Source organism: Puma concolor, chromosome A1 (assembly GCF_028749965.1).
Source record: "Puma concolor isolate L17-30 chromosome A1, mPumCon1.1.hap2, whole genome shotgun sequence".
Classification (NCBI taxonomy): Eukaryota; Metazoa; Chordata; class Mammalia; order Carnivora; family Felidae; genus Puma; species Puma concolor.
The window spans coordinates 164,506,723-164,795,080 of NC_141667.1; the positions used below are offsets into that span (position 1 = coordinate 164,506,723).

The 288,358-nt window shown below is 44.9% G+C and overlaps 3 protein-coding genes, 1 long non-coding RNA gene and 1 pseudogene across 5 annotated transcripts; 4 read left to right on the forward strand and 1 right to left on the reverse strand.

The window, feature by feature from the left end:
- Positions 1-22,150: 22,150 nt before the first annotated feature.
- LOC147584626 (uncharacterized) lies at positions 22,151-135,921 on the reverse strand. Its single transcript, XM_086708438.1, has 5 exons — positions 135,819-135,921; positions 101,641-101,735; positions 27,719-27,872; positions 24,988-25,085; positions 22,151-23,374 (listed from the first exon to the last, which is right to left on the reverse strand). Exons 2-5 carry the CDS (start codon positions 101,727-101,729, stop codon positions 23,194-23,196), a joined length of 522 nt encoding a protein of 173 aa, XP_086564564.1. The 5' UTR covers positions 101,730-101,735; positions 135,819-135,921; the 3' UTR covers positions 22,151-23,193.
- On the forward strand, positions 63,809-70,668 carry LOC147584627 (uncharacterized). Its single transcript, XR_015251784.1, has 5 exons — positions 63,809-64,756; positions 65,708-65,855; positions 68,310-68,498; positions 69,246-69,433; positions 70,572-70,668. It is a non-coding gene; the product is annotated as an uncharacterized LOC147584627 (long non-coding RNA).
- Positions 111,567-111,687, forward strand: LOC112861892 (small nucleolar RNA SNORA18; annotated as a pseudogene).
- Positions 135,922-135,981: 60 nt separating the features above from the next.
- ARGLU1 (arginine and glutamate rich 1) lies at positions 135,982-162,027 on the forward strand. The gene is made up of 4 exons (XM_025924201.2): positions 135,982-136,581; positions 144,591-144,816; positions 147,113-147,196; positions 161,208-162,027. Exons 1-4 carry the CDS (start codon positions 136,235-136,237, stop codon positions 161,370-161,372), a joined length of 822 nt encoding a protein of 273 aa, XP_025779986.1. The 5' UTR covers positions 135,982-136,234; the 3' UTR covers positions 161,373-162,027.
- A 6,873-nt stretch (positions 162,028-168,900) lies between these two features.
- EFNB2 (ephrin B2) lies at positions 168,901-212,273 on the forward strand. Of its 2 annotated transcripts, XM_086708440.1 has the most exons (5): positions 168,901-169,668; positions 191,601-191,884; positions 208,865-208,957; positions 209,706-209,819; positions 211,160-212,273. In XM_086708440.1, the coding sequence occupies exons 1-5, from the start codon at positions 169,547-169,549 to the stop codon at positions 211,546-211,548; spliced, it is 1,002 nt and encodes a 333-aa protein (XP_086564566.1). In that variant the 5' UTR covers positions 168,901-169,546; the 3' UTR covers positions 211,549-212,273. The 2 variants fall into 2 exon arrangements, with proteins under 2 accessions (XP_086564566.1, XP_086564570.1); XM_086708444.1 differs by lacking the exon at positions 208,865-208,957.
- Positions 212,274-288,358: the final 76,085 nt, after the last annotated feature.

Sequence of the window (288,358 nt, forward strand, 5' to 3'; positions counted from 1 at the left end):
GTTAAAAGAAATTAAAGGAGATCTAAATAAATGGAAAACCATTCCATGTTCATGAATCAGAAGATTTAATACTGTTAATACAGCAAATATCCCCAATTTGATTTAGAGATTTAACACAGTATCTATCAAAATTCCAGCTACTTTTATTTTTTCTGCATAAATTGACAAACCGATCCTAAAATTTGTATGGAAACGCAAGAGAACCATAATAGTGAATACCACCTTGAAAAGGCACAACAAAGTTGGAAGACTGCATACTTCTGGAATTCATAATTTACTACAAAGCTGCAGCAATGAAGACAGTGAGATGTGGCGTAAGAATAGACATGTAGCTCAATGGGAAATAACTGAGGCCCAGAAGTAAACCCTTATATTTGCAGTCAGTTGATTTTCAACAAGTGCTGCTAGACAACTTGATACCCCCATTCCAAATAACAAAGTTATATCTCTATCTATATCATATACAAAAATTAACTCAAAATATATCAAACAACCTAAATTTAAGAGATAAATTTAAAAAAAAAACAACTTCTTACAAGAAAACACAGGCTTAAATCCTCATGAACTTGAATGAGGCAACTGGACACCAAAACATAAGCAACAAAAAAATAGGGGCGCCTGGGTGGCTCAGTTGGTTGGGCAACAGACTTCAGCTCAGGTCATGATCTCACAGTTTGTGAGTTCAAGCCCCGCGTCGGGCTCTGTGCTGACAGCTCAGAGCCTGGAGCTTGCTTCGGATTCTGTGTCTCCCCTCTCTCTACTCCTCCCCTGCTCACGCTCTGTGTCTCTCTGTCTCTCAATAATAAATAGACGTTTAAAAAATTTTTTTAAAAATAAGTACCGAAAAAATAAAAGATAATTTGACCTTCTTCAAAATTAAATGTTTTTAGGTTTCAAGGAACTCCATCAAGAAAGTGGAAATAAAAATCACAGAGTAGTAGAAAATATTTGCAAATTATAAATTTGATAAGATTCTTGTATCCAGAATATATAAAGAACATTTACAACTCAACAATAAAAATACAAACAATCCAATTTTAAAATGGTAAAAGCATGTGAATAGACATTGTTCCAAAGAAGATCTGCAACTGGCCTATTAGTTGATGAAAATTTGTTCAACATCATTGGTCATCAGGGAAATGCAAATAAAAACCACAATGAGATATCACTTCACACCCATCCTGATGGCTATAATGGAAACGATGGACGATAAAGAGTGTTGGTAAGGATGTGGGGAACTCAGAACTCTCATACATTGCTGGTGGGAATGTAAAATGGTTCAGCAGCTATGGAAAACATTTTGGCATTTCCTCAAGAAGTTAAACATGACACTATATAACCCAACAATTTCACTCTTGGCTGTGTATTCAAGAGAACTGAAAATACATACTCACACAAGTAAGGTATACCTGAGTATTCATAGCAGCATTAGCTGTAATGGCCAAAAAGTGAAAACAAACTAAATCTCCAAAGAATGAATAAAAAAATGTGGTATATCCATACAATGGATGATTATTCATCCATTAAAAGGAATAAAGTATGAATATATGCTACAACATGGATGAAACTTTCTCGAAGTTTATATCATGATAAGTGAAAGAATATAGTCACAAATTATCATACACTGTAGGATTCCATCTATATGAAATGCCCAGAAGTGGCAAATCCACAGAGACAGAAATTAGATTAATGTTTGGCAAGGGCAGGCTGGAGGAGAGAAAGAGAAGTAATTGCTAATGGGCCCAGGTTTTCTTTGGGGGGTGATTAAAGTGTTCTGGAACTAGATAGTGATTATGATTATGGCTTCATACCCATGGGGGTCTATGATACTATCTAGTTCCATGATTTAAAAGCAATATTAGCAATATGTAGAACAGATAAAGGGAAGTGAGCCAAACACCTGGACCTTGTCACCTCAGCCACCCTCTGGACACCCACTGAGGAAAGTGATGGAGGCAATGCCATCTGATACAGTGTCTACCCCTTGTTTTAGAGACGGAGACACTGAAAGACAAAGGTTAAGCTGCTATCACCATATCACATAATTCGTTCTTGGCAAAATATGTCCAGGCATCGGGGTGAGATGACAAAGGCAGAGATGAGGTGCAGAGAACGTTCGGGAATGTTCAGGAAAAGAATAGCACAGTGTGGTGAGAGCCAAGACAATTGCATTTCTCTGATGAAGTCATTTAGACCCGGCATGAGTTTAAATTAGGCAGTGATGTAACCCCCGTTGTGCGGGAGCACGTCTTAAACACATCTGTCTCTTTCACAATGCCCTGCCCACAATAAATGTTTATTGATTCAATGAATGAATCAATGTTCTCCTTGGATGTGTTCAACGGCAGCCCCTGTGGTGGCATCTGCTACCTGCAGGATGGTCACAAGTGGCCCTCGGCGAGGAAATAAGATCCTTCTCTCTACCCCCACATGCACCAGCCCACAGGGAAACCCTAAGGGAGAGCTTCCAGAAAGCTTCTCTCCTTCTCCTCCAGGCTGGAGAAGGACAGTGGCAAGTTTCCCGTGCATGTGAAACAAAAAGAAAAAAAAAAATGGCCTGATAACAATATACAAAGTTCACACTTTGGTCCTCAACTTTCATCTTTTTGGTCAACCAGATCAAAACTGAACTGGTCCATTCTATAAATACAACAGACAGATGTTTCCAAGGGGTCCCCACCAGTCCAGCCTGGCCTTCACTCAGCACCCCAACAATTGGTACAGTCACTGGGGGTGAGTGTCTCTGAACTTAGTCATGGTGTTGGTTGGATGGGGACAAAAAGTATATGAACTTATCTGAGAAGCAGAGACTGGTGAAAGAGCCTTCTAACCCGGAAGTGAGAGAAACCCTTTGTCAAGACATTTCCTAGTGTTCAATGCCCAGGGAAGACGTACACAATAGGGAACACACCAACAGCCAGCGAGGAGGAAATCTATTTATTTGCACTGTATTGTTTCTCGCATTAGATCATGATTCCAAGGAAGTGCTGTTGTGACCGTTTGAATTCTAAGCATGACGAGATGCAGGTTATGCCTCAAGATGCTAATGTGAACATCAACAATGGCGATAGTTTGCTTTAAACACACAGTTGTGGCATTATCCAGTAAAAACGCGATCACACCCCCCGCCCCCCACTCCCAGACAATGGAAAGCAACCACCAGCTTAACTCTGGGGACATTTCACAGGATCACAAGGCTATTCCTTATTGAATAATCTCAAGGCAAAAGTCCGAGCAAATGTCTGCTTGTCATGGTAGAACTTCCTGGCTCGTTCTTTGTCCGACGTTAAAGTTATAAACACTTTTTATCTTTTCAGGTATACTTTTCTGTTATTAAAGTGGATGTGAAGAAAGAATTTCTTTTGGGACATCTGTGCCATATTGTCTTTCCTGAGGATGTAGCACATGGGAAGATGTTTAAAAAAAAAAAAAGACTTTTGCTAGAGGGGAAAATACTCCTGACATTAGCCATAATGCACTTTGTTCTCATTATCGTAAAATACAATCATTGCCCATAAACTTTCATGGAAGATATGGAGAGAACGTTCCGATCGCTAGGGAAAATCGCCCATCTTCATATCCCCAAGTGGCTGTCAGCCTTGGCACAAGGACACATGCCCAGAGGATGTTGTCGGGTGATCAAAGGCCAGCTGCTCTGGTCCAGCCTCCTTCAGGGGGACGGGTCAGAGGTGTCTCTTGGACGGAAATTGAGCTTCTTCAGTTCCACAAATGTGCCTCCGACCAACACCCCTCTGCTCCTACACGGCTGACCTTTGCTTCCTCAGTGGCTTCGCGCTGGGCACCACTTTTTACTCCGTTTTAGAGCAGCTGCAGAGAATTCCTGTTTAGATTCATTAGCCCACCTTACATGTCCTTGCTACCTCCCTGGCTGCCCCTTCTCTTTCTTTTTTTTTTTTAAATTTTTTTTTTCAACGTTTATTTATTTTTGGGACAGAGAGAGACATAGCATGAACGGGGGAGGGGCAGAGAGAGAGGGAGACACAGAATCGGAAACAGGCTCCAAGCTCTGAGCTATCAGCCCAGAGCCCGACGCGGGGCTCGAACTCACGGACCGGGAGATCGTGACCTGGCTGAAGTCGGACGCTTAACCGACTGCGCCACCCAGGCGCCCCCTGCCCCTTCTCTTTCAGAGGATGGAATTAAACAATAGAAATGCTTCCCTTGGAATCGAGAGCCACACTTGCCCTCGCTGCAGCACTCGGCAAAGGACTGGGATGAATGAAAGCCATGCTTCCCGTTTTCAAAGAAAATGCCTTCTCAAATCAGATTTTGGATGACTTTAATTTCCCCCTTGGAGCCTCCAGTGGAATCATCATTCCCTTTATGTGGACGAAAGTACATTGGCTCCATTAACCAAAGACTACAAAGCTGTTGAGTGGAGAGCAAAGGACAGCTTGGCAATCAGATGCTTACGTAAAGGATCTTGTTTTATGGTAGCTCCTTCTAACGTTCGTGACTCTGCGCCAATGAGTAAAATGGGCTCCGTATATAAAGCTTGTTATAAGGTTATAATGAAACATCCTGGTCCATTAGTCCTCAAAGCATTAGGCTTTTTGTCGCTGTCTTTTTTCAGCTTAGTGGGCTGTGCTCCTCAATGCGGTGCACGGCTAAAGGAAATCAAATTAAATTAAAAGAAACAAATAAAAATAGAGCTGATAAGCACAAGCCTCACAGATTACCCTGTGGTCTCCATATAACCTCATTATTGCCCTAGTTAACTTTTCTTCTTCATCTTTTTTTAATCCCTTGTGAAGGATGAGTAAACTTTGATGAATATCGCAAAAGCTTAAATAATTTAGATGCCAACTGGATACACCCCAAAAACATAAAGGAAAACAATCTTCTTCATTGTTTTCCATTTTGACGAATATGAATTTTATTAAAAAACACTTTATCATTTTTTATTTTTATTTTAAAAATTGTTGGGCATAGTTGATATATTATGTATTTTTTTAATCTTTAAAATGTTTATTTATCTTTAAGAGGGAGAGAGCGTGTGTAAGCAGGGGAGGGGCAGAGAGAGAGGGAGACAGAATCCGAAGCAGGCTCCAGGCTCCGAGCTGTCCGCACAGAGCCTGATGCGGGGCTCGAACCCAGGAACCGTGAGATCATGACCTGAGCTGAAGTTGGGTCAGACGCTCAACCAACTGAGCCACCCAGGTGCCCCTATAATGTATTTTTTTATTTTTTGCCTTTTTAAAATTGATGTGTAATTGACATATAACATTAGTTTCAGGTGTACAATACAATGATTCATTATTTGTATATATTGTGAAGTGATCACAAAAATAAAAACTTTAAATAAGCCAGATGTCACTGCGTAATTCTCTAAAATCTGGAAAATGCTTTCCCTCTGCATATAGAAGGTGAAAAGAAATTCCTATCCCCGTTTTTTACATGCTCTGGTCCCACTAGGTATGGGGACTTAGTTGCAAATCTAGAGGGAGGTCTCTAATTTTGCATATTCCAAAGCCTTGCTTATCCAAGATAAATTGGCCTAAATCACACTGTGTTGGTTGGTTCAAAGCATTGTTTTCACCACTATTGCTTGTGACTGTGTCTTTAAAATAGAAAGAAAGAAAGAAAGAAAGAAAGAAAGAAAGAAAGAAAGAAAGAAAGAAGAGAGGGAGGGAGGGAGGGAGGGAGGGAGGGAGGGAGGGAGGGAGGGAGGGAGGAAGGAAGGAAAAAAAAAAGAAAGAGAGAGAGAAAGGGAGGGAGGGAGGGAGGAAGGAAGGGGAAAGAGAAGACAGAAAGGAAGAAAGAAAGAAAATGGACAATTATACAGATGACCCAGGCCAACATAATGCCCTGTGCTTCTCAAGAGAGACCCAAGGAAAATTCCTGGGGTATTGAATAAATTGCCTTGGTCCTTCATTTTACAAGCACAGAAGTGGCTTTTCTGGACATCACACCTCTTAGGGAAAGCTAAGGGCTTAGGGCAGTGGATATAAACAACCTCACTCTGTTTTTCCCTTCCTTGATTTTTATATGAAGCATAGGACTCGGAACAGAAAGAACTTTAGCTTTGGGACCTAAACCTGCATCTTGACTCTGTAACTTAAACAGCTATGAGACTGAGCAGATTACTTAGCTAATACAGACCTCAGTTCTGGATGCCTAAAAATGAGGCAAATGTAACTTCAAATCCATGCTGTAAGGGTTACATGAGACAGCATATTTAATGAACAGTTTTGTAGAGCATGCGTTCAATAATCATCCCTTTGTTTTCATTTGGATTGGCTCCTCAGGGCAGGGTGGAGAAGTCACAGATCTATAAAGATCCTTACTCTTATGACCCCCCCCCCCCACCAACCAAAACCAAAACCAAAACTGAGACGCAGAAAAATCACATCAGTGTGTCCACCATATTTCGATATGGTTATAGTGAGTCCTCACAGTTCACGTAGACACATTTTCTGTCTATTGTGGTGCTTCAACTAACTGCATTCCTCCTCATCCGTGCTTCTCTCTGTGTCCTTGAGATACATGGGAGCACGGGTTGCGATGCTGGTCGATCCATCAGAGGCTCACTTAGGCATTATGAAAGCCAATTCCCAATCCGATACAGCCTCTCCCTTTTGTAAACGTAAATTATATTTCATAAGCCTGGGAACATGCGAGATTGCCAAAGCCTTGATGACTTCAGTGCGTTCTCAGCCCTTGATTACAATTTGATTTCCTTTGGCATCAAAAGACAAACTATTTTAGTGAACAATGTTCTTCCTTTAGCAAGAGTGAGATCCAGTCACTTGGCAAAGGACCTGTTCATTCGCCAGACGACATGTCCGACCTCCTAGCCATCGCTGAGACACCCAATCTTACACATCTAAGGGTAGCGTGAAGAGAGGACAATGACAGAAGGTCTGTGGCTCCCTGAACTGCGTGTGTTGGAGCACCGGCTGGCTAATGACCGGGTCACCATTGGCTTTGCAGGCGCATCCTTGCCCGTGAGGTCGCATTTGGGAGTGAAAGCTATGCCTTTCACTGGTCCCTCGGCTGGACATTTAAGTTAGCATGTTTTGAAATATTATGCTCTACTCGCTCTCCCCAAAATAAATAAACTTAAAATAAATAAATAAATACAATATCATGTTCTACTCAAAATGCTTTTTCTTCCCCTGATGTTTCTCGGAGTTTACTTGAGGTTTAAAGCTAACTGTGTGGTTTCGGAACCACCTAGCCTCCCACTCACTCCAGACCCCGACAAGCTGCCCTCACAACATCTTTCGGCTTCTCTCGACAACGTGAACGTCTTTCCTAGGGAGTTCCTCTGAGGCTTCAGCCTGTGCATGGAACCACGCTTGATTCCCCGGGGAGTATTGTTCGTAGTATTGCTAGCCTCATAGTAGTTGGCTTACCTCTCATCCTGCCAGGAAGGATTTTCCTTGTGTATGTGTGTAAGGAGGAGCCGGGAGCATTTCTGCTCTCGAACTGGGCACTGGCAGGCGTGCTGGGACTCAGACACTCTGGGTTCCCTTTGCTTTTCTCACGCTTGAGGACACTGATCACATAGCTTTGTCCCCAGTGCATTCCCCTTTGGACCAGTACTATTCCAAAGGAGAAAGTACCTAGTACTTTCGTATGGGATTGGGAACCAGCCTGCTCTGTTAAAAAGCCAGTATGTGAGCCCAATTACACACCTCTACCGAATCTTTAATGCTTCTCATCTAGAAAACGATCTGCAGGCTCTGGAACCTGATCCTTTGAAAATCTCCAACCAATCAGACCCCGATGCTGGCTACCTAGAGCTCTCTAACCCAACTTGTGCTATAGGACTCTCCCCATGCCTAAGGCCTCTTCAATTCTGTCCTGAAAACATATCTGTCCTCTGTCCTATTCTCACAGAAGGCTGTTCATTGCGGGTTGATGGACGTCAAGTCTAAGGTACTAGCAAATCCTCACGTATGAATGGTTCCCCTCTCACGTGCTGTATGTTTATTTGAGCAAAAGCACACTACAGACAACGAATGTAATCCCACAAATGTTGACTTAATTTGGTAGGAGTTTCAGGCACCAAGATAGAATCTCAGCGGAAAAAACATATTGTGAGGTAAATGGGACTTTGGGCATGTAATTAATTATATCACATAGGCATATGTCAAAGTAGGTTTAATTATTTGCTAACTAACCACAGCACAGAAATAAAATGATCTGAGTCAAGTGTGTGAAACACCAGAATTATCCATATTTGGGCACCCTGATGGAAAAAATCAGGCCATCACTTTTTTTCGAACTTAAAACTTCTGGGACACCAATGTCACCACTAACAATCCAATAAGAACTTGGCCTGAGTGGATTTTGTAATTCTTTTTTTTTTTTTAACAATGGAAGATTCAGTCAAGAGGTACCGTAAACTTGATGGGGAGAAGGGGGAGCGATTTATTAATACTTCAATGTCTTTGTCTTCAATATGACACAGTTGAGTAGGTCACTCAATAACATTTTTGATCGTCTCCTACACAGGGGTAATTCGACAACGATAGAAGACTTCATTCCTGACCTCAAGTTGTTTCTAATCAAGCAAAGAAATTAAGCATACATATGAAAAATGACCTATGTGGCATGCAAAATATGTTCTGATGAATAAAGAAGATAAAATTTCTGAGAAACGTAGGAATGACTTCATCATTTGGAAAATTTAAAAAAGATCTCTGTAAACCTCTACTCATTTCTAGCAATTCTGCATGTCCGTGGCAGAAAATTTGGAAAATACTGAGTGGTTTATGGAACAACATGTGAAACAGTAAAAATCCCACCCTCCAGTGACATGATTAATTCATTCTATTCAAATAGCAAATTTACTGAGTACTTACATATGTGTGTGATACGGCATTAAGTTTACAGAATTGAGATGATATTACATAGGACGCTATCATGCTTCTTTTCGCTTATCATTAAATTATAACTTTTCCCCCATACCATACAACTTTTTCAGAAACACATGTCTCATATTTTTGCCCAAATTGTCTGTTAGCATTACCTAAGCAGAAAATGGGAGAAAATCAAGAGCAAACCATATATCATGTTGGAAAGCACCAGGTATAGTTAAAACCATCCTTATTTAAGAAAGAAATATACTCAAACACACACACAAACAATATTAAAACAGAAAGGAGGATGAACACTAAAGGAGTCTACAAAAAAATACCAGGCAAACGGCATATTGGAACACCATCTAAGGACTCAGAAGAAAACAATATCTCTGAACATTATTAAACAGAACCCATAAGAAATGCTTTCAAGTTTTTCAAAATTCTTCATAACAATAATATTGTTTACAGCTGTTGCTTCTGAACGTTTTAGCAAAAAGCATCATTTTTCATATGAGGGATCCCACTATAGAAAATTCGATAAAGGGTAGGCTTGGAGCCAGCCAACTGTGGGTGGTCAAGAAAAAGCTCAGCCCCGGTTTCAGATCGGTAACTGTCATCCTGAGCTCCGATTGGCACTGTTCGTATCCAGGAGATTAGAAAGTCCTTGACCTTCCTACTCCTCCCCACCCGGCCCTTTCATGGGCAGTATGCATTTCTGGGGAACATCCAGAGCGAGAATTTCAACTATAACATTTGGAATTGGCCTTCTAAGAGTCCCTCCCAACTTAAAACAACATTCAAGAGGACGGGGGAGTAGAAGTCTCTCTGCTAACCAAGTACAAGGAGATTTGGATTTGCGGTCAGGCCCGCCCTCGGGCGTCCCCAAATGGGGTTTGGATGTGAAAGAGCTACTACAAGCCAAGGTTATATTATGTCCTGGCTTGACCTGTAACCCATACAGCTGATTTATTATTATCTCTGTTGGACTCATGAGAAACAGGTTTGGTGAGGCACATTGTGGAAATCATACGACTTGTTGGCACGGACAGCTTGCTAAGTCCCAGCGTGGTCTCCTTCTCCAGGCCGAGCTCTTCTCTCCGCACAAATGAAGGCAGACTCCAGCTAGGGGTCCTTTCAAAAGGCGCTTTAGGGCAGTTCTCTGGGTTTGACCTGTTTCATGTTCTTATTGTTTGGGCAGATTAAAAATAAAACATATATATAGAAATTAGATTTCAAAATAAATCAAAAAATTATGCAAGGGAAAATTCCCATAAAGAAATATAGCACATGAACTTTGCGTGGCGCCCTCTAGAGGGTGGGACAGAGTGATTTATTTATTATCGCCTTCGGTATTTGCGAAATGGCTATCAATGGATTAATAATGGAAAAAAAACGAGAGCTTATTTGTTAAAAAGGAAGTGTGGGTTAGTTAACTTTATTTCTCTGTCACGCACACACTGAGTACACGCGGGAAGAAATACACATACATACTGAGGATTTACAATTCACATATTCCTCTATATTTTTAAAATTTCTTAGATTTTCTATAATGACCACATAGTAGTTTTATAAGTGAAGAATATGACAACTATTGTTTTTCAATGAAAAAAAAAAACCTGCCCATTGTTTTCTCTCAAATCCTACCTAGGATAAATCAGAATTGAGCACGGTTGGACCAGACAATATTTCATGCCAGCATTTATAGGATTTCTCTAACCCAGAAGTGGGATGAAAGTGCTTTAAGTAACAGAGTCATCAGTTTTAAGAACTTTATACAGGCTACACACTGTTCCAGGGATATAAATGAACCCTATAAGAATGCAACTGTCATATTAGGTAAACTCAGTAATGCATTGCCATTCCATGGATGAGGAAACTGGGGCCTCGAGTTTAGGTATCCTTACCAAGTTAGTAGAGGCTGGTTGAACCCAGGCAGTCTGTCCATAGACCATGTGCTAACCATAAAGTGACCTTTCCTTAGAGACAGCACAGAGGAACACGGTGATGACACGTGTTTCCAGAAGACACGAAACAGACTTGCTCACAAGGCATCGCGCATTCCTCCCTGGCAACCGCGAGGCTCGAGGTTGTCAGGGCGTCCACCCTGGTGTCTACACAAATGATGAGGCCATTTGCAGAATCAGAGTTCTTTCACTAACTAGAAGGAGGCGCTTGGTGCCAGGAAATACTAAGAGTCCTAGCACATTGTGCACCAGATGCTTCCACAGTTCCACAGTTATACGACAGAAAAAGTATATACATGGTTGCGTGTGTGTGTAATTTGTTTTCGTTTAGTTACAGGACCAAAATTTGACTTAGGGAGGGAATCATTGGTTGCATCGCTGGTATCACTTCCTTTAGCATCTTGACAATGATTTAGAAAAGGAAAAAGGAACAATAGTCTCACAATGTTCTTTTCCACGGGCGGGGGAGGGGGGACGTGAAAACCAAAGACCTATTAAAGTTGAATGTGAGAACCTTCCATCTTCTGACACATCCTCCATGCTGGGAAGAACTCATAATCCTAACCAATTACTGATGAATAGAACTTGAAAGATTTGTGAGGACGCCAACCTTGGACACGAGCAAAGAAACAAATGCCCTCACGCGCGTCTCTCCAACAGGGAATCACCACTTCCGGACTTGCGTGGAGCAGGGATGGTGGCTTGGTCACTCAGTTACTCCTTCATTCATTCGTTCATTCATCATTCATTCATTCACGCATGCAGGCAGGCATTCGACAAATACATGTAACCATACTCTGAATGTCGGGTACTGCAGAGAATATATTTGTGAACTAGCTAAAATTTAAGTCTTCAAGGAGTTTCTCCTAGTGGGTGAGGCCAGTAAGAAACAAACAAATAAAAATGTGAACTAAGCTCAGGTAGGGATAATGCTATGCCATGAAATGAGGCAAGTTAACAAGGAGGAGAGGACAGATTTGAAGAGATGAGTTGTGTAAAGCTCATGGGAAGAGAAGCCCTAGATGTGGGAGCTGCAGTTCAGATGCTGGGAGGCAGGACTGGCTCCCGTGGTCACAAGCAGTGAGGAGGTGATCACTGGTACGTGATCCTAACCCCATGGGTGGGTCTCAAACCGGGACAGTGCTTTCAACTCTGGGCACACACGGCAATGCCTGGAGACACTTCTGATTGTCCTCTCCCAGGTGGTGGCGGGAGGTCAGTTTTCCTGGCGTCTGGTGGGTAGAGGAATGCTGCTCAACACCCTACAATACACAAGACAGCTCCCGTCAAAGAATTAGTCAACCCAAGACACCAGCAGTGCCCACGGCTCAGAAACCCTGTTCTCACTTCTCCTCTTTGGTCTTTTACGGACTTCTCCATCCTTCCTGCGATTAGGGGGGACTGCAATTAGCAGAGAATTTAGACAAGAAACCGAAACAAGCTTTTGTCCCAGATTGTATACCTCATGAGGAAGAAAGATGGGCGAACTGACCGCATAGTCACTGCACTAAATGAACAGGAAGGTGCAACGTGTAACATATGGTAAAAAGTTTAATATGGCATCGTTATTACCTTTATAAAATCTCTAGCTGCAATATTAGGGAATGCAAATAAAACGCAGCATAGATTCCTTTTTCACCTTGAACCCTCCCATACCTTAGTGCCATGACATAACCGTGTCTCATACAAGGCAGCACAATGCTTTCCAATTTGTATCCTAGAACGTGGGCAGCAAACGGTGCAGTCACCATGAGCAGGAAGAAGGGCAATCCAGGAAGAGTGAAAACTCACAAGGTGAAGGACAGGGAGACAAGATACAGCTTGCACGGGATGCAAATGAGACGGGAGTCAGGAGGTGAAGAGGCAAACAAGCAAAGAGCCTCTGCGCTATCCGGGCAAGACCGTGTTGTACCAACATCCAGACCTGCCGCACAGAGAACGGAAGGAGAGAGGAGTAGAGGAAACCCAGGTGAAAATATATACAGTTTCTCCAGTACCTGCCAAGGGAAATGTGTTCATGTCTGCTACCAAGATGTCTAGGGTTTGGTGGGGCCATGTTTGGGCGGGGGTGGGGGAATGAGAAAGTCGTTCGTATTTTGGCAAAACTTATTAAAGATCCACGCCAAAGAGTGTACATCTGCCCTTTCCTGGCCTCCCTCCACTTTCCCGGCGGTAAACCATCTCAGATGTCCCGACTCCGCGCTCGCTCACAATCAGCTGGTTGTGAATCTTTAATCTTCAGGATTAGAGAGAAACAAGAAAACACTGGGTGTCTTTTTCTCAGCCCCGGTCTTACAATTTCCTCATTCATTCAGGGATCCTGATGGCTAGTACTTTCTCTGCCTCGCACCCTCACCTCTCTCTTCTGTGTTTAAGAAGTGGAGAATCCAGCCGAGAAACCAGGAGAGAAGCACACAGGCCTCGAAAGTTAGGTTCAGTTAAGTTACATCTGTGCAAATTAAATAAAATACGGTATACAGGCCCATAAAGATGCTTTGATAACTATGTCTAGCATAAATGTATACAGCTCATGAGATTTTTTTAATTGGCCTGAAAATTTGGATATTTAAGGTAATTGTGGTAATGCTGATGACACACACCTGCCAGTTGTATTTCCCACCAAAATATGTATCTAATTAGCGAAGACAGTAAAAAGTAGGAGACACTCGGTGCCCAAGCAGCATGAGACCTTCCGATAAGGGGATAGGAGACTATAGAGCAGATATTATTCCCCTGGGAAGTAGTATTACGTATTTATGACTGCATCTGCCTAGCTTCACAGTTCATTAACAAGACAGTCCAAGGGGCGATTGCACCGTTATTGCTTATCGCACGTATTGTCTGCGCCGCTGCATAGACACATACATCCCTGCATAAATAGCATGCGGTTCGGCTGCGTTCAGAATCAGTCATCCTTCTTACAGGCTGATAAATGTCTCCGCACATCACTGGGTAAATGTACATTGTCTAGCGTTAGGGGGAGCGGAGAGCCCAGAGACACAGGAGCTACAGCAGTTCAGAACCAGAAAACAGGAGTGAAGGGTAGTGAGTCCCTCCCTTACCCGTGGACAGAGGAGACAGGCCAGTGACCTTGGAAAGGTCTAAGACACATCTGGTGCAAGGCTTAATGCTGGCCATGAATGGGTGGGAAAATAAAGTTGATAAAGATCAAGTCTAGACCTTAACAGAGAGATTCATCTTGCTTCTGTTTGGAATACACAAAGTGGGTGTGTGTGTGTGTGTGTGTGTGTGTGTGTGTGTGTGTGTGTGTGTGTGTTTTAAGAAGGGCTGCCTGGGACGTGAAGCTAGCGTGGACGCTGGGGGTGGGGTGGCGGGGGGAGGGGTAGCACAAGTTCATCATCCTCTTCTGCTTGGGGTTCCAGGGCTCCTCCGGGCGGGCGGCAGGGAATCCTGGACAAGGTTCCAGGAAAGGGATGGGTGGGCGTGGCCCCGCAGGGCTGCAGGCGGACAGGGCCTTGCTTTTCTTTTCCCATCAGGGTCTAAATTTGTCTCCATTGTTTCTTTTCTTTTCTTTTCTTTTTTTTTTTTTTTTTTCCTCTCTCCTACTAAAAATGGGACTTGGGCCCAGCGAGGGACAACAATATCTTGACAGAGCGCTCTGACGATCGGAGACAGGGTCATCTGCATTGTCCGGGCTCCATGTGCCGCAGAGATTACGCCCGGGAGGAACAAAAGAAATGCGCAACAGAAGCGGGTGCAGCGGGTAAACAAGCGGAACGTGACCCGCGGGGACGCGCGCCTTCCTGCCGCCTGGAGTCGTCGTGAGAAGTCATTGCTCGCCTCCCGCCCCTCCCCCCGCATCAGCCGGTGGCTACGCAATCCAGAATCCAGAGAGCTGGGTTCTCCTAAGGCTCAGGCCCTGGGAGTGGGTTCAGCACGGTCAGGAGCTGCGTGAGCGGAAATTTAATCAACGGTCTCCTCGCACTAAAGGGGACCCCGGTGGCCTCCAAGTTAATACAACTTACAGGAGTTCTATTATGACTGGGGGAAACCGACTCGACATAGACTACAGGACGGTGTACTCCAATATTTTTCATTTATATGGGATATTAGACTTCCTAAATCAATGGCACACAAGTCAGTGACCCAGATGATACATTTATTGTGCTGTAATAGAGCAAATCACTTCTGGGGCATCCAACAATATTTCCCTCTGCCAGGTTTCCGGCTCAGCACCGGCCTGAAAGTCGGCTGTCAGGCCACTGGGCACCTTTGCTAATATGAGCACTTCTGATTTTAAGAATCCTGTATCTAAAAACCCGATCGCCATAAAAGTTAAAAAAAAAAAAAAAAAGTGGGCACTGTTTCTTTATTTCAGAGGTTCAGAGCAGGAAAATCTAGTCACCTAGTAGCCTTTCGTGGGTATATTTTATAAGATAGAAAGAATGCAAATATCCAAAGCCTTGCTAAACTGGATCAAGTACCTTGGTACTTTTAAGACATTCGTTTCTTTTCGTTTAATGTTTGCTTATTTTTGAGAGAGACAGAGTGAGAGTGGGGGAGGGGCAGAGAGAGAGACACACACAATTCCAAGCAGGCTATGAGCCGTCAGCACAGAGCCCCACACGGGGCTTGAACTCAGGAACAGCGAGATCATGACCTGAGGTGAAGTCAGGCACTTCACTGACTGAGCCACACACGCGCCCCCCAAGACATGCGTTGCAATAGTCTCTATCGTTGTTGCATCTTGGGAAATAAAGACAGGACAACAGAACTGAAGTTGACACAGACCTACCAGCCGAGACTCCTGATGTCCTCCGGGTGGTGCTTGCCAGAGCCCCTCCAACCCCCCTTCTCTGGGTTTGCTGATGCTATCAGTCCTGAAAGCAAGTTATGCATGGCGAGCCGCTCCCAAAGAGCAGATAGAAACTTGATAAGGACAAAGATGTGTACCCACTGCCCTCAAGTGAAATTCGTAAAGATTTTACTGCGGTTTTTGCAACGTATTCAACTTTCATTTAACTTATTGTGCAGTATAATTTATGAACTCCCAACACTGAGGTTGGCGTCCAACATACGGGGGACCTGAAGAGAGGAATGAATGTGTGTGCAGAAGGTGGTGATAAGTGAGAGCACAAAAGCTACCAAGATGTGCTTTTTCATAATGTTATTACCGCTCATTTCAAACTCCCGTAATCAAATTTCCAATCTTCGCGTCATTAATCACCTTTTCCAGATACCAAGGAAGTAAAACGCTTTGCAATAATGGCCCTAGGTCATTTTGCATCCACTCATCTCATGTGCCTGTGATAATACTATTTCCCTTTGATTTTTGCAGAGGAATGTTGAACCTGTCATCATTAGGTATTTGGATCTGGAGGGGTGTGGCGATGAACATGAGGCCACGAGGCCCAAGGCAAGCAGGGGACGTGCTTCCAAAATACATCAAAGTACCCATTAAGGTCATTTTACATGGGTGTTGAAAGTCAAGAGATAATGTCAGAAAACAAATGTTACTGGGATCCTAAAATCAGAAATAAGTGTCTCAGGTGGAATTCGGATTTGGGGAAATTGTACATCAGGCCCTCGGGGTTTCTTCCTTTTTCCACCAACTTCATCCCGGGTCTCAGTGAGATCGAGATGTAAGAGGCAATGACAAATGGAAAAGTAAAACCGAAAAAACTTAGGGTTTAATATACATTATGATTCACCTGATCTCAGGGGAGGAAAAGACTTTCTAAGAAGAAAACCATGAGAGAAATGCTCAGAGAAAAACACTGTTTAGACTTATCTGATGCTTGCAGTGTATCAGACACTGTCATATGCGCTTCCTAAATACTAATCTCTCTATCAAATGTATGAGGTATACTCTAAATTAACCCCACTTTGCAGCCGAGAAAACTGAGACAATAAGGGAGGACGTGATTTACTCAAGATGCCGTCGCTTACGAAGGACAAAGACAGGATCTAACCCAGGTAGTCTGACTTCTGATTACATACTTTACACTCTCTGGAATCCGTGCCTGAACTTTATTTAAAGAATGCACACATCTGTGAAAAATATCTAAAAAGTAAACAGAAAAGTATAACAAGAGAGCCAGTTAATATCTGGAGAGTCTAGATCAGTGGACCTCAAGTCTGGCAACAGAATCATCTGGGAAGCTGAAAAAAATGCCAAAGCTAGTAACCCCAACCCAGGCCAACTGAACTGGAATCCCTGGGGAGGATTCTGGCATCGGTAGTACCTTTATGAAAGCCCCAGACGATTCTACTGTGCAGCCAACGCTGAGGGTGACTGAGAGATAAGGGAAATTTTAGAACATCATTTTAACTTAAAAAAAAAAAAATTTGAGCCTCAGTAAATGAATCACAGAAAAATTTCAAGTGGATGATGGAAAATGATTACTCTCACTGGCAAGCAGAGAGAGATGGTTTCGAACAATGGGATACCATTTAGTTCCTATCAAATTAACAAAAGGTTTTTTAAAAAATGTTTGACAATGATCATGGTGAGGATAATCTCCCTTTTTTAGCAAAAGAAGCATATTAGGTCTATAATTTGGCACATGCTTCCTAGGAGTATTCGACGAATGTGGATTAAAACACTAAAATTGATTCCGCTGCGCAGAATCTATCTTAAGGAAATAGAGATGGGCACATTCAGTTATTACAGCGTATCTGTGACGGTATTATTTATAGTGGCCAAAATGGACACTTGTTCACGGCGAACGTCAGGAGAGTGGATAATTACATTATTGGTACATTGGTACAGACGGTGGACGAAGGCACAGAGGCATTACAAAGTCCCCTTCCTGAGCAGGAGATACGCCTATGGTGTAACACTAGGTGGGGAAAAAAAGAGATACAACTAGGCACCTTATGTTTCCCATGTAGGATATACATAATAAATTCCTGGGAGGAAACCGGTGAAACATGCACAGTAGTTATTCCCTAGGTTAACTTTGTTTCTTACAATCCCTGTAAATTACAGTGGACATTGAGGAACCTGTTCCAGCAGACTGGGTGACCACTAGTGGGGGAGGGCAGCGAGGTCATTCAGACACTGATCGCATCATTCTGCTGAGAGAGCCTACGTAATTCTGAGCCCCATGGAATGCTGGCTGCAAATCTACGGACCCGACATACAAGGCAGACACACAGAGGTGGCATTCACCCGTGCCAGGACCCTTGGTGAAATATTCACCCTCTGTGCTTTCGGCTCACGGGTCACTTGCAGCTACCCATTTACTGGTATCATGTTAGTGCGGAAGGGTAAGCAGGCATACGCAGATATTTCCAAAAGTCTAGAGGCAGAATCTATGTTATTGGAGCCCATTGAACGACTTTTAACATATTTATGCAAGTTATACGTGGAGGCCAATTAGCATACGTGAATCAACACTGCATTCCCAATACATGCACATGAATTCCATGCGTATGTGAACGTGTACAGCTATAACTTCTGAGAGTCAATGATATGTCAAACCTTTGGAGGTATGTCACCCATTCAAAAGACCCCTATGTCTGAGGATCAGCTGACACTCATAACCTCTGCACGTTGAGTGTTTTCGTGCCCCCCCCATTCCAACTTCCAGAAAAGCCCAGCTGTACACAAGCAAGAGGAGAATTTTCTTCTGAATTTAAGAGATATAAGCAACTAGTGCATACATATATATATATTCAGTTTATAGTAGTATATATAAGATATATTAAGTATATCTTAAGTATGTATATATGTATATATATGCATATACACAGACACTCCTATTTTTTGCTGAAATTCATCATGTAGAGAACCTTCCTTCCTGAAGCTGCCGTTTCCTCCCTGAACTTGTCCCGTCAGTATTAACATCCCACCAGGATTAACTAGAGGCCACTACACAATTCCGTAGATGGGATCTAAAATGACTTTCACACTGAGAACAAAATCAGCCGGGCTTCAGCAGGAAGCTAGAGCAAAGGAGCAAGAGTTAGACCGAGACTCTCTGTTGTTTGTGTTTCTCCCACGTTAACAGGTGTCACGGGGAGAGGTGGCTGACAGCCCTGAGGATTAAGAGGCCTAGGGTGGCCTGCTACCATGCACCATCCTGCCCGCTAATGGTAGGATACCTGTGGCCTGACTGTCTTTTCAGAACTTGGGGCTCATTTGTGCAGCTGGCTGTGAAGACATGGGAAGCTCTGACTCTCCTGGCTTTGTCGTGGCTCTCCCCCGCTCCCCTGCCTTGTATTCTGTGCCCACAAAGCTGAAAGGACCAACAAAACAACGTGGAAATGTCTGGGTGGGCAGCAGATCTGTGGGTATGGTCGTACATCGTTGCCATCGATGTAAGAGAAACAAAGCCACTAGTCCCCACTGTTGGTTTTCCTAATTCAATAAGTGAGCACGAAGGAGGGCAAGCCCATCTCTCCCGAGAAGTATGGGCAACAGGTTGCAGAAGTGTTTTGATGTCGCAAAGAACAGGTTCCTGCCCAGCTGTGGAACACGCAGAATGACAACAGAGGAGAAATCGGACAAATCACAAGCTGAGAGGCTGGCTCTTTGGTTAAAGACGTCTGCCTGTGGCCTGTCAGTGGCTTTCAGAGTTAGAATGCATTGGGGTGAATATGTCTTGCGGGATAAAATCCCCACCTTGCATAGGAACCTCTGATGTGTGGACTTCTCTGCGCTCCAAAATTAGGTCTGCTTTTGGCAAGAGGCCAACAAAAGGTAACATCTGTCCCACCCTCGATGAGCTTTCATCAAAACTACAAGGATGAGGACGATGCTAATGACAATACTGCTGACGTAGCTATTTCTGCACCCCCCCCCCATCACCTTGTTTACTTGTTTCAGAGAGAAAGAAGTGTCTCCTTTCTCATCTTCAAGACTGACCCCCCCCCCCACCTGCACGCCACACATCATCCGAACAAACTGGGCTTGCTCCCCGTGGGCCTTTCTCTACTGTACATCTGACCTCTCCTTGTCCACGCCATCTGTGCTCCCTATGGAACCACAGCCCATGTTCAAGCCGCTTCCTTTAAAGTTACAAGTCTTCCCTTCAAGCCCACACACCCATCTCTGTCCCACCCTCTCTCTTCTCTCCTTCGTAGCCAAGCACCTAAGAGAATATTCAGCCCTGCTTGCCTCAGCTCTCTCGTTCCGTCCACAACCTCAAGCAATTATCTTCTGTCCCTACTGCCCCGCCGCAGTTCTTTCACAAGGCAGAGTTTGCTGGCTGTCACCTGGCTGGACTCGGGTGTCTGCACTCAGCACTCTACTTAGTATATTAGATGTCTTATGTCCGTAGTGTAGACCCTTCATCTCTAGACACAAGGCCACAACAGCTACCTAATTGGGTTACGTGGTTTCCAACTTCATACGTCTGTAATCCGACCTCCAGGCTTCTGCCCAAGGATCTTCCCCAACCCCAATCCAGCCATGAAAATCTTTCGGTGAGTCTTTACTGTCAAAAGACAACATAAAATGCTGTTGGTGCATATCTACTCAATGCTCTGGGTGCTGCACTGTGGCAGGCACTGTGTCGGTGCAGGGCACAATGGAATAAACAGACATGATCCTTGCCCCGTGGAGTTTATAATCAGAATGAGAGACAATTGAAGAGCAGGTAAAGTGACAAATGGTTTAGCTTCAGACTGTGATGAGGGTTACCAAGGAAACAAATCCTACTACAGAAATTAAAAGGAGGGGGGGAAATTTGGATAGGGAGGCGAGGAACCTTCTCTCTGAAAAGGAAGCATTAAAGCAAAGTGGAATGGGGGCGCCTGGGCGGCTCAGGCGGTTAAACGGCCGACTCTTGATTTTGGCTTGGGTCATGATCTCACGGTTTGTGAGTGTGAGCCCTGCATCAGGCTCTGCCCTCACAGCACAGAAATTGCTTTGGACCCTCTGTCCCCCTCTCTCTGCCCCTTCCTCACTCGTGCTCGCTCTTTCCCTCTCTCAGAAATAAATATACATGAAAATTTTTAAAAACAATAAATAAAGCAAAGCAGAATTAAGATCCAGGTGAGGACTCAGGGAACGCATGATCCAGGAGCATCGAAGTCCCTGATTCAGGACAGTGCTCGGCATGGCAAAAGAAGGGCAAGGAGGTCGATGTGGCTGGACAGCAAGATGAACGGTGGCAAGAGGGAAGGCTGCTAAAGTAGGCAGGGGAAGATCCTGTGTGGTCTTCTAGGCCACTTCTAGGTCTTCTAGGAATTTGGATTTTATAATACGTGCAACGGAAAGCTTTTGAAGCACAATCAACAAGGGAGACACAATCTAGTTTTGTTTTTGACACAAACTTCTGGCTGCGTGGTGACCAATGAAATGTGGAACTTAGCAAAAATTATTAGAATGGGTCAGGCCAGTGACAACAGCCCGGACTATGAAGGTGGCAGCGAAGACAGAAGGAAATAGATGCAGAGCAGGGTTGTGGGGCTTGCCGAAGGAGCAGAAAGGAAGGCAAGAGGGTGCCAGAGTTTCTCATCCTAGCCACCTGGTGGGTGGGATGCCATCACCGAGATGGGGATGACGGGGAGGAACAGATTTGGGGGAAAATTCGGAGTTCAGCCGCAGATATGTTAACTTTGAGATGTTTAGTTAGAGATGTACTGTAGATAATTAGAAATATGAGTCAGAGGAACTATCTGGCTGACTACATAAGTCATCTATACATGAATTATATTTATAGCCATGGGGATGGATGAAATCATCCAGCAAGAGGGCGGCAAGTGAGAAGAGTGTGCAGAACAAAGAAACCCCAAATATTTGAGGTGCAAGAGACGAAGGGATGCCCGAAGAAGAAACAGAAGAGAAAGTGCCAGTGAGAGAAGAAAACAAGAGAGGGTGGTGTGAGAGTGGCCAAATGGAGAAAATGGTTCAAGAAAGAGGAGTAATCAAGCACGTCAGTAAGATGAGAGTTGAAAATCAATCATCTAAATGGGAAGAGAGGAGATGACTAAAACACATCTGGAAATGTAGAGCTAAATGAATAGATAATCCTGCAAGGCAGAGCTACAACTAGTAAGCTACATAGGAAACATACAGACCCTCGCAATTAATCAAAGATGTAAATGTCAATGAAAAGCGCTTTCTCCAGTAGATTAGTAAATCAGTTTTTAAAGTTATAGTAACAAAACAAATACCATATGACTTCGCTCGTATGTGGAATTTAAGAAACAAAACAAACAAAGAAAAGAGAGACAGAAACAAAAAAATAAACAAAAAAACCCCCAGACTCTTAAATATAGAGAACAAACTGGGGGTCACCAGAGGGCAGGGTGGGGGAGCGGGGGAGAGGAGGGGTGCACTAGGTGATAAGCACTGAGAAATCTATAGGATCGTTGAATCATCATATTGTATACTCGAAACTAATGTAACACTGGATGTGTTAATTATACTTGAATAAAAAAAAGTTATAATAGCATGATGCCACCTGAAGTATAGCAAGGTTGGCATTCTATGTATTGCTTTTGACATTGTAAATTGATACAACCCTTTAAAAGAAAAATAATTTGGCAGTAGATATATTAAGAACTTTGTTGCAGGAATTGCATTAATGGGAATCTAGCCTAAAAAACTAATCTAAAATGCTTGCATGCCCCAGGTTGTTCATTCTAGTATTATGTATAATACTAAAAACAAAATGCAAGAAAACAAAAAAATTAAAAAAAAAAAAACAACCAGGAAAAAATATCCCCAAATAGTGAAATAGGTAAATTAGAGTGTATTTACTTAAAGAAATAATATGCAGACTAGAATACAAAGCATGTTATAGAAGGAACTAAATAATGCACGAAAGCATATTTAAACTCTGATTACAATGTAAATGTTTTATTCCATTCCTACTTAAATTGTACCTCAGTAAAATTACCTGGAAAGAAAGGCACTCAGAAAAACAGAGTAGTTTTATAAGGCAGGTGCAATTATAGTTGATTATTTCCATCTATTTTCTGTATAAGCTATAATATGGTTTGTATCCCTTTCATAATAAAGAAGATTTTATTAAAGATTTTTGGCAATATTATTCTCTTTTGGCCATATGGACAATTCTGTCATGACTATAATTTTGAATAAAAAGGGAGAATATTAATATTTATGATCTTTATATCACAGTTGTGGGATTTTTTTTAATGAATGCAAGACTACGTGTGCTGACATATTTATTTTGAGACCCAAGTTCCTTGGTTTATTCCATTTATAAATTTGTACCTTAGTGAGTTGTTGTAAATGTGTTCTGAATCTGCTTGGCTAGCAGTTGACAATCTCTTGAAAGATCTTTACTTTCAGGGTTTTTTTCCATTCCTACTTTGCCAAATCACCAGTCTCTGAGGCGGCTGCCTCCTCCATGAAACCCCCTCAGCTCTTTGAAAATCAAGACCCCAGATTCCTTGGGACAGAAGCAGAGACCCTACTAAGTAAATATTTTCAGAGCACAGGGGCCAAGAGTCTGTCAGCCCCAACCTGAAACCACATTCCCAGGGCAAGGATTGAGGTGACAGACAGATGGTTTTTCCAGTTTCAGTGAAGGATCTGGGCTGTGGAAGTAGGGAGGGGCCATTTTGTACCTTGTATTCAAAAGCATACACAGCAAATTCTGGTGAGCTTTTTCTGAGAGGCATTCCATCCAATCACTGTATAAAAAAATAAAAAAAGAAAAGAAAAAAGATGGGGACGTCTGGGTGGCTCAGTTGGTTAAGTGTCCGACTTCGGCCCAGGTCATGATCTCACGGTTCATGGGTTCGAGGCCCGTGTGGGGCTCCATGCTGACGGCTCGGAGCCTGGAGCTGCTTCGGATTCTCTGTCTCCCCCTCTCTCTGCCCCTCCCCCACTCGTGCTCTGTCTCACTCTGTCTCTCAAAAATAAACAAACATAATAAAAAAAAAATTTTTTTTTCAACGTTTATTTATTTTTGGGACAGAGAGAGACAGAGCATGAACGGGGAAGGGGCAGAGAGAGGGAGACACAGAATCGGAAACAGGCTCCAGGCTCCGAGCCATCAGCCCAGAGCCTGACGCGGGGCTCGAACTCACGGACCGCGAGATCGTGACCTGGCTGAAGTCGGACGCTTAACCGACTGTGCCACCCAGGCGCCCCAAAAAAATTTTTTTAAAGGAAGAAAAGTAAACAGGAAAGGATGAGGAAGGTAGAAGAAAAAAACAAAAATGCCTTTAAACAATGACTGCAAATTGTCTAAGTCAACCCCCAACTTTAATTTTGGAGAAAACAAATTTAATAATGTCAAATAAATTTACACTCACTTATCTCGACAGGAAACAGGAGGCAAGAAGGAGGGAAGAGAAGCCTGGAAGTGATGCTGTAGACACCATGTGTGAATTATGCAGGCACAGGAGAGAAACTGAGGCATAGGAGGAAAAGTAGGGCACGGCTCAGAGAATCTGCGGAGAGCAACAAGGAAATCTATGATCTTCAAATGTGATCTCCAAACAGAATAACAGGTTTCTGCCACATTCTAGTTAAGAGGCAACATATTATTGGGGCGCCTGGGTGGCGCAGTCGGTTAAGCGTCCGACCGACTTCAGCCAGGTCACGATCTCGCGGTCCGTGAGTTCGAGCCCCGCGTCGGGCTCTGGGCTGATGGCTCGGAGCCTGGAGCCTGTTTCCGATTCTGTGTCTCCCTCTCTCTCTGCCCCTCCCCCGTTCATGCTCTGTCTCTCTCTGTCCCAAAAATAAATAAACGTTGAAAAAAAAAAAAAAAGAGGCAACATATTATTGAAAACCTTTATGTGTAACGCTTTTCTAAGCACAAAACACTGTAATGCAACTTTTAAAACACGCTTTCTCAGTGAAGAGAGCGCCCCCCCGCAAAAACTGACCAAAGCTAAAAATGACATAAATCACATAGAACTATCCTTTGCAAATTCATCGTGTGAAGTAATTAAGGAAAGCATGGCTGAGTTTTAGGAGTTGAGACTTTGATCTGACAGGTGGAAGAAATATAGTGAAACGAGTCGGGATAAGGCCGTAACGTCAGGACTGAAATCGTTTGCTGTGCCAGTCACGAGCTTAATTAGTTTTTTTTTTTCCCACTGACAGTCCCAAATTAAAATAAACGGACCACATCGAGACAAATCTCGGATGCATGTAGTGCTTAAGAATATATTGTTCCTGAGACAGCAGTAGCTTGAGGGCCGTGAATAAGGTTGTTCCTTCGGTGTCTCGTGCAGAGGGCGGGGAGGAGTAAAATGGGCCATGGATGAAAGCAAACAGCTAATACTAGACCAACCTCCGTGGATGCTTGGGGCTGCTTGGGGGCGCTGGGAGCTTTGCTTGTGGTCCTCTCTGTATGCGTGCCAGTGGGAAGGCTTTGGAAGAAAAGACAGCCTGGGGGAAGTGGAATAGACAAATGCCCTGTGGTCACCCAGCGTACTGAGCCGATTCCTTTCTAAGTGCAGGTAAATTGTTTTATATTTAGTGACCACGATCGACTCTATTACAAATTAATGAGGGGTCGGAAGCTTGATTGGAGATTGTCTGCCCACACATTTGCCATCATCGTGAAAAAAAAATAGACCAGTCGTAACTTGAAGCAAGGAGATGGGTGAGGATGTGAGGCTGCAAAGCTCTGGATGCCCTACACACGGGCCGCCCCATGCCAAGGGGTCCTTCTGAGGACTTCCCTCCCGGCTCCTGGGCCCTTTGGTGAACTCACTGCTAGCGTTGTCACTTTCTCAGAATCCATCACCGAGAGAGTTCTCGTGTCACCCGACCTTCTTGTTTTTAAATCCCCAGTTTCCTCGTGTTTTCCCAAGACGCATTGTATCTCATTAGAATGGCTCGGAAAATAGTCGTGTCCCGTGGTGGTAAACAGGAAGCGAGTGCGCCCTCAGAACCAGGGGCCGCTGCCCTCGGAGCCTTCAGGCTTGTGACGCAGAGATAAGAGGCAAAGAGAAACAGTCCTGAGTGTGTGGCGGTCTGACCGACCCCCCTGAAGAGGCTCAGCAAACATTTCACACACGCTTCATTCCAGAGACGACGTCCCTTCCTGCCCACACGCCATTTTCATGAGAAAAGCATGTGAGGGTCTGTCTGCATGGTAGTGTGGTCTTGTGTCGGCTGTGAACACCAGCACCGCGAGAACATGGCGCCTCCCTTCCCCGGTCACCAGGGGACCCATTCTCTCAGTAGATGACCCCCCCTCCTCCTTCACAGAGAACATGGCTGGACAAGATGGCTCCCACTTCTAAGAGTCCCTTGGCCTCCAACCCTCTAGACTTTGGTCCTCTCTGTGGCTCCAAGACCTCGCCTCATTCAGCCACTTACTAACGGCCATTCCCTTCGCCAGAAGCCTGCTAGGCACCTTTGGTCATCTCTGCGAAAAGCTAATCATGAGAAGGCACCGCTTCGTCTGGACGACCCCTCTTGGTGCCACACCAAGGCTGAATCTCATCGCCAGGGTGACCCCTCCCCACACGGCCCTGCCCTCCCCCCAGTGTCATCAGCATGTTATTCTGTTCCTTCAAACCCCACTGTTCTTCTGGGCCCATGCCAGCTCGTTTTAAGAAACGCAAAGAAAGGGAGAAAATTAAGAAGACCTAGCCTCAAAACCATCGCCTTCCCTAGCGAATTCCTTTTTCTCATACACGAACTTTCTGGAAACGTGGTCTATATTTGTCTAGTCATCTTCCTCGCCTTCCACGTAGTCCTCAGTCTCCTAAAATCTGCCTTTGACCTGATCTCTTTGCTGAGATGATGGTCACAAAAATCTGGTTTGCCCTTTGCCACCATTGCTGTGCTCTGATGTGGCTGGCCACTCTCTCTTCTCAAGGTTTTCTTGCCCCGCCATCAACTGCTTTCTTCCTGCCTCTCTGTTTCTTCTGAGTGTGCTTCAGCCGGCTCTTTGAATATTAAAATCTCCCCAGTAAATGTCCTAACGTGTTTTCCCTTCTCACCCTAAGACTCACACTGGCTGGTCCCATTCATTCCAAGAATTTTCATAACTCTCTCTCTCTGCCAATGACTATCTCATGTGAATCTCCCAAACTTCAAACCTATAGAGCCAACTGCCCAGTGGACATCTCTCCTGGGAGAGCCTACCTGCACTTACCATCAACAAGGTCTGGAACTTGTTACAGCTCAGTGAGGGATGTAAGTATCGACTCAGCTGCCCTTGCTGGGAACCAGGGCAGTACCTTGATTCTTTGCTATTCCTTCCCATCTGCCTACAAACCAATCAACAAGTCGCATCTATTCTGTTTGCTAAGTGACTCTCACCTCCACCCAGTCGTGGGCTTATGCTCACTACCTTCTCTCCAGAATTCTACAAGTGTCCTAATTGCTCTTCCAACCTCCCTTCTTGCCCATTTCTATTCTGCTTTCCAGAATTATCTTTCTACGACACAAGTGTGGCTTTGCCCTCTGCTGCTTAAAATCCCTCAGCCGCTCCTTGTTATTCAAATACACCATGTAAAACTCTTTAAAGTGGCTTGTACGGCCCTGTGTAACCTAACATCTGTTTTCTCTGTCCTCGTCTGTCACTATTAACTCTGTACACAAACTTCCTCTGGTTTTTAGAGCACATCTTCCCTTATACCGTCCATCCCACATAACATTCCACCTGCCTAGGATGCCAGCTGTCTGACCCACGCCCGACCACTACGTAGATTGAACCCTGCTCCTCCTCCTCCACTCAGCCTCGCCATTACTTCCACCGGAAAACCCTCACCGACCCCCAGCATCCCACCACCTCCAGGCCTGGGATAGGTACTGTACAACTTAAGGAACATTATTGAGTCACATAAATTATGAATTCAAAGAAGATTCTAGCAGGGCTCCTGGGTGGCTAAGTCAGTTGGGCGTCCGTCCAACTCTTGATTTCAGTTCAGGTCATGATCTCGCAGTTCCTGGGTTTGACCCCCACATCGGGCCCTGCGCTGATAGTGTGGAGCGTGTTTGGGATCCCCTCTCTTCCTCTCTCTCTGCCCCTCCCTACCCTCCAAATAAATAAATAAACTTACAAAAGACAAAGGAGGTCCTAGCTTTAGTCGCGGGAGATGCAGAGCTCCGTTTTCCTCATGCTTTAGCAATGCTTCACTCCGGTGTGGAAGACGTTCTTGTGTGACTTGTCTTCGGGAGGCAGGAATAATGCCCAGCCAGCATCTTCGCTGCCTGCTGTCCCACGGGATGAGTAGCGACGAGAGAAGAGTAGAATACCAGTTACATCAGGGAACGAAGGAAAGACATCAGACTAATCCAAACAAGTATCATTTAAGCCTAGTTGACGACGCTGAAACGTATCAGGCATGAGGTCCTAGACCATTCTTGAAGCCATCCATCGTCACTCCCAGCCTAAAATGACCGTTCCTTTCTACCAGTCATTAGATGGGTTGGGGGTATTTACTATGGATGGGGTGACAAGTACTGAGAACACACTATCAAATAAGACATGGTGTGTCTGACCGCATCTGGACAGGCTGCAGGTAAGTGAGCAGGGACAAAACAAGGACCGGTTGTTACGGTGGAAGGAGAGGCTAGGACCCCACGGGAGGCGCAAAGTCCTGTTTTGGAGGTAGAGATGAGGTCAGAACAACACGTAGAGGGCCATTTACACCTGTTCCGGGACCCGGAGTTCATCCAAAGGGAAGCCGATGATGAGTTTTAGGACGAGAAGACAGGCCGGTCCATTGAGATCAAGAAGGAGGTAGGACTGAAATGGCTTTTGCTAAGGGCAGCGAGAATGGGGAGGGGAATGAGGGGGAAAGATTGGAAAGCTGCCCGGAAAAGTACAGAGGACTTGGGGGTGGTTTAGGAGTGCATAGGGAGGGAGAAGAAAGCATCCAGAATGATTCTCAAATGATCCTACTGAGTTATTGACTGAGCTCAGGAAGACAGTGTGGGGCAAGGTGCCTGTAAGTAATCCTTACAGTAGCACCAATTCTGGCCCTTGATTACTCTGCACCCACAAAGAAATAACACAGGAATCAGCTTCCGTTACGTTAGAAAAATGATAAATCCTGATGGGGACCGTGACATCTGTATCCCGCTTCTAGGAATCTACTAAGGAAGACAATTAGGAGAACAAAGAAGCTGCAGAGATTCCTTCCCGAGAATTCTACGAGGTGGACTAGAAAACCACAGGTGTTGTTGGATGGTGAAGGAGGGTTCTGTCCATCTGTCAGAACACCGTTTTTTTTTTTTTTTTTATTTCTTTTCCAGACTGTTCGACTTAACAACTTCACAATGACAGGATGGCAGAGACCCTTGATGCGGCCTTTGGATTGTTGAAGCATCTCATTTTCATTCTAATTCATTCCAGAATAGTTTTCTTCCTATCCAGAATCATCTTCTGAGGAACCGAAACCATGAATTTAGCAATTTTGCATTGCCGGGAAGCACATTAATGAAGAAAAGTAAAAACTATAAATAGTCTTGATGATGATAAGTAATCAGATCAAATACCACAATGAATGCATTCCACTTAAGTACTTTGAATTCTTTCTTCTTTTTTTAAAGTATCAGAACATTTGAAAATCAGGATATAACTTTCCTTCATGAAATACCCAGAAAACTGCCTGCATTTTAAGAAACCAAAAGACAGCAGTGAGGTCAAGAGGAAGCTAAAGAAAGATACTTGTCTGCAAACTAAAAATAAAGTTGACATGACCCTGAGAAGGAGTAAATTAAACGTATCATTTAAAGGTAACAAAGTTCTGGGGCGCCTGGGTGGCTCAGGCGGTTGAGCATGTGACTCTTGGTTTCGGCTCGGGTCATGATCTCACGGTTCGTGGGTTCAAGCCTCCCGTTGGGCTCTGCACCAAGAGTACAGAGCCTGCTTGGGATTCTCTCTCACCCTCTCTCTCTCTCTGCCTCTTCCCCACTTGTGCTGTCTCTCTCAAAATAAATAAATAAACGTTAAAAAAAAAAAAAAGGTAACTAAGTTCTGGGTCTTCCTAACCCAGTTGAGTTACTATTCCCTCTTCTCTGCAAAAGAAAAGCTACTGAAGAAAAAGTTCTTAATGGTGGCTGTGCTATTTTCAGTCAGGCTGCCAGTTAGGTATAAATGAAAAATGTATTTGTTCAAGTTCTGTAAATTGGGGGAAAATCGGGGGATGGGATTGGTAACCTGACGAGAGAGAGAATGAATGGGGATCAGAGAGAGGCCCTGAAACTCACCAACAGACTATTTGTCTTGTCGCTTTATTGTCTCCAGATGGAGCCATTAAAATAGCACAACACAGAAATAGTACATTAAGCTATAGCCCGAGTTCAATCTTCAATTATATGCCTTTTGATTAACACGGAAAACCGTATTCAGATTTGCTCCTCCACCCACAGTTTTTTTTTATCTGAGTTGAGGACGTCTGGACGGAAATCAGAAACGTTATTGGAGTGACCCCTTCCTCCGGAAATCTTCGCTGAGCGCACGATCCGTGAAGTTGCTCTCCCTTAGCCCACCTCTCCCGTCTGGTTTGGCCCCGTGCGAATGTATCATGGAAAAGCTTTCGAGTGGGAGGAAACTGATGTGATAGATAGATGTGTGACATAGTTACTCAAAAGGGCAGTTCATCTGAGCGTGTGTGCATGGATGTACGGAACAACGCCTTCTAAACACTGTCATGACTGGGACAGCGGATAATGTCATTTACAATGACATAATTTTTCAATCTTTTCTAGGATTGCAAAACAGTTCATTAAGAGAGATTGTCTCGTGCAGTTAGGCGAGTGAGTGGGAAGGTTAACCTAACAACCACAAACAGCCCATCCTATTTTTCTCTCTGCATCAACTAGATTCTTAACTGAATTGATCCACGGTCTCATATTTACCAGAAGGCAGCTGGAGTCAGCTCTGCGGTTATGATAGCCTCATACAGGCCATCTATTTGTGTCCTGTGTCAGCTCTGCGGAGACACTCCCAGAACGAGTCAATATCGCCATCTCACACACATTTCAAAACATTTTCCTTTCTAATTTATTTTATGTAATTCTTTTTTATTCTTTTCTGATTCGTTTTATGTAATTCTTTTTTTTTTAATTTTTTTTTAACGTTTATTTATTTTTGAGACAGAGAGAGACAGAGCATGAACGGGGGAGGGGCAGAGAGAGAGGGAGACACAGAATCGGAAGCAGGCTCCAGGCTCTGAGCCATCGGCCCAGAGCCCGACGCGGGGCTCGAACTCACGGACTGTGAGATCGTGACCTGAGCTGAAGTCGGATGCTTAACCGACTGAGCCACCCAGGCGCCCCTATGTAATTCTTTTTTATTCCAGAACCGTTCTCCTTTCTCTTTCCCCCTCTATTCTGACAAGGTAAACGAAGCACCTTGCAGCAACCTGGAAACTGGTTACATTTCGACACATGGTTAGAAATTTCACATTGGCGAGAAAAAGACTTTGGAAGTAAAACAAATGCATTTTAGGAAGTTAGTGAAGAGGAGATCATCAGTCTGAAGTATGAGCAAAACCATATTCTCCCGAAGAGCAGCTACGTACTCATGGGGCGGGGCGGTCTCAGAGCTAAGGACAGGGAGAGTCTTTTTTAGGGTTAAGATTTCAGACGGTGCGAATGAGGGTGCCCTCCTAGTCAGATGTAATAGGGGGCAGGAGTTGAGAGCAGGGAGTGCTCAAACTTGAGCACAAGAGTGGGCCGGAGGGCTTGTGAAAACACATGTCTGGGCAACAGTCCCCAGAGCTTCTGGCGTAGCTGGTCCGGAGTGAGGTTAATGGTGCACTTCTGAGCCTACAGGTCATGCTGAGAAGGCTGGTCTAGGTACAGGGGGACAGATCCCAGGACCTCCCAGCCTCCTCCACCCCGAGGGGGTCCTCAGTCAGTGTCCCCACATAAGCAGCATCTAGAAGGGGGACATTTGATTTGTCCTTCCTCCCTGCCTTCTCGGTGACTTCCAAAGGACTAGATCAGGGTTCCTTGACAAACCCAGGCCAACGATATACCATGTACTTTTGTCTTTTTTCTGAACTCCAGAACAGTTCACATGCAGTGTTATAATGGTTTCACTTGTACAATATAGTGATTCACCAGTTCTATACATTTCTCTGTGCTCATCACGGCAAGTGTCCTCCTTAATCCCCATCACCTACTTCCCCCATCCCCCCACCACCCTCCCCTCTGATGACCCATCAGTGTGTTCTCTATAGTTAAAAGTCTGTTTCCTGGTTTGTCTCTCTCTCCTTCCCCACCACCGCCCTCCCCACTCCCCTTTGCTCGTTTGCTTGGTTTCTTAAATTCCACGTATACGTGAGATCATATGGTATTTGTCTTTCTCTGGCTGGCTTATTTCACTTAGCATTATGCTCTCTAGCTCCATCCATGTTGTTGCAAATGGCAAGATTTCATTCCTTTTTGTGGCTGAGTAATATTCCATTATATATAAATTGGCCGCTTCCATAATTTGGGTCCTGTAAGTAATACTGCGATAAACACAGGGGGGCCCGTCTCTCTTCAAATTAGTGTCTTTGCATTTTGGGGGTAAATGCTGAGTAGTGCCGTTACTGGACCACAGGGTAGCTGTATTTTTAACTTTTTGAGGAAACTCCATCCTGTTCTCCACAGCGGCTGCACCGGGTTGCATTCCCACCAACAGTGCGCGAGAAGGTTCCTATCTCTTCACATCCTGTCCAACTTTTCACCTAATGTCTGCCTCCAGAAGTACCTTTCTTTCCAACCTCTCTTTGCAAAGTATTTTGATCTAGGGGCAAGAGCAAACAACTTCTACAGGGTCGTCCTATAATCTGGTACACCATCTGCTACTAGTTTCACGAGCTTGAGTAAGGTCAACCCTCCAAAGCACAGTTTCCTTAGGTATAAAAATGGTGGCGGCAATAAAATATAACCTATACCTCTCCAATGTCATGTGAAGATCAATGAGACGAAGACAAAGCCCCTTTGGAGCTGCGATGCGTGCCAGAAATTGCAAGGGCTGTTGTGATAGATTCCTGAAAATCTTTTAATAAAGGGAACAAGGTTCTTTCAGAGCAAAGAAAGAGAAGACTTAAAACGCACAGCTGGGGCGCCTGGGTGGCGCAGTCGGTTAAAGCGTCCGACTTCAGCCAGGTCACGATCTCGCGGTTCGTGAGTTCGAGCCCCGCGTCGGGCTCTGGGCTGATGGCTCAGAGCCTGGAGCCTGTTTCCGATTCTGTGTCTCCCTCTCTCTCTGCCCCTCTCCCGTTCATGCTCTGTCTCTCTCTGTCCCAAAAATAAATAAATGTTGAAAAAAAAAAAATTAAAAAAAAAAAACGCACAGCTACGTGGAAGGCGAATAAACAGAAACCACGATAAAACGATTCAGTATAAAACAAGAATCCTGTCCGGTCATCTGAGTGTTTCCAGCCTGGCTGCTGAAGAGAGCCAGAAACCTGAAAAGACAGGAGGAGAAAGTGCGCGAAGAGGAAAGAGGAGGTCGTGATGATGGGATGGGGAATGTCACAACCTCGTCTGAAGTCTTTGGCCCTGGGCGGAGCGAGGACACGGGAGTGTGGGCTTGCTCCTTTCCAAAGCCTCCACCAGCGATAGAGAGCTTTGTGCTTTTTGGTTCTGGCCAATGCATTTTAAAAGAATTTTCAGTTAGGGAAATGGTCTTTTAAAGCCATCATCCTCAGAGGGTGCAATATTTACATGAAACAAATATTGCCTTTCATTGAAGTGATAATATCTTTTCTGCTGTTCCACACCTCTTAGACCTGGAAGTCACAGGAAACCTTTTCTGTTCCTATCTCCTCTCATTCTATGAATTTTTGTGTCTCAGATGAGTCATGTATAATTTGGTTATTACAATATTTATCTCAGAGAGAGATTAGGAGCCTTAGCCAATGTTTTTCGAATAGTCAGTAAGTCCCCACTGTAAGATTCACAAGGAATGAAAATGACATTAATATATTATAAAGAATCAAAACCCAGTAGCAAAAGAGATGATTGAATTCCAAAGGTTTCCATCACTCTTTCTCAAAAACAAATTTTTTTAATAAATGAGCTCCTGCTGGACGTGTTCTTTCTTGAGTGATAATCTTTCCATTAGTGGGGTAATTTGCAAAGCAAAACCTTTGTATTTCCTTGTTTTTCTTCTTCTTAAATATATAAAAGTTCTGTGGACAGGCTATTGAAGGGGCCGTTTTCCATTTTCAGTACACGGGAGCCCCAGGCAGTGGAGGAAGGGGACGTTGTATACATCATGTGTGTGTGGTTTTGCTGAGAGAGAGAGAGAGAGAGAGAGAAAGAGAGGCACCCCCTGAGACTTCTATCACCAGTCTGGCTCTGGGATCAGTTTAACAACTTGCTTTGAATGCATATGAGTCCTGACTGCTAAATTTGCAAATGCCTCCCCATAAAGGTTATGCACCCACTGTAAATGCAGCATCTATTCAAAAAGATGGTCAGGTTGGTTGCTAGGAGATGGTGGGATTCTCTTGGAGACAAATCAGCCCCGACAAAAAAAAAAAAAATTTTTTTTTTTTTTACATAAAGACCTTTTAAATATAAATACCTTTGACAGGAGCTATTATTATTCACTGAGTTCCTTCACATCTGAATAAATGGCAGAAAAATGATATTATTCATATGCCATTATACACTAAAGTGTTAAAATAGAAGAATCTTATTCCCTCCTCTCTCTCTCTCTCTCTCTCTCTCTCTCTCTCTCTCTCTGTTATTGCTAAAGAGAAAGGAGAAAGCTTTTTTGTTGTTGTTGTTTCTTTCCTTTGGATTTCTCTCCTTTCCTTTTTGGATTTCCAAAACCTGGGATTCCCTCTCAAAACCTGACACCAAAGATGTGGATAATTGAAGTTTCCTTCCAAACCCAAATGCCGATTTTTAAAGGAGGATAGTAGTGGCGAGGAGGGGCCTCTCAGCAAGACTGAAAAGATACAAGCAACTTCCCCAAAAGGGGGTTCAGGGCACACACGTGGGGGTCTGTGTTCCTTGATAGCGGGCACCGTCCGATTTCATTTCAATGATGTTTGCAATTTTCTTCCCACTGGGTCAACTGTAGGCCTAGCTGCCCTATCTGTGGGTCCGTGTGCTCGACTTTTGCTAGCAGTGACCCTAACAAATAAAATGTGCAGCAAGTAAGAACTTGCTGTTTATAAACTGTGTTGTGGGTAAATGAAGTTGCAATCGTTCCTAATTTAGTGTGCCCTGCCCGTCCATTGAGGACCTGAGAATCTCCCAGCTGACACACACAAAGGCACAGGGGGACACAATGTGGGGCCAGGGCCCTGCCTCCCTTTGACTAGAGCCCCAGAGACTTGTCGCCCCAAAGCCCACAATAAGGGATCAGTGTTGAAACACATTTCATTACCATGAGAATGGCCACCCCCAACTCCATGTGTATTATTTTTGTTGTTATTTGGAATACTGTACAAAGTTTCTCAAGAATTTTTTTTTTTTTTTTTGTAGCGTGCCTTAGACTTGGACAGAGCCGTGGTTCCTTACACAAATATTGACATGAATCCCTTGGTTTATTTAGCATTTTCCTGTGAAAGGCGCAGTATGGTAATGTCCCTTGGTCCCCTTTCACACATTTGTTCTGACTCTTGGCATCAGGAAGTTCTTATTGTTCTAATCAATGCTCACTGGCCCAATGACATTTTTTCCCTTTTAGTGACAGACATGGTATGTTTCCTTTCCTGAAGTTCTCATGAGAGTTTCTTGTACTATGTTCGATAGACACCCAAAATAAAATTAAAAAAAAAAAAAAAAAAAGGCAACACATTTGCGGGTTCTTCTTTTCCTGGTTCTGTTTTGCTTGCCTTCTTTGTCAAAGCCTCCCCAGCCAATGCTGCTGCTAATTGTATAAAACGCCAGGATGCCAAATTAGAAAGCCCCTCAAAATTCCAGTAACTTGCTCTAAATTCATGGTACATGAATCCACTATGGCATCGTGGCAATAGTCCCTTTGTGAGTGTGCCAAGGAGGTTACCTTATGCTTTTTTTTTTTAGTATTATTTTTAATGTTCATTTTCGAGAGAGAAGGAGACAGAGCATGAGCGGGGGAGGGGCAGAGAGAGAGGGAGACACAGAACCCAAAGCAGGCTCTAGGTTCCGAGCTGTCAGCACAGAGCTGGACGGGGGGCTTGAACTCAGGAACCACGAGACCATGACTTGGGCAGAAGTGGGATGCTCAACTGACTGAGCCACCCGGGCTCCCCCATTTGGCTTTCCTTTTTTTTTTTTTTTTTTTTTAATGAAGGAGCTTACTCCAGTGTCTGGCCTTTCCAGTTGGTTCATGCACTCCCTCAATTATATAATTTACTGGTCAGATAGCATTCTCTCTGCTTGTGATGATTATTTCCATTTCAAGAGTTGGTTAGTGTGCATTCCTCGCTGTAACGGAACCTGTTCCTCGATTTCTACATTGAAATGCGGAATACAAATGTCAGCAACTGGAAACTGCCAGAATATGGAGCCTCCACCGACCGCAGTGGGGGATGGGAGATGTGCTCTCCAGGTTGGGAGGAGGAGACCTCCTTCGCAGCTCCTACCCATTCCGTATTTATCCAGGGGACCCCAAGTATTGCTGGGCCTGGTAAGTGGGGTAAAATGTAGCAAAGAGCCCTGCACTAAGCCCTCAGTGGGAAAGGAGCCTCCAGGAGACTAAGAAACTCAGGGCCCACGTCAACTTCACAAGGGGGAAGAAAGGGACCACCCTGCCCCTCACGGCTTCTTCTTAGCTCCTTTTTGTCAAAAACATCACATCTATTTTGGGAAACTGGTTTGATCGGAGGAAAACCACTGCGGGTGAAGGCTCCAACCCCTAGAGATTCTGGGCATGTTGACAGAAGACCTGTCAGGCACAAAGGGCCGTGAGCAATCCAGCTAGATCAGGACCACACTGGTTCTCATGGCCCAGGAGCCAGGCCCAGAGAAGGATCTGTACCCTGGCTCAGCGCCCAGCCAGGCTTCCAGGCCCAGAAAAGGGTGGCCCCGTGCTGCCCAGACAGGCTGGGGTGCATCGTAGAAAGGTCAGGGAGAGGAAGCTTTTAGGTAGCATTATCCAGCATTTGTGACAGCACTGACCGTAAGCATTCCTCAGTGTCTCTGCCCCCCACCCCGCCCACCATCCCCCTGTGGTCTACTCTCACCCCAGACCAAATCAAGTCCCCTCCTCCCTAAAGGGTGAGCCAGCAGAATTGTGGTCTGCTGTGAAGGTTTCCAATCGTCTCTCCTTGCTGTCACATTCTTTTGCAAGTTACACTCCAGGTATGATTTATTTCTGGTTCATTTCCGGTGACTCAGTTACACAGGATGCAAAATTACAATAATAATGCTTGTCTCCAGATAATGAATAAGGGGTTTGAATTTCTCAGAGCAGAGATGTTATACAAATGCGAAGTATCATTACGACGAAAATCCATGACTAAAGAAATTAAATTTCCTGGAATGTTTTATATCTAACAAGAATGCTTGTAATCCTCTGCGTTTACCGCTAAACGAGGTAGACTACAAGAAAGAAGATATTTAAAGGGAAGGCATGAGTTCACTGGGGAAAATTAACAAATGGGAAAATTGCGGCACTGTATTCTGTATTTTATGGGGAAAGAGAGTTTGGTAAACACGCAACAGGAAACCCTGTTTGATTTCTGCAAGGGAAATTTAACCAGTAACAGACTCATGTCGAATCTTCAAAGGAGAAGTTTCTCTACTTGTTTACCTTTTGATATGTGGCTGAAAGAGGACACCAAGGCCTCAGCTTTAAAGGAGCGACATCACGAACAGTTTACGCAGGTCTGCAAAAAACTCAACAGCCACCTGGGCGTAGAGAAAATGAAAAACCGTACCGTGGAAAAAAGCCGAAGAAAACATATACTAGGAAGGGGTGACCTATCCTGAAGCATTTCCCAAATTCAGTCCTTCTTACTGTTTCATAAACATGTAAGGCAAGCAAATGCAGGGGTGTGTCTTTTCCACGCCAAACGTGTTTTGAGAAAACGCGACCTCTCGGCCATCTTCCACACCTACGTCCATCTCCCTTTTTGTTGTGGGGTACCCACTTCCGGCCTTATGAAATCACAACAAAGGCAGAACTGGTACTTCTGGACATCTCACACACTCGTGACATCGCGCACACCGACTTAAAGGTGTTTCCTCTCCCGAGGTAATGGCTGGTATTGCTTTGGGCTATCAACCCAAGAAATGTCAACTGACCCAGCCCACCTCCATCAGAACTCAGGATTCCTCTTTGAGCCTCCACCATGAAACTGCTAGAACCATGGCATGCCAGCGCATTTCTGTGCTTCCTGACGGACAAGAAGGAAACTGCGAGGTTGGAGGCAGGGTTGGGAGCAGTGGACAGAGTTTGCTCAAAAAATATATACCCTCTATCAACTGCAGCTCTCTTACCCTCATAAACACCTCTCATCTTTCAGTCCTGAGAGAGTTCTCTCCGTGCTTTGTGAGTGCGCTCTTCCTCCAGGCCATCCTTGATGGAGGTGATGTTCCCTCATCCCAGTGCAGGGCTGTTTGCAGATCTGGGTACCAGACTCTGCAAAATAAGAGGTTGATGAAGAGGCTCCCCAATGTCTCCAACCTGGACTGGGGTGCACTGTGCCTACATCGGCTTGACCCCTGACCCCATACGTCGTGCAGAACCCTGAGGTCAAGCCCCTTCACCTTACACACATGTCCTCACCCGCATCCCCTTCTGACACACCGCTAAAGGACCTTTCCTCAGACAGATGTTTCCCACCTAGGATCTGCAGACACGTCACTTGACTTAGCACTTTGGAACTCCCTTCGTACTTGACATATAGGGACAGATCTGGAGCTTTCTAAGGGAGTCCCAGAAGATGGAACCCACCTCAATGCACTCACTCAATGGCAGCAAAGACTTCACTTATATAAATCATATAAAATGAGATTTGCTCAGGATTTACTTTGGGGAAAAACAAGTATAGTGGGGAAGCTGAAGAAAAGAGGCAAGGCAGTATATTTTAGTACATTCAAGTTGAAGTCATATTCAATTAGTAACATTTTTAATCATTTAATTGTTAATATTTCAAACCTGCAGGCAGGTGCCACAAAATGTAACACACACCTACTGACTTCCCATAGACATTAAACAAATACTATTATTTTGCATATTTGCTTCAAATATTTCTAGTTTGAAGAGATTAAGTTAAATATTTTAAATTAAACAATGTCCTTCGTCCTCTCTCTTACTCATCCTTCTCCACGAAGGTGGCTTCTAATCTAATAGTTGTGTGTGTTATTCCCATTCTTGTTTTTGTGACTTACCTGTGTAAGGATGAATATACAAAATATATCTGCCTTTGCTTCCGTGTCTTAAATTTTTTATAAAGGTTTTTGTGCTGTTCAGTAGCTTTGTAGCTTGCTTTTAATTTTTTTTTAAGTCTATGTATTTATTTTTGAGAGAGACAGAGACAGCATGAGCAGAGGAGGCGCAGAGAGAGGGGGAGAGAGAGAATCTCAAGCAAACTCCACACTGTCAGTGCAGGGCCCGATGCGGGGCTTGAACCCGTGAAACCACGAGATCACGACCTGAGCTGAAATCGAGTCTGACGCTTAACAACTGAGCCACGCAGGCACCCCTGTAGCTTGCTTTTAGACTCAATAATATTTTCCCACTTTATCCGTATAGTTATACGTGGATCTAGGTCTACACACATTGTGTACTATCTCATCCTATGATTAGACCTCCGTTTCTTTATTCATCACACCAAGAAAGGATGTGAAAGTTGTTTCTACTCTTTACTGCTCTGCGCAGGGCTGCAATGATGATCATTTCACACGCCGTCTTGCACATTTTAGAACAAGACACGTAGAAGTGAAGTTGCTGACGCCTTCAACTTTCCTCCAGTTTGTCAGTTTCCCGTCCAAGAGGTGATGGTAAATTCGCAATGCCCAGGGATGAGTGCACGTTCCTGTTTCCTCACATGCTGTGAATATCTTCTCCAGTCTGGTTTCCAATTAATATTAAGAAAAGCCAGTGGTTATGATAGGTAACTTATAAAAATATCTAGAAATAGCTTTTCTTTGGATAAAGAATTTCCTTCTTTTCAGGGCTGAGCATAAGGTTACCTACGATTATCTAAAATGTTACGGTGTATATACTCCTGAATGTTATCAAAAGACGTAACAGTCTTTAATGTTCATATCTTGGCATCCTTTTGTTTTTATGAATGTTGCTAAAATTGATTTCTACAATAGAAAGCAGATTCCATGTCTGCTAAGTCTGAGTGTGAAATGTAGAATGCCAGTAGAATAGTCTCCAGCAACTACTTATCTTAGAAATCATTTTATAAAACAAATCCTGTTCTTGGTGACATAATTTGTTCTCTGCCCAGAGTACCAGGGAGAGCTTCATGAGAAGTAAATGTAGATCTGTGTACATATGTGTATATTTGTATATGTCAAGGGAGTATCTTTATTTTAATCTTACACTCCACTTGATAAATTAAACTTTGAGGAAACTATGTTTTTATGGCACCAATGTAACATATGCATCATGGAAAAGTAATTTAGTTATGTCTTAATTCTTCACTCATTTCCACTAAAATAAATACAGAACAGATTCAGAAAACTGATGCTGAGGACAGACTTAGTGAATCTGTAAGCCTGTGGCTGGAAGCCTAAAATATTATTTTGAATTAGGCTATTAACTCATTTGAGATAATTCTATCCAGATTTTGGTCTGTATTTATTCAACTGATTTATTGTCTGTTTTTCTCCCTCCCAAATGGGGCTCATTATGTCTCTTTAAAGCAATGTTTTCCATGTTTTCTACCATTTTTTATTTTTCAGGGTACTTTATATCCTAATTATTGAGTTATGTATCATGTACTCCTAATTATGAAACTTAGATTTGCTGTGTTTCCACTTTAGTGGGTAAGTTTGGAGGTATGTACATACACACACATACATGGCCTCAAAATGGTCTCTTTAAAAGATAGCGGTTACACTTTTAGAAGCTTTGCTCCCCTTTAACTACTCGTACGAATTTAGGGAGACTTCTGACACGCAAAGGGACTCCCCCCGCGTGACTGGAAATACTACAGCCAAACGCAACCCGCTCGGCAATCTACCTGCTGACTTTGTGGATCTTCCCCAGAAGAACTAGGCGAACGAGGTGGCCTTCTCTTTACAAATAGCAACATGGGGACGGAGCCTGGCAGTGTGGGGTTGGGACCTTGTCTCTGTAACTTGCTGTGATCTTGTTAGAGTCACTCAGTGTTTGTTGATCCGTCTGTTAGAGTGAGAACACCCATCTTCTGAGGTTGCTGTGAGACTGACTGTCCTGGCTGAGAGCAAGACAGAGCAAGCACGCAGTAAACACGAGCTCCTTCTTGGCCCCAACGGCGTCTCCCTGACTTCTAAGAACATCCTCATTAGCAGGGTCCTCCCTTAGTTTTCCCACGAACTGGAAAGCATCCCAAAGTAAGAAAGCGTTATGTTGATCAGCTCTTACCAACGGCACCGAAAGTCAGGTACTCGTGAGCCCTCTGAGACGCAACTGAAGGAAAAGAAGATTCTCTGCCGTGAGTCAGGCCTTCGTCACATTCCCGGGGAAACTTTGATATCGTCACAGCCTCACAGGTACCAGCAATTCCGGAGGTCTACCTAAGTACCACGGGAAAGATCATCCTAATAAACTGTAACACAGCCCAGGGAATCAGACCTTCCCATCGGGAACAGCAGGTTACCTTTTTATAGAGGCCGACAGCTTACAAAGGGTTTTCATAGGCTTTATTGGCTTCCCGCTCTCTTGTGTGAAGGTCAGGCAGATGGTTTCTCCCTCTCTTTTCAATACAAAGGACACTGAGGCTCAGAGAGGTCAAGAACACAAAGCGATGGGTGGAGATGGGAGTTTAGAGTCTCCTGACCAGCTGGATCCTATTACGCTGGGTGGAACCTTATGAATTTGTCATTTTTGTAGTAGAATTGAAAAGTGCATATGGTTTTCTCTACACAGTGTCATCTTATTCAGAAACAGTGTAGCCACACAAGGTCACAAACTAGCCAAAGCACAACTAGGAAATCTAATTACGGGAGGGACTGAGAATCCCGCAGCGTGGCTGGCGTTAGGTGGAGACCCATCAGAAGCTCAAACATGGAGGCCCATCTCTCTCTCTCTCGCTCTCCTTATCTGGGCAATCCTTGTATTGGCTTCGTTGCTGGCAAGCCCTCCTCACGTGGGCTGAAGGCCCCAAGTTTCCCTGGTCCTCACAGTCTGAGATGTCAGCAAATAGAGGGCTCCTCTCTCTTGTTATGTCCCGTGATGTCCCGGTCTGAGTCTGCAGCCTAGCTCAGGTCACCATGTCTTTGATGGAAGTTTGGGGGATGTGTGATGAACTGCCCTATCAGTAACAAGAGGGAGGCGAGATGTTAAAGAGGAGCTCAGTTCCCAGAAGAAAGGGGGCAAAAGGGCCGCCCAAGCCAAAACAGCACATGTGCATTGCACGTAAAATACACATCGACGGAGTGTCTAATACTCGGTCCAATACGGCACTTCGACTCACCCGATACGAAGAATCAAAAGAGAGAAAAGCAGAGTCAAAAGAGAGAAAAGAGGGACAGTGACTAGAAAAGGCAGAGAAAACTTAACTGGTCAAAGACCAAGTTAAAAACAACACCAAAAAATGGCCAGTTGGATAACTACAGAATAGAATTCATTCACTTGTAAAGTGGAAATGTATTTCCTTGACATTGGTAACATTTTTATCTAAAAAATAGGAAAAACAGTCAAGTTTTATGGAGAGATTTTAAATACCAAAAGTCGGCTTTTGCTCACACAAAGTCATGCTTAGTATTTCATGTATCAAGTCCTGGGGTGTCGTTTGAAAAGTAAATAATGCTCACTTACTGGACAGCCCATCTCCATGGCCCCAAATTCCTGTCGAGCAGGAAGCAGAATTGATTTCAGGTCAGAAACAAGCAGGCTATTCGCATCTGCCCTACAGATTCTGCTGGAAGAGTAAATGGGAAAGAGCCCACCCTGCCTTCGCAACACATTTGGGGCTAAACGTAAGAAGCACCGTGTTAGCAAGGGAAGCAATCAGTTCAACCTGTGTGTTTAATATTTAATATGCTCGATTTCTTTCATTTTTTTGCAAGTAAAAACTAAAATTAGATATTCCAACAGTTTCCTCCCACACCCCAATCAGCTACTGGGCATCACACGGATGCATATGATGCCCATGTAGACGCTGACGTGGCTGCATGGCCCCAGGCAGGGCTGGCCCAAAGCTGTGGAACACATTATGCTCTTACTGTTTATTTTATTTTTTAATGTTCGTTTATTTTCGAGACAGAGAGAGAGAGACAGAACATGAGCAGGGGAGGGGCAGAGAGAGAAGGAGACACAGAATCCGAAGCAGGCTCTAGGCTCTGAGCTGTCAGCACAGAGCCTGACTCGGGCTCGAACTCACGAACTGCGAGATCGTGACCTAAGCCGACGTCGGACACTTACCGACTGAGCCACCCAGGCACCCCTGCTCTTACTGTTTAAAGCAGCCCACTGGTGACATAGAGAGACGCTTGGGAGAAAATTCACTTCAGGAATATTTCCTGACTTTTTTCAAACTCATAGAACTGAATTACTCAAACGACACACTGAGAAGTCATAGTATTCAAGAATGATGGTCCTATGCCTTAACGAAGACCTTAAAAAATAATTTCAGAAGTATTTTAGCAGAACATTTTAACTGAATTCACTACTTTCACCCCCAAACCTAAGTTGTTTCTTTGATCAATGAGTAATTACATAGAGCAAATTTTTCATTTAAATGCCATGACACCTGATCTTGCCACAAATACACCAGAAAAATGAAGTCTCGAGCGTGTCTTGTTTTTCATAAACCTTTCAAAGGCTTCATATAGCAGCCAATGCTCATTTTTTCTGCACCATATTATTACTCTAAAATGAAGATGAGCTCTTCATTTTAACTGTAGACTGATAAAAAATTTTGACATCTACACATTTCACAGGGAACAAGTTGAGAATTTCTGCCAGTAAGTAAAGAGAAAATTCCATTAGAAAACACAGATATCTCTACATTTTCAAACATAAATGGAGTGAAGTGTTCATTATTAGACTTGAAATTATCAAATCAATTCCTATTTCTGTTCAATAGCAAACGCATTTTAAGGAGACTGGAAGATCTAACTGCTCTGACTCTTTTTACACTGACTCCTAAAATCTTCAAAACATCTCCAATCACTTGCCTCACCTTTCTAAAGATGGGTATAACTCATTGTTTTGTAAACAGTAGAAAATTTTTTTTTAACTTCCGAATAATGCCCTTGAGAAATGGGATAGTCATCCATTAATACCACGGCTAGCATTTCAGGACACTGCAGAATAACTGTAAAGAGAATTCAAGGTGAGAAGAGAATCATGCATGACTCAGTTTGATTTCCAGTTGACTCAGCACCTCAATAGTATTCAGTATTGAGGTTTACTGATTATTTCGTTAGCATTAGGCAAGGGGAAAAAAAGACATTAGTTGGCCATGTTTTGTTTTTCCTACTAAAAGATACTGTTTTAAGATAGTAGAGTGAGGGGCACCTGGCTGGCCCAGTCTGTTAAGCGGCTGACTTCGACTCAGGCCACGATCTCGAGGCTCGTTGAGTTTGAGCCCCGCGTCGGCTCTCTGATGTCCGTGCAGAGTCTGCTTCGGGTCCTCTGTCCCCCTCTCTCTCTGCCCCTCCCCATCCTCAACAATGAAGAAACATTGAAAAAAATAAAATAAAATAGTGTAGCGAGCACCAAAGATTTTAAAATACATTTGCAAAAGCTATTTTCTTCTTTCAACTACTATGTTTAATTTCAAGAAGAATTTATAACTCGGCAACGGCAATAATAGTGTTTGCTGTGTAAAAAAGAGCAAATGGAGAGTACATCTGACAGATTAAGTTCTATTTCAGGGCTTAGTTACAAGTAAAGGAAGAGGGGAAGGAGAGAGCGGTGAAATTACAGAAGGATCATGTGTTCCAAGAGAAATCCATCATCCAACTCTTGCTACAGATCTCAGTTGATAGCATCAAAAGATAAAAGTCTCATTTGCCAATCACATCTCCTAAATAGGAAAACATTTTAAGTGCCAGGCAGAACCCGGGTTATAAATGTTCAGATGTGCTCCAGATTATGTCCTCAGGAAGTCTAAGTTACGTGTTCTTCTAAGAGAAATCTTAAAAGGCATAATTATTGAAATGATATTACCCTGAGCTTTTCCAGACTGTTCCTGTAGACACAAGATTTTCCTGTGGTTTAGGTTCTCACCCTCGACTGGCCACTCAGTGCCGGCCCTACAGTTTCCTGTTCCTGACATCCAAGTCACCTTAATTATACAATGGCTTTCATTTGCTTTTCATGTCAAATTCAAATTTGAATAGGCTTCTAGTATTTGCCTACCTCTAAACAAATAAGAGAGACCTGTGTGGTGAGAGGTCTGTTAATCATATTAGGTGAAGCACATGCAACTAGAAACAAAAAGAGGGAAGCGGAACATTATTTTGATCTTCAAGTATCCAAAGGATTGCCAAGTGAAAGTGACATGATACTGATCTTGTTAACTTCAGATGGCTTAACTAGGACCAAGCAGGTTTCAGCCCAGGAAGGAGCAGACTTCCACAGTCATGGTTGTCCAACACTAGAATGAGCTGTCTGGTAGAGAATTAAGTAAAGGCGGTTATTTCCCTGGTAGAAGAATAATACAGGGATATCGTAAGTGGGAAATTTATTAATCTGATCACAGCCGGGGAATCTTGCCACTCCAAGAGAATCTGACTTCCTCCAGACTTTTTTTCAGTCCCTCGCACCATATATCTGCCACCTAAGTCCACCCTCCAGTCTATCCTATCTGATAACCTGGCTTAGATTGGACTTTTTGCTCCTGTTCGTTAATCACCGAACTCTCTCTGTTTCAGCCCGCAGTAACCTCCACACTACATGATCATAACCAAACTATTTAACTGCTCAGGTCTTCAATTTCCTTTCTACCTCAAGGGGTGGGTTGCGAGGAATAATTATATCATTTATGTGAGGCATTTAGCACAACCCGTGGCACACAGTAATTACTAAATAATGCTTGCTATTATTAGCTATTATTATTGTGCCCCCACTCCCAGCTCACTGTCTCCAGGAGGCATGCACGCACTAATCAGACCCAGGTTTGGTTGACTCACTGGGGCAAATTTTCTCACTCTTCGGCATGCGGTTATTTCCAGCTGTTTCTGATTTGCTTAGAGACATTTGGAAAGAGCAGTAGAATTGCCAGGGACCCCCACATGAGAATCCTACCTGTAAAAAGCAAAAGTCTATGGATCTTGGTGTCACTCAGTCCAGAAGTCTTTAGAAGTACAAAATGCCCCCTTGAAGCAGAAGGAACATCAGGCTTTCAGTGGCTTATAATTGGACATGCGTATAACTGAAAGTCAAATCAGAAAGTAGCATAAACAGCGGGAGAGACTCCCCTTAAAAACAAAAGGAACCACAAACCCAAATTCAACAAAATAACCCGCCGGTACTCCTCCAAAGTGCCAGGGACAAGGAAACTGAGACATGGCAACAGGTTAAGAAGACCAATGAATGGGGACACTAAATGCAACACGGAGCCCTGGATTGACCCTGGAGCAGAAAACAGGCATTACTTGAAAAATTGGTGCAATTCTAACATGGCCTGTAATTTCGCTAATGGTATTGTATCCTCATTTGTTTCCTGAGTCCGGTCATTGTCCTGTGGTTGTGTAAAGTGTTAACACAGAGGATGCTAGAGAAGCCGGGTAAAGAGCATTAGGAAACTCTTTGGACTGTTTCTAGAAATTTGCTGTAAGTCCAAAATTATTTTAAAATAAAAAGTATAAAACATGTAAACTGTAAACATTTTTTAAGGAAGCACATTTTATTTTATTTTTTAAATGTTTGTTTATGTTGACAGCAGAGAGAGAGGGAGAGGGAATCCCGAGCAGGCTTCACACTGTCAGCACAGAGCCTGGTGCGGGGCTCGATCTCACGCACCATGATGTCATGACCTGAGCTGAAATCAAGAGTTAGACACTTAACTGACTGAGCCACCCAGGGGTCCCTAAAGGAGGGACATTTTAAAGGGAGATATTATAAGTACTAATACTCTTATCCCCCCATTAAGCACATCCCTGAAATAAAGAGGTATAAAACTTGTAAAATCAATTGCTATGGACAGAATTGTGTTCCTCCAAAACTCTCCTGTTGAAGTCCTAATCCCCAATGTGGCTGTACTTGAAGGTGGGGCCTTTAGAAGGTAATTAAGGCTAATGAGCTCATAAGGGTGGAGTCCTGGTCTGATAGGATCCTATCCTGCTGAGAAGACCACCAGAGAACTCTCTCTCTCTCTCTCTCTCTCTCTCTCTCTCTCTCTCTGTCTCTGCCATGTGCAGACACAGTGCGAAGGCTGCAAGCCAGGAAGCAGGATCTCACCAGACCCTACCCGCCCGGACCTTAACCCTGGACTCCCGGTCTCCAGAATTATGAGAACATACATTTCTGCTATTTAAGCTGTCTGATCTGTAGGGCGGCCTGAGCTGGCTAATACATCAATGTATTTTCTATTCCTGCCATTACAAACTGCCACAAACTTGAGGGCTTGACATAGTACAAATGTATAATCTTACACTCCCAGAGGTCAGAAGTGTTATTCGAGTCTCACGGGGCCAAAATCAATGGTCAGCAGGGCTGTATTTCTCTTGGGTGCTCTTTCCCAGTTTCTAAAGACACCCTGCTTCCTTGGTTCCTGCCCCCTTCCTCCATGTTCAAAGCCAGAAACAATGCATCTCTGTGACCTTGCTTCAAATTGTCTGTCACATCTCTCCCGGACCAGCACCAGAAAGGTCCTGCCCTTTTAAGGATTTGTGTGACTCGATGGGTCCACCCTGAGTGTCCAGGATAATCTCCCTATTTCGAGTTCCATACGTTTAATCACATCTGCAAAGTCCCCTTTGCCTTTTGGCAACACACCCCCAGGTTCCAGGGGTCAGAGAACAGGCCATCTTTGGGTACCATTACCTGCCTACCACAATCAATCTCTGTCATTATAAGAAAACTGAGAAGGATTCAAATTCACAACACAGTTCGGAAAATATAAAAACATTTGGACCAAATCAAGACGGTTACCAGGCCCCGGTACATAACTTCCCCGACTCACGAGCACAGAACAGCACAGCCAGGAATGCCACATATACACATTCTGGCCTGGCAAACGAGGAGGGAGAAAGGAAAAACAGGAAACACAAAACTCGTTCATTCATGTCCACGTGATGTTCTCTCAGGTGCCTTGTGGAGAAACTTTCTCTGCAGCCCTAGGTCAGAGATGACAACGAGGGGAGAAATACGCACTTACCAATCGGTTTACAAGTCAGTTTAAACCCACCTTTCTCGTCAAACTGATGGACTCGGGCCAAAATGAAAGGCAGACCAGATACATGGGACAACACAAATGTATAAAAATCCATCATTTCCCAGGAATAAGCCAATTAGAAAACATCATGGAAGAAAAATGGCATTCACCAAAGTTACTCAAATCATGAAATAACTAATAAAGTATAAAGAAAGGCACAGAGGGGCACCTGGGTGGCTCAGTCAGTTAAGCATCTGACCTCGGTTCAGGTCGTGATCTTGTGGTTTGTGAGTTTGAGCCCCGCATCTGGCTCTTGTTGTCAGTGTGGAGCCTGCTTTGGATCCTCAGTCCCCTCTCTTTCTCTGCCCCTCCTCCACTCACTCTCTTCCTCTCAAAAATAAATAAACATTGAAAAAAGGAAAATTACAGAAATTTTAAAGTTATACCAAGGGACAGGGAAGCCTCCCTCCTTACATGGGGGATATATCATGCTTGAATAGAAACGTGCTGGTTCAGGGCGCCCAGGTGGCTCAGTCGGTTGAGCATCTGACGTGAGCTCAGGTCATGACCTCACGGTTTGTGGGTTCGAGCCCCGTGTCGGGCTCTGGGCTGACAGCTCGGAGCCTGGAGCCTGTTTCAGATTCTGTCTCCCTGTCTCTCTCTCTGCCCCTCCCTCACTAGTACTCTGTCTCTCTCAAAAATGAATAGACATTAAAAAAAACAAAAACAAAGAAATGTTCTGGTTTCCAGCCTTGAGGAAGAAGGTCAGAACCACAACAAGCTATACAAAGGAAGAAATGCAGTTTCATACCTTGGGCTGGTCAGTGGCAAGTTTTCGATCGTATTAGTGTCTATTTATGCTAAATCAAGTACTTTGCCCAGAGCCTATTTGATTGTTTCCTTGAACACAACCAGGGATAAAGCAGCCTGCCCCATTACTTTTGTATGTGAAGCTTTCATGTGTGAATCTCAGCTCTCCCCACATGAACTGAAACCTCAAAAAATAAGAATAATTTTTACGTAGCCTCGTGATGCCCACTCCAATTCTTATCACTTTGATTTACTGATATTGAAATTCTAAAATTCTAAATTATTTGCTAAGGAACAGCTGGTAGTGGAGGGGAATTATTTTCCATTTTATAAGAACGTCTACCCTACTGTTCCATTTTTTAAGCAGCCTAAGTACTGTAGGATACATTAAAGGGTGAATAGGCTGAATTGATTTGTCTTGATTTTTTTCATTTTTTAAAATGCTCTTCATATGGACTTTATTATCATGAAATCTGCTTCGCATTATTAAAACCAGCAGGGTAAGACATTGACAATCATAGAGGGGGTTTGTAGTTTATTTTACATTACGGCTTAAAATGCCATCTTGGCCCTTTATCTCTAACATCCTTAAAAAGATGAGAGATTTTCTAGAATATTGAAATTCTAAGTATTGTTACTATATATTTTAGGTTTCTCTCAGATATTTTTCTCAGATAAATATGGCTAAAGTGATCATTTATAAGGGAGCCTGGGTGGATTAGTTGGTTAAGCATCAACTCTTGGTTTTGGCCCAGGTCACGATCTCACGGCTCATGAGTTCAAGCCCCGTATAGGGCTCTGAGCTGACAGTGGATAGTCTGCTTGGGGTTCCCTCCCTCTCTCTCTCTCTCTCTCTCTCTCAAAATAAATAAATAAACTTTACAAATAAATAAATGAAGTGATCACGTATAGGTTGGAATAGCGAATCTGTCACGTTTGGAGATTTGCGACTTCATGTGGAGGAATTTCGCATGCTTAGAGATTATAATGAAAATCATGAACTCCAGGTATTACAGAATTAAAGGTGTTCAAACATTATAGACAAAATATGCAAGAAGTAATTTTTATTACTTCTTGGTAACTGGGAACTCTCCCAAATCTGCTTCATCATCTACCTGTTCTGGAAAAACAAAATTATTATGAAGAGATTAAAGGCACTACAAAGGCTTTTACCTGGCATGACCTCCTTAGCCCTTTCCTTATGCCTCCAGCTGGGCAGCTATAATCCTGTGGTCAAGTGGTGGCATACTTGCCTCAAATATTTTTGTCATTTTCATGATTTACAAAACCTGCCCCACTCTTCATCCGGTGGGGAGCAAGACACCACGGGGTACGCATGACGGAGGCAGGGAAATCCCACAAGCATTTCTAACACTGAAACCGGAAGGAGAGGTGCAATCCTAGAGAACATGAGTAGCTGGGAGAGTCCAGGATAGCATGGGACAAGAAGGTGAGAGGCTTACGTAAAGAGATGTGCTCTTGAAAGCAGGAATCATCCTTGGGTGAGGATAGGTGAGCTGGTCACTGTGGGATCCATTTCCCTGAGTGAACGGGAAATATTGAAACCTTTGCGCCTCTCACTTGGTGTGTAAAATATAAGAGGAATAAAACCGACGTTTCTTGCAGTCTTTCACCCCCAAGGTAGTCGAGCTGACCCTGTGGCCTCTTCTTTCATTGTAGCTCCTGTCAGCGAAGCCTTGTTCTTTTCTGTCTACAAGTGTTTTAAAGCTGTTTGGGGAGATAATCATATCTCTATGGACTGTTTTAAACTTCAGGAAAATGGCAGTGAGGTCTGACCAGCGCTGGGAAGCCGGAGATCTGAGACAGAGGGAGATCAGAGTCTGTATAACCCGGCATTTCTGGAGAGCAATATGTAGACGGTGAGAATGGTCCTTGCGGACGGCTGGGGCGTTCTGTCTCACAAGACCCCTGTTTCTTGTCCCTCGCTCATGCCTGGCCTGAGTTGTCCGAGCAGATCCAGCTCTCCTGGGCGTGGGACAGTGGAAGAAACCACCTTCACTAGACCTTTCTTCTGCTGCCTTCTCTGGGGACTTTCCGTGTAAGTTAGAGTGTGGAAGGAGGATGGAAATCGAGTTTCAGAGTGAATTCAATGGAAGTGTCTGTTGTGAGCGTCTGTTCCAACAGTGTTTTCGGGGGGATCTGAATCAAGCAACGTGGGCTTAAGGCAGAAGGACTTGACCCTTCTCACAGAACACAGTACACTCGATGCCCAAGGAGGCGAGTGCATCGGCTTCAAGCAGCTGGGTTGACCCAGCCACGGTCAAGAAGGTAGAAATGGCCAAGGCGCCCATGCCATAATCCAATTCTGAAAGAAAATAAATCGCTACCATTTGAGGTAGAGGGTGAGAAAATGTGGTCTTAGAATCCGGAGTTCCACTCACAGATACCAGTGCGAAGAGTGTATAAGAAACCAAGAACTCTGCTGGAGGCCAACGCTTGCTTAGAGAGTAAGGAGAGCCAATGCCATTAAGTAGTTTCCAATCCTACGTAGATCAAAACAACCACAGCAACAAGTGTATTGGCTACAATACAGAATTCTGCATTGCTTTTTTTTTTTTTTAATGTTTTATTTTATTTTGAGAGAGAGAGAGATGGCGAGCACAGGAGTGGCAGAGAATGAGGGAGAGAGAGAATCCCAAGCAGGCTCCGCAGCTGTCAGCACAGAGCCTGACATGGGGCTCGAACTCACAAACCGTGAGATCATGACCTGAGCCGAAACCAAGAGTCAGACGCTTAACCGACTAGGCCACCCAGGCTCCCCCAGAATTCCGCATGTCTAAAGTATGATCGGAGCTACATGAGCTAAATAAGCAGAAAGAGCCAAGATCATAGAAGACAAAAAATATAAGCCTGAATAAATATATTATAGACACAGGGTACCTAAGTGTTATATCTCAATCCTGCATGCTCTGACCTGTTGCCTCTACTTTGGTTTTCAGTGAGTGGGGAGGAAGAGCAAAGTGCAACATGACTGAAGTGTGCAATTTCACCCAAGGGATTCAGTCTTCCTTGTGTTTTTCTCCCCTCATCCAGGCCCTTTCCAGTGGGCTCCTCCCCCCTGCCCCTGCTTTCCAGGCCCCACCAGAGAAGTAACTGGTTAGCACATGCATCATCAAATGATGTTTCCGTGTAAAATAAAGAGTCACACAAGGAACCTGAGAGGTCTTTCCCCCAGATATATAATCTAAATAATTCTCTTCCCCCCCCCCCACCCCGCCTTAATATAGATGGCGTTGTTTTTAGTCTGTTGTTTGTTTTTGGAATTACGGAACAAAAAAAACTTTCCCTTACCTGAGGCTCAAGTCCTCAAATCAACTACCCTGCAAAGATTTAGGAAGTTAATTATAGAAATAACATTTCTTTGTCTTGAACTATTGTGCAGCTATTGGTGTAAAACCAGATAGCAACTGCTTGCTTTACCCTGAGGCATTAAACTGCAATGGCTGGGAGGGAGGAAGGGGGGAGAAGGGAGGGAAGGGGAGAGGGTGGAAGGAGGGAGGGGAGGAAGGGGGGGAGGGTGGAAGGAGGGAGTGAGGAGGGGGGAGGGAGGATGGATGGAGGGAGGGAGGGAAGGAGAGAGGGAAGGAGGGAAGGAAGGAGGGAAGGGAAGGAGAGACGGTGGAAGGAGGGAGGGGAAAGGGAGGGAGGGAGGGAGAACAGATGGAGGGAGGGAAGGAGAGAGGAAGGAAGGAGGGAGGGAGAGAGGGAGGAAGGAGGGAGGGAGGGAAGAAGAGAAGGAGAGAGGGTGGAAGGAGGGAGGAAGGATGGATGGAGGGAGGGAGGGAGAGAGGGAGAAAGGATGGAGGGAGGGAGAGGGGAAGGGGGGAGGGCACCCAGGGAGGAACGGAGTAGGAGAGGCATTGAGGAAGGGGGAGAGGGGGAGCCAGCCAGGAGTGTGAAAGGAGAAGCCTATGTCTCCTCAGATCTTTGTCACCTTGTCGACACTGCCTCCTGAACTCGTTCCTTAAGAAAGTACTCAGTTTCCAGAAGAGCTCCTCGTTCCCTAAACCCAGACGGTGAGCCTGCAGGCGGTAGCCTGAGAATCAGCCCAGGCCTCCTCAAGATCCCACCTGCCCCATTGCGCTCTTCCGGTCCTCGCATCAAACTCCTGGACGCTTCAGCCAACGGTAAAACGCAATTATAAGGAGGAAACCTTGATCTCCCCCAAATATGATTCACGGCAAACACTTCTGCCCTTAATGCTTACAGCCCTGACAGCATACTTTTTAAAACCCTCTTAATGATACTCTTTTACTTATTATTCTCAGGATAGAAAAAATAAAATCCACCACGATCAAGCCTCCGCTCACCTTGCTTCTTTATTTTTCCTTTTGGTTCAACCAGAATCTCGTGGCTTTTTCTCACATCGGCCCATTACACCCGGGCACCATGGGCTACCCTGTCCAAGGTCGACCTACTGATAGCCTACTCTGGGGAAGAAAGAGCTTCTTCCACCCACAAAAATGAAATCTGTCCAGATTTAATCACTCGGTTAAGAATAATGCAGTGGACAACAATACTTTTTTTTTAATTCTCACTAGGGACCAAAGGACGTTTAATTAGGCATTTAAAAGCGACTGTTAACTTATACAGACCTCATCACAAATGGTTTTTCAACCAGCTCAGTGATCTGAAACACCAATTAGTTTCAATTCACACTTATTATCTGTCCCTCGATAAAGCATTTACTTCAGAATGTAAATTTCTTCATATTCAAGAAGGTGTTGATGTTTTACGAGGCTAAGAAGAATATATATTTTTCGTCCTTCTTAAAAGGCGTCCTGCAAGATATCTTCCTCTGCATTTTCTTTTTTAATATACACACATGTGGAACTGCTTCCTTGAAAACGCCCTTTGTGGAGACTGATGTTCTGGCTCTGAATCCTATTTATTCCCTTGAAGCCTTTGTGGAGGGCCTGTGATTTCTCTCCCAGGACCCTCAGCAGCTGCATTGGTCACGGACCTACGGGACTCCGAGGCCAGGCCCCCTTGACCACTACATAATGTATGGCCTGTCTGAATACCCTTGTCTCAAATGGATTGGACAGCTCACTGCTCACTCACAAGTCCAGCTTTTGGGGACACCTGGGTGGCTCAGTAGGCTGAGCGTTCGACTTCAGCTCAGGTTATGATCTCTCGGTTTGTGAGTTTGAGCCCCACGTCGGGCTCTGTGCTGACATCTCAGAGCCTGGAGCCTGCTTCGGATTCTGTGTCTTTCTCTCTGCCCCTCCCCTAATCATTCTCCCCCCCCCCCCCTCTTTCTCAAAAATAAATATTAGAAAAAGAAAGAAAGAAAAATTTTAACAACAACAAAAAATCCAACTTTCAGGCAACAGGATGCACGTAAGGAAGTTTATTAGTCAGGTTTTTCCAGAGATAGATAGATGATAGATAGATTTTTGGGGAACTGGCCCACATTAGTGTAGGACCTGGCCAGTCCAAAATCCGTACATGGGGTCATCAGGCCAGAATTGCAGGGGAGAGTTAATGTTGCAGCCTTGAATCCAGATTCTGTAGGGCAGCAGTCTGGACATTGAGGTAGTCATCTATGTTACAGTCTTGAGAAGAAGTCTTTTCTTCTTTCGGAAACCTCTGTCTTTGCTCTTTTATTTTATTTTATTTATTTATTTTATTTTGAGAGAGAGAGAGAGAGAGAGAGAGAGAAAGAGAGAGAGAGAATCGCAAGCAGGCTCTGAACTGTCAGCACAAAGCCCAACACAAGGCTCGAACTCATAAACCCATGAGATCATGACCTAAGCCAAAATCAGGAATTGGACACTTAACCGACTAAGCCGTGTCCCTCAGTCTTTGCTCTTAAGGTCTTCAGCTAGAACTAATGAGGCCCACCCACACCACAGTAGGTAATCTGCTTTCTCCAAAGTCTCATTTACAAATCTATCACATCTAAAAAATACCTTCATGGCAACATCGAGGCTGGTGTTTGACCAAACAACGGGTCACTGTAGCCTAGCCAAGGTGATACATAAAATTGACCATCATGGGAGGAGACCACACACTAGACTTGAATGACAGCTGTGTCACTTAAATGATTTCAAGACCTTCCTTGGGCTTCAGTTTCCTCATTTGTAACACCCTTCAATGGCAGTAAATAAACAAAGGAGAATAATTATGCCATACGCTTATCTCAAGGATGAGAAGCATTTGGTTTCTCTTACTGCTTTCTACTTACTGATTCTCTCTTACTGATTTGCTATCAATCGTGTACTACAGGGACATAAGTCAGTCTTCAAGCCATCCAAATTTAAATTCAGACAGTCATCAAACTGATCACATTTGTTGTATTCAAACACTGTCTGGAGGTAGGGTTCAGGTAGATTCCAGTTGATTGTGATTTGGGGGAGCCTCGGTCTTGAGGGTCTGTATGGGTATATGCTCAACACACAGAGTTAACTTAAACCCTTCAAAAATCTGACCAGATCGCCTTGTGCCAGGAAGATAATTTATTGATGTTCAATGGAAGTATGACTATATAGTGTGAAGAATACTATAGTAGAAGTTATGTGCCCTAATTGTGTGACACTGAATCAGTCACTTGACCTGTCTTCACCTCAATTTCCTGTCTAGAAGATAGGAGATTTGGACAAAATGACTTCAACATGCCTTCCCATTTCCAACTGGAATATATTAGGACTCATGTTTTCTTCCTGAATGGTTTATATTCATTAAGGAGTATTTGATGTTGGTTAATTGAAATGTGTTATGCTTTTAAATGGATTAGGCATAAAGGTAATCTGAAACTGCAAATCTAAAAGATTCTGTTTTCCTGGGCTTGAGGTCACGCAGCGTAATAACTGTTTATATTAATTGTGGCAATGAGTGAACTCAGCTAACGGTTCCATTTTTATATTGTCTCCTCAAACTTTTTACTCTCAAAAGATCTTAGGGCTAAATCTTCGTTTAGCCAAGTTGGTTTCAGCAATTTTTCTTTGACAGTATCTAAGCTGATATTTATTAGACCTGGCCTTTCTCTAATTTAATACTCCACAGTGGAATACTCTACTTCTAGGGGTTAATGGTCCATATTATTACACCTTTTTGATCAGTTTAGATTCTTCTCCCTATCTTTAACTGTTCGGTCTTTGCTTCTAAACTGCAAGGTGCATTAGAGGATAACATTGGAAACAGGACTCGTTTCAGAAACAGCATCCAATGGTAAAGCCGTATTTTATAAAAAGAGCAAATGATTGTTAAGTGAATGAAGAAGTCAGTGAACGAAGACTAACGAGGGACTCGTCCAATGACTGCTATTCTTCTCAGTCTTTGTCGTGTGTCCCCTAGTGTCTACCACGGGGCATACACAATATACCAAAAAGAGGCTTGAAAGATGAGAGAAAACATATCCACGAAAAGAAGGAAAATATATCTGAGTGTTGGCTATAAAGCCATATACCCAGCGCTGTCTTCACATTTCTCTCACCCCGTCGACCATTCATTCGACAAATACTGCTTGAGCACCCACTGTGTGTCCGGCACTCTGTTACCACTGAGAACATGAGCAAAATAGGAAGGATCCCGGCGCTCCCAGAACTTATACTGCCTCACCTCGCTACTAAAAACAGGCAAATAAAGATGATGCCTTTATTACAAACTAAGATCTCAGGAAGGTGTTGGTTTTGGTTTTGGTTTTGGTTTGTTTGTTTAAGCAGAGTTGTTTTTTTTGGTGTTGGGTGTTCGGTTATATTGGCGTGGACACCCACTTCAGTCATCAGATCACCTTTCTCTCCTTTGAAATAAAAAATGTGAACCACGGGACTCATGTAAGATACTTGGGCTCTCACCTACACATGGCCGAGACTGTCAGCGGGAAGGAGTCTTTCTGGGCTTTGTTATTAGTAATGACCTCAGAAGACTCACCGTGGACCCACGAGCAACTCAAGGAAACAGGTGTCCTTTTAGGCCCCCGGCAATGCCAGTTGGGGATCAACCCGGGTAGGTGGCAGCTTCAACCCGCATACAAGTTTGTATGGTACCCCTGCGAGTTTGTAGCCTTGGAGGGTTGGGACGCTGTATCCTTTGAATTTGGCATGTAGACATATTCACTCACAGACTGCTCCTTGGATACTGCTTTTGGGCCTCTGTCAAGTATATTGGCACCAAAAATAATTTCAAGAACAAAATAATTGATTCAAAGCCTTCATAAATACGGAGTCAAAAAGAGAGAAAATGCCAACTAGTCGATTGAAACAGGTATCGAGAACATGAATAAAAGATTTTGTAGGAAATGTGGTTGGAATTACTGGCTAGCATCAGGCTTGGGGTTTTCAATGGTTTAAAATTATTTACGCTGCTTAGCAATCATTGATGGAGCCCTTGCTACTTGCCAACACGGTACAAGACCCCGGGACGCAAAGATGGGACAGATACAGCCCCTACCTCACGGCAGGGCCTCAAACAACAGTCAAATTTGGTTTAGTGCACAGAAATTAACCACGTAAGCATTTGATTCAGCTGTATGCCAGAAAAACATCGGTTTGGCAATTATGACTACGTCCCTTTTCAACGTTTCTCCTTCTGAACATGTAACTACGTTTATGATGAACGGTCATTAAAATGCTCGGCACATGATATTCATACTCTATTACAAATGCTGTTTCCCTATGTGAAAATTGGCAAACTCATCATTGTTGTTAATCAGAACATTAAACTAACCACATCTTCCCAAGCAGTGTTAATAACAAAAAGATACTAAACTTGGAGGAGAGACTTATCGTAAAGGTTATATTCCATTAGAAGCTTTTCAGACGAGAGGATTTCCAAGCATATAGTTTGCAGGCTTTTCTGCTATCCTCTCCTCAGTCCGGAAATGAGGACTGTTGTCCAAATGATTATTTTATGCACAGGAATCCTGCACCATCACCCAGCCTAGCATATAAATGCAGATCATTTCCTTCTGTCACGCCTGAAACCCTCTTCTCCTGATTACATCAGTCAGATGAGATGCCTGCCGATCGTCATCTCAAAGATGGTTCCAGAAAAATGATTTTGAAGACTCTTGATAAACCTCCTCAAAATTCCACTTACAGTCCAGATAGAAGGTACCTCCATTTTGCAGGTTGGAAATTCACTGAAACTCTTCACCCCCACCCTAGTCCCTCTTTCCCATTTCTATTCACAATCTGGCTGAGCCGTAAGTAAGATTTAAAGCTACGCGGGTCTTACCTACCAGAGGGAAATCCTGTGTTAAGCTGAGCTTAAATTTCATTTGCTATCATTCAAATATATTTTTTCTTAGTCTATTTTCTTATTCAGTTTTCCTGCCAACTCTTCTCCCTCCACAAATAGCAATGGAAATAGCTTTCCTGATATTCAGGCACATTCCAAGTTACATAAAGATTAATACTAACGCATCTGCACAATTAATTCAAATGTCCCCAGCTCCTTTCTTGTCACTAGCAAGATAGAATAGAACAAGTGAAAAAACAGATTGCTAATCACTGAAAGGATAATAACTCAACAGGTAGCAAATTACGATACTGTAGACAGTATCATTTATGCATTTATTTAGTAGAACATTTGTTTAATTTGTTTCAAAAAAAAGGTTTCAGGTGGCTTCAGCAATTTCTAAAGTATGTTCAATTTTTTGAGAGGAATCTGTAACTGATAACCTATATAAGTGTTGGGTAGAAAAACTGGACAGATTACACCCAAAGCCCATACACGGAGCAAATGCACGTCTCACACGGTAGAAACGATACCCTGGCTGAACAGGAGTCAATGGACTCTGGAAACGGTTTCAGTTCCTTCAGACTTCCGTACTTACTTGCAATTGTGGAGTTTTTTTTTTTTTTTTTTTTTAATTTTTTTTTTTTTTTTAACGTTTATTTATTTTTGAGACAGAGAGAGACAGAGCATGAACGGGGGAGGGTCAGGGAAAGAGGGAAACACAGAATCTGAAACAGGCTCCAAGCTCTGAGCAGTCAGCACAGAGCCTGACGCGGGGCTTGAACTCACAGACCACGGGATCATGACCTGAGCCGAAGTCGGACGCTTAACCGACTGAGCCACCCAGGCGCCCCGCAATTGTGGAGTTTTCTTGACAGCTGAGATTTCTTAAGGCTCCAAAACAGTTAGCGTCACATAACAGGGAGCCAGTGCGTTGCTGACCAAGAAATGTAGCTGCCCAGGTGATGCTCACCTCCCCCTACACCAGAAGCTCTAAAATCACAGAAAAAGATTTCCTTCTCCCTTGGGGCCTATTTGGAAACAAGCATTCGATAACCTCAAAACTAGGTGCTCACTTTGGTCAAACTTCTTAGATTCGTTGTGACAGAGGCCAACGCTGTCCCTCTCATTTTATTCATCAAAAAAGAAACAAACTAAAAACCCTAAAAAACAAACAAACAAACAAACAAAAGTGAGATGCCTTGTTTACACCAAGTCAATTTATCTAGGATGAGTGAGAAAAAGAAATAGTAAACCACTGACTTCCACCTTCCATTGTCCTTACCAATCCATACATCCAGTACTCCATCAAATACATTCACGAGGAACAGACAAGGAGGCACAATTCTTGTGAAATGCTTAGGAAACTGACACATTTCTTTCCCGCGGCAATTTCGTCTCTCTTCCTTACACATTTTACAGGCAAACGGCACAAATATTTATTTCCTCCCCATTTCCAAATCTATATGCTAAAAATTATAAAAAGGCAACATTTGCCTTAGAAGCTCCAAGTGTCGTCTTTTGACACCTGTTTTTTTCTCTTTCTTGACATCCTGTCCCTCTTCAGGTTTTGAAAACTGTACCCCTCATTCAACCTCACGTCGGGATTGTATATATCACTTTCATGCAATATAAATTGATATCATTGTGCTATCTCCGCCAACTATGTTTACTTCAGGAAAAAGGCTTTATTAGCAGTTCAAGCAACTGTGTTTCCTTAGAAGCACAGCACGGTATTGTCCTAGACAGGCCTGCTGATTTCTAGAGCAGAATATGCTGAGAGTTCCTTCTACTGTTGATAAAAAATATCCACCATGTGGAGAGTGATGGTGAGCCCTGAAGAGTCTGGACAAGGACAAAAAGGAGAAAAGTGGAAATTATCAACCGTCTCCAAGCATATGGCCTGGTAGAGAGTAAGCAAAACAAATATGCAAATAGTTGGAGTCGGAAGCACAATAATCCAGGCATTGGTAGAAATACGAAATGATTCAAGAGAAGGAAATTTGTATTTATCATGCGCCTTCTAAATACTCAGCATTTTGAACGTTTTTTTTTTTTTTTTTTTTTTTTTTGTTTTTTTAATTTTTGGGACAGAGAGAAACAGAGCATGAACGGGGGAGGGGCAGAGAGAGAGGGAGACACAGCATCGGAAACAGGCTCCAGGCTCCGAGCCATCAGCCCAGAGCCTGACACGGGGCTCGAACTCACGGACCGCGAGATCGTGACCTGGCTGAAGTCGGACGCTTAACCGACTGCGCCACCCAGGCGCCCCAAAATACTCAGCATTTTGTACCCACTTTCACGGATAATCTCACAGTACCATTTCAACAAGAGTTATCACCCTCATTTGAGAAATGGGCAAACCAAGGCTAACTCAGTCCAATTTGTTCCCCCAGATCATGTAGCAAAATAAGTAGCAAAGCCAGAGACTCAGCCATGATTTTTCTGGTTTCAAAGACTATGTCCCTTCCGCTCTACAGCGCTACCTGGAAATGAAGGAGGGGCCGTATCTGGATAAGAGAAAGAACTTCCTATAGTGAGTGGCATTTGAGGTGGGCTTGGGGGAACAGAGAGGATTTCAATAGGAGGTGCTTGAGAATCAAGAGGAAATTCCAGGCAGAGATGCGGGCGTGAATAATAGCATAGAGATGATGAGGGAACAACCATTCTGTTTCAGGTTTAGGTAATGCAGAGCAGTATAGACAGACATGATCCTAGATCCACACTGCCTGGGTCCTAAAGCCCACCAGATCACTGTGCCATAAGGCCTGAAATTGGGGTTCAGTATTAAGTGCCGCCTTGACATTTGATACAATCCGGAGGGCTTCAAACGGCCTAACCACACACTCTCTTCCCCAAGTTGTTCTTGCAGATAAGGTTCCCCAGCCAAACATCACTTCTTATCACGGGAACAGACAGAACGCCTGCTTGTCCCAGGGCGGTGGGGTTCAGTTCCCTGCCAGCTCACGGAACAACTCAAACAAGCCAGCCGCGTCCCCCCACGGGAACCAGGGGGCACCCCGCCCTCTTGTTACTACAAACCCCGCCCGTCCCCTCTGTCCTAAAAACACCCGTGTAGTCCCGCAAGGCAAGCGGTGTCCTCTACCCGGGAGCCGTGAGAAGCACTGACAAATAAACTGCTGTGTGTCAATCTGTCCAGCATCGCGTGGGCCATCCCCATAACTTGAGAGTAGAAATCCCTCCTTCACTGACAGAGTAGAGAGGAGAAAAAGAAAGTAACCACCTTTAGCCGTGTGACTGAGGAGGCCACCCCACCTCACTGTGCTTCTGTTTCCTCACTGTAAACGCGCCGACGACAGTATTACCTGCTTCCTAAGGCTGTTTCCGCGTCTGGCCCAGAGTGAGCACCAGGGAAGTTTGGCAGTGTTTAATCAAGGACTTCTTATGTGTCAGTCTCTGCTTCAATGTGTCACATGTTTTAACGGATTTCATCCTCACCATAAACCTCCGCAGCAGATCCGGCTATTATCAGTCTGTTTTACCATCATTGAGGAAACTGAAGCCAGGAGTGGGGATCACCCAGCTGTGAAGCGGCCAAGCCATAGCAGAGATTCAGGCAGCGGGGTTCCAGAGCCCTCCCCTGTGTCAGGGGAGGGCTGACAGGTCCCCAGCTGCACCCCCCTGATATTGGAGACGAGGGCAACCTACATGCTCCTTGCCACGGCACTCAACAGCTTGGACTGTAATTCTCGGTTAATTTGCTGCCACCATCCATAGAAAGCAGGCTCCCTGAAGGGCGGGACAGTGTTTGTTGTCCCTTAGGGGATCTCCAAGTGTTCCTAAAACAGCGCTCAATGCACAGGAGGTGTCTGGTCAGAGGATAGTCACATCCCTGCTCTGCCTCCTCCAGCACTCCCTTTGGGAAACTAGCCCCAGGGGTGCCTGGCGGGCTCAGGTGGTTAAGCGGTTAAGTGTCCGACTTCAGCTCAGGTCATGATCTCATGGCTGGTGAGTTCGAGCCCTGCATGGGCTCTGTGCTGACAGCTCGGAACCTGGAGCCTGCTTCGGATTCTGTGCCTCCCTCTCTCTCTGCTCCTCCCCCACTCATGCTGTCTCTCTCTCCCTTTCAAAAACAAACATTAAAGAAAAAAAAAGACACTAGTCCTGGTTGTGAGGGTTCTGGTCTTCTTCTCCTTCTCATTTGGGGCCGGTCGGCCTGTCCCTGAGATGGAGAATTTCTCTAAAGCTCTGTCCTAGGTCCTCCTTAACTCCGTCCCTCTGTGCATCCTTCTTCAGCAGGCTCAGAGCCACACTTTAGAGACTCCCTTCGGTCTGCAGTTGACCTGAAAGTCTGTATCTTTGACTCCCCTATCTTCCTCAAACCTTACACCCAGGTGTCTGATGTTCATCCCCCATCAACTGCCTGATCCCACAAATTCAACATGTCTAAAATTAACTCCTCAGCCGCACCCCCCACCCCCCGCCATCACGGTCTCCTCCTGTGGTCCCTGTATTTGTAAATGTGGCATCTTTTTTCAAGCACGCAGGATTGAAATGCAGGGGGCCCGTGAGCAGCACGCTCCCAGAGGTGTGCTGCTCACAGAGTTTTCTCGCTGGAGCTCTCCTGTTCTGACCTCTGCCACAACACCATGTGGATCCTCATGGCCACCGGCTTCCTTTGGCTTATGGTTGGCGCTAACTGGTTTCCCTCCTCCAGGTTTTCTCTGCTGCTTTCCACCTCCACACTGCCTCCTGATTATTAATAAGCCAAAATCTTAGCTCTGAACATTTATGGAGGAGTTTGGGGGCCCGATGAGACTTTCGGTGGGTTTGAAAAAGGAGAAGAGATAAAGACAAAATGCAGAGGTGACTTTTCCGAAAAGGAAACGTGTCATCGTGAAAGAAATCGCAGAAAGCGAAGGAGCATTTCCATTTTGTTTTGTTCATGAAAACATAGAATTGAGGTCAACCTTCATTTACAGATGATGTCATCATAAACAGATAAAAGAAGCAGCAGCTAGAAAGAGGGAGCAAAGATGTAAAGTGAGGGCAGACCACGGGATGAGATCGCAGGCACAGGCGACCCGCTTGCCTCTGGAAAGAAAGGCCATGCCCTCTGCAAAATTTCGGGTTGAGAGGGAGGCAGGATCGCGGTGGAGGAACTCTGACGTGGACCGCACCCTGAATGGAGAACTCGAGGGAAGTGGAAACCGAACAAATTGCTAGAGACGCCGAGGAACCCGACAAGACCCGAACACCAACATCACCCCGCTGTGATACCACTTCCAAATTTTTCAGCTCAACCTGGTGGGCTCAGTGTTATGTTCCAGGCCAGTCCTAGCGACCCCATTCAATCACCCAACATCCCTGGAATGCTCAGCATCTACCAGGTTCACGCTACCCTCTGGAATCCTCAACCAGGGCTCCTGCCAGAATTTCCATGGGAAAAGACTCGGCGAAAAAGGAAAACCGTAGCAAGAATTGTTTTTGACGTAAACAAGCACTGTGCTGCTTCCCACATATTAGGGAAACAGTTGGATTACACATCAGGGTCTGGAGACTTCAAACAATGCCACCAGGAAGTTAATGGGACTGGGACAAGGAAATTGCTATGAGTCTCCACTCCATAAAATAAAGAAATAATGAAAGTGTAATTTATCACTGGAGAAACAATGGGGGCTGAGCTGATAAAATAGCCAAAGAAACTACGCAAACCACGTGATCATTGCCGGAATGGACAGGTCATTCTTGTGTTGAAGGTTAATGCTATTCTCCAGAACTAAAACCAGGGGAGGAAATGTCATTTTGCAGCGCGCTTCTGACTGTAACTCAACCACTAAGTGTGTATGTGTTAGGGTGTAAAGGATAGACATTGTCACCTTTGAAAAGACCACTTTGTGCTTTTCCACGTACATTTGTTGTGTATACATGTAGGTCGAGGGAGCTGACCAACAGAGCCTGCCCAGGAATTGGATTTTCGTTTTTGAAATTGTGTAAAAATAAACTGTTGCTGTTGTTTTTTTCTAACAGATAATTAACATTTCACGGAGTCTGGTTGCCTGCTGTGGAGGGCAGCTGACTCACTGAACCACAGTGGTATCTCCCCGCTCCTGGCCTCCCTTGGTGGGCAAGGCAGAAGGGTTGGCTTTCAATAAAACTGCAAAGGAGGTTGTTCCTCCAGAGTCCCGAGTCTCACTGTCCCCTCCTCTCCTCGTGAGGTGCCCTACACCCTCCCATCCTCTTCCACCCCCCAAAACCACCTCTGAGGCCATTCATTTATACCAAGGTAAGCGAGAGATGGCCATGAAGTACCAAACAAAAGCAACGTTCACATGCCAGAGCTTGTACACCCCAATGACGGTGAGCCCTGATGGCGAGCCCTTCCCGGGAGTCAGCTGAAAGGCTGTAGCCCCCAGCACATCTCCTGCCACTTGGAACTTGGAACCACCTTCAAAGAGCGTGTCTCATTTTTTCCAGTAGACTCCGTGGTAGCAGAACTTCCTCCTCAGAGGGTGATTTTCATTTCTGGAAATAGCTAAAAGTCATTCTGAACCCAGCCCGCTGAGAAACTTGGGTAAGAGCTTTGTTGGTCCAAGATGATTTCATAGAAATTCCTTGTGAGTGAAAGCACTTGAAGAACACGAGGCCAAGCAGGGACAAGGCCCCGACGGGCTCCGTGAGACTGGGATTCTCCACGCCACACCGGGCCTGGCAGCGGTGGGAAGTCGGATGACAATTCCAACGGTAGGAGGCTGGGGAAAGCAAGCGCTCCTGTCCCTTGCTAAATAGACGCCAGCTGACGTTCTAGTTCAGGGGCCAATGAGGCTGTGTCATGCTGGCCCTGCTGGCTTCGCCCTGCCTGGGCTGCCCTCCTGTGCTTCCCCCTCTACGGCACAGACATTTGGCCAGGTGCCTCCAGGTTAAAGACAGCTTTCCCTCAGACAAATTCCAGTTCTTCTCATCAACTTCAGACACTTGTTTAAAGCCCAAGGCCCTAGATCAAACGTAGACCCTCGGATCCCAACCCACACCTCCTGCTCTTTAACAGGTTGGGAGGGTGGGGTAGGCAAGTCAAAGTTGAACAAACATGCTTTCCATCTGGGTTTTCTCGAGTTACCGGGCCTCAGAATCAGCTGGAGAGGTGGCGGGAGGTTGGTTGATGATGGCGTGGCTGAGTTTCTGATTCAGGAACTAGGCCCCCCAAACTAATCGGAATCCCTCTCCTTCTAGCTCCATCGGGGCAGTTTGGTAAGCTTTCCAGATCGTGGGCGTACTTAAGGAAACACAGTGGTTGGCTCCCGAAAACTCAGTGACCGTCAATGCCAGCTTCAGTCACTTCCTGTTTTCTCAGCAAACTCTCACTTTGGGGTGCATTTCCTTACTTGGTTCAGCAGCCCACACACCTACAGATGTTGGAGGGCTTTTTTTTTTATTTTTTACGTTTATTTATTTATTCTGAGAGGAGGGCTGGGGGGGAGAGAGAGAGAGAGAGAGAGAGAGAGAGCATCCCAAGCAGGCTCCACACTGTCAGCACAGAGCCCCATGCAGGGCTCGAACTTACCATGGTGAGATCATGACCTGAGCCAAAATCAAGAGTCTGATGCTTAACCAACTGAGCCACCCAGGCATCTCTGAAGGGTTTCCTTTTCAAGTATCCGCAGGAGCGTTCCAAAATTTTCTCACACTTCTTCCCAGTTTCCAGGGCTGCGCACAGGATGACTCCCGGTGGGCAGCCCCAAACACCAGAGCGAAGTTCAGACCCCCGGATGCCCAACGTTTCAGAATTTCTCACTTAAACCTGACTGACTGCTTGACCTCGAGAGAAGAAATCTCCAGCCACAAGGTGCCAAAGACACAAATCAACTTTACCTTGACTTCTCAGTTCACCAGACGTGCTTTTCCTTGGTGGTGTGTTTATATTCTTTGTGCTAGACTTTGAGGCTCTGTTTGTAGGTTACATTATAAACAGCATACTTCATCAATGGCCACCACTGTTCTTAAAATAACTGGGAAAAATGTAAAAGCAATGGTTACGGATAGGTGTCAACTTGAGCTCTGAGTCCCGGATACTTGTAGTGATGCCGGAGTCCTGTGTTGAGAACGATTTTGAGGCAGACATCAGATTCAGCATCGGAGTGCAATGATTGATTAGTGATGTCTGTCGTGGAAAGGGGGATAGGAAGTGGCAACACACTCTTTGCCATCCTTGGTTTTCCAACATACATGTTGCTGAATTTTTTACGGGGATTTATTCCTGAAGCTAAGGGATGTACCCACAGGAAAGTAAACTGTGTCTTCTGGGAAATGTGACTATCCCAGGTTCCCTAAAATCTTACAAAAGACACCAGTGCCTCCAGCTCCACTCTCTGTAGAAACATGGCTACCAAGGTCCATTCTAGAAGTTATGACAATTCCTTTGGTGCCCACTCACCACACCCACTCCTATGGGGAAGCAAGTTACTCTTGCTGTTTTGTAAATCCCACTGCCTGGTTCCTGGTTAACACTTAAGGAGGTTTACAGAGTACTCCCCCTCCCCTAAAAAAATAAAGTAAATCTAGAGCAGTGATTGCCAACTGGAGGAGATTTTTCATCATTACAACTCAGGGGGAAGGAGCTGGCTTCTTCTTCTTGCTGGCTTCTAATGGGCAGAGGGCAGAGGGCAGAGATGCTACAAAAAATTCCTACAATGTACCAGACAGCTCCAGAGAGAAGAACTATTGGGCCCAGCTATGAGTAGTGCCGAGGTTGAGAAACACTGATCTAGAGAATCGAAATTCACGTCTCTGAGTGCCTGACACAACCAATAATAAACCCTTAACCCATGAATCACTAAATGGAGCATGTAATTCTTCCAATAAGAGGAAAAGGAACCCAATTCTTGTTTTTGACCTAGGGAGAGCTCTATCCATATGCAGTCTTCATCAAATTAAAGGAAACTATATTTATAAATTCCTACTGCCCTAGTGTTTCTGCAGAACCAGACATACGACTTACGCCTTTTTACATGAGCAGAACACCTGTGGCCACAGGGAATTTGTTCCGGAGACGTGGTGGGGAGGGTGATTTGCCATTCCTCTCACCACCAAGAAGGGTCAGACTAAACAAAGCCTTCCTTATGCCCCCCTGCTTACTTGCAGTAAATGATAATGATAGTTCTTTTCCATCTTTAAGATCAAAATATTTTAACAACTTGTGATTCCCACACCTATAAAAACGATGTGCTTAAAGTGCTACAATCTCAAAAAAAGTAAATATTAAAACCTCAGTTCATTTAAGACATCAGGGGAAAAAAAACATTTTTTTTTCCTTTCCTGATCAAATAACGAACAAAATCAGCTACAACGCTAGGTTTTGAAAACACTTTAAACTGTAGCATTTTATTGTAAAGAGTCTGTGGCTTTGCGAGGCAAGCTGAAAAGTTATGATAACCAACTGGATCCCAGAGGGAAGAGTTTAGTTGTATAAGCACTGGTTTGGGGAATGCATATTCTGTAGAATCAAAGATTCCAATAGTAGCTGGGTTTTCTCAACCCTAAATTCTTCTAAGATGCATAATTGGATATTGTGCAGTTAACTGAGAAGGACCTTTGGAGAAAACAAAAACCGAAGTTCTTTCAGATCTTCATGAGCATGAGAAGCTAAGCTTTCAACTCCAGCCAAATGCCATTACCATGAATTTCTTCCAATATATTGTTTAGTCAGAAAGCCCTCTCCTTGATATTACATGTGGTCCTGAAAGTTCAAAATTATAAACCCACATTCCAGGACTCGCAATCCCAGAGGCAGACTGCGATCAACACATGACATGTGATATCTACATGTTGTAAAAAGCTACTGATGATAAGGTTGGACTGTGGGGATTTGATTAAAGTCTCCACCGAGTGCTTTGTGAGAACAGTGGTGTGGATAAGCGTGGGTAGGTCCCTCCACGGGGATGTAAGAGCCACCTCGGGAAGAATGGTTATGACACAATTACAAGAAGGGTAGTGTTTCCTGCTCAAAGCCTCCAGTTTTGAAAGGCATTTTGGATGCTTTGGGGCTCCAGAATAACCCTTTCCTTGGAAACTTCACACCACAACCTCAAGGACTATATGACTCCCCATCGCTGACAACTGTCGTGGGGACTAGGTAGCAAGGGCTCCAGTGTTACCTAAGACAATCCACTCAAATGGATCCCATAGCTGCTCACAGCTCTCCCTCTCCTTCCCTGTCCTCAATCCTGACCTCATCCCCTTCCCTGCTGTTCCCCACGCCACCCATCTTACAAAACCCTCCATTGTCACATTTTGTTCACAGCACCGCCCTGCCTTCTTCAACATCTCCCCACCATAGAGACCTACATCAAGCCCTCTCTCTGGTTCCTGCTGATGCTGAGATAAGACAAGACGACCTTGGGCTTTAGCTGCTGCGCATGACCTCATGGAGGTGTTTTTCCAACTGGATTGCTTAAGCACCCGAGACTTAAGGGGCAGCTTGATGATGAAGGTAAATTTCAGTTTGGCTTTGAAAAGGTGGTCTGATCGACATGACAGAGGAAAAGAGAGGACTTTTTTTTAGTGGCGGGGGGGGGGCGGTTTTCTGCATGAAGGGGTAGGAACAGAATTCAGAGGCAAAAATGTCAGGGCATTTCTAGCAAATACTTTGTCCAGAAGCTCAGCAAGTAAGCTGGAAGCAATGCTTAAAGAAAAAAAAGTTTTGTTTTGTCCAACAGGCCGGAGGAGTTATTAATGTTTTGAGGTCAGAGTGGTTACACGATCAAAGTGTTTCGGGAAAATTAATTAGATGGTGTTATGGGTTGGGATGGAGCGTGGATGGAAAAGGAAAGTCAGTTAGGGGCTCTTTGTGATGAGGAGTGAGGTAGGGAGGCCTGAGCCTGGGTGGTAAGAGAGCAGGAAAAGCATTACAGGAAGAACCAGCAGCCATGCCCAGGCTGGGTCAGCTCCGCGGGGGCAGGTGGCAGGGGGCAGGGGACGGGGATCGCAGGTGACCCCGGGGGCGACAGGCCTGCACTCCAGCAGCCGCCTGGTCGGAGGGGCTGTGAGGCGTCTCTGTGCTGCTGGAGGCCCCCACTGTCTTCGAAAGGGACACACAGTGCCACCTCCTATTCGCGTGCCGTCTTGGGAGATGATGCCTCCCTGAGTCTCAACGCGTCCCAGCGCTGGCCCGAGGCTGCCCCCACCCGCCACTCTGCCAGTCCTGTTGAGTCTGACCACATTAAATGCCACCTTTTAGAACTGATCTTCCCTCTGCGTTTGAAGCACAAAACCTCATTTTCTGAAGCAATCCCGAAGACGCCATCCTGCCCCAACCCTTTGCGCTGAGCCCTTCCAGCCAGCTGAATGGGCCTGGTGAGAATAGCCTGCTTTTGTGGAGTCTGATCGGGATCCCAAAGCTTTCACTTCCTGTCCGGATGATTGTGGGTAAGTCACTTCAACTGACCGGGCCTTGGTTTTCCCATTAGAAAAAGTGAGGCTGACAGCAATTATGCAGCAACACTAAAAAAATTAAACACTATAAAAATGTGAAAACGCCTGGTGGACTGTAGAACGGTTATATATTCATGGAGAAAAGAATAACAACACAATGGGCATTTTGTCGTTATTATGACACATATGGAACTCTGACATAAATATTCCCAACTTGACTATGTCTAAAGAGTGGACAGAAATGTATATATTTACATATAGTCACATATGTGCATATTACATAAATACATTGACCTAAGGAGTCAATAAAAACTATAACCACAGGGTCACCTGGGTGGCTCAGTCGGTTAAACCTCTGACTTTGGCTCAGGTCATGATCTCACGGTTCATGAGTTCGAGTCCCGCGTTGGGCTCTGTGCCAACAGTTCAGAACCTGGAGTCTGCTTCGGATTCTGTGTCTCCCTCTCTCTCTGGCCCTCCCCTGCTCGCTCACTCTCTCTCTCTTTCTCTCTCTCTCTCTCTAAAATAGATAAACATTAAAAAAAAAAAAACCCGTGGGGACCCTGGGTGAAGTGTCCGACTTCATTCAGCTCAGGTCATGATCTCATGGTTCGTGAGTTTGAGCCCCGTGTCGGGCTCTGGGCTGATGGCTCAGAGCCTGGAGCCTGCTTCTGATTCTGTGTCTCCCTCTCTGTCTGCCCCTCCCCCCACTCATGCTCTGTCTCTCTCTCTCTCTTGAAAATAAATAAACATTAAAAAAAAATTAAAAGAAAAAGCTGTAACCAGAAATAAATCATCCTGCCTTTTAATCCGTTGCATAAAGACCCAAACACACACAGGCTCAGTTCATTCAAACATTACTCTGCACGATTAGGGTCCCAAACCCCTCCAGTCATGAACATGCCCATGAATTTAAAGGTTAAAAAAAAAAGAATTAATTGATTCTAATAGCAGTCAAAGAAAGAGAATTTTAAAATATCAGTGTATCACAACTCTTATAAATAATTAAGCTAGTATTTAGCCTTTGAGGAAGAAAAGGTATTGAAAAATTTGAATCTTACTATTTCAAAATAATAAAAGTTTGCTTTGTTTGTTTTTTAAATTACATCTCTTCTTTCCAACCCTGAACCAGCTTCTCCCAGCACCGGGGACAGTCTTATATATCATTTGCAGTACAAGCAGCCCATTTACAAGCGGGCCCATTTCTGAAAATAGACCTTAACATAAACATGAATCCTTCCCAGAAATCAGAACTTAAATAAGAAAAACAAGTCTGTTTGGTAGAATTTCTTCAGCTACTCAGCTTTTCCTTTTCCCTTTCTGCTGATTGGAGGGACTGCACGGACTACAATAACCTAGTGTTCATATACCTCTGCTGAGGAAAAATGAAGCAAACTCAAGATGGTGACTTTTTCATCGCTTCTTTACGTAGAAAGTGTAAGAGGAAGGCCGAGTCCCTGATGTGAGGATTGTTAGCGAACCGGTGGTAAACTTGGGATCTGTGCTTGCTCCGGACTCCGCTTTAAAAGGAGGCTTACTGGGTAGGCCTCCTCACTCCTGTCTCAACAGAAAGCTGTCTTCTCACTGGATGTCTGGGGTACTGATCACCTTGACGTCCCACTCGCTCGTGGTCGGTGCACCTGACTTCCGCTCGCTCGTGGTCGCTGCACACACAACGAAGTGGTGCCCTTCAGCATCTAGAGAATCTCTTAAAACGCAAGGAAATGTGCTTTTTTATTTCATTTTCCTCCCGAGGGGCTGCTGATCGTGATTGAGTTCTGAAGAGATGTGGGTCATGGAGGGAATTCATACCCATTTTTATTACTGTTTAGATTTTGAATTAGAGATTCAGTATGTCAGGAAAACAGCTTGATAGATTAGCACCTGACCTGAATTTTTATGGTGTCATTTGACTGTTTTAAACCTGGCGACTCCGTATACCTCTTCAAGGCCAGCAAGCTTCAGCCCCGATCTTCAGATATCTTTCCCCATGATTACCAGTAGTCCGCTTGGCTTTGCAGAGAAACGTAATAGGAATCTTTTTAAAGTTATGCATTGATTTTAATTAAATGTTAACCCATTATGTACAGTAGAATAATTAGAAAATACATCATCCAGCCCCTCAGAGATAACTACTTTTAATATATGGGCATAATTTATGCTAGTCTTATTTGTCTGTGTCTTCTTCATGCTTGAGGAACCAGTCTTTATACACGATTTTATACTCCACTTTTGTTTTGGGACCATTATCAATTGATAAGTGACATTGTAATGGCTATATAATGTTTCCTCATATGGATATGCTTTATGTTAATTACCCAAGATGGACATCTGGGTCATTTCCCACTTACATTAACACTGCCATACGTGTCGCTATTTGTAAATCTCTGCACTTCCAAACATTTCCCCAGGTTCCTAGAAGCATAATTTCAGGAACAAAGGATCTTAGATGTTAAGAGTATTTTCCCCCACATTTTAAAATCTGAATGACCTCTAAGGTTTCACACAATACGGTATTTCACGGTTATGACGGAGAATGCACAGACCTGCCAGTTTCAATGTGAAACACGGAGACCCCACTGTAAGACATTATAAATGTATATGTAGTGAGTCTTGAGTCCCTCTATGTATGTTTCTACACGCGACTCTTCAGTTTTCTTTGTCATTTTGCTCACATAATTGTTCAAAATTTTCTAAAAACACAAGTTAAGAAAAATGTGATTTTTCTGAAAACATTTTGGATGGTATAGAAGAAACTTGAAGTGGTCGTCTCTGAAGACATGGACAGAGGAGGGTGGAAAGTGGAGATTTTCCTTTTACCTTGCGTCCTTCTCTAGTATTTGAACTTTCCAACTAAGCGCATGCATTTTTGAAATATCAACAAGAGCTGGGGCGCCTGGGTGGCGCAGTCGGTTAAGCGTCCGACTTCAGCCAGGTCACGATCTCGAGGTCCGTGAGTTCGAGCCCCGCGTCGGGCTCTGGGCTGATGGCTCAGAGCCTGGAGCCTGTTTCCGATTTTGTGTCTCCCTCTCTCTCTGCACCTCACCCGTTCATGCTCTGTCTCTCTCTGTCCCAAAAATAAATAAAAAAAAAAAAAAAGAAAAAAAAGAAATATCAACAAGAGTGATCTCCATGTTGTTTTTACATGTTTCTTTTTGTTTTCTTTTCTTAAAAGATAATTTTTGAAGAAATAAAAAAATGGGTCTATCATCCAACTCAAAATGAAAATGATTAGTAGCAAAGGTCAATGAAAAGTTAAATTGTTGGCAAAATTGTTCATGGTAAAATATGAATAATAAAATAATTAAAATATATTTTTAAATAATGAATAATACAAATATGAATATAAAAATAAAAAATAGAATCATCTCAATTAAATGAGCTATGCAACATTTGGCATGAGTTGAACTAAAGGCCAAGGAATAAAATCCTAAATATAAAACTGATAAAATTTTCAATTTTTATTTTTAAAACACTTTTTAATGTTTACTTATGAGAAAGAGAGAGACCCAGCACGAGCGGGAGAGGGACAGAGAGAGGGAGACACAGAATCCGAAGCAGGCTCCAAGCCATCAGCACAGAGCCCGATGCGGGGCTCGAACTCATGGACCGCGAGATCATGACCTGAGCCGAAGTCGGATGCTTAGCTGACTGAGCCACCCAGGTGCCCCTAAGACTTCCAGGACTTTCAACCCCATTCATTCACTAACTCACAAGGCCCAATGTTTACTAGTGTCCACCTCGTCCTATGCAGATGTATGGTACTTCCAGGCAGCAGGCATCTGAACTCGGTCACAAATTTTGCCCCAATCTATTCCCCGAACATAACAGGGTCTCTATCGAGTGTATACTCCCTTCCTAGGGTAGCCATAACAAGGAACCACAATCGAGGGGGCTTAAACAAGAGACCTTTCTGGTCTCACAATTCTAGAGGCAGAACCCCAAAGGGTCAGCTGCCGGCTGAGGCTGAGGGAGCATCTGCTCCAGCCTCTCCCCAGCTTCCGGCGGCTTGTTTCCAATGTTTCCCTTGTAGTGCATCAGCCTAGTGTCTGCCTTCACCTCCATGGTGTCCTCTCTCTGTGTCCCAGTGTCCCTTTTTATAAGGACACCGGTCATATTGGATTAGGGTCGAACCTAATGGCCTATTTCCAAGTAAGTTCACATTCTGAGGTACTGAGGTCAGTACCTCTTTGTGGGGACACCAGTTAGCCCAAGACAAGTTAACCAAGGCTTGATCGAATCGGTCTTGGTTCTTAGGGCCAATGAAAGAATCCCCTCTAGCTATTTTTAAACAGAAACAAATTTATTTAAAAACGTCAGGTAACTCTCAAAACCTCTGAGTGAGCAAAGAGCCAGGCCTGGATGCTATGCAACGGAAACCAATCTAGTGGGAAAAGGGCTGGTACCAGGGCCACGGGACCCGGGCCGTCACAGTGCGCCAGCGCTCAGCAGGGCCCCTGCATTTGGGTGAATGCCTTGCTCTCACTGTCCTGCAACTGTGATGGTCTGATCTCTGAGCTTGCATTTTGTAAGGAAGGTCCAGATAGAATGTGCACGTGCGGGGGACACATGTCCTCGCTCCATTCTTAGTGGCCTCGTTTGCATTTAGCATCCCTGGCGCCTTACCGGCACAGAATTCGGGTAGACCCCCCCGTGCCTGGTGGCTCAGGGAGGCTCCAAACAAGGGCAAAGTAAGTGTTAAATCTGTGATGAGTGAGCCCAGCTCAGGCCGCACTTCCCCTCTGAAGTACAACTTGCTTCCCACAGACAGTGAAGGGCCAAGCAAGTAAGGAGGAGACCTGTCGTATCCTCCCTTCCCCTTTGCCTTGAAGGCCGACTACTCCACTGCCGACTGGCCACCCGGAAGGAAAGGGAAAGACGGGGCAACTCTTTCCGCACAGTCCTCCGTCACTCACGAGTCGCTGGAGCTCGAGTGTGCAGGTGCAAAGCGCGCTTATCAAGAAGCGAAATAGAAAGAGTTGAGTCGGGTTGTGCCAGAACTTCCCACTGTTCTGGGAAGTTCAAGATACACACGCATGTACGAGCAAGGAAACACACACTAGGATGGGCTTCGGTGATTCTACGTACTTGTTTTTTTTTTAATTTTTTTTTTTTTTCAACGTTTATTTATTTTTGGGACAGAGAGAGACAGAGCATGAACGAGGGAGGGGCAGAGAGAGAGGGAGACACAGAATCAGAAACAGGCTCCAGGCTCTGAGCCATCAGCCCAGAGCCCGATGAGGGGCTCGAACTCACGGACTGTGAGATCGTGACCTGGCTGAAGTCGGACGCTTAACCGACTGCGCCACCCAGGCGCCCCTCTGCGTACTTGTTAAACGCTGTTGTACTTCCCCTTAAAACTGGCATGGTACAAGATGACGATAATGGTAAAATTCAGGCCAATGAAGCTTAACCTTTCGTTTCTACTGACATGGATATAAAATAGCAAATAAGAAAACATCACGGCAAGTTGGGAGACAGAAGGCATAAAAAACGCAAAGGTTTTTACATGGTAATACCTTAGCACTGTTTCCCGATAGTTTAAACAAGGGTGCGGCAAATTAGGTAGACTGTCTGCTAGACTATTCCAAGCCACACAGACCGCCCCACGGAAACCCTCTGTCTCCACAGCTAGACACTTGGCAGCAGGGGCTCCAGATACTAAGTGTTAGAGCTCCAACACAGGTGTGCTGGTTTTCTTTCCTTTTTTTTTTCTTTTAAGTTTATTTATTTATTTTGAGAGAGAGAGAGAGAGAGTATGAGTGGGGGGAGAGGCAGAGAGAGGGAAACAGAGAATCCCAAGCAGGCTCCGCCCTGCCAGCACAGAGCCCAAGGTGGGGGGGTGAACCCACGAACCGTGAGATCGTGACCTGAGCCAAAGCCAAGGGTCAGATGCTCAACTAGGAGCCCCTGTGCTGGTTTTCTATGAGAGTGCTAACACACGACCACACACGGAGTATCTTAACCAACCCAATGTATTATCTGACATTCTGGAGCTCAGAGGTGTGACACGAGTCTCACTGGGTTAAAATCTACGTGTGCTGGCTCCTTGCCGGGGGCTCGGGTGGAAGCTGTCTTCTCGCCTTTGCCACCTGCGTTCCCGGCTCACAGTCACAGTCTCTTCCTCCACCTGCAAAGCAGTCATGGTGGGTTGCGTCCCACTCACGTTTCAAATCTTTCCCCCTCCTGTCTCGTCTGTCTAATCCTACCCGGGAAGTCTCTCCGATTTCAAGGACTCATGTGATGAGAAGGGGCCAATCCGGATAATGCAGGATAATCACCCCCCCCCCCCCCCCGGCATCCACAGATTTGACCTCCCTGGGGCACGTCAACCTCCAGGTCTCATGGAAGGGCAGCTGCTTGGTGGCACTTAAAGGACTCATGGAAGTCTCGCAGCAAGGGGGTTAAGGAAGCATGATCTTCAGTGTTCCTGGCTGGGGCATGCAGAAAGACAAAGCAGGTGCCAAGAGACAGAGTCCACCGGATCTGCAATCACGCATTAGTCAATGGAGGGACACGGCAGAGAGAAACAAGAATTATATGTGATGCTGGTGCCAAAGCCACATCACAAAATGCAGCAGGATCACAGGCTGAAAAGCCATCATCTGCCATCCCCACACTGTTGCCCTGAGCCCTCACGTTGATCTTAATAGGCCTGGACTTGTAGTCTCTGACCATACTCTCAATGAAGCAATTAACTCTGTTGACTTATTTCCTCTACTATTGACAGACACACACACACACACACACACACACACACACACACACACACACATATATATTAAATATATATATATATATATTTATAATATATATATATTTAACTTATTAAATACCCACAATAATCATGTCAGGGAGAGATTAAGATACTACAGAAAATAAAATTCACATATAGCTTTTGGTTTCTTTAAGTCAACATGGAATTTTAATATCTGGTTATTATTTATGGTGATATTAAATTTGGTTGTTGTTTTGAATGCAGTTTAAATTGCTATAGAGGCATAAAGCAACCACCACCACCACAAAACAAAAACAAAAACAAAAACAAAAACAAAAAACAATTCTAGTAACACCTAACAAGCAGGCAATGTGATTTAGGCTAAAAGCCTAAAACTTCATTAACTCTGCCGTAATATAGCAAAGGCCGTGCACCATGTGTTAAAGAAATCAAAAAGATGGAGGGGAAAATTTGCACCTACATCGATGGCAATTGCATTTTTTCTACTGTTGATTTCTGAGTAAGCAAAGCATTAGGATCGGGGAGCATATTCATTTTTAGTTTGCACGTTAATTTTTTGAAGAAGTAGACTATTTTCAGCTAGGCAAAAGCACGCGACAATTTAAACAGAAAATGATTCTGAATGCTTTCACATGAAATTCTAATTTTCACACAACCTACACGAGCCACACACACTAAAAACCTTACAGTAACAGATCTTTTATTGAGGAAGCTGGTGGCCAGGGAAGAGGGGGGCGGGCCGGTGTTGTGAATTTGGCTGGCTGTTGAGTAACCAGACGAGGCATCAGGATTCAGAAAGAAGAGATACCCCTTCGTGATATCCCTAGGCCACTGAGAATTCATGGAAGTGAGGTTTATTTCTATGTAAAGACACGTTGTGTCCTGGGCTCCAGTGAGGAGGTCACATAAATCCTTGCATTAGGCTGAGAGGAGAATAAAAGGTATTTTGCCCTCTGGTTGGGATGAAAGGAATCCCACCGTTGGGTCCTCAGTTCGTGCCCGCCTGGTGCACCTGCTGGAGAGGAAAGTCAGTGTGAGGCTGGAGGAGGACGGATGCAGTGCCCAGTCCCAGGTGGTTCCAGCCCCAAAAGGTTTTCCTTTGATCAGACGCTGAGCACTCAGCATATGTCAAAGCCCCTGATGGGTAACCGCACCATCAGGGCCAAAATTGTCATAGTAATAGGGCAGCTCCGTGGGGGCTCCCCAAGAAGGGGCTGGACATGACAGAGGAGGATGGTGTGCCTGGAGGTCAATCCTTTCCTCTTCGTGGAAAGTGCCCTCATGTCTCGACAGAGCACACACACGGGCGATGCCAACCGCCCACTGGGCTCGCCCTCCCGGCCAGAACAGATGCCTGCTCATTCCCAGTGCCACACAGGCCCGAGTCCCCCTTCATCTGGGCTACTTTCTGATCCCAAATGACTTCTGATACTTTCTGAGTCTGTCCAACTCGACTTTCTTCACTCCCCTTCTCTCAGAAACCGCCCTCCGCTGGGGGACGATGAATGACAAAGTGCTCTCCTTCCCAGGGAACTCGTGGACAGTCCAGGTAAAAGTCAAGTCTCCAAAAGGTCGTAAGAGGTGCACCCACAGCAGAAAATCAGGGTGCTGGCGCAGACTAGTGAGAGATCATTTTCATCAGGTGGCCTTTTCAGTGTCCCCTCCAGCTATCCAGTCTGGTGATAAGAATCATCATTTTCTCGTCTGTTCTGCTGCTTAGGGTGCATTTACGTATGCACAGTTTTGTTTGAGCAAATGTCAGTGCAGCACAGCTTTACCAAGCCACCAAGCAGGGGTGACAGGAGGCAGAGGACTCGCCCAGCCCCAGTCCTGACAGCACTGCAGAGACACCGGGTCTGTGGCTGTGACTGCTGGGCTGGATGAAAATACGCCTATTTTAGGTCCAGTGCAGAGCTTTTGCTGGGGAAGCAATTAGGGGCAAGTAGGGGGAGATGAGAGGAAACGTCACAGGAGGAAGGTGTGGGGCTGAGAGCATTAACACCAAGGGGGCTGCAAGAGCCGGGAGGTGCAGACGTCTGTCACGTGGTGTATTTCAGGACAGGCACCCACATCATAAACAGAAGGATGAAATTCAAGATGGTGTGATAAAGTGCTTTGGAGCCAACTTATGGAGACTCGAACACAATACAAAGAAATGTGATCTGACCGCGCAACCAATACCTCATCTAGACGGGAGATACACCATCACTCCCCTTCACAGATACGGAACCTGTGAGGCCAAACCACGTGGCTACTGAGCGGCAGGTGTGTTCCTTAGATCCAGGCCCCCCACCTCCACCAGCCGCCCCTCCCATGGGGAGTGGCCATGCAGGTGACCTTCTGTGCTGCTCACTCCCAGGGCTGGTAAACTCAACTCTACACGTGGCTGTTGGGGGGTGAATTGAATCCTCTAACACAGACTTGTTGGAGTCCCAGCCCCGTGGTACCTGTGAATGTGACCTTATTTGGAAATAGGGTCTTTGCAGATGCAGTTAAGAGGGACCTGAAGTTGAAGTCATACTCGAATAGGATGGGTGGTTAATCCCGTACGACTGGTGTCCTTATACGAAGAGACACAGAGACAACACAGAGGGGAGAGTGTCATCTGAAGACACACACAGAGCACCTGCCACGTGACGAAGGCAGAGGTGGGGATGATGTCCCCACCAGCAAAGGGCACCAAGGGCTGCCGGCCACCACCAGAAGCTGCGACAGGGCTGTGCGGACACAGAGAAAACACACGTCTGCTGTCCTAAGCCACCCGATTCCTGGTAGTTGGTTACAGAAGCCCTAGGAAATGAAGACCTCATCCGAAGCTGTTGTGGAGCCAACACAGCTCTCTGGGTGTCTGGATTACTTCAAGGACAGAGTTTACAGAGAGTCTGTAAGGATACACAGGCTTCCCTCCCTTCAGGCAGTCAAATCTGGAAGCCTCCTCGCCTTCTGAGGTCTCCCCTCACCCACCCAGTGGCCCTGGATTTGCTCTCCTCCCCAGCTGCTCCCACCCCAAGAGGGACAAAGGTAAGTGGAGCATTTTCCAAAAGGGTAAAATTGGGCCGATCCCAGGCTTTTACTTTGTAATATCCTTTGAAACCAGAAGGAGAAACGTTTGACTCGAACATCTGAAAACCCCACTGAAAGTCGCTGGCCGTCCACGGCCCCTCCTGCTTCCGCAGTGAAACAGACTCTGTGATCTAAACTGCCTGGTGTTTACACACAAGCTTTATTCCAGAAACACGTTGTGGTGTTGGTGAAACTGCACGGATGCCAAGACAGAAATTTTAGAGGGCAGAAAGTCAAAAGAAAAGGGCTGACTGTTCTAAAAAGTACAAAACCCGAGACCAAATAACAATGATCGTCGTAGAATTCAAAACAGCTTGGAAGGTGGCTCCTTTGCCAACAATGGAAAACTCAGTAACCAAATGAAGACACGCAGGACGAGGGGGAGGGAGTGTATACGGATTAAGTGAGCACAATGTCCAGCAGCATCCAAGTCGATGTAAATGCGGGGTCTTCCTGCACTCTAGGAGAAGCCCACAAGGTACCAGAAACTTCATTTCGCAGGTGAGGAAACAGAGACACGATCGTGCGAGTCACAGAGCTAACAAATGGAAGAACCGTATTTTCAAACTCCTAACTGAAAATTTAGTGTTTTGGGTTTTTCTTTCTAGTTTTTTCAGAATTCCCCAGCTGAGGCAAGAAGAGAGGAATTTTGGCATCTTGATTAAAGCACATCAGTGCGTGAGGGGAAAACTCAAAGGAATTACACTGAAGACTGTATACTCTAGTTTGAGGTTGTTCCTCCCCCTCCTCCCCCCTCACTCTTCCCCCTCTTCCCCATCCCCCTCCTCCCTCTCCTCTTCCCCCCTCCCCCTTGCCCTCCTCCCCGTCTTCCCCTTTCCCCTCCCCCTTCTCTCCTCCCCCATCCCCCCTCCTCTTCATCCTCCCTCACCTCCCCCTCCTCCCCTTCCCCCCCTCCTCCTTCTTCTTCAATATGAATGATGAGAAATGAGAGCTTCCCAGGGAAAACCAGAAAATCTAGTTCTGTTCCAATATCTTCCTTCTAAGGCACGTGTGAATAAACCAGGCAATAATGCAAGAGGCAAAGGGCTGTTACAAAAAGGGACACTTTTTTTTTTGTCTGCCTTTGAATCTTAAAACTTTTGGCACAAACCTTAAGAATAGTTCAAAGATATTTCCTACCAGCTGTAAGTTAGATATTAGACGTGAATGTCCTCATTGTGAATACAAACAGAAACGCAAGGACATAAAACTGTCGGTTTCAAAGAAGATTGTATTTCTTGTGCAGCTGGTACCTTACGACAGAAAAGCACGAGTCCCATTCTTTCCTTCGTTCTCATATGTGACCTTGTGTTGAGTTCCCTTTGGCCTCAAGCAAGATGATACTCGCTAGAAGGTTTTAAACAGTTTGCTTAACTCAGAGCGTGGGTAGACGGCAGGATGGGGGCCAGCAGGTCATAAATATCGGTGTCTGCATCCTAGCTCTGCCACTCGGGGGTAAAGCAAGTCCCTTTCTTTTTCTAAGTACCCTTATCCATGAAATGGAGACATCACACAGTTGGTAGAAAGACTAAGTTAGATACTTTGTGTAAAACCACCCGCTGTCCTCTGTCCTCGATTGAATGGTGGCCGTTCCCAAGTTCTGCGTCTACTTCTGACCCCTCTAACCTGTGACTGGACTGCGTCTGGGTGGCTCAGTCCAACTCTTGATTTTGGCTCAGGTCATGATCCCAGGGTGGTGGGATTGAGCCTCACGCAGGGCTTGTGCTGAGTGTGGAGCCTGCTTAAGATTCTTCCTCTCTGTCTCTCTCTCTCTCTGCCCCTCTTCCCGTCATACGCTCTCTTTTTTATCTCCCCCTCTCTCTCTCAAATTAAAAAAAAGGGGGGAGTACTTTATAGATGTAATTAAGTTAAAGATCTTGAGATGAGGTCATCCTGGATTACTCGGACAGGCCCTAAATCCAATGACAAATGTCCTTATTAGAGGCAGGAGAGGAGAAGACACCGACAGGAGGAGAGGTCATGGGAAGACGATTGCAGGGATCAGAGTCATGAGGCCACAAGCCAAGGAGCACCTGGGGCCACCAGAGGCTGGATGAGGCAAGGAACGGGTTGCTTCCTGGAACCTTCCTAGGGAATTGAGCTCTGCTGACACCTTGATTTTGGACTTTTAGCCACGAGCACAATAGGAGAATAAATTTCTCAGTTTGCAACTGGTTTATGGCAGCCCTAGGAAACTAACACCCCCTGATAAATTCTCAGTAACTGTGTACTCTGCCGCCCCCCTTCTGTCCCTTCCCCAGCCTGAGGGAGGCCCCAGTCTCACACACTTCTCTGGTGGACAACCTGCCATGTTCCCCACTTGTGTGAAGGTGGAGAAATCAACAGCGCCCCCCGTTGTCCCGGGGCATCTCCACAGTGAACACAAGCCCCATCGTGCCTTCATGTGGTCCTGTGGCAGAGGGGGGCTGGGGTGAGGGGCAGGCAGTCATGGCGCCTACTGCAGATCATTGGTAGAAATGGCCAACGTCTTCTTCGCACCAAGCGCGACCTCCACACTCGCTGTGCACACGCACATTTAATCTTTCTAACAGGCTTATGAGGTACATCCAGCCCCATCCTATAGAAGCGAAAACCAACGCACAGAGAAATTGAATAGCTTGCTCACAGTCACCAAGCTGGGAGATTTGTTGCCAGCCGTTCTGATTCTGGAATTCATGCTTTTAACCGCTGTATTAGTTGCCTGCAGCTGCTGTAACACCCTTCGTGGCTCCCGCAACAGAAATGTATTGTCTCATGGTTCTGGAGGCCGGAAGTCTGAAATGAAAGCGTCAGCAGGTGGTTCCTTTGGAGGGCCATCTTCTCCCTGTCTCTTCACATGGTCTCCCCTCTCTACATGTCTCTGTGTCGGAGTTTCCCTCTTAATAAGGACACTAGTCATCTTGAATTAGTCTGCCCCGATGACCCCATTTTTCCTTGATTACCTCTGCAAAGACCTTGTCTCCAGACAAGGTCACACTCTGATGTATTAGGTTAAGACTTCAGCTTGTGAACTCTACAATCCACAATCTGTTAAGCCACGACACCATACTGGTTCTCATAAATGTGAACTGGAGGGCTGAATGAGGCATGAGTGGTTGTCTTTCTGGCCAGAAGTCACCAGCTCTGAAGCACACCGCGTTACTGGCTCTGCTCTTATTGTCTGGCAGTCTAAGCTATGGCAAAACTGTCAGATGGGGGAAGACCATTCAGTGGGTGTGAGTACAGACCATTGGAATCAAATCCTGGCTCTGACACTTCTTAATTGTGGGACTTTGGGAAAAGTTTTCGACTGCCGAGTTGAGCCTCTGTTTCGTCTTGAGAAATAAACACAGTCCCCATCTCAGAGAGCAGTGCGAGGACAGGATGACAGAGCCCAGGTAGAGCTGAGTGCCTGTAAGGGCTCCATGACAGCTGGCCCTGTTCTTAGCTACTGCAGTCTCTCTCTTTACTCCGTGGCACACACTCTGCTCCTGTCCTTTGCTGACCTCTTCCTTGGCCATTCTAGAGCTCGCCACTGAATAGGGCCCTCAGCATTTCCTCATCATTCTGCCCCTCCCTTTTTACCATCAATGGGAATTAGCACTTTCCCAGGAACTGATCTTGGTGAAGCAGGTGACAGCAGGTCCAGGCATGACCAGAGCTGCTCAACCCAGGGCTGGCCATCAGGTTGTGAGTTGTCCAAACTATAGCATTCAGAAAGGCAGAGAAAACTCAGACTTGACTCAAGCCCGTGTCTGTATCCAAGGGGGTATAATTCAGCTGAACCTTTTCATTTGACACTCAAAAATCCTACGAGATTGACAAACCAGATACTGAGACTTTCCATTGAGAATGTGGTGACTTCTCCAGTGCCAGTCCAAACGCAAAGGTTTGCCAAAGTCAAAGATGGAACTGCCAGTGGAATAGGGTGACGGAGGACACCACTCAGCTCAGTTCAACTGGCTCAACAAACATTTACTGAGAATCAAGTAATCGTTAGACCCTGTGCTAAAACACAAGGGCACGCAAGTAGAATAGAGATGGGTTTCTCCCTGCTCTCCAGTAAGAGGGGAGCTCCTTCCCATAGGAGGGAAGTATGCATGTGGTTCTGTGGAAGTCCCTGGAGGGAGTGACCACTCAATCAAGGGGTTCAGGGGAAACCACATGGGAGAAATATAAGGAATGAAAGAATTTCTAGGCCGAAAGTGGAAGGTGGGAAATGGAGATAATAGTGTGGTCAACCTTTGGAGGCAGACGCAAGAGCCACAGAAGCTTGAAAAGCTATTTGTTTCTGCTAACTGGAGAGCGAATGTGGGCAAGGGGAGTGTGGCCGTAGAACCCTAGCTGTATATGGGTGGGGGCAGGGGCCAGATGATGAAGAGCTTGGAAAAAAATCACACTCAATGTGAGTATTATCTGGTAACAGGAGGTAGTTAATTGTTTCAAACAGAGAAGAGACAACATCAGCTTTGGATGCGAAGAACAACTCACCATGGAGGATGGACTAGGGCAGTGGTTCTCAAACTTCACAATTGGCAGAATTTACTCTGGAAGGTTTATTCAAACACAGGCTGCAGGGCCCGCCTCCGGAGTTTCTAATTTAGTAGGTGTGGAGCAGGGCCCAGCATCTGCATTTCTAACCAGTTGCCAGCTGCTGGCGGTCTTGCCATCTGGCTTTGAGAGCCACAGCAAGTGTCAGTCGTGACTCTGCAGGTTGGGAGTCCAGAGGAGAGGCTCCTAGATCAGGCCTTGAGCTAGGGCAGGATCAGTGGGTACAGAGGCACGGCTGGGTCTGAGCAACTTCAAGAGGTAGTCTGGGGACGAGTGGAAAATGAGGCGGGAAGGAAACCGAGGTACCTCCCGGGTCTCTGGCTTCTTCGGTTGGGTATATTGGGGCAAACACCAAAGCCGAGGAGGGGAGAAAGGTTCTGGGAGGCCAAACAGGTGGAACCAGATGGGCTTCTAATAGCTGGTGTTAGAGAGAGAGGCCTTTCACAGAGATGGACAAAGTCCTCTGATCTGGGGCTCAGGTTGGTTTTATGGCCATCTCAGGGACTCATTTCTCAGTGACTCGTCTCTCAGTGACTCATTTCTATTAGCCTCTACTTCATTAGCCAGGCGATCAAGTAGAAAATTTCAACCTGTGTTTTTGCTTTTGAATAACATGATACATTATCAATACTTGTCAGTGTGTGTTTTAAACTCCAACAGTCCATGAATAGTCCAGAAAAGTACAAAATAAAGGACTCTAAATCTTGCATTAATATGCTAACCCCCTTCTTAAAATATTACTTTCCAGTGAATCTGAAGCACGTACCGTGTGGTCTCTTTCGTTCCAGGCTTTATCTTAGGGGATGAACTAGGTTATCTACTTTAAGCACCACAGGAGAAAATGTATAGTTTATTGTTTTATTAATAATTTTACTCTCCACAAATGAAGTTTTATTAAATTACACAGTAAATAGAAGTTGTCACAACCATCGTTTTTCACTTTTCCCTACTAACAACGTTTTAAATTTCATTTCTCTCTACTATCATTAAAAATATACAAATGATTCTGAGGCGCCTGCGTGGCTCAGTTGGTCAAGCATCCGACTTTGGCTCAGGTCATGATCTCACGGTTCATGAGTTCGAGCCCCACGTTGGGCTCTGTGCTAACAGCTCGGAGCCTGGAGCCTGCTTCGGATTCTGTGTCTCCCTCTCTCTCTCTGCCCCTCCCCAACTCGTGCTCTGTGTCTCTCTGTCTCAAAAATAAATAAACATTAAAAAATTTTAAAAATATATATATGTATAAATGATTCTATTTACTAGAAAACAACTAACATATAAAATAAGCAAAAAGCATCTGATTATTATGCTAAGTTTGGCAACTCCAATGTGACATTTATTACTCAAATTACTACATTAAATCTATTACTGAAATTTTTGGTTGCATCAGGTTATTATTTGGTATATTTTTGAGAGAAAGGTTTGTATGTACTGCATTTTCTTTTCTTTTTTTAAAGGTTTATTTATTTTTGAGAGGGAAAGAGAGAGACAGAGACAGAGTGTGAGTGGGGGAGGGACAGAGAGGGAGACACGGAACCCGAAGCAGGCTCCAGGCTCCAAACTGTCAGCACAGAGCTCGACGCAGGGCTCGAACCCACGAACCTCAAGATCATGGCCTGAGCTGAAGTCGGACGCTCAGCCGACTGAGCCACCCAGGCGCCCCATGTGTACGGCGTTTTCTTGACAAGAAAGGCCGTTTCCATCTGATGTTTTAGCAGGTGTGGTTTTTCTGTCGTCACAGGAAGGGCTCTCTACAGTCGATCCCAACGGTGCCCCGAAGGTGTGTGGCTCAGTGGGCCTTCCAGAAAGACCCGCCTGGGTAGGCTTCGGGGTGTGGTCAGCAGCGTATGGCTGCACCAGCTGCAGGAACCCCCCAGCTTTGACCGCCACCCCATTCTGCCGGTGGCCACCAACCCGGGGGCGAGCCCAACAGGGGCCCCAGGGCCTGGCAGCCCCCGCCCAGTATGGGAGTCCTCTAGCAAGCAATCTTTGCTCCGGGCTCCGTACCTGCTGGCAGGTTTTCACTGCTTTCTTACCACGAGGTTGTAAACTCCATGAAAGCAGGACCATGGCTGTCTAGTCACCTGTTTTCAAGGCAGGGGTGCGGCTCTTGGCACATGGCAGGCGTTCGCACTGAATGTTTGCGTCCTCCCAAAACTGATATATTGAAGCCCTCGCCCCCAGCCTGGTAGTATTTGGAGGTGAGGCCTTTGAGAATTCATTAGGTTTAGATGAGGTCGTGAGGGTGGTGTCCCCAAGACGGGATTCGCGTCCCGTTCAGAAAGGAGATCTCCTTGTCTCTCTCTCCCTTCTTCCCCCTCCCTCCCTTTCCATCTTTCCCTCTCTCCTCTCTCACTTTCTCTCTCCCTTCCTCTCCATCTCCCCCCACCCCCTGCCCCGCATGCTTGCACATGTGAGGACCACGACCAGGGCAAGGGCTGTCACCAGAATCTGACCATACCTGCACTCTGAGCTCAGACCCCCGGTCTCCAGAACTCGGAGATGTACACATCCACTGTTAAAGCCCTCAGTCCACATTACATGTTGGAGCAGCCCCAGCTGACTAGGAGAGCTCCCACGGAGTCATCTGACGATTCTGTCACATCTCCATCAAGGTCTGAGCTTCTCCCGCCCAGTCCTGCTTGCTCCCCTCTTTCCCTACATACATAACAGGTCTGCACTGTAGTCCGGAGGCTTCCCCGTCCAGCCTTGCACACTGGTACCCTCTAGGAACCTAACCACATTTCTCCCATCTCCTCGTAAAACATGTCAGTGGCTCTCGGTGAGGATGATGATCAAAATCCTTAATGTGTGCCATGAAGCATGGCAGGGTCTGGCATGCCCTCCAGCCTCGTTGCCACCTATTGGCCCTACGTCTCCCTCCCTGCCCATCTCTGCCTGGGAGTTACATGCACCACAGGGTGTTTGCACGTGCGCTCCCTCTCCTGGAATCCCGTTTCCCAGCTCTCCTTTGCCAAGGTAAACTTGACTCTTCCTTCAGAGCTCCGCTGTAATTAACCTCCACTGGAAACCTACCCTGACTCCCTGATGGGGCAAGTTCTCCTATTATTCATTCTTAGAGAGCCATGAACCTCTTCTTTGGAACATCTCGTTGTTATCGTTCCATTTATCACCACAGTGGATTCTATTCATATCTGTCTCCCTCACTAAACCGGAAGTGAGCTCCACAAGGGCCAGGACCACAACTTCTTGGTGGTGTTGTTGCCATTCTGCTCACTGTTATCTCCGACATCAATTCCTGCCAAAAGTCAGACTTTCAAAAAGCGCTTGTTGAATGAATGAATGAATGAATGAATACACCTTGTATGATAAACAGGAAGGAAAAAGCTGAGTTCCCCCCATGCCATATTCCGTGATTAAAGGTGAGAAAATGTTGCTGGTTTCCTTTCTATGCTTTTGTTTTCTTAGTTTTTAAAAATATTTATTTTTGAGAGTGAAAAAGAGAGAGAGAGAGAGAGAGTGTGAGCAGGGTAGGGGCAAAGAGAGGGAGACACAGAATCCAAAGCAGGCTCCAGGCTCCGAGCTGTCAGCACAGAGCCCAATGCGGGGCTCGAACCCATGAACCATGAGATCATGACCTGAGCTTGGACACCCAACCAAGTGAGCCAACCAGGTGCCCCTTCAATGTTTATTTTTGAGAGAGTGAACAGGGGAGGGGCAGAGAAAGAGGGAGACATAGCATCTGAAGCAGGCTCCAGGCTCTGAGCTGTCATCATAGAGCCTGAAGCGGGGCTCAAACTCACAAACCGTGAGATCATGACCTGAGCCGAAGCCCGACGTTTAACCAACCAAGCCACCCAGGCGCCCCACTTTCTTTGCTTTTTGCAAGTCTCATTCCCCATTCCTCTTCCTGGAATCAGCGAATCCAACTAAAATATATGAGAGCTGAGCTCTGAGAGACAGCCCTAAACATCTAAGCCAGGACACGATGGCAAAGAGCATATGTTGGTGTGGATTGGAGCCATGTGGCATGGAGCCGTGGAGAGATTCTTCATGGTTTTTAATTGAATTGGGGGCTGCAGGCCCTTGCCGTAAGGCCCTTCCCCGACCCCCCAAAGTAAAAATGCTTTTTTAAACCTCTAGAAAACTTCCATGTTGAAACTAACTCTCAATTTTAACTCCGTCCTACTGCAAAGTTCAAAGGTTGGAAGTTCTTGCTTAATGCCTAACTCCATTCCCTCACAGGCTGGGCATTTCCTGCCAGTAGGGTGGCAAAACAGGCCAGCCATGGAGTCCAACCTCCACTCCCCAGCTCAGCCGTGTTGAAGCCCTAAGTCCTCAAGGAAGCATTAGCAATTCTGAACGAACAAACAACTTCGGCAGGAATGCGTTTCCACCTTCTGTCTCAGCCATGCCTCAGAGAAACCAAGATAGGGTGGCGCAGACAGCCCGTAACCCGCCCACATTGCCAGCCTACGAGAAGTGTGCGATGCAAAGAAAAGGATGAAGCTCCAACGATCGTCATGGTTCCATGCTCCTAAGGGCAAACTCCATGCCGGGAAAGACTTTCACCCGTGTTATTCATTGCCTGAAACCAAACTGCAGGACTCAGTAAATATTCCTTGAGTGGCGAGTGAGCGAACGGACCGAAAACTTAGTAAGTTCCAGATAGCTTTCTAAGTTCTTGACACGCAGCAGATCATTTTATCTTGCTATGCCCTTCAGATGAAGAAACTATAGACAGAGATCGGATCACGTGTCCCAGGCCACCAAGCTGGACAGTCACTTTTCGGGATGGGCTGAACCCCCGACTTGGCCAGACCACGAAGCCAGTGTCCCACCATGGCACTGCGTGCCCACGCTTTCAAGGGCAAACTATGGTTTCAAGCCTACATTTCTGGGCCAATGTTGCCACTCGACTCTGTATGTCTCCCTAGATTTCTAGGCTCAGGGTATATACGCCTGGCATGCCCCCACTATCACCCCAGTTAAAAGAGAGTTTGTCTACTCATGCATTTTCTACACTAAGCTGAGTCACCCATCCATGAAGAGTACCTATGAAGTACAGCAAGTTCTTGGCAGGACCAACGAGTTCTCGAGACTGGAGGAGAAGAGGTGGGGCTTTGTTCACGTATAACTCACCCATATAGTGGCTTAATTAGCCTGTGACCATGAAATGAGACCACGGTCTTTTCTAACACCCAAGAAATGATGGCCGAGCCTCCGGGTCTACATGTCCCGCCTTGGGTATGGCTTCTCCTTCCTGACCTCTCCCTGCAGACATGCTGCTGAGTTTTCTCTTCTGGATACTGCAGGTCCTAAAAATGAATGCCCCTGCTACCCTACACCATCCTGAAGAAAGGATTCAGCTCGCTGATCACCGTCCCCCCCCCCCCACCCCCGCACGATGGCAGCAACTGTGACCTGCGGCCGGAGCGTCTGGAAGGCTGACGGCCAGTAGAAAGACGTCACAGTATTGCGGGAAGGGGCGCGGTCCGATCCGAACCAGACCGCGGCCTCCCCGCCCAGCCTCCCCCACCCAGGGCACCCACCTGGGGAGGCCACAACTATCCCCCTCAGTGGGAATCGTGGTGGCCCCCACCCTCTGCCTCCAGACCGAACTTCCTCCTGGTCCCCGAGAGGTGGTCTCCCAGCCCCTGGCTCATCTCAAGGAGAGTAGCCACAGCTATTTCCTTCAGGGTGTATCCCACGTCCCACCCTCCAGTGTCTAACACAGAAAGCCTGACCCAAACAATGACAATAATTCACAGAGCAATACCCCAAGTCTGGCTTATTCAGTTTTAAGTAACACCATGTGTGGGAATGTGCGGGCCCAATTCCAGGAACGCTGCGCTGAGCCCCATCTCGCTGCCTTCCACGCCCCCCCCCCCCCGACCCCCATTCAAGAGAAGAAAATATCAGGCGTGCTTGTCCTTCATGCCATGGTCCGGTCTTCCAACCTGCCACACCCTCGAAAAACAAGCAACAATTTTTGGCCATGGCGCACTTGAACTCCCCACTCAGGGGTGAAAGAACATTGCACGTGATTCAGCAAGAGCAGCACCTTGGTTAAGACCACACAATGCCCAACGAAAGGCCGATGGCCCAGCGGGACACATCTAGCTGCACATTATGCTGCGGTCCTCAGGGCTGAGGCAGAAAGCGCCCATTTGCCCTTCTGGACCCACAGCCTGTCCCCACCCCCACCTTGCTCCCCGCCAGGAGAGGCTAGCCTGTGTGCGGTGCAGGGGGCTCCTCTGTCCTCTGAAGTCCTGTCAGGCTTGGCCGGGGAGGGGCCCTCCCCTCCCAGTGGGGTCTCCCGGAGCCCCTGTGTCTCTGCATCTCCACAGGTGGTCCTCGCTATGTGATCGCCCCCCCCCCCACCCCGCTGTGGCCCAGGGGTGGTGACAGCTGTGTCACTTGGGCTGGTTACTGCACTGCTCGTTGGGGCTTTCCAACAGCATGCCCACACCTCTGAAAACAGCTTCTTATTCACCCTCCCCAAATCCTCCTAATTGGAAACGCCAGCGGTTTCCTGGCGGGACGCTGACTGGCACGAGGGCTTCTCCCAGACGACAGAGCTGCGTGGCCGCAAGGGCCACCCCACGCCAGCCCAGGGCCGAGCAAAGCCTGGGTCTCCTGTGAATTCCCTCGAGGCAGTGCCCCGCGTCCAGATCTGTTCTCTTCTCTTGTCTCCACCCAACACTCTCTCCGCCACACCAGAGCCAGACTTTTGTTCCCAAACATAATCAAGAAAAGTGTCTGGAAGTGAACAATACAAGGCTTGGCACCTATAGGCCGAATACATTACTGTACTTGTTTTCGTATGATCTGGAAAAGAGGCAACATGAGAAGAAGAATTTTAGGAGAAGCTGGATGCCTCCACCCTGGCTTTTCCAGGCTAACATTCAGAACTTGCTTGGGAGTCTGTTTTACAGGGAACATTGGCTACAGGCGTATTTTTTCCCCATTATAACCGCTTCCTTTTTACATACTATTAAGCATTTAACCCTAGATTGAGGCTCTATGACATTCTTTAATTTTAATATTTCTCAAGCGACTTGAAAGCATTCCCTCAGAGCAATGTAAAAAGGGTCCACAGAAAACTGCAACTACAGTACTCTTAACCAAGAGATGGTAATTCTGTTTGTCTTATGAGGTTCCCTTTCGGGATTGGGGAGCTCCATGCTGTACTGGGGAAACAGTCAAGAGAAGCAGATGGAAACCAGGAGAAGTTTGGCGGCGGGTGGGGAAGGGAGGGGTCGGAGCTGCTTGCGTCCTCTTAGGAGGGCAGAGACGGTACCCACATCACTGGACGGATGTGAGGAGTGAGTTAAGATAAAAGAAACGTGCCTGAATCTGGCACAAAGACACACACAAGAGAGGCATGCTGTCGTTTATTAGCGTAACATCGAAGAGCGTGAATTTCAGTTACCAACTCTTTATTGTTCCTGTTCCACAAAATGCCTGTGATTCCCTAACAGACATTTGCTGGTGGTACTTGGTCTCTGAATGAACCAGTTAGAATTAAGCGCCCTAGGGGCCCTTGGGTGGCACAGTCGGTTTAAGCATCCAACTCTTTATTATTATTGTTATTGTTATTGTTATTATCATTTTTTTTCAATATATGAAATTTATTGTCAAATTGGTTTCCATACAACACCCAGTGCTCACCCCAAAAGGTGCCCTCAATCTCAGCTCAGGTCATGATCCCACGGTTTGTGAGTTTGAGCCCCAAATGGGGGTCATGGCGCAGAGCCTGCTTGGGATTCTGTCTCTCCTTCTGTCTGCCCCTGCCCTGCTTGTTCTCTTTCTTCCCCCCCCTCCACCCGCCCACCCTCTCTCTCTGTCTCGAAATAAATAAATTAATGTTTTAAAACTTAAAAAGAAGAAGAAGAAGAAAGCGCCTTTTGTGAACATCAGTAGGGCATCAGTGGCCAGTGGCAGGGCGCCTGGGCAGGGTTTCCAGTCCATTCTGCAGCAAGCACCATGTCTAACCAAGGATGGAAATGTCCTGGGCAAAACCAGAATGACCGAGAAGAGACCCTAAACTGCAAATGGGAAAGACAGATGAGGAACGGAGGCCAGTAACCCAAAGAAAAGGAAATCACCAGGCGCCTTCAATGGTAATAATAACGAGAATCTGTTATTCAGTAGCTACTCTACGTCAGGAGCTGTACCAGGTGCTTGTACACATGTTCTCAAACCTTCACCACCACCCTGTAAGTCAGGTTTTAGAATCGCAGTTGTGCACCAGTGGGGACTGAGGGTCAGAGAGAACAGGACCCTGCCTGCCCACGAATCCTTCTCACTCTGCCCCTTGCCTCCCTTCTGAGAGCTGAACTGCTGTCAAAGAAAGGAAAACAGGCCTGTTTCTCTCTGGGTCTGAGGCATGGGACCGGGAACAATGGGTGGAAACGACAGGAAGACAGATTTCGGATCGATAGCAGGAAGAACTCTGTTACACTGGGGTTGTTTCACTAGCGGAAGGCGTTGCCTGCTTTTGGAGACTAATTTCCCATCGCTGGAGAGATGTGAGCATTGTTGGGAAGGGGGAATTCGGAGAGGAGAATCGAGTAGCCAAAGTACATCTGCATCAAGTGAGTTTGAGATTTCTTTCCACCCTCCTAAAATCTGTTCAGTCTGTGAAACAACCATTTCCCAAATTCGGAGCAGAGAAGGATGGCTTTGCTTTCCCCTTCACGGTCTCCTTTAATGGCCGATCAAAAAAGCTGTGTCGTATTCAAGTGCCCTGGAGAAGAGCTTCCCACAGCTACCTCCAGCCCGTCCCACGAGCTGACGGTGTGGAGGTCGGGAGACTGAAACGAGCACTGAGCACTGAAACCAAACCTGGCATCTTCTCCTGTGTTGGGGACCCCAGCTGGGAATCGAGCCCTCCCCCCTCAAGAGTAGGACCCCGTTCCAGATGCCTTACTCCTTATGGCCATGCATCGGGCAGGGGGCGGGGGGGGGGGAGGGGGAATGGTAGTCATTCGATATCTCGCAAAGCCTTAGCAGAATAATATGAAACACAAAATATAAAATAATACAACTTTCTTGCAAACAAAGCTTTAAAAGGAAGGCCAGCAAATATGTTTTAGACATCTCACAAAGTTCACATTGTATTGCAAAATTATTTTTAATGAAGCAGTTATTATGCTACAAGAATGCTATAAAACATCTGAAACCCGAAATTTCCTATTTTTATCACCTCCTGTAAATTTTTTCAAAAAAGCCAAAATGATTTGTTTCAAAATGTGTACAGGAATAATTGGATTGAGAGTTTTCATGCCAACTTTCCATTTGGAATGAAATCTAGAGACTGTTACTTCATAAACCACTGAAAGTATGAGCACAAAATGAAAAGGGTAAAATATTATGGAATCTCAGTGTAACCAAACGTAACACACCCTGGAAGGACCCACTGATTTACCGTCTCCCAGTGTGTGGCTCAACACAGAGAACTCTTTTATATAACAAAGTGTTCACCAAAAAAATTGGTTTTACCTGAATGCCCTAATTACTTCTGGAAGGGGAAATGCCACATACGTGAATTTCTGTATGTGGACACAGAACGCACAATGCCAGTCGTATACCATGTTAAGCACAATGTTATTCTGGATCGTTCACAAAGATCATATACCGGCTCCCTTAGTTTCCTCTTTGCGACGCAAATCTTAGTTATTCTTTGTTTCAAACTTTGACAAAAATCTAATCCTGGGGTGCTAAGCAGAGGCGCTGGAGCACAGCTACGAAGTCTGAGGAGTTTATTTCAGACGGTGATTCGTTCTAACAGTCCTGCTAAACGACCGGAAACTAACCATCCGCCCAAAGGGGCAAGTATACGGGAAGATGTTACTTATCCCGTGATTTCGGATTTCGTTTCCAATTCACGCCTTCCTTAAAGCCATTCTTGAAAACTGGTCCCTGAAGGAACAGAAAAACCCTCCTCGGCGGCAAATCAGGGTTCTGTTTTCGGTGAACGATCCACTGAGAACATTGATCTCTGTCAGCGTATCCAACTCATGCTCCTCATGAACAGCTTCCAGAATTAAGGAGAGCAATTCTGTCTACCAGTTGGCTCCATGAACAAAAAGCGTCTACAGCTCAAAGACATAAAACTGACCTGCCCCCCCTGGTCCGGACTTACAGTCTTTCCAAAGATATCATTGATCTCCTCATCCATTCCGAATGGACGAAATCTTAGTAGAACCGGTAATCAGAATCGAAAGGGCTAGAGTCTCATTTCATAGGTTTACTTAAGTTGTTTGTAGAGAACAGAGGAGCTGGAATCATTTTTTCCAGAGAACCAACATCCCTGGGCACCAACCCAATGTTTACTTTTACTATGTGACAATGGAGCACATTTTCAGAAATACGGTAGGGGATGTTGCATCATCGAAGCAACATGGGTCTTATTTGGGCCTTGCAGATGTCAGTGGTTAAATCTCCCCAGCTTTCGCTGGTTGATCTGGAATTAGATCTCCTACCCTTGGTAACCATGTAACCACTCGGCTTTATGCTAACAGATAAAATCACAGTTGGGGGCAAAAAAAAAAAAAAAAAAAAAGCATAAAAAAAATCACTATAACTAGAGTGAGTTTGAGCTCTTTTTTTTTTTATTTTTTTTTTTTTTTTTTAAATTTTTTTTTTTCAAAGTTTATTTATTTTTGGGACAGAGAGAGACAGAGCATGAACGGGCGAGGGGCAGAGAGAGAGGGAGACACAGAATCGGAAACAGGCTCCAGGCTCTGAGCCATCAGCCCAGAGCCCGACGCGGGGCTCGAACTCACGGACCGTGAGATCGTGACCTGGTTGAAGTCGGACGCTTAACCGACTGCGCCACCCAGGCGCCCCTGAGCTCTTTTTAATTGTTGTTTTAATTCCATGGATTGCCTGCATGTGCAAAGGAAGTTTGGGTTTCAGCATTAGAATGTTTTTTTTCTCCATCTTTCATCGGCCACACCAGAATAATACGCTGCATACTGAAATATGGTCAAGGCCACAAACTATGAGTTCTCCCAGCTTCTGCTGCTGTCAAATTTTTAAACTGATCATTTTTGAAACACTTAACCCACCGTGAAAAGACTAGCTTAAATAAATCTTATTGTGGGGGCACCTGGGTAGCTCAGTCTCTTAAGCGTCCAACTTCGGCTCAGGTCATGATCTCACAGTTTGTGGATTTGAGCCCTGCGTCGGGCTCTGTGCTGACATCTCAGAGCCTGGAGCCTGCTTGGGATTCTGTGTCTCCCTCTCTCTGCTCCTCCCTCATTCATGCTCTGCCCGTCTCTATCTCTCAAAAATAAATAAAAGTTAAAAAAATAAAAAGAAATCTTATCGTCTTTGTTTTCCATAAAGCAATTAATGAAATTGGTGCCCATCGGTAAGGGGGACCATGCAAACCCATAGAAATTGAGGCCAGCCAGATTCCAACTCATTGGTATAGAATCCGGCTTAGACTCCTGAAGGATAAGATTGAATTGTGTGCTAAATTAAGCGTCAGTCCGGAACCATCTTCTTTCAGACCTAATAGCACTCATAGCCAGCGTCGCCTAAAAGATCTTGGTAAGATCCACTGCAACCTACTTGAGGCATCTGGCTTCATGTCCCGCAGTCACAAAAGCTCATGCTTGGGTGTGGCCACACGCCCCTGCAATGGAAGACCCACTGCGTGCTGGGGCGCAAGAGTGCTGGCCAGATTGAGGGCTGGAATCTGCCCTCTTGCCCACCGGCTAAGTGACTCTAACGAGCAAGTCCCTTAACTTCTCTGTGTCTCAGTTTATCTGAGCCACGAGTAGTATAAGAGCGCCCACCTCACCATGCTGTTTGGAGGGCTGAGGAGTTCACAGGGAGCTAAAATAAGAAACGAAGGTCTTTCTTTCAGCTCCTGAGCCACACCAATGGCATTTGGGGGAGAGAAATTTTCTTAAGGACTCATGAAATACCAACTTTCCGAAGCTGTGCCCAGGGGGAGCTGGAGGTAAAGCTATTCACACTCTTGTTCTGCCTCCTAGAAGGTGCCCCCACGCTCAGCCCTGACTTGTCATTCTGTCTTTTAGGGTCCCGTGGTGTGAGCACTGACCCAGCTCCTTATGGTACCGTTTTCCCATCACTTTCCAGGGGCTCGGAGTCCGTCTGTCTGTCAGAGGTTTAACCATGCAAAGGAGAAGAAGCTGATAGTTAATTGACTTTAAGGACATCTGCCCGTCAATATGAACATTTGATTTTAGTCCCAGGTGATTCTATCATTTCGTGCTGAGTGACACGGGGTAAAATTTTCAGGCATAGCAGGGTCTTCCTAGCCTTTTTTAGATCGTGTGGCTCGCCCTGTCTTTCTTAAGACTTTTATCAGCCTCAGATATACAGACATAAGGTCTAGTGTTACCCAGTTTTTTCAGTAAAGCATGGTTAAGTCCACTCAAAGGGCAATCAATATGACCAAGGTCAATCCTACAGGATCTATTTCGTTTAACAATGCAATTCAGATATAAATATTCACATTAAACCTTTTTACTTTTCATCGATCATACTTTTATACATTTTTAATTTACTTATTTTTTTTTTTAATTTTACTTAAATCCAAGTTAGTTAACATACAGTGTAATATTGGTTTCAGGAGTAGAATTTAGTGATTGATCACTTACAGATGAACACCCAGTGCTCATCCCAACAAGTGCCCTCCCTGATGCCCATCCCCCACCCACCTCCCCTCCAGCAACCCTCAGTCTGTTCTCGGGGCACTTGGGTGGCTCAGTAGGTGAAACATCCGGCTTCGGCTTCGGTTCAGGTCATGATCTCAGCGTTCATGAATTGGGGGGCGGCAGGGCTCTGTGCTGGCAGCTCAGAGCCTGGAACCTGCTCCAGATTCTGTGTCTCCCTCTGTCCCTCCCCGCTCACACTTTCTTTCTCTCCCTCAAAAATAAATGAAAACATTTTTTAAAATTTTTTAAAAAGAGTCTCTATACTTTATGTATAATAAGAGAAAAATACCTAAGGCTTTATGGTACATGTTACGAAGTCTGATTTATAGAGTTGTAAGTTTTCGCGTGTGTATTGAAATCCCATAAGGAAGGACAGACATCTCACTATTCGCAATGGGGCTGTCTGTTGTGGTTAAAATGACAGATGAACCGGGGCGCCTGGGTGGCGCAGTCGGTTAAGCGTCCGACTTCAGCCAGGTCGCGATCTCGCGATCCGTGAGTTCGAGCCCCGCGTCGGGCTCTGGGCTGATGGCTCAGAGCCTGGAGCCTGTTTCCGATTCTGTGTCTCCCTCTCTCTCTGCCCCTCCCCTGTTCATGCTCTGTCTCTCTGTGTCCCAAAAATAAATAAAACGTTGAAAAAAAAAATTAAAAAAAATAAAATAAAATAAATAAAATAAAATAAAATAAAATAAAATAAAATAAAATAAAATAAAATAATGACAGATGAACCTCCGCTGGGTGATGCATGCTTGTTTCTGCTTTGGGGTCTCTGCCCTCTGCACCCGCAGCGCAGGTAAGCCGGCTGCAGCGAGTGATTTCCCGGACCCGCCGCTAGGGGGAGGCGGAGCCGATCAGTGAGGAGAGACTGCGGGAGGGAGAAGGCAGGGAGGGAGAAGGGGCCTTGCAGGAAAGGTGAGGGAGAAATAACGCAGGAACAAAAGGGGAAAGAGGAGGCTGGAGGAAAAGACGCGCTCTGGCTGGACATCGGGGGTATTTAGGGAATCAGTCACCAATGTCTGCAGACTAGTGACTAGGGGCCCTGATAAACTAGCAAAGGTAGGCACCTGCCCAGGCAGGATTGCCAGAAGCTTCCCTTTCTGAGGGAAGGGGAAATTCTGCTCCCTTCTGAGTAGGCGCTCACCAGCCTTGAGTGCAGGGAAATGAAGGCACGGTTCCTGGTGAGAACTGGGGTCATCCAGGCATCATGAGCCATGACATGGGGCCCACTGATAACATGCTTGGTTGCATTCTGGTTCCATTTAGTTTTCAGGCTCCTAGCATAACCCCAGTGATGCAGATTAGAGAGGGGTGCTGGGCTAGGAGGGGCCAATGCTAAATACAGGGCGACAAAACCACTCCCTGGTGACAACAGGGATCAGTAGAAACGAGCATGGCATCTCCCTGTTTTAAAAAGAATCTCTCCTCCCAAAAGCCACGTCCCATTCAGCATTTCCCAAAAAGAATGGCCAAAGTCACCACTGAAATGGATTGTTAATTGTCTGGGTTCAGTCGCTGATAAGAATAAACCTGCTGAGGCAGCTGGCTTTTGTTGCTTCGGCTCATAAGCAATATTGTTCTGGCACCGGGGATCCCGGGAGGGTGAGGGAAGGAAGAGAAGAGGGGGAAGGGGGGACACAGGACACACAGCCTCACCCTCCAGGAAAAGCCTCCCACAGGAATGCTGGAACCCAGGGAACCAGAAGAACCCCCACTGGATCCTCACTAGGGGCTGGGGACTCGTCCCCACAGCATTCTTTCGTGCCAAGCCAGAGTCTGAACCACACGCAGAGGACAATGGGAAGCCGGTGGTGGTATTCAGTGGGGCGGTGGATATTACTACACAGCAGCCATGTCAGCACTCCATTATACTCTGCTAATCCTTGCCACAGCAATGATCACTCACTAATATTTATTTTTACCTATTCGCTTCCCCATTTCTTCATGGTTACTGCCTGTCTCTCCCCCACTAAAATGTCAAGTTCCGTGGGAGCGGGGACTTTATCTGTTTTGGTCACCACGCTACGTCTAGAAAATAATCGAGGCAGGGGCACTGCAAGTGCTCAGTAAGTGTTCCCGCGAGAATGAAGATCTGTACTTGAGAAAAGCATCCTCGGCAGCAGTGACGATGATGGACCGTGTTCCGGAGGTGGAAGGAGAGAGAAAAATGGGATACTGAGACAAAAAGTAGGAAACCCACAGGAAGGTGGCCCATGTGCACTCCCAGACGGGCTGTCATAACAGAGCAGGGAGACGGGAGGACAGAAGCCCGAGTCTGTAGCATGCGGGGCTGGGCAGGCAGTTAAGGCACAGTATGGATGTAGGGCTTGGGACCAAGAGGAGTTCAGGAAGAGAGGCTGGTGGCCCCGGTGTAGACTCTAAAATCGAACTGGAGAGCTGGATCATCCACCTGCCGGCTGGAAATGAAGACCCAGCCGTGGTGGGCAGTGAAGCCCGGACACCGGCTGGCTCTCTGGAGGAGCACAATGGTCACTGGTGTTGACTGGTGATGAACTGGGGTGGATGCGAGGAGGGCAGCATGCACTGGCAGGTGTAACACTCAGGCTTTGGAAAGACTCAGGAGAACAATGTAACCAGTGGCTTTTGCTGAGTCACTGACCTGCCAGAGAACACCCCTGTGAGGCCCGGGAGGCTGTGAATCACCACAGGAAGCAAGGCGTGAAAGTTAGAGAGCCTTGAGGGTAGAATCTGAAGAGATCCTTGTCTCCTATAGCCGGAGCAGGACCTGATTATGAGGACAGCAATGCTCCAAATAATCTGAATGCTCAGTCCTGGTGGATCTGCTAATCAGTGCCATGGGCCTTGCTGGGATGAGTGGGACCCTACGATTTGAATGGAGACATCAGAGTTAATGCTGATGGCTACACCTGGAAACCCCATGCAGAGCCGTGCGGGAGGCGGGGTGGGGGTGGCGTTGGGGGGGGGGGTGTGGGATCCAGATGGCCCCGTCCTCCCTGTCCTCCCTGTTGAGGCTGCACTCATCCCTTGTTGGAACATGAGGCAGAGAGGTCTCCACACTGCAAGACAACACAGGATCTACCCCCACTCCCCCCTCCCACGGGACCGATACCTGGAGTTGGGGGCAGACAACACAGGGTAGGACACACTGGGGGAGGAGAGGGACTAAGCCCCAAGGGTCTGCAGGGTCCAGCCCACGTGGACCAGCCAAGCTGGAACTGTTTACGGGGCTGGATCTTGAGGATGATGCATCAAAAGGGGCGAGAGAAGAGGTTGGATGGGGAGAGTTGGTTTATACAGGAGCTGTGGACTGCAACATGTGGCTGGCCACCCTGGCAAGGACCCCAGGAAATGGCTGCGTCATGCTGATGGGATGACTCCTGGAGCTTTGGAGAAAATTATGGTCCACACTAAGTAAGGCTGAAATGCCAGAACTGTTGGCACTGGGGGTGGAAGAAGTGATGAAATATATCTCAATCCCTGAGCCAGTCTTCTGACCCAGAACCCGCTAATTAATGGGAGGTCAGGTCCCCAGGAGTCCCCATGGCAAGTAAATACACTAATGATTCCCATCATCCTTTGCCAAGGAGCTCTACAGAAAGCATGTACCGGAAAAGTGGGATATTCAAGAACAGAAGCGCCTGGGCACTTTACATGCTTTTATTTATTTATTTTTAAAGTTTATTTACTTATTTTGAGAGAGAGAGAGAATCCCAAGCAGGCTCTGCACCGCCAGTGCAGAACCCGTTGTGGAGCTCGAACTCACGAACCTCGAGATCATGACCTGAGCCAAAACCAAAAACCAGATGCCTAACTGAGCCACCCAGCTGCCCCACGCCTGGGCACTTTAATCTCATCATGCCCTAAATCCGTCAGGCAAGAAGACAGGATGTGCGATCATCCTGGCACAGGGATTGAGCCTTGCCCCTGATCATAAAGAGGCAGTGCCCTGCTTTGACACAGGGGGGCGCTACAAAGAATAAATTTGGTGCCCGTGTAATCCACTGGGTGGCTCTCAGTGCTCTCATGACCAATACTAAAAGTATTAAAGGTAAGTATACCTTTAGTATACTAAACCACAGCCTAAGAAGGGGGCCGTGAGCAAAGGCGTGACCCTCTCGGAAATGCAGGTCACTTCACCAGGCAAGCTACCTGTCCGGGCAGAGGTGCGGGTTGACGGAGAGCCCCGCCGGAACCGGTAACAGAGGAGGAGACAATGACTGGCACTCGCAATTTCGAGATCTGCTGCAGAGTCTGTGTTTGATCCCGCTGCGGACTGAAAGTCTGTGTCCCCCAAATTCACATGTTGAAACCTACCCTTCAGTGTGATGGTGTTAGGACGTGAGGCCTTTGAGGGGTGATTGGGTTGCGAGGGTGGCACCTTGCTGAATAGGATTAGTGCCTTCTAAGAGAGACCTCACCGAGCTCCCTCGCCCCTCCCACCACGGGGGCACAGCGAGAAGACGGCCACGTCCCTGAACCAGACATCCTCTGGAGCCTTGGTCTCGGACTCCCAGCCTCCAGAACTGTGAGAAATAGAATTCTGCTGTGCATTAGGCCCCCAGTCTATGGGATTGGGCTGTAGCAGTCTGAATGGACAAAGACACGTCCTACCAACCTCCCTCTTACGACTTCTAAGAAAAGGGGCCAAGCAAAGTCTTGAGGAGGCTGTGCCCAGAACTAGTCCCTGAAGGTAATGCATACACTAGCACGAGGAGTGGACTGTCATGGGCGCTGTGAGCCATATAGTCACCCTACGTCCGCTGAAGACGGCGTCGCCCAAGTGCATGTTTCCCCGGACCCCCGCCCCCAGAACAGCCCTGACTCCATGACGTCCAGGAGTGCAGAGAAATAATCAAGACCCATGTCCCTGCCCCAAGGTGAGACAACTCCAGCAAGCCATCCAAGGACAGAGCTCCCCATAAGATCAGAGACTAAGAAGGGGTGGCTAGAAAGAAAAGAGAAATAAACAAGTAGTATCCCAGAAACAAGAGAAGTTGCTACAAGGAGTGTGTGCAAGTCTCTGGGATTTTACTTAACATAACCTAGTGAGAGGGGCAGAAAGGGAGAGTGGAGACAGGTAAACAGGAATTACAGGATTTATATTTCCTCTGCATTATAGATACTTGAAATATGCTACGACAAAAAGTTAAAAAACAGAAAGGGAGTGAATAGGAGTAAATATCAGTACCATTTAGATGGCAAATACAGAAAAGCAGGAAACCAAGACTTACCTTTCCCTCCTCGCTCTGTGGCACTGTGCTAGGCACCAGGAATACAGCGGCGAGCAAAACAAGTGAAAATTCTTGTCCTTTATGGACATTAGATTCTAGAGGGGGGCAACAGACAACCAACAAGATAATTAGGGCTGGGAAAGTGTTTTTGTGCACCTGTGTGTTCACCCTGCCTTTCCTTCCCTCCCATAAGGGTACAGGATGTAGCCTTGGGGACACATAACTGGCTCAGGGATAAAGGCAGCACAATAAAAATAGTCTATGAAAGTACTGGGACCACAGACTGCATATACAACTTCTTCCTGGACCGCGCTGTGAGGCAGCCTCCAACCCAACCGTAAAGTAGAAATACAGTGTCCTCCTTCTCCAGGCTAGCAGGAGTTATTGCATGGAAAGAACCATCTATAGGTAGCCCAGAGTCACCGTGCATTCCCCTGGGTTGATTTTTACTGGGCTCCAAAAGGTGCAAAATGACTCTGGCAGCCCCACAGCCTACAACCTCTCATTCAAGTGGCCCGGGAAGACCAGAGTCTCCTTCTGAAGATGGTAAGCTAAAACTCCCTTAGGCGTCATAGGCTCCAAGTGACTCAGGTACCCTAAAGCAACCATTGTCATCAGAGAATACAATGCACTGATTGACTTCCGTAAGTCTTCTCCTTTCCTGAGCTCAGGGGGGAGTCTTGCTCAAGGACTCATCACATGTAACGAATGGCAGGGCTTGACGATGAATTTCAGAGACAGTAACAGAGCAGTGATTTCCAGAGTGGAATATTTGTGGGAGTATTTTCTGATTTCTACAACTATTAAAGGGGAGCTACTGGCATTTAGTAGGCAGGAGGCAGGGATGCCGGATACCCAGTTTGCAAATGGAAGATAGGTCTGAGTCCTGCACAATTTCCAAACATCTCTTCTAGAATTCAGCCCGGAGTCATGCTCTACGAGATGGGCTGCAAAAAGGAGATTTGTTTTTCTGTGATACTGTTACCACCCCTGACCCATATATAAAGAAATTATTTTGTCCCTATACTTACAAATAATAAAGCTGAGCTTACTTGTAAGATTACCACACTTCCTCATTTTTTCACTTCAAGAGTGTCAGTCTCTAACGTGCCTTGACATGTTATCAATGTATCCATTTCAATTAAGGGTATTTCCCTCATAGTCTTATTTTATACCCTTTTGGGAAAAAAGACCACAGACTACGATACCCCTCTAAGACTTCTCCCCCACCCACCCGTCATCAGAAAAAGGAGGGGTTTCACACAAACAGGAAAGATGGGACATCCTGACCCTAGCAGATAGGAGAAAATGCAGCTGTAGTCAAAAGTTAGTACACGCTTAAGGGGGGGGGGGGGGGAAGGCATTTTATAGAGTATTAGAAATACGCATTTTTGAAAGGTTACAGTGTCTGTTCAGGAAAACATTTAGGTTCTACAAACAAATCACAACAGTGCTTATCTAGGGAAGCAAAACACAAGGATCTCATTGTTATTTTTTAACTTAGAATATGTGGTATGAAGTTCGCTTGACTATGAAAGGGCTGATTTTTTTTTTTAATGTTTATTTTTGACAGAGAGAGAGACAGAACATGAGCGGGGGAGGGGCAGAGAGAGAGGGAGACACAGAATGGGAAGCAGGCACCAGGCTCCGAGCTGTCAGCACAGAGCCTGACGTGGGGCTCGAACCTCAAGATCATGACCTGAGCCGAAGTCTGATGCTCAACCGACTGAACCACCCAGGCGCCCCAGGGCTGATTTTTTTTTTTTTTTTTTTAAATCAACATTGGAGTAGCTCTTGTTTGCCTAAAACTAGTTTCCAATCTGACTTTGGTTTTTAATCAGTGTCCCCTCGGATCTCTGCTCTTTCCCATTCCTGAACTTTCTGTTCAGAATGACTTCTGATCTTACATCTCTGAAATCCAAAGGCTTCCCTGAGAGCAGACGCAAGCGTCTTACTAGGTCACTGTAAGACTGTTAGTATCCGTGCTGAGTAAGGCATGACCTCAAAATTTGGTGGCTTGGAACACTAATATTTATTATCTCACTGCATGCCCGCGTCGGGTCCACGCCTGTGTGGCCGCATCACGTGATGGAAAGATTAGCACAAGAAGTGGCTGGCATCAAGGGCCATTAAGTCTCCTCCCAACCACGGAAGACTTGTAAGAAGACATCTGTGCTAAACCCCTTCCGTATTCTCAAGGAGCTTATCTTTCAGAACAAGAGAAGATTTGTCTTTTTGGTTTCTGCCCCACTTCTGAAGAAGCAGAAACCAGCATCTATTCAAGGCTATAGATCTTAGGAAGTAGAAGACGAACCAAAATAAGGGCACTGTGAGGCAAATGGGTACAGCCCATCAGAGGGTTGAGTTAAATAATTCCTTCATTCAAAATATGTATTGAATGCCTTCCATGTGCCAGATCTGTGTTAATTACAGGGAACAGTGCTGGAGGCTACTTAAAATTTTAATAGTAAGATATCCTCATCTGAGTAAAACTAGGTCAGGGAGACGGAAGGACTTAGGCAGAACTTAACTAAAAATTTCAGACACGAGATAGACCAGCATCTTGGCCAAGGTTAATTACTATAGTAGGAGCATTTAATATTTGACACAGATGTGGAAAGCCTTCCCTGGACATCCAGGGATGAGGCACAGAGGAACTGTCTTACACTGGGCTGCTGGAAGCAGAACCTGAGGGAGGATCCGGGTTCAAGAGGTGTACGTAGTGAGCCTGAGACAAGGGGAGTACAGGAAGCGGGACAGAGCAAGAGGAAGGTCAAGCGCCAATGTGGTTTCCTAGAGATGGGCTCTAGTATGGTCCCACCCGGAGGCTTGGAAGTGGAGCTTGCACACAGAGTTCATCTTACTTTGAGGCAGGGACAGCCATTTATACCCCCGGGCCACTCATTCAGTCACTGGCCACGGTCCACACGGATTTAGCAACATGACTACCACTTTTGACCTTAATGACGGCAGGTCCAGTGGTGGTTGGAGTAGGGAGCAGAGGCCTAGTAAGTGTATTCAAGGGAGAACAGGAAGGGAAAAACCATAGGCAGTGGCCATGGACAACTCTCTTGAGAAGTACAACTGCAAACAGAAGAGAAGTGGAGTTGTGACTGGGTAGGCATGTGGGCTCCGAGGGTCTGTTTTAAATGAGAAAAATCACATCGTATTTCTATACTGATGGGAATGTTCTGATAGGGTGGGAAAATGACGATGCGGAGAGAAAGGGATTTGAGGGGGCAAAGGGAATAGAAGCCAGGGCACAGCTGGAGGGCGTGGTCCTGGTGTGGACAGTTCATCTGCAGAAACAGGGGAAAGATGGACCATGAGGGAGTGAGCAGGTGTGGTGAGGGCGGCATGTGCATTTCCCCTCCTGGCTGCTTTTAGCACGGTCATGAGTGGATGGTGAGGTTGACAGGAGTCTGGGCAAGAGACAAAAGGTCCGAGGAGAGAACAGAGGGGAGACAGCCGCCCAGAGAGTGAGGTACACAGGGAAAATTCGGTCTCATAAATAACTTCCCTAAGGCAAATAGATTTTTATTGATTTGAGATTCCCTAGGGATACGGTCTGAAAATAATGACTTCTCATATTCTTTCTGTGTCATAGCATGAGCTTGATTTCTGTTTCGTCCTCATCCTCTGGCCAGAACTTCCAAAACGCAGACCTGTGTTGAGTTTTGTCTCCTAGATATCTCTGGTTCTACTTTGTTCTCTTCATCTCGACTCCCGGCACCTTAGGACAAGCTGGCGTTCCTTGCCTGGACACTACAGTAGCCTCTTTTTTTTTTTTTTTTTTTAAATGGTGGCAGATGTTTTCTTTTTTTTTTTTAAACATTATTTTTTTAAACATTATTTTTTTGGGGGGCGCCTGGGTGGCGCAGTCGGTTAAGCGTCTGACTTCAGCCAGGTCACGATCTCGCGGTCCGTGAGTTCGAGCCCCGCATCGGGCTCTGGGCTGATGGCTCAGAGCCTGGAGCCTGTTTCTGATTCTGTGTCTCCCTCTCTCTCTGCCCCTCCCCCGTTCATGCTCTGTCTCTCTCTGTCCCAAAAATAAAAAAAAATAAAAAAAAAAAACGTTGAAAACATTATTTTTTTTAACTTTTTTTTTTTTATTTATTTTTGAGACAGGGAGAGACAGCATGAACAGGGGAGGGTCAGAGAGAGGGAGACACAGAATCTGAAACAGGCTCCAGGCTCTGAGCTGTCAGCAAAGAGCCCGACGCGGGGCTCGAACTCACGGACCGCGAGATCATGACCTGAGCCGAAGACGGCTGCTTAACCGATTGAGCCACCCAGGCGCCCCTACAGTAGCCTCTTAATTAGTCTCCTGACCTCTCATCTGGGCTCCTTCCACTCTATTCTCTCTTCCAAAAGCCAAAAGAGTTTCTCCATACACAGATCTGATCCTCTCACCATCGCTGTAAACCCTCCAGTGGTTCCCACTGCTTTTTGGCTACAGACCCTGAACAACCTGTCCCCGCCCATGTCTCTGCTTCATCTCGCACCTGCCCCTTCACTCTGTGAGCATGGGCCACGCAAGCCTCCTCTCGGCTTTGCTGGAGTAACCACATACTCTTCGCTCCGAAATACTCTTATACCTTGCCACTTTGCTCCATCTATGCCTGTTACCATTTCCTGTAAAATATGAAAGAGAAGTAACAAGAAGAAAGAGAAATATATATACATATATACTAATATATATTAATATACATACTAACATATATTAAATATATATATGAATATATACACACACACACACACACACACACACACAGAGGAATATTTAATACATAAAAACCCCATAAATAAAAAGACATCTATACCTGTAGAAAAACTAAAGGACATCAATGACAGAGAGAAAAACAGGTTAAAAAGAGAGGAACTGGAAGAAAACAGATTGTCTTTAATAAAAGATGCAAAACCCTAAAGCTAGGGTTTCAGATGGTTTCTCAACAGGAACCATGGAGGCCAGAGGACAACAGAATGGTACCGTCACAAAACGACCGTCGCCGTAAAATTGTAGACCAGCGAAAATACCTTTTGAGAACAAGGGCAAAGTAGAAATATTTTCAAGGACCGAGAAGTTGCCACTGACGGTCCACTCCTACAGAAATGCGTAAAGGCAGAAAAAAGCGATACAGATGGAACATTTGAGAGGAAAAGAAGAGCAAAATGGTAGTAAATAAGCGAATAGAAGAACTGGTACCGTAAGACGACAGTCACGGTGCAGTGGGGAAGAGATGCAGTCTTCTGAGTCCTTGCACTTTCTAGCTGTACAATCAAGTTACCGATTAATTGTAGACCTTGACCATTTCAGCACGTAACGGAACTTGTAAAAGCCCAATCTTTGCATTGCAACTGGACCATTCGCCTCCTTTGTATTTGAGAAATCTCAGCTTAGTTGTAAAAGGCACAATTTTGAAACACTAAGAGAAATATGGAGGGTATTTATGACCCTGAGGTAAGCAACGATTTTTTTTTTCTTAAGACACGAGGGGCGTCTGGGTGGCTCAGTCGGTTGAGTGTCTGACTTCGGCTCAGGTCATGATCTCACGGTTCGTGGGTTGGAGCCCCACGTAGGGCTCTGTGCTGACAGCTCAGACCCTGGAGCCCGCTTCGGATTCTGCGTCTCCCTCTCTCTATGCCCCTCCCTCGCTCATGCTCTGTCTCTCTCTCTCCCTCTCAAATATAAACAAATGTAAAAAAAAAAAAACATTTTTAAACAAGACACAAAAAGCATTTATCATAAAATATAAGATTGATAAATTGGACTATATTTAAATCAATGACAACTTGCTCATAAAAAGATGCCACAAAGAATGTAAAAATATAAGACATAAAGTGGCTCAGGGTATATACAATATATATAATATTATGGATACTATTGGATAAAAAGAACTCGCATTGGGGCGCCTGGGTGGCGCAGTCGGTTAAGCGTCCGACTTCAGCCAGGTCACGATCTCGCGGTCCGTGAGTTCGAGCCCCGCATCGGGCTCTGGGCTGATGGCTCAGAGCCTGGAGCCTGTTTCACATTCTGTGTCTCCCTCTCTCTCTGCCCCTCCCCCGTTCATGCTTGTCTCTCTCTGTCCCAAAAATAAATAAACGTTGAAAAAAAAAAAATTTAAAAAAAAAAAAAAAAAAAAGAACTCGCATTATTCAATAAGAAAAGACAAACAACCTAGAAGATGCAAACAAGGAATTTTACAAAAGAACAAACTTAGATGGTCAATAAACATTTGAAAAGATGATTAACCTTGGGGCACCTGCGGTTAAGTATCTGACTCTGGATTTGGGTTGAAGTCATGATCTCAGGGGTGTGAGATCAAGTGCCCACACCTCGGGCTCGGGCTTGTTGCTGCGTGTGGAGCCTGCTTGGGGTTCCCTCCCTTTCTGTCTCTGCCCCTCCTCTGAGCACACTCATTCTCTCTCTCTCTCTCTCTCTCTCTCTCTCTCTCTTTCTCTCTCTCAATAAATAAACATTTTTTAGAAAGACAATTAACCTTATTAGCAATATGGGAAATACACATTAGAACCATAGTGAATGAGCATTTCATATCGAACAGCTGGAAAATTAAGAAGCCTGCTGATGCTAAGGTTGCCAAGAGTACGGAGCAGTGGAAATACTCACAGAATGCTTTGGGCAATGTACTTTGTATAACGACCTTCAAGAAAAATTGGCCATATCCAGTTAGCCTGAGAATGTACAAACTTACTACCCACCACTTAAATCCCTAGATAATCTCTTGTAGTAAGTTGCCTACAACACTATTCACAGAAGCATGTTTCGTGTTAACAAAAGATAGAAAGACTGGAAACAACATCAATGTCCTTCAAGTGTACAAAAGATACATAGTCTGGATATATCCATGTAATGTCATACTCTACTTTGAACATAATTCAGATACCCACATCAATACAATAGAAATTCAATAAGGTTGAGCAAAAACAAAACCAAACCAAAAGAAAAGGCCCCAAAACAAAAAACAAACCAGTTTAGGATGCATACAATGATATGTCCCATATAACAGACAAACTAGAAAATATATAATGTAGTTTAGGGAGACATACAAAGCTGGGAAAACCATAAAGAAAGAGATGATTAGCCCAAGGCTTAAAAAAGTGGTTATTTCCATGGGGGCAAGGATGTGCGACTCAGGAATTTCTAAGGGGGTTTCTAAGGTGCAGGTGATGTTGTAGTCTAGACATCAATCTCTAAACACATATTTATATAACTAGCACATACATTTATATATAAACAAATACAGTTGTGTTTTATGTACTCTTACATGCCTGTTATATTTTACATTATAGCTCACATTTTATTTCTTTATTTTTTTACATTATACCTCACATTTTAAAAAGCGATGGAGAAGACTACAGTAACACATGTGGACATGTTTCAGGAAGCTTTGCCTGGAAACAGCAGAGAAATGGTATTGTAGCTACAAGAGTATTTTTTTATATAACGTTTTAAAATTTTTATTTAAATCCAAGTTAGTTAACATATAGCATAATAATGATTTCAGGAGTAGAACCCAGGGATTCACCACTTCCATATAACCCCCAGTGCTCATCCCAACAAGTGCCCTCCTTAATGCCCATCACCCATCTGATCCACCCACCCATCTGCCGTCCAGCAGCCCTCAGTTTGTTCTCTGTATTTAAGAGTATCTTATGGTTTGCCTCCTTCTCTGTTTCTACCATATTTTTCCTTCCCTTCCCCTATGGTCATCCGTTTTGTTTCTTCAGTTCCACAAATGAGTGAAATCATATGATATTCCTCTTTCTCTGGCTGACTTATTTCACTTAGCATAATACCCTCCACTTCATCCACGTTGTTGCAAATGGCAAGATTTCATTCTTTTTCATCATCGAGTAGTATCCACATCTTCTTTATCCATTCGTCAGTCAATGGACATTTGGGCTCTTTCCATAATTTGGCTATTGTTGATAGGGCTGCTATAAACATTGGGGTGCCCGTGCCCCTTAGAATCAGCATTTTTATATCTTTTGGATGAACACCCAGCAGTGCAAATCCTGGGTCGTAGGGTAGCTCTATTTTTAATTTTTTTGATGACAAATCTCTTCCACCTGCTTACTAGCCTAAAAGGTCCTTTTAAAGGTGGGAAACAAAACAGCCTGTTTGGGTGCCCTTGGGAATGAGGCCATGAAGTAGAAGAAATAGATGATGCAAAGCAGGGGGAGAGACTAACTTCAGAAGCAGCCCCCTGCAGCAGGCAGGAGCAGGCAGATAGTGCAGATGGAAAGGAAGCAGCTTGCCCTTGAGGAAGAGCAGTGATGTCTCACTCCTACAACAGGCTATAGGGCCAGACGGGTGTGGGACTTGGGAGAAGGAGAGATGAGGGTTTGCCCATCTAGTTGCTTGGAAGTCAAGGTTGACAGCGAAAAGAGAGGGACGTGGAGAGGAAGAGATCTAAGAATTTCGAGGGGCACCTGGGTGGCGCAGTTGGTTGAGCTCTTGATTTCGGCACAGGTCAGGATCTCGCAGTCTGCAGGATGGAGCCCCACATCAGGCTCTGCACTGGCAGTGCTTGGGGTTCTCCCTCTCCTTCTCTCTCTGCCCCTTCTCTGCTTGTGCTCTGTCTCTCTCTCTCTCTCTCAAAATAAACACACACGCACAAAATTTTTAATGAATTTCAAGAAGAGTTGAAAAAGTGGGAACCATTTCAGAGAGTGTAGTGGAACCATGAGTACAGAGTCGCCCAGGTGGGGCTTGTGGTCATGAATTTTCACTGAAACCCTCCCATCCAGTATATAATTTTCCCAGATGACACATAATGTCAGACAGGTGAAGGGGCAGAATTGCTGGAGAGCTGGTCAACCAGGGTCAGAGGGCATATCAAACAGCCCCCGGAAATCTCCATTCGCGTGTCCTCTGAGCACCTCAAGCTCAGGCTGGCCCGGAAGGAGGCTCCTCATTTTTAATGTTTCCCAAAGTCTGCTCATGCATTTTTCTACTCTTGCTTCTTGAGATCCCATTTGCCAGAGCCCCAGGCTTCCCACTGCCCTGCAGGTCATTCTGTGACACTTTCTACACCTAGCATTCTGTCACTCACCAAGGTTTGAGGGTTTCATTTACTTAACATCTGATAGGAAGTTACTGAACATTTACAAAAAACCCAAAACAAAACAAAACAAAAAGTGTTCACTCTCACTAGTCACCAAATATATACAAATCAGTGGAAAAGGAAAAACACGGTTTTTGGCAACCAGTGTGAAAACATGAAAAAGATAATGTCCAATGTGGTCAGGAGTCAAATGAAACAAACACATTCATGTGCAGCTGGTGTGAAGACAAAAGCTTTGCGGGGTGACCTGGCAAGGGCGTGGGAAGTCTTTAAAAATGCTTTACCCCTCAACTTGGTAACTCCTAGAAATTGTCACCAAGAAAATGCACAGGGAAATATACAAATTATTTAACGACATTAGCATCACTACGTTTTGTTAAATAGGAAAAAAATTATAAATAGCATACATGTCTACACAGCTTAAATAAGGAATCTGTTATACAAATTATGGTCCATTTGTAATTTCTCTGCAGACATTAAGAATTATCATAGAGGGGCACCTGGGTGGCTCAGTCGATTCAGAGTCCAAATTTGGCTCAGGTCATGATCTCACGGTTTGTGAGTTCGAGCCCCGCATCCGGCTCTGTGCTGACAGCTTGGAGCCTGGAGCCTGCTTCGGATTCTGTGTCTCCCTCTCTCTCTGCCCCTCCCCTGCTCACAGCCCGTCTCTCTCTCTCTCAAAAATGAATAAAAATGTTTAAAAAATTAAAAAAAAAAAGAATTATCATATAGGTATGTATTTCCTGACGTAACAATATCCACATATATTTTAGAATAAAGGAAGGAAAGTTGCAAAACAATTTTGTTCCATTTTAGTTAAAAATATATTTATGTATTGTTGAGGTCTATCCCAATGGAGCTTTTCCTCGTAGAGGAAACACCTCGTAGAGTATTTGTATGGTTTCCTTTACTCACAGGACTGTGTGTTGGATCCAAGCGAAAGAACTGCAGGACACAGATCTGCTAAAAAACTATGTGAAACACCTAACAGTCACATTGTGTAAATCTCAGGTACTGACATACCCCAACAATCTGTACAGTTCTAGGGCATGATCGCTCAGGGGTGAGTATGATCTGAACTCATTCATGTTAAGAGGGTGTCTGAAGTTGAGCACCAGGCACATCCATCTACTCTGACCCTATACGTGGTCCTAAAGTAAGACAGTATAGTCCCGAAGGCTACAGGTGGGGAATTTCTGAAGTATGCCCGTATTCAAGTGGAGTTCAAAAGAATTGTGGACTGATAGTGACAACTGTGGGCTGAACAAAAATTCTTTTGTAAAGGGCTATTTCGAAGATTTTGATTCTGACTTGGGAGGAACTAAGGTGATTGGCAGCGGAAGGAATCAGATGTAAAATTCATTGACTTTAAATGTATTGACTTTTGGGGCGCCTGGGTGGCGCAGTCGGTTAAGCGTCCGACTTCAGCCAGGTCACGATCTCGCGGTCCGTGAGTTCGAGCCCCGCGTCAGGCTCTGGGCTGATGGCTCAGAGCCTGGAGCCTGTTTCCGGTTCTGTGTCTCCCTCTCTCTCTGCCCCTCCCCCGTTCATGCTCTGTCTCTCTCTATCCCAAAAATAAATAAACGTTGAAAAAAAAAAATTAAAAAAAAAAAATAAATGTATTGACTTTAAATCAAAAACACATATATTTATGTATTATCTAAAAAGATACTTCAGTTACTCTGCGCAACTTTTAGGTAAATCTAAAATTATGTTAAAATAAAACCACTGCAGGGGCACCTGGGTGGCTCAGTCGGTTGAGCGTCTGACTTCGGCTCAGGTCATGATCTCACAGTTTGTGGGTTCGAGCCCCACATCAGGCTCTGTGCTGACCGCTTGCTCAGAGCCTGGAGCCTGCTTCAGATTCTATGTGTCCTCTCTCTGCCCCTCCCCCGTTCACACTTTGTCTCACTGTCTCTCAAAAATAAAAAATAAATGTAAAATTAAATAAATAAATAAATAAATAAATAAATAAATAAATAAATAAAAATACAACCACTGCAGAAAAAGAACTGATCTGTTGAGGACTTTACTAAAAAAGCATACGAACTCCAGCAAGTGAAATCTTGATCAACACATGCATATGCAGGGCTACACTCTGAGTCCACGAAAGCAAACTGCAATCTATGATCTGGGTCAGCCTCTGCCTGCTAAAAACTATGGCCGCCCCCCTGTTCTACAGTCATGCTGTTATAGAATGAGGTAAAGTACATATGCCTCACCTTTTAACATGGAAGTGAGAGAAAATAAAACAAAACTTTTATGGTAGGACACAAGTGCTAGTTGAACAGAAAACAACTGAGAGTAAAACAACAATCCGAGACCACCCACTCTAAATGCCAGGGCAGTTCGGGCCACAGGGGCAGAGGACAAAGGACTGATAAGGTCAAGGTGGATGGGCATCGCAGAGACGGCAGGCGTGAGCCTGACTTCCACGGCAGGGAAGTTAGAGGAAGAAAGAGCGGAAACGTGGATCTTGTGTTTATTTGTTTATTTTTTTTAATATGAAATTTATTGTCAAATTGGTTTCCATACAACACCCAGTGCTCCTCCCAAAAGGTACCCTCCTCAAAATTTAGAAGAGACGAAAGAATGCTCTTGGAGAAGAGCTGTGAGGGGTTAAGGGGGGCAACGTTTAGATGCTACATCCCCCGCCCCCAACACGCACACAACACATACTACACACGCCATAAGCAACACACACACCATACATATCACACACTCACCCCACACAGTACACACACCACATACACACCACACACAACATGCACAACACACACACAACACACACTACACACAACACACACACCATACATACACACACTCACCCCACACAACATACACAACACATATACACTACACACAACATACACACCACACACTACACACAATCTACACAACACACACAACACATACAACATATATATACCACACACCACACACACAGTATATACGACACTCACCCCACGCACAATATACACATACCACATACACAACGCACAAGCCATCCACACCACACGCCCCACACGCAATACACACACCACACACACACCACACACAACATGCACAACACACTCACCACACACACCACGCACAACACACACACAACATACCCCCCCCACAATACACAACAAACACCAAACATAACACACACACAAGTACACGCAATAGACACAACACACACAACACACAACATGCACAACACATACACTCACATAAACCACACACCACACCACACATGCAACACACACACACACAACATCAATCATATGCATAAAGTAATTCCTTGATCCAAAGTAAGTTATCTTGTGGACAAAATTACATTGGTTTGTAATATAACCTAATTTATTCGTGTTTCTGTCATAAGCTATGTGTCTGCATCTGTCATGTTTCCACGTCCCCACCTCCTGCTGGGCTGTGTCTCCTGGAGAGTCTGCGGCAAGAGAAGAAACCAGAAGGGTGACTGTTCCTAGGGTCAACTATTCCTCCTCTCTCAGCCCGGACCGGTCTCGGCCACACCTGCTGCTTACACTGGCTGGCTGCTTCTTGACGTCCCCTGATAGAAATTCTAAGATTCCAGATTCTGCCCCTTCTCCTAATTCAACTAGTTACCATTTCGCTTCCATTTTCCCACTTGTAAAAATGCTCCCAATTGATCCTTCACCTGACACAGTCCCTCCTCCTATCCTTTTTGTTTCCGTGTTTATTGTTTATGTCTTTGCGTTAAAGTGACTTTTCTGCCGTTCTGTTGGACTTTGGGAAAGCGGGGATTGTTAATTACCCATGCCAACTCCTGCGCACACAAACACAAGTCTCTAAAATAAGTTCTAATTGTGGAAATGACAAAGGGGTCCAGGTAACAGTAATAAGAACCTTATTCCCTCTCATCTGAGATAAAGTTTTGTTTTTATTCCAATGTCTAAGTTTTTCACAATAGATGCACACAAAAACATGGACGGGCACATCTCCCCCCCCACCCCCACCCCAATGCCCTGCAGAGCTTCTGAGACCAACCAAAGCGAACCACATCTCAAATAAAATGATCTCAGATTCTTGGCAGTAGGAGTGCCCAGCATGATATATAGCCTGTTTAGGCAAAAATAATAATAACTTTCCACACAGATATAAATTGACTCTAAGCATGCATGACTTTGCATTTTAATCCCGCCACTACCGGGTGGAACCAACTTTTATTAAATAAACTTAAGCAATGGAAAGGAGAGTCAAGTTATTTAAAACTGAGCTGAGTCCCTACTCATCCGAACAAATAAGAAAACCATAGACTTAAATTTCTGATAGCATCCGGTTTTGCACCAGCCTTCATACATCATGCAGGTGTTATCTTTAAAGCAGTATTTCCTGCAGGTGAATCTTTAAAGCAATATTTTCTGCCATATGTCAGGCTCTCAAAGGGTGAGGCGAATGACTGTCAGCGTTCCAAAGCTGCTGGGGCCACCACTCTTACTGAGACACCTCATGCATTCCTTCCCCCCATCCCCCACTCCCTCTGCGAACGCACACCCCACTCAGCGACACAGAAAGTGGAGGTGAGCCCACAGCATTGGTTTGGGGGTGGGGAGGGCAGAAACTTCAATTTTTTTTTTTTAAAGATGATGGACTTGAACAAGGACTCTGGGCTCCTCCAACTCTAGCCCCAGAATGGAACTCTGCGAGGCAATACATTATCGTTGGGTGAATAAATAGACAAGTAAAGGGAAAAGAGCTCAGTCACAAGCCTGTGTATATACTCTGAAATAGTACGTAGCATTGAAAAAAATGGGTTAAATCTAGATGCGCTGACAGGCAAAGACTCTAAGACATATGGTTAAGTTAAAAAGTTAAACAAAATAATATATTTAATACATACGAGAAAAAGTCTAGAGGACTATGCATCAAGTATAATAGATGTTACCTCTGGGAGACAGAATGACCAAGGGGACCGTGTTTCATCAATACTTCCTGAATATTTCCAACAAGAGCTCATTCATGTATAACTTGTGTAGATAAAAAATAAAGCAAATGTTGGGGCGCCTGGATAGTTCAGTCGGTTAAGCGTCTGACTCTCCATTTCAGTTCAGTCATGATCCTGGGGTTCATTTGAGCCCCGTGTTAAGCTCTGTGCTGACAGTGTGGAGCCTGCTTGGGATTGTCTCTCCCTCTCTGCCCTTCTCTCTCTCTCTCTCTCCCACTCAAAATAAATAAACCTTAAAATAAATTAAAGCAAATGTTTCCAATTGCCAACTGATGTTTTTATGTTTTATGTACTTGTGGTAAGTTTTCATATTTTTATTCATCTTTTCAATTTCCTGCTTGCTTTTCATATTTTTTTACTTTACCTTTCTAATATTAATTTTTAGTAATTCCCATTTGTTCTTGATAACATATTTTTACTGTAACAAGTAACATGTCTAATTTTTACATTTTGATCTCATGTAATAAACACATCCTTATTAACAAAAGTTGAACTTACTATTTTCAATCTGCATACTTTTTAATTAACTGTTAGAGTTTTCCATGTAAGTATTTTACCTCTATATCAGTATTCATAATGACTTGATTCTATTCTTTTGCGTGGGTATATTAAAATCCTACAACCCCCTATTTTTAGATATGTATGTTATATTCCAATTTTAAAAATAACAATTTTAAGATGTATAAATTTGGGTTTGATTAGTTCACGTTTTTATTTATTTATTTATTTTTTTTTTTTTTAATTTTTTTTTTTCAACGTTTATTTATTTTTGGGACAGAGAGAGACAGAGCATGAATGAGGGAGGGGCAGAGAGAGAGGGAGACACAGAATCGGAAACAGGCTCCAGGCTCTGAGCCATCAGCCCAGAGCCTGATGCGGGGCTCGAACTCACGGACCGAGAGATCGTGACCTGGCTGAAGTCGGACGCTCAACCGACTGCGCCACCCAGGCGCCCCTAGTTCACGTTTTTAAAAGAGCTGTAGTAGTGCCAGTTACTATCCAGAAAAATTGCGCTAATTTAAATTTGTAGTATACAGGAATTCATTTCCCCCTGCCAATACAAGGAATCATTTTAGTATTTAAAAAAAAAATCTTTGCTATACAATAAGAGAGAAATAGAATCACGTTGTTTTAAGTATCATTCTTTAACTATAAGTAAAAAATGTTAATGTTCGTCTTTAATTCTGTAGTGCAGTACCTGTTCATGGGTATTCATTTTACCTACTGGGTATTCATCTTTCTTATTGATTTATAAGCTCTCTTTATATACTAAGGTTATTAGGTCTTTGCAACATATATTGAAATATTTTTTACCAGCCCATTATACACATTGTCTCTAAACTTTTTTTTGTCATAAGTGTGAAAAGAGACATGATTCATTTTCAGAAATACTAAATAAAAGCTGTGCTGTCCAGTTAACAGTAGGTTTACAACCTACTGGAAATATGTACAAAGCCCCTTCCCCCCCCCCACACACACACACACAATGGAGTCCCAAACCTTTAGACACTTCACTTCCTTGTTCTTCTTCCCCTCTCCATTTGGTGGGCTTATTTTCTCAGGCTTTGCAATGAGCATGTGCCATAGAATAAAGGGAGGGGGGAATGAAAGTCTCTGCATCACCTCGAGGAATGTACGCTCCTTCAGTCAGACTACTTTTTGCCTTCCATGGACATAGGCGACATCTGGGCCAGGCTGTAACCTCTGTAGCACTCAGCCAATGAGGAACCAGGGGAGGGACTTGCACACTAGGAGATAAATTATCTGCTGTTACTGCCCCCAGGGTGCCTGTTCGTCAGACACCTGCTCTTCCAAGAACATTAATGAAGGCACTCCACTGTGTTTGGAGTCTCCTTGTCCCTCCCGTGATTGGGTCAGTGGGCTTATTTCTCACACTAAGAAGCTTTAAGCTCGTGGAGTGCCTGGGTGGCTCGGTTGGTTAAGCTTCCGACTTCAGCTCAGGTCATGATCTCTTGGTTCGTGGGTTGGAGCCCCATGTTGGGCTCTGTGCCCATAGCTCAGAGCCTGGAGTCTGCTTCGGATTTGGTGTCTCCCTCTCTCTGCCCCTCCCCCCCCCCCAAAAAATAGGTGAACACTAAAATAAATTTAAAAAAAAAGATGAAGCTTTAAGTTCTTACTTATTAAAATTAACATGTTCCTGTATTGGTTTTTCCTTAGGGTCATGACTAAACAATCACCTAAAATACACATGTAATAAAATATAAATTCTTAAAGCATGGGCATAGTTTTGATTTTTACCTTTAAATATTTAAAATATAAATTAAAAAAGAGGGAAATGTATACCAGGATGCATAAAACATAAAAACATGAATTTTAAACATAAATTAAAAACTTTAATTCTCCTAGAATCATACATAATTTATATGCACACAGGTAAGACATGAGATTTATTTATTCCCCATATGGTTAGTTAATTATCCTGGTATTAATAAATAGCAGTGCTCTATCTACTGTTTTATACTGCTACTTTCATTATATACTAATTTTTTACATAAACAAGTTCACATCTGAGTGTTCATTCACTCATTCTTTCCCGTATTCATTCAACTAATCTTTATTGAGCAAATACTATATTCTAGGCTCTGTTTTAGGCACAAGTGATACATCACTGCATGAAATGGATGAGATCCCTGCCTTTCTGGCTTCTGTTCAAGTAATAGGCACAGGCCATGAACAAATTGTGATAAGTAGGAAGAAGAGGAACAATGCCAAATAATGCAGTAGAGCAACCGCGTGGAGAAGAAGACAGGACAGCTTTCTCAGCAAAAGTGGTCAGAGCAGGCCTGTGTGAAGAATGACAATTGAGCAGACACCTGAAAGATGCAAAAGGAACATGAATAATGCAAGGGGTGCCCACATGTAGTACAGAAAAGAACCTGTGAAAGTCTGGGGGTAGAACATAGCAAACGCAAAGGCACTGGGGCAGGAATAGGCTTGGTATTTGGGTGGGGGGAGCAAAAAGGCCAAAGCAGCTGGACAGAAATAAGTGAGCAGAAGTTCAGAGATTTAGATGGGGGTCTGTGCAGGCCACGGAATGAAGATTTGTAGCTAGGGAGGGTGGTCGGATTTCCACTGCTTGTGGAGCAGTGTGTGGAGGACTGAAACAGGCCAGTGAGGAGTCATCCAAGAGAGAGGGAGGCGGCCGTTCCCATGAGGATCGGAAGGGATCAGACTCAAGGCGTGTAGCCACGTTCAAGCTTACAGGACTTGGTGATTCACCGGTCGCAAGAGAAGAGAGATGGTAACTGAGGTGGTAAAAACTGGTGATGCGCAAAGTTCCAGGTAGGAACAGCCAGAGCCTTGTTTTAAATATGTTTGTTTTAAATAAGAAATTCTTTCTACCTGTCAAGTGGTGGCATTAAGTGGGCGTAGGACCTCCCTCAGGAGGAAAGTTCCAGCTGGAAATACAAGTTTGGGAGGGTCATTAGCATTCATGCAGTCTGCAGGGCCTCCAGGGGAGAAAGCTTAAATGAGAAGTTAGCTCAGAGGGTGGGGAAGGGAAGGGAAAGGCAGAGGACAGGCCAGTGCCCTGAGGCTCAGAAGGGAGAGTGTTTTAGGAAGGAGGGGAGGTCAGCTCTTTCAAAGCTGCTGCAGAAGGGTTCGAGTCAGTGGCAGCACGGAGGAGGTGTTGCTGTGGAGGAGTTCTCAGTTGAAGAGAATAGGGGTGAAGACACCAAAAATAGTGAAAACAGGCATCTGCAGAAGTGCCTGGAGAAGTACATCCCTAGAGTCAGGAGCTTTGTTTGTCTTTAATGGGGGCTAATTCATCATGTTTGTACACTGATGAACTAACCCGGGAGAAAGAAGAAATTAACCAAGTGGATGACAGGGGATGAGGCAGGAATGAGACAATGGGATCTGGGCCCATCTGGGGCTGAGCTCTGTGCAGGGCAAGGACACGTCTTCCTTTTCTATTCTACCCCATTCACCTGTGGCTCTCACGTTGGCCTAAACCCACTTAGTTCTAGAATTCGATGGAACATCTGAATGTCTGATAGAGCAGGGGACATCTTGCTAATGTTATTTTTAGTCCTTATTTTATTAAAAAAATTTTTTTTGTTGTTTATTTATTTTGAGTGAGAGAGAGAAAGCATGAGTTTCCCAGCACGTTGCCCAGGGGAGGGGCAGTGAGAGAGGAAGAGAATCCCAAGCAGACTCCACACAGTCAGCGCAGAGCCCAAACTCATGAGCCGTGAGATCATGACCTGAGCTGAACCAAGAGTCAGACACTTAACTGACTGAGCCACCCAGGTGCCCCTTTAGTCCTTATTTTAAAAACTAACACATACAGGGATGCCTGGGTGGCTCAGTCGGTTGAGCATCCAACTTCAGCTCATGCATGTCATGTTCTCACAGTTCGTGAGGTCGAACCCCGTGTGGGGCTCTGTGCTGACAGCTTGGAGCCTGGAGCCTGCTTACAATTCTCTGTCTCCCTCTCTCTCTGCCCTTCCCCTGATTGCACTCTGTTACTGTCACTCTCAAAAATAAAAACATTTTGAAAATTTTTAAAAAACACTTTAAAAACAAACACATGTATTTCCAGCTGACCTCAGTTTTATTTTTATTTGTATCAAGTTCATTTCATCTGAAGTGATCATACATTCATATGGTTCAAACTACAAACGTTACAAGAGGCATACCAATGACAAAAAGTCTCCCTTTTGCCAAAGGCCCACAATGTCACCATCTCTCGAATGTTATTTCAGAAATATGTTATATACATACACAAACACATTTACATTTCTTCTTTCTTTTTTCCCTTTTTTATACAATCAGTGACATAGAGTTCCGCCTGTTGGCTTTTTTTTTTTTTTCACTGAAAATATATCAGAGATTATTTAATACCAGTAACTAAGGAACATTCTCATTCTTAAACAAAGGGAAAAGCCTCTATGAAGAAAGACCCCATAAGAGAAACACAAGACTGTAAGTAATGGCAAGACTAAACAAAAACACAAATAAATGAATCATACAGAAATGAAGATCACTTGAAAGGCAAACAAGGGACCAGAGATAATAAAAACGTAGAGAAACAGAGAGAGGAAGGAGAAAAGTGAACAAAGAATGGAAATTAAAAGTTTAGAAGGATCAGAGAGAAGATAAGATATGAAAAACTACAACAGAAAACATCTGAGCGGCTAGACTCTCCCTATTCATAATGACAATAATAACAGCAACCGTAAAATGAGACATATATTTCAATACATAATAAAAAAATTTTTCCAACGTAAAAGAATGCACAATTCCAAATGAGAAAAGCATCCACTACGTCTGAGAAACTGATGAGAATCTTCAAGGAACATACACATCCTAGCGAGGTGACCCGGCCTTAAGGATGAAGTCAGATTCCTTGGGCGGCGGGTTGGTAAAACGATCAGTGTGGCTTTTGATTTCTTTCCAGCAATGGTCAACCCCAGAAAACAATGTGGAAGTAACTCTGAGATTAAAAATAGAGGAACAACAAAAACAGCCCAGGACACAAGGGTTTTATCTCCAACCAAGCTGTCTTTCAAAGACATAAGCGACAGGCATTTTTGAAGTACACAGACTCAGAGACCATGAGTCCCACCAGACGTTCTGAGGAACTCTCAGAGGATGAACTTCAGTCCACCCAAAGCATCGCCGCAAGGCTGGCTCTGTAGGCGGCCGCGGTGATAAAGGGTGAGGACAGGAATGTGCATGCCTTGCACACGGATGGGGAGGTCACAGGACCACAGGCCAGGAGGGATCAGAAGTGGAAGGAGAGGGAATCCCTGGACGATCACTGGGAGTCTGCATAAGCAGACCATACTGCTCAAATGTAAATACTGAAAAATACATAATGATTGCCACAATCAGATTATAGAAAAAAAAGAGGGAGGGGGAAGATTCTAATGTCATCTATGCCGCCTAGAAAATGAAGGAGTAGGGGCGCCTGGGTGGCGCAGTCAGTTAAGCATCCGACGTCAGCCAGGTCACGATCTCGCGGTCCGTGAGTTCCAGCCCCGCGTCAGGCTCTGGGCTGATGGCTCGGAGCCTGGAGCCTGTTTCCGATTCTGTGTCTCCCTCTCTCTCTGCCCCTCCCCCGTTCATGCTCTGTCTCTCTCTGTCCCAAAAATAAATAAAAAAACGTTGAAAAAAAATTAAAAAAAAAAATGAAGGAGTATAAGTATAGGTAACGTAATATTTATAAAAGTAGCCAATAAAATGGGACTATATACCTTAAATACAAAGACTATATACAAAAAGCAAAGAAAACAAATCACATAGTGAAAGACTTTTAAAAAATACACTAGACACTGGAGTACAACATAAAGCAAAGGGACAGAGATAATACCAAATGTATCTGTTAATCATTAAATGAAAATAGGATTAAATCACTTATTAAAAGAGAAAGATCCTCATATTTTATCACAAAGCAAAATCCAACTCTATGCTGTGCACAAAAGGCACACCCCATAAAAGTGGTTCAGTTCAGGTAAAGAGATAAGCAAAGTACAACGAAGCAAATCCAGAAAAAACAACAACAAAAAAAAAAACCACAAAAAAAACCCTGAGCTCTTGATATGTGACACAGAGGAGAATCCTGCCCCCAAACCATTAGAAATAACATGAAGGACATTAAATACCCAGCAGCAATATTCACAGGGAGAGATTTTAATTCACCTGTAAGCAGATAACAGATTCAGGAGACAACAATAGCCATCAATAAACAAAAGACACAGTAGTGTCAATAAACTGGGAGGAAGTATTTTCAGTCAGTCTGGGATGAAGGAAGGACCGAGCTTTCTGATATGAAAGAGTTCCTAGAAATTGAGGGAAGACACAAAAACTTGACTTACACACACACACACACACACACACACAGGATATAGACTGCTCACAGACTGCTCATCATATGTGAACAACCCTTACACATACGAAAGAATGCTCACCCTCACCCATGAGAACAAGAACTATTAAAATTATACCGAGATGTACATTTTCCCACCAAACAGCAAACAGATTCCCGACTTTTGCGATATGCCATGCGGGAAAGGGATGGTCTTGCAGAGCTGGTGGGATGATCCCAATGTCCCAGGCGGAGGAGGCCACTTTGGCAAATCCAAAGGGATTTCTGTGCTGTCCCTAAAGTATAATCAGGAGGCCCCCACAGTTCAGGGCTGTAGCAAGAACTACCTTGGCGTGAAAGAAAAACAGGAAGGCTATGTCGTTAGTGTTAGGAGATTTAGGAAATAAAAATACAGGTCACCCTGTTAAATCTGAATTTCAGATAAACAACGTATTTTTTTAGTATAGTAAAACCCTAGGTTGCAAGCCTAATTCATTCCAGAAGCATGCTTGTAATACAAAGCATTTGTATATCAAAGCAGATTTCCCTATAAGAAATAATGGAACACTCAGATGATTCATTCCACAACCCAAAAATATTCATGTAAAAATGATTACAATACTAGGGCTGGTGGCTTAGTCCATTAAGTGTCTGACTTCGGCTCAGGTCATGATCTCACAGTTCCTGAGTTCGAGGCCCACTTCAGGCTCTGTGCTGACAGCTTGGAGCCTGAAGCCTGCTACAGATTCTGTGTCTCCCTCTCTCCCTCTCCCACTTGCGCTCTCTCTCTCTCTGTGTCTCAAAAATAAATAAACATTAAAAAATTTTTAAAAAATGATTACAATACTGTAATATACAATAATAAAGAGAATACAAAATATAAAGAAAAATAAACAAATTAAGTGACACTTCCCTTTGAAAACCCTTATGGCTGGTGCGAGGGAGACAAGAGAGAGGAGGGTTATTGTGTAGAGAGGCTTTCACTATCACTAATGGAATCACTGCTGTCGATTGGCTCATGGAATCTTTTTCTGCATGGGGGCCATTGCATATGCTACCGTACGGTATTCACAAACCACTGTCATGTACTATATTTAATGTAAGTGGCAATAAGGCAGCAGAGGAAAGGGCAGCCTGACCTAGAACAGAGCAAAGCATTCCTAAGCTCATTCTTGCACGGAAAAGCAAAGGACTGTCCCTAGGTGCTCTGAAGTGACCAAAAATACACCAGTGCCAGGTGTGGACACCTTCGAACATCCTGAAAAATCACTGATTTCTGCCAAACGCTGTGGCCTGAGACCGAGCATGAGAGACGATCACCCACAATCCCGGAGAGAGAGAGAGAGAGAGAGAGAGAGAGAGAACCACGAGCTCAGTTGTGATCATGTGACTTTCGACGTCACGTACGACTCCTATTGCAAGACATCCCTCGTTTATCAAGTTAAAATGTATTAGAAATGTTTGCTCGTCTTGTGGAACGGAACCCTCGCAGAACAAGTTACTCGCGATCCCAGGTCTTACTGTATTTGTGACATCCTCCCAGTTTGTCCGGTTGGAGGTCTGTCTGTGCCAATATGCTTCATGTAGCACTTCGGTGAGTCAGGCCTCCCCCCGAGCCCTGACCGCTTTCTAGTTTGATAACCACACCAACTCTGCTTCACGGGCTCACAGCCTTAGACCTCTAGCAGAAAGACGCCTCCACGGTGAGGGGTGGGCCTGAGCAGACCCCTCAAAGGGAGTCTAAGGAGATTCCGTGGCTACGGTTGCTTCATGAAGAGCAAAGGAGGCCAAGAAGCAGCCTCCAGCACTCGCAGTACCCGGCAGCTTTGTCTGCTAGTAATCACAATAGGAAAGAAGTGGGTAGAAGGACTGAGATCAGATCAGACGTGTTGTCTGCCTCTTTCTCCCCTGGACGGCTCTAGGCGGCAGAACAACAGCCTCCTCCCAGAGGAACGTCTGAGGAATTCAAACCACGACCTCTAAGGTTTCGATGGTGAAGCTGCAGGAAGAATCAGAAAATCGCAGCTCTGCGAAGGGGTGGTGGCCTCTGGGGCCCTTCCTTGCGGAGTTGAGGATGGAGGAACGCGAGCGCCAGGCAGGCGTGGTGTCTTGGCGCCGCTCAGGCAGAAACCGTGCTGAACGTCCTCAGCTAAAATGCAGGGCCAATTTCATTGCACGTTGTGTGAAACGTGGGTCACTCGTAAAGGGTATTGCGACAATTTGTACGAGATACCTGCCCACTCCTCAGACCCTGGTCAAGAGGGGGAGAATCGTCTCCTCACCTTACATCTGGGCCGCCCTGGGTGACTTGTAACCAACAGCATGTGGCATTTGGTGTGCAGCACAGCTCATGAAGGCAGGAGAGAAAAGGCTGGCTGGCTTCGCCCTTCATTCTTGGGTCGCTCCCATTGGGGCACCGAGCTGGCATGAGGCCGCCATGTTGTGAGGAAGCCTGGGCCACACGAAGAGGCCACATGTAGGTGATACAGCGGACAGCTTCCAGGCAGCCACCAGCACCCACATTTTTTTTCCTACTACTAACAATTTTTAGAGGGCAGTGAAGAAGGAAAACTCACTCCCGGTCTCCTTGATCTTCGGTAGAGGCCAGATAAAGCCAAAATGCTGTATTTGTTTTGGGAAGATCATGAAATAAAACCTGGCTTTGAATTTTAACTTCCTGCAGCTCAGATTCTTTGGGGGAACAAATAGAAACAAACCCGAAGATTTGTCTTTTTTAACTGTCACAACGTCGTCAGATGATAAACACTTGATCCAGTTCTCAAGTAAATATCTAGGCAATTAACTACACGTGGACAAGACTTTTCCTGTGGAAAAGATTTTGTCGGGCTTGGAGAATACAGCTTTGCTTCGAAAAGTATTTGAGGAGAAAAGCAAACCAGGGGCTTCTCTGCTCTGACATACAATATAGCTGATTTACTTTCATGATGTAAACGCCATTATTTTTTTTCGGATTCTCTCAAGCAAAATGAACAGCAAAGTAGGACAAGGGCTGGAGAAGGTCTAAAGTGTTCTCAGCATGGGGTGCCTGGGTGGCTCAGTCAGGTGTGCATCCGACTTCAGCTCGGGTCTTGATCTCGCGGTCCGTGAGTTCAAGCTCCGCGTCAGGCTCTGTGCTGACAGCTCAGAGCCTGGAGCCTGTTTCCGATTCTGTGTCTCCCTCTCTCTCTGACCCTCCCCCGTTCATGCTCTGTCTCTCTCTGTCTCAAAAATAAATAAACTTTAAAAAAAAATTTTTTTTAAGTGTTCTCAGCAGCCACCAAACGTTCCCGACGACCATCCATTCAGAAACATGGAACACCGAGGTGTTGTATTGTTTCCACTAGTTTCTAGTAGAAATGACCTCAAGCTTGGAAGCTTAACCAATGGAGCCACCAAGGTGCCCTGAACAATATTTTCTTCAATTAAAAAAAAATTTTTTTGAGATATTCCACGTGCCCTAAGAGTTAACATTTTACTACCAGCCTATTGCTACTTAACCAGTTTCTTTTGGGGTAGTTTAAAAATGGCCTGCTCTTGTCCCTTCTCTCTTGTTTCCATCTAAAGTTGTGAAATTAAATGTAAACTCAGCTGTTTTACTGAAGGGCCTTTATAGTGTCGGGGGCAGGGGGCGGTTAGCATTTATTGGCAGATTATTATGCCCCAAGGACCGTGCTAAGTGCCCCTCACACGTCACTGTGCTTCTGAGTCATCTAGAGATTTGGTTTAAATGCAAACTCCAGCTCAAGTGGTCTGGGCTGGGGCCTGACTTTAGCATTTTTCACGAGGTGATGCCCAGGCTGCTTGTGTGGGGCCACACTTGTCCCAGCTAATGTCCACTTACAGATAAGTACTCTGAGACTGAGGGGTGACAGAGCTCTTGTACACCTTTGCAGCCAGTCAGTATTTGAATCCAAGTTCTTCAGACGACAAAAGAGGTAGCAAAGGGATGTCCCACGGTTAATTATCTTGCCATCCCCACAACCACAGCCCTCTGTTTAGATCTCTGTTTAGGACACTGCTGTGGGGTGAACTGTGTTTCCCAAAGACGTGCTCAAGTCCTGACCCCTGGTACCCACGAATGTGACCTTATTTGGAAATAGGGTCCTGGGGCACCTGCGTGGCTCAGTTGGTTAAGCGTCCGGGTGTTGGTCTTGGCTCGTGTCATGATGTCATCATAGTTCGTGAGTTCGAGCCCCACATGGGCACCTGGGTGGCTCCATTGGTTAAGTTTCCAACTCTTAATCTCAGCCCAGGTCATGATTTCATGGGTTCGTGAACCCTGTGTCACGCTCTGTGCTAACAGCGTGTAGCCTGCTTGAGATTCTCTCTCCCTCTCTCTCTGTCCCTCCCCCGCTCACACTCATTTTCTCTCTCTCTGAAAAATAAACATAAAAAGTATATTGTTCACATTAAATGGGAGAAAGAAATCCAGAGAGGGGAGAGAGTGCAGATACATTTCTAAGATTGTGTTATCTGAAAGAAACAGTGAATTTGGAGATTACTGGTATGCAATTCTTGTGAGAATTTAAAAAATTATTTAAATGTGTAAGCAAACAAACAAAAAAACCCCCAAAGCTTGGAAGTCACGTCTCTCTCTCTCAGAACAATGACTTTTCTTACATTTACCAGAGAAACGAGGTCACGGGATAAACCACTACCCCGAAAACTAGAGGGACAGGTGAAGACAGAGACCGCAAAACAGCTGACCTGAACCAAAAGCCGCTGAAGCCAGAACAGGCAGGGACATGCCCGTGCCTCAGAAACTGCTGGAAGCTGAGGATGGATTAACCTGAGAGTTAAGAGCTCCTGAAGGCCCAGCGTAAGTAAGAATCCCCCACATTTTCACAGAGTTCTACCTTCGGGACCCCCAGTAGGTTCTTACGGTGAAGATAGGAGAAAAATCCCTTCCTGTCTGGCTGGGGGTGGGGGGTGGGGAGAGCAGCCATTTTGAAATACGTCACAACAAACACCTACGCAGCAAGAGAAAAAACTTCCCTAGAGCCTTCCAGGGGAAAGGAATGTTAGCCAACTCCAGCCCCCTCTAGCCTTCCTGCCTTACCTCAGGGGAAAGAAAATAAGCTGAGAAACTCTTATGAAGGTCATGGCCCAGGGATAGGACTCTCTAAAACACTAAGGACCTAATTACAGGATTATACAATGATTCCCCTCCCACTCCCTTACCACCAAATCAATAGGCTCCTTGTATAATAAGGGGGTTACAGCTAAAAGAACTGCAAGACTTTACCCAGGAAGGAGCTCCTAGGGAAACCCAAAGAAAATGGAGAGACAAAAACCAGGACACTCACGTAAACTGAAGTCTCTGATACCTAAGCACAGTAAACACAGCCTGACTCTCAGCCACATAAGAATAACCTTCACACCAAAGGCCGATCTACTCGATTCCTATCACCCAATACAACACATCTAACTTTACTTATTTTTATTATTTTTTTAAATGTTTATTTATTTTTGAGAGAGAGAAAGAGCACAAGCTAGGAAGAAGCAGAGAGAGAGGGAGACACAGAATCCGAAGCAGGCTCCAGACTCTGAACTGTCAGCACAGGGCCTGATGCAGAGCTCGAACTCACAAACTGCAAGATCATGACCTGAGCCAAAGTTGGACACTTAACCAACTGAGGCACCCAGGTGCCCCATATCTACATTTTAACAAAATATTACAAGGCCTGCCAAAAGGCAATAAAAGCCCAAAATCTGAAGAGACAAGGCAAGTATCAGAACCAGAATCAGATATGGCAGAGATGTTGGAATTATCATATTGAGAATTTAAAATAATCACAATAAAGACGCTAAACATTCTGATAAAAAAAAAAGTAGATAACATTCAAGAACAGATGAGTAATGGAAGCAGAGAGATGAAACTTGAAAAACTCAAAGGTAACCTGAAAAATCAAAACAAGTGCAACAAATGAAAAATGCTTTTTAAAAAATATTTTCTTTTATTTTTTGAGAGAGAGACACAAAGCACAAGCAAGAGAGGGATAGAGGGAGACAGAGACAGGCTCCAGGCTCCGAGCTGTCAGCACAGAGCCCGACACGGGGCTTAAACCCACAAGCTGTGAGATCATGACCTGAGTGGAAGTCAGATGCTTAACCAACTGAGCCACCCAGGTACCCTAGAAATGTTTCTAATACGCTCAGAAGTAGACTAGGTACAGGTGAAGAAGAATCAGTGAGCTTGAAGATCTGTCAATAGAAACTTCCCAGTGAAATGAAAGAGAAAAAAGAATGAAAAAAAATTGAACAGAATATTTAATAACTGTGGGACAATTACAACAGAGGTAACATAAGTTAATGGGAATTCCAGAAGGAGAAGCATGAGAGGGAAAGCAGAAAAAATATTTGAAATAACAGACTTAGAATTTTCCAATATTACTGAAAGAAATTAAACCATGGATTCTAGAAGCTCAAAAAAATACCAAGTCTGAAAAATAACAAAAAATCTACACCTAGGCACATTGTACTCACACTGCAGAAAACCAAAGACTAAGACAAAGTTTTGAAAGAAGAGAGAGGAAAAAAAAGATACCTTACATATAGGACAAGTATTACATCAGATTTCTCATCAGTAACCATGTAAGCAAGAGAGTGGAAAGAAATACTCAGAATTTTGAAAGGAAAAAACAAAACGAAACAAAAACACCAACCCAGAATTTTGTACCCAGCAAAGTTATCCTTCCAAGTTACATAAAGGAAAAATAAAGACTTTCTCAGATAAAACCTGAGGGCAGTTGTCACTGGTAGACCCCACACTGAAAGAAATGGGAAAAGTTCTTCCAAAGAGAAGGATAAAAAAGATAAAGGGATCAGAAACTCAGATCTATGTAAAGAAAGAGTCAGAGAAGGAATAAATGAAGACTCTGAGGTTGTCCTCGGAAGCTCTTCCTGCCAACAGTGTTGAATTTGAACTGAACCCCATGCTCCTGGAAAACAGCAAAGAATAAGAGATATCCCACCCGTACTTTGACTTCTGGAAGATGACACTGCAAAGAACCCCTCCTCCACGTATGACATAGGTAAGACTCACAGGAACTCCTTTTGATTACCCAGGACAACTCCAGACACAGACCCTCCAAATTCCCATTCTTTCCCTCATAAATGAGCTGAATTATTTTGTCCCCACTGATCAACGGGAACAAAATGCTTGTTTATCAAACTTTGGTTGAGCTTCTCTCCTGCCCCCAGGTGCTTGAACATCGGCCCACCCTCAGCCTGAGCCCGTTGACAACCCCTCCTGAGAACTAGGCTGACCTCAAAGGAAAACATTCCCTGATGTACCATCCTATCATGCTCCCCCTTTCATTCACTCCCCCACACCTGGATCTTTCTCACCTTGTTTACCTCTCTTTATCAAAGACAACCCCTGTTTGCCTAATTCTGGAGACACTTGCAGATGTTATGGTCATGACAGTGTCCCCATTTCCATAGTCTCCATCCCCCTATTGCAACAGCTTCATCCCCCTCATGCGACACCCTACCCCTTGCGATAATCGTTTTGAATAAAGTCTCTCTTAAGTCCAGACTTGTTTCTAATTTGACATGAAATTTGGCTTCTGCTTTGCACTGGCTCCACATCAGAGCCTGCCAAGCGCACTCTCCCATCCCTAAGAGATCAGCTCTAGTCCCGTCCAGTCTGAGCAAGTTTCTGGAAGAGGCTCCCTTTGCTCTTCTGTGCTTACAACACCAAGAGCTTTGGCTGTCTTGCTCTTCACGCATTTGAACCAAAAGACACAGATCTCTGCATCTGTTGCTGTGCTCTATCTGTATGTACTCCAACAGTCTGAAGGGTTTTTTTTTTCTTTCTTTCTGAGTAAAAAATTCCTTACCTGTTTCTTAGGCAAACATTGGATTTTCTTTTTTTCACAGAAGCGCGCTTAAAATTTTACAATTAACCTTACCTAGCATAGGGTCTCCTGGCAATACCTTGAGGTGGAGAATGAGAGCAACATTTGCTAGGGAAAAAAAAGGTTGTATGTGTTGTAGAGAACTGAACATATTTAATTAAATCAAAAAATAGTTTTTGGAAGTGAGTGTTGCTGATTTTATTATCAGGGCTGTGATGAAATCGGCTTGCTCTACATTCAAATTATGGAACATCCTGTAATTTTGGATGTCTCAAGCAGTTTTAAAAGAGGCCATGTTTTAAGGTTGCCAGGAAAACCAGGCAATGCATATCCCATGTTTATTTAGTCATTCAGATTATGTTTTGTTAAATGCCTCCCATATGACAGGTAGTATGGCCACAACGAGAAAACAGCAGCAAACAAATCAGACATGGTTCCCTCCTGAGAAGCTCACTAAATCACTTTTTATATTACAAATCTGACAAGTTCTGTCAAGGAGAACTAACCCGCCAAGGGGTAAGGAGTTGAGTGGGGCAGGGAGGGATGAATATGGCTGGGGTGTCAGACAGCTCCAGGCAAAGAAAACCACTTTGTTGTTAAGTGAGCTATGGAGAGATTCGCACCTGGTGCCCAAGGGCTCCACCTATACGGTAAGCATAGGTATGAATCTATGAGCAACTAGTACAGTATTTGGCGTGAACTAAATACTCGATGTTTAGGGCGTGAATAAATGATCGTCATCGGCACATTACAGGATACACCTCAAATTTTAAAAGCTGTCAAAAGAAATTGAGGATTACTCATTTAAGAATTAGGGAACCTGGGTAGTTTAGTGGGTTAAGCGTCTGACTTTGGCTCAGGTCGTTATCTCACTGTTTGTGGGTTCGAGCCCTGCGTTGGGCTCTATGCTGACACCTCAGAGCCAGAAGCCTGCTTCGGATTCTATGTCTCCCTCCCTCTCTATCCCTTCCCTCCTTTCTCTCTCTCTCCCTCTTCTCTCTCTCTCTCTCAAAAATAAACATTAAAAAAAATAAAAATAAAAGAATTAGGAGGAGAGATATATTCAGGCATCTCGTTGGTATTTTTTGTTTAAACTAGGAGATTGTGCTTCAGAATGATCTGTTTATGAAGGATCTGTTATTTACATTTGTCTATTGTAATTATTCCAAGATGAACTGAGGAAACATTCTGGGAGAAGGGAATGGAGAAGGTGGGCATCTGGAAATTTAAACAGAATGTGAAAGCAAAACACATAAAACCAAAATCACACTCAAACTAAAAACCACTCAAATCTTCGTCATTCAACATGTATTTGGTGTACATTTATTGCGGTTAGCATGCTAACCCGTGGGTGTCACTGAACACAAAATGGAAAACGGCCCTAGAATTTGGATTCCAGTGCAGGAGAGAATCAATAAATAAATAAGTATATAAGAAAACAAAGTAAGTTCTGGGAGCTTGAAATACTGTGACTTTGATAATTATACTATAAAGTGAGGGGTGAAATATATGTGTCCCTCATTTCTTTGCTGCACCCTCAGAGAAAATCCCTAGTGATTTGGGGCAGGGAGGGCGGTCTTTGATGCACTTTTGTTTCTAGGGTTTTTTTTTTTTTTTTTTTGCTCCCCCAGGGGCAGCAAAAAGACATGGCTTGAGTGGGATATATATCATCTTCCTTTAAAAGTTCCAGAAGTTACCTTTAAGCCAACTCCAGAATACATGTCATCTAAACAAAATAGATAATGTGCTTTGCAAGCAACCAGCCTAAATTCCCAGATTACTCCTCCAATTCCAGACCCTTCTATGTAATTTGTAGCTATCATTCACACAGAGAAATATAAGCACGCAACTGTGTTTGGGGGAAAAAAAATGAGATGGCAACCTGCACATTCTCCTACAACTTTCCTTTTCACCCACCAGCCATAAGTATACCGAGAACACATTTGCAAGTCAGTCCACATAAATCTGTGTTGTGCTACGTTTGTGGATGTACCACAGACTTTTCAACCTTTAATGTTTGATTGTTGTCAATTGTCTGACATCCAAACAATGCCCCAGTGAGTATTCTTATATGTCATCATATCATATACACTGTGCTGTTGTGTCTGTAAGACAAATTCTCGGAAGTGAGATTGCCAGTTTACAGGATGTAAAAACTTAAAATGCTGATAGGCAAGGCCAAATCAACCCTTTGCCGTAACACTTTATTAGTAATTTTTAAAATAATTGTTAATCTAAAAGGAAAATACACACACACGATTATTATTTAAATATGCATTTCCTAGTTTATTAGTGAGGTTTAGATTCTTTCTTCCATTTTTTTTTTTTTCCAATCAGTTGTATTTCCTTTGTGAATTGCAGATGTATATTCTTTGCTCATTTTTCTATTGGGTTGTCTTTCTCTTATTGATGATTAGAAACCCCCTCTTTTTTTAGAAACTCTTTCTATAGTAGAGATATTAATGCCTTGCATGCTAAATATTGCAAATATTTTCTCCCAAAGGTTTGTCTTTTATTTACATAGACAAATATATTAACCTGCTCGTTTGTACCAGTGCTTCTCAAACTGTGGTTGGTGGAACACCTACAAGAGAATCACATGGAGTCCTAGTTAAAAATGGGGGTTCTGGGGCGCCTGGGTGGCGCAGTCGGTTAAGCGTCTGACTTCAGCCAGGTCACGATCTCGCGGTCCGTGAGTTCGAGCCCCGCGTCAGGCTCTGGGCTGATGGCTCGGAGCCTGGAGCCTGTTTCCGATTCTGTGTCTCCCTCTCTCTCTGCCCCACCCCCCCCCCCCCCCCCCCCGTTCATGCTCTGTCTCTCTCTGTCCCAAAAATAAATAAAAAACGTTGAAAAAAAATTAAAAAAAAAAATGGGGGTTCTGGGGCCCAAGCACTGTACGAGAATTTCTGGCATGACACAGGATTTTGCGTGTCTTATCAAATCTCCAAGTGGTATAACCACTGGCTCAGGGTCTCTTATTTTTATGTCTTACATGATTATAAAAAAAGCATATGCTTTTGAATATAGATTTCAATCCATCTTAAATTTACTTTTGTTCCTGTTATGATGCCACAAATTTTTTAATTAACTGTCTCTATTTTTTTTAATGTTCATTTATTTATTTTTTGAGAGAGAGAGCGCGCGCACAGAAGCAGAGTAGGGGTAGAAAGAGAGAGACACAGAATCCAAAGCGAGCTCCAGGCTCTGAGCTGTCAGCACAAAACCTGAGGCGGGCCTTGAACTCACAAACTGTGAGATCGTGACCTAAGCCAAAGTCAGATGTTTAACTGACTGAGCCACCCAGGTGCCCCAACTGTATCTTATTTTTAAGTGTCTCTACTTTCATCATAGGAACAGCATTTAATAAACCATTCTTTTTCCACTAAAACATCGTCTTTATCATTTACTGTAGAGTTTCTCACATTCCTGTAGTTTTTGAAAGAAACATCTTACATTTTTTTCTAAAATATTATGTATTTATAAAGAATTCACAACATGTAGAAAAACACTTAGGAGAAGTTTTTAAAAATCCAACCTGGGGGCGCCTGGGTGGCTCAGTCGGTTAAGCGTCCGACTTCAGCCAGGTCACGATCTCGCAGTCCGCGAGTTCGAGCCCCGCGTCAGGCTCTGGGCTGATGGCTCGGAGCCTGGAGCCTGCTTCCGATTCTGTGTCTCCCTCTCTCTCTGCCCCTCCCCCGTTCATGCTCTGTCTCTCTCTGTCTCAAAAATAAATAAAAACGTTAAAAAAAAATTAAGAAAAAAAATCCAACCTGTAGTACGTTGACTAGGGTCCCCCAAAATTCATGTCCACTCCAGACACGGGGTCTTACTTGGAAATAGGGTCTTTGTAGTTATAATTAAGATGAGGTCATACTGGATTAGGATGGGTCCAAACTCAATCATTGGTGCCCTTATAAGAAGACAGACACACAGTCAATACCATGTGAAGACAGCAACAATGATCGGAAGCCAAGGCATGCCACGTTTTGCCAGTAACCCCTGGAGTTGAGAAGCACAGAACAGATTCTCCTCCAGAGATCTCAAAAGAACCAAGCTTGCCAAATACCTTGATTTTGGACTTTTGGACCCCAGCACTGTAAGTGAATAAGTTTCTTTTGTTTCATGCCATGAGTTTGTGGTGCTCTACAAAACCAATGTATCAATGAATCAGAAATAACTATCTTTGGGGCACTTGGGTGGCTCACTCCGTTGGGTGTCCAACTTCACCTCAGGCCATGATCTCGCGGTTTGTGAGTTCGATCCCGGCGTCAGGCTCTGTGCTGACAGAGTCTGGAGCCTGCTTCGGATTCTGTGTCTCCTTCTCTCTCTACCCCTCCCCCACTTGTGCTCTGTCTATCAAAAATAAATAAATGTAAAAAAAAAAATTAAAAAAAAAGAAATAACTATCTTTAGCATTAGATGGGCATCATCTCAGGTGTGTGTGTGTGTGTGTGTGTACAGACTAGATTGACAGGAATATCTACATTATAACGGGTAATTCTATACAATCTAGATTATTAAGTGTTTTTACTTGAATGTATCTCAAGAAAAATAATAAATCTTCCCTTCTATTCTGATTATTTTCCTATTGCTGTGCCAATACCTTGGCGTTCCGTTTATTTTAATCTTTTATAGGGCAAATGCTTACTACTCTTTTTTTAAAGGGCTTCCTGATAACTCACAACTAGGTGATCTTCTGTATAAAATTTGAAATTATTTAGTTAGTTCTAACACATTCCCAAGAGTACTTGGGACTCTGACGGGAATTGCGCTAATTTTGTAATTTAACTTGGAAAGAATTGGCATGCTTTTGAGACTGACTTGTCATCCAAAGATATGGCATATGTTGTTCGTTTACTCAGGTCTTGTTTCTGCCTTTCAGCAAAGGTTGAGGGATTTCAGCAGGAGGATCTTGTAACTTGTTAATGTTTATTCTTAAGTACTTTTTGTTGTTGTTGCCACCGTGGGTCTTACCCGTGATGTGCAAGGGCTTCGCACCACACACACACACACACCTGCTCTGCCACCTGCTAGCTGTGCCGTCTGGGCAGCTAAGGTCTTTACCTGATGGACCTCAGCGTCCCCACCCCCAAAATGAGAACGGACCACCAGTTCACAAAACGCAAAGCACACGGAGCCCCCCCCCCCCCCCATATCAAGCACTGGCTTCCACGCATCAAAGCCCACGTCATCTCCCGTAAGCCTCACAACCACTTGGTGAAGTGTGGGTACATTCACTGTACAAACGAGGAAGCTAAAAGCTCAGAGAAGCAAGGCATCTGCTCAGAGTCACTCTGATACAATGTAGGGCTGCCTGACAAAACCAGCTCCTAGAAAATAATGCAATCAGTGGTTTCTGCTGAGGCACGACTTCATGCTCACCAAAACGCGACAGGTTCATTCTTATGGCATTGGCCTCTTACCGGAAAGCAGAAGGGCACTAAAGCGAGCTGGGGGACGACGGCTCCCGAGAGCGTCGGGCCGGCGCGGGGCAGACGGAAGGAGCCGAGTGAGCTCGGAAGCGCTCGCTACGCCTTCGGCAACAATCGTCAGGGGGCGGGGCTCGCGCAGCGGCGCGTTCCGCGCGGGGCATTGTGGGAAGGGCGGCCGGTGCAGCCGCGGCTGCCATCTTAGCAACTCCTGGCGTTGCGGCCTGGTCGTCGGAGGCGGCCTTCGTGGCGGCGTTCACCTCAGAGAGCGGTATAAAGTCAGCTGGCCGACGGCCTTCCTTCCTCTGGCCTCGATAGGACGCCCAGCCCGCGTCCAGAGGCGGAAGCGAGGGCAGTGGGACGCGTGCGGGGCCCCAGGCCAGCGGTTAGTCACAGCGTCGCCCGGAAGGATGGGCCGGTCTCGGAGCCGGAGCTCGTCCCGCTCCAAACACACCAAGAGCAGCAAACACAACAAGAAGCGGAGCCGGTCGCGGTCGCGGTCTCGGGACAAGGAGCGCGTGCGGAAGCGCTCCAAGTCCCGGGAGAGTAAACGGAACCGGCGGCGGGAGTCGCGGTCCCGCTCGCGCTCCACCAACACGGCCGTGTCCCGGCGCGAGCGGGACCGGGAGCGCGCCTCGTCCCCGCCCGACCGCATCGACATCTTCGGGCGCACGGTGAGCAAGCGCAGCAGCCTGGACGAGAAGCAGAAGCGAGAGGAGGAGGAGAAGAAAGCGGAGTTCGAGCGGCAGCGAAAAATGTGAGCGGCCACGGGGGGAGGGGCGGGGAGCCTGGCGGGTGGGGGCCGGCGGGGCTGGGTGGGCCGAGTGGGGGCGTGAGGGGGGCGGGGGGGGGCGTGGGTCGAGAGGTCGCAGGAACCTGCCCGAGAGGCTGCAGCCCGCGCGAGTGGAGAGCCTGGGACCGGACGGACCCACGAGTTGGCTGGGCTGGGAAATACCGGGGCTTGCGCAGGAAGGGCTTGGAGCAGAGAAAGCGATTTTGGCGCGAGAGCGGAGCTGAGTGCCGGAAGTAGGGGGTGGAGTTCAGAGTGGGGTAGAGGCGCTGCCTCGGCCAGTGAGGGCGTGGGATAAGGGAGCCCGTAGAAGGGATGGAGAGCGTTTGGGGCCCGCTGGTGGGGAGGGGGGGGGGGAGCCGGAAAGAATTAACCCTTGGGATGCAAATTGCAGCTGGCCAGAGCATTCTAGTACCGGGGCTTCGATTTGACAGGGCTTCTCGGGAAATGAGACCCTGTTGGTGGTCCCAACAGTGCAGCCAAACATGCATTTTATGTTAGTGAGTTCCTTTTGTTAAAGATGTCGCGGTTGCTTTCCTTTTTTTTTTTTTGAGTCTGTTCGGGTTTTGTTTGTTTGTTATTTTTTGAGCTGCAAAAATAAAGTGCACAAACCTTGAGCCTGCAGTACGATGAATTTTGATACTTGAATTCACCTGCATAACCACCATCCCTATCAAAAGTTGCTCCGTCCTTATACTTCTCATTTATATGGCTTTATATTCCTGTGTAGCAAAAGTAGGTGCATTCCTGCGTTTTGTTTTCCCTTGTGGTAGAGGACACTTGAATATTTGCTTTTATTTTTGCATTGCTCACGTATGGAACTTAATGTAGGGAAAATCAGGATCACAGTGAGGTCCCCAACTTGAAATACTGTTGGGGTAAAAGTATCTCTGAGAGTCACCTCTCAAGTATCTTTAGATCCAAGAGTAGGTACAAATAATTCCAAATTGATCATCTTTTGTTTTTAAAATGTAGGGTTTGGGTTTGGTTTTGGTTTAAGACCATAGTACCCTGATGCTCTAGGTATTCATTTCTCAAAGCCAGTTGGAAAGGTAGTGTTAGATGTGAACTGTCTGTGTTTAACCGGCCATCTTCCTCAGCCCATCGGTGTTTAGAAAGTGCACACGAGGTAGGAGAATTACCTGAATTTTGTGAGACAGATATATGTACTGATTGTTTAGGGGCTTTAAATTTTTCTGCAGTTGGCTTTGCGTTATGTAGATTTTTCCAGCAGAGTGTGTTTCTAAGGAGCAAAGTTTTTAAGATTTACGGGACTGGGGCACTGACTAATATTACAGAGGAAGCAGTACCTGGAGAGCTATTTGCTGTGTGTCTTTATTTTTCCTTTATGTAGAGCTGTCGGTGATACATACATTAACATCAGATACATACAAGTAATTGTTTTGCAACAAACCTTGATTATATAGAATCCGGGTTTTTCTGGTATATAACAAGATCCTTAACTGTAAAAATGAACTCTCAAATAAATGTCAACAGATGAACATTTTAAAAATTAAGTCATGTCTCAGATAATTTTCCCACGTGAAAACAGGTGTCCAAAGAGAAGTTATTTGCCATTCTCTAAAAACCTATGACTTGTAGGAAAAATAAAAGGGAACTTGGTATGCAGAGAATAATTAGAGGTGTTTAGCAAGCTGCACATGAATAGCAGGGACAGAAACCAGGGATTAAAAGAGAAAATAGGAGAGCTGTATAGTTGCAAGTTGGCAGAAACAGCAGATTACCATTAGCATTTATGAAGGGAAGAGGGGCAAAGCGAGCAGCCACCTGTACACTGAATTCTGTGTGCCATGCAGTAGGTACTCCTCAGTACGGTGTAATGTCTTAGATAGAACACAAAGGAAACCATGGAAAGACCTAGGTTTTAGAGCCTTGGAAATGGGCCTAAGTAGTTGTGTGTCTACAGGTCTCATTCAGCTAATACGGTTCGAGCAATTAATAAGTGCCAGGCACTGTGCTAGGTGCTGCTGAGATAAAGATAATTGATCCCTCTCCAAGAAGCTTAAAGACTGCTAAGTGGGTACGTAATAATAGTGTGGTAAATTCAGTGATAGTGATGTGACTTTAAGAAGGAAGCATCTCAGATGGGTAAACACCTTCGTCCTAAGGAATGGGTGGTAGATAGAAATGAGATTGTCCGGCAAGGCATAGGAAGGTACATGTGGACCAAAACAGAGTCCCTTCAGCCCTTGCCAGAGTAAAGGGAGCGAGGGGGGCTGAATGGCTTACAAGTGAGGTAAAACACGGGAAGTTCTATAAGTACTAACATCATGGAGTCTCTTTAGTCAGGGGAGGTAAACAGAGGCTGAGAATCTTATAAAGGAGTCATGTTAAGGAGCTTGGATTTCATCCTAGAAACAGGAAACGTTTTGAGGAGGTAAATGGGATGAGCTCTTTTTTTCTCTCCCTCCCCACCCCCCCAAAACAGCACTGAATGCTGTGTAGGATAGATAACTAGTTACAGTAAGACCACACAGGAGTAGTGAGGGGGCGGTTGTTGGAATGGGAAAGGACAGATTTAGGAAACCGTGCAAATAAAACTGGATTGGAGCATAAGGGAAATAAAGCATTAATATTGGTTCTCGTGTTTATATTGTAGCTATTGCACGTCGGGCACCAAATGTTTAAGGAACTATTTGTGTGGCAGACGGTGGTTAAAACGGCAGAAACCTGATAGATAGCGGACAGGGAACGGTCGAGCACTGTGGGCACTTTAACACTTGGGTATAGTGAGTTTATGCGAGTTTGATATGGGAGACTGAAGCCTTGAGGAGGAAACCTTGAGAGTAGATAGAACGACCCAGGTAGCGTGTGAAGGCAAAAAAGCAGTTGGCTTACTGGACTGAGAGGACCTTAGGGAATGTTTGTTGGAAGAAACCAGTGCTTGCTGGAAGCAGAGAAGACAACAGAGAGCATAGTGTCCCTGTACCTGGAAAAGGGTCTGTGGGAGGGGAGAGACTGCAAAATTTGAATACTCTGTTGGGCTTAACTAATTTTGTGGTAATAATGGAAACCAGATTGCTTTGCTGTTTACAATTGTGAAGCCTTGAATAAATCACGTACCTGTAAGCTTGATTTCTTATTTGTGAAATGAAGATACTGGTCTTCGTTATGAAGATTAGAAATCACACATTTATGAGGCGCCTGGGTGGCTCAGTCGTTAAGCGTCCGACTTCGGCTCAGGTCATGATCTCGCAGTTCACGGGTTTGAGCCCTGCATCCAGCTCTGTGCTGCCAGCTCCGGGCCCGAAGCCTGCTTCAGAGTCTGTGTCTCCCTGTCTCTCTGCCTCTCCCCCGCTCACACTCTCTCTTTCTCTCTCTCAAAAATGAAACATTAAAGAAAAAATGGCACATTTAAAGTATCTAGACATACTTGGCATATAATGGGCCTCCGTATATAATGTAATATAATTTACGAAATGCAGCCAGATTGTGCCTGGTGAGTTTATGAAGTGCTCTTACGAGTTATATTAATATAGTAAAAGGTAGACCTTAGCATTAAATTTTTTTTTCTCATTTCTGAATAGCTAGTTCACATGTTTCAAAATTGAATTCAGAAGTTCTACCTCTTCCCTGTGTCCCAACCATTTAGTGTGGTTCTCTCTCCTTATCATTTTCATATGTATTCTTTTGAAATGGCTTTGTGCATGTTGTATTCACTGTGCATGTTGAAAAAATAGGCAGTTGTAAAATAACTTGCAGCAAATCCGGAAAATGTTAATGCTATAATAATTTACTGTAGCCTGTTATAATCTAGGTTTCAATATGCTTAGTGTTCAATTGCATGACAGGTTGAGAGCCTTCTGAATTAAAGTATCTAAGCTGAACTGGGATCTATATGAGTGATCCTTAGAGTACTTGACGAGCTCATTGTGAGAGTAGAGAACAGCTTTTATGAGCAAATTCAGTATGTGGAACTGTATTTCGGGGACACTTAGGGCTTTAAGACAAAGGATAAGGGCATAAGATCTAGCTGATGTTGATAAGAAATTTATAAATTTTTTAAATGATTTGGGTAAATATTATTGTATGCCTTTGCCTTTGTAGGGTACTATAGGTCTTAGATCATGAGCTTTGGAGTCTACCTAGGTTAGGAGTCCTCTCTTAGCAAAATGCAGTGACCTGGAGCCCAGCTAGTAAAGTATTCCTATGCCTTGGGAATCATCAGAGGTGTAACTGATGACATGGTGTATAAAGCTGTTGGCACAGTATTTGGTGCCTATTCAGTACTGAATTAATGCTGTTTGCTGTGATGTTATGAAGCACTTCCTAGAAGGAAACTCCTAGGGTTGAGTTCATACACGTTAAAATATTTCTGTATAATATTTTAAATAATATTGCCATTTGCCATGTTCAGAGTCATACTCTGGTTTGACAGTGCTGTATTGCTGGGTCCTTACTGTTTTAATAGTTACCGTTTTAAAGTTGGTGGTGACTGGAGTTTTTAAAATACCTGAAAGCATGGAGGCATGGAAAAAATGGGGACCTAGTGTTATACATACTACCATCGAAATCTTGAAGATTGTGATTCAGCCCTTTCAACATTGGCACAAATTCTTGGCAAGGGAATACATTGAGCAGAGGAGCCCGAGGAAGAGATTAGAGCCACTAAAGAACATCAGGAAAGTGACAACTCCTATGGCAAAAGTTTTAAGGAGTAGAGCACCTGGGTGGCTCAGTCAGTTAAGCATCTGACTCTTGATTTCGGCCCAGGTCATGGTTCTTGGGTTCAGGCCCCACGATGGGCTTTGTTCTGGCAGCGCAGAGTTTGCTTGGGTTTTGGGATTTTCTCTCTCTCTCTCTCTCTCTCTCTCTCTCTCTCTCTCCCCCCCTCCCTCCCTCTCTCCCTCCCTCCCTCCCTCTCCCCCTCTCCTCCTCTCCCCCTCTCCCCCTCTCCCTCTCTCCCTCTCCCCCTCTCCCTCTCTCCCTCTCCCTCTCTGTCTCTGCCCCTCCCCTGCTCACACACCCATACTCTCTCTCCCTCCCTCTCTCTCTCTCTCTCTCTCTCTCTCTCTCTCTCTCTCTCTCAAATAAATAAAAACTTAAAGTTTTAAGGAGTGGATAGGCAGTGACATGAAATGTTTTTTATAAGATACTAATGAGCAAAAGTATTTGGTTTTTTTTCCCCAAGAAAGTTTCAGTGCCCCTGGTGAAAGTTAGCCTTCTACCTCTTTATCATTGATAATGATAATAAACTTGTAGTCAGTAAAGATGAACTGCTTAATTCACTTGTACATGTGCCCATTGTTTTTCTGAATTCAATGTGGGGAGAGGGGAATTGAAGCGTCATTGAGAGTAACTTTTTCAGTGCTAAATCTGAAAAATCACTTAAATTTTTTTTTTCTGATTGTTGCTACTAAGAATAGCAGCAACAACAAAAAATTATATTGTTGATAATACTTGTAGGGGAACAGTTCTGCTGTGGTGCCCTGACCTTGCCTGTCTCCACGTGGAACACAGCAGCAAGGCTTAATTACAGTCACAGTGGTGTGTCCTGTGCTTCCTCCAGGAACAAAGGGAGATAAGCAGCCTTGTGAGAAACTCCACGAGGCCTTTTCTCATCCTCTCAGTTTCATTTCAGCTTGGGACTTTCCACTTGCCCTCCCCTCTGGGCTATAAAACCACTGAGCTGCCCTTAGAATTGACTCCTTAGCAGCAAAACAGCCCACTGCCTATGCCTGTATTGCATGTCACCTGTCCCCTCTGGTTTGGTGTCCATGAGTGGGACCAGAAACAGCTGACACTGTGCTGATCTGGCTTTTGCTGTAAGTAATAAACTGAATTTATTTAGGCTTATTTTCTCCATACTAAATCAGAAATGTGACCCCATTAGCCATTGTGCTATTGCTATTACTTACAGACTGCTTGACAAAAAACCCTGAATATGTATCAGGTCTCTTCCATCTTTCCAAAATTCCTAAGTTATTTGGCGACTTTTCTAGCGATGAGCTAACCTAAAGCCTTATTCCATTCTTCTCTCTGCTTTTTACTTTGAACTGTTTTAACTGAAACTGTTTTACGTTGTCCTTAGAGTTGAATTGCACCATTTTTGACATCTTAAAAGAGAACTTCTTCTTAGGCTCCTTTACATTTACTAGCAAAAGTTTGTTTGTGGTGAGTGGTGTATACTTTTAAAACTTTGCATTGTGTAAACTTTCCAACTTCTACAAAAGTGGAAAGAATATTATGACGTTAATACACCCATCATCTAGGTTTGACAGTTATCAGGCTTATTTCAGCCTAATATTTTTCTCTTTGGATGAGGTAAAGAAACAAAATTTTTATATTTGAAATGTAGTTTAATTTCCACTAAAATCCCTGCCTGGTTTCCTTGAGGTATGTCTGGCAGTTCATTTTAGTGTTGGGATAGATAACTATTCTCTTTTATTGAGCTGCTATAGGTAAAGGCTTATTGAAACTACCTTAAACTGTATTTTATTCGAAGTTATTGAATAGGAAAAGGAGCATTGTTTAGAGTATATGTTAGGCTTTTGTATCTTTTTAAATAAAAATCAATAATTTAGTGTTGGGAGGAAATATTTAAGAAACAGGCAACAGAGTCTTCAGAATGGGATGCATATGTCTGGAACCTAGAATAAATAATTGTGCTTTTTCAAGTAGTTACTATCTCCTTGTCAGAAAAACATAAGAGGTTATAAATGCAGAAACTGAAATGAATCAGAATGTTAAAGATACATTGCTGTTAGTATGGTATCACTGTGAATAAGTAACAGGAGTTGAGAATAAAAGCACTTGAGTGGGAATTGAATTCCCCCCCTCACCCCCAAAATACAGTTTAGTTGAAGTGGATTGGGGTGTTTAAAGGTCACTTAGACACTATAAAGTCTTTACTAAACATGTAAATTGAATGACTGGCTCATACATATTTATGAGTCATCAAAAGATATAAAGGTTACAGGTTGTATTTAATTTCATGGGCTGTGAGAAAGTTGAAGCATTAATAATAATAAATTGGCCTCTTAGGATTTAGATATACTTCCAGAGCCTCTGAATTTATTATTAATTCAGTACAAATTATTGTCTCAATACAGTGAGCTACATATGTACAATGAAATTTTCCAGTAGCCCATATTGGATGTCATTGGTATAAAATGACCAATTTTATACTGGGATGTCATTCCCAGTAGACCATATTGGATGTCATTGGTATAAAATGTACATGGTGTCCACTACAGTGCCTTGATAAATGTCAGTATTTTCAGTGCAGAATTTGATTTTGAGTAAATAAGTTGGTTTATAATATCTAGATGGGATTAAAATAATTTAAACCGTATCATGCGTCATTAAACTTTTTATTAGAATTGGCAATATATTTTCATCTACCCTCCCACGTCTTGAAGAGCTTTTAATTAAAAATTAACCAAAGAAAGAAGGTACACTGAAAGGTATTAGGTTCAGAACCTGAATTAAGTTGGTCTGTATTTTCAGAAAAAGCTTCATTGCCTTCACAGTCTGAATCTCTTTGAGTCTGTATTTCTTCTGATTTTGCTAGTGGGGGGCAGGGGATGAACTTAGTCTGAATTGCTTGCTACATAGTATTTTCTCCTGACTTCTCTTGAAGCTCAACCCTTAGACTGAGTGCATTGGCAAATGAGTAAATCCATGCACTTTGTCCTTTCGTTATAAAGTTGGTAACAAAAAGTAGACTTCTTGTTTCAGATTTCTTAACAGTTCTTAAATTAAAACTAATGAATTAAGCTCTTTGTTGAGTCATTTTGGATTTAGAAAGTGAAAGCTAACAAAAACATGATTTCATATTTGTTCGAGTTTCTGTATCCCTGAACATCTTGGTATCTAGTATTTCCTTGAGTGTTGCACTCAGATGAATTATAAAATCATAGAATCAGGCTGAATGTTTTACAGACGTATAACTAGTTTTAATTCTTACGTTTACTTCTGTCATCTAAGTCACTTTTTTCTACTTTGTGTGCTAGTCGGCAGCAGGAAATAGAAGAAAAACTCATCGAGGAAGAAACAGCACGAAGAGTGGAAGAATTAGTGGCCAAAAGGGTAGAGGAAGAATTGGAGAAAAGGAAGGATGAAATTGAGCGAGAAGTTCTCCGAAGGGTGGAGGAAGCCAAGCGCATCATGGAAAAGCAGTTGCTCGAAGAACTCGAGCGACAGAGACAAGCTGAGCTTGCAGCACAAAAAGCCAGAGAGGTAACGCTCGGTCGTTTGGAAAGTAGAGACAGTCCATGGCAAAACTTTCAGTGTTGGGTGTGCCTCCTGCTCAGTTCAGAAAGAGATGGAATACAGACTAATTCCTTTCTCATCTAAACTTAACATTGCTGCGAAAGTTAATTTTTTAGCCTGTTCAGAAGTGCTGACTGACATCTAAAAGTTACTTTCATAAAACGTATTCAAGGATACTTTTTGATTTAACGGAACTGGCTTACATATTTGAGAAGTGTTTGAAACTTTTGCCATGGCTGCAGGACTTACATTCTTTTTTGGGAGGGTGGCGGGAGACAGGGAGTGGTAAAGGGAAAAGGTTAAAAATCCACCTGTGGTTACGTATTCTTCTTTTCTGTTTATCATTCTTACTGCCTAGACTGTGAGAGGCTTTTTGCCTTCAGTCAGATTACAAAGAGCAGGGCCTAACATTGAGTGACAGCACCTGCTTTTGATAAATAGGTTTTCTTGCTCTTCTTTTTTTCCTTCTTTTATCCCTCACCCCCTCCCCCAAATCCTGCTTCAACACAATGGACTAATTCTGGCATTCTGATCATAAGGCCCTCCCTCCATTTTCCTAATGTGTTTCAAAGAATCTTTTTAGGAAAAATGTCCAGAGTATTCATCCACTTTTTTTAGTATCTACTAACAACTCCTTTTTTTCTCTAGAGAGTTATGAAGGAACAGGTTGTCCTTGTCTGGAGTCAAGCTAAACACATGATTTGTTTTATCAGCAGCTGGAGCAGAAGTTGAAAATGTCTTTCTGTGAGACAGTAATTTGCTACTGAAGCTTTATGGCTTATTTGCACTGATTACTCCAGGTTCCTAAAACTTGTTGAAAGTCACTGAAACACTCAAGGCAAATTACTTTACAGTGCTGAGTGTCCCTTGACATAGTTTGTGTAATGAATACGAATTCCATTGGTGCGTGCCATAGAAAATCCTGTGGTTCTATTTTCTCGACCTTAAATATTTGACTCAAAATATATGTCTCATATCATTGTTAATCTTGGCATTAGTATGGGCAAGTTGGCATCATACTAAATCTCTCTTGTTTTCCAGTAAGCTTAGCTTTTCAAGTGCATTCTCCCTTGTGCTGTCTTTAGATACACGTGTCTATATTTGGTAGCTATCACAGACTGTGCAATTGAATGTATGAAATTTTACTTATATCAGTGCTTTTAATAATGGAGATAATTTTGGAGTAATGGTGCTGTCTTGTAGCGAGTTATTAATCATAGGAAGATTTTTTTCTCTTCATTTGCTTTTTGTTTCGTATTAACAATTTTTTTTTACACGGACACAACCCTCTGACAGTCTTTCCAAATATTAAAATCATTTGAATATGTATGCTGTGATCTGAACACTGCCCAAACCATCAAGCAATCTTCATATAGTTTGCATTATAAAATCTCATTAAATTCTCCAATAAAAAATAAATTACAGAATTTTATTTCCGGACCATGCACCCCCTGGATTCCTGAATTTCAGTTCAGACTGTAGATGACAAGATAAGCTGCCTTTAGAAATTGTCAACATCTGAATGTTAAGTCCATTTTCCCCATGGAAGAAGCCCTTAGTTCCATGAAGTATGGATTACCATTTGTATTTTTCACTAACAGTAAATGTATTTTTCTTATTAATTGTTTGCCTTAGGAATGATGAATTACATTTTTTGTTCCTTCTTACCATAAACATCTGCATTCCTCAGCTCAGCCTTCCTTGTATGTTGTTTCTTTATAAATGGTTGAGCTGCTGATGCAGGTATTGCCAAGCTAACAGTACAAATCATTTTAAAGAGGAAGCTGGCGCGTATGGCAGCCGAGGAGCACACTCTGCAGGACACTGGACAAGACAGTAAATATTCAACTTTTAATGCTGATTAAAGGAGTATAGGTAAAGAATACGTAGGTATACATAATTGGTGAGACAAATATTCACTTTATTTATATTTTATATATTATTTTTTTAATTTGGTAAATACTATCCAGTTTTGTAGTTGTCCTTGTTGATTTGTGTGATATTAAAGTATTAGTAATAATTGCCAGGAAACTATCATTAGGGAGGGTTTAGTCGGTTGCTGTTTGGACTGGGAGGGATGATTTAAATTTAGTGCTAGAAACAAATTTTAGTGGCTGCACAGTTTATCATTTGTCAGACAGAAGGTAGCTATAAAGCTGCCCTCTAAGTCAGCTCAAAAAAGTTCAGAGGAAGATTAGTAAATATTTATCAGTAAAAATAAACATTTTGTTTTTCTAACATCTTAACATGTCCTCCCCTTTAGGAGGAAGAACGTGCAAAACGTGAGGAGCTAGAGCGAATACTGGAAGAGAATAACCGAAAAATTGCAGAAGCACAAGCCAAACTGGTATGTATGAAAAGCATTTTTTATTTGCTTTGCTGCTTCAGATTTTGTGGGATGATTTTGTGCTTTATCATGGACACATTTTTTTAGTCTTCAGGGCTGTTTGCAGGGATTTGAGGCAAGAGCAGGAATGGTTCATGAGATTTTAGCTAGTGTCTTCCAGAGGAATCCATCTGGGGGCAATCCAGAGATTCTAGTAACTCTGGAGAACATTCTGAAATTTGCATTTAAAACAGGGCTCCTGGGAGAATTGTACTATCCCCAGTCCCAGAGTTTTTCTCTCTTCACCTCATTTACATTTTTTCTCCCTGGATAGTAAAAACAAAAGCTTGGAAGTATTTAAACTCAAACACAGCATTTCACTTCACATGAGTGACCTTGTTCCCACCCAGTTACTGGGTATAGTATGTAGGGAGTCTGTATTTGATAGTGTGCCAGACTCATAAGCTATTTTTCCTATTCCAAGTTTGTAATCCAGCAAGGAATACAGAGACTTAAGTAATTATGACACACGGATCTAAACAGGGGTGAGGAACAATTTGGAAATATTAGTGAAGAAGCCAGTGTAAGAACATTGAGGTCATCTTTTGAAAATAGAAAAATACTAATCTGTGATTGTTTCTGCTTTTCCTTCCAATTCTTTTTTTTTTTTTCTTTTAGTACAAAAATCCAGAGGTTTTTGTTTGTTATGTTTCTTTATTTTTAGCACAGACTGGCACTTAAAGTAGAATAAAGAAGTAGGATAAAGTTTTGGGTGGCCTAGGGATTTCCATTAAAAATGTATATTCTGAAGCAGTCTCAGTATGAGGAAGAAAACAGAATGAAATGACTGTGGATACAAAAAAATCCAGGAAACAAAAGGAAGAGACCGGCATTAAAGGAAAAACTTTCTTTGCCTCATGAAAGTGGCATATAGGAATTCTACTTTGAAGTAAGAATCTAAATCAGGTGGAAGGGAAGTTACTTAGGATGAACGGAGAATGAGTGCTAGTTCGTGCCCAGGAATGGAGACATGACCCAGGAGGGACTCTTGCTTCTAGACATCTTAGAAAAGTTTTGTTTACTTAGAAATGTGTTGAGAAGACATTTGCTGCGAAGTCATACTGTCACATGAAGGATAAAAGCAAGTTGTAAGCTCTCGTTAAGTGGTTTAGAAAAAACAAATTTTGTGACTGTTTATAAAGGCACAAAAAGATCTGAGTTGGTCTAAGTAATTAATTGACAGTGGATCCCAATGAGAGTAGAGGTGAAGGAGGATCGTAAGTAATGTGTCCCGTAATTGATAAGAATGTAAAAAGTTAAAACTATGGTCCAGTTGGTTCTAAGGCATAATCTTTTAAGAGGTGGTATGCCCCAGATAAAAGCCAGTACTGGAAATATCAGTAACTTAATGCAACTTAAGTAAGTAACTAAGCGACTTAATGAGGATGACACCAGGATTCTTCATGCACATCGCCATCCTGGTTATTGTAAAGGTCATAGTGAAAGGGAGGGACTTAATCCTGCCTTTCCCAATGAAAAGGCCTTAAAATCTGTTAAGGTAGAGCAAGCACTATGAAAGTGAAATGGATGAGGAGTCATTCTGAGGTCTGTCCCTACCTGCTCATTAATGAGTACGTGATCGTGCTTTTTTAGTGATGCTAAGAAGAAAATCTCAGTTCAGGTAGGAAGAAGGAAGATGGAAAGTATGAACCTTCATTTGAGTCTTGAACGTTGAGCTTTTTTGAAAGGTAAATATAGTGTGGTTTGTAGGGCCTGGATGTTTCCAGAAGGGTGGAACAGTATAGCTGGTATTGAAAATGTTGTATCGGCATCACGAAGTGGGGGGAATCCCTCTTAGACCATGGTAAGAGATTGGATAGCATGGTGACTTCGGTTTTGGGTGGCCTGGAATGCCGGATTATGACTCCTAGAACAGAGTTCCTCCGCTTATGCCCTGCCAGGATCCCTTCTGATCCCCAGGTAGCTAGCTGTCTGGTGCCTAGGGAAACTTGGCGCTTTATATTTCTTTTGGCAGTTTTCTTTGTTTACCCACACACAAACCATAAAAACATAACTTTCGGTGTGTCCTTACTGGGAAAAGATCAGCAAGCTTATTCTAGAGCAGTGCTTCTCAGGTGGTGGTAATTTTTTTGTTTTTGTCTTTTAATCCTAATTTGTCTCAGCCTATGTTTGCAAAATACAATTAAGATGAATTACTAGAAAAATGACATCAAGTGGCTATAAAAGCTTCTAAAACACTCCTGGTTTCTACATATCTTGTTATGGATCCATTATGGTTTGCAGACTATTGCTGATTCATGGATCATACCTAGACCAGCACTGTTCTGGAACATTGGGATTTGGCAGAATAGACCGTGCATTGCATGTTATCAGTACAACTTTCGTGAAAAGATATCTTGGAGAAAAAAAGAGTTTGCATTTGAGACTGTTTGGTAAGAATTTGCACATAACTCATTTGTTTCCTGTGCATGATAATGTTGGAAGCTCAAGAAATAATTGTCAGTGTTGGAGAAAATTTTTATTTGTTTCTGTTGGGCATCATCTATTGCAGGGAAACTAGCACATCCTTTGTGTAGGAAAAGACAGAATGTTACTGCATAAAGATGCCAGGAGCGTATGGAGACTTTCGTTCTTGTCCATTTCTCATCCTCTCAGTTTTCAGCAAGTTCTTTCATCTTTTCACACATTTATTGGGAGATACTACTGGAATATATTCTTTTTAAAAGAATAGATACTTAGGGAAATATGCCCATGTTGTAGATGGCACGGGACTTTTCCTGAGTGTGTCAGTAGTGCTGGTTTATCTTGTTGAAGCAACAGTTCTGTTTGTTTTTATGACCTAATAAATATGCTAGAAATGTGGACCGGTTCATGGTATAGCAAGAAGAATGGGATGCATTCTTAGCTTCTAGAAGGCAAGGGGAGAAGAGGGAGCAGCCAATCCATAATCCATATTGAGAATTTGTTAGGTGTAAAAAGCAATTGATAAGATGTTCTCTTAAAGTATTTAATGTACTTATTGTGGAGACAAGGACAATTCCAAGAAAAGTTAATAATATGAAAATACTAAGTAGTGCAACGGGTGATGTGTGATAATTGACATCATTGCCCAGGTCTCTAGGGAGACCTGGGAACCTTCCTGGAAGAGATCGTGTGAGCTGGGCCTCCGTGGATAGTTAGAAATTGCACTTACGATGGGGACAGGAGTGTGAGGAAATGAAGCAGGGAAAAGGCCTTTTGGGGTCTTAGAATAAAGGCAAGAGTGTGTAGGTGCTCTTGGGATAGTGGGATGGGCCGGAGCAGTGAACCAGCTTTTTGTGTAGTCAAGAAGGTGGTGAGGTAAGTGATGGTAGATGAGGTTCGAAAGCAGATTTTTTTTTTTTAATTTTTTTTTTTTCAACGTTTATTTATTTTTGGGACAGAGAGAGACAGAGCATGAACGGGGCAGGGGCAGAGAGAGAGGGAGACACAGAATCGGAAACAGGCTCCAGGCTCTGAGCCATCAGCCCAGAGCCTGACGCGGGGCTCCAACTCCCGGACCACGAGATCGTGACCTGGCTGAAGTCGGACGCTTAACCGACTGTGCCACCCAGGCGCCCCTCGAAAGCAGATTAAAGGAGGGTGGGGAGAGAAGGTTCCCCAAAGGGTAGTTCTTAAACATTGTAATCTTGAAAGAATAATACAAGGATTTCTTAGAAGTCAGTAAAGAAGACCAACTCCCTAATAGAAAAAGAAAAGAGACTTAAAAGAGAATTCACTCACACAAGTGGAATGGAAAAGTGCCTTCATAAATTCTTGACAATGTAGCAAAACAAAGGACTCCCCTCCCCCCCTTTCTTTTCCTCTAATGCTAAATACCAGTAGAAAAAGACTTTTTTTCCCTCATTAGCACCAACTGTTGGCAAGGATAAGGTATAAAGGGACCTTTTTATGTGGTGATTTGGGGAATTTAAATGGCTGTGACCATTTTAGAAAATAACAGTGAATCAGTAAATATCAGGAGCCTTTAATTCTGTGTCTAAGAATTTTATCTTGAGAAAAGTGAATCAGATACAAGTAAACTAATAAAGAAAAAAAACTTTTCCCTTTATTATTTAGAATAGTGAAAATTTCACAGGTTTTTAGATTACTTATATAGTTGGTTTTTCTTTAGTCAAAGTATTTGTTAATCCAGGGGAAGTAGCTAAATGCAGAACTTACGTGTACATTATGATCCTGCTAATTTGAAAAGTATATTTGCACGGTTTAGTAGATGGGAAAAAAATGCTAAGAATCGTTATCTGTAATTGGTACACTTAATGTAACTTTATACTTTTCTCTAGTTTCTATATTTTCTACAACTAACATACATCACTTTCATGATCACATAAAAATAATTAGTAGAGAAAGTAAATTTAAACCACACTTTGACTAACTTTTAAGTAGGTCCTTATGACAAGTTCAAAGATTGATCACAGTAATGACTGTAATAAGGAATGTATTAGCTTAGCCCCATGGGTTCTCTCATGTAGAATTCATGTTAGGTACTCTAGACCAGTAGTTTTTGCTCACATCCGTTCCAAATTGTTTGTCAAGATATTTGATTTTATCTGTCCAAAAGGAGGCAAAAGCATATTAACCAGTAGACATGCTTGATGAATAAAATCAAGGAAGAATTGACACGTGTCTTGGCTTGCCTGGACTTGGCTTTTTGGCAGATTGGTATCTAGTTCTGCCTGACTATTGGCAGTGCACCACTGTCTTCAGATATTTGAAAGGGTATTGTTAGTACAATGGAGATTTTTAATGTTTTTTAAAAATGTTAAAAATAGTACTAAAAAAATTTTTTTTTACTCCTCTTCACAAAAGTTTTTTGTGATGTGCCTGGGAAAAGCCCAGATATTATTCTGAAATGTGTATGAATCCTACTTATTTAGAAAGGGAAATATACTAAGAAAAGCGATAGATGTTGCTGTGGAATTCAGTGTCCCTGCAGGAGGCTAGAGCAGTAGGAAAAACATGACCCTCAGACTATCCGTGGGTGAATGAAAGTGGTAGTCAAATGTAATCTGGTTAATTTGTGAGTAAATACTGAAACTATAATAAGAGTCAGACGGACAGTTTCTAATAAAATTATAAACATGCTGATAAAAAGGAAAAATTGATTTTAACTGGGAAACATTGTTTGGAATTTTTAAAATATATGCAAATCATAAGTTTGAGATCTACAGTGTATTTCCTCTCTTTAATATTAAAAACAGTTTCTTTGTGGCGCTTGGGTGGCTCAGTTGGTTGAGTGTCTGACTCTTGATTTCGGCTCTGGTCATGATCCCAGGATGGTGGGATTGAGCCCTGCATCTGGCTGCATGCTGACCATGGAGCCTGCTTGGAATTCTCTCTGCCCCTCCCCTTTGCACGCGCACTTACTCGATCTCTTTCTCTCTCTCTCTCTCTCTCAAATTAACAAAGAAAAAAATAGTTTTTCCTTACCCACTTGCCAAATAAGGAGATTTACTATGTTCATCATGCTTAACGCTTTGTACCTCTCTCTTTTGAGAAATGAAAAAATTGTACCATGTTTGGAAGTTGATTATATGTGAAATGTGTTCCACATACTTAAAGCAAACCAGAGCTCGCTTTGCAATTAAGAGATATCTCTGGAAAATACCTCCCTGCGCTCCTCCCCCCTCCCCCCCCCCCCCACATACACAAAGCTATTTGTGTATTCTGTGTCCTGATCTCCTGTTACTTTAGTAACACTAGTTACCTGTGTGGTCCCAAAAAAAGAGTCTTTGTGGATATGATTAAGTTAAAAATCTTGGGGAGTTTATCCACTATGCCCTAAAAGCCATTCCACATAACCATTGTAAGAGGAAGGCAGAGGGGGCTTTTACCACAGTACACACAGGAGAAGCTGAAGACAGAGCAGAGAGAGCTTTGAAGATTCTGGCCTTGAAGATTGGCGTGATGTGGTCAGGAGACAGGGAATCCTGGCAGCCACCAGGAGCTGGAAGAAGCAAGGAATAGACTCTCAATCTAGAACCTCCTAATGGAGCGGGCCTTGCTGACACTTTGATTTTGGACCAGTGATCCTGATTTCGAACTTCTGGCCTCCAGAATAGTTTTATGTTGTCTGGACCTACCCAGTTGATTACTAAAAATATGGAAGTAGTTTTGGAGTTGGACAGTTAAAGTTTGGAAGAATTCTGAGGCACATGATAGAAAATGCCTGGACGGCCTTAAAAAAGACCGTTGGTAGAAATAGGGACTTTAAAGGTGCTTCTGGTAAGGCTCAGAAGCAGAGGAAGAGGATGTTACTTTAAACTAGAGGGAAGGAGGTCCTCGCTGTATAGTGGTAGGAAACCTGGTAGTGTCCTACAATTGTGTGGAAGGTGGAACTTCTCCGTGTTGAACTGGCATATTTAACTAAGGTATTTCTAAGTGAAGTGTTGAAGGTACAGTCTGGTTTCTTCCCCTGGCTGTTGATAGTAAAGTTCAAGAACAGATAGAGGAAAGAACAGATAAGTAAAATGGAATGAGCAGTTGATGTTTGGAGAAAATTTCAGCCCATCTAGATTACAAAAGATGCTATAAAGTCAGGAGGCTTCCTGTTAAAAAACTGCAAACAAAACCAAGGCTGTGGCTGGACAACCATTTGCTAGGGCTGAAGAGATTATGCCTGTGACTCATAAGTTCCTTCAGGCACTTTAGTAGCAGACACCAGGAGTAAATGAGATTATCCAGGAAAGATCTGTTGGGGAGCATCTTGTCCAATGGCCTGCCAGATTTGGGAGACCCGCAGGGTTTGTGAGGATGCTGTGTCAGCAGAAACACTGCCAACTTGGACCGAAAAGGACATGGGGAGGACACCGTGACGAAGGGCTCGCAGACTCCCAGCAGACTCCACTCGTATAGGAGAAGGTGACTTGAGGACAGCACAGAGAGAAATTTGAAGATTGGAGCAGTGCATAGACAAGCCAAGAAACCCTGGCAGCCTTGAAGAGGCTTGAAGAGGCCAGGAACAGATTCCCTCCGAGAGCCTACAGAAGGAAGGCCCTGTCCACAGAAGGTGGCCCTGTCCACACCTTTAGTTCCAGTGACACTGACTTTGGACTCCTTTGCTCCCAGAGTAAATTTCTGTTCTCTTAAGCTATCCAGTTTGTGGTAATTTGTTACAGTGGTTACAGGAAACTAATACAAATGGAAAAGGAATTGGGCATTTATAGTAAGTAGAGTGAGCTCATCTAAGTTGAGAGAGCACAGGACTGAGTGATATATGCAGTTAATAGTGATGTATTTACACGTTTTAAGAGAGACAGGGACGGCATGGCGCCAAAAATAAATGTCAATTAAATATTTTAATTTGTAACGAAGTGATGGGGAGTTAATGGAAGAATGTTTAGTCAGGGAGAGGCTTGTTTTCAACTGATAAGGTAAAAAGCTCATTTAAGAGTGTGTTAGTGTATTTTGGGCAACAGTATTTGGAAAATGTTCTGGATATTACTGAATTGGCCTTATATAGTGTGAGTGAAGGACAGAAAGTCAACCAGAAACCCACTGAAAGCCTGTCAGAAGATGGGCCTGGAATTGGTAAGGTGGCAGGAGAAACTGTAAAGAGAGTAAACCTGGTTGAGCGATAAAAGTGCCCAGAGGGAGGAAGAGGAGAAAGAAGAGGAGAAAATGTGGTGTGGGAACCAGAGAAGATCTCATGCTGACAGCCAGGTATCAGCAGGCACTTGAGAAAACCTCCACAAAAGGGAATGAGTGACCAAGGCAGACAGAAGCACTGACTTGAAAGAAAAGAGAACTTAGGGTATGGAAGATTAAAAGAACCACATCTGGATGAGTTCACGTTAGGACACAAATACTAAAATCCTGAAGGTACGAGATTGGTGTTTGGGCAGTATTCTTAGAGTGGTCTCTGCTGAGCCCTGGAGGACACTGATTTTTGTGTCGAGTATCCCGTACCAGTCTCGGCTATCAGTTCCCTCTTGAAGCAGTTGTGTCCACTTTTAAGTAATACGGGATCTTGGGAGATGTTCTGTAATGTTGACGTTCCAAAAATATATTTAAGATTATAAAGGTGTAGCAACTGAGGAATTGCAAAGGAAAGGGGCTAGAAGGAGTGATACGAATTCTCTTTATATGATAGCTAACAATATCCTATAGCATACACTGTAAACATTAGGTAACAGAATAACCAAATTGCCATGGGGGGGGGATTACTTTTTTTAAAAAATCCTGGTATGTTACTTTTTTTAACCTTGTACGTTAATAATTTCAGAAAACTTTACTGATCCGTAATTTGTCAGAATTAATTACTTCAAATTTCTTTTTAATATTTTTTTTATGCATTGTTTATCTAAAGTGGGATAAACATTACACTTGTTACAGGGGGGAAGATGAGTCAAAGAATTAAAGTTACAAATGGCAGAGTTTAACAGGATGTGTGTCTGGGAAGTTTAAAATGGAGAAATCCACATTTCTGAGTGGTGGCATGATTTCCTAATCGTAATATTTTTTCATCCTTGCCTGTCATTCCTGTAATCACTGCTGATAACAAGTAATTCTCTCTCTGTATTTTTGATTTCGTAAAATTTCGTATGTATTTTTAGTAGATTTCAGCATCCTTATTTGCTGAAAAACTGCTGCTAGGGATCACCCCAATGTACAGTTAGAGACCGTGTAGGTGGGGGATGCTTAGAAAGGTGCAGTTGTAATAAGGACACTGGGACCTCTGGGTAGAAGAGGGGGGAACAAAAGGTACTGGAAGGGGTAAATAGACTCTTCTAGAATGGTATACTTTGCTTTTATGTATTTTATCTCACCCGTCACTCTTCCCAGTGAGGTACAGGGTTGAAAGCCACCTTTGTGAGGGTCCTGGACTTAATGGCTAAGAAGGCCCACCCTCTTTTCATGGCTCTAGTATGGTGGATGTTGGCTTTCTCTTGGGCCTCCATGACATCCATGTGTAATCCTTGTAGGAGAGCTCGGTATTGTTTTTCTGTATGAATACACGTGTACATCCCCCCGCCCCCCCGGAATAGTTCTTTCTTTTGCATGCATTTGAAACAACAGAAGGGTGGAGGAGTAGTGGATATTCCAGGGGCATTGGGAAGGAAATGGCATATCAGATTGCAGAGGGGGCTAGGGTTTAGAATACCTAGCAAATAAGGTGTAGGGTCAAACCTCACAGATGGATGGGGTAGGAAACCAGTTTTTCATCATTTGAGAACCACTATATTAAAATTGATGGTTTTGGGTTTTGCTCGACTAGTTTTTTTGGTTTTGGTTTTTTTTTGGTTTTTTTGTTTGGTTTGGTTTGGTTTTGCTATGGTGTAATTGAATAATATTTATGCTTAGTTTAAAGCTATAGTGGAACAAAGTATAAACATTTGAATGTAAAGACAGGATATTCACCTGCTCACTTCATTTTTAAAAGTCATTTCATTATCAGGTACTTCCAGTAGGCACTATATGCTCAGCACTAAGGGAGAACCAGAGAGACTGCAGCCCCTCTTCTGCACACATGCACTTCCGTCTCCTGTATTTGTAAACCTGGATGACATTGAAACTTTCTTTACCCAGTCTAATTTCATTGGTGCCTGGGTGGTGGCACAGTCTTGGATTTTGGTTCAGGTCATGATCTCGTGACTCATGAGTTCGAGCCCTGGGTAGGGCTCTGTGCTCACGGCTCAGAGCCTGGAGCCTGCTTCGGATTCTGTGTCTCCCTCTCTCTCTGCCCCTCCCCGACTTGTGCTCTGTCTCTCTTTCTCTCAAGAATAAATTAACATTAAAAAATAAAGTCAATTTCAGTGCAGAATCAGTATTTCCTGTTAATGAAGGAAACTAGTTTAAAAATCTTGTTCATTTTAATTTAGGTATGTGATCACATCATTCAGATTTATTTTTTAGAAAAATAAATGGTTCTGTCTCTTTTTTTCCCCATCCACCTACTTTTCATTCCCATCTCCAAAATATATATTCAATTATGGTTTTTGTCTATTTTTCCAGAGTTTAACATGCATATTTTGGCAGATACACATGTATTTTTATTCTCCCCTTTTTGCAGAGAAATAGCATACTATACATAACTGTTTGGGACTTTGCTGTTCTTAACAGTATAACTTGGGGGGTTTTCCATTTCAGTATGTAGGGATTCCTATTTTTGTGTTTTTTTTGTTAACCACACAGTAATTTTTTTGAGAGTGCGCAAGTGCTCTCGTGAGTGGGGGAGGGACAGAGGGAGAGAGAATCTTAAGCAGGCTCCCACCCCAGCTCGGAGCCTCGGCTTGATCTCATGACTGTGAGATCATGACCTGAGACAAAATCAGGAATTTGACACTTAGCCGACTGAGCCACCCAGGTGCCCCTGCACAGTGTCTGTTACATAGATTTTGCATAATTTAATAGTCCCATATTTGGGAATTTTGGATTTCTCCAGTCTTGAGCAAGCTATGTTGCATTAAAAAACCTTGTTCAATTTAGCATGTTTGCAAGTGTTATTTATAGGATATTCCAGAAAATTAATTTTCTGGGTAAAAGTATTATGAAGATAAAATTTTGGTAAGTAGTGCCATAGTACTCTTCGTAAGCTAGTATTTCGTATTTCACTTTTGAATTTGTCAATATGATACAGTGAAAAATAGCGTGTAATTTTAATTAGATTTCTCTTAAGGGTGAGGCTGTGATGTTCAAACTCTTCGCTCTTTAAGGATCTAATCTGCTTCGTTGAGGGCTGAGTTAGAACCATAGGCAGCAGTGAATCTGGGTGTTTATATTGGTAAGGGTTTCCCAAGCACATGGACACAAAGTAAGATTCTTTACTATTCTTTGATTGAATTGTACTTGCCAGGCTCTTACCCCAAATGTGTGATGATTTGTTAAAATTGGGCAAAGTAATTGGCATATGAATTTATTACTGAGGATGAACAGAAGTAGGTAATTCTTTTCTGTTGTAATCATCAGTGAAAGTCTAAGCACAAAAGTGGAGATTTGAGATGGATGTACAGGTGGGACTTCAGTAGGAGGAGAGAATGGCAGGAGTATAGGAGAAGTGGAGGCAAGATAGAAAGCAAGCATAATTTTGACATACTAGCAGACACACAGTTGGAGCCAGATTATAGAACGTCTTAAATAGTGTGCTCATTGGGGAAGTTAGGCCATATTCCACACCTGGTGGAGATCACTTGGGAGCATGAGAGAACAGAAAGATGTTCCCAAAACTGGTAGTGTTCTGTAGGGTGGATGGTGGATGAAGGGCAAAGACTGGGAATGAGGAAACCATTTCAGGTCTCTAAGAAGATGTGGGGCCCTGTGCTGGTGTGGTGGCAGTTGAAATGGAGGACAGGCTCTAGATGAGAGAACGTAATGGAAAAGAATATAAGGGGAGGATTAACAAACTGGTTGGCTATTTGCTTGTGTCGGGGAAGACAGGATAAAGCTACAGAATATGGGTTGCAATAGAGAAGGTAGTAGAGAGGGCTGATTTATTTTAGGGTTAGTTTTGAGGATTCTAAATCTTGGACATGTTGACGAGCTCTCTCTCTGTCCTGTAGTGTGCTGTAGCTTAAGAAACGGAGCTTAGGGAAAAGGTCTGAAAGAGAGATCTATTTCACCTCTCCATTGGATTTTCCATCTTGCCTACTGACCCAATTCCCACTTTTTAATTTATTTTTTATTTTTTTAATGTTTGTTTATTTTAGAGAGAGAGTGCAAACGGGGGAGGGGCAGAGAGGGAGGGAGGCACAGAATCTGAAGCAGGCTCCAGGCTCCGAGCTGTGAGCACAGAGCCCGACACGGGGCTTGAACCCACAAACTGTGAGATCGTGACTTGAGCTGAAGTCAGACGCTTAACTGACTGAGCCAGCCAGGTGCCCCCAAATTCCCACCTTTTAATTCTGATCTTCCTCCCATTTGCCCTTCACTTGATTTCAGTGGATTTGTCCCACCATCTATCTTCTGCCTTTTAGTCTACACCCATACCATCTTAAAGTAAAACAAACCTCTTTGTGTTACTTATGTATTTAAATGTCAGGGTTTTTTTTTTTTTTTTTTTTAAACATTCTATGCTGCATACCAGAGTCCATCATCTTTCCGGTCTTCTGCTGAAAAGCCTGTAATTCAGTCACATTGAATGTTACTATTTCAGAATAAAAAAAACCTATCAGTGGAGACAAACAGAACTGATCAGGGTAGAGAGCCTTAAATATTTTGTTTAAAAAAAAAAAAAAATGTTCAGTTGGAGACGGAGAGAGCGTGCACATGCATGGGGCAGAGAGGGAGAGAATCCCAAGCAGGCCCCATGCTGTCAGTGCGGAGCCCTATCTCAGGAACCAGGAGATCTTGACCTGAGCCAAAATCAAGAGTCAAACACTTAACTGAGCCACAGATACCTGGAGCCTTAATGTATGTTTTGAACCACTGTATTTTGTATGAAAGAATATGTGGGAAGAGAAAAAAATTTTAAAAGACTTCAAGTGAACAGAAGAATGAATAAGGAAGTCATTGAGAATGGAGTTTCTGACCATCTAGAAAATAATTTTAGTAGAATAATGGAGACAGAAGTAGTGACTTTAAGACTTGACTTTGGAAATAGGAAAGCATTCACAGGATGCAGTGAGTGTTTTAGGATAAAGATCAAATAGGAAAGAAGGGACCACAGTGATCACTGAGATTTAAAAACTCAAAGGGTTAGAACAGGTTTTCTCAACCTTGGCCACTTTAACATTTGGGAGTGGATAATTGCTGTGGGGGGCTGACCTGTGCGTGGTAGGATGTTTACAGGCATGCCTGTCCTCTACCCACTAAATGCCAGGAGCCACTCTCCCATTCGTGACCACCGGAGTCACCAGCACACATGGCCTAATGTCCCTTGTGCTGGAGGGGTAGACTTGCACCTGGGGGATGGGGGGGAGTAAGGAAGTAGACCTGAAGGAGAGAGACCATGAGGAGGGAGAATTGGAATGGCTGGAATTTTTTGGTAAAGAGGGGAAACGTATAGACAACACAGGAAGGGAGTTGGTTACTTAAGACTGAAGGAGTTGAAGTCACCACAAAAGTTAATTATTCCAGTGTCCATTTGAAACCGAAAAGCGTGTTATAATCAGCGGGTGAAAAGGGTATTTAATTTTTTTCACTCCAGAGAAAGGGGTCTTTAGTATTTCTTGATTGCATATTGACGATATAATGTAGCCCCAGTAGAGGTTTGTTTTTTTTTTTCCCTGTAACTTTTTTTTTTTTTTTTTTTTGAGCTTATTTATTTCTTTTGAGAGAGAGAATTCCAATCAGGCTCCGCACTGTCAGCACAGAGCCTAACTCGACGCCTAAACTCAAACTGCAAGATGATGACCTGAGCTGAAACCAAGAGTGGGACGCTTAACCAACTGAGTCACCCAGGCACCCATCCTATAACTTGTTTTTTAAGTTTATTTATTATTTTTTTTGAGAGAGAGCAAGCATGCAAACGGGAGAGGTGGGAGTGGGGGAATCCCAAGCAGACTCTGAGCTTTCAGCCAAGAACTCAACTACCATGAGATTATGACCTGAGCTGAAATCAAGAGACAGATGCCTGACTAAGCCACCCAGGTGTCCCTCGTGTAACTTTTTTATATGTCTTTCTAATTACAAATCTAGTTCTGGTAATTGGTAGAGAACTTAACCATTTGAAGAAACCGGTGCCTTTGTTCATAATTGACAATCTTAATCTGATTCACTGAAGATGTGGATAAAAACAGGTACTAGGACAAAATCTATACTGGTTTCGAGATACGATTTTTAGAAATTTCCATTTTCAAAATGTGCAAGTGCTTTTCTACAATTTTTAAATATATTTTTCATAAAAAAGAAAAAATAGGCAGAATTAATAAGGAGTTCTTTTCTAATTCCACTATAATTTTTCCTTTATCACTTTTTGTGTGAGTTTTATTAAGCATACTGTAGTACGTATGTTCCTGTGTCACCTGATTTCCCAATATTACTAATGGAAGACCTGAAATTCTTGGAAGTTTTAATGTTTACTTTTAACTTTCAGGCTGAGGAACAGTTGAGAATTGTTGAAGAACAAAGAAAGATTCATGAGGAAAGGATGAAACTAGAACAAGAGCGACAACGTCAACAAAAAGAAGAACAAAAAATTATCCTGGGCAAAGGGAAGTCCAGGCCCAAACTGTCCTTCTCACTAAAAACACAGGATTAAATTGCAAACTCTGAACTTTTTACAAAGAAAAATGGAAAAACTTTGTATGGTAGCTTCATGTTGAAGTGGTTTTTGTTTTGTTTTGTTTTTGTTTTTTGTTTTTTTTTTTAATTTGGAAAATCTGGAAAAGTTAGCTTGTTCTAATAGGGGCTCTGCTCTGCATTCCTTTTCCCCCCTTAACTTCCATTAAGTCAAATCCTTATCAGATCATTGCTGTCTTCTAAAGAGGGATCTATTTTTCATCTGTTTGGATTCTGTAGTATGGTCTGAAGGAGAGCAGATCACTTGGTAAACTGGATGGTCTGATAAGGTTTTTACTGACCCATTGACTTCAGAGTTCTACTCTGTCTATTACGTCATAATGCTGGTTTTGCTGACTTTTTGTTTTTTTATATATTTATAAAAAAAGAAAAAGTTGGTAATTGCATTGGAAGCTCCCAGGGTGTTACTGGACCTGTGTGGTGTATTGTTAAACCAGTGTCCTTGATGCTCCTGATACAGGTAAGGAAACAGTTGGTCAGCTCTGGCACAAACTATATATACAGTTCAGTATTGTCTCTGTTCAGTTTGTTTTTATTTCATTGACAAAATCAAACCAGCATTCCCCATTGTGTAAATAAATGATTTTGCTGAATAAAGTAAAGTCTTAAATTCATATGTTGAAGCAATTTTTTTTAAAGTTCTGTTAAGTCTTAAAGAGGGTGGTTTACTTTTTGATGGTCAACAATTTAGGAATCCTAGAACCATGCTATATTTCCTCATACTTTTAAAATAGGATTTATATGTACATTAAATATCCTCACGTATTAGTATTTAATGGCTATTTTTACAAATACCTAACTTATGCTGCTACGGCAATTAAGACGTCAGTATTACCTTTAAGAAAGAGCACCCAGAAAAAGATTTAAATTCTCAATCCTGTGCCTCTGTTTTAGGATATAAAATACTACGATCACAAATTATACTTAATGAAGGCAAGAAAAATGCTTCTAAAAATGTATAGAACCTTAGATTATTTTCAAAGTGGGCCATCAGAAAGAACTTAGCTTTGTACCTTGACTAAAGGCTAAGGTAGTCAAATCCTCTTTGATGTAGGGTGCCTGCACGTTTATTTTTGGGACAAACACATTTAAACTTCTTACAAGTTTTTGTTTTTGCATGTGATACCTTACGGATGACTCTTAATACACTAGAATCTGCCTCAGTTATCTACGTATGTTTAAGTCTACTGGTATTAAAACATTTATTCAAGACAAGGATATGGATCTAAAAATGCTACCTGAGCTGCATAAACATGTCTTCAAAGTAGAGAACATGTTCTCCAATATTTTTGAGACCGTTTGATCAGTCTTTCAAAGTGAAAACAGAAGTTAATGAGATGCCTAAATGGTAGATTATTTTGTGTGTGCATGCTAAGAAAAATGCTGTTGCTTTAGTTTGAGCTCTTCAGTGAGTCTTTTGTGGTAAGGAACAATATTATCAGTTTAAATATCTTTAAAGATAGAATTTTAAGTAGGCATGAACTGTAGTGAGAACTGACTTATGATACCTATTACTCTAAAACATTCACTTTATTTACCTAAAGAATATAGGTTGCTTTATGAATCCTTTTTTAACCTTTAAATATAGGTTAGCTCTATTTCATGATTTTTTTTTAATGTAACTTTTTTTTTTTTTTTTTTTTGGTGCAGATCCATTGTTCTTAGGTTGTATATTCAAGTTTTGGGAAATGTTTATTTAAAAATTGTTTTGCTCTACAAGTGTTACAAACATTGTATCTAAGAGAGTAGCCTGGACTTACATTTTTAAATTAGCTTATGCGTGCCTTTTAATTTTTTGAAAATCTCTTACTGCCACATATGGTGTGAAATCACAGTAAGTTGCTTAGTGACACCCCGCCATATCTGCTGGCTGCGGGAGATTCGCATCAGATATTGAAATTGTTCCTGTGCCAGGCTACAGGAAAGAGGATGTGATTGTTAATAAAATACACCCAATCTTTTCTGTGCTGCAACAATGTGTACTAATTTGTTTTCTTCATTTGTTTCCACTGCCTTTGTGTACGTATTATAAAAGTTCAAATTTTCTCCCAATTAGCAGTTCAGATGTTCCCTAATTTATTAAACACGCCTTTATTCATAATTTGTTTTTCAGGTTATTATTAATGCATTATAGCAGTAACTAATGACTGTTTATTTTTATTACAGTATTTAAAATATGTAGTTATTGCAATTTTTATTGTGGAGTTTGCAGAATTATCAATTGTATAAACGAAACCTTTAAATTAGCTTGGTGTGAGGACTCTTTAATGCTTGCAAAGAGGGGAAAGGGGTTTTTAGTTAAAGATTGACTGTTCCAGCTTCCCTTACAAAGTCATAGCGAAGTCGGCTCAAGGTAACGACCCAGCCATGTAGTCGTGCCTCATAGATGCCCACAGCTATTTTGTATGGCCACCAGGATTTTAAACTTTTTCAGTAATGTTGCACCTCTTGTTTTCCAAAGTAACATAAGCATAGGCTCCTGGCTTGCTGAACTCTTATGTATCATTTCTGGTCCCTCATTGTATATTAAGCACCTCCACTTGCCCCTTAACTAAAATTTCTCCAAAGCTGTTATTATTAACTAGAGTTTCTCATTTCAGTTACCTTAATTTTCTGTTCCTTTACACCCAGAACCGTCCATCTGTTTTGGATTACTGGCCATGAGAATTTCTGAAGACAGGATATCTTAATTTTTGAGACTTGCCACTTGCTCCAGGAAGGAGTGTTATGAACACTCAAATACCAGAATGTTATTAATTAGTGAAAGGACTACTAAAGGGAGAAGGGCCTCAATCTAGGAATCTCGAGTGGGTGTTGAAGCCCAAAGAATAGGGCCTACATTTTCATTTGTTGAATTGCCATTTTCCTGCCTACTTGTCTTTATCATACTTGTTATTTCTGTTTTGTGTTTACTCTTGTGTTATTTTAGCATTCAGTTTTGCATGATCATAGAGCTGCTACTGGTGCAGTAATCCAGAAGATCTGCACTTCCTTGCTCCTGGCCTGCACAATACATTTTGAAGCAGATTGGTCACTGGTTTTCAGAGGACTAGATCCCATGGTCTTGATCTATATATTGTATATAACTGATAGGCCGTAAGAGTGTTCTTTTCCAGAGCCTGCAGTGGTTGGACCAGAGGATGTCGAACAGTTGTATTTTTCACATATATTTTCTTCAGATGTATTAATGTGAAACCAGTAAGTTAAGGAGTAAAATTTTCAGTGGTCAGCAGCTTTCACTGTCGCTCAGGAATTCCTAAGGGGTGCGGCTGTGGGTGTGTGTAAGAGGGTCTGTACAACAATTGATTACTAAACCTGGTCCTTGAGCGTTAGAATAAAATAGGTTTGTGGTTTTATATACATTTGGATAATGATTGTTTCCTTCCTCATTTTCCAGGCTTCTGTAACTGCACTATGGGTTGAAAGCAAGTAGCAAGGAATTAACAAAGGAATATATAATGCAGCCTCTTCTAAGTGCTGTTGAACATCTTACTGTAAAGTGGGTTAGGGAGGGAGCAAAAATGATCTTATGGAGCCACAGTAGATGTTAATCTCCTTATGATTGCTGTCAGTAATACCACTTCTGTGTTTAGAGCAGAATTTAACTTGTTGTAATATACAGTACATCTGTATCAGTCCATGAAGTGGGAATCCTCTTTGGAGAGGTTAAAGTATTAGTGTTTGTGAGTGGTAAAACCAAAACAGCACAGCTGCTACCTATCTGTCTCCACCAAACTCCTAAACCAACTTGGAAGGTTGACAGGAGTTTGGCTGGTTTTCTAAACCTGTTGGTTTGCAAATAAGGAAATGAGATTTCATGCCAAGTGCCCAAGTTAGTTGGAGCCATAATGGTGCTCTTTCCACATAAGCTGCTTTTGCATTAATAATATGAAACCAGTGATAGATTATAAACTAGAAATTGAAATGACTACTGTAGTCGAGAAAGAAGTATTTTAGTTCCATAAGGAATATATTGTTCTGGTCTATAAGGTCAGTTGTCACTAAACTTGGGAAAAATGTTCTTTGGGCCCAAGAGCCCAGTGTAATAATAACTTTTGCCTTCCAAACTCATAAGTAGATGCTAATTTAAGATGCTTCGATGCGTGTAAACAATTTTAGAAGCAGAAAGATGACACAGGAGTGTATGGCAAAGTTTACTAAGAAAAGACTTTTATTTTACTCTTGTTTTGAAAGGTCTTCCCTTTGAGTAATTTGAGCTGTATCATTTGCAGAAGAGTCCTAAAAATTTCAGTGACCTTTATGAAATAAACCGCATGCAATGCCAGGAAACAGTAGTAGAGGCTCACAGCTACACGGGAAGTTCATGGCTTGGACGACGTTTAATCAACATGTATATCAAATTTCAGTAATTTCTCTGTAACGTTACATTTAGATAAGGCTTTTGTTCTTTGTTTTTATAGAAGTTATGTTAAAGATGTCTTTTGAAGTACATCTGAGAATTGATGGATTACTATACAAGGAATATATAAGAAACATCCATAAAGTCTAAAGACCAAAGCATGTTTAGGAATTCAAGGGGGCAGGAACAGGACTTTACCAAGGTGCATTTACTTGGGCAAACTTGATTGCCAACTTAATCTTCTAAACTGAAATTTACACTTGCTACCTCGTTACATATTCAAATTTATATTTCTATTGACTTTTATAATTGACTATCTGAAATGCCCCAAGTTTTAACCTGACTTTTAGAAATTTCTTCTTTAACTTTGGAAGTAGTTGAAGTTACTTCCTCAGCTGAAATAAAACTTCCTTTTTTTTTTTTTGGTGGGGTTAAATATGTGCTGGTAAAATTATGGATTTTCAGGAATAACTGTGTTTCTTCCTACAATTTTAATCATAAAGTGAAATCCAAATACAAACATGTATCAAATTGATGTGATTAGGTTCTTTTTGGTTTGGCATCCATTAAAGTTTGAACTTTGTCTTGTAACATGCTGATGTAACAGTTTCTGCCTGGCATATATGTACAGATACAGACACAAATGGCTTGAGATGATGCTTTTAATTACAGTTGCCCCTTGGACAACTTGGGTTTGAAATCGTGGTTCCATTTACAGGGATTTTTTTCAATAAATACAGTGGTCTCAATGTGTTTTCCTTAGATTTTTCTTAACATTAGCTTGCTATAAGAATACAGAATATACATACAACAACAAAATATGTGGTGACTGATTTTATGTTCTTGGTAAGGGTTCTGTAACAAGACTATTGGTAGTTAAGTTTTTGGGAAGTCCAAAGTTACACAAGGATTTTTGATGGGGGGGCAGGGGCTCCCGACCCTCTCCTCCTTCACAGGTTAATGGAACTGAAATTAGGGTAAACAGCAGAGGAACATTTTCACCTTGAAATTGTTACTGTTGATGTTTTTCACCTAGTCTCTACAGATAATCCGTCTTTACTGAAAATAAATTGATAAATATTCACACCCTAGTTACACAGTGGTAATCTTTGTGTAGGATTTTATTTTTTTGATCAAATACACACTTTGTTTAAAAACAAGTTTTACATTACATTTTACCCAAGGTAAAATGCTTTGGACATGTGAATATCTGATTTACTAAAAATGGAAGCCACGGTTATTTTCAGACCATGCAAATTTCCTTTATTTCCTCTAGTTTACTTGGAGAGAGGATGTGGGAGCGAAGAGGTCACCATTTAAATTTCACAAAATAACTTGGCTAAATATGAAACGGATGGTACTGTTTCGGTTTTAGTTCTTTTAGAAAATCACTAGCTTTACATTAAATTTCAAACGAATTCCTTAAATGTTTTAGGACATTTGTTAAAACCACTCCTTTTTTAACCCTTGTGATAAAGTTATGAATAGTACTATCTGCCCCTTCCTGGTTTTTTAGTCTTCACGGGAATCAGTCCGTGACTTCAAATCGGTGTGCAGTATTTGAGCATTTAAAAAAAAAAAAATCCTCAAATTGGAGGCTTATTTTAAAACTAGCAATTAGAGAAAATAAAATAGTTTTCGTCTCAAAGATTTACCCGGAATAATATGAATGAATGTATTCGGTACCTCGCGTGCCATAGTGTTTTCGATCTTAACAAACTAGTCTTAACAAAACTTACATTTCCAGTGGAAACGTACATCAACTTTTGTTTAGTATTGCCAAAAAGGAATACTTACTAAGGCGTAAACATTCTCAAACGTGGTTATAAAGAAGAGTGAAGGAAATACTGGTAAATATCCAAACAAGATGTTTTACCATGTATATTTTTAAATGTAGTGTAGATAATTTAGCTAAAGAAACAGATCTTGCAGGAATACCGTCTGGTTCGTTGCGTCTGAAACATTAAAGAAATCCTGGAGTACACAAAATTTTTTAAAGCATGTTGGGGGCATACGGCGTATCTTCCTCTTATTCAAACAATTGTACGTGGGTACTATGCCTTCTTTCTGCCGAGTCCTCCCTGCTGTCCGTCATCTCAGGAGCTGCCGGCGCGGACTCGGTGCGCGGTTGAGTCCCGGCGGTCTGGTTCCGGGTGGGCGGGCCGTCGCGCTCTCGCCCGCAGGGAAGTCAGGCCGGTCGCTAGTGGGCGCTGTGGGTCCGTGGAAGCCGTCGGCGCGGTGGCGCGCGTCCAAGGCGTTCTTTGGGAAAGCACTTGCCGAGAACCAAAGTGAAGAATTCCTGCCACCTCTCCATTTGGGCGTTATTTGTCACCGTCACCCTAAATTCTCGGTCACCTTGGGGAGGCGTGAGTGTGTCCCAGAGACTAGTTAAGGAGAAGGTCCCGCGGCCGGGCCAGCGACACTTTCAGGGAACGCCCGCAGCGAGGTGCGGAGGGTGAGGGGCCAGGACCCATCGTCGGCCGCCCCGCTGGCGCCCCTTCCCCAGGAGTCGTTTGCATCCCTGGCCCCCGTTGACTTTGGTCGGGCCTGAGCTGACGTTAGGTACCGAAGTCAGGTGTGAAACACAACGCTCGGACGGCTGCTGGGGGCAGCGAAGGGATGCGCGTACAGGGTGTGAGCCGGTCCCGCAGAGGGCACACTCCGTGTAAAACACGGAGACCCGCGGGAAAAGCCTTCCATTCCGCAGGGAAAGTTTCGCCCTCGACGTTGTCTCTCTGTTGAAGTTAGAATGCTTGCCCGGCAAATGAAGGCGCGTGCTGGGCGCGGGGACAGGTGGCCCCGTGCTGTCCCCTCTCTCCTCTCTACCGTCCCGAACAGCGTCCCCACCCCGCCGCTTGAGGGGCGCCGGTGAAAGCGTCAGGGCCGGGTCTTTGGCGGGCCCGGCTGCGCTCCTCTTGCGCCACCGCCCGGAGCCGGAGGCGGGGCTCACCTGTCAGCCGGCGCCCCGCCTCGCGGCGCCCAATGTCGGGCGGGGGTGGATGACGGACGGGTCGGCCGCCCAACCGGCGCGCGGCTGCCGGGCCGCAGGCCAATGGGCTGCGCGGCGCGGGGCGGGGCCCCGCGTTTATAGTGCTCTGACAGCGCGCCGGCCGCGCTGACTCTCCTCGGCGGGGACGGCGGCGCCGGCGGGAGCTAGGAGCCGCGCGCACAGCGGTCCCGGCGCCCTCCCCGCACACAAAGGCCCGCGCGCGTCCGGCGCCCGCGGCGGGGACCGAGGCCCTCCTGCTTGCTCCGCGGGCCGGGAGCCGCGAAGACCGAGGAGGCTCCCGCGCGCCCGCAGGCGCCTCTCGCCGCTCTGCGCTCCGGGACATGGAACCGCGCCGACGCGGCGCCCGCGCGCTCGGGCCGCTGCCCACCCCCCTGGATCTATAGTGCGAGGCGGCCCGCTCGGAGCGCAGCGTCCGCCGCCAGCGCGAGTCGTCTCTCCGCCTTTGTGTCCCGGCCGCGCGCCCTCCCTGCCGCCCCGCGCCCGGCACCCTGGAGCCACACGGGAGCCTGCCGTCCGAGCTGCGTCCGGCGCGGCGCCCCGGAGCCCCGAGCCCGCCGCGCCGCCGCGCCCCGCGCGTGCGCTCCCGCCCCGCGCCCTGAGGGCCCCGAGCGGAGCGCCCCCCGACCTCGGCGACGCCTGGAGCTGCTCGGCGCGCCCCGGAGCTGCCTGCCGTCTCCCCCTTGTGTGCCCCGAGGATTGGGGCTCCGGCCTGCGCCCATTCCCTCCGTCGTCCGGAGTGCGCGGAGCTGGGAGCGGCTTGGCCATGGCCGCGAGGAGGGACTCCGTGTGGAAGTACTGCTGGGGAGTTTTGATGGTTTTATGCAGAACTGCCATTTCCAGGTCGATAGTTTTAGAGCCCATCTATTGGAATTCCTCGAACTCCAAGTAAGTGGCGTCCGCGATTCCCCCCCCTCGGTCCTTCGCGGCGTTGCGCCGTTCCGGGCGGGAGGAAGGGCTGAGCCGCGGAGCCTCGGAGCCTGTGTCTGGAACCCCGGTTCCCCGCACCCCAAGTTCCCTGGCCCCCACCCTCGCCACATTTTACTTGGTGGAACTCTTCGTTCGGCTTTCCAGCCGGAGCTCTGGTTCTAAGGGGCGCCCTCCCCGCCTTTCTTCCCCCATGAGCTCCCGGGGGGTGGGGGGGTGTGCTAAAAAGCCCTCGGCGGCTAGGCTGTCACGTCCGGGAAAGTATCCGATGGTGGTACCTGACCCTCACTTCTTATCGAGGACGGAGAACATGGCCACAAACCGGGCTGGCCGGCGCGCAGGCGCTGGCGGGCTGCGGGGAGAGGAGGGGATGCTGCGCTCTCCGGGAGCGCCGGAGCGCGGTCAGATCCCCGCAGGCGGGCGGCGGCGATGAGCCCGGGCCAGAGGAGCGCGCCCCCGGGGACGGAGCCTGCGGTCCCCCGCCGCCCTCTGCGCCCCGGAGCCCGCGCGCCTCGGCCCCCCGCCGCCTGCCCGAGGGTGCGCGGGGAGCTCGCCAGCTCCACCGGAGAACTCGGGCGGCGAGCCCTCTCCTCCCCGCCGGGGAGACGGGCCTTAGGCTTCTCCCGGAGAGCTCTCTGCACGTCGGCTTCTCCCTCCGTTGCTAAACCAGCGGCCCCGAACTCTGCGCGGTCCTGTTAGTTGACTTGAATTTAAGGGCGCTTTCTGCAAAAGCTTAAGGCCCTGCCCAGTCGACACGGCCCCTGAAGCCTTGGCGCTTGGGAAGCCTGTGTAGAAATGGGGTCCTTGGATCCGATTTGGTTTTATCAAGCAGTGTAGCTAGGAGAAAGCTAGGCCTCGTGAAGATTAACTTTCAGTGGGAGCTACCAGCATACGACACATTTAGAATTTAGAAAAGGCGATTTTTCCTTAAATATACCCGGCGGTGACTCCTAGTTAGTTACCTGTACATTCAGTTCTGCGTATTAGCTCCTCCTTGGGATACATTTCGAATCAGATCCAGAAATGTCTTACAGAATCATGGGATTTTAGCCTTGGGAAACTTGGGGAAAGTGTGGAAACATTGGCCGGTTCCTGGAGTAAGCCTTTGAGATCAGAAGGAAAACCAATGGCCTAATTGAAGACAGGCAAGTTGGCCATGGGTTTAGGAGTAAAGAGAAGAGGGATTGATTTACAAACCACATTTTAATTAAAGAATTGCATCCACTCTTTTAAAAGTGATAAATTTCAAATCTGCCAACATGTTTACCAAGAGTTCCCCATTACAAAGGCAAGAAACGTCACAACGATAAATCGGATTAAACACATTCTTGCATGATGCTAGATGGCACTTTGCAACACTGCTCCCCGTTAAAAGTTACTCCTTGCGGTCCCCTTCCATCCGCCTGGTCTTGTAGGGACTGCTGTTTTCCCTTAACATAAGATTTGTATTTGTTGAGAAAGTAGTCGCGGTGACATCTTCGCGCAGATCCGGAGTGGTGAGGCAGCGGGTGGTGCGGGGAGGCGCCGGGCTCAGCCCCGCGTGCAGCAGCCGGCGTCCGGGCCAGGCGGTCCGGGAGCCGGGGCTGGGCGAGCAGGGAAGAGGCCAGCCAGTGTTCGCTTTGCGCCTACAGAGGTCACTCTTCCACGCGCAATGCTGCCGGCGCCAGCCCTCACCTCTTCCCCCGGGCTGTCTGCTCCGCTCCACTTTGCACTTTCACTGACGGATTGTTTGGGGAGGCTGCTTCCCCTCCCCCGCTCCCCTCCACCAGGATTTAATATTTACATTTAAATCTCGTCGGAAGAAACTCCCATTAAGCCGTCCATTGCTCAGCTCAGTATCTATGTGTCTCCGTGTTTACTCCTTGGTGTGTATCCCGGAGGAAGATTAGAAATAACCTTCTTGGAAAAAAATATAGAACCATGATTTTTCCCCACCATGGACATCAATATCTTCTTTTCCTGCTGTATTTGGGGTGGGGGCAGGCGACTGGTATTTTACCCACCGTCCGGATGATGAGGATTACTGTTTTTCTGTGCTTTGGCCACAGATGTGGAGACCTGCTGGAGGCCTGCATTTTGGAGAAGCCTGCCTCCCGGCCCTGATGAGGTTTCTGTTGGCTATGACGGCTCTGGTCCTTAAGAGTAGAATTTCTTTTAAAATTGTCATGATAATGCCTTGCCTGGAGGGCTGGATAATTTGTCCCTGGAAAAGGTCTACTTAAGAAAGTATGCAACTGTGAATGCTAGCTTGAGAGGTCAGAAAGATTTCTTCCTGGAGGAATGATATGAAAGAGCCTTTTCTCAGTTGGAGAATGAATAAAAACGCCTCGTGCCAAGGGGTTGCTTTATTTGGGGAAGTTGCGTATTTATTTCCAGGGAAAAGTTTCAGTCAGTAGATGCGATGTGGCAGGAAGGTAATCAAATGCATGGAAGTTTCACATCAGTTTGTATGAACTGTGGAACAATTCATTTGTAATGAAGCAGCCATCAGTAATTAGATTTGTTTCATTCGGAGGTCAGCTTTTTTAGCAGGTGGTCGACATAGGGAGCGTGAGCAGCTGTTTGGATGCAGGGTCCAGAAAATCCTTTGTAAGTTCACTGTCTCCATAACTACTTGAATCACAGTGTCTGCTGCTCCCATCCCCGAGAGTTTATACAGCAATCAAAAGAAGTTATGTATGCTGAAACATTAGCGGCGGCCCTGCGAGGTGGGTCACCCACATCTCATGCACAGGCGCTGGTAGGCTTGCCTCAGTTTTTGCCCATCAGGTTGTTTCAGCCTCTCCACCACCCCCACCCCCCACCCCAACTCGGCAGAGAATAGCAAAGCCTAGCTTTCATTTCCAATTAACATTTCAGCAGAACAGCTTTAAGGAGCGTGATGTTTTTGCCAGAATCAAATAGTTGCCTCTTCTAAAAGGATGCCCACGTCAGAGGCAAGGCTGTATTGGTGTGGCATTCTGCAATGAATTGCACTGACTTTGTTGAAGATTTCAGCCGAGCATTAATTTCTTTTGGCTAGGGGGACTGTTCCCTGTGCACTATATACTGGTTAGTTAGCAAAGCATTTTTCTTTTCCCATGTCATTTTTCCCTGCAGAATGCTGAATTCCTGGTATTGATTGACTTGATACAAAAGAATGGCTGGATAATATCCAGATAACCTATGATACGTGGGCCCCACCACAGTCAGGCTCTGAATAAATACGGACCTGTCAGAGATTGATAAAATAAACTACAAAGGATAGTGCTGTTTAAACAGTCCATTCAATACCATATATAAGCCAGCCTGCCTTCCATTGTGTCTGAAATTCTTATTTTTGTAGATAAACAAATGCACATTCAACACGGATTGAATAGCCCCTTGAACTATGCTCCACAGTTTGCGTTTGGGTTAATCTTGTCGGTTTTAATATAGAGAGAAAAAAACACAAAACACCAGGGGTGAAATTGTTAGTGCTTTACCATCCACATTCCTCACGTTTTGTCAGGATGATAAACTATAGGTAATGGACTGTCGTTGTTCCACAGGACAACTGAGCCAGGGCGAGCACAAAGACGGAGCTAAAGCGATATCTCACCACATGCCTGGTCGCCTCCTTTTCAGGCGAGAAGAGAATTTATTTGGGAATCGTGTGTCTAGGGACTGCACTTTTTAACCTCGCCAATTACAGCTTCAAGCCTCAGAAACGGGAGCTGGAGGTTAAGATGATTTGTTAAGCACTCGGTTCTAAATCTTTCACAAAGCGTAGCTGTTGACACTTGTCCTATGGATGTAAAGAAATGCAAATGACTGCAAATTTCCCGAACGTTTCTGAGTCCTGGGCAGAAGGAGAAGGACAGGTGGATTAGCCACCATCCCCCGGACCAGCTGAAAACTATAGATGGGCATGGTTTCTCCATGTGGAGTTGGCTGAAGAGTCATCGGTGCATTTCGATTACTTATTGTAAAACCTCTTGTCTGTAAATTTCCTGAGAGAAATCCTTTGCTTGGTGGATCAGTGCAGTAATTATCCTCAGAGGGACACTGCAGCAGCGGGTGCAAGTCAATCCCTGCCACCTTGCCTTCCCCTGAAACGCTTTGGGTGGCTCGCAGGAGGCTGAGGGTGACATCTACCTTAGTGTGATGTTTCCCAGAGCGTCTGCCTAATGGGGACGATCTGAGATCCCAGAGTGACTGCAGCCATGCGTCATAGGAATGGGAGTGGCAGGGAAAGGAAATACAGACTGTGGACCCTCGGCAAAAAAGGATATTGTTATTGTTGTTGTTGTTGTTGTTGTTGTTGTAGGAAGGATATTTCCTTACCGTCTTATGAAAACTTTATTCTTAAACCGTTCCTTCACAAAGTAGACAAAAAGCAGGGCTCTTGTGAGAAAAATAGTGATGAAAATGGCACTTCTGTCTGTCTAATCTCTGCTTTCGTTGGCTGCTGACATAAAGGGCCTGTTTTTCAGGTCACTTATCATACATCTACATAGATTTGCTTATGAGCTCAGCCTTTGTGCAGTGAAGGAGAGCCTTAAATAGGAGTGTTCAACTGTTTAAAATATTTTGATTAAAATATGCAGAACCCATAGAGCTATAAGCTTCTAGGCAGGAATTAGCTCTTTCAGGGAAGAGCTCCCCCCTCCCCAACCTTTTTTTTTTTTTTTTTTTTTTTTTAGGGATGGGATTAGAATGGGGCTGGGAGAGGGATAGAAGAAAAGCGAAGAGAAGGATGGCGAAGGGGACAGTGTTCCGAACAGCTTGGGAAAACTCCTGTGGCTTCATTGTCTCTGTAAAGCCAGAGAATACAAAGACATAAGGAACTCAGTCCTTCTCCCATGATGGAAAATGTAAACCGTTGACACGGCCCCCTGTTTAACTTGTTTAATTCTTGTTTTAAATTCAGTGCTATGCTAGCCGTGTGAACTCTGAAGATTTCTTCAGTAATCCATTTTGTAGTTCCGAATCAAAAACAAAGTGAAAGGGTCTGACACAATTTGCTTTTATTTTTAGGCAAATCAACCCTGGTCATAGTTAATAAGGGGATTACAACCCAGACTAGGTCTTTACAGATGTAATGTAAATCAAGGGCAGAGTATAAAGAAACTGATCCCTTTTGATTGAAGTATGGTAAAAAGGCATAGAGAAACCAGCGGCAGTAATCTGATTGTATGGCAATAAAACCACCATTTTCTGTCTTTCAGATAAAAATAATGTGGTAAATCCATGCAGTTCATAAGATGTAAAGGCAGATAAAGGGTGAAGCCATGGCAACATATAGATTAGCTTGATGTTGGAAATGACACGTCCCTGAAAAGGGTGTCGAAGCGCAGGCCCTTGCTCCAGGCTGTTGGCTATTATGTGAGAACCACACAGACTTGGAAACTCGGATTAGAAAGTATGAAAGCCCTACTTGTGGCCCGGGATGGTTCAAGCAGCAAAGAAAAGCTGCTCAGTTCTTGCTCATTGATGGTGGATAATATGGCCAAGGTAGATTTCATTGGCCGCCCTTTTTCCTAGCGGTTGAGATACGGGGCTGATTAAAACTTCGGATCAGCGCCGCGGTGAAAGCCTGCAAGATTTTCCCTTTTAACTCCTGGCCTGACAGCGGCGGCCATTCTGTAGGATTAACTGCCCTTGGCGGTCCTTGCCTACATCTGTTTGGGCTTGAGGCAGGGCCATGCTGGGAAGGCTCAGAAACCAGAGGGGAAGGTAAGGCTGGCGCTACCCGCAAAGAAAGGGAGACCTTTGGATTGTAGCCATGTTTCAGACCCGGTGCCACATCCCCCTGCATGGGAGAAGCAAAGGTAAACTTTCCATATTGTCCCTCTCCCTCAGCCAGAGAGCTCTCCTCCAGGGTTGGTCCTTCCCACCCTGGAAAAGAATATGTAATACAATAAGTACCAGGGTGGGGGGCGTTTTCATTCAAATCAGCAGTAATCCAATAGGACCAAACCAATGGGCTCTATCTAGAGGATGTTTTACTCATGGATGTGAGTTTTCACCTTAGAGTTGAATGGGATGGTTGCCCTTCACCTAGGGATAGGATTGTAAAGTGTTAGCGCTGCTCCGCTTGAAAGTTAAAAACAAACACAAAAAGAATCGCTGTGCTGTAGGGTCTTACTGCCTTCTGTCTTGAACAATCTTGGGAGTAAACTGGACTTTTGTTTTTGCCTTCCACACTTTCCATTTTAGTCCTTAAACAAAACACAAAACCATGATTGGGTTACAAGCGGAGTGACATCCGCCAGTCGGGTTGGGCCAGAGAGGAAATATTTGCTTTATTGCCTCCTGTTTGGCATTTTAGAAGAGTCTCAGCATTTCTTTAGGAGAGTCTGAACCCTTAAGACGTTGACAATCCCAAAAGCTACAAACACCCCCCAGTGCCTTTCTTGATGGAGTGGATGAAGAGGGTTCCATGCTGTTCCCTTTAACAGCAACATGGGGCCCTTCTAGACTAACTCCTCCTGTGAGCGTCTGAGATCTGCATCAAATCTTAAATACTCTATTCCAGACCCATTGGGTCGATTTGGTTCCTAATGCTCAGCCGACCCGACCCTCTGCTTGGCGCTGGGATTTGTCGCCTGTTTGTTCTGGTCATTACTATGTAGCTTTCATAGGTCACAAACAATTTAAAAATTATTGCACCTGCACTCGCCCAGGTCCAGTGCCTGCGGACTTTACCTTCCTTTCCAGTCTAATTCAGTAATCCATATCAAAAGATCCTTTGCACTTGTCTAGATTCGCCAAAGAGAAGGGACACCCCCTAATTTACAAGCTGGTCACATCCAAGCACCTTGCATTCTACGTTTGACAATGATTGCTAATGGCCCATTCAGCTAAAGTATTTGCTTGTTAACAGGGAACAGAGCATGATAAATGTCCAGCAAGCTTGCGGCCTCCTTCAGCTTTTCATATGCAGACTGGTGCATATTTATGGCAGGCAAATGACAAAAGGAGAAGCTGAATTGCCCTGGCCTCAGGCTTTCTGCTAGGAACTGGGGGTTAAAGTGATTACATGGAACCGGGGAGCCCTGCCTCTGTCCGCTGACCGACATGTGGTGCGTTCAGGCCGCTCCTTCTACCTGCATGAGCGTATTTCAGCAATCCTAGAGATAAGGATGGTTGGATCTGGTGTGCTGGTGAAAAAAAGGAGGTGATCAGTTATGACACGTTTTCCACGCACGCTGAGTGCCAGGTGAACCTCTTCCTGCTGCTCCTGCAGAGAATTGGCAGGGCCTCTTTATTTTCCTTTTTCCTGTATAAACTCAAACGTGTAATTCTAGTTCAAAGCATTTTGTGGCTGGTGAGTGCATGCCTGCTGAATTAAAAAAAGGAAAAAAAAAAAAAAAACTGGTAGGAGAACACTCCATTAAGGAAAAACAAGCCCTTAGTAATTCTCTACCCAGAATATGAAGGGGGAAATGGCTGCAGTGAAGTATTAATAGTTTACTATGTTCTTTCTCCAAAAGCACGGATAGGTAAAGGTTCCAAGAGCTCAGTGGCGGGCAGACGTTCAGGACGCTCGGAATGAACCACGGGTGACGTGCTTTGCTTTGAAAGCTCTGGTTTCTCCAGTGCTATTGAGGCTTCGTGCTTTCTGTGTGAAACCATGGAATGGTCCAGTTTATTTTCCCAGTGTAAGCTCATTTACGTCCAGTTTTAATTCCAGTCCTTGTAGAGGTCTTCCAGTACTTGCTGAGAGTGTACGGATTCCTCCCATGTCACCCCAGAATGATGAGTGCCACTCTTCATTGTTGACACCAGTAGAGGCAAAGTGTTTGTATTGGAGGAAAGTGATGGTGGACGGGCCTTTGGCTTGGGTGGTACTTACAGGGTGTGTGCTTGTAATGCAACACCCGTGTGTGTGTGTGTGTGTGTGTGTGTGTGTGTGTGTGTGTGTGTGTGTGTGTCAGGTGCAACACCCTGCTGTCTGCCCACTCTATTACTCCCCAGCCACACTCCCTTCAGGACGCCTCACCTCTGGCGTATCAGAGTTTCCAGCTTCTCTGCAGTCTGTATGGTTCCCACGGGTGACCTGAGGCACAGCGTGGTTCCACCACCTGATGAAATGCCTCTGAATCATGGTGCTTTGCTCTTTCCACTAGTTGAGCTGGCTCACAGTGGCCTGAAACATTTGCCTTGAGTCACAACTGTCTTACGAATGAGTGGGCCCAGGCCGGTCGTGTTCAGGGCCAGCTCAGAATGTAACTTCCCTGCCAAAGAAGTTAGAAAATGCCAGTTTTTATCTAACTACCAGAACTAAATTGGGGGTACATCTTAGATAAAAACAAGCTCTTGTTAGCCCCGAATTCCCCTTGTCTATAGGAAGGATCTTCCTTCCTATAGATGGATCTTCATTATAATGGACTAATAGAGCTTACAGATTCCCCTAGATGAGTGCCCTCTTTATGACAGATCAGACATAATTTCTTTAAATCTTCTCTCCATAATCCCACAGCACTTTAGTTAAATAACTAGGGTATAGAAAACCTTATACACTGTGCTGTCATGATTCATACTGCAAGCCTTAATCCCCGTTAGGGCCCTCTCTATCCCTAAGAGGTGGGGGCAAGAGCTGTTTCATTTTGGCAGTCCCCACACCTACTACTAGCTAGCGGTGACATCCAATAAGAATTAGTCAGATGGCCAGACACAACCCAGATGTGTGTTTATGGCTGCTCGTGTTGTGCTGAAATGGCACCTATTACTAGAGATCTACCCTCCAGAGCAGTGGCCCTAGTGGCACACAGTCACCTGGAGGGCTTGTTAAAACAGGGTTTTGCTGGACCCCACCCTGGGAGTTCTACCTTCCCAAGGTCTGGGCAGGGCTTGAAATTTACATTTCTTACCAGCTCTCAGCTGATGCTGATGCCACTCTGAGACCACACCTTGAGAACCACTGCCCTCAATCACCTTTTTTTTTCTTTTTTCTTTTTTTTTTTTTTTTTTTTTTTTGGAAACAGCTCAACATTAGCTCATAATTTTCTAAGGTTGTTTTGGAATCTTCGAAGAAATCTGTGGTCCTGGCCTTGCTGGAGGCCATAGGGATCATCTCAGTCATCCCCAGTGGATAAAGCATTGATGTAGTCAACAGGCATTTGTTAACTCTGAGGCCCCGTTACTGATGAGAGAAAGGACTGTCTCTACCCTCAAGAGACTTAAATTCTGAGGCAAGGAGAGGGAAGCCGTCGTGGAGGTGTCGTCCCAGGAGGTCTCTGAAATACGCAGGAAGCAAGTCAGAGCAGTAACACCACAGCTCAGAGTGTGTGTGTCCGTCAAGGGTACATCCGTGAGCACCCACAGCACTTCATACATGTGAGCGTAGCTCAAAGACAGACCCTACAAATGAGGCAAATGGGGGGATGCCAACAGTGATTTCAGCTACCTTTCCTAATAGGACAATTAGTAGTGCCTCCTGGTTCAAGACGCATGTGATGGTAACGGAAAGGTCGGGCGATTTGATTTAGCAAAGACAACCAGGCAAGTGCTGTTTTCACCGAGTTAAGAGCTAAGAGTACATGCTTCGGAATCTGGCTGTTTGGGGCCGGTCCCAGTGCAGCTGTTTTTTTACTGTGTAACTAGGGGAGTAACCTCCGTGTCCCGTCTCTAAAATGGAGGCGGTAATCTAATAGTGCTGAATAAAAGAGTAATAAAATTGTGGTCAGGATTAAAAGAGTTTAGCTCTGTGCTTGGCACAATGAAGCCATAAATGTCAACTATTGTTAATAAAAACTAATTGAATATCTGTGCGCCTGGCTATGGTTTACTTTGCCTACCGTATACAAATGCAGAATACGTAAAAATGACATGTGAATAAAGATTACAAAATGCCATGTTCACCTTTCAAGGTTTGTTGTGTTGTATTGGGTTCACCTGCCAGACTTCTACTCATTCTTTAAGACTTTTTTGTTATATGAAGCACGTTATTTCCTCTCTACCGTAAAGTAGGCGCTCTCTCCTCTCTTCCCCGACCCGACCCCTGATGCTTTGTTGTAACATTTATAACACTGAAGAAATCAGTTTCTCCACCATGGACTGAGCAGAGCCTGGGCTGAATCCGCTTTGTGGATCCTAGTACAGGATGGAGTAAGAGATCGTGTTGTTGAACACATACATGAATGCAACCTGTAGGGATGGGCAGAAGAGTAGCATTTTTTGCATTAATGTTACATGTTACTTCTTTAGAAACCTACTCACCTGGTGGACACAGTTGGTGTTAACCACAGTGGTACAGAGCTCCTTCCATGTGCCAGATGCTACTCCAACAGCTGACAAATACTGACTCATTAAACCTTCACAGTAACTGTCTGAGGGAGGTGCTTTGATGACTCCTGTGATATCGGTGGGGAAACCAAGGCACATTAATTAACTCGCCCAAAGTCATATGGCTAATAAGTGGTACCGTCTGCGTTTGAACCTGGTTCCTCTGGTTCCTCTGCTTCCGGGACCCTTTCTCTTAATTCTCTGCCTCTCTCTCTCTCTCTCTCTCTCATGTGATGGCACGGAGTAATTAGAAATCGTGTAACTAAATTAAGCCTACGTTTACCAAAAACAGTGCATGCATGGTGGGTTTAAAAAAAAAAAAAGTTTGAGGTATAATCCTTTCCATGTCGATCTTGATTTATAACCTTTCCCATGATGGCTATTACAATTCTAAATGGATCCTTTGAATCTTTGATAACAAAGTCCTACCCAATGGAAACTAGACCGTTATGAAAGTATGTAATATTAATGTACTTATCGAGTACTGTTTCTTTGACTATTAACATTTCCTTTTAAAAATTTTAAATATTTGATCATTTCTTTGCTGGGAGAAGAGGTCGGCTTCCCGAGGAGGGCTGCATTTGGTAAGGTGCCGCGGGTGTGTGTCAGGCTAAGGAGATAGGATGACATCTTTTTTAGAGTCTAGTCACAATTAAATGCCATTTTATTTTGGATTTTGGGACCCGGGCCAGCTTCCAGCTTGTCAGAGCTGAGAAGACTCAAATCAAGTCCAGGCCTATTTCTACAGCAAACTGGGATTCTGGCTTCTTGCCTGTGGATCCATTCAGTATATCCCATCTGGCTTTTGATGTTCTGCGAGTTCGGAGCAGTTTGTTTTAGGAAGCCAGGCAGCCTGGGCCTCTCCTGCCTCCAGAAGGAGGTTCCTCAATTTCCCCAGGACCTGACCTCGGCGTCTGCTCACCTGCGGACCCCGCAGCCGGCTACAGGTCTCAGCCAGGCCAGAGTTCAGGGCCCAGGGCGTCCTCCTCGTTTGTCCGTGTCCCGTGTCCTTCGGTTTAACTCAGTCACGCGGCCTGCTTGAATAGCTTAAGAGTATCGAATTCCTGTGCACTTTTGTGTTTTGGTGAAGCCGCATCCGAGCTGCTTGTGGCGACAGAGCAGGAAATGTATTGCGCACAGTTAGAGCAGGGCGCCGTGGACATTTTCATAAAATACCGTTCGGGGGGATCTGCGTGCAAGTCTCCAGCCGGTCAGGTTTGACTCCTGTGTGATGTCAGCAGGACCCACCTGCCCGCCGTGGGACCTGCTTTCCTCCTTCCCTCCCCCCTCCCCCACTCTGGGCTGTGTCCTGCCCAGTGCCCCCAGCACACCTGTCCCTGACCCTCCTCCGGAGCCCGGGAAGAAGGAAGGGCACAGGAGGCAGGCATTTAGGTGGTTGGTTGTAAAGCGATGGCACACAGCCTTGTAAGCTGTGTTGGCAGGCTTCTATCAGGAGAGAAGCGAGTTTTGTCTCTTCTTAAACCTTACTTATCCAAGTGTTCATTCTGAGCAGCCCACTCTGTACAAGGCCGTGGGGTGGAGGGCTGGGCATCCCTCAGTAAACACAACAGGCTCACTCTCGGGGTCACACCCCAGCCTGAAGAGCAGGAATTGGACCCTCTTGGTGTGCCTCTTTCTTTTAGTGCCGTTTCCCCACCAAACGGGAGAGGTTTTTCATTCACCCATGAGACATGGGTGAATTGCTTTTCTAAATAGGCAAGATTCTTTGGAATTTAAAAAAAAAAAAACTGTGATGATGGGGAAGAAAGAGATGGAAGGAAGAGACGCCCACACTCTAGACTGTGATGTTGCTGTGCGTGGAGATCTTAATCCCATTCCTTCCAGTTTTTAAAATGCCAAACCACTCCCTTCTGTGATTTACATGTGCCTTTCATGTCTGCGATGTTCCCACTCAAGTAGATGAGCAAGGGGATGCACACACTTCTCTCTAAAACAACAGAGAACCATCTGGAAATGCCCCTTGAATTTCCTTCTGTATGGATGTGAAAGCCACTTTTCTTTCTGGTGCCTCACCTATAAATAGCAGGAGTCCCACCTTCCTTTATAGACTCTTGCTAATAGCACGTTTGGAACAAGACCTTACAGGTGCAAACAGATCCCAGTTGGGAAAGACGCTCGCAGCGTCTCTTGCCTCTGAGGGTTCTGAAATACCTGTTTCGCCAATGGGACCAGTGGATGAGCCAGCAGGACAGAGTTGGCCTGGGTGACTCACTTCCCTCTTGCTTTCCCACTGCGCCTCCCAGCCACCCCAGTTTTGCCTTCTCGAGCTACAGACTTCATGGGGTGGCTTTTCTGAAAGTTTTGAGAGAAGGGGGGAGCTTAGATCTGTTCCATAAATAAAAACCTCTATTGTTTTGTTGCTGTTGTTGCAAGTGGCCGATCTTTGTTTTTAATTCCATTGCAGAGATCAGCTCCTCTCTGTGAACCTGGGAAAGGAAAACAGTGACACGCTCAACGTCTGACTTACAGAGACAAAGCTATCTTTTTCTCTTTTTTTATTGAGTTTTTTATTTTAATTCCAGTATCGTTAACGTGGTGTTACGTTAGTGTCAGGTGTATAACAGAGTGATTCAACAGTTGTCTGTAGTACTCGCTGCTCATCATAAGTGTGCGAAGATATCTTTTTCAACCCCAGCTTGCTGTAGACTGGCCTCTGACTTGGAAGTTTTTATTACAGTGGGACAGATAAAACTTAAATAAATAACTTGCGCTATTTTCCTGAATGGAAACCTAAACCATGAGAATATTTGAACATTCTAAAATAAAATTCACCTTAGCCACCAATGTTTGAGCACTATGTCACAAATAAAAAACAAGATTAACATCAAAAGGAGTCCGTTTTCATTCAATTGTGCAGCATTGCAGCCTGTGAAACTTAATATTATTTTGACTCGTACAGTAATTGTAGGACGACAGGGAAGTGGATTAAGTTGAAATAAAAAAGCACTCAGCAGCACCAGTTGAGGTCATTGGCCAGAGTGAGGCCTCTGGCTTTGCATATTAGGATTTTAGAAAGAAAACTTCTCCTTTAGACTCTAGTTGAATGCTTTTTCTCCAGCGTGTACAGAGACAAAGAGGCACACTCCTCACCTTGAAAAGTTGGTAAACTGGTTTGCTCATCCACCGGCTCACAGCGCATTGCGATTTCTCTGCTTCTCACCTTTCTTTTTCTGGAAAAGGTTTTGCTTGTCATTGGTGTGAAGCTTGAAAGGCACCCCTCCCCTCCCCTCACCCCCCACCCCCAACTCAGCTCTTAGATTTATAACACTTTAATGGTCCCAGATTGTACAGCCTGCTTTTATTCCCCTTTTCTTTTCCTTGAATAAATCAGGTTCATGTTGCAGATGATATTTGTGTGAGAAAAGTGTGAAAGAAGGGGCACCTGTGAAAACAAGCCATTGTCCCAGCACCCATACACTTTCGAATTAAAGCAGAAAATGTCAATTAAGACCTCCAATGACTGCCTTATTTCTTGGAGGTTTAGAGCCACTGACACGATCGTGGTGCACTCGCCCTTTAACCTGCTACTCCAAGCCGTGGTATCTGGTGACCTAATTCTGGATAAAGCTGACACCCCACAGCTACACCCCACTCTCTCTGGTTTCGGAGAAAGTTTGTGCAGAATCTTGTTCTGATGTGAAAGTGCTAAAGGGGGCAGTAAAGGGCTATCCACAAAAAGGAAACTTTTTCCAAGTATCTCTCCGGGTCCATGTTGCCTCTGTCTGCCATGGGCCCTGCTTTTATTTATTCCCTTTGTAAGAAACACTTGTGTGCGGGGCACTCAGAGAGCTGGTCTTATTAAACCGTGGCAGCAATCTAGCATTAAACAAAGTGATACAAGAGGAGTATATTCTGCTCGCTGATGAAATCCACATACGAACTGAAGTCCTGCTTCTGCAGGATTTCTATTCTCTGGTGCACAGAGTGTTTCTGAACGGGATCTTCTTGGGCTGCTGTGTCCATGCTCTAATAGCCCATGTGGACGTGGGAGGCCCCCAGGGCACAGTGACGTTCCGGGTCACGCGTGGGTCTGGGCTAACCCAGAGCCGTTTGTCAGGGGTGACCAGAAAGCCCCACCAGGGGCCAGCCAAGCTACAGAGGGCTCCTTCTCATTCAGATTTCAAAAGGGACTAATTTACAAACAGACCCTCTCCTTTTCTCTGCAGTCTTTGACGTTTAATTAAAAATAGGAGCATCTTCTGGGAAAAGGGCACCTTTTCCAAAATGTAGTAAATGCAAAGCGTACTTAATCAAGAACTCCGGCGTGCAAATAAACCCATTCCGCGATCGGATGTGATTTTTGGTGCCAGCTCCTGGGCCAAACCTGCTTCTGAAGCTGGAACTCAGATTCCCTCAAATGTTAGCCAACTGACAGAGTTCTGCAGTGCAATGATTCAGCATAAAGCATACCCATCCCGTATTTTTCATTCATGTGAATACACTGGTTGCGCACTAATTACTAAGCTTTTGTGGACTCAGGAACTGACTTCTTAAATAGACCACACTTCCCCCCATAATAACTTTATTTAGTTACTTTCTAAGGAAGTGCACCAAAAAGGTTAAAACGTCTGCAGGCTTTAAATATTTTAAGTGCTTATTTTTAAAACCAGCATTTGGAAAGACTGATCAGGAACAGGCTACAGTTTGTTCTCTGTATGCTGAATGTGATGTCCCAGGTCTGATCACAAAAGCACTTAATGTTTACTGCAGAAAATTGTGAAAAATGCAGAAAGCTGAAAATCACCCTAAATCTACCACCCGGTAGCTCAAAGCAGTCTCAGGTAAAGGCCCTCAGTTGGATCATCGGTGTATGTTTTCTGTGTCGTCAGCAGAGTAAGCAGAATGGTGTAAGGCACGTTGTGTAAGCGTGCATGTTTGCAGCTGAAATTGGCCGCGACCATATACTCTGATGTAACTTTGAAACGAAAGGAAAGATCAGTCCTCCGTGAAAAAAAGTAACCTCTGTTCATTTATGAATCTTATTTCGCTCAGTCGCGTGCTCCTGAGGTAGCAAGCACATCATGGGTGGGTCCCCAGTCTCCCCAGTTTGCCCATTGGCAGGATTTGACAGGGTTCCTGTTCTCAGGTGGATGATACCTGCCCTACTTATGCAGAAAGATCAGATGTTTAAATAGATTCTTAGGTACATAGTAGCAAATACAAACGGCTCTGGACCGGGACTGAGACTTTTTTACATTAGAAGCACTGTCATCGTGTCTGGCTGGAGGGGGTTTGCCCGACCCAGTTATTTGGACACAGAAACTGGTCAGTCCTGTCTACATCTTATTCTGATCTCTGTTATTCTGTGTCAGCGTGGTACTTTTGCATTCGGCTCCCATGTACTGAGTTGCCCTTGTTTATACAGCAGTTTGGCATAGTCTTCAGTCGACCTTCCCAGGATTGCTTCCCCCAGGAGAACCAGGCCTTCTGATTTTCATGTAGATTCTCACAGACTGTAGCAGCATCAAGGGGCCATCCCACAATTTGGCCATTCTTCTAGGTTAATTTTGGGTGGGCAACTCCAAAGAAAAGTGTAGGAAGTCATTGAATGTTTGTCCTGAGGTGTGGGTGTCATGGTCAGGGACAAATACGGGACCAGATAGGGGAGGAAATGGGGCATTTGTCGTGGGGTTAGGGGTGCAGTTGTGGTTCCCCGACACAGCTATCCCTAAGTATCTCCACTCCTGGCTTCCCATGGGTCCTCGCATTCCATCTGGCCAGGGTTTGAAGTTGATGGGGCGCCCCCTGCCTCCATCCGATTATTTCCCAGGCACCTCTGAGTCCTGGTAACATAACAGGAGTCAACAGAGGAATCCAGACTTGAGGTCACGCGTGTGATGTTCTGGTCTGTCAGAGAAAATTGCATGTTGTGACCCTTGAACTCTGAAATAGCTGGTTTATACTTCAAATGTATTATGCTTGGGGTTTTTGTTGTTTTGGTTTTTTAAGCATGGATACCTAGTGTGGATTAATACATTTTTTTTCTTACATTTTATTTATTTTTGAGAGAGAGAGAGGGAGGCACAGAATTTGAAGCAGGCTCCAGGCTCTGAGCTGTTAGCACAGAGCCTGACATGGGGCTTGAACTCACAAACCGTGAGATCATGACCTGAACTGAAGTCAGACGCTTAACTGACTGAGCCGCCCAGGTGCCCCCAGTGTGGATTATTAATACATTAAGGAATATCATGTCACATGAGAGCTGTATTATAAATAGTTTCTACAATAATGAATATGAACTTGAAATGTCTAATTTAGATTATTAGAGATCTAATTTAGATTACTAAATATTAATGTCTAATTTCAGTTATTAGATTGATTCAAAGTATTCCCTATGGGAAATACTAGAGTCTGGTTTGCTGAATAACTTTAAAAAAAAAACAAACTTGGATTACATTTGATAGGTAATCAGAAGATAAAAAACATTCTGCTATCAGACCTTTTCATTTCATGCAGCTTAACTTTGGAAACCCTATGTAGGGTTTCTGTTTTATTCCGTTATTGTCTCTATATTTGATTCAAAGCCATCACATCTATTGTCTTGCTTGGAAATGACTCACTGGGGAAAACCATGGAAGCTGCCTGTTTATGCCCAGCCTTCCCCTCTTAGAGCCTTCTGGGGAACCCTCCACTGACATGCCCAGCCCGCGCCACTCCAGGAAGCAGCCCTGAGCCCCAGGTCTCCTGATGGACAGGAGATGTGACTTCTCCTTCCCAACAAGAAGAGTAGCTGGCTCAGAGAGGGAGCCGTCTCTGTCCTATCTAGGACACGAAGCCCTGTAGGTCTTTGTTTTCTGTTTGGGATTAGAAATCGGCAGACTTTATTAAGTGACACCTATACCTACTTTTGTTTGCGTATAGTTTAATAAAAACCGCCTCCCCTGCGTGGCATGGCTTGTACCTCTGGGGCTTTTCCTCTGTGCTCCTTTTGGTTAGAAGGTAAAGGTTATTTCATCACACAAAAAGAAATCTGTATCTGATCCCCACCGTGGAGAGCCGGGTTAGTGATTTGAAATTAGCCCATTGCCACCCCCATCATTCTGTGGGTTTTTTTGAACACTTCCTAAGTCAAAATAGGAGAAATGTATTACTAAATATTACGAAATATTCAGGGCATTGTTTATGCTGTGTAGTCTGACTTATTGTTAAGGTCTCTCAATCTTGAGGTAGTAAAATCCAAATATAAATGACCCAGCTTCAAAAGCAAAACTCTACGGTTACCGACTTGATGTTAACACATGGGACGCATTGTTTTCCACTCAAAAGTGGTATTAAGAAATTCACCCCATTTTGTTTTCATTTACATTTTGGATTCTCATGAATTGTCAGGAGACCATCCGTGGCATTCTAATCAAAACACAAATTTCATAGAGTTGGTCAGTTTCTTCCCCACCTGTTTGCTCACAGCCTCCTGGGCCAGGTAGGGTTACCAGATGGCCGCCTTTGTGAGCCGTGGTCTCAGCTGACCACATCTGGAACAGGCTTCAGGCACATGCCTGGCATGGAGTTAGGCCCCACGTGGCACTTGCAAGCCTGTGTGTCCCGTTGACGCTCTCTTCATTTTGCTTAGCCTCGTGGCTTATCTATGCAAACCTCAATTTAGAAAAACTTGCGGCTCGCAAAACCAGATTTATGCTGTAATGTGATGCAGCGAGAACTGAAAAGTGTGCAAAGGAAGGGGGCTTTTCCTGTCGTGTCGCGTGTTTGGCACAGCGAGTCTTCATCTGTTTGGCATGTCATGTACGTGTGCAGTGACTAAATGAAGATAATGTGATGTAAAGGGCTTTGATTGGTGCGTAGCCGAGAATAAGTTCTCCAAAGCAGCGGTGTTTTTGTTGTTAGTGACTCTGGAGGGGCTAAGTGCCCTGCATTTTAGATGGGAAGGGATTGTACAAGACTGCCATGCTGACAGATCCTTCCAGAAAGAATGGATCGCAAGCTCAGTCTGCACTGCTCCGTGCTCTCCAGAAAGACCACCAGGCCTGGAATGAGGTCTTGGAAATCCCATCCCTGCTCTCATCTCAGTCCATCCCTGTCCCAACACCCGGGGGTCCTGTCTACAGAATTCTTCCATGCCTGTGACCAACAAATAGACAATGGCACGTAATTGGACTTGAACTTCTTTGTGCATTTTCTTAGCTTCCACTGGTTCTTACGTATTTTGTTGATGAATACGTAATTTATTGAGCATTTGCCATATGTGGCCCTCGGGCATTCAGTATTCAGACACACGGGACCTGCCTGCCCTCAGGGAGCTAGCTAGACTGTGCCCTGCTGGTGAGGAGAGCCTTACACTTTTGTCACTCGGCGCATCTGGCACAAAATAGGTTGCTTTAGTTGTTACACTCACTTGACTCTCTTTTTGCTCTCGTGTTGCCTTAGAAACTGAGGGTTCCTGGGAAGCAAAGGAGCTTCTGAGGTTTGACGGTGCACAGTGGGTAATGTAGGCAAGAAATGTATGATTCAGGCTCTCAGTTTCTGCTGAGAAACCATAGTCTCATCAGTATGTATGCGTGTATTTATATACATTATATATTTTTTATGTTACATACACTATATTATATATAAATCATGTTCTATAAACCAGTTTATGTGCAAATATATATTATATGTGTGTGTGTGTGTGTGTGTGTGTATATATATATATATATATATATATATATAATAAGTATACCTTTAAAACACTGAGGTGCTGGGCCTTTCTTTAAAGGATTCTTTTTTTTTTTTCTTTAAGGGATTCTTTTTTTTTTTTTCGTTTAAGGGATTCTTGAAAGGGAAAAGGATCAAATCGTCGCTTACTTTTTGCCACAATGTGTTCTGAAAAGCAAACAGACACTTTGCAAAGTGTTTGCAATAGGGTGCTTCATCGGGATTTAGTTTTTATGAGCATATCACATAGGCTTATTGAAATTCGAGATTTCTGCCCTTCTCTTTCATTTTGCCAGGCCATCCCATGGCTTAACCCTCCCCGTACGTCACTCCCTCATCACTGACAGTTTCCAGTTTCTAGGTGATTTGTGCCTTCTGAGAATACAGTCTAAAACATGCTGGTCCTCACAGCCAGACCGGCCCGTGTGTCATAGGTTCGTGGCCTCGGCCCGTCAGCCACAGCCCAAGCTGGAACTCGCATTTGGGGAGTGTGAAGAGACCATCATAAGCAGTTACTTACATGGCGGGGAGGAAATCTGCAGTGATTCTTTAGTGAAGCCAGGAAAAAAAAAAAAAGCCCTCTCATGAAGGATACACAATCTAGGGAGCATTTTGAATGAAGAGAGAGCTTAGTGACATACGGGGTGTGATGCAGGCAAGTTCTGATAAGTGGCCATGATCCGAGGCTGGGGGGGAGGGGGCAGAGCCAACCATTTCCTTGAGGTAATTGACTGGATGCACAAGAAGGTGGGTCCATCTGGCCGCGAAGGATCCTGGTCTCTATAGCCCGGGCGAGTCCCTGGGGAGATGGTCCCAGGTCACAGCTGATGGTGAAGACCAGTGCTTTGAGAGGAGGCAGACCCAGGCCTGCAGGCTGCAGGCCTTAGCTGTGGTTTAGGAATACTTCTAAGACAGCTAACATGTGCTGCTCTCTCTCTCTGCCAGCTCCCCGAGGAGCAGACCTAGGACAGAAAAAGTTTGGAGTGCGGTGGGCACCCCCAGGCAGGAATTGGCCCCTGGTTCTTGGACGCAGAGAAGATTTCCTAAGAAGGTCAAGGAATAAAAGAGGAGGAAAAGGATGTGTCAGGAAGGCGAGCACATTTCGTTCGTACCGACTGCCAGGCATCCTGCCCCCACTGCGTGACCACAAGAATACACGAGAATCGCTGTGAGAGGCAGGAGTAAATTCTGGTTCAGCCCTTCAGTCCGCCCCCCAGAACCCAGAGTTGTGTTTTACCCACAAGAAAGACAGAATTGCCGAGAAGAGAGCACACTGGCACTTAGGAGGCGGGGGCAATAGCCTGGGACTTGAATTTTCAAAGCATCTCCCCAGAAAACTGTACAAATGGCCAAAAAAGTCACAGAGAGGCTCTTGACTAGTGGTGACCCTCATTTGTCAGAAGTTGTAGAAATTCTTCAAGGTGCACACATGGTTGTTTGAAGTTTGTCATTGTTCTAAAAAATACTCATTTTGAGAAAGATTTTGTTAGATTCTCTTTCTTTCTCTCTTTCTATGAATGCCATGTCCTTGCTAAAGGAGTCTGGGGGAAAGAAAGGGAGGAGGAACCACACACACTCTCTTAGGGATTGTAAATAACACATTCCCGAGGAAGTGATAAACCGTGTGCAGCGTGCGTTTTTCCTGCCATAAAGAGTATTGGTTTTTAATATAAATCTATACCACAATTTCTTATGTTCTTTGATGCTTCATAACAACCTCATGTGCTTTTCAGAAAAATTAATACCATTCATTAGCATAAATCATAACCTGTATCCTCACTGTGTATTTGAAATTGGGGTGCCTCATCATCCAGGTATGCATGCGCTCGCTCTCTCTCTCTCTCTCTCTCTCTCTCTTTCTGTGAATTATGACCCGTTCATTGTCATGGCTGGTGGGCTTCCCTGGTTAAATAAAGGGTTGGATTGGAAGGATTCAGACGTGATGCTTTGTTCTTGGGCTTGAGTATTTTAATGAGCCTACAGGCTTGGCTGCTTGGAGGGAGGAACGAGATGGGGTTTCTAAGTGTGTTGTTAGTGTTAGCACTTGTAGGTGGATGTTCGTTAGAAAGCTCTTGTGTCCGCTTCTCAGAGAAACTCCCCATTAAGAAAGATCTTTCAGCAGCATGGCAAGCAAGAGGGAGAAAAGAGGAGAGAAGCTGTAAGCTTTCAGCTGTAAGCACCAGGGGGATATTGTCTCAGTCATCTTAGTTCTGAAGATTTGCTTCTAAGAATTAATTGGAGCAAATACATCTCAAGGCAGAAAAAAAGGTCTGTGAAGCAGGGACCGTAGTGGCTGTCCTTGTAATTTGGGGACTCTTCATCTTGCAGCTGAATCAATACTCGAGGGAATTACTTCTGGTTATCTTTTATGGGTTTGTAAGACAGTTCTTTTGTTCGGTGTAATAAAAACCCCATTGTTTGATCAGTGGCTCACTAATTACGATAAGTAATTTGAAACATTCTTGATGAAACTTGTCTGTTAATTAACATCAACAGCAAATGGAAACTAACAGGACAACAGAGTGTGAGTGCACCCACTGTTCCCTGGAATCCCTGCCATCTTTCTGTGGCATGCCCAATAAACTAAAGCTGCCGATGGTTTAAAAAATAACAAACAGGTGTGAAGGTGTGACTCACCACCGAGGAAAAGTTATTGTGAAGTTATACAAAGGAGTCCTGAAATATTACAAGCGAGGAGGTGGTAAAAAGAAGTGTCAGGAGGTTGACTGATCCTACTCGGGAGTAAGGAGAGTGGTTTCTTTTTGACTGTTTTTCTTTAAAGCTTGGTTCCTAAATACATTCCCCCCGTGATGATCTGAACTAAGATACTTTGGATGAATACAAATGTGGATTTATAAAAGTATGCTTTGGAATTACTGGCCTTGCGTGGCTGTATTGTAATTATTGTGAATACTGTTCATGTTTATCAACTCAGTGGCTTTTTTTTTTTTTTTTCTTTTTAATGCTTTTAGATTTCTACCTGGACAAGGACTGGTACTATACCCACAGATAGGAGACAAATTGGATATTATTTGCCCCAAAGTGGACTCTAAAACTGTTGGCCAGTATGAATATTATAAAGTTTATATGGTTGATAAAGAGCAAGCAGATCGATGCACTATTAAGAAGGAAAATACCCCTCTTCTCAACTGTGCCAGACCAGACCAAGATGTAAAATTCACCATCAAGTTTCAAGAGTTCAGCCCTAACCTCTGGGGTCTAGAATTTCAGAAGAACAGAGATTATTACATTATATGTAAGTATAATTGTATTCATTTATTTTACAGAATATAGGATAAGCTAAATAGGTTTGTATCAATTTTTTTAAGTGTTATTATGACAAATAATTTGGTGAGAATCTTTGCTGAAAATTGTCCATTTTTAAAGAAACCTTAATTGAATGAGGGACCCTATACTCATAGTACTCGATAATATAAATACCCAAAGAGGAAAAAACCTCCTAGACTTTTTATAGTATCGAAATAAATGGATATATATGAATATTCTCAGCATCTCTACTGACAAAAACATTTTTAAGGACCATTGGTGAGATCTGATAGGTAAATCTTGTGCAATGACTTTTCTCTTCATCCACCCATCCATCCATCCATCCATCCATCCATCCATCCATCCATCCAACCATCCATTCATCTGTTCATTCATGCATTTAGTATTTACTCTGCACCAGAAACTGCATAGCACTAGGGATTCAACAATAAACAAGGTGGGATGATGGTACCCTTTCCGCATGGGACTCCCAGATTCAAAGGAAGGGTGTTTTAGGCAAACCACAATTAGAAGAATAAGACAAAAACTTGGGTTTCTTCAATGAATTAGTTTTGTTTTGGTTTGGTTTTTCTATCTACATAGTAAAATGACACATTGTTTCAGGAAACATACTGTGTATCCTTTGGGTGGCATCTGAACTAGCATTCCCTTCATGAAGCTGTGAAGGCAGAGGAGGCACACATCCAAACACATGCCCCCTAGGGGCAGATTGCATGTTGGCACAAAGGCAGGATTGTTCCCGGCCCAGGATTTTGTCATAGTGCAATCTGGGTGACTGAGGTTAGTTAGCTGGTTACATCACTCAAGCAATGAAATATGTTTTTCTTAATTTCTTTGGTTTAAAGCTCTGCTCAGAGCTGGGTCACACGTCTGCTCGCTTGTCACTACGGCTTCAGTCTGTCAGGGAATGCAGAACTGCTCTCCGCTGGGCACGCCCACCGTCTTCTCTCGATCCCATTGAAACTGGCTTTCTCAACCTGCCGGCCACTCACTCTTTAGTGTGCAAAGTCAGTAACTCCCTGACTTACTTGGTACTCAAGAGTACACTAGTTTTTACCACGTTAGTTATTAAAATGAAGATGGTCATAGCTGTCTAATTATCCTGTCCTTTGTGCAAACCTGAAACACTAGAGACTAAAAGCCTATCTTTAAGCCAATGTGACACCCAGAGAGTAGCTTAGGAAGAGTAAGTACCATGAAGAAAGGAAAGGGGGTAAATTATAGATTTCAAAGAATGATTATCATAAAATGAAAATAAAAGCATTCCGATGGAAGAAACAAGCAGGTGGGGTGGTAAATGATATAAAACAATAGAGAAATCTTTGAAAATATAAAAGTTATTAGGTAACATAAATGGAGCTATTGGAAGTCTAGCAGTTTACGTATTTATTTATTTATTTATTTTAAAGACTTTTTCACGGGGCACCTGGGTGGCTTCGTTAGGTGTCCAACTTCAGCTCAGGTCATGATCTCACAGTTCATGAGTTCAAGTCCTGCGTCGGGCTCTGTGCTGACAGCATGGAGCCTGCTTGAGATTCTCTCTCTCTCTCTCTCTCTCTCTCTCTGCCCCTCCCCACTTGCACTCTCTCTCTCTCTCAAACTAATACATAAATAAGCTTTCAAAAATTAAAAAAAAAAAATACTTTTAAAGACTGTTTACCAAGGACCCTAATGTTTTAGTGCAGGGAACCGAAACTTACCTCAGATGAATTCACACAGAAGGCTGGTGCCCAGAGGAGGTGGGAGAGGGCAGGTGCAGTGCCTGAGAGGGGGCACTGTCGAGTGCCCACTGCTCCTGAGTTGTCACTGGAACTGTGTGTGCAGCCCAAGTCCATGAGCTGGCTCTTCCATGGAGATAAGCCAACAGACCCAGATTTTGCCCCTTTATTTTCAATGATGACTTCATAAAGATGGCTCTGTACATTCTGCGTCCCCCCCTGAGCACAGGTGGGATTTCAGCACACATGGTGGGATTTAGCCTTCAGTCTGAGGTCCGAGACGGGAACACAAACACTGCGTGCTTGGTATTGGCATCAACACATGACAGGTGTGTATTTAGAAGCAGTCTAGGGGCTCCTGGGGGCTCAGGTCATGATCTCACAGTTTGTGAGTTCAAGCCCTGCGTTGGGCTCTGTGCTGACAGCTCAGAGCCTGGAGCTTGCTTCGGATTCTGTGTCTCCCTCTCTCTCTGCCCCTCCCCAGCTCATGTTTGCTTACGCTCTCTCTCTTTCTCTCTCTCTCTCTCTCTCTCTCTCTCTCTCTCTCAAAAACAAACATTAGAAGCACAGTTTAATTTAAAATTATACTATTAATCTATGCAACCATGGTATCTCTTACTGTTTTTCTTTTGATAAAAACTCATCATTAACTTCAGTAGCAGGTAGCTGAGCTACACTGGCCTCCAGGACTTGCCTCAGAGTTAAGTTTCGCTGTATAAAACCACGTGGTAGCCTGGGATAAAAGAATCTTTCTTAAAATAGAGTGAAGGGTTTCCAGTGGGAACCGGTGAGAGGCTGTTTGAGCGCTGGCACTGGGTGGTTGTGGGGGGTCCTGGGGAGAGGGCCCGGGGCTGAGAGGCCAACCTGGGGGACTGTCCCTCACTAGGCAGCTGAGGGACTCCTGTCGAGTCGCACACACAGAAAGGCACTGCAGAGACTTGGGAAAAGCCAGAAGCTCATTTCTTATCCCACCCCCACAGCAGAGGTCATGGATAGACAGCTTTCCCAGGAAAGAAGGTGAGAGACGAGAGGCACACATTTTAAAATAGTTTAAAAAGTTCGTGCTGACTTTCCATGGCTTCTTCAAGAATTTCAGGATTTTTAGAAGTCACTGATTTCCACCTCCAACGATCACTCACACACACCCAGGAGTCCCACTCGACTTAAAATAGCACCAGTCAAGATAGCGGGCTGGAAAGTACTCAGCTTTACAAATGTATTTTTGACACTTCAGGTCATCGGTTCACTTTGAGACAGTGAATAATGTTGGTGTGGAGGATGCTGTCATGTGGACAGTGTGTTCAGCTCCAAATCTTAGCGTCTCAGAACCTTCATAACTAAGAGTAGTAGTGTTAACACCATCACTGTTGTGTGTGGTTCCTTTTCAGGGGAAGGAAAAAGGAAAGGGATAGTTGGGAGTCGAGTTACCGCAGAGGGGACGGGTCCAGATTGCCCGTGGGGTCCTGAGGTGTTGGCTAATTCCCTAGGTAAACTGATTCCAGGAGCACTGCACCAGCAGCCCAGAGACCTGGGTTCCAGTCCTGCCGCCTGTGCTTAAGGAGAAAGTCCCTTTATTTCTTTGAATTTTGATTTGTTTTCTAGAATGTTCCTTTATTGTTGTTGTTATGGACCATGATGGAGGGCTGCAGTTCCAAACCATCTTAGGGCTGGAAACACACATCCAGGGTAGGGTCTCTTGTCCACGTGCCTTTCCTCCAACGGAAATGGACGGGATCTGCTATGAATTCTTTAAAGACACTTAATTTGATTTACAGTGTTACCAGATATAGAATGTAGTCACCACCCTTTGGAGTTTTAGAAGTAAATATTAATTCTTAATTGGATGTGTATTTTTAAACCTACCAAGTATCCACTAAATTCCCTTAGGAAGTGACAAAATGATACTCTTCCTCATTAGTTCTTCTCATAGATGATTATTTGCTTTGACATGTGGCAAAATGATATATGTGGGTTTTCTAAATGTTTAGAATTGACTTTTTCAAGTGACCTATTTCAGTAATTAGCCTTGGGCCTAATTTGCATCAAAAAATCTCCTAATCTTAAATGACTCAAAAGGGGGGTGTTATTGCCACTTGGTCTGAAAAAGCCCCCTATTCTTTATCACATTCATATTCTTTTTTTTTTTTTTAATGTTTTATTCAATTTGAGAGAGAGAGACCACAAATGGGGGAGGGGAGAAAGGGAGACACAGAATCCGAAGCAGGCTCCAGGCTCCAAACCGTCAGCACAGATCCTGACATAGGGCTCAAACTCAAAAACTGAGAGATCATGGCCTAAGCTGAAGTTGGACCCCTGTCACCGACCAAACCCCCCAGGCACCCCAGTTACATTCCGAGTCTCAATTGCCTTAAAAGCATAGTACGCGTTATTTTGTGTAACCTATAGTTACTTTTATTTTGCCTTTAACATTTTTTAAAGTTTGTGAAATAACCATCTGTTCTCAAGTGTGCATTTTTAAGGGAAGCTCTATCTTGTTGGTAAACAGTCCAATTAATGCAGAAGGAAAACCTCCCTAACTGTATTCTCAGTCTTCATCCATATTTGTGTTCTAGACTTTTCTTGTAGATACTCTCTGTGCTTGGCTTCCAATTTCTTTTTAGAGACGACAACCCAGAGCCGAATGAGTCAGCAGTTTTCTGGCCCTAGGCCACATCCGACTTCACGAAGGTTCCGCAGGTTGGTTATCCAGGCTCAGCACAGGACCTTGCAAAATACCTACAAAGAGGTTCTCACCCCACCTCCAAAATTATGTGAGTCAGACACGAATGACGAGTGAGTGCCGCTGTGTTAATACTTTTTAAGTGAACAGTGGCCACAGCAGAGCCGTGTGACAAAGACCACGTGTGCGAGCCCCCCCCACCCCCACCCCTGCCCCAGTTTAGCCTTATGTAACTTTCACGATGTTTTACTTCACATCCGTAGCCAAGATTTGGATTTGTGGAATAGTCTGGAAGTCGTCCTTTCCAACGATGGTTTGATCAAAGGTCGTTCTTTAATGTCCACCCTGCCCTACTCACAGCGGTCCTTCCCAAAGCTGCCTCTCCCTTTCTTTGGCTTGGGAAGGTCTTCCTTAGGGAGCAGTAGACAAGTCTGAAGGAGTCACCATTTCCTAGGCCATTGGTTTAGTTCTCTAAAGCAATTTTTTTTTTTTTTAAATCAGAGCATATAAAATTGGAAGGCTCCACAGTCAGCTTTGCTTGCTATTTTTTAGGCATAGACTTCACTTCTGAGCAAAATTGCAAAATAAATCAAAATGCTTACATACAAATATAACAGAATACTATCCTTACAGAAATCAAAGCAGGGGAACAGCAGATTCCATTTCCTGCATTTATTACATTTGTATTTATATTCATTATATTTGTCTTCCTTTTGGGTTTGTTTTCCCTTTGGGTTTTCGACATACTTCTTTGTTTCGGGGAATAGTAGGTCTGGCAGCTGACACTAAAATATACTGGGTGTACCGTAACCTTTCGCCAGCACAAAAGTTGTGGGAACTTTCGAATATCCTTGTACATGTAGATTTCTTTTCAGCTCTGTGAGAATGTGTGGTCTGTGTAAAATGATTATGGGTTTTCTTTCATGAATTATTTTATATGATAAACGTAGCAAAAGCTATGCTTCCATCAAGTTTAGTGACATGATCGTATCAGCCTGTCACTCAAGCCCCTGACTTTGGGGTGAGGATTTATCTTTATACCTTGTATATAATTGCCAAATTCCAGCATTTAAACATTCTAACCTACAACTGTCATCTTTGTTTTTTGTTTTTTGTTTTTTTTAAATTTTTTTTTAAATGTTTATTTATTATTGAGAGGCAGAGAGACACAGAGCGTGAGCAGGGGAAGGGCAGAGAGAGGGGGAGTCACAGAATCCGAAGTAGGCTCCACGCTCTGAGCCGTCAGCACAGAGCCCGACGCGGGGCTCGAACCCACGAACTGTGAGATCATGACCTGAGCCGAAGTTGGACGCCCAACCGACTGAGCCACCCAGGCGCCCCTACAACTGTCACCTTTGTAATAGACTGTCCATCAGATCCTTGGGTGTCTGGAGGATTATCTACACATGCCACGTAGAGCGACAGATCAGCTTGGTGGGTGTGCGTCTGGAGTCAGACAGATGTGGGTTCTTGAATGCCCTTCAGCGGGTAACTTAACCACCCTCTGCCCCAATCTCTTCATCTGTGCACTGGGGATGCTGACTGTATCTGCCTGCGCAGGGTCACAGGAATTGAAATGCATGATCTATATAAAGTGCTCATTTCCAAGGTTGGCTCCCAGTAAGTACAACCCATGGGGTCCCCTTGGAGCAGAGTGTGTGAGGCAGGAGCCCAAGGGCGAAGCCAGGCTTTCCCGCAAGCTAGCGGGCGGGGAAGATGTGCTAGCAAAGTATAAGTTATTTGCAAACCATCCATAAAATGAAACTCCAGAGAGTTTACAAGTTTCAGGAATGCTGCATAACTTAATTATAAGATCTCTTCTCTTCATCTTGGTGGAGTGTCATAAAAGTTCTTTTGTCTCTGGGCTTCCTTTCCGAAGAAACATGCATTTCTGTATCTTTCTGTTGGTGGAATTGCCTGAGCTTGTTAGCAGATCCTCTGTAAGACCCAGAAGAGACAGAGTGGGAGGACTGTTCTGTCCATGGAATCGTTTCTCTACTTGCATTTCCCCAACCTTGCCAGGGCTTTGTCTCAGTTCCCTGCCACACAAAGGAAACGCTGTGTTTTTATTGATAATTTCGGCAACATTCTAACATGGTATAAATATCCTCCTAGAGAGAAGGGTGTCAGGGCTGCCTTGTCACTGAGACAGGCTGGGAAAGGTATTTCATTAGCCTGATAATTAGAAGTGTTGTTTCTATTATTTTTTAACATAATGTGAAATCGTCGTCTGACTGTACTGAAGGCTCTTCCAGAATGTATCAGTAAGACTCCTTGTTGGATTTCAGACGAACAAAGCTCACGTTCTTTGCACTTGAGGAATAAAGTCTCAGCTTCTGCTTAACTGGACATTGTGCTGAGAAACTTTGGGCTCATGGGCCTGATGGAGTCATGGCCGTTGGGATAATTATCCCGATGGATCCCCCAGGGTGCAGAAGGACAGGGCTAGCATGGAATGGGACTCTGTTCACATCCAATGGTGTCACCTGGGCAGGCGTGACAGGTTATCTCATTTAAGCTAGACAGAGAGAGTCCTGTCTAGGACTTACCCCAAAAAACCACTAAGGAAAGAAAAAGACAACCGACTCTTAAAGCAATGGGAAGGCGTTGAAGGGGGTGGGGGTGGGGGGGTGGTAGACGCTGAAAAACCTCATGTGCAAAATAAGCAGAACAAGAGCAGATGAGAAGATTCCATGTGAAAAGTGGAATTCTTTAGGAATCGCTCAGAATAAAACTGCCTTTACAGTTTCATAAAATGCATGTTAATATCTAACACCTGTATTTATAGCTTTTTGAAAGTTCACTTAGCCTTATAAATAACTGAGTAATACTGGAGACCTAATACAAGCATGAGAGAGAACGAGTTTCTTAATAGCCTTTAAATATTCACCTTGAAGATCAAAATTTAAAGCAAACTAAAGCACTTTTAAAAATAGCCAAGAGGCATAGACAGGCATTAAAAAAAAAAATCACTTTGAGAAAACCTGTGCAGTTCCTATGAGTCGTACAATTGTTCCCCGAATTCTGAGATCCCTGGCCAGGTGTTTGGTCGCATAAAGGAAAGCGTTGTGGCTTCACGTACTGTGTCACTTTGCAGTCTCAGAAACAACGCGGCAGAGAAGTGTCTATCGCCATGAGAAAACCAGAGGTTGGAACGTATGAGTACTTCCTCAATGGTATGGGCAGTTCCCAAGGCCATGAAATGCCAGAGTCCAAACTCAGACCAGGGCTGGGGGGCCTTAGACCAGCGTCATTGGTCCGCGATGGTGCTCCTGGGTCTCTCGCCTAGTGAGAGGAAAGGTCTTACACGTACGCGTGCCATCACACGCACTGTAAAGAGACTATACCTGTGTGCACGCCACATACACAGGGACAGTAGAGAGAGGGCATGTGTGCACACGTGCCATAGCGGTACCAAGAAGCTCGCACGATCCAGATACTGAACGATCTCTGTGCTTGTTCAAACGTGTAGGGCCTGTGCCCTGTGGTCTGTCGTGTGACTAGAACTAACTTCCATCATAGGCCCCAGAGTCGAACAAAGACCATCCCATGAGCAATAGGAAAGGAAAAAGGGCCAGTGAGAAAAGGCGGCTGTAATAAGAGTGTGTCAATTCTTCCACGTGGCCTCTTTGTTTGTAGATCTTTTAATCAACTCCATTCCTTTTCTTTAAGAAGTTTATTTCTTTTGAGAGCACAAGTGCATGCGCGTTGCGTACGGTAGGGTCAGAGAGAGGGAGAGAGAGAGCCCCGAGCAGGTTCTGCGCTGTCAGCACAGAGCCCGACACGGGACTTGATCCCACAGACCGTGAGACCATGACCTGAGCCAAAATCAAGAGTGGGACGCTTAACCGACTGAGCCACCCAGGCGCCCCGTCAGTTCCGTTTATTAATCAAATCAGACTGTGCCGCTGTGCCCCTCAATGGAAAGATGCTAAACAGTAAAATTACAAAATTTTTTAATTTCTCAAATATACAAATAGAGGCAATGAGACTTTAAATTTCCTTAGTCAAGTACAAGTGCTGCAGTGTGGATGGATGGACGGATGGATGGACGGACAGACGGATGGAGGGTGGGTGGATGGGTGGGTGTGCAGCACCTCTGGAAGAAACATAATTGATTACATTACGGAGGGAGCCAGGCTGTGTGTTACTAACAACAGCTCTGCTTTGAAAACAGCTTTTTGCATCAGTGAAGTAGCCTAGTCTCATTGTTCCTGATGTTGAACCAAGAGACGAAGGTATTCTTTTATTGAAGCAAACATGTGGAAAATTGCTCTGGATTCCCAGAGTATACAATGTGTTCCCTGAATGGAATATGGTTCAGGTGTAGGGCAGATTCAGACAGGGCACTTTATTGGGGTTACCAGCGGTCTCTAGATGGTCAAAGCAAATAACGTCACATCCATCTAAACGCGTGTGCCATGGAGAGGGGCACATTCTCTCATCCGCAGGGCTATATTCTAAACTGTCAGCAAACATTAATTCAGTCACTAGTGAAGTCTTACCACCCAGAGATGAACTCTGCCTCAGATGGATGTTTTCCACTTCAGTGCTGCAGACTCCCAATTACTGGGCCATTAATATCATTGCATCCGATTAGTGACAGTAGAATGAGCAAGAAGTTGGGGGGAGGTGCGCCCTCCCCACCATGAACTCTGTACTCCGACCCTTTGCGATCTAGACATTTCCATATCTCCACACAGATACCTTAATGATTAAGACTATCAAAAACCCAGGAGTGGGCAGCGGATTGTGGGCTAGAAATAATTCACTCAAACACATGCGTCTCCACGGTTCAGAATGTTTGGATGAGATGATATCACAGTGTCTTGACCAGGAGTTCTCAGTTTTACAAATCTGAGAGCTTAAGTAAGGCTAATGTAGGCAACCGGGAATAATGTTTTATCTTTTGAACTCTTATATCATTCTTGCCATTTTTTTTTTTTTTTTTTTAACTTGAGTTTTGGTCAGTCTTATTGAAATGGGTATCTGGCCACTTTTTTTTTTAAAGTTTATTTTATGTATTTTGAAAGAGAGAGAGAGAGTGAGTAGGGGAGGGGCAAAGAGAGGAAGAAGAGAATCCCAAGCAGCTCCACACTTTCAGCATAGAGTCTGATGTGGGGCTCACACTATCAAACTGTGAGGTCATGACCTGAGCCGAAATCAAGAGTCAGACACTCAACCAACTGAGCCACCCAGGTGCCCCCTGGCCACCTATTTTTAAAACAATTCCTAGGGTGCTTGGGTGGCTCAGTCATTTGAGCATCCGACTCTTGATTTCGCGTAGGTCATGATCTCACAGTTTGTGAGTTCCAAGCCATGTGTCAGGCTCTGTGCTGACAGTGCAGAGCCTTCTTGGGATTCTCTCTCTCTCTCTCTCTCTCTCTCTCTCGGTGCCCTTCCCCCCTCAAATAAATCAATAAACTTTTAAAAAATAAATAAGACATAATTCCTTTTAGTGGGTTTTGGCCCATATTCAGGTTGACTCTCGTGTATAAATGTAATTTTACTGTTGACTGACACATCCTTAGAATGTTAACTTTGTCTGAATTGTTGTGACAATAAGATAAATCCCCTTAAGCATACCTAGATGAAAACTTGTTTTCTGAGATCTTATTGAAACTTTTTTTTTACCTAATGAAAGATTCCGTACATAAATCATCCTAGCTTTTAGCCATAAAATCCTAGACCTAGAAAGGGGTGTTTTCTCTCCACAGAATTCTCCATTAAAAATCAAGGCACTAAGGTGTTGGAGGCAGTATTTTTAAGGGGAAACAGAGTAAACAACCCCATAATCAGTCTCATGTGGTTAGTGGGCCTTTAGTAAAAATACGGACACTTAATTTATTGCTGGGACTATTTGATCTTTGTCAGAAAAACGTCAGTACACTGCTGGAACCCGGAGGGTATTCCTTTCACTAACATATACCCCTTATGTATGCACTCGCACACACATGCACGCACACACACGCACACTCACACATGGTCGCTGCTTCTCCTTTTCAGTCTGGTCATATGTAATCAGTGACTCTTCGGGACTGTGTTCTCAAAGGTAACTAACTGGCTCTTAGCATCTTTCATGATTGCCACTAACTTGATCTTTGTATACAGCTCTTGATGGTTAAAAGATTTTCTGAGTAAGCTGTGATAGGATTTCTTATGTTCTAGATATGATGACTCTATGCTGTTACGATTCTCTCAATAGGTTGACCTCCCTCAGTGTCCAAGTCTCACGCGGTGTATGAGATACGAGATATAATAAATACACTGGCACCTTCATACTCAGTTTACGTAGTAACCTCTTACCTCCCCTCTTCCCCCCAAATTAATATAAAGTGGCAATATCGGTCATTAAATCTTCTAGTGAACGCACAAAGTTTACTAAGCTGTTTCAAGGTTGTTAACACATTTTTAAAACCACCTCTTTTTCCTGAGCTGTCAATAGAATATCCTATCATTGTTCATGATGAACATTTGAAACTAAGAAAATAAAATTATACTGTTTTATTCACGAGCATCCATTTAAATTTGATACCTGGTATCTTCACTCCTATTTTAATGCTAGAATACAAGAGGGAGGGTCTAAGTTGTGACTCCCTTTTTAAATTCATTTTTCCAAATCGTTCTGTCTAGCAGAGAAACTAATTAATTGTGTTGGGTAGAAGTCACTGGGGCTAAGCCAGTTATTAATTCTTAATGCATGATTTACTGCCTTAAAATTTCAAAACACAACCACAGTGATGTGGTTTTAATTCAAGTGATTCTTCTTATCATACTGGAACAATGTTTCCTTGGGGGAGAAACACACACATCCTACCTCACTAGTAGCTTATACAGTGTTTGAACTGTGAACTGTTCCCCACACACTAAAAATCAGCTAATCAAATGCCCGTGAGAGCTGTCACATCAAGTAGAGATTAAAAAAAAAAAAAAAAAAAAAAAAAGCAATCTTTTTTGTGGATGTATATTTCACTTTGAAAATACCTTCCTTGGGGCGCCTGGGTGGCGCAGTCGGTTGAGCGTCCGACTTCAGCCAGGTCACGATCTCGCGGTCCGTGAGTTCAAGCCCCGCGTCGGGCTCTGGGCTGATGGCTCGGAGCCTGGAGCCTGTTTCCGATTCTGTGTCTCCCTCTCTCTCTGCCCCTCCCCCGTTCATGCTCTGTCTCTCTCTGTCCCCAAAATAAATAAATGTTGAAAAAAAATTAAAAAAAAAAAAAAAAAAGAAAATACCTTCCTTTGTATTTTTTTTTCTTCAAATTAAGGCCATTTTAAGAAGCATTTATTTATATAGCAAAGATAAGGCAAATTTGGTATTATGGGATGAAATGCCATTTGCCTTGAAATCATGCTGAATTTTCTTGAACATTCTGGCAAGGAGAAATAACGAAGCCCTTGGAAACTGATGATGACACATTCCTCATTTCTTACACTATAAATCCAAAAAGAAAAACACGTGAAAAGAAGCTAGAAAAAGGGACGTTTTCTCCTTCCTTTTGGCACATTATACAGTTGTTTCTGTTTCAGAAGTTTTTATTAATTACAGAAAAAGGCATTTATTTTTGGCACTCACTGAACTCTATCATGTCCATGTTTAGAATCTTTCTCCTCAGTATCTGAAAGGACCCTTGTGATATCCAAGGCATCGAACTACCTTGATATCTAGAAATTAAATCGCTGTTTTGATACTAGACATTTTGACTTTGAATTGCTGTCAGGGTGTTAAGGACAATGCTCTAAGTTTCCCGGGTTTATATGTTCACAGTCATCGATTACATTTTTATCGGGTTCCTTAGTTTTCAACCTACACATCTCACTCCAGCTTTTTTAGCCTTTAGACGTTCCAAGAATTGCGAGCCCTGGTAGAAGACAGTAAGCTTGTTTGTGTATCATGTTTATTTGAAGGTCATGGCTTTCTCTGTTTCCTACTTGATTCTGCTGCTTTGGGTTCCTCAGATTGTCAGGTGATAGGCTTCTGGTTCTTCTGAGTCTGTGTTGAGCTTAAGGAGAAAGAGCCACGTGCAGGAAGACCGGCCCTAAGAAATCAGAATTAACCAGGGCCAGCGTATCATGACATGCATGGAAGAGAGTCGTGCAAAGAGGATGATATTGATAGAGAATTGTCACAAAGTGCTATTTGTTTCATCATCAAGTAAGAGCAAATATGTGCAGCTTTATATACATTATAGTTTCTATTCTTATTAGGAAACTGATCTCTGTGGCTTTCCTGATCCTCTGTGCTTATTATCTGTCTCTCCTTTGGTAGACTGCTTTGATAAAGTGGATAAAAAGGTTTGCTTTTGAGTGTCCGTCCATTCTCTGCCCCATCCCAGGAAGCTACATTTGAGAATAGTTTGAAATCACCTGCATAGTATGAGTGTGTTTTTTCATCCTTTCCAGAATAGCCAAGAATTCCTTCCTAGTGATGTTATATTATCCTGCAGACTTTTTTTGTGCTGCCCTCCTTCCTGACCTCCTTGTGAATGAGACCCATATAACGGTACCAACCCAGCAGTGACTCCTCCATCTGATTAGCACAAGGTTACTGAAGTGATAGAGTGAAAACCGCCCAAAGCCAGTGCCACAGAGTGGAGCCTCCCGGGGCGTGGGGCAGTGGCCATCAGATGAAGACATGTTAAAATGCACTCTTACTTCCTCTCTGTGGGCACAGTCTAGAAAACACGGCCAGAAAGATTCTTGCCCCTTTAGTCTGTTTTATTCACCGGTTCTCTTTTTTCTCCCTGGATAACCAGTGTACCATTCCCAGGGAGTAGGAGCTGCAGATATAGGTCCGTGTACAAATTCATCGGAAGACACAGATGTGGGGCAGTGCAGTTTTCAGATGTGAAGAACTTTTAGGCAGTGAGAACTCGGGGTACTTTTTTGCTGAGTAATGATCTCCACCCACTGGAAATCAGGCCCCAGGGGAACAATCTGGTAATTTCAGTATACTTACTACATGCAATTAGATCCCTGAAGCAGAAGCCTTTAAAAGCAGGCTATAAAATGCCCATGTATCTTTATTAAGCCCATTTTCTAACTGGATGGAGAAACTTTGCTTAGTAATTTTTAATTTTATAAAGTCTATATTTTCTCTAGACCAAGAACAAAAAAATGGGCACTAAAAGCTTAGGTATAACAGGGTTATTTTTTCTGTCTCCAAATGATTAAATGCAATTTCATCTATTTAGGAATACTATAATTGTGGCAGCATTAGATAATGTTGGTAGATACAAAGAAAAGCGAAGGATAATGAGGTAGCAAAATTTTTACCCTCTCTCTAAGTCAAAAATTCCTAATACATTCAGATCAACAATAAAAAATATTGCCAAATTGTCTCCTGAAATGGAATTAGATTTTCTCCCCAAGCATTAGCACTTTCTTGTCTTTCAGAGTGAGCCACTACTATGCCTTCAGAGGATTAATCTTGTGGCTTTATTTCAGAGCTGACTGCCATAAGGAGGTGCTATCAGGACAGGACACTTGTCAGTGTCCTTGCTCAAGGCAAGGGACAGGAGGACCCCTAGAATGAGAACGATGCTTCCTACACTTCCTGCTGAGGAGGTCATAGGGAAGAGTGAGGGTAATTTTCATTACAGAATCAAATATAAAGTAAGTTCAAGTCACTCTAAATTATTCTATGCTTGCTAGAAAGCTAACCTTCTGAAGCTCCAGTTGGTTGCTGACATCTTCCAACCAGGCTTTCTGGGACCGCTCGGGTCATGGCTACCATACGGCAGGGCAAAACTCCTTCACAGCAAACATCCAGCTGTATTTTATAGTTCATTCCCTTTTTAAACAACCAGGTATCTGGGATGCTGTGTTAACGTTAGTAATGAATTTTCCAATATCTTCCAGTCACCTTTGCAACTTGCAAGTTGACTTAAAGGGGAACAAAGCAAGCGTCTGGAATGCACATCACAGTGTTCTCCCTCTTGGCCCATCCTCCCCCTTCACCCCCCCCCCCCCCCCCCCCCGCCTCGCCAAACCAGCATCGGCCTCTGATCTCCAAGAACCAGACAAAGGCACAAGCTCCCATTTCTCTCTGTGCAGCTCAGGGCTTGAAGGCTCTTCCTCCCTCAAGGAATTAAAAAAAAGTTTCAACTGTTAAAAATGGAGAGCAGATTCATTCTCCGGCTACACAGTTTTCCTCCTACCATCTTATAGTCTGTGGATGCTAAATTACAGATTGCAGTTTAATTTGAATTCTTGGAGCTCTCTACATTTGGGGGTCACTTGGACAGCATTCAGGGCACACCCACAAGCACTCTGCACGGAAGCATTGGTATCCAGAAAGGGCGGTGACCTACAAATTAAAATCAAAAGAAAAAATCACCCAAATGAGGTGCAGCCCTCCTGCTTCCAAATGGACTTGGTAGAAGCAGTCAGAAGCTTTTATCTTTGAGGACGCAGGTTTGAATTCTGTTCCACGGTGACTCTTCTCTACCACGTCTTGTCTTACCCACTCTGGTATTCATTGTTTTTTCTCCTTCAGATCTGAATCTTTGACCTTTTGACCTCCAGGTTCAAACAAACAAAGCTCTACCCACCCCACCCCACCCCCGCCTTTTCTGTGCACCACCCTTCAGATCGTATTTTTAACATATTTGTTAAGCCGTTAGAAAGAGGTCATTTCGCTGTGCATTTGGGTGCACTTTTGCATGAAAGTGCATTTATGTGCCTACAGCATAGAAAACATTGAGATTCCATTTGAATTAAGTAAACTTCTGAAGCCATTGGCTAGACCTCAGCTTTCCAGGGTTTCTACATGAAAACATATCCTAATTTTTGAGAAAGATTAAATAGAGATGATAGCATTGTTCTGCACCTGCCCTCAAACAGTGCCTGCACGAAGACAGCCACACTGTTTCATGGCTTTGGGAGGAAAGGGCCCTTCGAAATTTAGGAAACTGTCTGGAGGAGGGAAAAGAGAAAGCGGGTGGAGAAATGGGGAAGGAAAAAAACGATTTTTTTTTTTTTATTAGATTCACAGAGGCATATAAAGTTTTTAGGTATTTGTTTTAACTTCTCTGCCAAACATTTTCTCAACAATCTACAAGAGGAGACTGTCTACTTTTTACCCCCAGAATGATTATGGCCATCTTGCCCATTTTCCCAGGAGAAACTCGGCACCAGTGTCAGCGGAGGAGTGAGGTCTGATCGTAAGACTGTAAACTTTAAGGAAACACTCAGATAAGCACAGAGATATTTATACACACAAGAAGCAGCCATTGTTTTTCAAAGCAGTGAAAGTAAAAGTTGTAACTCTGTAGCCCACGTATTGCTATGTGTGCGTGTAGACCTTGCTGGCCGGTCCACCATTTGGAAAACAAACAACCCGTTGAAAGAGTGCCTTTGGATGTATTTTTACCAGAAATTCTGTCCCTGTTTCCGTGCCTTGAAAAGTACAGTGTTAGTAGACCAGCCTTTGATAATCAAAGTAGAGAATGATTTACCGCACAGAAATGTATATGAAACACTTCTGTTCCTTGCCCCTTGAACTTTGGAAGAATGGGAACGTCTAGCACCCTCCACCTTCTTTTTCTTCTGGAACTTGACCTGCAATTTAAGTCCTCTTCCTTAGCAAAGTACCTGGCAGTCTTTTTACAGCTTTAGTCACAACGCTATTCAGAGAACTCACCGTCCTAAGGAGACGCAACAGCAACGTGTTTACACACAGTGGAGCATAGGCTGTTTGTTTAAAAGTACTGACAGTGGTCAAATGTCCTGTCCTTCCTCCTCCCTCTTGAAATGGGAAGGGACTCGAGCTAAACAGGAGGCAAGTGGGTACTGCACAATCTCCCCTCATACCCCAGGGTTGCCCCAGGGCCCTGACAGAGCAGAGGGCGCGCGTGGTCCCCTCTGTCGGTCAAGCTGTGCTCCAGCAGGTAGCTTGGTTGAAGAGTCTGTCTGAGGTCGGTCTTGGTGATGATAACACACTTATTATTTCCAGTCCAGTGCAAAATGATGGAGAGAAAACTTCAGAAGTGGAAGACCTGAATCCTAACATACTTCTTCATCTCACATAAGGCGGGGAAAGAAAAGGAGGGGGTGTGGGAGTCTCCTCTTTTAGTGTTTACCGAACTTGGATGCTTGGCAAACAGGGAGCATCGAGCTAATTGTTCTCGAAGCAGGAAATCTGTAGTAGAGGAAGCAGGTGTTGTGCGATGATTACCACATTTTAAAGTTACTGTATTAACTACTTTGCTCTTTTGAGGCCAACCCTGAAATAGTAAGCTTTTTGGAAGGTCCTGTCCCTTTTATGTATGGACTGACCCTAAATCAGTTGATTCTGAAGGAAGGAGAAAGCGCTTAAGTGAACTTGAAACCAGATAGCATACGTGCAGCGGTGTTGACAGGATCCATTTTTCTTTATTTTCTTTATTTTTTATTTTTTGGCTTTCAGCATCCCATACTTTCCGAAAACTTGTGACTAAGAGTGAATTCTTATTTTTCAAATTGTTTTCAGACATTTCATGTTCATGTAAACTTGGCTTATTGATTTCCTGATTTTTCTTTATTTTTTTGTTTTGTCCATTTTATTTTTAATCAGCTACATCAAATGGGTCTTTGGAGGGCCTGGATAACCAGGAGGGAGGGGTGTGCCAGACAAGAGCCATGAAGATCCTCATGAAAGTTGGACAAGGTAAAGACCGTCTGCTCCATGAAGCCACCATAATCTGGTTGAGTCCCCAACGAGTGTGGCACCAATGCCGTGAACGCCCACCTTCATGCACTCGTAGCCTAGTTTCGAAAGCACATCTTTCTCTGCACCTTGAGCCACTGACAGATTTCCTCAAGTCAGTGTAACAAACTTCTTTTATTGGAGTTTCTTCTCACAGTTAAGGTCAGCCAGGTACAACGTCCATTGCCATATGTGTGTGTACGTGTATCTCTATACACACTTTTTTTTTTTTTCTTATTAAAAGCAAAACACCTCTTTGGTTCAAAAAAAATTACACTACCCAGAGTGAAAACTTAGGTTTCTGCCATTTGGCCCATTTCTGCATCTCGAGTACAGAAGACTAGTTCACTGAGCCTTTTCCCACACAGATAACCTATTGTGCAGAAAGATTTATTCTTCTAATTAGAAATTGGTATAGTAGTCAGTCAACTTGCTCATTTAAATTGAAATGTCATCTGCAATGCTCTGCGTGCCAAATGCAAGAATCCCTATAGTTTCCACAGATGGCCTCACGATCTGAACCTCTGACATAAGTAGTACCACCGTTCCGTTTTAAAAGGAGAACTCTATTCTTGTATGTCACAGCACTTTGCATAAAGAATCTCACGTTCATTGCTGTCTGTGCCTCTTGAGATTGACACGCGGCAGTTCTTAGAGCTAGATCTCATTAGGTGTCTGGGCTATAAGTAATCATTTGTTCCTCGTATAGATGCGAGTTCTGCTGGGTCAACCAGGCATAATGATCCGACACGACGCCCAGAACTAGAAGCCGGTACAAATGGAAGAAGTTCAACGACAAGTCCCTTTGTCAAACCAAATCCAGGTATGGCAGCGTGAGTGTGTGTGGATGCGTCCATGGGTCCCGTGAGCAAGAGGCAGGACAGAGTCCAAGCCCTTGGATACTAGTGGATTAACTTGTAGTTCCCCAAGTCAGTAACCTTTGCTCGCAGGTACTTGTTATTAACGGCTCGATAAGAACAGAATTGCGCCTTCCCACGGAAGTTTCCCATTCAGAAGAGTAGAATTTATCAGATGCAAGTGCCAATTACGAGCACTACTCACTCAGACCAAGGTTATTTTTATTGGAGACACTTAATCGTGCCTGTTGCAACAGTAGCGTAGAGCCGATATTCACATGTATGTAATTAATGTTCTAATACCTCGCCTAATTATGTCTGATCCACAAAGAGCCTGATTGATCCTCCTCTACATTTTAGGTGGTGGCATCTTAAAATATCGCATAATGCCGTGTTCTTTGAGTGGTTACTGTTGACATTTTTGTTTCACATTTTCAGCGTAAAATAAAATACCAGTCGGATCACTGGCTGAAGTTTAGAATACAGGATAAAGTTGGCCGCCATTGAATTTCATTTTCGTACCGGTCCTTGAGCAGATAGCTACGTATTTATTTCCACGCTAATGACATTTCCGTACAGTAGCTGCTCCCCGACGTCAGCAGTCTCGTGTGAGGGACCAGCGTGCCTGTTGGTGGCATGTGCAGTCAGCATCTGCAGGCCACTTCCCCCGCTTTGCAAGCATCATGGAGGGAGGCTGTTGTTTCTAATTTTCAATGGCAAGATGTGTCAAATTCTCATGACACTCCGATAAATGGATAATCTAATGATGCCAGGCAAGTTTTTAGTGCTTCCCATTTGGGTTGGCAGCGTGTTCAGCGTGAGTGTTTCTGCTGCCTTCCCAATATATTTTAGGTGTAAACCAAATAATACAAGCGAGTTACGAGCGACATGTGTTCCCAGGGCCCCAGGGTCCCCTCAGTGCGCAGCAGGCAGGGCTTGTCTATAGAAAGCAGGCGGCGGGAGATGCTCGGGAAGGCCGGCGCCCAGAGGGGCAAGGGGGGCAGCGCACGGCAGTCAGCCCTGGCCCCAGAGGTGGCCGCTTCCTTTGTGTCCACCTGCTGTGGCTGGCGGCGGTTTAGGACCTGGGGCGGAAGCGTGGGAGCCTGTCCCCTCCTGTCCCCAAGGGTGGACGGATGGGGACACCTGTGGTTGAGAGCGGCCGGCGAGCCCGGGTCCCGTTCGTGTCCCCTTTTGGGGCGATCGCCACGTCCTGCTGGGTGTGCGCGGCTGGGAACCGAGGCTGGGGGGCTGCCATCCGAGCAGGGACAGCAGTAACTGGGCTGCTCCTTTCCGTCCCCGGCCGCAGGTTCCAGCACAGACGGCAGCAGTGCCGGGCATTCGGGGAACAACATCCTCGGTTCCGAAGTGGCCTTATTCGCAGGGATTGCTTCAGGATGCATCATCTTCATCGTCATCATCATCACGCTGGTGGTGCTCCTGCTCAAGTACCGGAGGAGACACAGGAAGCACTCGCCGCAGCACACGGCCACGCTGTCGCTCAGCACGCTGGCCACCCCCAAGCGCAGCGGCAACAACAGCGGCTCAGAGCCCAGTGACATTATCATCCCGCTGAGGACTGCGGACAGTGTGTTCTGCCCCCACTACGAGAAGGTCAGCGGGGACTACGGGCACCCCGTGTACATAGTCCAGGAGATGCCTCCCCAGAGCCCGGCGAACATTTACTACAAGGTCTGAGACGCGGCGGTGCCTTCGCTTTCCCGGAGGAAGCCCACTGTCCCGCCACCGCCCCGAGGAGGGTTTGATGACCCCCCCGTGTCTCGAATGGACCGGAGCACGGCGGGGGAGAGGGAGCACTCCTTCTCGGAAGAGCCCTGTTGAGTTGGACAGCTTACCTAGTCTGTAGCGCCCGGACCGCGGTGAAGACAGACGCCCACCGCCGGCCGGGAGACTGGCGTGGAAGGTGCCCGATGGGACCGCAGCGCCCGCCTCCCCCCTCCACCTCCAAGCCATGCGCCGCGGTCACCTGGGCCTGCAGGAAGCCGAGGGCGACAGAGCGGCAGCGGGCGTGGGGGGGACTGGGCGAGCCGTGAGCATCCCGGGCAGGTGTCCCCCGGGGGCCGCGGGGCCTGGAAACGCCGCCTTCTGCCTTGGGCGTCCCTCCCGAGGAGCGTCCGGACTTGTCACACAGACCTCTGGCTGGGGGAGGCTTTCAGAGGTCCCGCGTCCAGTCCTCACTGTTGCACACACCCCTGCCGACCTCCGGGGCCCCGCAGCGCGAGCCCCTCACTCCACACCCCGCATCACTGCTGGCACACTCACCTTGGGAGTCTCCTGCCCCCGCGCCACGGCAGCTGGAGCCGATGGGTCCTACACTTCTAGAAATTGCGTCTGCTACTAAGGAGCCTTCAGCTGCGGAAGACCAGAAAGACCAGGAGCTCATGGAAGGGGGCGGGCCGGGGTGGGGGTGGGGAGGGCTGTCTGCAAATGCAGTTCAACGCTGCTGCTGGTGCGTCGGGAGCAGAAAGTCGAGGGGGAACCCCAATTAGGTAGCACAGCACTTTGGTTGGCTGAGGTTTTAAGAGGCAAGTAGGAGACACCACGCACGCGGTGGGGTGGGGCGCCTTGGAAGGGATCCGCCGATCAAATGGCAACGCGCAGGAGGAGCACAGTCTCTCTCCGCTGGGTAGGACAAAGGGGCATTGTCGTAGAGGGGCGGGCCGGGAGGGCCGCCGATGACAGATCTGGGCAGGACTGTTGTCGTACTGGCAATAAGGCGCACGGCCTCGGCGCTGTAGGAGTCGGTCGGCTTTGGATGATGTCTGAAGCAGACTCAGCTGCTATACTGATCACATTTTATGAAACACAGGGAAAGCATTTAGGAGAACAGCAGAGAGCCGGATCTGACCTAGAAGTTTACAAGCCAAAGGTCAAACAGGCTGTGATTCCATCATCATCCATGTTATTGAGGCATTCTCCTATGTGAAAGGTAGGTCAGATTCCCCCCCCCCCCCAGTGCCCTCCCCCCGCACCCCCACTTGAGCCTCACGACACTTTGGTTTATGGCGGTGCTGTCCTGTCCGGCTGCAAGGACGGACGCGGAGGTACTGAGCAAGGCCACAGCCCGCACGCTGTGTCCAGGTGACGCATACTGCGAACTTCTTTGAGTCCTTAAGACGGAAATAAATCATGATGTCGAGGGGGGAGGAAGATGGCACGTATTTATAACAGGTATATAGAACACAAGGGATAGAAACTGACAGATTTGTACTAATATATATTTTAAGATTGCACACAAATCACACCAGAAAGACGTGAAATTCACTTGTGGCAATTACGTGGTCCCAACGCTCAGTGCTTAAAAAAAGAAAAATTGGACAGCTCCATCTGGGAAAAACAACATCACTCCAAAAATAACAATAACGGGAGTAAATACAAAAATAACCCAGTCCTCTGAAGGCATCTCACGTAACCGTAGACTAGGAAATACAAGCCCTGCATACCAGGAAATGGATGTTACCGCATCGTATATTTAACAGTGGCAAGATGTTCCGGCATTTCATTTCTGTGTTGTGTATTCCCTTGCCTTATGGCTGAAGTGTTCGCTAAAATCCACCGGGTCCCCTCAGAGGGGGCTTAGGGCTGAAAGTTTAGCTCCGGCCCCCTTCCCCCACCCCCTCCCCACCCCCTCCCTTTTGGGAAACAAAACGAGTAAACAGGAAACCTACTTTTTATGTGCTATGCAAAATAGACATCTTTAACATAGTCCTGTTACTATGGTAACACTTTGCTTTCTGAATTGGGAGAAAAAAAAATGTAGCAACAGCATTTTAAGGTTCTCAGACCTCCAGTGAATGCCTGCAAAAATGAGTTGTCACAGAAATTATTCCTTCTCTATTTCCTGAACCTGAAAATGATGTTGGTCCAAAGTGCGTGTGTGTGTGTGTGAGTGGGTGAGTGGTATACATGTGTACATATATGTATAATATATATCTACAATATATATTATATATATCTATATCATAGGTCTGTGGAGGGTTGCCATGGTGACCAGCCACAGTACATATGTAATTCTTTCCATCACCCCACCCTCTCCTTTACGTGCATTCGTACAAGATTTTCTTGTAAGCCATCAAAAATTACCTTTCGGATGGGGGAGAGGGGCAAGAAGGGGAAACATGGGAAATAGTCTGATTTTAATGAAATCAAATGTGTCTCATCGGTTGGCTACCTTTTGGTTATATGCTAAACTGTGAAAAATCAGATGAATTCAATGAAGAGTTACCTGCAACCAATGGAAAAGTGTTCTGTGCGTCTGTTTTGTGTCTGGTGCAGAATATGACAATCTACCAACTCTCCCTTTATTTGAAGTTGGTGCCGCTTTGGAAAGTTACTGTAAATGCCTTGCTTGTATTCTCATCCCTAGTCACCTGACTTTGGAATTTGCACCATAACGTTTAACTGAAGATGCTGTAAATAGGGTTCAGATTTTACTGTATATGGATTCGGGGTGTTACAGTAGCCTTATTCACCTTTTTAATAAAAATACACATGAAAACAAGACAGAAATGGCTTTTCTTACCCAGATTGTGTACATAGAGCAATGTTGGTTTTTTATAAAGTCTAAGCAAGATGTTTTGTATAAAATCTGAATTTTGCAATGTATTTAGCTACAGCTTGTTAAACGGCAGTGTCTTTCCCCCCTTTGCACTGTAATGAGGAAAAGAAAAACGGTATAAAAGGTTGCCAAATTGCTGCATATTTGTGCCGTAATTATGTACCATGGATATTTATTTAAGATTTCGTTGTCCAATTTGTAAGTAACACAGTATTATGCTTGAGTTATAAATATTTTTGTTCTTTCTTCATTTTATTTTAATGGCCTGTCCTAGGTTTCCAGCCTCCTTCCACATTGCAGTCAGCCCCCAGAAACGGAATCCGTGAGGTCCCATTCCACGTCTGTTTCAAACTGAATTTGTTCTTAAAAAAATAAAATATTTTTTTCCTATGGAAAAAGCGCCTTCAAAGTATTTTCCTTTCCTTCCTTTTTCTTTTCTTTTTTTCTTTCTTTTTTTCGCTTATTTTAATTTGCTTTCTGCTCTGTTTCTCTATAATTAACAGTTATCCAGAGACTTCTGCCCGTGGGCACCTGTGTGCCCATTTTTTCCCAATCAGGACACTCGCATAACGTGAATGTGAACCTTGCAGAGGGCCACGAGGGAGTCCATTGGTTTCCCCATAAAACTCGAGCTCACATTTCACAAAATCATCTGATCATAAAGTTTTGTAAAGTCCTAACCACCCTGAACAGAAAACCTCCCTAGTCTCCCTGGATCCCCCAGTCTCGAGTAGTGACCTAAGTAAGTGACCAGAGGAAAGGGAGGCAGGCAAATGGACTTTAGTTATCTCAACGCCTAATTCCAAATCTAGTTTCCACTCAAGCAAAGCAGTTTGCTGTCGAAGCCTTCATTTTTCCTCACAGCAGGGTCCCGGAAGGAAGGAAGGAGTCCAATGTCCTTTGTACGACGTTAGCGCTGATGAAACCATGCTTTGTGACACCAGATTGAAGCAAGCCAGAGGCCAGTGGTGACTTTTAACCGCGTTTTCAATGCTGGCCTTCCTGGGGAAGATGGCCGGGGGTTGGGGATGTCTTCCCCTGCGCTGGTGGGCTTGGGGTCTTAAGACTGATCTGCAGACTCCCCACCCTCCGGGGAGACCTTCCTCACCCGCAGGTGTGGAGGGCAGAGCGGCAGACAGGGCAGAAGCAGCTACCGGTGACCAGAAAGTGCTCAGATCTCTGGCTGCGTTACCTCGGGCCCCTCCTTACCTTAGGAGGTGGGTGCGTCCGGATGGGGAAGGCCCCAGCACAGAGGAGCCCGATGCTCCAGACTGTCTAGCCACAGATCACAGCCCCAGCCAAGTGAAGAATTCCAGTGTTTGAAAAGCCCCACCCTCCCCCCAGGAACGCCTCACGAAAGGCTGGTTTTAGAGGCAGCGATCTCAGCAGCATCTTCCTAGCGTACCTGTACTAAAGAAATGTTTGTGGCATAAATGCTTTCCTTCCCCCTCCTCCCCGCCCCGGGCTTCTCCAGGAGCCCACGATTTCAGGTGGCGCTGGAATAATAGTTCCATCCACTCCGTCATTTTCCTCCGCGGCGCCTACCTGCCCCTTCATGGCAAATCCAAGTTCCAGGGCACAACTTACAGCCAAGTGACTAAGCAGAAAGTTCCACCCTACATGCCAGTATCACTAATGAGCGGTCTGGGTAAAATGAAAGAACAGCCAAGTAAGTACTGCGTTTGCAACTTACATCGTGGCCTTTGCGAGATTACAGCTTAAATTACCAAACACCCCACCTCATTGTTTCCACCCTCTTTTCGAAACTGTGTTTCCCAAATTGGGCAAGCCGAACTCCACTAAGAAGTGAAATGCACCCACTTGTATTCTTTCTAACTGGTGGGAAGGACACTTACAGAAACTTCTCCCGGAGGTTGTCACAATCAGGTGCTCTTAGTTCTGTCTGAAAGGTAAGCAGGCTGCTGTAAAGTCCCTGTGCTCTCCACACCCGCCACTTTTCCATCCCACTCTTCAATTGTCAGGTTCCTTTTTGGCACAACAGTTGCCCCTTCGAACACTGTGATAAAGGTGCCCGGTGGAAATCAGAAAAAAATCAAACTATCAGTCGCCAGGTAACTGCTGTGCACCTTGCTGTCAGTCTCTGAACCTAACCCAGAGAAGAATCAGTGAAAGTTAAAAAACAACCCAGAGAAGTAAAAGTCGTTTCTCTAAAGTGTGTAATAAAAGGATGATCACCCTACTCAAATACGGCATCAGATGCCTCAAAAGGAAACATACTTGCTGCTGTTGTGCAAAGGACATTAACCTGTGTGTTCTGCTGGTTTTGGTTTCCAGTTGGTTTCGGATAATGTTTGTGGTATTTATGCTATAGATGTACTTGAAGGCGATTTTTTTTATGTTTGAGAGAGAGAGACGGAGCATGAGTGGGGGAGGGGCAGAGAAAGAGGGAGACACAGAATCTGAAGCAGCCTCCAGGCTCTGAGCTGTCAGCACAGAGCCCGACGCGGGGCTCGAGCCCACAGACCGCGAGGTCATGACCTGAACCGAATTTGGATGCTTAACCGAATGAGCCACCTAGGTGCCCCTCGAAGGCAAATTTTCAGCATTGTAATGGCAGAGTCTTGCCTATCCTACTGATTATTTTTCTAGGTAGAGAAGTCATCAGTGATGGGGAGGATATTGAGATACCGTATTTATTTGTAATAAAACATAGCATACCAGGAGGAGGAATCAAGTTTTGAGTGATTAAACCGCACCCCAGAAGCGAAGGATGCATGCCACTCTAAGATTTTTATGCTGTGATACATTAACAAAATCTCTTCAAAACAATTCTTGACATTAATTACATTTTAAAAAACAACCAACACCCTCATGAGAAGAATGCCCATCTATAGACGTACACAGTATGAGGGAAATAATACCAACACAGTTTATGAGCAATCATCATAGATGGTCGATACATGCGTTAAATGCGGGAAAGGGGAGACCTCGCTTGCGGCTGTGTTTCTGCCACTGATGCTTCCTCGGTCTTCCAGAGCGTCCCAACACGTTCTGTGCGCAGCCGCCTCACCTGCAAAGCGAGAGGGTGGGACTCCCACGCGCTGAAGGTCACTTGTAACTTCTGCACGATTTGCAGTCAAGCCGCCCGCCTTTCAGCTGAACAAAAGTGCCTTGATGTAAACTGCTCCTTCTCCCGGCATCCCTGGGGCAAAGCTCTGAAGAACTACGGGGGTTCACAGTCGCACCCTGCCCACTTTGGGCTGCCCTTGACCATCCTCCCACCCCCTCCAACAGGAACCCACACGGGGCTCAGGGCCCTGCTGTCCCCTGCCCCTTCCTGGCGAGGAAGGAAAATTCAAATAGAGACACTAACTGGCGGTGGATGCACGCTGGTCGCTATGCTCCTGGGTTTGCAGCCTTTTACTCATAATTGTTAACTAGATCTTTTCTTCTTCATTTACACACGTTTTCGGGTCACTGCAAGCAGGCCCCCCCCCAGCTTCTATTTAAATACTTCGTGGGAGGGGCGCCTGGGCGCCTCAGTCGGTTGAGCGTCCACTCTTGATTTCCGCTCCGGTCGTGATCTCACGCTTCACGGGATGGAGACCCACATCGGGCTCTGCGCTGAGTGTGGAGCCTGCTTGGGATCCTCTCTCTCTCTGCCCCTCCCCCGCTCACACGCCTGTGCGCACACTCTCTCAAAAAAACTTTCAAGTGCATACATGCATACTTCGTGGGGACCCACCTTGGGCCAAGCAGCAGTGTTGGTGGCAGTCTCTTCCACCAGCCTTGCTCCATTTCCCCGTAGACTTCAGACTCACTTGCTTACTATTTGATTCTTTCCATGCTGGCATCTGGAGCACATCCCTGTTAGGTATACCTCCTCTATTGTTTATACCTCTGCTTCTGTTATCTGGGGCAAAGAATCGTATGACTGAAGAAACATCTTTTACTTGATAGTAGAGCCATTCTTTCCCAAGCACCATTGGTACTTCATACATGACATACATGACAAGAGTTTTCTATGTGTGTGTTTTGTTTTCAGAGCCATGGGGACTCTATCTTAAAAAGTCCAAGGACAGTGGGGGGGGGGGGGGGGATAAATGTCATCAAAGACAATTGCTTAAAATCAACTGAAATCTTAAGCAAAACCCAACAAGACTGCCCTTCAGGTATATCATTTATTTGTATACAAGGGCGTCAATAATGCAACCTGAAAGGGAGACCCAAGAGAGTGGTGGAAATTAACGTCTGGCTCTAAGATCCACCAAGGGGAGAAAACTAAAATGAAACAAAAGCCAACAAAACGCTACAGAAGGAGCTGGTCGTGGCTTCCCACGCCCTCCACTTGGGTAAGTATCTGGTCTCCCGGTTCTTCCCCATCTGGTGAGTCTGTGTGTTACTCAAGCCGCTAAGGAAGATGCGACAGGTTTCCGTACACGTAACTCCCGATTTCTGTGTCTTCCGTGTGTAGTTTTAATGCAGTTTGGATTGCGTTATATCCTTTGGCTGAAGTGCCATGGGACCCTGAAGCCGTGTCTGCTGGGACGCCTCTGTCTGGAACTCCTGGCTCCCTGCGGGAACCCAGACACAGCCTCTCTCCTCCACCGAGGCCGACCCTTGGGATGTGGGTTCCTCTGGACGCCGTTGGGGGACTGCCCATGCTTCAGCTCAATTATACGTGCCTGGTTTGGGAGTGCAGCTTATAAAACACAACAGGTCAAGAAACAGTATCCCTGGAGCTCATCAGCAACGAACACCCACAGGTTGGGAGAGAATGACGACAGAGGGACAGAAAGAGCACCGGGGGCCACCAGCCTCAGTGGGACCAACCTTTCATCAGACTGGCCCAAGACACTACCCGGGAGCCCACGTGGGCAAGCAGACTCACGCTCATCTACTCTAGAAGCTTCTGTCCAGTGAACAGACACGCACACACAATTTGTTTGCTTATCCCACACGCATCTACGTAGCACTTCACGTAAGGAGGGGCAACATGAAAGAGAAAACCCCTCCCAATGGGGAGCTCAGAGCCCAGTCGGCAACCCAAATCTTCCGCGAATAACAATTAGGAATCTCACACGCCATCCGAAGGGAAGGAGTGACAGTTACAACCCCTGGAGGTTGTATTCCTGGAGCATCTTCTTAAAAAAAAAAAGAAAAGTATTAGTCTGTTAGTAGACTTCTTTTCATCACCCGCGGGTTAAATTTCTTTATGTTCCCGAGGGTTAAATTTCTTTCCTTTTAAATCTTTCATTACATCTATGCCAACTGGCTGGTTAGGATGCTAAATTTAGTATAACTGTTCCTCCAAACATCTCAGGAGTTTGCCTTAAGTGCCTGCCTCTGGCCTTAAAGGGCAAATCAAAACATTTCCAATTGGTTTCCAGCCCACACTGCAATGTGTACGTGTGTTTGAAGGACTGCTTCTTGGCTATAATTGGTAGTTTTCCTCTAGCTCGTTCTGAGGAAAGAATCGCAGGGAGCTTTATGTCTGCTAACGGTAGTTAGCACGGAGCGCGGAAGCAGCAGGGGGAAAAAATGAAGTCTGAGCGTCTGGGATGTTTGCCAGAGTGACCTAGAAGGTACATGGAACATACGCGGTTCAGACGCGCAGACGCGGGGCTGCTCCTGCAGGAACCCGGGTCTCTGCCTTTCAAGGGTCCCGCTTGCGAAGGGAAGAGGACAGATAAGCTCCCGCCGGCTCCCTTCAGTATTTCCGAGAAAAATAAGGACGGTGCTAGTCTCGCCTTCACCACACCCAAGGCATTCCTCCACACTGTGGCCTAAGGGTCGGGAAAAGACTAGAACACGCCATTCACCGAGAGCGTGTGTGTCCGAGGTTCGCCGTGTATGTCGCAGACAGACACGGGTCTGTTAAAGGCATCTCCTGGACGTGGCCGAGGCACCCTTCCCCGTTTCCAAAGAAGCTATGACCTACCTTGTCCCACAATGGAAAATACACCTCGATGGGCCCTTTCTCTCCAGCGCCGTGACCGCCCCCCCCCCCCCCCCCCCCGTGGGGACTGGGGTCTGGTTGCAGACAGTTGCCAGAGCGTGGGAAACGGATCAGAGGCTGTGTATAATGCAGGGAGCAGGACTCATAAACCTCTGTGTGCGGTGACGATTAACGACACAGGGAGAGGCGGCCGTCCACCGAAATGGCAGCGTACCTCACCTCCTGAAGAATGACCTGTAGGGACATACTTTCTCCCTGAGTCACCACCACCTCACAGGCTCGCAAGAGAATGGATTAAAGTCAGATGGCTTTGCGTCCCCCTGTGCATTGTTTTTAAGAGCCTCACTTACGCTAACTTGGAGAACAGAGTTTGGAAAAGTGTTTCAAATGTGGCAGCGGAATTTTTTAAGCCAGCCAAGCAGGTACCGTGATTACGACAGTCATTAAGCAGTTTAAAGAGTCTGGTTATGCTTAATAAGGTCGCCCGGCTTTTTATAGGCCCGAACAGAAATCCTTTTCAAGAACTTGTTCTCTGACAGACCATTGTCACCGCTGTTCTCTGTCATGTGTCTTGACTTCAGATTTTTGATGTCTGATTTCTGACATTTTAATGTGAGTACCTCTGGACTTCATCTACATCAGCCCCAAGGTAGGAAGACGGGAGATCTGTGAAGCTCTCTGTTCTTAGGCGGGATGTTTTTTATCGCTTTCCTTCATTTTATTTTCCTTCGCTTTTTACTTGGGAAAAGCTACACGGAAAAGTTGACAGACCGGAACAGCCAACTCCCGTTTATCTACCATGGAGATTCGACGGCCAACGTTTTGCACATGCGGGCATGCTCTGTGGACACATAGACACACGCACACACTCCCTGACATGCGCGGTTCTTTAGCTGAGGCATTTGAAGGGAGTCACAGACCCCATGACACCTCCTTCCCGCATCTTAGCATCTGAGATAAAGGAATCCGCCTCAAGGAACCAGAATGCCGTTATCGATCTTGGGGCAATTAACAAGAATTTCATCATATAATCAGCTAGTCTGTTACCTGTATCTTTTTTAGCTTTTTTTTTTATTTTGGATGAAAACAGTACTGTACTTGCATCTGGTAAAAAGTATGTGTCCTAGAAAAAAATAATAAAGTAAAAATTGAAAAAGGTTATTTCCTTTCCCAGCCCCTTCTCCACTCCTCAAAGTGACCGTCATAAACAGAATCTTGTCTATCTGTTCAGAAAACCATTGTTTGCACGTACTTGCATATAAATGCATGTTTTTAAAAAATTATCTCTATAGAGATTACACTATACACATTAGTCTCCATCATGCTTTTAAAATAAATAATACATCTTTGGGGCGCCTGGGTGGCTCAGTCAGTTAAGCGTCCGACTTCATCTCAGGTCATGATCCCACGATCCGTGGGTTTGAGTCAGGCTCTGTGCTGACAGCTCAGAGCCTGGAGCCTGCTTTGGATTCTGTGATTCCTTCTCTTTCCCTTCCTGCTCACTCTCTTTCTCTCTCTCTTTCTCTCAAAAATAAAAAGCATTAAAAAAAATTTTTTTAATAAAAATAAATAATACATCTTGGAGATCTTTCCTCATTGGCACATTCAAATTTACTTAAAAAAAAAAAATAATATACCACAGTTCATTTAAATCATCACCCGCTAGCCAAGTTTGGTTTTTAGGCTCCTACACGCAATACATCTTGAGTATTTACAGTGGAGCTCATCAGATAATTTTCGCGCTGTCCTATTTTCCCCAGCCTCACTTGTGGTTAAATTCCAGAGGACAGAGCTCAAACGCGGTGGGAGCTCGGTCAGCCTGGGTCCAGAATGACTGAGGGGAGCAGAGGCCCCCATTGATCTGTGCTACTTTCTGGGCTCTAGCGAGAGAACTGAAATTCACACGTTATGACAGGAGATTTGCAGGCTCATCTGTTGCCCCAGCACGTGCCTACGTCCCTACTTTATATGTGCTTAACATCTTACGGTATTTCCCCCAGAAAGGAACATTTTTAGTGGTGGGGTTGCTGTATAAAAGAGATTGCACATCTGGAGTTTTGATAGGTACACCTGGACTACCTTCCAATTTTCTCTCTCCCCCTTTTTTAATTTTTTTCTGGTTTAAATATATAACCGCTCCACTCCATGGCCTCTCTTCTCCAGTTTGTTTGCGTTTTTTACTCTGTGACGTCCTTTAAAACCTACAAGAGGCAAATGCGATGAAAAAGGTTAGTACCATCTCTTCCGGTTGAGCGTCCGACCTCGGCTTGGGTCACGATCTCGAGGTTCATGAGTTCGAGCCCCACGTCGGGCTCTGTGCTGATAGTGTAGTCTGGAGACTGCTTCAGATTCTTAGTCTTCCTCCCTCTCTGCCCCTCCCCTGCTCTCTCTCGAGAATAAATAAATATTAAAAAAAAATTTTTTTAAGAAAATACCTTCTCTTTAAGTAGTAATTGTTAAGCCACTATATTGCTTTGGTGCCAGGCTTTGGGAATTAAAAATGTCAGAAAGAGAGAGAGAGCTAGAGAGAGGGGGAGGGGAGGAGAGATGGTGTATATATATACATCAGTGCTCATTAGCGTATTTGAAACTAATTCGGGGCCCAGGGTGTGCGTGCATTCAGACGCATGGTCTTGAGCTGAGATCATGATGCAGACTTACATTTTGCTTCCAATAGAGAAGAGACCATGGTATAAGCTACTTGCTAGCAGTTCTCTTGCAAACTGTACTGAGTATCCAGGATCTAATATAACTTTCAACTAGTAAGATTTGGGCAGTAATTCCCTCGTGAATTTCGTGTGCTCTGTGACCTGTCTTTGTTTTTACTATGTGCACGTGGAAACAGCCAGAGGCGGCGTTAATTGTTCTATGGAAAAATCGCCAGGGATGGGCTTTGGGTACTGAGGGACCGACTCCCTCGAATGACTCCTCATTTTGCCTAAAATGTGCTGGAAGCTTGGAAGGAGAAACGGAAAAGCAGCAAAGATAAAAAGCTTCTATTGGTGTAGCAATCACAGCCTGGGACTTTAATCTTAGTTTTCCAAAGGAACATATTCTTTTTAGGAAAATAAATGTTGTTTTCTTAAGAAAAACAAAATTGGGGGGAAGGTAAAGAAGGGTTCTAAGAATTACGACTGCCTACTAAAGCCGTTCCATAAATGTTTATCCTCCATTTTAATGTTTATTTATTGAGAGAGAGAGAGAGAGAGAGAGAGAATCCCAAGCAGACTACACACTGTCAGCACAGAGCTCGATACGGGGCTCAAACTCGTGAACTGTGAGATCACCATGTGACTGAACTCAAGAGTCGGATGCTTAACCAACTGAGCCACCCAAGCACCTGATTCTCCATTTTAAAATAACACTTCCTGTACCCAAAGCCAGAGGTCCAGATCTCATGAGGACTGGACAGTGACCCAAGAATCCCTTTTTCCCAACACGCACGCAAGATTGCTGACAAGTACATGGCTGATAACAGCTTGACGTCTTCTCTCTTACGGGCTCAGTCTCTTCACTTAAAGGAGGTAAACGCTCAAACATAATTCCATGTATCAGATAAGAGGGAGCAACGGGTATGAGGAGACATGCCTCTAGTACATTGTTTTTCTGGGACAAGTATTTAGAACGCTTAGAGCCGGGACTAGAACTTGGGGCTGGGACTCCCTACGTCAGGCAGCACGTATGGTTTCCCACCTGGTCTTGGATGGGGCTCAGAAAGTCTCCATTTATGGATGGACACCCGCTCTCTCAGCCTCCACGATGCCCATCTGACCCTCACTTGTCCGCACATATTACAGAGGGTTAAGAAATAGAGATTCAGCCAACAGATCAGGGGCGTTGCACAGAGGGGCTGGCGAATGCCTGAGCCCTTAAGAAAAGGGTGCAGCTGTGTTTTGAGTGGGTTTTGGGCACCTCTGCTTCTTCCTCCCTCCCAGCCCTCCAGGCCACGTGTCCCGGGTCCCCCCCGAGCTTACATTCTCCTGGCTGGTCCCCTACATCCCATCCCACTGGCATGAACGGCACCCGCTGCAGGCTTCCTGGTTAGTAGACCCCAAATTTCAACGGTCTCATCTGACGAACAGGTTCTAGAGGTTAGAGGGCTTTGCTCAGGAAACATCTGGTTTATTTAACTCGTGCCTCCTGAAGACACTGCCCATTTTTCTTGTTTTCCCCAATAAAATGTCAGCTTATAGCAAGTCAATGCACAACTATTTTTTTGGCAATAAAAACTTGTCTGTAACGTTCAACCTATGCCTTCCCTGTCCAGATGTAGAACAGGCTTTGGCTGTCGTTTTCTGGAGCAGTAAGGACAAACATGATTGGCTTCTCTTTTCTTCCTTCTTCTTTCTCACGCCACGAATACTTTCATTTTTTTCGCCTCACGGGCACTGAGAAACTGGACGAGGCTTTTAATTATTTCAGCAAAAAGACACAATCAACAGCTAACGGTTGACGACCATGAAGAGAGAAGATGGAGTCCACTTGTTTCCTGTTAGGCTCTTTCCCTTTCTTGTTAGCCAATTGCCACATGCAGGGAAATAGCTCACGGGGCTTGTGTTCCGTGGATCTGAGCCACAGAAGGTTTCCCCCGAGCATTATCAAAACGTGTTAGGAAAGATCCCATTGCAAGGAAGAGCAGGCTTGGCTGGCCCGAGCTATCCCCACCCTGAGTTGGGAATCTAATGGGACACACCTCTCTGCCATGTTGCTCAGCACATCTGTCCTGCTCCCTGTGCAAAATCTACAAGCGGTGGCCCTCCTGTTCCATCCAAAGCGTGCAGGGTTTGATGCGTAAAGGGGGTCCTTCATCACGTCACAGCTTTCACGAGAGATAGCGGACACTGTGCATTTGCGTTGGCGACGGGTGGTCATGGGAATCCACTCCTGATGCTTACTCACTACAGGTTCTTGAGAAAGCCACTTAACCTCCTGGAACCTCTGCTTCTTCATCAATGAAAAGAGGTCTATTAACACCCACCTTGAAGAGCTGTTGTGAAGCTTCGTGGAAATAGCCTGCGTAAATAGTCCTGGAAGATAATAGGCGCTCAATAATGATCTTTGAACGGTGCTTCTGTACTTTAAGTAGCTGATCTGAAGTCTTGGCTTTGTGATACATTTCACTATGGCCACACTTGATCCTGGGGTGCTGATTTAAAAAACAAATTTTTTTTAACGTTTATTTATTTTTGAGAGAGAGAGGGGTGCAGAGAGAGAGAGAGAGACACAGAATCCAAAGCAGGCTCCAGGCTCCGAGCTGTCAGCACAGAGCCCGACGCGGGGCTCGAACCCACAAACCGTGAGATCATGACCTGAGCCGAAGTCAGACCCTTAACCGACTGAGCCACCCAGGCGCCCTTCTGGGTTGCTGATTTTTTTTTTTTAAATCTTTACCCCCTACTGGACACGTGAAGCATTAATATTAACGTTACGTTATACATACAGTATCGTTAGATGTCTCTTAAACACAGGGGAAACCCATTAGAAAGTTTTTCCAGAGTAAAGAAAGAACAAACTTTCTTTGCCCCTCACGGTTATGCCTGTTATTTAAGCCAACATCTGCTTCATATTAAGGTGCTACTGAATCGGACCCAAAAGTAAGATCTTGTTCTTCTTGGTTTGTACACTAAGTCAAAATATAATAATATAAAGGTGTGCATCGAATGTATCATTGCTGAGGTTCCCGCTCATATGCTAGCATTCTACATTTGGAGCTGCAGCCAGAGAACAGAGTGAGGGGTGAGGGGAGGTGTTCACGAACAGCCACTGAGTCCCAGAATGAGTAGGCTGGTGACGGCTTCCGGACGCAACCCCAGGAGTGCGATTCTCACACATTGGTAGACGACCTGACCATCTCCACAGTATACTTCCTGAGGGCACAAATTCCCCTCTAACTAAACGCTATCAGCTGAATTGTGTTCCTGCCCAAATTCGGATGTTGAGTCCTAACCCCCAGGACCACAGAATGTGTCCATACTTGGAGTCAGGGTCCTCACAGAGGTGACCGGTTTCAAGTGGAGCCATTAGCACGGGCCCGCATCCAACACGACTGGTCCTTATAAGAAGAAGGAATCTGGACACAGACGTGCACGCAGGGAAGACAACGTGAAGATGTGGAGAAAAGAGAGTCGTCTGCAGGTCAGGGACAGAGGCCGGGAACAAACCCTTCCCTCTCAGTCCTCAGAAAGGAGCCGACTCTCACCAACACCTTCACCTCAGTCTTCTAGCCTCCGGAACGGTGAGAAAATACATATCTGTTGTTTAGCTGCCCCGTCTCTGGTATTTTGTTATGTCAGCACTCGCCAACTAACGCACCAAATATCTCCTGCCATTAGTTATTGGTCTGAAAGACATTCCTAGACTGCTCGTCACCTGCTTCCTATAACATCCCAAGCGGTGAACTTCAGCCAGTATGAGGGAGAAAGACGCTTCAGCAGGAAACCAGGCACGGTGTCGGCCAGGGGCTGGCAGCCATGTTCCGTGAAGGGCTGGACAGGTAACATGATGGCTTTGTTGGCCATGAGCTCTCTGCTCTCTTCACGATGTACCATGAAGGTGGCTGTGGGCTGCAAGTAAATGAATGGGAGAGGCTCCCTCCCAGTAAACTTTACAGAAGCAGCATGACTGGGGTCTGCAGACTCCTGGAGGAGAGCACATCATTCAGCTTAGCCTGTTCCGGCCTCTCCATGCCTCTGACTGGTGTGCAACTCTGTAAGGTGTAGACGACTGACGCCATTGCAAGCTCGTCTGAGGATGTGGAAATAAATTCTGTCTGGTAGAGGTAGGGGCTCAGTGCAATTTCCTCCTAGGCTGCGGAAGAGGCTGGCTTTGCCGGAGTCGGCACGTGCGTTATGTTCCTGATGTAAAACTGTGTCTGTCCTTTGTATGATCTTGTGCATCCTACCAGTTCCCTTATTAGTGAGAAGTACACTCTTTTTTTTTTTTTAAGTATATTTATTTATTTACTGAGAGAGACTGAGAATCCCAAGCAGGCTCCGTGCTGTCAGCTCAGAGCCCAACTCGGGGCTCAAATTCACCAACCGTGAGATCATGACCTGAGCCGAAATCAAGAGTTGGACGCTTAACCGACTGAGCCACCCCGGTGCCCCTTGAGTACAATCTTTAATGCGTGTCCATTTTCATCCGATTTCATATAATCAGAGTCATGATTCAATCTATTTTGAGAAAATGGTGCTTTAAGCCTGGGGGAGGGGATTACGTTATCCAGGCTGATTAAGACACTGATGATGTTGTCCTACAGAAACACGGAGAAGCCCAGGCGTATGAGGCAGGGAGTAATACAGTTCTGATGGAGCAGGCCGTTCCTTTGTCTTGGGTTGATGGGTGCCCGGCGGGAACGGGGCAGCCAAAGTGACGAAGAGCTTAGCACAAGCGGCTGGAACTCAACAGACCTCGACCCTCACGACATATGAAACCTTCATTGTTGGTCAACCTTGGGCATCTCCCATGAGCTTGCAGTCCTGAGTTTCCCCACCAGAAAATGGGCATGATGGTAGTACCCACAGGAGGTGTGAGAGGAATCAAACGAAATGCCAACGAAAGATTTGCATCTTACTTTCTTTTTTTTTAATTTTTTTTTTATTTATTTTTGAGAGAGAGACAGGATGAGTGGGAGAGGGGCAGAGAGAAAGAGAGAGAGAGAGAGAAAGAGGGAGACACAGAAGCTGAAGCAGGCTCCAGGCTCTGAGCTGTCAGCACAGAGCCCGACGCAGGGCTCGAACTCACGGACCGCGAGATCATGACCTGAGCCGAAGTCGGTCGCTCAACCGACTGAGCCACCCTGGCACCCCGAGATTTGCAGCTTAATAAGAGCATGATTAACCCACACGTTAGCTAAGTAAATGCAGGCAGTCATTATTACAGAGACAAGAATGAAGACACACAGAGTTTGCAGGCGTATGTGACAAAGCGAGGAAAGGCTTTGCCCTCCCCCGGAATGTGTCTGGGTAGCAGCATCTCGTGTCTAGAGAGGGCTGTCGAGCAGAAAAGTGATGCCATGGCCAGAGGTCCAACACTCTCACGTCTCCCAACCTGATAAGAGCCGGGAATTTCCTTGCAGATTTTCTGCCAGTGATTCATACTTGCGAATTTTATGCTAACTTGGAAACAAAAACGCCCCATCATGAAGCCATTGTCGCCAAGTGTTGGGTATGGGGACAGGCCATCTTCTGCACACCCAGCACAGCCGGGGAAACTGCTGAGTCCAGAATGAGCCTGAGGGTCAGATTGCCACATCAGGCTGAAACAATAGAGCTCATGAGGCCAGAAGTTTTGTCTTCTTGAGGGTCGCTCTGTATTTCTCAGCTCGGATCTCCGCATCAAGTCCCAAAGCACGCTGTGTAAGATCTACACACTTTGCATGCATCTCTTGGAAGCAATTCTTAATTTTATTTTTTAAACGATTCTGTTCAAATTGTGTTTCCAAAAAAGGTCTGCACACACCAAAAGCAAATTCAGCAAGCAGGCAATGATCTGCAACTGTGCTGACGACTAAGCCAGGAGCAGGAGGGATACAGGATGAAGGTGTTTCGGCCAATCACCAAGAGCCTTTCAAACTTCTTGGTGGGCTTGCTTGGGTGCCCAAGGCAGGGTGTAGAGTGGGGACCCTGTTAGGGCTGTTGCTCGGTGAGTGACTCCTACCGAGGCTCGCACACAGCCGCTGTCTCACGGCCAGGAGAGTCAAGGTTACTCTGGGCGGAACGCGCGTGCAGATCTGCTCGGGAAGAACCATCGAGGGAGGAGGGCCAGGCGGCCATGTTGCCATAGCTGCCCTGTGATTATCCTCCTAAGTGGATCACGCGGTGTGTGCGGCTCCACGTCTTGGGGTCTGTGTTTGACTCATGCCATGAAGATAATACGTCCTTTGTTCTCACCACGAAAAGTAGCTGTCACCGTGCTTCAAAGGCAAGGGGACAGGACACGTTAGCTCAGACCTGGATGAGGACGTTGTTGAGAGTTTCCAGGGTCCAGGTAAGGCAGCAAGAGCTCAAACCCTGGAGACGCCGTTGGTCAAGTTCTCTTGAATGTAACCCGGTTTTGTGCCACACTGTGACCTAGCGCACCCTCCCCCGCCGCCCCCCCACCATGCGACTGATACAAGAGTTTCCTGAAACAACATTTACCACCATGGTATGCAATGTCTTCTGGTATTTTGGATACTTCAAAAAAAAAGAAACAAACTAACTCATTACATTTATTTCACAGTTTTCCCCCAACTTCCTAGGGGTCAAAGCCCACAATCTGAAAGTCACTAAAAGAGGAGTTTTATGATTCCCCAAAGGAGTTCAAGGTCATATGGGCATCCAGTTAAGGTCTTGAAGCAGTTAACAATGCGAGAATGTTCTTGGATCCATGTGGTGATACTTCTTTAAATCTCGCCTCGCGATGAGTACAGCTTTCTAACAGTCTTGGCCTCAGTTTCCCTATCTGTAAAAGCGAGGAAACGAATAGTGAAAACCTCATAGAGTCGTTGTGATGGTTCGAAGGGCTAATAAAGTGCATAAAACAATACTGTCTGTGGCAAGACCGTTAGCTTGTATGTACGTAAAGATACAGTTTTTATTTATTTTAATTGGGGTATGACTGACACGTAATATTTAACCAGTTTCGGGTATCTAATGTCATGATTCCACATTTGCACATATTGCAAAACAGTTTTTTTCAAGTTTATTTATTTTTCAGAGAGAGAGAGAGAGAGAGAGAGAGAGAACGAGTGGGGGAGGGGCAGAGAGAGAGGGAGACACAGAATCCGAAGCAGGCTCCAGGCCCCCACCTGTCAGCCGGAGCCCGACCCAGGGCTCGAACCCACGAACCGTAAGATCATGACCTGAGCCCAAGTCGGACGCTTCCTTAACCGACTGAGCCACCCAGGTGCCCCCACACCAAACAGTTTTTTCAACGAGAATTTACTTTCTTAAAAACCGTACCCGAGACTAAAAGTCTCAGCCATTTTAGGGCAGCCATTAAAAATTGCAATTATAATGCATAAGAGAAAATTAGCAGCCCCCACAGGGTTTGTCTTCATAATCTTTACCGGTTACTTACAACTGACCCCATTTCCGACTAATCTATTATTAGCACAACAAGCCAATGAAGAGAACACCGACAAGGCTTTGTTTATTTTGTAGAAACCGCAAGATCCCCCTCTGTTACGAAGACCTCCCCCACAGACTCAGTCAATGCTGTTCTCTCGAAGACAGCTAGAGGCTCAGTTTCAGGGTGGCTCTTTGTCGCTCTCGCATGGGGTAGGATGTAGGCCTGTGCCCAGACTCCACCCCCCAGGATGCACTCCTGACGGTGCTTCCATGGGTGGCCGGGACAGGGGAGAAGGAGAGGGGGCACCAGGTGGGACGCGGAGGCCCCAGAGACAGTCCGTTTAGACACAGAACTAAACACACAAGCACGGTCACGGCTGCCGATGGAACTTGGCAGCACAGAAAGGTCGGGAGCAGAACGGGGCTGGACCTGGGCGCTGGCCTGCCCGAGGCTTGCGTCTGTGAGGAGCTGAGGAGTCCCTGGGAAAGGATCTCCGGAAAACCAGAAAGACACAGGGCTCCCCAATTTGATTCAGGCTATGTGCCAAGGTGCCAGGGAGGGGTGATTCAGGCCAGAGCGCTCTGCCCCCAGGGAGTCCCCTGGCCTAGCGTTCACATGCTCCCATCCGAGTCCTGCCTGGACAAGGAACGAAAATCAAAGCAATGTACAAATTAGAAGAGCGATTTTACCGAAATCTTTGTTGCCTGGTGAGAGCACAAGGCCTCACTCCAATTCAGGTCCCACGTGAGGCTCTCCCAGCTTTGGCACCTGCTGTGATGGCCACCGGGACCAGCGGTAGAACCTTCCATGCTGGGGGCCAATAGCACCAGCCGGCCCACCCCAGACAGCAGTCACAGCGGCCCCACCCTGGGGAAGACAGTCACAAGGCGGGGACCTCGCTGGACACTGGGTCACTCAGCAGCAGCGGGAACTTGTTTTACAATTGGCTGAAGCAAAGGAAGGGAATGGTGACTATCTCCTGGTCGGTCGTCCGGAGGAATTTGTTAAATGCACATCACACCATCCTGGAGAATTTCTACACTCACTCAGGGGGTTTAAAGAAGCTTGAGAGGGAGGTAGCCATGCTAGAGAAATACGGAGTCGTGAGCAGAGCGGGGAACCTTGTTTGCCCTAGATTAGCGATCCCAGAAACATGAGTTACCTTTCTAATCATCCACGGCTGGAGTTTGACACCTGGGCCCATGGGTGGTTTTATGGATATTATCTGGGGATCCTTGAGCCTAAAAAGAAAACAAAACCAAACAAAAACTGTATCTTTATTTTCACTAACGTCTAATTGAAACTTACATTTCCTGAAATAAGTCAGAGAAAGGCAAATACCGTCTGATCTCTCTTACATGGGAAATAAAGCAAGAACAAAACAAGTTCATAGATACAAAGGGTAGATTGGTGGGTTGCCAGAGGCCGCGGGTGGGGGTGGGAGAAATGGGTAAAAGGGGTCAAGTAAAAAAAAAAAAAGAAACTTAGCATTTCCTTCCATTGTGAATAGAAGCATTCTCATTATCACATGCAAATTTCGGTTGCCGGATGCCTTTATTCTAGCGCCCCTCTCTGTCAGATTGGGTGGGCTTGGTCAGACAGGTGCATTCTAGAGAGATGGCTTCATCAAGGAGCAGGTAACAGGAGTTCTGGTGGCCAGGAGTCAGGCTCCAGGAGAGGAGTCAAAGCAGGAAGGAAAGTCGAGAATAAGAAATGGGGACAAAGGCCAGGGAGTCCAGCGGAGTCTGGGAACCGGAAGTCAGAATGAGAAATGCACCAGGAGTCTGGGCTTTGTAAAAGGATGTGGGTGCCCCTACCTGGTCAGTTCCCACGGCCTTGGGCACAGTGACTCAGGCCGGGCGGGGCGCCTTCCCAGGTGACACCCCACTGTTTGCCAGCCGCAAAGCCATGCCTCATCTCTGTGACAGGCACTCGCCTTCATGAGGGGGAAGCTAGGTTCCCCGTGTTCAAGAAGATTGCTTCATAGCCCAGGAGGCATGAGTTCTGGGTCCAGAACAGGCAGTGAAGGAGGGATTCCTAAGGAATTTTTGAGCCGAGAACTCCGTCAGCAATCGGTGAAGCCTGAGGAGCCTGACCCACAACAGTATTTTAAAACCCATGACATAAAATACACAGAGGACAAAAATATCGAATCACCATGACGTACACCTGAAAATAACAGGATGATGTAAAATTATAGAATAAGTTAATATCTTACGATTAAAAATAAAATACGCAGGACACCAAAACAAACAAACAAAAAAAACAATTATACTGAAACTGAGTTATCAAGGGAAACCAAGTATCGTGAAATACGGTCATCTGAATACTGGACACACATTCTTCTAGAGAGACGATGGGTTTGCCTGCTTTTCCCAAGGTAGTATGATGCTTCCGGGGGGAGGTTTCACTGATGCTGCTAATGCACGTAGCAGAGGCCAACAGTCCAGTCCCCGAGTCAGAAACTACGAGGAGGAAAGTCACCGGGTGGCAATATGACAGCGTGGCCTGGATGCGTCATTTGGTGACGCGTAGGGGCTTTGCAGTCAGACTGGCGGCGGGGATCCCGGCTCGACCACCGCTCCCTGTGACCAGAGGTGAGCCCCTCCCCGCCCACCAGCCTCAGTTTCTGCTCCTGTCGTAGCAGACCCCTGCGAGACTTCGGCGGAGAGCTCAAGGCCACGCCTCGCGACACCGGGCACAGGACTGAGCACATGCTACAGGCCCAGCCGCTCTTACTGCTCTGTCTGTATGCAGGTAACTGAGCTGACATGAGACTGGAAGGAAGGGGCTTGTCACGCGCTTCTGAACTCCTCCGTGGTCGCCCTACGGAAATGCACTGAACATCCGTGTCAGAGTATTCGTAACGAGGACGTCGGCACGCGTCAGGGGCCTTTAGGACACAGAGAGTTTGAGGAAGGACGCCCAGTAAATGTCAGAGACCGGGCCCCGGATCCTGGGAGGGCACAGAAACACTTGGGCGCGGAGCGTGACAACGCAGGACACAGCAGAAACCGCGTGACTATGGGCATCCCTGGAAATTGGAGAAATTTTATTTTTCAATGAAAAATAAATGCTCTGGGGACGGGGCAAAAAGGAGGCTTGTGAAGATAATGCGTTAACCATTTCTTGTCAAATTCACGTTAACATATTCAAAGCAAGAGTGTTTTCGTTGGACTTTCCTCAAAACAATTCATAAAATGTTAAGAAGTTGGGCACAAACAGCGGGGAATAAACTGGAAGGGGCGGGGTGGGGGGGGCGCCTGCCCCGCTCAGCTCTTGCTTTCTGATATTCATGGGGCTGAGCCATCTGAGAACAGCAACAGCGTTAAGATAGGGTGAGATGCAGCAGGGTCCTTATCTGTTTATTTGTCTGTGTTCATTGTTGCTGTAATCAAGAACAAAGTTGGGGGGCTGAGCCTACCCGGCTTTAGGGCTCCCTATGAGCCACAGTAATCGAGGCTCGGATGTCAGGGAAAGAGTAGACAAAACGGCCAGTGGGACAGAATACACAGCCCATACAGTACAGCCGACTGCACGCTGACGGAGCAAAGACAATATGGTGGAGAAATGACAGGCTTTCCCCAAAGAACACAGGAGCAGCTGGACACTCACATGCACGACAACGAATCTAGACACAGACCTTACGCCTTTTTAAAAAAAAATGACTCGGAATGGGTCACAGACATCAATGTAAAATGCAAAAGTATGAACTGCTAAGAGATAACAGGAGGAAACCTGGATGACCTTGGGTTTGTCCGGGATGTTTTAGATACAGAACCAAGGGTACAATTCGTAACAGAAAGAACTGACAAGGGGAATGACACTAAGATTGAAAAGTTCTGCTATGTGAAGGACAGTGTCAGCAGCGTGAACAGGCAGGGCACAGACTGGGAGCAAACCTTTGCAAAAGACACATCTCCTAATGGACTGTTATCCGCGCTGTAGAAGTCCCTCCACCTTGCCCTCAAATTTGCTCTGAAACTAAAACTACTTTTTAAAAAAATATTTATTTACTTATTTATTTTGAGAGAGAGACAGACAGAGAGGGAGACAGAGACACCGTCAGCAGGGGAGGGGCGGAGAGAGAGGAAGAGTTTCCCAAGCAGGTTCCTCGCTGTCGCCACAGAGCCCGACGCCGGGCTCGAACCTACGAACCACGAGATCATGACCTGAGCCGAAATCAAGAGTCACACGCTTAACAGACTGAACCACTCAGGTGCCCCAAAACTACTTAAAAAAAAAAATAAAGTTTCTAAAGCACAAAACAAAATAGAACTTCTGTTTTGTCCTGCAACATTCTCCTTGAAATTTCCTTATTTCTGCCCGTGGTTTTAAAATTCTTATAATCATCCAGGCTCAAAACTATAATAAAAAAACCAGCACCGGGAAGCAAACACACGTCCGAAATGTGGGACCTTCTACAGGCAAAGTGATGGGATTTCCACACGAGTCAAGAATGTGAAGAAAGCAGGCAAACAAACAAAAAACCCCGTGATGACGAGTCCTAACAGCCAAATGTAATGCAGTGACCTTGTTTGGGTCTTGATTTGAACCACCCCACTGTAAAAGGACATTTTGGGGACAGTTGGGGAAACTGGTTTATGGACAAGGGAGGCAGTCGATGACGCAAGAGGCTGTTGTTTATTTTGTGGGGTGTCGTAATGGCATTGTTGTCCCATAAGGCATCGGCGTGCCTGTCAGACTCAAAAGTACGGCAATGTGCTCTTCTGGATTTCGTATAAAATACATGAGCGCAGAAAAAAACAAAGTACAGACAAAGCAAATGTGACAAAATCTTGATAATTAGTAAACTCTGTGTTGACTCTGGGGGCTCCTTGCACTATTCTACCTTTGCATATGTACGAAATGTCATATAATAAGTGAGAACATTCTTCCTTGATTTTTCCCTGTGTTCAGTTATTTCCTATGTTCTAGCAAGTCTGACGTCCTAAAAACTTGGCAAGCTGTTCCTGCCTTTCCCCGTTCAGCTGGGTGCCCCGGTTCTGTCTCCCCGGCTTGTCTGGGCTCCTCTGCCCCCCCCCCCCACCTATCCCGCACCCCCACCTGACCGTCCAGTAAACCCCAGCGAGGCTCGTGCCACTGTCGTCTTCCAAAGAATAAAAACAAACCTCAAAGCCAATCAATCACACAGAGACTTATTTTCTGCATGTCGGGGGTTTCTGAAGGAAAACATGAAATCCGTGTTTGTATGTAGAACCTGGAGGGAAAATCTGGCCTTTACTCAAATACGCGGAGCGCTCGCCGGTCTTAAACTTAAGCGCTACGACTCTTGAACTTTCTGCTTTCCACCTTTGAATTCTTCAGTTCTTTTAAAATTTTCTTTAATGTTTATTTACTGAAGCACGGAACCTGACGCGGGGCTCGAACTCACAAACTGCAAGATCATGACCTGAGCGGAAGTGGGACACTCGATCGACTGAGCCACCCAGGTGCCCCTTAAATTTTTCAGTCTGTTGGCAAAATGAAGACCCGAATACTCATGCATGGCTTTGATCCGTGCAAGGCCCACCCCGTGCCCAGCGTCTTCTTCACGCTCGTTGTGACCCATCACGGGACGGATCCCTCTACCTTCCCTAGGGCTCTGTCTCTGCAGGCAGCCTGTAGAAGGTATCACCTTGAGAGCTGAACGCTGGGCTTCAAAAGCCCCGTTTGCCCCAAGTCAGAAACATGAGTTTCTCCGTATATTATTCTAGGACCGGCTTCCGCCCTGACATGGGATCAGTAATTATTATCAAAGTGATCCCTCCTCAGTAAAATCTCGTGTTGTGGCTATGCCCTAACCGTGGCAGCTGCCAAGGGCTGGACCGTGGCCGGCAGGTGGATTTCAGTGAAGGGCTCCGTGCTTTGCAGAGATAAAGCCCTGTGCCCAGACTGGATTTCCAGAAGCACCTGTGAATTCTGCCCACACACCTGCAGGGAATAGGTGTTTCCTCTATGGGATGAGAGGATTACTTGTATCTGCCATCGTGGTTTGATAAGAAGTGACAAAAGTCCTTTCCCGGTTTCCCAGAGAAAGGGGAGCTTGAACTGCATATTGTTGTGTCTCCAAGGCAACATGTAAAAAAGAAGATTGAGGAGAATCATGTCAGCAGCTGTCGGGGCAATTTTTAAAAAAATAATTCATCGATGGTTTTTAAGTCTCAAATATATTCTGTCCTGGATCCCAAACTATCAAGGAGGCAACGTGATTATTTCGGAAACAGACATACAGGGCAAGTGCGGGGAGCCACCTTTAAGATCAAGATCGGGGCACAGAATGGTGACTTTGCAACTTTTCGAGCCAAGTTGGATGTGAACTTGCCATCCTATATTCTTGCACCTTCCGCCTGTCCCCGGAGGCGGGAGTTTGAGGGACCGCGGGCCTTGTCAGAGCCCCCACTCTGCCTGCTTCCCTGTCCCTGATCTGATTCGTTTATGTTAACTTAGCTGCTGTCCCTTTTCACAGATCTGGCTGTGTCACCCTTTCTGAGGTGGCTGACGGGTGCCCCCCCCCATGCCCCCTGACAGGCTGGCTAGAGCAGGGCACCAGTGAAAAGCTGCATCATCACCCGGGACTCCCAGGGGCCTCCCCACACGGCCGATGCTTCTGCTGATGTTACCAGCCAAGGCTGCGGGCCCAGATGGAAAAATTGGGGCCCGGCAAACGAAGCCCCATGTTCATGCTGGCAAGTTGGCCTGTGCCCGAGGCCACTGAGACTCTGGCATTTTCTCTCGTGATCCAGTTCTGACAGGTTCCTGGGTGGAGGAAAACGCTTTGACTGTAACCTGTATCTTCCTGCTGCATCGTTGACCCAGGTGGCTGACCTGTCTTCTCGGATAATTTAGAGACAGTTGAAAGAAGATGTTCTCCGTACCTCGCTCGTTGGCTCCCAACGCTTGTTTGGCTTCTAAAAGAACAGATTGAAAGGCCCCAAAAGGGAAAGGTTTAAGGTAGCCCTCACACCCGCAGAGGGGAGATGTCAGCCCAGCAAAGGGCGGGTCAGAGGGGTCACCGGCGATAATGGAATTTCAAAACCTTTGCGAGGGAACTGTCAGGCCGGAACATGCTGAGAGGGGATGAGCTTGGGCTCCCAGCAATCTGATGTCCAGGAGTCATGAAATGATGAGTCTATTTCACACAATGGACCTGTCAAGAAACAGAGTGTCGCTTCAGAGGAAAGCTTGGAAGCTCTCCTGGCCTTCAAAGTATCAATTTTCAGGTGCTAAGTGGTAATTAAAGTTAGCAAGTTATAGTAGCATTCAGTGAAATTAGATCATGCCAAAGCCCACAGAAGGGGTCAGGATTAGCGTTCGTTCCCATGGATGGAACATTCCAGCCTCGCTGATAGTCACCACGCCGGACGACAGTTTCAGGCTGTAAAGGGGAAGGCATCTTTTTATTTCCTCCAAACGCTCCGTTCTTGCAGGGCTTGAAATGGCCCTTAGAGCGAAGGGTCGGCTTTATTTATCTTTAATATTCAGAGAAGAAGTTCATGGTTGTAAAAAAACTACTTCTTCCTGAAGTCTTTCAGTTTTTCTCGTGCAGGAAAACTCATTTCTCCAAATGGACAAATACGCTTCTCTTGTTTGCTAGTTAAGGCACATCACCCGCGTTAATTCGTAGCTATATTTTGTTGTTGTTTGTTTGTCTTTGCCACCGTTTCCACGAAGCTCACAACTGTTAAAAGTGCCATCGGGATACACGCGGGTCAGCCTTAGTGTCATGGCACCATCATTCCCTACCCTCTTCGTTAGTTCACTTTCACACTATTTTTTCTGGTTTTGATTGTTTTACCGTATTTGCGCGTTTCTTCTGAATATTTATTTCAGAACATGACTGCAAATAGACAAGAATACTAAATAAGTAAGTTAATTAAGGAGGAATAAAGTCATACACATTAAACTTGGGCGGCAAAGGGGGTTCGGCCTCCTGCCTGAGGCCTCGTTGATGGGAGCCTGGGTCCCGGGGGGGGGGGGGGGGGGGGCCGGCCGGGGACGGGTGTTGACGGGAAGGTTGTTTGTTTTATCAAAGAGTCGGAGGAAAGAAATGAAAGCCAGAGGCTGGAGGAGAGCTGAGGTCACAGAGGAGGGAAGGGGAATCGTGCATCAAATTGGAATGACAAGGGAAGGCATAAACAGAGCTTAGGCCAAGAGAGCGGTAGCAGAGGGGGTCGCAGAGATGGAACGAGGAGCCAGGTGCGGGCTGAGTGACATTTGACAGTTTGGGGACTAAATCTGCCAGTGGAAGGCATCCAGTGGGGTATTTCTTTTATGTAGCCTGGGACCAGATAACATCTGTACTGTATCCTTCTGCTGGCGGGTCAGAAAGGGCCCCCAGGACTCACTAGAGGATCAATGGGGAGGGCTGTGACCGCCTGTGCAACGTCCCGCCTGTGAGTCCCGATGCTGGTGGATGGGACCGCGCACGCGCCATTTGCTGCGGTCACCGGCTCCCCCCAGCCTGCTAGGGCCCCCCCTCGCCCCCACCGCCGGCAATGCGATGCTCAGAGTTCCCAGAAACAGGAATTTTCACAGGAGTGCTCTCAGTTATTATTCCACGTTGCCTCATATGTATGAAACTGTGCGGGCCAAAGACAAAAAAGCAGACAAAAACAATGAAAACGTGTCTGTGGGGTGCCCATGGCCCCCAGGCCACCTGTTTGCGTCTTGAAATTCCAGGGCTGTGTTTCAGAGCCTGTAAGAACTCAACTCTGGTGCTGGTCCCTGCCACCTGCTGTCCGGCCTTGCCCGAGGACAACGGCCACCCGGGGAATCCTCCCCATCTGTACCTGTCCTCTGCTTTTTATCAGGATGCTCTTCTGTGTGTTTATATCCACTCCACCCATGTATGTTTTGAGGTCCAGGAAGAGGGGCACCGTGGTTTACTTTTCTTTGAGTAAACTAACTGGAGTAGGAGCTTAATCAATGCCTATTGTTTAGCGGATACCCCTTTGAATTTCCAGAGAGTACACAGCCCCCCAGAATACTGATGCATTTTGTTGGGAAGACGGATGGATCCAATCATTTTAGAGAGCAAACCGGTAATTGCTGTTAAAGTTTCAGAGACAACATTCTACTCTGCGGAGTATACACATTCAGGCTTACGTTCAGAAGGAGACGTGAACAAAGGTACTCACCACAGCCCTGGGGATGGATGAAAATACCTTTAATGTATTCACATAAGGGAATGAAAAGGAATGGACAACAGTTCAAACGACGGAACTGGAGTTGGTACTTTTCGTGTAACGCGGTTGAAATGGGTGCAGAACAATTGAAATAAGCGGTTGTGTGTCACTGCGACGAGATATCAAACCCATACTATTGAACCCAAATCAGCAAGGTGTGGGATCACATAGCCCAGTACAATATTATATATGTACGCTGAGGAAAGCAACACCATCCAAGTCGTACACGTACATGTGTGTGCGCGTGTGTAACACGGGAGGGAAGTGCACACATCAAATTCCCGAACCGATCATCTCTGAGGAGGCTGTGAATTCGACTGGGGATGCAAAAGGGAAGGGAGAGGTCACGTTATCGAAACGTTCGATTAGTTCCTTAAAAAATATTAAAAGCAGCGAGTGTTGGCTCTTGTGGATTCTGAGTAGTGGCTCTATCCATATGTGTTTCGTTCTTTTTGGTAACTTCCCGAAGTTTTTATTTTTTTAACATACAAGACAGGTTATTATAGTTGCAGAAACTCCACATGTTTTTGTAATAGTGTCTTTCCTCTGTGTGGCCGTTTCCACCTGAAGTTGTTTTCAAAGCAGGCGGCTATGGTTTTCTCCCCGGATTTCGACTTTTCACCTTGGCGTCATCAGGGGACTCACTCCTATGCGCCATCTGTAATGTATCACCTGCCTTTTTTCCACTGCCTGACACTTTAGGACCTCACCCCACAGTCGGGGCCGGCAAGTGGGGTACCCTCAGGGTCACCCGCCCTTCATCACCCAACTGCGTTGTGTTTACCCCCAAATCCACAGCTACCTTCCAGAGACGGAAGTGACAGACGTCAAGAGCTGTCTGATGCATTCACCCACGGCTCATGTGAAGAAATGATTTCATCCCTTTCATACACATCACTCCTCCCAACGTGTAAACGAAGCCACTCCCCATCCTTCCCACCAGGCATGTGGTGCAGGAAGGTTCTGGAATCCACGCCAAGAAAGCATCCTTGTGCTTGGACACATGTAGCTTCCTCAGCGGGCTTGTACAGGCAGCGGAGGCGATGCACGTTGGTGAGAACCAAGGCTTAAGTGCTACCGGCCAGCTTAATAAAAATCATTTTTCCTCCCGTGTGGAGGCTAGTGAACAACACCCCATCTGATAAATCCCTGAGTTTGTCTTTCAACTCTCCAGCTGCTCTTAGTTTGGCAATACGAAATGAGTGCGTCACTCGATGATCCACTGTCCTTTGCCTAATAGATGAGTCTTAGCAACACTCTACCCATTACAGTCGGCCGCTAACACTTTTGTCTTTGACATTGCTTCAGAAAACGGCTGCCGGTCACTAGTAACTTAAGACTCACGGCCAGAAATAAAAAAGGACCATAATAAAGATGCTTCCTTCACACATTGGCTAGCTTTGGGGGACGAAAAGAGCGAGAAATGTGAGCTGTTGGCTTATTCGAAGTCACTTTCCCCTACGGGTACCTTTCCCATTAAGCAGCAAAACTGAACCTCCCCGTGAGACTTCGAACCGCCTAGAAATAGCCAGGGCTGTGTCTTCACCATTCTGGACGAGCCATTGGCCACGCTGGCACCACGTGTCCTGTTCAGGCACGTGACTTGAGCCGAGATGTCTTTCTCCAGACCTTCAGATTTCCATACAAACTGCTGGAAACGTCTTCATCTAACCGCCCCACCGGTGCTGCAAATTCAAGAGGGCCCAGACTCACTTCAGCCTTCCGCCCCAACCCGGCAGAGAGGCGAAGCGAAGAAACAAAGCTGGCTCTGTTTTGCGCTCCCCAGCTCCTGGAGGGGCATCACTCATTGCCATCACTCTTCTTTCCCTTACGCCTGAATTCAAGCAGGCACGTAATCATTTTAGCTCTGTAAAACAGGTTTGTATCCCCCTGCCCCTTCGGGCCATCGAGGCCCAACTCAACTGACCCTCCCCCAGCCTGCCGCCCCCCATAGTCCATACTAACCTGGTCACCACAGCAATTCAATCAAAACTCCAATCTGTCCACAGCGAGCGTACCTCCCGGGGTCCCCACTGTCCAGGGGCTGAGGTGTGTGATCAGTTACGTGTCATGAAAATCCCTCTGGGTTTCTATTGTTTCTAGATCCCACTTCGTTCAGAGTCTGGGCACGGATGCCAGTTTTTTTCCCTTCCCATAACTGAGTCCTTCTTTGTTTCCCTCCAGACAAACTCCTCCCTCTCTATCCTCCGGGTTGCTAAGTCAATGGTTGGTGCCGTTTCCCAACTTGGACTAACCTCTCAGTGCCATTTAACAAGGTGGTCCACCACCTTCTTCTCTAAACCATTTCTACCCTTGGTTTCATGAAATCCTACTCTCCTGGTTTTCCTTCTGCTTTCGTCTTAGTTTCGTCTAATCTGCCGGTTCATGATTCTTGCCTTGAACATCGAATGTGGGGGATGTCATCATCTAAGCTTTTCTCTTTTCGTACTCCTTGCCTCTCGAGGGTCTCATGCTCTTCCCTGGCTTTAGAAGAGGTTGGGTATCTTCACCGAGACTCTTTCTGTGACCTAGCTCCTCATTGGCACATCCACCTCTCCCACTGACCTCACTACTTGAGGGGCAGCCTTATATGTCAAAGGACCTGGTTATTTAAAATTTTTTTCTAACGTTTATTTATTATTGGGAGACAGAGAGACACAGAGCATGAGCAGGGGAGGGGTAGAGAGAGGGCGAGACACAGAGTCTGAAGCAGGCTCTAGGCTCTGAGCGGTGAGCCCAGAGCCCGACACGGGGCTCGAACTCACAAACTCAGGATCATGACCTGAGCTGAAGTCGGTCGCTTAACCAACTGAGCCATCCAGGCGCCCCAAGGTATTTGATCAAACACTTACATAGATGTGTCTGTAAAGGATTTTGGGGTTGTGGTGAACACCTACAAATCAGGTGACTTTAAGTGAAACCAATTCCCTTCAATACTGTGGGTGGGCTTCATCCAATCAGTTGAAGGGCTTGAGAACAAAAACTGAAGATTCCCGCAGAGGAAAGGATTCTGTTCCAGACAGTACCACAGAAATCCTGCCTGGATTGTCAGCCCACTAACCTGCCCTATGGATTTAATTCCTTAAAATAAATGTACCTCTCTATGTATCTATCCATCCGTTCAGGTATCCATTTCCCTCCTTCTGCTCTGTTCTCTGGAGAATCCTGACTGACAAATGGCTGCCTCAAACTCAGCCTAGCTCAGACGCTCACAGCCTGGCCCACTGCCTGCTCCGTGTCACCTGTGCCATTGTCCCGCCCCCATCAGGGGCTGGTCCTCTATTCCCCACCTCTGCCCTATGTCCCGGTTTGCCTGGGACACTCACTTAGGTGTGCTAATCTTTCCCTCTCAAAATTATCGTTGTTTGGATGATAAATGACACACTCCACCCCACCAGTAAGTTCTGTGACTTGCCCCTAAATTAAGTCCCCAATCCGTCTACCTCTCCGCACCTTCCCCCTACTATTCTAGCCCGTGGAATTACCATCTCCTGCCAGCCTCCTGAGAGAGACCCCTGATCACTTGCTCCTCCTCTGTCTTGCTCCCTGACAATCCGACCCACTCAGCAGCTTCCCAGAATGACTTCTGCAGATGCAGAGAGGATAACTTTACCCCATCCTTAAAGTCTGCCACCTGTCTCCCATTATACTGAGAAAAATAAAATCCAAAATTCCCCGCAAGCCCTTCCCTGATCTGCCTCTGACCACCTTCCGAACCTCGGCGCCTTCGGCTCTCCCCCCAGTCACCGAGCTCCAGCCGCACCACGTTCCTTGATCCGGCCAAGCTCAGTCCCAGGCCAGGGCTGCATCCTTGCTTTGACTTCTGCCTAGAACTCTCTTCCTCTCCGTCTTCAGTCAGTTGCTTCCTTCGTGTCTTCCGGGTCTATTTCAGGCACCTGCCCCTTCGAAGCGCTCTGTCCCAGGCTCTGTTCCCTGACCCCCGACATCTGCTTCCCGCCTCGACCGTAGGAGCTGCAGCCAACAGCTGTCTCTCCTGCCCGTCCCTGCATCTGGGGATGGCCCCATGACGTGGCTGTGGTCGTGAGATGTGGGGGAATGTCTGGAGTGTCTGGAGGTGTCCCCTGAGAAGCGCACGTTCCCGTCGCCTCCTCCCTGCCTGGAGCTTTGGAGCCCGTTGTGTGTCAGTCCTTAAATGTGCATCAAGGGAATGAATGAGTGAATGAATTAAATTGGTGCAGGGACATTACTGTCTCGTACACTAATCGGCCTGTGCTCCCCTTGCGCAGAGGAAACAGGTAAAAACGAAACAAAATAAAATGAAAATTTAAAAACCCACTGGTGTTTATGGTCAGCGCCTTCAAAAGCGGTAAGTGATTTCAACTTAGAAATAGTCATGTGCGATCTACTCCCCTGATTCCCCCGATCCCCCCCCGCCCCCGATTTCACCTAAGCAAGAGCTCGCTACTCCAGAGCCTTCGAGCAAACCTGGTGGGGATTCCTCACTCGGCAACTGCCAGCGGACCCCTTCTCCTGACTCTCACGGGGCTGGAGTGAGATGGGGGTGAAGGGCACTTCATTACAGGTCATTATGCGGCTCTCAATCTTGTAGACGCTCATACCTTTTTAAAGCCATGCTAAGTTTGTTTAGGATTTTCCTAAAGCAACAGAAAATGTTTTCTTCCTAGATTTCCCTGCTCATCTGGGATGAAAAGCCAGCTAATGTGGAAAGTTTCCGTGTACGGTGCACTCCAGAAAAGCTAAGACGAGGTCACTCGGGACGGGGATCCACAAGGTCTCTGTGACTGTCGGATGCAGCAGAGACGTGGGTGGGTTCGGACACATCGTCTTACTTCTCTCTGTGTTGTCAGTTTATAGAAACTATGCCATCGAACACTGTAAACGATGAACGTCTGTCTTCGTGGGAGCTACGTAAGGCATTTACCCCAAGCTTCTAGAATGAGCCTACCCAAAGCCGTCTTACCTCCTCCCCTAAATTTGCTGAGGAACTTGGAGCCGGTGAGCCCAGTGAGAGAGAAACTGGAGTTTTGCTCTGCTCGGAGGCGAGCAGCCAGTGAGATCTGCAAAAACGGATCTCGGTTACGGGCAGATCTGACGATGGCCTCCGACGCGTACCGTGCAGATTGCCGAGCGCGTAGCCTAGACCCTTTTCCAGCCTCCTAGTGCAAGATGGAGCACTTTACCACTAGGTTTCACATCACTGGACAAAAACACCAATTTCCCCAAATTTCAGCCTGATTGAACATGAGATCACTTCCCCTGCAGCCGGTGGCTAACGCTAGGGAATTGGAAGCTTACGTAAATCGTGGTTGTTACCTTTGGTAAAATCAAGAGGTAGAGATGTGTGTCCCATTGTTTGCGACACACTTGTTCGGAATGAGCACTTCTGGAATAAGGAGACATTAAGCTGTTCTTTTTTTTTTTTTTTCAACGTTTTTATTTATTTTTTTTTGGGACAGAGAGAGACAGAGCATGAACGGGGGAGGAGCAGAGAGAGAGGGAGACACAGAATCGGAAACAGGCTCCGGGCTCTGAGCCATCAGCCCAGAGCCCGATGCGGGGCTCGAACTCACGGACCGCGAGATCGTGACCTGGCTGAAGTCGGACGCTTAACCGACTGCGCCACCCAGGCGCCCCGACATTAAGCTGTTCTAAATCATCACCAGGGCGTGGCTGTTTGTTCTCATTCTGTTGGTCCGCACAGCTGCCACTGTCGTAGTGGTCATCGTGATTTTTTAGGAAGCATTTTGAGGCATGGGCACTTCCAGTAAGGTACGCCCAAGCCCTAACCCCCGGTACGTGTGGATGGGTGGCCTTATTTGGAAATAGGACTTTTGCAGGTATAAACGTGTCAAGAGGAGGTCATCGGAGTGGACCTTCATCCAGTATGACTGTTGTCCTAATAAAAAGACAAAATGTCAGGTGAAGACAAGGACACACAGGGAGGGTGGCACGTGACAATAGAGGCAGAGACGAGGCGGTGCAGCTGGCAGCCAAGGAGCACTGAGGATGGCCAGCAACCTCGGAAGCTGGAAGGGGCAAGGAAGGGTTCCACCCAGAGTCCAGAGGGACCGTGGCCGTGCAGACACCTTGAGTTTTGGCTTTGGCCTTCAGAACAGCGAGGCACTAAATCTCTGTTGTTTTAAGCCACCCCGTTTGTGGCACTGCAGCCCTAGGACACTGACACAGCGTGGTTGTGACCTGGAGTAGCAGCAGAAAGGCAGCGCCTGTGGCCTTGAACATTGGGAAGGAAGAGGTTTGTGGAACATGCTACTCATGCTGCTTGTTTCATACTCTTGCCCAAGATTAGCTCAGCATGAGAGATTAACCGAGAAGTGCAGGACTGGATGTGAACAGATAAGAAAACCAGTTCATTCGTTCATGTATTTGTTCGTTCATTCGACACATACGCTCTCAGTGCGTGCCCAGCACGTGACAGGTGCATGGTGCGTCCTTCTTTCTCTTTGCTTGACTCCCCTTTGGAAATGCAAGCTGACCCTGGGTAGGATCAGCCGGGAGGAAGTGAGAGACGAAAGCAGCTTCCCAAGAAGCTTGCGTGTCAAGTGCAAAGGGGGTGAATCCTTCCACGGCAAACATAAGCCCACCAAGAAGGGGAGTTCGGTCAACAGGAACACGGGGCTCAGAAAATTCAGTATTTCAAGATATTTGACGTCAGAAAGAAAAGTTTTTTTGAAATGGTCAGTAGGGAAAAAGAGGTGAGGAAAAACATTATCAGCTGTTCTCGGTTAGACGGTTATTTGTACTTGCGTCCTTAATAAAAACGAAATATAGATTTAGAGGTCGGATATGTAGAGATTGTAACTTACATACACTTGTAATAGCTCAACATTTGACCAGACCTCAGTTTGTGGTTTCGGGTTCCCAGCAAAATTGAGCCGAGGTAGAGATTCCCCGTAAACGTCCTGCACTCCCACACACCCAGCCTAGGCCCCTCATTCCAAACATCCCCACCAAAGGGTGCATTTGTTACAACTGAGGAAAACACATCGAGGTGTCCTCATCATTCAGAGTCCATACTTTACCTGAGGGTCACTCTTGGTGATGTGCATTCTAGGGGTTTGGACAGATGTGCAAAGGCAGGTACCTGATACTGTGGAATCATACAGAACATTTTCATTTTCCTACACATCTTCTATGCTCTGTCTGTTCATCCCTTCTTCTCCCCTAACCCCTGAAATCACCCGATCTGTTTACTGTCTCCACAGTTGTGCCTTTTCCAGTATTGTGTATGTTACTAGTCTGAACAAGGCAAGGAAGCAAGGCCATACCCGACGCAAAGTGGAACTTTTATAACAGTTGGTATTATATTAAACAAAATGTATTTAAGCTCTGCTCACAATAAATTTTTATAATGCAGGATAATGATTGCACACTACCACGTGAGAAATAAATTGAGGCTAAATTTTTAAAATGTGTGTGTGTGTGTGTGTGTGCATGTCTGTACTCGTATATATGGCTCATAAGGATTTGTTTCCTTTTCTAATTATTTTAAACAAACTTGTTTAGGAAAAAAAAAAAATGTCTGGGGTAAAGGAATGTTAAGCTTTTCTAAAGCATCCCAACATCTAGTTTCAAGTTTTTGCTACTTTAATTTAAGACATTTGTGCATGTGGTTAATTTAGGCCCATTATGTAAATATTACTTAATCTTATTGTTTTTTGGCTTTCTGCTCGATATTTATTTTCAGATACCACCACAGATGTTGATTGCTTCCATAACTACTTTCTAAAAATTGAATGTAAAACTTGAGTAGTAGAAAAACGTGTAGAAGGAAATACAGATTTACAACAGAAATACCACCGACTTTAGTAAAGTCCAAAAATACGGATTCTTGTTCGAGATGGCTTCACGTGATTATCTTCCTAATAAGATTTCCTTACATGGGTGAACATCACTTGCAAATAACCTTTTTGAATTTCCCTCTTTTCTTTATTGAAATCTTTGCCGTCGAGAAGATATGAGCCTAAATTCTAACACGATTATTCCCTTTCCTGGGAGAACATTTATTATATCTTAATACTTAATGAGATTCAGTCTGCTTATTAGCTATATCCTAAAAGTTATATCTGAAATGGCCTGTACGTTAGCTTGACTCCTGGATAAAATGTGTTTAAACTCAAGATCTACCTGAATGCTTATTTTTCTGCAGCATTTAAATTTTTTTTTTCAACGTTTTTTATTTATTTTTGGGACAGAGAGAGACAGAGCATGAACGGGGGAGGGGCAGAGAGAGAGGGAGACACAGAATCGGAAACAGGCTCCAGGCTCCGAGCCATCAGCCCAGAGCCTGACGCGGGGCTCGAACTCCCGGACCGCGAGATGGTGACCTGGCTGAAGTCGGACGCTTAACCGACTGCGCCACCCAGGCGCCCCTCTGCAGCATTTATGGGATACCTTTGTGCTTCTTAGTTCCTCGTGATGACATCACTGTAACATAGTAACATAATTTCCACTATGCATTTGATGGAGTCAAAGAAGGAAGGTCAATGATTTGCTGATTATAACAAACAGTGTTAGAACCAAACATTTAAGCTTTTAATCTTCACACCACATCCCAGAACATTGTCCACATGTTATTGCATCTAGTTTGTGCTTTACAAAATGTGTGTGTACTTGTACCTATAGCTTGTTACTATAAATCATTTGTCACAGATCCTAAAGCTCAAAAAGGATGATGTCTTTATGCTAGGGAATGCATTTTTATATGCGCTTAAATATGATTTTTTTTTATGCGCGAGGATGCATTTTACTAAACATTGCTAAAACATTCCTTAATTGTTATATTTTTCCACCTCCTAGTAATGTGTTTAATGGAACGTTATCAAATTAAAATGTTATCATAGGGTTTGGCTAAAAAAAATAAGTAAAATAATAAACAGCAAAGTATTTAGTCACAAGGATATTTTCCAGCTTTTCAGCTGATAAAATAAGGAAGCCTGGAAAGTAGATTAAGAAAATAATCAAAAGTATAAAAATAACAATACACACACGAGAAGAATTCCACATTCCTGGACCAGCGTGGACTCTCATTTTAACAACCATCCAGCCTGAAAGACAAAGTGTCAAGCTGATGAAGGATGAATGGTTGCCCCGTCACTGCGGAACTCACTTCCACCGTCTATCGCCACAAACCGTCACACCTTGAAAAACAAGTCTTTCTCCAAAGTAAACCAGCACCTTCAGGGGCACCTAGCTCAGTGTGCGTCCAACACAGATGCCCAGGTGCCCGGGGCAAGACTCTCATTATTCTTTAATTATCCCCAGTTCAGAAATTTTGGTAGACCACTGCTTCCTACGCAACTTTGAAATAATGCTAATGACCATGGAAATTATTATACACTACAAAATGCTCTTATACTCGGAAGGATTTTATAGCCTTGTATTATTTCTCCTCGCAGCCCTCTGGCATTGGGCGAAACTTCCAGCTCTGTGGAACAGCCGAGGAGACTGAGCAGGGAGGAAATCACTCCCGTGCTCAAGGTCCACGGCCAGGGGGGTCCTAAGCCAGGACCGGCTCTGCCGTCTGGGTGGGAGGGCACACTGCGGATCGGTGTGTGGTCTACACGGAGGAGTCCCCCAAGTATCCAGGAGAGATGTTCCCCCTGCGGCTGCTGTGGGAACCCTCCCCAGCCCCCTTGAACCCACGTCTGCCCCAAAGTTGGGGGGGGGGTGTCTGAATCTTCGCACCAGGTCTGGTGGCGGTGAGGGCGTTGTGTTGCCAGACAGAGAGTTAGTCACAGAAGGATGACGAAACGGCCGTGTAGAGGATCTCAGGGCTCTCAGGAGTCAGGGAGGGGCACATGCCTCTTCTTGGTTTCACAACAATTTTGGACAAGAACCTTCCTGTCCATTTCACCTTTTATGCTGCCTCTCCTCCCAAACCATCATTCTGCATAGTTTAAGTATCTCTCATACTGACATTCAGCAAGGCAGGGAGCCGGGTCTTTGCAAAGCAGAGCAACAGCGAGGGTGTTTGAAAGACGAACGATGCCTTCTTCTTGCTTTTGCGTCAGCAGAAGCTGTGGCTTCTGTGTAGTTTGGAGAGACTCTCCAGGCCAAGCCGGCACCCCGGCAGGTCCTGTCATGGGTCACTCCTGGGAGAAAGCATCTTTCCCCTTCTGTGTCCTGCCTATGGCCGTGGTACAGTGCCTGTCGGACAGAGGGATGAGCGTCTCAGTGCCTGAACACTTCCCCCTGCAGAGCCATAAAGGCCACGCGCGGACCCGCTGATGACCGCACCCTGACAACTCACGGAAGACCGCCGCAACGCCCCTTCTCGCCGGAAGTTTAGCTAATGTCGCTGTCCCTATTGCAACTCTCTCCACAGCTCTTTATTGAGAGACTCTTAAGTAGAGCATTTTTCTAGGTCTTGTGAGGAGTAAGGATTAAAAAGAAGGATTTGACCCTCAAAAACGTATATTCAGGTAAGGAAAAGTGGACATACCTAAGAACCGGAAGAAGTGAAATTGAATAATACCGTGTGATAGAGTGTCACGATCCGAGGGTGCCATCGCACACGTAGGTGTGATGGTGGGGTGCGTGATAGGTGGCTGGCCGGTGGATCGAGTGAATTTTTGGCTTTTCCCACCTTCGAAGCTTCTATCCTTTGCATCTTCACAGAGACTGGCCTTGGCAGTTACTTGTTTGTAGTACTTCCCACAGAGACATGATTTACAAAGAAGACAAAGAAGGCTAACGCGGGCTTTTGCTCAAGTGCGAGGCCGGAAGAAAGACACCTTTCTCCTCCTCCAATCTCCTCCCAAACCTTTCCTGGTTTGAGACTCAACCTGAACGGCGGATTTGGTTCCTCTGCGTTCCTGCAAGTAATTATGAGAGACACCCAAACCCCACGTGGGTGTCTAGAAACCCCCTGAGATTCAACACATCCCAAACGACTCGGGGAGGGTCTCCAAGGACCCCTTGTCTCAGTCAACGAACTAAGGACTTGTCCATCTTTCGGGCCAGACATCTCAGCCTGTCTGCCCGCTAACTTCCCTGCCTCCAACTCTTCCCCAAGTCCTATTGGTTTTGACTTCTAGGAATTATCTTCTCCCCACAAGCAGTCCCCCTCTGTTGCCTGGATGCCTGAAATGGTTTCGCTGCACCCATTTGCCTTCTTTGCATCTTTACCCAGTGGCTGGAGATGTTCAAAATACTCATCTCGTGGCGTCACCCTCACGTGCAAAGCCCTCTGTGGTTTCCCTTTGCCCCTGAGGTGGCCAGGCAGGCCCACGGTCATCTGCCCCTGCTTTCTTCTCAGGCCCCTTCATCTTTGTTCTCCAGGCACACTGACCTCCGGGTCCACATTCAGGCCCAGGGGTGACTCTGAAGCTTTGTGACACAATGTCCTCCCTGCTCTGAACGCGGCCACCCCAGCCTTGCCGCATGGCAAACTCCTTTCGTCCTTCATGTTAGGCCCATCAACATGCTCCCAGACCAGGCCACAGCCTCCTCTTATACATATTTAAAACAATTTTTTTAATGTTTATTTATTTTTGAGAGAGAGAGAGAGAGAGAGAGAGCACGAGCAGGGGAGGGGCCGAGAGGGAGGGAGACACAGAATCCAAAGCAGGCTCCAGGCTCTGAGCTGTCAGCACAGACCTGGATGCGGGGTTTGAACCCATGAGATGTGAGATCATGACCTGAGCAGAAGTCGGATGTTCAACCTACTGAGCCACCCAGGCACCCCCATATTTTTTTATTTGTGGCAATTGTTATAGCTTATAAGCATGTGTGACCATTGATCAATGTCTGTTGGTCCATGAGACCAGGGCCTACCATGTACTCGGCATAGTAATTGGCACAGGATGGGTGTTCCATAAATATTTGCAAAATAGACCTTAATACCCCGGCGGGGGGGGGGGGGGGAAGGGACATTATCACACAAGAGTTTACTTAGAGTTCTAAGTAAACTCTAGTGGTCATTTCACATGGGTAGGTTTTAAAAGGCATAGAAAGATGCTTTGGAAACATCCCCCCCCCCCATTTTCCTTCCTCCCTCCCTTCCTCTCTTCTTTCTGAGTTCCCAATGAGATACTAGTATGGTGGGGTTTGGATTAGCTAGGGTTAGAGACAGGGTTGGGTTCAACATTTCCCCTATTATGAAATTACTTTAGTGATCAGTACTTTACAGGCACATGGACCCTTTTGTGGCTGCGGTGCTAGGGGACAAAGGTGAATGGACGCTGTGCCTGTTTGTGAGGGAGCCACCATCTAGTCAGGGAGAGAGAAAAAGTAAGTACAGATGTTTACAGTGTGAAAAGTCTCCAAAAGAGAGGCATGTGCCACATACTAGGAAGAGGGCCTAGTATTTGGGGGGGAGAACAGAGAAAGTGTCTCAAAGAAGGCCAACGTTGACCTGGGTCTGAAGTGAGGAGGGAAGGGGGGAGGGGGAGTCCAGGCAGAGGGAACCACATGCACAGAAGCAGGACTCCTGGGTTCCTCGGGACCAGAGAGATGGCGTTTTAGGGTGACGGTGGGGTGGTCCGGAGCCGATGGCCCAGAAAGAATTCTTAAAGACGTCTTTGGTGCAAAAAGGTAATTCTATTAAAGCTCGGGGACAGGACTGGTGGGCAGGATGAGCTGCACTGGGTCCTGACGGGTTAACTCATTATCTACCCTCAGTTTGGAAGGGGGTCAGGGATAGAGTTAAGTCTCTAAGGTATTTTGGAAGCAAGGTTTCTAGGACCTTCAGGGGCTAGCTGTTGCCAGGGAAATGCCACTTATTACCGTTTAATAAAGCCTCAGTCATGAGACCTTTCAGATGCATATCGGGGGCCATAAACTTGGAGTAGGACTGCCTGCGTATATCTTGGGGCAGTTGAGATAAAGGAAGTAGACTTACAGGATCCTCGAGGTTGGGATAATGTGAGGCCAAGATTCTCTTTTGCCCCCAGCAAAGTGTCATCATGGAGGCAGCTGAGGTCCTGGAGGGAGGTCACTTTGCGGGTTTCAAGGACTTGCCATGGGCTGCAGGCAGTAAGGGAATTGAATTTTTCATTTGCCTTAGTTTCCCAAATCACCATGGCAAACACTTTAACCCTTTTCCTTTGTTCGTGGGTAGGTGGGAGCCTCTGAGGAATATCACACATATTTCACCTGGGGGGGGTGGGGGGAGTGGTGGTGGGAGGATGCTGTTAGCCTGTATCTTGCCCTCAGCTTGCCCCAAGCTGAGCACCGAGGGCAGAGAGGGAGGGACCCCGGCACATTGCTAGGGATATTGGGTTGGACATTCTCAAGTACAGTCAGGTGCTGAAGAACCAGACTGGGTTTTGTTTTTTTTTTAAGTTTATATTGAGAGACACAGAGAAAGAGAGAGCTCTCTCGAGCCAGGGAGGGAAGAAAGAGAGGAAGAGAGAGAATCCCAAGCAGGCTCCACGCTGTCAGCGCAGAGCCCAACACAGGGCTTGAACTCACGAACCGAGCTCATGACCTGAACTGAAATCAAGAGTCAGATGCTTCACCAACTGAGCTGCCCAGGAGGCCCCCCGCTGTGTTTTGTAAAACTACATAAAATACTCACAGATGAAGCTTAACAAACAAAGCAGATTTTTATGAAACATTGAAGAAAGGCAAGTAGGTTCCAAAGTTTTAAGAACTACTTATGAGAGAAAACCTTAAAACAGATTTTTTTCCCCACCTTGGTTTTCTTTTTTCTTGGTTTCTGATTGTTAAAAACGTCATGCTTATGATAAAAACTTAAAACAATAGAGAAATTTGTAATATAAAGAAGCATGATTTTTCTCATAACCTCCTCCCCAGAGATGGCCACTGTTAACAATTAGATCTATTTTCCTCAGATTTTAAAACAAGTAAATTTACATACACACGCGATATGTTTTTAAACCGCAATGGAATCCTCTAACTGGGTTTTGTTTTGTTTTGTTTTTTGCCTTTTTGAGTAAATAACTTAGACAACTTTCCATGTTAGTACATAAGTCAGGTTGAGTTCTTTTGGAAACGTTTTTGATATTGTCTAAATTCTTTGACTTTCATTTGATTTTTTGGTAATGTAGCAAATCCGTAACTGGGTGGGGTGGGGGGGACCATTGATGCACACCAGTAGGTCTAATTTTGTCCTTCAGACTTTTTTCTTTTTTGCATTAAGTTAATGATAAGACCTGTTTTAAGAAAGAGAAAATCATTTAAAGCTCTATATTGCAAAATGACCCCAGATTGAAGGATGGCTCGCGATAGACCAGTTTCTGTTTCTTTTTCAGGGAAAAGAGACATTTTGCTGAGAAACGGTTTTTGTATTTGATGGATTTTTTTCTTTTTCCCTAGATAACCTCCTTTAAAAAAAAAAAGAGGTTGCTCCTCTGGGGTATTCTTTGAAGACCTCTCGTCTTGTGTCCTGCACGAGGAGTAATGGAGGTGCCCAGGGGGATGTGAGTGGGCAGTCCAGGTAGGGAGCCCTCCGGCCTCACCCAGCATGGGAGAAATCGTTCCTGATAGGATTACAGAAGGTGGTGGTGGGAAGGCCAGGAAGGACTTCTTATATCAGGAAGCCGAATAGAGAACATTCTGGAAAACGTCTTTTCTGGGGGAAGTGAGAGCTGTCTGACCAAAAGCCCGCATATGATAGCTATTCTGGGGGACTTCAGTGTGTAGTTCTAGCAGGCAAGAGGTTTTTACACCTAAAAACGAAATGGAAGACAACAGTAGTAAATAAACAAAAGGCAAAGTGCAGCAACGTGTATGTTGCACTAAGAGGAGTAGAAAGAAGCGGTGGTGAGTGGAAAGAAGCCGCTGTTGACCTTGTCCTTCATCAGCGCTCCCCACCTGCTCCCCTCCTCTATGCTTTGGCCCCTCCTGTTCCCTTTCCCTGACTTCCCTTCCCACCTACTCATCTTTCGGGGTCTAGTTTAGATTTTCGTCTCTTTTTGTCAACCTTTTCTGACAGCCCAGGAAGAATTAGTCATCCTCACGTCTGTGTTCCCACAGAGCTTTGCGATTCAGCCCTGTCTCCCCTCTCACGTGGCGAGCCGCTCAAAGCTCAAAGACAGCGGCTAACTCGCCCCGGCTGTCCAGACAGGCACCTGGGACAGAGTGGGTGTGCCTCGCCAGTCTGCCCCGGGACTGAATACTCAGCCCAGGACACTCAGAAGTGTTAGCTTCCTCATGCAAAATAAAGATAATAATACCTATCTCCTACTACCTCTTGGGCATGAAATCATTTCGCAAAGTACTTTGAGTTCCTTGGAATAAATATAAATAAAAGCTATTATTACAGAACATATTTAAACATGTTTCATCTTTGAACCGTACAATCAGACGGAGCCAATGTCTCTCTGCTTTTTACTAAGTGCTTTCATAACGACTCAACCTTTATTTTTTTTAAGTTACTTTAAGCTCATTAACTAGGCTCTTCTGGGGGGAAACGCGACATATTTCCATGTGTGTTCAATGTGGTTGCCACTTCTATTTTCGTATAGAATCTTGAATGAAATTTCTGTGTGTTAACTGTCGGTCTTCTTTCCCGAAAATTGGCATCCGTCCACAACTCGTTTCTCTACACTGCACGTTCTGCAGGATTCACAGTGCTACTTGGAACACAGAAAGTCAACACGATGGTGCTTTCAATCCGGAAGAGATCACGAATTGCAGGGTTAGTACTTTAGGTCTGAGGTTCAGTTTGTGGATGTATAAATTCCTGCACTCTTCAGCGATGATAAAACCATCGGAGCTGCATGTCTGGTCTTGAGGGCACTGGAACATGTGTCATAAGGTCCTGTTTGACATGTTTCTTTGGGATGTTGTGGTTCCCTCTGTAGAGCATCATGAATGATACGGCGTGTTCCGCAGTGCTTTGGGGGGGGGACCACAGCTGAACACAAGCTCACAGAAGGAGATAGGGTACCGGACGCCGTGGGTACAGCAGATAAACAGGTGGGTCGGGAGACAGACAGACTTAAGTCAGGTCTGAACCCCGGTTCCAGCAACATTCTTAACATTTGCGGGGGGTCTTTCCTTTGGTAAATTAATTACACCTTCCTCAGCTGTGAAATGGACACGATACCTCCTGTCTCGCATGGTCATTCTGAGAATTGGAGTAAGCAGTGAGCTTCATACCTCTTGGGTTCTAGCCAATGCGTGACGGATGTCACTGGAATCCAGCATGTGCTTCAAGCATCGTGCTGCTGTCCTCTCTGTTCCAGCAGTGTGGCCCTGTGTCACCAGCCCAGCCACATAGGCAAACTTGGGACCATCCCCGTGCTAGGCAGCCCATTAGGTAGCTTCCAGGGACCCGTGCCTTGTGGGTATTCACACCCTTGGACTACTGTCCCCTAGACTGTGGGCTGGACCTGTGACTCACTTCCAGCAAACGGAAGGTGGCAAAAGTGATGGGATATCACTTTGGCGAATAGGCTGCAAACGTAGGAAGCTCTGGCCTGGGCATCTTCCATCTTGGGTGTGTGTCTCGCTCTCCCTTGGGTTAGTCACACGGGGGAAGCGACTCCACTCGTGGACTGAACTGGCGGACACATCCTTACATCACTTCCTAGCACTGTCCCTTTGGTCCCAACCAGACTGCAGCCTGGAGCCACAGGTGACCAGATGAGCCACCGCTGTGTTCCTGAGCCACATGAAGTGGGACGTAATACATGGTTGTTGAGGGCGCCTGTGGGGCTCAGTCGGTTGAGTGTCCGAATCTCAATTTCAGCTCAGGTCATGATCTCGCAGTCCGTGAGTTCGAGCCCTGCGTCGGGCTCTGTGCTGACAGCTCCAAGCCTGGAGCCTGTTTCAGATTCTGTGTCTCCCTCTCTCTCTGACCCTCCCCCGTTCATGCTGTCTCTCTCTGTCTCAAAAATAAATAAACGTTAAAAAAAAAAATTAAAAAAAAAATAAATGACTGTTGCTTCAAGATGCTAAGTTTTGGGGGTAATTTGTTATGCAGCAATGGCTAACTAACACGATACCAGAGCTGGGGCTACGCCGGGGCCGTGTTGCGGGCCTGGACCGTTGGCCACAGAGGTGGCAGATGACGAGTATTATAAAAGGCTCCCTGGTTCTTTGAGGGGAAGAAGACCAAATTCCTCAGTGTAGCCCTTCAGAGTATGGCCCACGCCTCCCCCTCCTGCAGGTGACAGAACCCCCGGTCACACTGCACATCTTCTATCTGCTTGCAACGCTGCATACCTTCCGCACCGTGTGGTCACTCCCCCACCTTCTCGAAGGAGCACTCAGGCCCCCGCTGTCAGAGGCCTTATCCGTTCTTCCCCTGAGACGTGAAGTCAGAGGCCTCTCGCTCTCTTGGCAGACCGTGCACTCTTCATTACAGTTCTGGTCACTGTTGCTCAGCACGGCCGGGATTTGATTCTCTCCGCAAACTGAGTCTGTTGGGGAGCCGTGTCTCTCCGAGGCACACAGCGCTTGGCCACGTGGTACTTCAGAAATATTTTTACAATAAACGAAGGAATGACTCCAGAGCTTGGATGGCAGGATTATTTTCTGCCTCCGACCTCTTACGAAGTGCAGATATGCTTTCCTTTCTATTCTTTTAATATGTGACACGAGGGCTCCCCTTGCAATGGGACAGATCAGAAAGGAGAGGAAGGAACTGTTTCGGGTCACCTGACTTGGAAACAGGCTGGTGCAGAGCAATTCGGCCTGTAGCATTCTGTCTGATGGTACTTGGATGGGAGTGCATGCTAGTGAGGCCAACAATGGGCTCAGGGGTTGCGGGGAAAATGCAACAGTTAAAACGACCTACATTGAATCTGCGAACAAGCATGGAGACATGATCACGTGTAGTCGTTCATGGGTGCTAATTTTGCTGTCCCCTGTTTCCCCAAAGTCTTGGTGTTTCCTTTTGTAGAGATTACAAATTGAAGGACTGGCTATGACATTTGTCTCCAGGGTTACAAAGTTGAGGCTGGCTATGAGTCTTGAAGTTGAGACAAGTTGAAACAGAGCCAATGGCAGGGTTAGGGTCACACATCATTGCGATTATTTCCACATAAATCTCGGGTTTATTTAAAAAGCCTTAACAGAGTCCTAACACAAAAGTCAATTCTAGGTTCCATGGTGTGTCTAAGCAGAACATGGAAAATGGACTTTTTATACTCTAATTGTAGAACGCCAATAACCTGAGGCCAAAATCGTTCTCTTTCTCACTGATTTTGTCCAAATATGTGTTAATGATGAAGTGCCAGGAATACATGGATGAAAGTCGCTACGACTACTTCATGAACCCAAACTCTGACAGAATTAATTAGATTTATTTTCTAGAATGGGGCCTGAGACCAATTCTTTTTTTTTTATTTTTTTTTTATTTTTTTCAAGTTTATTAATTTTAAGAGAGAGAGAGAGAGAGCACAAGCAGGGAAGGGCAGGGAGAGAGGGAGACAGAGAATCCCAGACAGGCCCCACGCTGTCAGCCCAGAGCCTGACGTGTGGCTCGAACTCACGAACCGTGAGATCACGACCTGAGCTGAAGTCAAGAGTCACGCGCTTAACTGAATGACCCACCCAGGTGCCCCGCAAGACCCAGACTTAAGTGCTGAAGTTAGTTTTCCAAGGTGGGGAAGGGAAAAGGAGAGCTGACTTCTATTACAGAAGGGGACTTGGAAATATGGCAAATATCTGGATAATTTCTAATGAGACCTGATTATGGATTTTATGTTGACCCGACCAATGGAAGCATTTCAAAGTAAATCACTTTATTTTTGGCCCCAAAGCCTCTCAGAAAAGCAGCGAACTAAGTTTGAGCTTCTAGCTGAGACCGGTGAGGACAAGGCTGAAAAAGAGCTTTTCGACACTCCATTCTTGTTCCTTTTCGTAGGTCACACATAGTAGACGGTCGGGAGATGTTGCCCCACATTTGAACACAAGATCCTTCCTTCTCGGCCCCAATGAAAGCTCCATAGTCACTTCCAACTAATTGATAATGTAGATCACATACTTACCAAATCTACTCCAGAATATCTTTTGCAATTTCTATCCTGTGAAAGTATGACATCAGATTTCACGGTCTTATCCTGTTCTTGTGCGTGGTCCTGGGTTGCTGTAGTAACTGAGTTGCCATGGATTGCGCGGCAGGAGTCGTAAGGGTCAGCAAAGACCAGAGCCCTGTCATTCTTCATTCAAAGGCAATTGTCCCTGAAAAATGTGACTTGCTTCAATATTTAAGACCCGGGCACTGATATTAAACTGGAATGATACTTCGGTTAAAAACCAATAATTAGCCTTGTCTTCAACTCCAGATAAGACTTTAATGGCAATTTCATAAAGTGGACGTTCCTCTGTCTTTCATTCTTGAAGTCCCGGGTAGGTTTTAAATAATGCATCTCCCGGAAAAGTACACGGATAATCGTTGCGACATACTTTATGTCATTATCTAAACCCTTGAGACCTCACTACCCAGCTCTTCTCTCTGAGGTAATTGCACACATCCTGGGAATGTATGAGATGATGTTAACATTCAGGGCACCATCCCTTTGAAAGGATTCACAACTTACAACGAAACCCTGTCTTGATGCCTTTCCGCAAAATGTCTTCTTAGACACCTAGATGGTATTTCCTTTCTAAAGAATCGTCTCCCCCCACATCATAGTCTCTGATGGCATGGGCTTATAAGAGAGCGGTTTTAATTTCGAAGTGGGATTACACAACTTGATTGCTGTAACAAAACCTTTCAGATCATAAATGGAGGCCATCTTTGAGGTACACAAGACATCATTATTCATCTTCTTACTCTGTTTCCCTCACTAAGTTGTTTCCAATTGCTCTAGAGCTGCATGCACTGTGGTATAGAACATTCTTAAATAGTTGCTTACATTTTTTAGTGCCGGCAGTGTTTTGGCACCCATGCGAGAAACATGTAAAATGCTATTCTCTTTTAACACAAGGATTTGACGTTTCCCAAGATTTCGGGTTTTCTGAACAGGCTATCTCAGAAAGTGGTCAAATATTGTTAAATACTTATTTTTTATAAGCAAAACCAAAGGTGAAATACACATGTATGTCTCATTTGTATATGGAAATGCCAATAGGATTATTTCTCCGAACAAATTTGGAACTTCGACGGTCACTTTAAAAGCGAATTCATGATAACACTTTTGATTATTTGAAGGAAGCATCCAGTTGTTGCTAATGAGAAACACGTTTTGCAACAGTTCTAAGAAGTTGTGCTCAAATTCTTCCTATGTTTACCTGGTAAAAGGGTAAAAATGATTTCTCTGCCTTTTTTTTGCGTCTAGTAATCAATACGATTTTAGGCGATGTCACATTCTTTAGAGCCAGACAAACATTATCGATGTTAGAAAAGGAAATGATTCTAATTTCCTCCCTGCTTAAATGCATTGATTAGATGACAGAAAATTAGTTTCTTTGAGAAAAAGAAATGCTATTCTTTCTGTGGAATACAGAGAGACTCCAGGCAAGATGTTTGATTTACTCGCGTGTCTAATTATAATCATAATTGAAAACGTTGCAAGTGACTTATGCTGCCATTTATCTGGCTGGGAGCTCGCATCCGTGTCTCAGCACGAGTGCAGAACACAGATAAACTTTGGAAAATAAAGCTCAAATTCATGACAAAAAGACGATCATCCCCTCCCCACGCACCCCGCCCCCGGCTATCCCCTGTCCCTTCTGCCGCGTTGTAATGAAGATGTGCCGTATTCTGGTTAATAACCTAAAGAGCTGACTCATTATTCTGAACTGGCAGAACTGCTTTGGCTTTGCATTCACATGGTTCCGGAGAAGGAAAACAACTGACAATTTTAAATGCCTGTGTTGATATTACTGCCCCCACTCTTGGAATACCTAGCTTTGATAGATACAGCTTTTAGGGATGGGGGGGGGGCGGGTGGAGAGGTTGTCGTGTTTGTCCTGCATAATCACATATTTACACGAAACATATATTCATACTGTGTGCGCATTCTTTCAAAATTAGCTCCAACAAATGTGGTCCCCGCAACCCTAACCCTCCTTCTCCTCTCTTGTCCCCTGGTGTCTCCTCTTGTATACAAGACCCTCCCTTTGATGTCCACGGGAGATCTTAGCAGCAGAAAGAGGTTATTTAGAGGCAGAAAAAGGAATAAGAAAATCAAATTGAAGGTTCACATCAATTAGCTCAGAAGAAAACAAATCAAACGTGTAGTTGCATAAAATTAGTAATTCTTTAAGATCTCACTTTGTTTATGAGAAATGATTTGAGTGTGTGCTTAGGTTCGAGCAAGCACTTAGTAAGAGGCTTCTAATGAAATATTACTTTTTTAAAACATGCATGCTTTTATCTTTCACTGCCTCTTATTCCCTAACTATCCTTTCTCTTTTTTTTTCTACTAGGCCACCGAGTGGCACTTCCTGAATGACATTTCAATAGAACTTTCCAAATACAGTGTGACAAAGAGATCAAGGCCCGCTGGGAAGATAGAGCAGATTTTTTTTTTTTTAAACGAAATGAATAGTTTTAATTATGTCTTTTCTGCCTACCCCGTAGCACCGCCAGGCCTCCACCCCCACACCAAATCTTAAGTCAGCAAACATAAGAGCATTTGGACCCATTTCTTCTCACCTTTTTCCAACAAGCTTTAAAATCACGCAGGGCTCCAAGCAGGTGCGTTGTTCCCTGCATTTACACGGTCTGGGTCCCCTGTCCTCGGCCAGCTCTTTGCAGAGGGAGATAAGCAGATCTCCTACTGCTCAATTATGATCTTGTTTTCAGTCCTGCCCCCAGGATCTATAGCAATCTCAGCAACAGCTTGAAAAATGGTCTTGTTTGAAAACAAGAGCTGGCTTTGCTGTCCCGGATGACTGTAAACCTTCGGTTATTCAGGCTTCAGAAAGGGTCAACCCTTCATTTCCAGCCAGTCTTTTCAGTACCTTGAAAACATCCAGAAGCAGTTATGTTAGCCTCAATTACACCTCTCTCAACTGGGAGCATAATTGCAAGAGAAAGTCAATTGCCTTCACATCCACGAAGGAGCCAACTTGGAAAACCCTAAATCAAGGCATTTTGAACATTAATGCTTTTTTGGTTTGTTTCAGAGAGGGCCCTTTGGATGCAGATGGGCAAGCCGTGGTGGGTTGCTTGAAATACCGGTTTTCAAAATTAAACAACTGACACGTGAATGTGTTGTAGGTATCGCCACTAGAAAAAGCAGTCCCCTAGGAAGCTGTCTTTTGATAGTCTTTTGATGAACTTTTAGTGGAAATAAATATTTTATGAAAACAAACGCATTCAGTTAAAATTTCTTGGGCAAAACTCCAAATTCTCTCTTGTTCAAGCGTTCCTTCCAAGATTATGACAGGTCCCTCCTTTTGAGTCGATATTTATTAGTACACGCATAATGTCACGGTGTTATGGGGTAGACGCGCTCTTAGCTTCAGAATGTTCTTGCAGTTCTATCATTAAGGCTCTCTTGCTGTTCCAAACCCTTTTAGACCCTTTGACTATGCAAAACTCTGCTACTTGGAGCAAAGGCAATCGAGCTTTCTGGGCCTCATTTTCTTCTAGCTCAGAAATCCTGTTAATGTGAACTTGCCTTCAAAGGTACACTTTTTAGCAAGACCACGCAGAGTTACCTACCACTTGAAGCTGTCCGCAACAGCTTTTACTTAGAGCACAATTTTATGAGCGTAATTGATATTAGGTATAATGGCGGACTGAAGGAACAAGACATGAATTTAACAGACAAATATTAGGGCTGTCACGGGACCACCGACCTGAATTCTTGCAGTGTAAGGTACCAGCCTGAACAAAAGAAAGAAATGTAGAATGAAGTCAGCAAAATTTACCTGTGATGCCTGTTTGCCGCTCTGACTTCCCCTCTATGCCTTTATTGCTGCCTCACTGTGCACCTGCTTCCTTCACCTTTGATTCCAAACACATACATACACATGCACACGCGTATGGGAGCACACACACGCACGCGCGCGCACACACTCTCTCTCTCTCTCTCAGTTCCAATGTCCTGTGGCCTCATGCTCTTCTCTTGGATCTTAACTGGCTCTTAATTGCAAGTAATGGAAACTGACTCTTTCTAGTTACATAAAAAGATATTTAATTAAGGGAATGTTGAGTAGATCACAGACGTCTTGGGAGGGCTACCAAACCAGACCCAAGGCCAAACCCCATGGAAAAATGCCCAAAACCACAAGCACAGAGGCAGCTAATGAGAAACCACCCTTGCTGGTCTGCTACCCACACCATCGCCGCCCGTTGATCCTCTGCACCAGGAGCTCCATTCAACGATGGTGAAGTCACTATGGCTTCTGCTGAGGCCATGAAATCAGTTCTGTTACCTACAGCCCTGCAACGATGTTCCCCCTTGTGGCTTGCATCTGCTTTGGAGTCTGTGTGGGTCTATTTGGCCAGAGAAACCTAGGCAACATGCCTATGACCTCTCAATCTCACGGTGCAGGAGATTGGAGAAAATCCAGTCTTCTGGGCTGTACTTTGGAGAGGCGGGATTCTCACTTTTGAAACTTTCCCATTCATAGCAAGAGTTTCCAAAGGTACGGGCCTAACAACTATTCAAACAATGATTCCTCATTCTTAATGATCCATCCATCCATCCATCCAACTATCCATCCGTCCATTCACCCATCCATCCACCCACCCATTTATTCTTTATTTTAATAAACATTTATTAAGCACTTGCTGTGTGACAGAGAAGGTACGGGGAGCTCTGAGTGCAAAGAAATAAGGTGCAGACATGACTCTCAAGTGCTCCTTATTGAATGAGGAGGGGAGATGGGCAAGCAGATGTTGGTGGCTCAGCGTGGTGTGCCCTACGGCCTAGACAAAGCATGGGCTGTGGTTGGGTATGAGGCCCATGTCTGTCCCTCCAGCTTTCCTTGAAGTGAGGTTGGGGTCCTGTGACCAGTGCTAGCCTAGGGACTGTGGGCTCTGGGCTGTGGGATCAGGATGCCTCTCCCTTCCTTTATTCCTTTACGTGGAGGCTGGTGACCAGGCCCACATTGGGCCTTTTGTGTAAACCATCAAAGTCTTTGGGGTATTTCCATTGTCATAGCTCACATTAGTTTTCCTAAATAAAATATAGGCCAAATGGTAAATCAGGAAATCTAGGGTTATCCAGGAGAAAGGGACTCGAAAACGTCCTCTTTAAATAATTCAGTGTAGCTAGAGTCAGACAGATGAGTCTGGAGAGGAAATCAGAGGCCAGGTCTCAGGGGACTTCAGTCTGTCTTGCGAAGAATTTTTTTTTTTTCTCAAGGCTCTGGGGAGACACTGAAGAATTTTAATACCTTTTCCACCTTTCCACCTGGGAAACAACTTACCGATCTCCTCTGCAGAGCTCAGCTAAGCTGATACACTGAAATCTGCTTTGTCTAATAAAAAAGAATCGATCTTTCAGCCTTCCTGACTTTACTGGCTCAAATATGCAACGCTTTAAGATGATGCACTTCAGTCCTTGAGGATCACGCTTGCATTGGGTGCAGAGCAACTTGTGAGAAATCCGTGGTGCCCTTCAAATCATACGTAGTCTCTCATTTATGAGTCAGCCCATGCACAGCACCAGTTTGAGAGGGCCAAAGGTACAACACAGATAGATTTATAGACCTTTTAAAAGTGAGGCTGAAGAAGCTAGACCAATTCACAGTGGCATTCACCTGGGCTTTAAAGCATTTTATGAGGACTGTATGTTTTTCACATATAACACATGACCTACTGAGAATGAATTTTCACCCTCAGGGGAAAAGATATCAATATGAAAGCTATATTTTATTACACAAAAAAAATGCATAAATCCTAAATATTTGGAGTGAATGTTAGAAGAAAAGACAGAATTTGAGATACTACATTTACCATTTACCTGCAAAAAAGAAAAGCCATAGAATATCGACATTGTTTTAACCAATACATTTGATTAAAAATCAATAGCTTCTGGAGATCATAGCTTCTGCCTGAGGTTTTGAATCTTCCCTTTATCACGTCTTTCTCAAACAAGTTAAAAGTCATGTACTAAACACAAGTTAGATGTCCTAGGAATTCAGCTAGATTCAGCTACATTCAGCTAGACTATCAGTAACTCAACTAAACGGGTACATTTAAATTCTATCTATGTTCTCATTGACTTTATATAAGTGGGGATGAATTTAGGTGTCTATTTGTCAGCCATTGTTAGGTTCTGCTTGGTAACAAACAGCCCCCAAATCTTGGAACAAAGACTTACTTCTTACTCTTGTTGCAGGTTGACTCAGATTCTGTATGCCTTCGTGTTGAGCCCAGACTGAAGAAGTGGCCACCCTCTGGGACATACTGCTCATTGGCTCTGGCAAGGCCATGATCTCAGTGAGGGAGGAATGTATTCTCCTAAGAAGGGCAGCAAAAAACTGATAAACGTCATCTACCATAATGTATAAACGCATTTTTAAAATATGCACAGAAATAATAGCTTTCCTCCATGTTTTCCCTTCAGCATTAGTTCACCTACCATTATTTCTCTACTTTAGCTCCTAATTTAGGAAATTGAACTCGATCTGCATAGATACACCAAAGGGTGCTTACCTTTAACACTCGATTGACCATGTTAGGGAAGTGCTAAGATTGGTTAGTAATCTAAGTATCTTTCCTGCAAAGATTTTGGAAGGTAGCGATTATCATCAGGGGTAGGTTCATTTATGTCATCGATAGATAGATGCAGACCAGAAAAAGGGTGGAGTGCAGTCTCTAGAGTCACAGTCTCAGGAGTCAAACTTGGCAACAATGAAAAAAATCCACCCAAACAGCCCAGCAGCACACTCAGCAAGTACTCATACAACTGAAGCGATTGTTTTCCTCCAGCCACGTGTCCAAAAAATATTTATTGTCTGCTTTGCCTCATACACCCTGCCTAGCACTGAGGATGCAGGTGTGAAAGGCATCGTCTTGGCCCTCAAGGCATTTTCAGTTTAATGAAGACGAGGAGTAAGCAGGGCAGGTGGCCTGCTGGGCAGATGATGGACAGAAGTGGCTATGGAAGAATTCTGCTTAAAGAATTGTCAGGAAAAATGGGGGTAGGTTTTTGAGAGCAAATCCAAGCAAAGTGTCTCTAAGATGAGGAGTCAAAATGTTTATAAATTGAGGAAAATACGTCCGTGGGGGGATTCAAGGCATCACAGTATTTCCTGCACTCGAAAGCACAGGGAGTGGGGTGTTATTGTCTAATGGGGACGCAGTTTCTGTCTGGGGTGATACGTTCTGGAGACAGGTGGTGGAGACGGCTGCACAACACCGTGAATGTACATTCAACACCGTGAATGTATTTAATGCCACTGACCGTACAGTTAAAAATGGTGAAAACGGCAAATCTTATGTTGTGTATTTTAGTACATGAAGACAATTTTTTCACAAGCATAGGGAGGGATGGTTGGTGTTGGCAAGGTAGACACCCTCTGAAACAGACCTGACGTGAAAAACGAACAGAATTTTAAATGTTCCTTGGGATGCACTGAAAGGAATTTGAGGAGCTTAATGACCACTGTTTTCTCTGTTAAAAGAAATGAGATTTCTGGGTGACCATGGAGGGACAGCAGTAGACTCTGGGCCAGGGAAGATGGGAAGGGGGAACCGAGGCAAGTCAGAGAGCAAGCCAGCTCCCTGTGAGCGAGTGGCTGCTGAGTTATCTGGATGGTCCAGTTGATGTCAAAAAGCTTGTCTCCAGGATGATATGGTTTCCGAAGCTTCTCATCCTTACTCCCAGTGGAAAAGGAGTCTTCTAGGGCAGCAAAAAACTGGTAGAGGGAAGACAGAAATTAAGTCAAGGTTAGAGTCAAATCAGCTGGTGGGGCAAAAAGAGCTGATGGTCAAACTTATTCCTGAAAATCCTTTGTGATGACGCCATATTGGCGACTTCCGTACTTTCTCTCAATAAGCACAAGAGTCTCTGAGATGGAAGGGGAGCAGTGTTTCTAGGGTTGAGCAAGTGAGGACATCATGGTCGTCGCCCAGCCAGGCTCAGTGAGTGGAATGGTGGGCATAAAGTTGTATCATTTTGTATGAAATTGTATTATTATTTCCTCGAGCTGTTATAGGAAATATGTGTCAATTAAATGCTTTAATAATGCATCTCCAACGGAATGCATCAAAGTTTCATTGTTAGGAGCCCAGCATTCTCAAGAAAGCTTCTTGGGGAGAGTGGGAAGCTGTTCTATTCTGAAGCATCAGAAGGACCTAAGTCGACTCCTATTCAGCATTATTACAGCCCGCTGATCGCAGTACCTGCTGTCATTCCCCAAATGGTGGCTCTTCCATGGCCTTAACCATGCATCTCAAGGGACAGCCAGGGTGAAGGAAGAGGGAAGAAGGGCAATCAGGGGGAAAAGAAGCACCTGGGAACCCAACTACAGCTCACTCTGAATGGACAGAAAGGTGACCCTACAGAAAACGAAAGACACATTCTGTAGCATCTTCTTTATGGATGTTTCCCTCTTCGGCTAGCTGGAAGACTGCTGTTGTTGTCATTCTTAAAATGGCCTTCCCATGCGTGCTTTTTTAGACATTCGGGGCAGAAATACTGGCTTCCATGTGGTCATTTAATTAGCTTTTGTAGTTTCTACAACTGAGAGTCAAGAGTAGGGAAAACTCATGGCAGGTTATCCTTGACTTGGCTTCTGATAAGATGGGTTTAGAGAATGCAGGAGTTTTGAGTGCAGGTGAAAATTTAATCGAAGTAGTTAAACACATGTAGTTCCAGGCTGAGTTGTTTGAAAAGTGTACTGATGAAGTGAACCTCCTAATACGTTATAATTGATTGCCCTTTTCAGTTCCTAAGGGGCCTCCAATTAGGTTTTATATCCAGAAAGGGACCCGTGAGAGATTAGGGAGGGGCTGAGGATCAAAGGGCACAGGAAGCTTCCCAGGAGTGAGGCAGTAGGAGGTTGTAATAGAGGAAAGAATTTCTGAGTTTAAGATCTTGGAGGTGGAACAGTTTCAAGGTAATGATGAGGTCCAAGGTGTGGCCGTGAATGTGGGTGCTAAAGGTGGGGGTAGCTGAAGGTCACTGGAGGTCACTGAAGTGTGGAGCTATGGGTTTGCAAGGATCATCAAAATAAACGGCACCGGTGGGGTGGGGAAGGGGGTGACGGACCAAGTGTGCAAAACCTCAAGGCATGTGGCCGAAGCAGGGAAAACCAGTGGGCGACAGCCACACGGGGAGGGAAGAGCTACCTGAGTTGGCTTCAAGAAACCAGTTGTGGAAGACAATAGCTCAGGGGCCAAGAGGTGACAATGGTTGATTTGCCTTATTTTGGAAAACCATGAAATGGGGAACTCAGAATTCCATTCACTTTAGTAAGAGAACAGAGTATCAGAAGCAAAGGATCGTATTGTTCCAGAGGTTGTTGGCAACAGAATGAAGATTCCCAAGGGAAAGATGCTGAGGTGACGATAAACAAGCAAATTAAAACTGCTGAAAACAGATGGGAGGCGGAAGGAAGCTAGGTTGACTCCATTAAGACATCTGCGACTGATGGCTTCCAGGTTGGTTGATTCAAAGTTCTAACCACTTCGTTCAAGGACCCATGTCCCTCCCATTTTTCCTCTTGCTACACTTACTGGTTAGCTTGCCCTCAGGTTAATTCTACTTATGCAGCGCAGAGGAAAATTGTGGTAAAAGTCCCAAATCCTCCAGGAATTTTGAGAGGCTATCCCCCGAAGAGGAAGACCGATGTCCCTTCTGGGTTGTCTGCATCAGCAAGGAAACATTGACGCAAAGCCTTCAGAGTTCTTGTGATGTCGTCATTGACTACATTTCTATTGCATGACTGGTCCTAAACCAATACCCGTCAAGGAGAATGAGGTCACCACCACTGGCATTGTAAAGTGGTTTCCCATGAATAGACTATAGAGCATATGAAAAAATGAAAGTTCTGTTAACAAAGAGGGATTGTTGAGCAGGGCGACTAATGGCATTAAACCTCCCCCACCCCCTACACAAATATTATTACAAACCGGTTACATGGATAAATGTGGTCAACGGTACAAATAAAATATAATAGCAGTCTACTCCAATTTGCCACGTGCTCCTGTTGCTTAACAAAATCCCTCTTGCTAAAGCCCCCGATGATTTCCATGTTGTTAAAACTGCTGGGCACTTCCCAGTACATATATTCCTTGACTATTTTGCATTGATTTGCACGTTAATTCCTGAGATAGTTTCTTCTCTCGGCTTTCGACGCATTGTGCCCTGCTTCTTTTCTTCCTCCTCAATCTCTAGTCACTCCGTATACTTTTACTTTGCTTGTTTGGTCTACACCATGTACACTTGGTCTAGCACCATTGGTTCTCAACCAGGGGTTAGGTTGGTTCACAGGGGACATTTGGTAATGCCTGGAGACATCTTGGGTTGTCGTAACTGAGGGGGTGATGGTAATATCTAGTGGGTTGAGGTCAGGGATGCTGGTAAACATCCTATAATGCACAGGGCAGTGCCCCCCCCCCCCACCAAGAGTAACGTGGCCCCAAATGTCTGCAGACCGAAGGTTGAGAAATGTCACCTTAGAGTGAAATTCTAACAGCGTCCTGCAGGGGTTGGTTTTGGGCCTTCTTGTCTTCTCATTCTACCTCTGGCCTTAGATGATCTCAACGGTCTCCACAGTTGTCAATGCCATTTCTCTGCCAACAGATCCCCGTCTTATATTTTCAGACTAGATTTTTTCTGAGTTCCAAATCTAGATGTTTACCCGTCTACCTGAAAGGCATATTTACATCCCTCACAGGTATCCCAAACTCCTTTCCAAAATATATTTGGCCCATCATCTTAAATGTGTTCCTCTTCCTTTCTGTTTCCTTACGGAAGAACTCACACCATCCACACAGCTGTGCCAGCCAGAGGCCCATGAGCCATTCTCCAAGCTATCATCTCCACCTCCCATCGGTTCACATCCGGTCCTTTACTGAGTCCTGTTGGTTCTACCTTCCAAATACATCCTGATTCAGGCCATTTCCATCCATCTCTCTGCCACCACCCCGGTCCCAGCTCTGTCACCTCTCACCCGGATTCCTGGAATTGCCTTCTTACTTCTCTCCAGCCATCCATTCTAGCTTCTAATCCATTCTCTACACGGTAGCCGGGTGGACCTATAACAAATGTGGATGGGACCATGACGGACCCAGTGCACCTGGAATGAAAGCCCTAAAATCCTCAACTTGGTCTGCATCATTCCTCTCTGGTTATATTTCTTGATACCCCTATATCTGTGTAGGGCTGCTGTGACCAAGTACCACAGACCAGGTGACTTGTACAATAGAGACGTGTTATCTCATGGTTCTGGATGCTGGCATTCTGAGGTCAAGGTGTGGACAGTGTTGTTTCCTTCTGAGGCTATGGAGGGAGACTCTGCTCCAGGCCCCTCTCGCTGGCTTCTAGATGGACATCTACATGTTCTCCCTGTATGTGTGTCCATCCCCCCAAATTCCTTCTGTTTATAGAGACACCACTCATGTTGGATTAGAGATCATCCTTATGACCTCATTTTAAGTTGAATATATCTGCAAACACCCTGCTTCCAAGTAACGTCATGTTACGGGTACCAGGGAGTAGGACCCCAGTCTATGGATTTCAAAGAGACACAGTTCAACCCATCTCACCCCTCCTCACCCATTCAGGACTTTAGTATGTGGAAGCTGGCGAACCGTTTGGGTTCCTCAACAGCTAAGTCACTTTGTAGCACACACCAGTGCATGATTTATATCTGCCCTTCAGAAAATAACAACCGATTCTGTGCCATGAACATTGAAGGGGGCTTTTTATTAATCCACAAAGGTTACATCTTTGAATGCCAAGGCTCTTCCAAATAAAGGTTCGTGAAGCTTGCACACTTACCTGCAATGAGGCCCAAACATATATAGGCTGACTGCATGTGAATTTTCTTTGCTTTTCCTGGGCATTATATAAATTCATTTTGTTAATACGAAAAATTTCACAGTGATCAGAAGGGTTTCTCTCTCTCTCTGTATCTATCTATCTATCTATGATAAATGTATATCATACAGGAAAACACATATATAACTGCTAATAAATATAAGTGACCTGGTACTTTCAGCATTAAAGATTTTCAATAGGTAAAGTCCATGGAAGGTGGTTTCTTTTTGGGTGCGATGAGGGGGCGTGTGGGCACATCCATGCACAGCTTTATAGATAGCAATGCCTTCATTTGGACTGGAAAAGTCAAGGAGAAAGAGTCGTACCAGTCTCTCAATAGCTTCCACTGATCCATTAAACTTAAAATAGATTCATCTCCAGAGACCGTCAACTTCCCGGACCAGCAATTACAGTGAAAGATGGCAAGCCCAAGACATCCATTTAATGGAAACCTACCGCCCAATATAGCTCCTTCTCTCAATCTACTTCTCATCCTGTGCAGGCCAGCGTCTCCTCCTTTGCTGCCAAGTGTTCCCTGCCAACTTGTTCTTGCCTTCAAAGGCAGAGAAGAGTGAATTTCTGAACTTTGCAAGTTGCCCATCTGGATGCGAGGCAAACTTAAGATACCGTGAAATGTTTTAAACACCTTTAAAAAAAAAAATAAGAGAACCCAGGAAAATAAAATACAGTTTCGGTAACATGTACCAAGTATGACTGACCCATGGACAGTTAGCTTGAAGAGACTGTGCCATGCTTAGACCAAATAAGCTTCAATTTATTCAAGGGATCAAAGCAAAGAAATGAATGTGTGTGTGTATATATATATACATACATTAATAGTTTGTTTTATGAGAAGTTTATTCTGACGCAAAATCCATCCGATTTGTCAAGAGGAGTTAAGGTTGGATTCCTGCTTAAGTGCTGGACTTCAGAAAGACTTTTGTACATTACACAGAGAATGACAAGCATAGCATATATTCATTCACCCGTAAAACTCATTTATTGAGAGCTTCTTATAGAGCAAGATATATGACGTGCTTCCAAAGAGTCCGGGAATGTAGGAATTGAGGTGGTAATTCAGAGATAATCAGATCCTAACCCCCTCCCTGAAGAAATTGAGATCTGGAGAGAAGATATTTATTTCTCAGTTAGGCTGTGTTAAAGTAGTTACGAAAAGCATACTCTTTTTTTTTTTCTCCTGGAAAAATTCTACCAAGTGCCTAATCTAGGTGGTAGCAATCAATGTCTGGGGGGAATCTGGCCACTCTTCAAAGCCTTTCAGGGTTGTGTGCGTTTTCCCTGGACTGCGGGGTGCTACGCCCTCTGGAACTTGTCACTTTGTTATTTTGCAGGACAGAGCTCAAGACCCATCGTGTAAGGCTAGTGTTCTCAGATGTGCGTGCGTGGATTGAGACTCTCTGCTTGCTATAAAAGGGCAGGTGGGTGTTGGTTCAAAGTATTTTTTTTTCCTATTTAGAGGCTTTGTGAAAGTTTGAGATGTTCTAGAGTTATGTATCTGTATGTGAATATTGCAATTAAATGTAGCAGGTGATTATAAAGAATTTTACCTTAAATAATAATGAAAAATGCCTGACGGTCAAATCGAAGATGAAACAAAATGCTGACTTTTCTTCTCGACTTGTGATTCTCTTTTCTCTTCCAATTCCTCATTTACATGTCAGGTTCTATATTGTTTTCCACTAATGTGTGTTTGATGATTATGTATATTTTGTTAGGGCGACAAAGTAATATTTATAGCTTTCCACAACCTATTTGACTGTTTCTTACCAATTTCTGCTCTGTAATCGCTTCCTCACACCTCTCGTTGGTTAATCAGAATCTGTCTAGATGGGCTCGCTGTATTGCTACAAAGCTCTTTAATCGTTATATTGAATGAACACGATTATACCCCCGTGCGCTGGAGTCTTCATCAAGGTGTTTGTACCCACCGCTTCCATTGCTACCTTAGGGTCATCTCGTTGAAAACCATTCAAGAGAGAGATTTCCAAGTTGTGAACCTGTTAGTATTATTGCCATTGGCAGGATGTGGAAAAGCAACACCTAAAAGGTTTTGAGTGCTTCCTGCGTGCCACAAACAGTTCTCAGTCTTTCTGATGTTTCTGCTCAGTTGGCCTTCGCAGCAGTCCTTTGACATGGGTGCCATCATTATCCCCCATTTCCAAATGGGGAGACTGAGGCAGGGAGAGGGAGAATAATTTCCCCAAGCTGGTGAATATATGGCATTGTTAGTTAGGAGCGTGAGGTCTGACTCCAGGGCCTGTCTGTGCTCCAAACCGCTACGTGCACGAATGACATATTCAACTTAAAATGAAATTAAAAAAAAAAAAAAGTTTAACATTTATTCATTTTTAAGAGACAGAGAGAGACAGAGCACGAGCGGGGAAGGGGCAAAGAGAGAGGGAGACAGAATCTGAAGCAGGCTCCAGCCTCTGAGCTGTCAGCACAGAGCCGGACGCGGGGCTCGAACCCACGAACCGCAAGATCATGGACTGAGCTGAAGTCGGACGCTTAACCGACTGAGCCACCCAGGCGCCCCCAGCTTACAATGAATTTTTAAATAAAATTGCGCTTCAATAAAATTTTTACCATTTTCTTAGACACGCCATTTACATTCTGTTATACCTGGATGGAATATGTGATCAGGAAAAAAAGAAAAATCAGTTTCATATTCTGCTGCTAAGTGTCCAGACCCAGTAAAGAGTTAACACAAAAAGTTGGTGATGTTGCTAAGGGCGTTGTCCTGCTCAGGAGATACCAAGAGCCAATTCTTCGTTCTCAGAGCAACTGATAAGCTGTAGGATGATAAGCTGTTAGGCGTATCCCAGTGCTTTAAAATATTGGTTTTTGTTTATGTTTTTGTTTTTCCTTAAATCAAGATTCAAACGTATCACCTTGCAGATTGTAGCCTCACTGGTCTTCTGTCACATCCCAAGGTAGGTTTATAACCACTCACGAGGACATCAGTGCCTTTTTTTCTCTTGGTTATGAATGTGAGCCTTCAAGGATTATTGAATGGGAACAAAGGAAGGACAGTTTTCACCCGGGGTGGGTAGGTAGGGTTATTCCCATTAGTTGGGGCGGTTTCCAAAGAACATTTCACCCTCAGACTCCTACTGTCAGTGACTTATTTGTGTGATAATTCCTGCGTGCTTCAGAGAGTGACCAGGGTCCTTCCAACACCGTGTGCTCATCTGTTACCGATCAGTGTGGCAAATAATCCGGTTCACCGTGCACACGAAACTGGTTTAGGTATCTGTCGGTTTTATTGCCATCACGATAACCTGCAAAAAGAGAGGCTCGAGTCATGCTTCTTCTAGAAGCAACCACCAAATATTTGTTATTACTGATCCATGAACGGGATTTTCTCACTGCTTCCTTTACTCCATGGGGCTAATGGGCTCAAGGCCCGGTGGTCTTAGAGGCTCACACGCTCTCTCAAGGGGGCCTGCGGCCGCCCAGGGGTCTTGCGGAGTTCGTCTTCTGTTCATCTTTTAAAGGATTCTTGCTATCAGCCAAGTGCTGGGCTCTGGGCCTGGGAGGGGACATAAAACAAGAAATGAGACACAATCCTGGCAGCACAGAATGTGTATACAGAGCGGTCAAGAGTTTGCCTGGGTCTTGGACTGGAGAAAGCTCATTATGGGAGCAGTCAGCCCTCAGGTTGCCAACGTGAGGGAAATGCACATTTACTGCACAACATACGCTGTAACAGTTCACGATCGCACCATAGCCCAGTATGCCACGTGCTTCGTGGCTTAACCAACAGAAATTTATTTTCTCACAGCTGTGGAGGCTGGAAGTCCCAGATCAAGGTGTCGGTAGGCTTCTTTCTTCTGTGGCTTCTCTCCCTGGCTTGTAGATGCCGTCTTCTCCCTGGGTCTTCCCGTGGCCTTCCCTCTGTGTGTGTCTGTGCCCTAATCCCTTCTTATAAGGACACCAGTGAGATTGAATTATGACCTCCTTTTTCGCTTAATTGCCTCGGTAAAGGCTATTATCTCCAAATATAGCCACATTCTGAACTACTGGGGTTAACCTTTCAACATATGAATTTTCAGGGGACACAATTCAACCCATAAACTATGCCAAATACCCTATATACATCATTATCTCATTTACTCCTTATAAAACCCTCCCAGGGGAAATGATATCATTGCTATAAACAAATCAGGGAGATAGAACAGAAAGGTACCACGATCTGGGGCTTTCTAACGGGGTCCACCCTTCCATGCAGGCTACCTGACCTTGGCCAAGGTTGCTTTCACTCTGAGCTTTATAACAAGAAAGAGGATGAGTTTTGGTGAAGGATCAGCCTGCTATATATAGTCAGGCAATGCTTCTTGTCTGTAGCGTGACAAAGAAAGTTAAAGTCTTAATTAATCAAGAGATCCTTAATGTTTTATGTTCCTGGATGAATACTTGACTATTTCGCGCATCCGAAATATTTTACTGGACAAATACTGAGACCCTTTTAAAAGGTATGTTATCAGTAAAAAGCCTTCCTGAAATTCAGTAACTTATCAACACAAGGTCCCTCCTCCCCCTCTCATACTGATTGTCATGAGGTCACCTCTCCCTTATCCGTGTCCTGAGACAAATCCTTCCTGGATGAACAAAAGCAACTATTTCTTGGAAGGAATGAAAGAAATCTTGAGATTTTGATGAGTTAATAGTCTGGGGACTGATGACCCTCTCCCCTCGCCGGTTTTCTAACATATTGTCTTTCTCCACTTCGTTTATTTATTTATTTTTAATGGTTAAGTTACTTTAAACTCCAAGTATTGACTTATTATGCCACACAATTCTACCTCTTTAGGATTGTTGTACTGACTACATCAGATGATGTGTGGAGAGCAAATGGCCTGGGACCTTGTCCATGTTTTGAGTACAAATGACGGTGGGTCAGCGGCCAGTGTCCTGGGATACAGTCTCTTCACTTCCTCTTGAGAATCCTTGTTTCTCAGAACTCAGAGCTTTATTTGCTGCTGTCGGTCAGGTTCTGTTATGATTTCTGAAACAATGAGCATTTTTTTAATGTGATTATCCCTTTTCCTCATAAATATTAGACTGAGGGGCGCCTGGATGGCTCAGTCGGCTAAGCTTCCTACTTCGGCTCAGGTCATGATCTTGCAGTTTGTGGGTTCGAGCTCCGCGTCAGGCTCTGTGCTGACAGCTCAGAGCCCGGAGCCTGTTTCGGATTCTGTGTCTCCCTCTCTCTCTGCCCCTTCCCTCACTCATGCTCTGATTCTCCCTGTCTCAAAAATAAATACGCATTAAAATAAATAAATAAATATCAGACTGACAGGTATTAAGATTCATAACAAGGCACAGTATTCTATGAGCGTTTAAAGTTCTGATTCAGATAAGGTACACGAGACCAATTCCCTCCTGCAAGAAATGGGCGGCTACCTTGTTGTACATAGGGTGGGATTACTTTCGTTTTCTCTCTGCCTGATGAAAAAGCATTTATTGTATTTATGTGTAAGCACCTTTCTTGAAATTACAACTCTCAGTGATGGCCTCTGGGAATTAAATTTTCCATATTCTCAAGCAGATCCTTCCCCATGGCCGGCTAAGGCCCACTGGGCTCATTAGCTGCCTTTTTGCAGGCAGCAGAGAATAAGGGCGTGGGACGACAGCTGGTCTCCAGAAGGAAGGCACCGTCTCCTCCTGGGTGGCGGCCACAAGTTCTGGCAAGCACGCAAAGGAGCCTGAACAGGAGTCACCTTTTCGGAACGTATTTTAGCTTCCTCCTTTATGTTTCCCTCTAAACAGGTAAAAAGGCCAGTCTCCCCTTGGCTGCTGGCCCCAGCGGTCAATCGGATAAGAGACAGGGTCTTGGGTGACCTTCCAAGCCTTAGGCGTAAGTCGGAGGTCAGAGGTCAGGTGGGGTTAGGAATGTCCCCTACAGGGAATGTTCCAGGTCACCTTTCCTTCCATGGCTCTAGGTTGCCTTTTGTTTGCCTTGAGGCCTTCGGGACCTTTGTTTCAGTTGCGCAGGGCCCTCGGGGCTGGTGTCTGGCCCTGTGATTTGTGGGGTAGGCTCCGAATTTAGAATCTGCATTGGTTCCACCTAGTTTCCATTCATTCAGCGCAGCATGGCATCGGAGCCCTGCTCTTGCCTGTGTCTGAGCACTGACTGAGAGCTAACAGGACTAATACGGTGCCCGAGGCAGGCCCGGCATTGTTCTGAGAACTTCACCATACCAACGTATGGATGGAAACCTCCACCTCTCCGGTTTTTCAGGGTCTTCAAGTATTATGGCAATCAGCAATCAGTATTTTAGAAACAACCAAGCCGGGGGTGCCTGGGTGGCTCCGTCGGTTGAGCGTCTGACTTTGGCTCAGGTCACAATCTCATAGTTGGTGAGTTCGAGCCCCACGTCAGTCTCTGAGCTGACGGCTCAGAGCCTGGAGCCTGCTTGGGATTCTGTGTCTCCCTCTCTCTCTGCCCCTCCCCCACTCACACTCTGTCTCTCTCTCTCTGTCTCAAAAATAAGCATTAAAAAAAAAAAATCAACCAAGCTGGGCAGAGGGCTTGCATTGTGCAAAGCAGGAGTGCAAAGAGGGGACGTCTGAGTCACTTTCTGAGTATTTAGTCTAAGGAAGCTTGATACGATGAGTTTGCAGGTAACTATTGCACAAGGCAGGTGGACTTTGACAAGTGTCATGAGGGAATCACAAAGTGCTGTGGGTAGGGCGGAAGGTTCAAAGACAAGAGACTTGCATTGGGATGTGACATGGTAGCACAGAGGAGGCAACAGGGGCAGCAGAGCTTTGGGACGGCAGAGATTTCAAAAGGCGGGGATGGAAGGGGCGCGCGATTTTAAAGGCTGGAAGGGCATAAGCAACGGGCAAATACTGGGTGAGAAGCCCCAGGCGTGACTGGGGGGACGATGAGTCAGCCGGTTTCTCTGGAGCACGGTCTATGTGGAAGGGAGCAGTGGCAGGCTGGCGGTGGACCGGGTTGGGTTCCTAAAGCGAAGGATCTAGAAATCGAGGCGGACAAAGCTGTTGACTGGCGATATTAACCTCCTGAGAGGCTGTCAAAGGGTGAAGAGCGGGAACCATAAATGTGAGGGAGGGTCAGACGGTGCAAGAAACGAGACCAAGGAGGCCCCTGTAATTCTCAAGTGGGGGGGGGGTGGCGATGAATTTGGAATTGGGACAGTCGCGATGGAAAGGAATAGGAGAGCTGAAAAGAGTTTCTGGTGGTGGATCTCACTGTATAAGGTGAGGGGGAGGGAGAAGCAGATATAATTCCAGAATCTGCAAGGGCGGCATACTGGTGGCTCTATTCCTAGGAGTTGTGAAGTTAGGGTATGTGTGTGTGAGCGAGTCTGCCTGTGGGAAGGTAATTATAGCTTGGTGTGGACATGTCGAGTTTGAGGTCGTGCTAAGATATTCGAATAGAGACATACCCAAAAGCCTCAGCGAGGTCTCTCCCAAGGAAAATCTTATTGAGAAGTAAATGGATGGAAGAAATATAGTCATCCAACTATATCACACTCTTTTTTTTTTTTTTTTTAATTTATTTATTTATTTTGAGACAGAGACAGAGCATGAGCAGGGGACGGGCAGAGAGAGAGGGAGAGATGGAATCCCAAGCCGGCTACACTCTGCCAGCCCAGAGCCAGATGTGGGGCTCGAACTCAGAAACCACGAAATCATGACCCGAGCCGAGATCAAGAGTCAGACACTGAACTGACTGAGCCACCCACGCGTCCCTCTTTCGTGTATTTTTATTTTTCTATGTGTGTGTGTGTGTGTGTGTGTGTGTGTTTTCCCAACGTGGAGGTTTCTCGCCGCATATAGTTTTTTTTAATTAAATCTAATTCTGACCTTGTTTTAAATCAGCTCCTCTATCCACCTCTTCCACTGAATATATTTAGGGAATTCAGGGGAAAAAAAATGACTATACGAAAGAAAAGAAAATTGAAAGAGTTTTATCTATCCTTTAGGCAAGCCCCTTCGTAACTTTCATTTGCTGTTTGCAAGTTTTCCCGTGTTTGTACATCTATTAAACTAAATAGAAGCCACCGGTACCTACATTTATTTGTTTACAGTCGCGCATTTGTCTCAGATTGTCAATACATTTGTACTATTTATGAACACAGAGTCCAGGCCCAGAGAGTAATGATGGGATACCGGGTATAATTCCGCATTCGTTTCTGATGCACTTTGGACAATATGCTATTTTCCACGAAGCCTCTATAGAAATCCGAAGAGTGTAGGGCAAATGTTTTCCAGCTGCCATCATGAACGTAGGTGCGGTGAAGAAACAACCTGCCCTACTCAAATACTCAGGAATATTTTGAAGTTATTAGGGAAACCAGAATTCCTCTCTCGTGCCTTTTCTTCTCTCGACCGAAGGAAAACATACTGAGTTCTCCTTCGTTTGTTTGGGTTACGGGCTGGTGACCCGGGCAGCCACACCTGCCAGGGCCGTTCCTGGGACACTCAGGTCAGGTGGAGCTAATCCCAGCAGAAGGTCGATGCTTAATTTTCACTCATCTCTTCAGGCTTTTGTTTGCCTTGAAAAGCATCCTGAGGTCCTGGACCCCTTGGGAGGCTTTCCAATAAACGGCCTCAAAAACAGGTTCGCTGCAATTCCAGGAAGTGGCATCTTGCCCAAAACAACTCGGACACAAATCTCAAAAGAGCTGAATTCATTTGAAAATTTCAAGCGTCAATGCAAAAAAACTGTCTATTTTGTGATGTTTTCCCGATCCTTAGCTTGGAGAAGCATACAGTTTGAAAGTTAGGCTTGTTGAGTTTAAAATGCAGACTCCGGTTTTGTATCCGTGTCTTATCTGGTTAGTTTATGGACACATTCTGTTCCAGGAAAGCTAAGGAAGGGCTTATGAATGCTACACACACCCAAACTATATTTCTATAATCACAGATATGACCATAATTTCATACATTGGATAAAAATTAAGCTGTTTGCTTATTAGAGGAGGTAAGGCCATCCTAATGCCTTTGGTAATAAATTGCTCTTTGTGGAATCTCTGAATTCTAGAAACCTGTTGTACTACTCGGTGGGTATTTAAACAATATTTAAACAATTTTAAACAATATTTAAACACGATTGATATTTAAACAATATTTAAACAATATTCCCCCCATTTAGGATCGGAGCTAGTGGGTTTTTTTGTTTGTTCGCTTTTTTTTAAAGTAGGATGCAAAATATTGCCATGTCTCATCACAGCGTTGAGGTTTACTTTAAAAGTGTGTTTGTTAGGGCACCTGGGTGGGTGACTCAATCGTTAACGTCCAACTCTTTTTGTTTTTAACGTGTATTTATTTTTGAGAGAGGGAGACAGAGTGCGAGTGGGGGAGGGGTAGAGAGAGCGGGAGACACAGAATCCGAAGCAGGCCCGAGGCTCCGAGCTGTCGGCCCAGAGCCCGATGCAGGGCTCGAACCCGTGAACCTCGAGATCATGACCTGAGCCGAAGTCGGATGTTTAACCGACTCAGGCACCCAGCTGCCCCACGTACAACTCTTGATTTAGGCTCAGGTCATGATCTCATGGTTTCAGGGTTCCTCGAGCCTGCTTGGGATACTTTCTCTCTGTCTGCCCCTCCCTTGCTCGTTTGCTTCCTCTTTCTCAAAAGAAATGAATAAAACTTAAAGAAAAAGAAAAAGATTTAAAAAGTGTCTACCTAACCAGGTTGTATTTCAGCGCTAATTCTGAGTGGGCAAAACAGGACATTTTGATTGGAACATCATCCACATACCTGATAGGTTCAGGCTGGCTCTAGGCTTTGAAAAATGCAGGCTTTTCATGTGCCTCGTTTGTCCTCTTTAGCTGGGGAGGTGCTTTGATTCTCTATTTCATTAAAACCCCACCAGCCAAGAACAAAAGCAAGACACTTAGTTCCTATAAAATAATGGAAAACCAAAGGTCATTTTGAGCCACATCTCAAAACCAACCAGAGAAAGGAAGCCTGGGCCAAGATCGCATATTCTTTGACAAGAAACAATAAAGAAATACAACTTCTGATATCCAGTGATATTCAGAAATTATTCAGATATTCTGAAATTACTGGAAGTGGTTGGAATAGCTGCTTTTTTCCTGAGCAACTTGCCTGCCAGTCTCCTTATCTGCATTGTCTAATTCAGTTCCCAGAACAAGGGGACGAGGTAGGATTTATCACCACGGTTGGGACAGGGGGAATACAGAGAGCTGGAAGATAAAACAGTGTGCCTGCTTTATTCTTACTTTGTTTCTCCCTTTTTTTATGCTTTGGAACTTGGCATTATAAGTAATTTAAGGACCATCACACGCGTGCGCGCACACACACACACACACACACACACACACACACAGGGTGTCTTACCCAGACAAAAAAGAATCTGATGCAGAAATGGTAGAGTTTCTTATGGTTACTAGAGTTTTTAAGAAGCAAGGTCAACTTGAGGCGCCTGGGTGGCTAAGTTGATTAAGCATCCAACTTTGGCTCAAGTCATGATCTCATGGTTCATGGGTTCGAGCCCCGCGTCGGGCTCTGTGCTGCCAGCTCGGAGCCTGGAGCCTGCTCTGGATTCTGTGTCTCCCTCTCCCTGTCCCTCCCCGACTCACGCTCTGTCTCTGTCTCTCTCTCTTAAAAATAACCATTAAAAAAATGTTTTTAAAGGAAGAAGCAAGATCAGCTTAAAGACTTTGACTGAAACCCCATGTTTTTCAAACATAATAAACATTCTCACATTATCTAATCCTTCATAGGTGTTATACCTGACACAGTCTTAAACTTACGGAATAGAAAGAATACATTTAGTCCGTTGGAAACAAAAAGCTGCTGTATCCCGTTGCTTGAAAAAGACATCAGCGTCAAAGCCTCGTGAGTGGCACCAGGCCATCTCGATATTTTATATGTAATCAATCATGTATTACCTGCTCCGTAATGGCTGAGCTTTTCAGCCGCACAGAGGCACCGAGGGGCAATCTGCCAGTCTCTTTACAAATCAAATCTTATCCTCTTGCTGGATTCAAAAGGTCCAGGGGTCTTAATGATACTCCTCTGTTGTCACTTTACGCTTAAACAGCTAATGACATTTTTTCGTTTATGTTTTATGGGTTCTTCTCCCCTCCTGGAGAATGTGAAGACAGGGCTAGGCGCTCCGGTCTCTGGGGGGTAAAGGCTGCAGTGTCCACACACTGGGTCCTATTTTAAGCAATGACTTATCTATCTGGCCTGGTGAGAATAGCCAGCGAGTTCAAAGCTGCTGAAAACTTTCAGTGCTTTTTAAAGAGCCGAACACATTTACAAAACAATAGTGTCCAAAGGGCTCTCAGAAGCACATCGTTGTCTTTAAGTGGGGAGTGATTCAGAGTTATTAAATATAGTAGTCAGTGGGACAGAATATGGGAAGTCACTAGCATAAATTAAATACCTATTCTCATTTGGTAAAGAACGCAGACAACCTTGGTGATGGGGACCCTCTCCCCTGAAGAAGAGACAATGAGCTGTGTTTCCATTTGGTTCCAAAAAAGATATTTTAATGCTGTGATGCCCTGTGCAGCGGTGCAACACGGAGCACTCTGTCAACTGCTTGATATAAATGACAGATGTTTTAACGTAATGGTCCTGCAGAACGAACTTTGTGGAGAAGGCTACAAACCAGATGTTCACAATACTGTCAGAGAGAGAGAGAGAGAGAGAGAGAGAAGAGAGGGAGATGCCTTTTCACATTGCCACGGGTGAAAAAGAAAACCTGGCCGAGTAGCTAATGGAAGGCACAGAGCTCGTGCATAGAAGGTTCTACATTGCATTGTGTCCTCAAAATGAAAGATAACCTGCCTCAAGTTAGGGTCTTCTGGAAGTTCAAAAGATCAAGTCCACTGTGCTTATGACTTCCACATTATTTCAAGCAAGTGAAATGTGAGTGTTCCTGTGGTCAGAACGCAGAGACAGTAAAAAGCTCGGCATTTACAGCTGTGAGGCCAGGAGGTGACAGAGAGAGCAAAGGAACCTCGTACTTTTTCATCTTGGGCCACACCTGCTTCTCCTGAAGTCCCCTAGGGTAGAACAGACTGCCGTCACCCCTCGGTCCTGTGATCTGTTTCCGTGACCAGCGGGCAATAGGTGGGGGAACGTACAGTCACAGCTGCTACTTTAAAAAAAAACAATCAAAGTTCTGAAATTCATATACATATAATGAGTACATAAATACCAGGTACTTTTGCCTACTTACTTGGTTCTAACTGTGTATTATGTTCCCTCCACCCAAAACACTTTTTTTTTCTCTTCAAAGCAACTTTTGAAGTTCATTTTAACCAGATTTCTCTTGTAAAAAAAAAAAAAAAAAAGGTGGGGGGCGGATAGGTAACTCTTAGCCTGGGCTCTTGTTCTACCGGGACCTCCAGGCATTTTGAACTCTGTGACTTAGAAAAAAAAGAGTACCTTCAGGGCCACTGTCCTTTCCTGCCTACGGTCCATTCATCACTGCCCAGAAACCCAGGGATACGAAGCCCTAGAAAGCGACACTGTTTTCAACGCAGACAAACGTATTTATAAGGCAAGATGCGGAAGTGGTTCAACTATTGCAAATATTTCTTTTTAAAGATCTGTCAGAGTCGCCCAGGTTATGCTTTGATATTAACTAACCGCAGAATGTCAGTGCCTTCAAACAGCAAAGGTTGGTTTATGTCCCCTCCCTGGGCAGAAGCTGGGCAGGTGAAGTAGGCCCCTAGCTGCCGTGCAGGAGAGAGACGGGGTGGGGGTGGGGGGTACATCTGGAGGGTCTGGCACTAAGAGTTCAAAACTCAGTTCAGGGGGACCCATTACTTCCACTTACAAGGCATTGGCCAGAGCTGGTCACATGGTCTCAGGACGGGGAAGGGGGAGAAAATCAGAAAGAGTCTGTAAACAGCAGGTAATTGCTGTCACAGGAGGAAACCATAGATGACAAAACCAGTTAGCCCACCCTCCCCATCCATTCAGACTTTGAATTAACATATGCCGCCTTTCGCCACGGTTATTCTCAGAAATGTAAATATCTGGTAAGCAGGAACGTTAGATCTTGTTTTTCTTTAATGAATACAAAAGCAAAAAAAAAAAAAAAAAAAAATTAAAAGGCATAGAAGCATCTTAGGAATGTTAAACCGGGTGTGTTTTAAGAAATCTCAGTGGCTGTAGGTTGCCTGCACTGCTTCCGTAGTTTGCGGGCACTCAGATAAAACCTCGTGGAAGAAATCTCAAAAGATGTTGAAAAATCTGGCTCACTTTTGTCAGCTTTTTCCGCGTCGAAAGTTCATAATCTTTTTGCATCCTTCCAGTTCTTAAAAATGCTGTGAAATCCACAAAAAGTCTCCGGGGAAAGAGAGCAGTGAGTTAAAAAAAAAAAAAAATACATTGTTCCGTGAAAATTGACTCAGCTCCTCAGCATAACCCCCATCGGGTTAAAATGCAAATGATGATATTTTCACTTGTGAGAACTTTAGAAAGATTCCTTTTGTGCAACTGTTGCCAAAAAATCAGCATGAATGGGGAGTTTTCTCTGAGCTGTGTGTTTTGTGCTCAGTGTGGCAGAGAACAGCGGGACAGCCCTGTGTTGCCCTGCCTTGTCTATTTTTGTTTCCCTAACTACGTTCTAGTAAGGACACATAATAATTGCAACATAACAGAAGCTTTATGTTCCAGTTCAATGATTAAAGAATATCAATAATGTAGGCTCCAAGGAAGAGAACAGACTTACAGCTATTTCCTTTTCAGTCTGTAGGAAGCCAAAATGAACTATCAATGAAGGTTACGGTCCATCAGCCTGGAAATCAATAGAAAAACAAGTCATTGCAAAGCACCATTCATTCAGATTGCAAGGGGTCTTTATGAAATCTTTAGGAGCGGGAATACATCTTCTCAGATATACTCGGATCTCAGGACATTTTGAGTGTAGCAGACAGCAAAGCTGTCCTTTGCCTAAGTGCTACCATATCAGCACAGCCACTAAGTTAGGTATTTGGAGTTTATTTTATTAGTACTAAGCAAACCACAAAACAGATAGAACAGTTTTATGGCCTACATCTGGTTGAATCATAAAACATATGGCCTTCTAGCCAACAACGTGCAGCTGTAAGTTACCGTAAGTCCCCAACCCAAGATAAGATGTAAGTTACCGTAAGTCCCCAACCCAATATCCCCATGATGAGAACAGTAAGTTGTTGCAAACAGTCAGGCTTATTCCCCCACATGAGGAAGGACGGATATTTATGGTTCCCAGACATGGGGGTGCGGTTTGCTAATCGCCATGGTTTTTATTGTTGCTGTCGATCCCTCATTCAAGTTATTTTCCTTTATTTATAAGAGGGCGCTTGTAGATTCGGAAAGGGACCAACACACACACTTTCATGCTTGATTCTGCATTTTGTGCCTGTGTCCTGATTCTCTACGGCTGGTCTCCAGCGAAATCCTCCTGTTGGCTTTAGAAAAATATTCTAAGGCAAGAGGAAAATTTAATCCGATTCCTTCATACTTTGAAGACAGTTACTGGGTTGATGAGTAATACATGAGAAACTCAAGTTGTTCCAGTGAGGAAGGTGTGAAACTAAAGATATCTGAGAGAGAAACAGTGGAGTGGAGACATCACATCCTCACATCTGGTAAATTATTCCTTATGTCGCTAGCACTGAGCACCAGTCAACAGCTACCCACTGGCCATATATCTATCAGGAAAATACGGAGCCCTAAACAAAATTTATTTTCATGCCAACTCTATAATAAAAACAAGATATTTGTATATCACAGGAATGTACTGTATCCTACCACCTTATTCCAAAGAACTATCTTAGCCTGAGGTAAGCAGAGGAGACAAAAAGGTTTAGTCAGTTTACCCTGGGTTTGTGCTTTTTGGAGAGAGGTACCTAAAATAGGTGATCTCTTCTGTCTTGTCTTTCTTCCTTTCTTTCTTTCTTTCTTTCTTTCTTCCTCCTTTTCCTTTTTCTTCTTCCTTCCTTTCTTTCTTTTTTTCTTTCTTTCTTTCTTTCTTTCTTTCTTTCTTTCTTTCTTTCTTTTTCTTTCTTTCTCCTTTCCCTTTTTCTTCTTTCTTTCTTTCTTTCTTTCTTTCTTTCTTTCTTTCTTTCTTCTTTCTTTTTCTTTCTTTCTCCTTTTCCTTTTTCTTCTTTCTTTCTTTCTTTCTTTCTTTCTTTCTTTCTTTCTTTCCTTCTTTCTCCTTTCTTCTTTCTTTCTTCCTAAGACTATTATTTTTTAAAAATTCTTTTAATGTTTATTTGTTTTTGAGAGAGAGAGAGCATGAGCAGGAGAGGGGCAGAGAGAGACACACACACACACACACAGAATCCAAAGCAGGCTCCAGGCTCTGAGCTGTCAGCACAGAGCCCGATGCAGGTCTTGAACTCACAAACCACGAGATCATGACCTGAGCTGAAGTCGAACGCTTAACTGACTGAGCCACCTGTGTGCCCTAAGACTTTATTTCTTTAGAGAAGTTTACATTCATATCAAAATTGAGGAGGACCTACAGGGATTTCCCATATACCCCTCGGACCCACACATTTCCTCATCATCAGTGTCCCCCACTGGAGTGGTATAATTGTTAGGATGCACGAACCCACACAGATACATAATTATCACCCAGAGTCCATAGTTTACTCTAGCATTCACTCTCAGTGTTATATGTTCTACGGGTTTGGACAAATGTATAATTACATTTAACCATTATTATGGTATCATACAGAGTATTTTCACTGCCCTAAAAATCCCCTATTCATCCCCCAACCCCCAAAAACTCCTGGCAGCTACTGATGTTTTTACTGTCTCCATAGGTCTGCCTTTTCCAGAATGCCACCAAGTTGGAATCATACAGTATGTAACCTTTTTCGGATCGACTTTCACTTAGTAACATGCATTTAGGATTCCTTTGTTTTTTCATGGCTTGAATAGTTTCTTTTTAGTGCTGAATAATATTCCATTGTCTGGACGTGCCACCGTTCATTTCCCCATTCACCTACTAAAGGACATCTTGCTTGTTGCCAAGTTTTGGTGACAATGAATAAAGCGGCTATAAACGTCCGTGTGCAGGTTTTCACGTGGACGTACATTTTCCATACCTTTGGGTAAATACTTAGGAGAGCTACTGCCGGATCTTTGGTAAGAGGATGGTTGGTTTGAAACCGACCGGGAATGTTGCACTCCCACTGGGAATGACAGTTCCACTCATCCCCAACCAGTGGTGCTGTCAACATTTTGGATTTCTGATGTGCGTGTCATGGGATCTCATTGTTTTCATTTGCATTTCCCTAGGACGTAAGAAGTGAAGCAGCTTTTCATATGCTTATTTGTCACCTGTATATCTTCTTGGGTGACATATCTGTCAAGGTCTTTGGCCCATTTTTATTATTTATTTATTTATTTATTAAAAAAAAATTTTTTTTTCAACGTTTATTTATTTTTGGAACAGAGAGAGACAGAGCATGAACAGGGGATGGGCAGAGAGAGAGGGAGACACAGAATCGGAAACAGGCTCCAGGCTCTGAGCCATCAGCCCAGAGCCTGACGCGGGGCTCGAACTCACGGACCGCGAGATCGTGACCTGGCTGAAGTCGGACGCTTAACCGACTGCGCCACCCAGGTGTCCCCCTTTGGACCATTTTTTTTTTTTTTAATTTTTTTTTTTTCAACGTTTATTTATTTTTGGGACAGAGGGAGACAGAGCATGAACGGGGGAGGGGCAGAGAGAGAGGGAGACACAGAATCGGAAACAGGCTCCAGGCTCTGAGCCATCAGCCCAGAGCCTGACGTGGGGCTTGAACTCATGGACCGTGAGATCGTGACCTGGCTGAAGTCGGACGCTTAACTGACTGCGCCACCCAGGCGCCCCTTTGGCCCATTTTTAAACCAGGTTGTTTGTCTCCTTATTGTTGAGATGTAAAAGTGTTTTGTATATGTTGGACAATAGTCCTTTGTGTGCCTTTTGCAAACATTTTCTCCCAGTCTGTAGCTTATCTTTTCATCCTCTTGACATTGAATCTCACAGAGCAGAGGTTTTAATTTTAATGAAGTCCAGCTCATCAAATATTTCTTTCGTAGATGATAACTTTGGTGTTGTAATCTAACAAGTCCTTGCAGGGGCACCTGGGTGGCTCAGGCGGGTAAGCATCCGACTCTTGATTTCGGCTCAGGTCGTGATCTCACAGCTCATGGGATTGAGCCCTGAGTCTGGCTCGGTGCTGAGCGTCGAGCCTACTTGGGATTCTCTCTCTCCCTCTCTCTCTGCCCCTCCCTGCTGGAGCTCTTTCTCTCTCTCTCTCTCTCAAAATAAATAAATGAACATTAAAAAAAAAAAGGCATTGCCATGCCCAAGGTCATCTAGGTTCTTTGCTGTGTCCATATTTCCTCATAGTGGTGATGTTGGTGTTGCTGTCTTCTGGGTGATACAAAAGTGGCAGAAATCAGATCAGGATTCTTGTTGAACCACTCGGCTCAACTAAGGTGAAGAATACCACCGGGCAGGCCATGTGCTAGGTGGTTTTACGTGCTTAGGGTATATCTGTGAGTAGAGCAGAGACCTGTGGCCTTGTGGAGTAACATCCTAGTTGGGCGGGGGGGTAAAATAAACAAATGACAAAGTGGATAGGTAAATTCCTCAACACATTAGAGCAGAATGAGTCCTATAGAAGGAAATAAGGAAGGAAGGCAGGGTAAAAAGGATTGGGAACAGGAGAGGGGGTGTTACAACTTAAAGTTGAGCGGTCAGGGAAAGTCGGGAAGAAAGTGCCATTTGAGTAATGATGTTAAGGAGATCAGGGACATAGCTGTGAAGATATCTCAGGGAAGATTGTTCTAACAGGAAGCAGAGCCCTGGCAACGTCTTTGAAATGAACATATGCTTGGCCTATTTGAGGAATAATAGTGAAAAAGCTGCCGGTGTAGGGTGAGCAGTGAGAGAGGCGGGGGAGGGGGGAGGGGGGAG

Bases quoted from the DNA above. Each gene is read 5' to 3' on its own strand.
- LOC147584626 (XM_086708438.1), bottom strand. From the start codon at position 101,729: ATGTCCATAAAGGACAAGAATTTTCACTTGTTTTGCTCGCCGCTGTAT. The intron at 25,086-27,718 runs GTAAGTTTATTT...CACTTCCCCCAG, and splicing joins TAGGACCTCCTTTGTCTTTT to GCTGTCTTTTCTTCCAAAGC. The intron at 23,375-24,987 runs GTTGGTCTAGTA...TTTTTTATACAG, and splicing joins AGCCCCAAGCATCCACGGAG to TGATTGGATGGAATGCCTCT.
- ARGLU1 (XM_025924201.2), top strand. From the start codon at position 136,235: ATGGGCCGGTCTCGGAGCCGGAGCTCGTCCCGCTCCAAACACACCAAG. The intron at 136,582-144,590 runs GTGAGCGGCCAC...TTTGTGTGCTAG, and splicing joins TTCGAGCGGCAGCGAAAAAT to TCGGCAGCAGGAAATAGAAG. The intron at 144,817-147,112 runs GTAACGCTCGGT...CCTCCCCTTTAG, and splicing joins CAGCACAAAAAGCCAGAGAG to GAGGAAGAACGTGCAAAACG.
- EFNB2 (XM_086708440.1), top strand. From the start codon at position 169,547: ATGGCCGCGAGGAGGGACTCCGTGTGGAAGTACTGCTGGGGAGTTTTG. The intron at 191,885-208,864 runs GTAAGTATAATT...ATTTTTAATCAG, and splicing joins CAGAGATTATTACATTATAT to CTACATCAAATGGGTCTTTG. The intron at 209,820-211,159 runs GTATGGCAGCGT...CCCCGGCCGCAG, and splicing joins CTTTGTCAAACCAAATCCAG to GTTCCAGCACAGACGGCAGC.